At 49.2% G+C, this 250872-nt stretch overlaps 10 protein-coding genes across 19 annotated transcripts; 6 read left to right on the top strand and 4 right to left on the bottom strand.

Annotated features, from left to right (window-relative positions):
- The first annotated feature begins 7325 nt into the window (after positions 1-7325).
- Positions 7326-90624, top strand: LOC131592794 (phospholipid-transporting ATPase ID-like). Of its 2 annotated transcripts, none has more exons than XM_058864575.1 (28): positions 7326-7567; positions 26784-26862; positions 38506-38564; positions 48236-48349; positions 50463-50561; positions 51441-51502; positions 53051-53123; positions 53293-53363; positions 54484-54566; positions 58342-58500; positions 59199-59287; positions 64257-64453; positions 65546-65754; positions 67795-67838; positions 69388-69553; positions 70329-70517; positions 71313-71428; positions 72928-73092; positions 74657-74768; positions 75794-75899; positions 76759-76906; positions 79811-79994; positions 81540-81763; positions 83095-83178; positions 84202-84447; positions 85775-85913; positions 87802-87932; positions 89945-90624. In XM_058864575.1, exons 2-28 carry the CDS (start codon positions 26820-26822, stop codon positions 90164-90166), a joined length of 3534 nt encoding a protein of 1177 aa, XP_058720558.1. In that variant the 5' UTR covers positions 7326-7567; positions 26784-26819; the 3' UTR covers positions 90167-90624. The 2 variants fall into 2 exon arrangements, with proteins under 2 accessions (XP_058720558.1, XP_058720557.1); XM_058864574.1 differs by lacking the exon at positions 7326-7567 and adding an exon at positions 19038-19908.
- Positions 90625-91668: 1044 nt separating this feature from the next.
- RUSC2 (RUN and SH3 domain containing 2) lies at positions 91669-151915 on the top strand. 8 transcript variants are annotated; one of them, XM_058864567.1, is made up of 14 exons: positions 91669-93068; positions 100215-100385; positions 115574-115680; positions 134545-136617; positions 138887-139672; positions 140159-140359; positions 141592-141735; positions 142630-142706; positions 144760-144934; positions 145616-145721; positions 146776-146822; positions 148214-149201; positions 149825-149998; positions 150306-151915. In XM_058864567.1, the coding sequence occupies exons 4-14, from the start codon at positions 134652-134654 to the stop codon at positions 150484-150486; spliced, it is 4845 nt and encodes a 1614-aa protein (XP_058720550.1). In that variant the 5' UTR covers positions 91669-93068; positions 100215-100385; positions 115574-115680; positions 134545-134651; the 3' UTR covers positions 150487-151915. The 8 variants fall into 8 exon arrangements, with proteins under 8 accessions (XP_058720550.1, XP_058720551.1, XP_058720553.1 ...); XM_058864568.1 differs by lacking the exon at positions 100215-100385; XM_058864565.1 differs by lacking the exon at positions 91669-93068 and having other exon boundaries at positions 100053-100385.
- Positions 151916-156745: 4830 nt separating this feature from the next.
- On the top strand, positions 156746-182033 carry LOC131573527 (receptor-type tyrosine-protein phosphatase kappa-like). Its single transcript, XM_058827556.1, has 29 exons — positions 156746-156883; positions 164558-164755; positions 165309-165521; positions 165959-166201; positions 167032-167283; positions 167852-168142; positions 168524-168621; positions 169933-170125; positions 170262-170373; positions 170488-170722; positions 170938-170977; positions 171513-171618; positions 171781-171848; positions 172144-172286; positions 172423-172510; positions 173096-173166; positions 173561-173597; positions 174283-174380; positions 174551-174667; positions 175765-175922; positions 176001-176136; positions 177423-177572; positions 177751-177850; positions 178331-178410; positions 178827-178961; positions 179394-179519; positions 180089-180246; positions 180503-180638; positions 181146-182033. The coding sequence occupies exons 1-29, from the start codon at positions 156823-156825 to the stop codon at positions 181218-181220; spliced, it is 3918 nt and encodes a 1305-aa protein (XP_058683539.1). The 5' UTR covers positions 156746-156822; the 3' UTR covers positions 181221-182033.
- A 342-nt stretch (positions 182034-182375) lies between these two features.
- On the bottom strand, positions 182376-189595 carry LOC131572954 (uncharacterized). The gene is made up of 11 exons (XM_058826411.1): positions 189431-189595; positions 187742-187993; positions 186740-187030; positions 186261-186358; positions 184757-184949; positions 184509-184620; positions 184160-184394; positions 183905-183944; positions 183525-183624; positions 183399-183445; positions 182376-182912 (listed from the first exon to the last, which is right to left on the bottom strand). Exons 1-10 carry the CDS (start codon positions 189537-189539, stop codon positions 183403-183405), a joined length of 1473 nt encoding a protein of 490 aa, XP_058682394.1. The 5' UTR covers positions 189540-189595; the 3' UTR covers positions 182376-182912; positions 183399-183402.
- Positions 189596-192119: 2524 nt separating this feature from the next.
- LOC131572665 (uncharacterized) lies at positions 192120-201238 on the bottom strand. The gene is made up of 9 exons (XM_058825922.1): positions 201211-201238; positions 197246-197494; positions 194692-194982; positions 194344-194441; positions 193911-194103; positions 193239-193329; positions 192800-192846; positions 192315-192386; positions 192120-192196 (listed from the first exon to the last, which is right to left on the bottom strand). Exons 1-9 carry the CDS (start codon positions 201236-201238, stop codon positions 192120-192122), a joined length of 1146 nt encoding a protein of 381 aa, XP_058681905.1.
- A 12597-nt stretch (positions 201239-213835) lies between these two features.
- Positions 213836-225710, top strand: TESK1 (testis associated actin remodelling kinase 1). Its single transcript, XM_058826410.1, has 10 exons — positions 213836-214251; positions 220952-221073; positions 221212-221260; positions 221480-221626; positions 221811-221893; positions 222237-222327; positions 222556-222639; positions 223063-223152; positions 223317-223467; positions 223707-225710. Exons 1-10 carry the CDS (start codon positions 214033-214035, stop codon positions 224747-224749), a joined length of 2079 nt encoding a protein of 692 aa, XP_058682393.1. The 5' UTR covers positions 213836-214032; the 3' UTR covers positions 224750-225710.
- A 1575-nt stretch (positions 225711-227285) lies between these two features.
- LOC131572956 (B-cell differentiation antigen CD72-like) lies at positions 227286-230494 on the bottom strand. Its single transcript, XM_058826413.1, has 7 exons — positions 230416-230494; positions 230241-230330; positions 229938-230024; positions 229111-229425; positions 228758-228906; positions 228273-228424; positions 227286-227424 (listed from the first exon to the last, which is right to left on the bottom strand). Exons 1-7 carry the CDS (start codon positions 230492-230494, stop codon positions 227286-227288), a joined length of 1011 nt encoding a protein of 336 aa, XP_058682396.1.
- A 1566-nt stretch (positions 230495-232060) lies between these two features.
- Positions 232061-236297, top strand: LOC131572955 (B-cell differentiation antigen CD72-like). Of its 2 annotated transcripts, XR_009276098.1 has the most exons (7): positions 232061-232315; positions 232396-232497; positions 233258-233572; positions 233701-233849; positions 234065-234162; positions 234836-235098; positions 235251-236297. XR_009276098.1 is itself a non-coding variant. In XM_058826412.1 (6 exons), exons 1-6 carry the CDS (start codon positions 232192-232194, stop codon positions 234981-234983), a joined length of 936 nt encoding a protein of 311 aa, XP_058682395.1. In that variant the 5' UTR covers positions 232061-232191; the 3' UTR covers positions 234984-236297. The 2 variants fall into 2 exon arrangements, 1 of the variants encoding a protein (XP_058682395.1); XM_058826412.1 differs by having other exon boundaries at positions 234836-236297.
- A 3825-nt stretch (positions 236298-240122) lies between these two features.
- LOC131572957 (killer cell lectin-like receptor subfamily G member 1) lies at positions 240123-243531 on the bottom strand. The gene is made up of 6 exons (XM_058826415.1): positions 243429-243531; positions 242895-243005; positions 242321-242404; positions 241264-241412; positions 240929-241032; positions 240123-240450 (listed from the first exon to the last, which is right to left on the bottom strand). The coding sequence occupies exons 1-6, from the start codon at positions 243475-243477 to the stop codon at positions 240255-240257; spliced, it is 693 nt and encodes a 230-aa protein (XP_058682398.1). The 5' UTR covers positions 243478-243531; the 3' UTR covers positions 240123-240254.
- A 1377-nt stretch (positions 243532-244908) lies between these two features.
- On the top strand, positions 244909-248071 carry LOC131572664 (uncharacterized). The gene is made up of 8 exons (XM_058825921.1): positions 244909-245569; positions 245686-245760; positions 245876-245953; positions 246894-246947; positions 247027-247062; positions 247150-247194; positions 247364-247519; positions 247606-248071. The coding sequence occupies exons 1-8, from the start codon at positions 244909-244911 to the stop codon at positions 247941-247943; spliced, it is 1443 nt and encodes a 480-aa protein (XP_058681904.1). The 3' UTR covers positions 247944-248071.
- Positions 248072-250872: the final 2801 nt, after the last annotated feature.

The raw sequence follows: 250872 nt of genomic DNA, 5'->3' as shown, positions 1-250872 counted from the left end.
TGTGGGGGATTAAAACTGGATGCACTATGTGATTGCATATGGGGTATGTTAAATAAAAGTATTTCGTGATGTTTTAGAGTTCCCTGACCAATTCAGGGTGGATAATGCCAGACAGACATATGTCAGCCATCACTTGCAATATATTTTTAATGTTTTCATTGTAGAAGTTCATGTGTGTTAAACAATTTCAAGCTTAACATGTGTTGTGATCTTTGCTTCTTTGTCACTGTTAGGCAAATAAAGTCAAATTCTAATTTATGATCCTGTAGTAAATTCATAGTCTTGTCACATTAATGGTGTTACCTATGGACCACATTGATGATGTTAATTGTGGATCATGTTAATCACAGAAAAAAAAAAAAAAAAAAAAGATTTTTCAATCACAGAAAAACTGAGATTAACCTGAGCAGAAACCTTGCACAAGATTGACTTACCTCTAACAAAATCAGCTCTGAACAGGCTGTTGACCCCCAATCTGAGATTGAATTTCACCTTTATTGGGGCAAGATTTTATTCTGTTACTGTTCTCTAGCTGCTATTTTGTCCAGATGCCTCTCATGACTTTTAATGTTCATTTCTTGCAATGTTCTCTACATTTAACTGCTGGTCAGAGAGCCAGTTCTCTTTTCTATTTAGCCATGACTGAAAAATCTCACTTTTTCTGGAAGCCTTAGAAATTGTTGCTTTGAAGGTCATGTCACTGGTATTCTCACAAACTGCTGGGAAACTGAGACTTTTCACAGCAGCCAAAGGGAAGTAGGGACATGAATCTTCTTGAAATTCACAGGAAGGTGACAACCACACTATAGCAAAAGTTAAAATGGAAACCTTGGTCAGGAGTTCTCATGACAGCAGTGGGTTGTAGTGACTGCATGACCATGTGCTGCTTTTAGACTCAGATTGTGGCACCCGTTCTTTGCTTAACACCTCTTATTTTTTATTTTCCATCATGATGAAAGCATCAGGGAGTCTGTTTGTGCAACAAACATCCGACATGCCTTAGAACAAATCAAACTGGTACTAACAACACCAGGGAGGGCTGTCTGAATCCTAATCAGGAATAACAAACCCATTTCTACAGAGCTGTCTCTCCCTGGGGTCTTATGCTATTCCTTCATATGTTTCGGAGTGAAAGGCTGTTTATAGCCCCATTATAACATGTTTAGCATTAAATGTCAGGAAGCATCTGCTGGCATATTTCTCAGTAGGAGACTTCTAAATTCTGCAAGTGGGTTTGGGTAGCTGTCCTGAATATACATGGGAGTTCCCTCCAGAGATTTAAGTCATGTCTTTGAAGGCAAGTTAATGCTGCCTTATTGCAAATATTCTTTGTAGAATAGGGTTCTCAGTAAATGGTCAGGCTGAATATTCAGCAGCAGATATTTTGTTCTTCCCGCATTTCGGTAACATCCACTCTCTGGCCCATGTTGTAGGCACCACTGTAGGGAGATTTCTACTGCCGTTATTTCTGCTGTGTGTGAAGGCACACTCCCATGGCACACTGATTTCAGTCATACTGCTGGTTTAAGGAGTTAACCTCTGCCTAACCCAGCATCACAGTTCATCTGACGTGAATTGTGATGTTGCAAGCCTTTGTGAGACCCTGTTTAGAACTCAGTGGCTGAAAAGATGCATTAAAAAAAGAAAGAAAGAAAATTTGGAAGCCTTTGGGTCTGCTTTGTCTGGCAATCACTTCAAGCAGACATAACCAGAGCTTACCAGTTGTCACTACACTGTGCAGACATTGCTTCAATTGCCAGTGAGTCAGATCGTGAATTCATAGAATGTTTAGGGTTGAAAGAGATCTTAAAAGTCATCCTTTACCAATTCCCCTGCCATGGGCAGGAACACCTTTCACTAGACCAGGTTGCTCAGAGCCCTATCCAGCCTGGTCCTGGATACTTCCATGGACTGGCCACCCACAGCTTCTCTGGGGAACCTGTACCATGGCCTCACCACCTTCCCAGTAAAGAATTTCTTCCTAATATCTAATACAAGCTGAATATCTTTCAGCTTGAAGCCATTCCCCCTTGTCCCCCTTGTTACTATATGCCCTTGCAAAAAGTCTCCATCCTGCTGGCTCCCTTCAGATGCTGGAAGACCTCTACCAGGTCACCCTGAAGCCTCTTCTTTTCCAGGCTGAACAACACCCACTCTCTCAGCTTGTCCTCACAGCAGAGGTGCTCCATCCCTCTGATCATCTTGGTGGCCTCCCCTGTGCTGGCTCCAGCAGGTCCCTGTCCCTCCTGTGCAGGGACCCCAGCTCTGGATGCTCCAGCTGGGTCTCAGCAGAGCAGAGCAGAGGGGCAGAATCCCCTCCCTCCCCTGCTGCCCACGGGGCTCTGGATGCAGCCCAGGACACGTTTGGCTCTCTGGGCTGTGAGTGCCATGGCCGGGGCATGTCCAGCCTCTCACCCACAGCACCCCCAGGTCCTTCTGGGCAGGGCTGCTCTGGGTCTGTTCATGCCCAGCCTGTGCTGATACCGGGGGCTGCTCTCACCCAGGTACAGCACCAGCACTTGGTTTTATTAAACCTTTTGATATTCCCATGGACCCAACCCTCAAGCTTGTCCAGGTAAAGGGGGAACACAGAACATCAGGGAGGTTGCACCTTCTGGTTAACATACCCATAGAAACTCTTCCTTCTTTTCTTTGTGTGCCTTGCTATGTTCAGTTCCAGCTTTGCCTTGGCCTTTCTTACTCCATTGCTCCAAAACCGTACTTCATCTCCATACTCTTCCCAGCTCACTGCCCTTGCTTCTACTGCCTGTGCATTTGCTTTCCGTTTAGTTTGACCAGTAGTTCTTTACCTAGCCATGCTGGTTTCTTACCTTCCTTGACTGGCTTCATTTCTAGCTCTTTTGCTTTATGGGAGATGACCTTAAAACTCTGACAGCTCTGTTCCAATCCCTTGTCTGTGGCAACCCCTTGTCTCTGATGCCTGGTAGTGTCCCAGGGATCTCCATGAAAAGCTGGAACTCTGCTTTCCTAAAGTTCAGGAGCCTAAGTCTACTTCTTACCTTTAGTCCCTCAGGACTAAAACTCCACCAATGCATGGTCACTGTGACCCAGGCTTCCTCCAGTCTTGATGTCCCCAGTTATCTTTTTTTGCACTGGAGATGAACATATCCAGTACCACATCCCCTCTGGCAGGGCTGTCTAATACCTGGCTCAAGAAGTTATCCTCCACCAGCAGGACTAAAGCTAGCAAGTGTTATGCTTCCTGTAGCTGGAGCAAGAAGGCTTCAGCAACAGGCTCCCCTTGATCAGGGCCTGCAGTAAACATGAGCCAAACAAGATTCCCTTTGTTTCCTCAGTCTCTGATTCTTACCCACAGACTTTCAACTTGCTCGTGACTGCTCTTCAAAGACACATCTTCAAGTTCAATCCACCTCCTGATGCAGAGGGCAACCCCCCTGCTTCTCTTTCCTGCCCTGTCCTTTCTGAACAGCCCGTAGCCATCCATAGTTGTACTCCAGTCATGGGATTTGTCCCACCAAGTTTCAGTCATGACCACAAGGTCATAGTTTTCTAACACCACACTGGCTTCCACCTCCTCCTGTTGGTTGCCCAGGCTGTGTGCATTGGTATAAAGGCACCTCAGCTGGGCTGCCAGCCACATCACCTTCCCAGGGCAACGCCCCTTAATTCCTGTGAGATAATTTCCTGGTGTTTAAGTGCAGTACTGTAAGGGAAATAATCCAATAAAAATTAACCTTTTTTTTTTGTTTGTTTGTTTGTTTTTGTTTAATTTTTCCAAATCAGCTTCAAGTCTCTAGATGGGAGCAAACAGGAGCTTCTGGGAATGGGCTTTGTGTTGAAGTGGATGTCCCATGAAACTGGCCTGATGGTTTGTAGGAATGTCTCTTTGTTTGCAGGAAGTTCTGTGCCAAACCATTCTGAGGTTTCATGTCTATAAATCAAAGTGTCCATTTCTCCTCACACACAACCAATACATGTTGTTGAGACTCAGTTATGTACATCTGACGACCTGTATGGTCTTTGTGGCTTGCATGGCAAGACCTAGTGAAGGAAAAAGGGATAGTCCTTGCCCAAAATGTTGAATGAAATCGTGTGGTTGATGAATGCATTTGTGTTTCAGGACCCATTTTTCCATTAGATTTTATCCTTCCTTTTGGATATGCAGAAGGGCCAAACCCAACTACCTGCTAATTCATCTGTCAGTTGAAACAAAAAGTTCTAAATCTAACAGCAAAAAGCTGTTAGACAAACGTTCCTAATAACAATTTGGAGTCAAAATTTGGAACATATTGGGAATTTATTCACCATAGACATGTTCAAAGAAACAATTTTCAAACATTTATATACAGTGTAACACCCAAGATTTTTTTATAGACACTCCCAAAGTGTTTTGGAGTGTTTATAGACACTCCAAAAGTCTGCCCAATTTATTGCATCATGGTATAGGTGTTTCATTTATTTTAATTACTACCAGAATATCTCATCTATCTTTGTGTAATGAATAACCCAAGTTTTATCCAGTTAAAACAGTACTTTATTAAATTTACTGTTGTAGTTAGACCATTACTATTGATTAAATTTTCTGAGGTGTACAAGCCCATGAAGTGGGTCCCTTACTGCACCTGCAATGTATTAATCAAGTTTTCTGGGGTGTATAGACCTTTGACTCCTTAATTTTCTCTAGATATCTTTTTTGTTCTACGACATCTAATTAATCTCTAGCTACATGATAACCATTAAACAATTCTTTATTGAATTTTGTTCTTCAGCTATTGATTAAATTCTCTAAGGGCTATTGATCCATGGAGTTCCTTTCTGCAGGTGCTCTGAGGTAATTTCTCAGGGTTTTCTACTGACACTCAGCCAACACAGATTTAAATCAAAACCAGCTAAAATCACTATCAAACATCCCTTAACTAATTAAACATAGTTCACTACAAAATTTTTAAAGGGTCACAAAACTCCTGGCTAACCAAGACGTCACTTCCTGTCACAGTGTCATTCTAAACTTGCTTATCCCAGGATGTCTGGTGTGCTTATTGCTGGCAGGATGGGCGTCCACAAAAATCATGAGAGGTCTGTCCACTGCCATGCCTCTTTCCCAGCACATAACAGCTACAGGAGGAAGCCACAGCACAGCAGGATGTTTCTAAGGCAGAAACTGAGGGTGAATAAACTCCTTCATTAGCTCTGAACAAACAGACCCTGAATTCACAGAGCAGGAGAAAAAGGGGTTATTGGTGCGACACACAGACCACAAGATGGGAGAAAGTGGAAATGCTCCCAAAAACATTGTATTTTGCAAAGGGGACAACTTTTGAAAGAACTGCTCTGGAAGAAATCTTCTGGAAAACTGCTGAGGATCATTAAGGGAAGAGCAGATCATGTAAGCAGTTCTTGTAATACAGCTTTTTATCAGGCAGCAGCATGTCTTTCTTTTTCCCTTAAAAATTACATCATTCTTAACCAGTAGCTTTTTAACTCCAAACAAAGGGAGTTTTCCAGCAACAAAAACATTAATCCAGGGTTATACTCTCATCTCCAAATTTTAACCATTGTTAATTTGAAGTTATTTTTACTTTAGTGGCCAACATAGCACAGACAGGAAAGAACTGTAATTTCGTGTATCCTCCAAGTCTTATTCTGACTGCTATGGTAAAAGTTTTCCTATCAGCTCACTGACTCATAGCTGTAGTGCTTGGAGGCAAATTGCTAACAGGAGAGGTTGTCAAATTTCAACTGCACTCTGTGGCACCTTTTTCTCTTAAGAAGACCTGTTGCAATAATAGTATCATGAACCAATGCAATAACTGGAAAGTCAACAGAAAAAGAGCTTATTCATTTGTGCCCCAAAGAAATGTGATTATTTCCATTTTGGGGGAGAAAAAAGTTGTATTTCACAGGACTTTAGTACAGTCTCTGCTCTTGTTACATGAAAGAGACTTAGAAATTCTCATGTGCTGAGGCATCACTGGTGTGTCTCTAAATACCTTGTAGCTGGCAATGTCTCCTGCTTGGTCTCTTGATGAAGTGAAGAATTGTTATTCCTTTTATGAATAAGGAAATACAAGCACATCAGCATTTACTAACTTGTCCAGGATCTCTCACAGATGTGAGAGGGGATCTGAGTCTCATTTCAGTGTTGCTCAGGCTGTGATCCTTTCTTCTTTAGGTTGTGTTCACATGACCCTATTAGTCATAACCATGGTCTACTATCTACTGGGAGATCTTTAAATAAAATTGTAGTCTTTCGCTGCTATGTTTGCAATCCTATCTGCTGCTCTGAAGGCCAAAGAATAGATTTAGTTTGAAAAAGGCTGCAGGGAACAGGGGTACTGGTGATTTTCTTGTCATTAACCAAGAACAGAGAGCCCAAAAACCCCCCCAAACAGATAAAGTGGTTAAGGAGGTGTGAAGTACCTTTTAGAAAGGCTTCTGATTCAATAACTTAGCATATTGTGAAGAATGTAAAAAAAAAAAAAAAAAAAGCTTCTTTGGGAAAAAATCTTTATCTACTTAAACCTGACACTAATTTGGAATTTTTCGGGCAGAAGATACCATTTAACCTTAAAGTACGTGGTGAAAAGACCTTAAAGGAGCAAATCACAGCATGTGAATTAACACTGGAAGTTTGCATTATCAAACAGTAGAAAGTATGCCGTACTGGTGTTGCAGATAAATGTCATTACTTAGACAATTTAATTTTATTGCAAGTTTTCATATTGCATCCTATCACTGCTGTACTTGGTAGCTTTTTTAGATTAGTTCTGTCTCTTCTCTATCTCAGATTTATCTTTGTAAACATTTTATTTAGTCTGAAGAGGGCATTGAAACACAAAACCGTGTCAAAAGCTGAACCTATGTGGTTTTTTTTCTCATAACCATGGAATCCAGAAACACGAATCGAGATCCTGTACTCGTGTCTGTACTCGGATCGGCCTGCACTTGGTCCCATAAACTCCCCAAACAAGCAACTAGCCCACAGAAGTCGCATGCATTTTATAGCTCCTTATGGGAGGCAGTGAAATGTCTGACCCGTAAGAAAGACTGTATTTGTGACTGAAATTCTCCGAGTGCTGTCCAAGAAGACAAATCTGCTGACTGCCAAAAGTTGAGCTCAAGGTCTCGCTGTTGCTTTAGCTGCAGGCAGGGTGCACCACCGGGTTTTTAGGCTGCATTTCTCTGAGATGAAATCCAGAGTCCTGCCTGTGGCATAAAAACCTTTGTAATACCTGGTGTCACACCCGAGTCCAACGATCACTTGGTTTTTATTTACTCAGTGCTACACGGTGCCACGTTCCACCCCCAGCCTCGGGAACTTTGCCTTTCCCCTCGCCGTCCTTACCGAGGGCACGGAGCACACCGAGACATCCCGCAGCTCCTGGGCCGGGTTTGGATCCTGGAAAGCGTGCTGTCCCCTCGCCAGCCTCTCCTCCCAGCTGGGGAGAAGCCTCGGCGTGCTCGGCCGGGGAACCGTCCCGGGAGCTTAAAACAAGCTGCGGCTCTTTGCATGGTGCTGAAAACGATCCCTTCTGTTCGTCGTGATAAACAGCTCCAGGTTGAACACAAGACACAGAACAGCCAGGTAGGACAATTCCTTGATTTCTTCTCCTAAGAGAAAAATGTAAAAACGTGCATAGAAGCCCAGATTTCAGCTTTTTGTTTTTATTTATTTTTGTTTTGCATACTGGACTATTACTCCATCTGTGAATATTATTTTTCAATAATGAGCCTGGTGTCAAAGCCTTCTGCTTGTAGTGCCAGCCCCAGTGTGCCAGCAACACTCAAAGCTATTGCAAGCTGGGATCACAGAAGTGTGGCTCTGGTAAAACTCTCCAAAGTCGGTGGGTGGGAAAGCACACATTCATTTTACTGGCTTTGAATGCAGTCCCCTCTTCTCTCTCCGTAAATTTCTGAAGGGAGAGCTGGGCTTCTCTGTGAAAGGTGCTTTAAGTTGTCCTTATTATCATTATTGGCAACTGCATCTTAATTTCATAATAAAGACATGAAACATAGGCCTCCATCATGAAGGGGTTTGCATTGGGCCTGACTGTCTCTGGAGGAGATGTGCTCTCTCTCAAACTGGTAGATGAGACACTTAGCAAGTTGTTTTCGGGCCTGTTGTGTGCTAAGTGATAAATGGTGTCACTGCCTTTAAAACTGGAGGGTATGAGACTGGGATGAAGTATTTGCACCACTTGTTTAAGACCCTTATATAGAAATAACAGTGTTAGGTTTGTCCTGGACAGTCTTTTCTTAGCATAGTTATTTTTGTTTCATTAAGCCAGTATGTGACACACTGCAAAGTCAACTCATGGATGCCCAAAGACTTTGCAAAGTCTTTCCTAGAGGAAACACATTCTAAGTATCTTCTGTATTACTGAGAAAAATCATCCCTTCACCTCCAAGTCCTTGCTTATCTTATATACTAAGTCCTCCAATGTTTCCTAACGTCTGGCACTATTTTGACTCTCATCCCAGGAGTAAGACACTTTAGCATGTATTCAAGGAGGATTTTCACCACAAAACATTGCTCTTCTCTCTCTGCCCATGATTATTCAGGTATCCTGACACAGGCAAAAGAAGTCCCATGAAAGCCAGAAAGAAATTTAGCTAAATGAGGGGAAGGAACCTTTTTGTTTTAGCTAAAGCAAACTCGAAGTGATACTTAACTCTGCAAATACTAAATTACTTCAAAAACAGTATAGAAAGCAAAGGTTAAAGCCTTGTTACTGGTGATAAGAGGCACTATATTTCTCAGCATTAACTTGGTTGCAAAGCATCAGAGGAAGGTAACACTGCAATTCACAGTACTGAAGTAACTGTTTACTTCCTTTTCAGTGGATGGCTTATTTTTCTTAGTGACAAAAGCTCCCTGTGGATCTTTATTTAGTCAAATGTGTGACTTACTGCACTTTAGCTTTGATTCTAGGTGTTAGCTTATTCATGACCTACACACAGTTTTGCATTACTGAAAGTCACTATTGCAGGCTTAAACAAAACAAAAATCATTCCGAGGAAGGAAACAAAGATGTAGGCTAATTTGCTAGTATCACAGTAAATCATGCTATTTCATGACAGTATAGGTCTCTGCAAATCAGCCAGGAAACAACGCTGACAGTTTCACTGGGAATCGCTTATCTCTATCAGAGAAGACAGATCCCTGGGTTATGACCAGGCACTCGGCTGTCTGTGCTAGAGGGACACTCTGGACTCACCTTCTACACGGTTAGATTGGCAGTGTTTAGTCTGGGTAGCTGTCCGGCCCCTTACACTCATGGGCCCAGTCTGGGACCCATAAATGTTTGCACTGGCTGCAGGAGGAGCAGGATTTAGGTCCTTGCACACGTGTAAAGTGGTGTAGAGGTAAGGAGGAAAACCTGCCTGAGTACCTGAGACTCACGCAGCAGGAAAAGTCAGAGGTGAGTTCTGCTCTACTGTCTGTAGATCTATACTTAATCTATATGTATATTTAAATATTTAAAGGTGATTTTCACGATTTAAAGGTGGGATGTTCTGATTCTGCCAGTGCTCCCAATGCCACACTCCAAGCAGGAGCAGTGAAAGGGTTGCAGACAGGGCTGTGATCCATAGATAAACAAGAGTCCTTTTCCCTTTCCCTGACTCACTCCAGGTGCCTGTGCAGCTCCCTCCCTGCCTCCATAGGTGATTCAGTGTTACTCTTTCATACATTATTTCCTTCCTGCTCTGTTGTTTTGGTGGGTCTGAGTTTACTGGGATGTGCAGCTACTGCAGGTAGCAATTTCAGTGGGAATCTGGATTACCCACAAGTTTAACATTTAGACCTCCACTTGCTTTCCCCTGTCCTTCAGTAAGAGCTGCAATGTGCAGTTTATACTGGTGAAATGTTGCCAATGCATTCCCTACCTGCCATTTCACTTCTTGGACAAACAAGACTGTTTACTTTCCCATCTTAAATGTACAGATTTGGCTTTAAAGGAATACAAAAGATACAGGTGTGAGGGGAGTCAGAACAATGGTTTTGCTTAATTTATGCATGTTTGCAAGAGAATGATGGCTTACATTCCAATTAGGATTGCTCTCCCTTGTCTTCTAGACCCCTCCACCCTTCCAGCCATGTCCTCTGAATGGTTTTTTTTTCCCCCAAGGGCTCTGTCTTTGCACTGGTTGGGAAGGCTGTATCCTAAAGGCTGTTCCCCCACAGCAAAGCCACCCAAACCGAAGTGCATCTCTTCCTGAGCTGCTGAATTTGTAGGAACTGTTATGTGGGCATTAACTGAAACTGATGCTGATTTGTATTTATTTGTGGGACTGCAAACCATGACTTCTCCAATTAACATTCTCTCCAGCTCTACTTGCTGCAAGATCAGTTGATGCCTCTATGCCTGTGTCAGACTTCCCAGGTACCTTTCAGGAACCTCCAGGCTCCACAGGCATCTTACATTAAATTCAGTGGTTTCCAGTGTTTTTCCTTACTACTATATCCATCAAGCAATTTGGTTTGTCTTTGAATTTATTTCTAATTCTAGGGCTGTTTCTCTTCATCATGGTATGTTCCTAAAGTGAATTCTTTACTTCCCTCTGCTTCCTGGCCTTCAAAGCTCCATAAGTGCATTCATTCCTTTTTCCTCTGACTCTTCACCTTCACGTGATGTAAGAACTTCCATGGAGGCCTCTTCTTTCATTAATAAGCAAAAGACTTGAAACAAAACCCAAAACGTTAACAAAATTGTAGAACACTTGCAACATCAGCTGCAGACTGAAACAAGTTTCTAAGAAACCATTCATCCAAAAACTTTCCACTACATCAGATATTGATTAATGAAGCAATATACACTTTGGTCTATTTAAATTTCATGCCTCACTGGTGTGGTTGCCTCATGTCCCAGGCATTTTTGGGAGTCTCAAGGTATAGCTGTGTGAAGCATAACTTCACCACATGCTAGAGAGATTTCCCAGCTACAGCTGGACACCAGGCACTACTTTGGACTTTGTGTGCTTGCCAGAGCAATGATAATTCATTCTCTGGATTGCCACCAGTTTTATTTCTGATTGACCCTTGCTACAAAGTTGTTCTGGAAGTCGACTGGCCCAGGCAAATGTACTTTTCTTTGGTTTACAAACAGCATTTTTTCTCAGCATGTTTTTGCTGGACTAGAGTAAATATGCTCTTCCCAAATATGCTCTGCAAACTCACTTGGGAGACTGCCTTTGACTATCCCCTTTGTGTTTAATGCTGTTTTTTTCTCCTATAGCCAAAACAGCAATCTGATTGTAAGAAAAAATTCAAGTCCTTGCCTGGGCAGACACCACCTGTTATGCAGATGGCATCCAAAGAAACACTCAGACCTCTGTCTGACCTGTTTACATCTCTGTGCCGTGCTCATCCCCAGAGCTAATCCAGTCTTGCTTTTCTAAGAGAAATTATGACTTTCATTTACTGACACAAAGCATTTATTCTGTTCTGATTACACCATCTTTACAAAGTCTTTAGGGATTACATGTGCTTTCTAGTACTTGGCTTCACCCAGGGAACTTGGCCAGATACTAACAGTCCTTAGAATGCATTTCTGCTTAACTCAAGCCCTGTGAATCTTTGCTGTCAAGCCAGCCTAAGCAGTTACATGAACAGCTGGGCAAGGGGACACAGCTGCCCAGAGTGGAGCTGGGCCACAGGCAGAACATTGCAGAGCTCTGCTTTAGAGATGTGACACATCTGGAATGAGGAACATGTCTTTGCCAAGGTTCAAGGTTAGAATCATAGAATCACAGAAGGGTTTAGACTGGAAGGGACAGTGAAATCATATCTTTCCAGGCCCCCTACCATGGGCAGGCACACCTTCCATCAGACCAGGTTGGTCAAAGCCCCATCCAGCCTGGCTTTGAACACTTGCAGGGATGGGACATCCACAGCTTCTCTGGGCAGTCCATGCCAGTGTCTCACCACCCTCACAGTAATAATTCTTCCTAATACCTAATCTAAACCTACTCCCTTTCAATTTAAAGCCATTCCCACTTTTTCTATCACTGCATGTTTTTGTCAAAAGTACCTCTCCAGTGTTCTTGTAGGTTCTCTTTATGTGTTAAAAGGCTGCTAAGAAAGTTAAAAATGCAAATTTGGAAATAATGGAACACAGCACAAAAAGGAACCTAAAATAACAAAACACGCTCTGGAGACTTTGTCACAGTTTCTCAATTTCTGTGCTAATCCTCATGCAGTTTCCACCTCTCTTTCTATTATTTTAAGCTGGGATATCCTGTGATTATCTAAAGATTATCTATCTCCTTGTGAGGAGGAGGCACCAAAAATGGTTGAGCTTTTATGCTTCAGTGCCACACCAAGATAAAGGACCATGGGTTTTGTGGGTTTTTTTACTTCCTTATTAAAAAAACTACTTTCTTCATTTCTCCTGACTAGGCATTTGGTGCTGCACTGTATAGCTGGAACCTTACTTCATTCTCTTTAGTCCCAGAGTCTTTGATTATGGATTTTTTTTGGTGTGTATCTTTATCAGCACATTACCAGCTTGAGGCTGCATGTCATTGCCTTTTGAAGATACACCAACAAGACCTTGATCACTCTATCAGGAGCAGGAAATGCTGTCTCTTCTTATGGGGCCTACAATTTATTTAACCTATAAACAGCATATGAAAATCAGAAATGACAAATCAAAATGACAAATGGTAACACTGGGAATAGGGTGTTTAAAGACCTACCTCCCTTTTTATGTATCTCCTTGTTTTTAAAGGGATCTTCTGTGATCCTGCATCATATCCCAGCAGCAGAAATGACAGTGGTTAACCTCAAATGAGTTACACACACAGCATCTTTGTGGCTGTGTGCACTGCACATTTCTCACTAGCTTAGCTGCTGCTTTCTTCATCGGGCTCTCCTGAACTGCTGAGTGAAGAGCATGTCCTCCTTAACTCTGCCATCACATCCTGAAGGTCCCAGACACCCATCAGGTTGTTCCTCTCCTTCATAAGGCTGCAGAGATTCACATGCACAACTTCTATCCCAGTTAACAGGAATTCACTGCTTAAACACTGACTGTCTATGTGCATGGAGATGGGGATAATACATGATAATACATGCAAAGGAACATGCATTCTGTTAAATTCCTGGAGAACAGATGCAGGAACAATATAACATAAATTAAGCTTGCACTGAATAAAAGCAAAGGCTAGCAGTGCTGGGATCTGGCATGTGCTTTGGCCATGCTGGCAGAGCTGTGGATATATATGGCTTATTTACTGCCAAGGTGGTGCTGCAATTGAAGTGCAAACTGTTGATTAAAATGTCATGCAGTTTTGTTGGGGAAATATCCAGGGAAATTAATTGTTTTGCGCTTATTTATGTCATATGGTATTGGCACAGACATTTTAGATCTTTGGTTAATTACCTAAAGTTTGATGTTCCAGAGGGGACCCAAGTTCTCTCTTATCAATACGTTACGCTCCCTGGGCCTTGTTTTATATGATGGCTATTTTTTTCCCAGACCATGCTCTTTTGCCACCAGGCAGGGGCTTCCTTGTTCTTCTCAAAGTTCACAGAACTTGAGTTCTGACAGGTCAAGGAGCCAAATCAGTCCAAATCATCAACACTGCAAATTATTGTAGCACTACAGTATTATACTCCTGTGTGCTCTCATCCCATTTTGAGATCATGGCTCAATGGAATGCTGGTCCGGGTGCACATCCCTAAAGTGAACATCACTGGGTCACCCTCAAGGCCCTGTGACCTCTCTGAAGTGGGTCAGCTTATCGTGATATAGCCATCAAAAACTATAATAATATAGTAAAGACCTAAACACAGAATTATAGAATGATTTGGGTTGAAGGGACCTTAAAGATCATATTATCTCCAACCTCCTGCTGGACAGAACGCCTTCCACCAGGTTAATCTAGTCAAGCCTTGAACATGTAATTCAATAAATAATACTAATATATATATATATTAAAAAAAAAAAAAAAGGTAGATACTAGGAGTAATTTTGATACTAGTAGTCATTTTGTGGTGGGCAGCAAGTTGTCTCCATACATTTCCTGGCAGGACAGATATAATTGTAACCTGGAAAAGAAACAGTAGAGATACACATGCATACAGTATGTTCACTCTGGAATTAAGGTTAAAATGCTTATGAGCATAATGGATGCGACATGCTAATTGTGACTTCTCTCAGAACACCACTAAGTCTTTCATGGGATGGATAATTGATCTTCAGAGCAATATGTAATGAAACCATGAAGAACTTAAAGAAGTAAATACCAGATCTCTTGGCTGATGCTGTAGGGAATGCAGAAGCAATCTACTCCATGCAGATCCAGGGACTTTCCATCCTTTCCACACATACCTAGTACAGAAAAGTGTGGAAGATTGTGGAAGTCTCTGTAAAATGTGGAGGCTTGGCATGGGTTGGATTACCTCTGTGTGTTCAACCACGGGGTCCCACCGAGGGGTATTCTAGTTCATCAGCGGTTTGAGCTGGGTTTTTTGATGTGCATCTGAGGAGTGGGCAAGTGACAGCGTCTGAAGTGTCACCACACACGGCATATGTGTTTGTGGCAGCTGCTGCCTTGCCAATAGCAGCCTTGTGCAACACCCCTCTTAAAAAGGGCACTCTCGTTAGAGGTTCTAATGAGATGGGCTGCCGCTTTGCCCTCAGCTATTGATTTTTTTTCTATTCACGTTCGAGTGATTAGCTTTTAACGAGCGCTCCCAAGCATCCCCCTGGGATTCCCCTCGTTTTCACTGGTGATGATTAGGAAATATGTGTTAAACTCAGTGTGGACACCTCTGGTGTTTGCTGCAGCAGCTGATTAATCCCCACCCTTTGCCGGTGCAGCCTGGCACGTGCAGTGTCCTGGGCAAAGGCAGAGACACAGATTTTTTTTTTTCCGGGAATGTAATGCTGAGGCAAGAGTATCTCCATCAGCTCCCACCAATGTCTGTGTCCATCAAATCACTCAGTTTCTCACAGGATCACAGAGAATATTTCAGGTACACAGGAGATTTTTCTCCTTGCAACAGCATCTTCCCTACCAGAGCATTGAAACTTTTGGCCAGGAGGGAGTTTGTAAACACAAGATCCCAGATCTGGTGGGAGGTGAACTTAGAAATAATGTAGCCTTGCATCTTGTTCCCTGCAGAATTTATTGTCTTCTGCACTTTTTTCTGCTCTTCAGTGTAATCTGAGCATCTGAACCTGGGTTTTTTGACCAAAATGTCTTCATCTCTGCTTCATCTTGTAAAGACTACAAAGGCGACACCTGAGAGACATTATTTCAATTTCTATTTTAAAACATCAGATGGTATCACATTTGTGGGGTTGGTGTTAGGAAGATGAGATCAATAGTTGCCAGAGCAAATTGTTGCTTTCTCTTAAAGACAAGAGTCTGGCCCTTTTTTTGATTTCTAATGATTTTCCTTAGCAGGCCACTGTTTGTTAAGGGCTTGGCATAGTGGGCAAGGGGCATTGGTGGAGAAAAGGCATCTCTATCCACACACCCATCCTTCCCTGCTGAAGGTAAGTGGCACACCACCATATCCTGATCAGTATGACTCAGGTTATTCCACACACACTCACAAAAGCTATTTTCTGACTGTTTCCATGTGGCATGTACTGGGACAGCTCACAGCTTCTGGAGTAACTGGTGAAGTACGGGAATACTTCTGTATGAACCTGCAGTGCTAGAGCTGCACCTCAGATTATACCCAGAGAGATGGATGCATACAGGTAGGAATCCAGAGCATCCCTTCAAATTGGGCTAATTTGGAATTCTTTGGAGGAGTGGTAAAATGAGTTGAGCAGAGTAGCTCCTCCCAAAAGGCAAGGACAGCCCTAGAACAACTGACATTACCTTCCTCTCCCATTTCATTTTCCACCCACAGGCAGGTCATGATAACAGGAACATGTAGGGTTTAGTTTTCCTTTCCTCTGCAGAGCTGTGGTGTGTATTCTGCTAGTAGGACAGTTTGATCTGCCACATCCTCCACAGGGATCAAGGATACTGTCAGTGCACTTCACATGTGATACAGTGTATTTTGGGACCCTTGGTCTTTTGTTGTTCACCTTATGATTGTGCTGGTTTTTCCTGGACAACAGGAATTTACAACTTGGATGTTCTCCTTACAGCATATTTTTTTAAACAGTTCTCTCATATCCAAGGTGTGGACAATGATGTCCTGATTTGTTCCTTTCAGTCCTGTATTTCTCATGCATCCTATTCTGACTTTTGACAGAAAGAGGATGCAGAAAGTCTCTCATAGGAAAGTGGCCATCTGACCACTTGGACCCATTGCAAGTGCTCATAACAGGTGTTCCAGGTGCCCCACAGTGAAGTAGGCTACTTATCCCTCCCCTACACAAGGAGCTCCTCACTGGTCAGGACTAGTGGAGAAAGCTGGGACAAGGAAAGCATAGGCTGTGGCAGGAGATTTAGCCATCTAAAGCTAACCCTTGGGGGTTTGTGAGAAAGCCCTCCAGTGGCACATAGAAAGGCTTTTCTGGAACAGTGACTGGCATGGTTAGGAAGTGAGCAATGCACTTGTGCTGTTCTGTGAGATGGAGATGAGACTGGGTGGATGGAAATGATCCCTGGAGATTGCATTGGCTCTGGGTGTGGGGGATGAGCGCAGCGTAACTCACCAGAGAGTGGTACCATCACTCATCTGCAGCGTGGTACCAGCTGTGGCAGAGCTGGTCAAGCTTCAAACCTTGCAGTTCAGGAGTGGCAGACTGCAGTTGTAAGAGAGTAAGGGAAAGTAAAAGCCATCAGTGCACCTTTTGAAATATACTGGATCATTGGGAAAGCATCAAGATGACAGTAATTTTAAAAATTGCATATCATAAGGAGAGATTCTCTCAAGGACTGGCATTTGGTTTAAGTCTACATTGTGGATTGCTCCAGCATGTGCTTCTCTTCTGTTTCTCTCCTATCCTCTAGTTCACTCCAGATACTCAAGGGCATAATAAGACATTCAAAACATTACAAGGTCACCAGATATATTTGGCTTCTGGGTGCTCCTGAGATGTTCCTCTGCTCTGTCAGCTTTGCTGTTTGGAGGAAGACCAAATCTAATCTGGAGAGTGGGTTTCTTTAAAACAGTGAGGCTTCAGTTTTGCATCCTGATCATAGTTGAAATGCTGCAAAGGCTGAAGGACTGGAGGTGATCCAGATAAACCTTGGATAAGGTCTTACTGGTATGCACTTAAATCCATCCCACCCTAGTTAGTCCTCTATGACTAGTCGGCATTGGGAAAGTGGAGGATTAAAAGGTGAAGGAGCATGGTATGGAGGAGGCACCTGGACATGAAGACAGCTTCTTTACTGGAAAAACTACAGACTTAACTTCTTCCCACCACTGTGGATCATGGCAAGTGACTGCTGCCCTGTTGCATCTGTCCAGCTGAATCTCTGCCCAAACCATGCTGGCTTCAGGGCACACCCAGACACCCTTTATACAGGAACTGAGATTTTGACAAGTCCCACTGCAGGCAGCAGTGCTCCCTCACATGTCTGAAAATCTGCAAAGGAGGATGCAAATCGTGTGCCGATTGGGAAGATGTTATCCAGGGAACAAAGTGTAAGGCAAGAGAACTGGGAGTTGAGTTCATAACCCTGAGTCACTCCTGCCCTTCTGAGTGCTTCCCTGTGTGTTAAGCTTCCCTGCATGAGTAGGTTCACTGGAGTCCACAAGGACTCCTCATAGCTGAGGGAAAAAGTCATGGCCAATGTATGTGAGGTGTATTTCAGTGCCAAGAAAAATCATAAAACAGCCGACTAAACTCTTAGCTATTTTAAATAAGACACAAGGTACAGTGACTTTATGGTTGGTCCCACTTGTGTGTCAAAGGAAGGAGACAAACCTAACTCTAGGAAGGAAGAAATTACTGTGGCTGAAGTCAAAGTGGTAACAAACAAGTATAAAGTCAGCAGCAAAGAAAGTAGGAGTAGCGTAGAATGACTCGTAATCAATCAACATATCAAAATGTCATGAAGAAAAGCAGATGAAAGTTATAAGAAGGAGGAAAACTCTAGAATGAGGCAAAACCAAGGGGTTCTCCAAATATGTAGAAGGACCGAAATTAATCCAGATCCTTGTAGTTTTGCTTGCAGGAAAAAATGTGATACTTGGGCTGTTGCTGTTGAAATGAGGTGTAGGTGGTGAGAAAATGAAAAATGGCTAGTGCAGGGGGAATTTCTTCTCCAGTTTGATGTTGTCAAGGTCATAATCATCTGAAAATGACCTGGATCTTCAGGAGATCAGTCCTATGTGGCACCTCCTATATCGGCTGTTTGTGTTTGTATGTTACAATTAGGAAGTCAATTCAGTGAGCATTGTCTCAAATTGGTGTAGCTTGGAATATCCCTGAAGTCACAGCAAAGGGCACAGACTTTTGTTCTTCTTTCAGAAATTGCTTATGGTGCTAGTGTCCTCTTCATTGTCACTCTGTTCCTCAACCTTCATGACCAGCACTGGAGCAGTACCACTGCAGCTTCCAAAGTCCTCCATACCTTTCCTCTTGACTACAGAGGATTTCATTTTGTAGAAAATACTCTGGCAAAGCCTTGATTCTTGTGTTACTATTATTAATCAGCTGATTAATGCATTCAAGTGGGTAGGTGTGAAATTAATTTTAACAGTGTTAATGAATTTCCCTGTAGGAAAACTCAGAAGTCGAAGGAAAAAGCCAGACACAAATACAGGTTAAAGTTTCTTGTGTTGTCACAATTCATGGAGATGCTCCTGGCAGGCATTACTGTGAACACGACTATGTAAAGAATATGGTGCCTTAAAAATACTTGCAATTCACAGGTATAGGGGAGCTAGAAGTGGATTGAAGTTGTGGTTGCCTCAGTTTTGGTCTGGAGATTAGAGCAGCTGGCAGGTGAAATGACAGGGCACTGGCATACAGGAGGGCACTGTACTGTGAAGGGTCCCACAGCTTGGGAGAAAAGGGGAACGTTTGGCTTGTTGAAGGTGGGAAAATGGGGTGGGAAGGTTGGAGGGCTCAAGAGAGTGCTGGGGGGCTCTCATGAGGAGGGTCAGTGCAGTCAGGGAGGTGTCCCAGAGGGCAAGGGAAGGTCATGCTCTCGGGATGAGCAAGCAATTTGGCGCCAAAGCAATCCTCTGGGTGGCTGGAGGAAGCTCTGTGGTTGAGTTATGCAATTGTGCTCTATGAGGCTTTTCTCTGCACAGTTTTTGCTACTCACAACTTTGGAAAGTGGGTGAGGTGGAGCCTTGGGATCAGCTTGTAGGACTGTGTCTCTGTGTTTAAGGAGTCCTGACCAGCTCCAGTGTTATGCACACAGAGAGAGGGGCTGCTGCTAGGAAATGGATCCCTTCCCAAGTTCATCCTTTTTGAAAGCAATTTGATATGTTTTACTCTTTTACTCACTTGCTTTCTTTTTGAAAGCTTCCGCGTCGGCAGGAGGTAGGTAGAGCGAGCAGCTGTTGCCTCTGGAGTTAATTTGGGCTCCCCAATTCTAGGTGCTGTGCTTTTCTGCTTTACTCTTTCACAGTTTGTAGCACTGAAGAGTTTTATTTTTAAGGGAGCTACTACACTCTCCCTCTCTACAGGAAACAGAATATAAAAAAAGAAAAGGGGAGGAAAAAAAAAAAAAAAGAATTCGGCAAGGAGCCAAGCCCAGTGACTGAAGTAAGAAGTAGGCAACTTGGAGTAAGTGTAGTTGCCGGGACATTGTATGTCAGAGCGAGTCAGCGACGGATTTTAAGGGTGCCGGAGAGGACACGCGATGCCCATCTCGCAGCGCAGATAAGGTTTGCGTCCTTAGGTGAATGTCCTGGCGCTGCCACTGCGAGCGAAGCTGTCGGTCTTGGGAGGGGATAAAGCTGCGTGTAAACGAGAAGAGAGGAGTGTACTGGAGTGCTATGGAGGGCAGCAACTTTGTTGCTGTGACTTTTACAAGCCTTCGAGGGTAAGATTTAATGCTTTCCTTCCGCTCTCTTGTTTTTCCTGCCAGGTTTTTTTGGGGAAAAAGGGGCAGAAACCCGTGGGGTTTTTTTTCAGACCCGAGAGTTTTGCGAAGCTTAATCAAAGCGCTCGGGGTTGAGCTTTTCCTACGGGCGAGCTGAGAGACGTCTGGGTGGAGTGAGCTGAGCTGTGCACGATTCCAAGCAGCAGCAGCAGCAGCAGCAGCCGCCCGGGGAAGCTGCTATTGTTTGTTTCAGAGGGATCAGACTGCGTTTCTCTTTGGGAACCCGCTCCGCCACAGCTGTTGATCCGTAACTTGAGCGTCGTCGCAACTAACTTACCCAGAGGAGCTGAATGCAGTTTTTTGACTGCCATCCTGGTGTCAGTTTAAAGAGTGTTTTAATGAAGACAGATGGAGGATGTTGGATCATTACTTGAAGACGTGGCAGATAACAGACTGAGCCTGTTTCCCAGCAATTACAGCTAATTGCATTGGCACATTGGAGTGTAGGGGTGGGAACGCAGAATTTCTTGGGTTTCTGTATGTATGGATTGGAAAAGCACCAGAAAATTACTGTAGGGCTTGCTCACCTCATCCAGGATACCTCTTCAGGTATGGAAAAAGCAGGGCGGTTTCAGGGATACTTTCAAACTCTTTACACGGAGTGAGTAGGTTTAAACGGGAGGCTACATTAGTCTTGTAAACCCTCATGCCAGGAGTGACCACTTACAGTGCCTTAAACTTATTCCAGGTTTTAATTCTGCCAAATCTGATTTCAGTTCTGAAAAAGAGTAGGTTTTGGATTCAAAACACACATTCTGGTTGTCCACCGTGCAGCTCACTTTCTGTGTTTGCAAAGCAGGGAGTGGTACAACACATGCTATTCCCTGTTTTGCTCTTGAGGTATTCAAACACAAGAGGATGTAAGGAGGGGTGGGGAAATGCAAATAGTAATAGTATTTCAGTGCTGAAAGATGATTAGTACTAATTACTTCTAATGGCTGAAATTATTTAGTCTGCTTTTGGTAGGGAAAAGCAAATCCACTGTTCTCTTTGGAACCAGAATTTGACAAATTTGACTGAAACAGTACAGCTGTAGCTCAAAGGGGTCCCTTGGCAAACATGCCTTTGTGTGGCACATGGCAAGGTCAGTTTGTGCCAGGCCTTTATGCTGCTCTTACCAGAGCCTTGGCAAACACTGCACTGTGGTGTCCTTCTTTTACAACACCTGTGAGTGGAGGTGACTGTCCAGCTCCAGCATATGATATGTGGCAACAAAGGCATGGATAAAACAGGGAATTTGAGGACCTGATGTATTTTAAATCCTTAGTATTTTCTCAGATATGCCCCTAAATCCACAAGTGTAAAGTGATACATGTTCAAAATTTAGGGACTGAGATCTTGTATTTAACATCGTTACCCCACTAAAAGCAATGAGCAGTGAAAACAGGAAGTTTTCAACCTTTTTTTGTCATGATGCTCAATGCTTGGGATCTATTGTCCCTTATGTTGCTATTGGCTGGATATTTAGTACTTCAGCCTGAAAAATAATAGAATTCTAGGATCAGTGTGTATTTGTGATCGTTACATCATCTAAACACAGATTTTAAAAACCCTAAACTTTTGTGCAAAAACTGACTTGACCTGAAAAGGTGAGTGGAAGCATGATACGTTTTCTGAATTTGTACCTGCACAGGGTTGTTTAAAATTTTTTTGTGTGTATACATACCACAAGATATTCGGTGGCAAACATGACTGGAGAAATCTTGTTCCTCTGACTGATTCCCCTCATTTATTGATGCTTGCTTCTCATCCTACAGCACAATTCACTGCCCCTCAGATCTGATATGACCACTGCTTGGGCAGGAATTTCAGTCTGTACTGAACTACACCCCATGATCTGGATTAAAATAACCCTTCCAAAAATGATTGTATTTAACATGGATCATTTCACAGAGTCTGGAAATTAAATGATAGGAGCAGAGACACCAAGTATATTCTAACTCATATTTATCATTGAATCTGATGTATCATATAGCTTTGTCCAGAGGAACAGGGCCAGGAAACAAGACATGTTTTCCATCCACAGCATCTGTTCTGCATTCATCCAATTGTGCTATGCCTTTTCTCATTCTGCCACTCAAGGCTGGTGGGAAATGCTTCCCTTCTCCCCCAGTTTGCAATACAGCCCTGAATGAACCTTTGCAAAGTCCACATGCTGTATCTCATTGCAACTTACCCCTCATACAGGAGGAGCTTTGCAATTGTGCTCTCAAGCCGAATCATTGAATGGTGGAATGGTCTGGGTTGGAAGGGACCTTAAATATCATCCTGTTCCAAATCCCCTGCCATGGGCAGGAACACATTTCACTAGACTGGATTGCTCAGAGCCCCATCCAGCCTGGCCATGAGCATTTCCAGGGATGGGGCACCCACAGCTTCTCTGGGCAGCCCATGCCAGTCTCTCACCACCTTCCCAGTAAAGAATTTCTTCCTAATATCTAATATAAGCCTGCTCTCTTTCAGTTTGAAGCCGTTCACTCTTGTCCTGGTATTACATGCCTTGCCAAAAGTACCTCTCAAGCTCTCTTGTAGCCTAAGAACTGAAATTTGCTCGAAGATCTCCCCAGAGCCTTCCCTTCTTCAGGCTGAACAGCCCCCACTCTCTCAGCCTGTCCTCACAGCAGAGGTGCTCCATCCCTCTGATCATCTTGGTGGCCTCCTCTGTGCTGGCTCCAGCAGGTCCCTGTCCCTCCTGTGCAGGGACCCCAGCTCTGGATGCTCCAGCTGGGTCTCAGCAGAGCAGAGGGGCAGAATCCCCTCCCTCCCCTGCTGCCCACGGGGCTCTGGATGCAGCCCAGGACACGTTTGGCTGTCTGGACTGAGTGCCATGGCCAGCCCATCTAAAGCTTCTCATCCACCAGCTCCCTCAAGCCCTTCTCCTCTGGTCTGCTTTCAAACCATTCTCTGCCCAGCCTGTACCTGGGATTGCCTCGATCCACCTCGCTTCTGTCTGTCTTAAATAAGGCAGAATTTAGTTTGTGAGAAAACATCACTTCCCTATTCAAGACCTGTCAAAGCAGGTTTTCATTGTGGATACTGAAATACCCAGAGCTCTTGATCAAACTGTCAGTAGTCATAAAGCAGGTAGATTGTCTTTGCAGACATGTAAGCAATGGAGAGACAGTTCATAGAGCTCTGTAGGTACAAAAGTGTTCTATGGTACGAGGGGATAATTTATTTGTAGCTTATACCCCCAATTCCCTGTAAGTGAGGAACTGGGAATTTGAACTTTAAATAATTTCTGCTATAGGTCCTGAAAACATGGGGAAGCAACATATGTCCTGTTAAGCTGAGGGGCTGGACCTCCATGAGTGCTCAAATACTCTGAGCCCCAGTTGATTATTGAACAGTGCAGAGTACCTGGGGCAAAAAGAAATGAAGAATATCCAAAACTAATTAAGTGGAAAATAGAACAACAACAAAGAGTCCAGAAGGGCTGACACAGGCTGTGGAAAGCAACTAGAAGAGATTGAAGCAGCACTTCACTTTGCCTGACCATAGCTGGTGCCAGGGAAAATTAACACAAACAGGAAATTGCCTTTTTTCTAACTATAGAATGTTTTTTTGTGTGTTTATGGGGTTTTAATTAATTCAGGAAAAGGACACCATGAAATTGTCCTACCAAAATTTAAGAAGTACTTAATGCCACACAACAAATGAAATATGAGAACTTTTCTTCCCCGATATTTTTTCTTCCCTGGAAAGCATAAAGAGAAATTAAAACTGTAATTAAAAAATAGATGTGATAGAGAGTGATTGGAGGCTGCTGACCCATCATTGCAAGTTCAGAAGGGAATCTGAATCCCAGATTTAAAAAGCAGGAAAATAAAAAAACCCAAAAAAACTGAAAAGGAGCATGAATTTTGATTAAATGTGAAATCTATGTGGAGAAAAAAATACCCTGAGGGAAGTTTTGATAAATACAGGTGCAAAGATGTTGGGCCATGCAGGTAGAATTAAGAGTCTAAAATAACCCAAGAAAAAAGACCTGGGGCTGAAAGGCAGGAAGAGCCAAGGTCAGCCAAGAGAGCACATCTGTCTGCACAAGCTGTGATAAGTGAGACAAACGGGAGCAGTACCTGTTGCTCCACCAAAGGGGACAACTTCATCATTACTTGCTTGTGTTTCTTTTCACACTGGCAGCTGGTGGTCAATGAACTCTTAGACTGAAAGCAGACACCTGGAAGTGTGACAGTGTACTGTCACAGAGGGAGTGTAAGCAGTCAGCACAGAAGCTACAGCCCTCATGAGAGTGGCTTTCCTTTGTAAAGAAGTATGGGGATTAGATGTGTCAATAACAAAGCAGTAAAGGAAGATATTTGCAATATTATGAAAATAAAGGGTACACCTCAATGCAACAGGGGTGTGTCCAGCCCTTAATGCCATCATCTGTGTGCCCATTGAATACTGACACATTTTCAAATTACATTGTGGTTTGGGCAAGTCAGGAACTGAGTTTTGCCTAGAGGATCAGGTCAGCTTGGGAAGGATTCATACATAACTCCTGGAATTTAACTAAGTGAGCAGGTACGCCAAGTGTGGAGGAAATGACATACTGGAGAGCTAATTGGTACAAATGGATGTGGCAAAGTTATCTCCCACTTCTGCCCTAAAAGGCAAAGTTATGTGGGAATTGAAAGCATATAAGGGTATTTGTGCTGGCCATGATGGTAACTTAAATTTACTGCTGAGTGAAGAAGTTCAATGCATGCAATCCTGATTTAATGCATTGAGAAGCTGTGGGAACTACACGCCTTCCATATAAAAACACTGTATTGTTTGTTTCAGTCTTTTTGTCATGCTGCAGTACCACCAGAAACCAGAGTTAAAAGAATCACAGTAATTAACAAAAGCCATGTGTTGGAGCTGAAGGAAGTTTCAGGTTTTTGTTTGGAAGACGTGAAAGTCTATTGTTTGTTTCATGTTATTACTGCTGAAAGAAAGCTTTTAACCACCTTCTCTTTTCTACTCCCCAAAAATATAAACATCCTTTTTTCACCCTCTGCTGAAATTATATGCCTTGTCAATTGAGTACACAGCTGGGAGAGGTTTGGTAGCTGGGGATTGTTTTTCTAAAATGTTTGGAAAATACAGGAAGATCCAGGGTTCATATGGATCATGTAATCATCAATATTCTGATTATAACCAGTTGACCTTTTGCATCTTTGTGCTGACAGTGAACAGTGGCTTTGTTTTTCTAAAATGTTTTGCAAATACAGCAACATCCAGAGTTCATATGGATCATGTAATCATCAATATTCTGATTACAGCCAGTCAACCTTTTGCATCCTTGTGCTGCCAGGATTACCAGATCAGTGATTATCAGATCTGTGGCTCCTGATGCTTCAGGAAATCTGAGGTCTTTACCTCTATGTGTGTGGGGAGTGTGTCTCTTCCCACCATCGTATGGGGAGCTCTCTGTCCTAGTTAGTAGGGTTTTTTAGGACATTATAGTAATTCTACAACATGGAAGAAATATGTTGAAAGTGGTAGACTGAGATCAGGGATAGAAAGTAAGTTTGGTCAGCAGGGTCGAGAAAGCTTTAGGTTCCGACATTGCATATTTTAACTTTAAGTGGTTTGGCTTCATGAGCAAAGAAATTCTGGGGAGAGGTGGTACCAAAGCATTTGTCATGATGAGCAGAAACAGTGGGATGAGTGAATAAAGAAAGGACATCTTCCAAGTAGAGTGGGGCACAGAGAAGCTCCCAAACCCTTCACTGAATTCAGATGCATACAACTGCAGCTGTTAAATATAGCTTTGCTGGAGCATCTGGAACAGAAGTTTGACATATGGATGGATTGTAGAGTTTTACTTAAAGTTTACATTTATTTTCTGCAAAGACGTGAAGCTCAAGCTTGCACTGGTGGTGTTGCATCAGGCTTGTATTTGGGCAGTGCCATAGTCTATGTTCTCATATGCATGCTTCCAAAATGTGACATATTTGCTATTCCTGTCTCCTTAGGCATTCTTGCTCTGCACAGATAGCACTGTGACTCTCTCAAGTGGCTCAGCCTGCTTCACTGACCACTTAAGCAACTGGTACAATGTTCCTGTTGATTCAGCTGCTGGTCACAGAGCAGTGTCAGCTTTTCTCATGTTCACAGATCCTCTAGGTTGTCAGCACCAACATCACCTTCAAATCCTTTAAATAAACTTGTCTGATGATTGGGACAGTGAAAATTTCACTACCAGCCAGTTTTGATGTGATTATTTTTAAGTTCTCAATTCCTCTGCTTATCAGGATATATTCAGGGCCTTAAATGCTTTTCTGGTGCCTGGCCTTAGCTTCTGAGTCAGGTAGTTTGCAGCCAGTGGGGGGGAAATTTTATTCTAGTCTTCCCCAAACATGCAGGATGACCAGCAGTGGACAACAGTGTGAGCCAGCACGTGTTGAGCAGAGGCGGATTTACAGGAAACCAGTGCTTCCCGCTGCTTCCTCCTCTTGAAGGAGGCTGGTCCTGCTCTGGGTAGACACGCAGTTCCTCGACCTTAAGTACAAGCTCTGGGTCTGTATTTCTCATTTTCATATAGCACCAATATAGTGGGAATATCCTTTTTAGTCTCTCTTCCACTGGGTCCTTCTTTGTGCAATGTCAGGAGATGAATTGATCAGCATGTCCAAAGTAAGGATGATGCACTGATGCAGTGAAGCCTGAAAACCTAAGATTGTTTTCTATTTTAATTCATTCTAGATGATAAACTGGCTGTTGGCCACAGTGCTTAGGAATTTGTTTCCTCTGTTTATTTGGCATAGTATTACATGTATGTGCTGCTGTATATGTTGTGAATTGCCTTTTCTTTTCTCTTGCAGAATTTCCATGGAGTTGGACTAAAATAAAGTTTTGGGATGTCTCTATTTGGATTAAAATTTGGAAAGAAGAAATTGAAAGGTGAGTGTGGTCTGGTAATGCCATTGTCAGGGGAGAGCAAAGGAACATAAATACAGCACATGTACAAGTTCTTGAGCTCCTGTTCGGGAGCATGTCTGGCCCAGAGCTGGTGTGGGAAGATACACTTTCTTTCCTTTTCCTGCATTTCATACTGCCTTGGAGGAGTGCTGCAGACTGGGTACCAGTGAATGGGGGCACATCTGCAGCAGGACCAGCTACAGAGTTTGTACTCTGTAGTGACACATGACTGCCTTGGGGAAGTTGGGTTTTGGTGGTTTTTTTATACAGGAATCCTTTGTGGGCGTGGGTGCATGAACAAGGCACAGTGCAAAGGCCTGATGCAGTCTTTGGATGATGAAATGTACTGGTGCATCTCAAATTCTGTGTTCAGCTTTGAGCCCCTCATAAGAAAGACTTTGAGGTGCTGGAGCATGTCAGAGAAGGGAAAAGAAGATGGCAAAGTGTCTAGAGCACAAGTCTTATAAGGAGCAGCTGAGGGAGGTGGGAGGTGTTTAACTTGGAGAAAAGGAGGCTCAGGGGAGACCTATATTGTTTTCTAAAACTACCTGGAAGGAAGCTGTAGTTAGGCAGGGATCAGTCTCCTTTCCCAGGTAACAAGCAACAGGACAAGAATAAATTGCCTCGATACACCAGGGGAAGTTCAGATTGGACGTTAAGAAAAATTTCTTCACAGAAGGGGTTTTCAAGCACTGGAACAGGCTGGCCATGGCAGTGGTGGAGTTACCATCTCTGGAGGTGTTAACAGATGTGTAGATGTGGCATTTAGGGACATGGTTTAGTGATGGAGTTGGCAGTGCTGGGTAAACAGTTGGATTTGCTGATCTTGGAGGTCTTTTCCAATCGAAACAATTGTATGTTTATGTTGTATGATTATATTTTATGATGGCAATGACCCAGATATTCCCTCCAATCAGAAACAGGAAGAAGAGTAAATTAGAGATGTGCACCCTGAGAGCACACATGTGTGCACCCTGAGAGACTCAGTGTGCAGTCTCTGGTTGGGGGTCCAGGTCTGCAGACATGGTGAAGAGGGAAAGTCTCTAGCCTTTCCTTTCAGGGTGGTCCTCTCTGTATTTGATGAATGCGGAATTACTGCCCTACTTGTATTTTGACAAGAAATTATTTTCCAATCTCTCTGAGCTCAGAGGACTGAACAGCTTTTTCCCAGGGGTTTATTTTTGCAATTGTGCTGCTATTTCCCCTTCCTGGACCAGGGCAGACTGTGAGCCCTGGTGTTAAGACAGGGGCATCCGTTTGCTTCTCTGACAGTCCCAGGAGAGGAGGTTGTGACTGCTCCCAGGGAAGGATCTCTGCCAGCCTCAGATTGTTTTTACCCCAACTTAGCTTGGCAGATGAGGGAGCACAGGTTTGTCTGTGAGCCACAGTCCACTCAGGGCACCCTCACGTGTAAAGCAGTAGCTGTTCAGATTATCAAAGAGATTCTGTTGCTGTATTAGGAAAGTGTTGTGTTTTGCCTGGGTCTGGGTTTTGGCAGGGAAAGGTTTGGCCCACTGCCCCCCTGCCGTCCCTGCCCCACCCTCAACCAAGTATTTGAGCAACTCAGATCTTCCTAGATAGAAATCCTGTATTTTATTGGGAAGAATAATTTCTTTTCACCTATGATCATCAGTTCAAAACCAATGAAGGCAAACTGGAAGAAGTTCAGAGGATAAAGGAAACAGGGGTGATCATGGAATGAGTAGCTTCCATAACAGGAAGCTGAGAGTGCTTTCTCCTCCTCTTGTGTTTTTAATTATTTTGCCTTGCACCCCCAAAGCTGTGATTGCTCCTTGCAAACATTTAGCTAGGTGTAAATGCCAGTGTTGAAGTGCTATTTTAATCCAAGAGTTTATAAGTCTTTGTGTTTGTAGAAGTCCAAAGGACTGTGCTGCCTGAGAGCAAGGAACATCACTTGTGCTTACTTTGGAGGGGCAGTACTGCTTGTGGAAAGACCAAATTTCTGTTCCAAAAACAAAGCTGGATGATGTTTAACCTTGCTGAAGGGGCATGCTCATGATATGACTTTTATTGGAGGGAATGGATTACCTCAGGCATCAGTTGCTGGACCTGGGATCAAGACTGCTCCCATGAGATCCAGCATTTCTCCTCAGCAAGGCATGGTTTCCACACGAGCTGAGGTGCAGGTGAAATATGATAGGTGTAGTTTAAGAGGAGAGGTTACATGGTCTTAAGTTTCTTGGAGATAAGGGTTGGCTTTTTATAGTCTCAAGGTCTTTACGGAAGTTATCAGGAGTGTAACTAAAACGCAGCTTGTGTTGACACACAGAGATGCCTGGAGGAAACCAGTTGCTGGATAATGTTGGTGAAGCTGTTCCAGCTGTTCCAGCTGAAGCAGGGAAGAACACCTCTTAGATAAGCAGCAGAGGTGTTTCTTTGGAAAAGGTGCCTGAGATCTTTTACTGTGAGGTTTAACCTACAGTGAACATGGGTGGAACAGAGAAGAAGGGGGGCACTTCTAGTTCATTGAGTGTGTGGAAGGTTGGAGATGGCTGATAATTGTGGAATATCTCTGTTCACTGGCTTCCTCCCATGGCAGTTTAGTTCAGCATTGGAGCTTTGTAACTCAAGGACAGGGATAGGCAGGTACTGTCCATGAAAAAATGGGAATAGAAAGTAGGGAGAATTCAACTACACAGATGGAAGAGCAGTCATAGCTGCAGTTTTGTCTCCATAAGGCCAGCCTCAGGACACAGTTGGAAGAGGAAGAAGAAGGTTATACATTGAGGTAGGGCTTTTGGAAAGCTCCTCTGGGTTTTCCTTCTTGCTGCTTACCAAGGCAGCTGGGCTTGGAGCAGTCAGGCAGCTCTTGGCAGCTCCTGAAGAAGGCAGCCCATGACAGGCCCTAGAGGACATGGAGTTCAGCTGCCTTCTGGGATCCCCATTCTGATTCAGTAGGAAATGTCTCACCACAGTAGATATTGAGTATGAAAAATGTATTTATTTTTACATAATTTCCCATGAGGGAAATAACTGTGAACTGAAAAACTTCTCAAAGTTTGTTTTAGAGCTGTATTTATTTTTATGATTTTTTTGCATCACTTCCTATCACAGTGCATTGCTGTTATTAATAACATGCAATTGTGTTTAATTGTGGTATTTACCAGCATGTCGAGGAGATACTGTTTTCTAGTAAAGGAAATTATCTGTGCCAGCCAGTCACTGTCAGACTGGTTTTCAAAATAAAAACAAAAGACTATTTCAGCTGGTTTTTTTTGGCATGCTAATACTAGTCAAAATATTGTTAACTACTATCAGAAATGAAACCAGGACACAGAGTGATACAAAATTCTAAACCAGCTGGGAGGGGGAGCGGGGGAAAGGGAAAGTCAGTTTTTTAAAATGAAGAACAGAGAACTTCCACTGCTAATTTATTTGAAAAATGTATATTTCATTGAATGTGGACTGAAGTGGACTGAAACAGATACGAAAATATGTATATGCTTCTTGAGAATAAATTTGTTGCCAGGTACTTTTGAGACATGATGAGTCCCCACCCCTGCCCAGAGCCAGGGCAGGTGGCTGAGACATTGCCAGGAGTCGGAAAGGAAGAAAAACCAGAACTGGTGTTATTGCAGGAGATGGGAAAAGGAAGATGTGAGTCAGCCTATGCCCCTTCCTAAAAAAATCTAAATGGGAATATTTTCAGGTTTAAGATTATCCAACACTTCTTCCACCTGTGCCCCGAGAGTACTATTTGGCTGCAAGTCAGTGACACACTGGGCAAATCTGGGGCATCCTTTTGCAGCTGTCTTTTCTTCTTTTTTATTATGGTGATAATATAGAATGCTGCTTTTAGAAAAGGGCATGGTCTATCACTGAATTTTATGTTATTATTAAAAATTTGCTAGACCTAAGGCAGGAAATATTTCCAGTTCACCCTCAGGGTTTTTTATTTCAGACCTTTCATCTGTTGTATGAAAATGGAGGTCAGTAACTCACTAAAGTGGGCCCTCTGTTCCAGTAACAAAATAATTTGGCTTTCTGTACCAGGGATATATGGAATGTTTTACCTGTGTGAGAAATTCCACTATGGATGGTGTTTGTTTGATGCTTAGCAGGAGGCTGAGCTCAATACCAGTCACCAAAGATACAGTCCATGGCCACAAAAGTGTATTTCTTATGTTTTATTTCTTCAGGAGGAAGGAAGATTCTTGTTTTTTTGAGGCAAAAAGACATAATAAATATATTTATTTAATAATGGAGGGACAGGAAGGATGAAATAGGGCTAAACCCATTGATGATGGTGTCCCTGTAAGGTCATGATTCATGCTTTTTCTAAATTAAATGCCTCACACTGAGCACAGTCTACTCCATTTCTGAGATGAAAATGCATGTGATTGCCAGCATAAATCTTCTCCAGGCAGGGCAGCCAGAGATTCTCCACAGAAGAGGGGGCATCTGCACATTAAAAATGTGTGGGTTTGTAGCAGAGAGTCCTGGAGAGCCCCTCCTGTGAGTCAATAAAAAACCACATTTGTTTACCAGGCAGCTGAATGTGTTCCTGCTCCGAGCTGGGCTTGGCTCTGACCTCCCTCTCCCCGTTTCCACCCCACTGGTTTCTCACTGCTGCTGCTGCCCCAGCCACGCTCACTGAACCCTGCCAGGCTCTGGCTGCAGTTCAGGGCAGGGATGGGCTTTGGTTTCGTGCTGCAGAGCAGCAGGTGTGCAGCACCGGTCGGGTTACAGCACGAGGGTGACACTCAGGTAAGGAGGGTCTGACAAATGTCCATGTCCCAGACTGGCAGTGAAATATAGATATTTAACCACTATGACCCTCAGTCATACTGCTCTTTGCTTTACCCATGCATCCTCTGATCCGTATGGGATGATGAACCCTTCATGTAAAGATCCCTGGCTTTGGTTTTGGATGATTCCAATGAGGCACTGCTGTGTTATGAATGTGAAATTCTGTGGTATCAGCGCTGTAAGAAATAATCCCATTTTCCTTACCCAAGTGAAAGGGACTCTACCTAGATACACTACCTGCAAATCAAGACACTTGTTGCATGGTTCTTTCACCCCAAATGAATGCAAGAAAGGGCAATTATTGCTTTAAGGTGCAAGGAGATTTTAGCTAATAGCTTGTATAATAACCTCCTAGGAGAAAAATGTTTTGGTTGCCTAACACAGTATATGATGACTTGCCCTCTTCCCATGGAGTTGCCTTTCACTGAAGACTGTAATTCTCAGTTTTTTTGAGGGGAGGATAGAGGTAGTGACTCACCATGGCTGTTTTCAGTCTCTTGTGCATATAGAGGAGCAGTCCAGCAAAGACCAGAAAACATGTCTGGGATTTGTCTGCCTATTAGGAGATGGCTGATCTCCTGGATGCTGGCTGAGGTGGCCATAGCTGAGAGGTGATACCAAAAGCTGGGCGACACGTGGTGATGAGGAGCCCAAAAGTAGGGACAACAAAAGTTAGGAGGGAGATGGAACAAGGGAGGTACATCATGAGGTGTGTGACTAGAGGGGTCTTCTGGGACTGCTTACAGCCTGTTGCAGAAGAGACCTGAGTCACAGCCCTAGTATGGTCAGTTCCCTTGGAACCAGGACAATCTGTTACAGCTTTCGCAACTTGGTAAGGATAATAGCTTTGCTAAGAACAACTCTGTAAGGGAAGCTGGGAAGATGAGTCCAGCTCCTGGATGCCACTCTTTGTAGCTAGTCCAGGACAGAGTTTTTGTTCTTGAGGTCACTTGTTTAAAGGGTGGAGGAGAGATTATTATTTTTACAGAGTTTATGCTGTCTCTGTTCTGTTGTCAGGGTTAGTTACGCAGGCACTCCCCTAATTGGGCTGTGTTCATTTTGTGCATGAAGTATCAGTGCCTAGTTTGTATAGGACTTGGCAAAACCAGGCAGATCTTAACCTCCCATTTCTTGGAGCCACAAGACCCAAGATCCACAAAATTTTTCCAATACCCCATTGAAAGCACTTCTCTTGGCAAATGCTCCTTAGCATAAACCAGAAACAAATTTCCAGGCTGTCTGACCAGATATTGAATCTAACCTTTTGCAGGACTTTTCCATGCAGCAGTCTTAAAGTAAGAAGGCTGGTGGAATGGCCAGATACATTTATAGCTGATTTTTTGGCAGGGGTTTAATTTTATTGAATGCAGATGTTATTCTGAGGTTTAGCTTCTAAAACTGTCTGCCTGAGAAAACAGGCACTTTCCCAGTGACTTGGTCTGAGTGGTTAGACCAAGAACTGGGCACTAAGCCATATTTATGTACGCCGAGTTTCCACTGATTAATAATTTAAAATAGTTTTCAGTGGCAGTGAAATGATAACTTGGAGCACAAATACCATTCCTTCTTTCCAGTGAATGCAATTTGCAGAAGCAGAACATTTGACTTAGTTAGAGATATATTAAAAAGTTTCAAGAAATGAAAAACTTCTCATCTGATATTTGTACAGCTTCCCCCTCCCTTTTTCCTCATTGCTTTTCAGAATCAACAGGGCATGATAAGGCACGCATGCTTGGATCTACAGCCAAAAACCCCTGAGTTATGGTTTCCAGGCAAAGCTGGTGTAATGCTTGACTTTTCCTAATTTTTTGTTTATTATAATCATCCAAGAGTCTTCTTTTCTGTCCAGACTGTTCCAGAAACAAAAGAGAGCTACGTGGTTTATGATGGTGGAGAACTGCTAGATTAGGAGGCACAGCAGCAGGACCTCACAGTCCTCAGCTGGTAAAAGCCACTGAGGCAGTGTTGCCCTGTGCATGTGGTCAGAGTGGTTCTCCTTTGGTGTAGCCAGAGGACAGGAAGTTCTCCTTGATGATGTTATTAGATAGGGTCTCTGTGAAATTTATTGTGGTTTTTCTTGATTTAGCCAAACGTATTGGCTGTTGCCCAGCAGGAAAAGTTAAATTCTAGCCACTATAAATTAGCCTCATATTTTGGCCTTTAGGGACACTGCCTCTGAGAGGGATGGATGGCTATGGCAGCCAAAGGCTCCATTCAGTTTTGAACCAGGTTCACAGTTACCTGGGGCCTTAAGAAAGGGGTTATCACACAAAACCTGCCCCTGGGTGCTGTATGGGAGTGCAGTGCCTTGATTTTCATTTCTGTTCTGTTCCATGTCCTACTGCCTCATGTTTCTATGCCATCCCAGAGCTGTTTGCTGCCATTAATGTTTCTCACATAAATGCCATTTGGAGAGTACATCTCTCGGTGTTCTGAGAGGCTTCTTTCCACACTGGGGCACATACAAGTGTCAGCTTTTTTCTAACAGCATTTGAGACTTGAGTTCAAATCCGTGTGTCAAGTGGCTCATCCCTGACTGCAAATACCCTGGGGGCAACCTGAGAAAGGGGATGGCTTCTTGCTCCCCCAGTGTGCCCTGGGAAGAGCAAAGGAGCTCAGGGCATGTTCAACTGTTGCCTGCAGCACTTGGATTTCCTTTTCTGCATACAAAACAGAAAGCCGCTAAGGACTTCAGAAGCTGTCTGTGACACCGAGGCTCTCTAAAGCTTTGTCATCTGTTCCTATTTACATTAACACCATTTATCTTTTCTGTGGCATTTCTTCCAGGACCAGACTTGGAGCCCCTGAGGAGGGGATAAGGGTAGCACTTACTGTATAGCAGGAAACAGGCAAGGGTTGGGAAGTTCTGTTTTTAACAAATAACTTTATCTTTCATCAGCTTTGAGAATACTGTTGCTCTCAGGAAAATTCCTGACACAATAGTTGAAGCCCATCAAGTCTGGACCTCTTGAGCTCTGCTTCTCTTTTCCTCTGGGACACCAGATAAGTGACTGTGATCCCTTGGTACTTTGTTCTACCTATTGTGAAGATAAGAAAAAATTGTCCGAGGAAAGCCGTGAAGGATTAAGCACTTTAAAGGTATTGAATGAAGAAGCCCTGTGGCTGATCTGAATCATCCATTTGGGGCGGATGGCAGGTGATTTCAAAATGACTGATACTGTTAGATGTTCGAGAAGAAGGAGAAAAGCACATTTTTCTAACATGGATTTACATTAGTGATTAGAGGGCTTGATGGAAACAGCCAACAGAGAGAGACCAAAAAATGGCGATCTGAAAAAGGGCTTAAAAATTAGGGATGCTGTGTATTTCAGGGTCATTGAAGGAAAAGGAGAAAGGCTAGCTCATCCATGCACTGAATAGCTTAGACTCTTGCTAATGCAAGAGTGAGCAAACAGGAAGAACTAGATGTCTTAACACATCATTAATAGGTGTAACAGACACGTGCTGTGATAACTCATGAGGCTGGAATATTAATAGAAAAGAATAAAGTAACTCGGTATGGTTAACAGAAGTTTTCCTTTTATGATTGCATGGTCTGAAAAGCATCTTGAAGAAAGAGACAAGCAAATTGCAGATCTCTTTTGTAATGCTACAAGGTAATGAGCAGGCATAGCAAACCAAGAAGTCTTTTCTGGGAAAAAAAAATAAAAATACAGTTTTCTGAGAGGCAGGACATGGTGGTAAATGAAGAATTCTGTCTCTGCAGAGGCAGGGTTGGAGAGAAGTGTAGAGGAATACAACCTACTCAGCTGGCTCAGAGTTTTGGTGCAGAGGTGGGTAATTTTTTGGAGAGGAAAGGAGGTTGTTTCAGAAGTGATTCCCTCCCGAACAGAGGGAATGGGAGGAGTTGGCTGGTCCTCTGAAAGCTGTAGGGAGTGTAAACAGGAATAGTTATGAAATGATGCAATGATACTTAGGAAAAAATGACAATATCAAATTGTTTAACATTGACTTCAATAAATATGAAGAACTAATAGCTGAGACCTCGTGGGAAGGAATCCTGGGGTGGAGGCAGAATTAGAGCTGTCATTTCCTTAAATAATTGATATTAAGGGCACATATATTATTAATTTATATTAAGGGCACATATATTATTAATTGATATTAAGGGCACATGTATAAGTTATCAACTTTCAGAGAAAGGCTCAGAAGGGTAAGTGAAATGGTGAAATCAGAAGCTCCCCATTTGCTTCAGACAAAAGAAGGATGCATCTACAAGGTGGAAACCAGCTTGTTTTATCCAGCACAAACAGTGCGACAAAGACTCAAAGTGAGAAAAGGCTATCAAGGACATAAAGGGCAATAAAAGTTGTTCTGTAAGAGTTGGGTTCTCTGGGGAGGCTCAGTGTAAAAAGCCTAGCAAATAAAGGTAAGAAATCAGAGGGGTTTTGTTGTGGTGTGCCTTTTTTTTTTTTTTTTTTTACCCTCTAGACATCTAACATAATACTTGCCAAAAGCAGAGGACAAAGAGGTAGGTTTTGGGCTGGAATAGAGAGAATGGGTTGACTGGGTAAGGTAAAGCATGCCCTGGAGCAGTTCTGCCTTTGAGAGTCTGGCTCACAGGCAGGCAAAGCTCAGAAGACTGCGAAGAGAGCAAGCACAACATCCTATCTTGAAACGGGGAAAAAGAAAAGCTGAACAATTATAGATGTATTGGTTTCACTTGAGTAAAGGTTAAAACAATACAGCAAACCACTTCAAAGTAACTAGGAGTGTGTGTGTGGGGAAGAGATGATTAACAGTCAGCAGTCCCAAAAAACTGCATCAAACCAAAATTAATTCTGTTTTAGTGGTAGCTGGAGGGCTATTGAAAAAGCCTCAGATAGTTTCCATGTATCTTGGCTGTCACTTGTAGCATTTTTACAAGTAAACTGGAGATACATGCTTGATAAAATCACAAAACAGTGAGTGCCAGATTTTTCAGAAAAAAAAAGAGACATTAACAATAGATATTGACGACTGATTAGGAAACTTGAAAGATTCATCAGGGTATATCCCATCCTGAGTCTAGTATTCAATATTTACTTCTTCATCTTGGCTGACAGAATAAAGAACACAGTACATCTGTGAATAGCACCATGCTGGCGGGAGCTACAAGCACACTGAAATAGGATTAGAATTGACTAGTTGGAGAAATAGTCTGAAAGAATTTGGATGCAGTTCAGCAAGGACAAATGAAAGATTTGCATTGCCTGATGAGGCATCTGGCTCTGCCAGAAAGGATCTGCCAAAATGGATCATATTCTGTGAAGCCATCCTCTGTGTGCTGGTGGTGCATAAGGATATTACTTTAAATTACTCCTGGGTGAATTCTTGTGCACAATATGCATTATCTGCAAGGAAAGTTGCATGTCCCTCGTGCCCTGGCTAGCTTTGGTAAGGCCTCAGCTGCAACCCATGGCCCATTTTGGGCATCAATTCAGAATGGGCTGAACTAGCTGGGAAGCCCACTGGAGAGCACCAAGAGTGGTGCTTCTATGGATGGATTAATGCATAGGTGACTGAAGAAACGGGAGCTGCTCACCCTTGGGAAGGCCAGTGTACGACATAACAGCCCTCAGTATGTAGTGAACTTGGAATCACATGATCATAGAATGCTTGCACAGAACAGCTCCAAGAACCACACCTCATGCCTGAGAGCACTGTCCAAATGCTTCTCGAACTCTGTCAGGCTTGCTGCTGTGACCACTTTCTTGGAGAGCTGTTCCAGTGCCCAACCACTCTCTGGGGAAGAGCCTCTTCCTGATATCCAACCTAAACTTCCCCTGACACAACTTCAGGCCATTCCCTCTGGTCCTGTCACTGGGCACCCAGGGGGAGATCAGTGCCTGCCCCTCCTCTTCCCCTCCTGAGGAAGCTGTGGACAGTGATGGGGTCTCCCCTCAGTCTCCTCTCCAGGCTGAGCAGACCAAGTGACCACAGCTGCTCCTCATATGGCTTCCCCTCCAGTCTCTTCATCATCCAAATGACCATCCTTTGGTCTCTTTATAATAGCTTTTATACCTTTTGTATACTGTGGTGCCCAAAACGGCACACAGGACTTGAGGTGAGGCTGCATCAGTGTAGAGCAGTGGGACAATCCCCTCCCTCAACTGTCTGTACTCTGCATGCTTGGCAAGCAGCACAATGAACTTAGGGGAAGCAGAAAAACACCCTTAATCTTCCCAGGAGAAGACAAAACTTCTTGAAATTGAAGTTTTATGTTAGATAATGCAGGGAAAAACTGCCCTAGGGAAAGGAAACTTCAGTCCTGGAATAGGCAATTGAAAAATAGTCACCGCTGGAGCTTTCTATTGTCATTTTTGGGGAAGAGAGGCAAGACCCTGCCTTGAGGAAAAGGACACATTTGATGACCTTTTGATACCTTTCCAGTAATTTTGGTTTCATGGTAGCTGTGGTGATGGTGTCCTATCAGTGGGATGATGATCAGAAATGCACCTGTACTGGAAGAAGGGCACTGGCTGTAGGCTGATGGCAACAGCTCCAGAGACTTCAGGGGGAAGAGAAGGAGCAGGGCAGGAAGAGTGAGCACCACTAGTTGGGAACTCCTACCGAGAAATTGAACAACCTGACCAGGCACTGGCATTGCAGTGAGTGGTGGGTAGAGGAGACTTGTTACATGGTGTTAAGAGTGTCATGGTACCAGTCCACAATGCAGCCCCACAGGTGTCACCAGCTACCCCAGGTCATGACACAGGGCTGCTGGCCAGGGGTTCTGATTCACTATGTCACTCCCTTCTCACAGCTATGCTTGCCCTTTCTGATGCTTCATTCACATCTGTATTGACTTTGCTTATGCTCAAGCATGATTGATGTGTTTCCTTTTCTTTGCAGAGGAAGAGAGACAACTTCAAGCTAACAACCGGGATTTTAATCTGCAGTTCGAATATGCTGTAAGTAACCAGCGTGTGTTGTTTCATGCAGATGTAGTCACAGATGTAGCTGCATCTGCTTCATGTCTCAAGTGTTTCAAAGGGGTGAACAGAACTGCATGCCAGCTATGGCTCTGCAAACCAGGCAAACACAAGCCACATGAACCATCAGAGGTGGATTATTGCTGAGTCAGCCTGAAAAATGGGCAGTTGAAGGAGATCAGATTCTGGAAAAGCATGACACAGTGACTTTGCACACTTCCAGAAAATTATTCGTGAGTCAAAGTATTTGCAGGATCAGGCTCCAAGGCCTTTTAATAATGGAGTTTTCTGTGGAAATTTGTCTCCATTTAAAGTAAAACATGAAAGGAAATGTGTCAGTTCCTCAGCTTTTGCAGTGAAATCATCTCTGTCAGGAAGTTTTTGAATCTGGCCCTTGTGGCTTTCTGCCAACTTTTCTTCAGGATTCTTAACAACCTACTTAAGTTCACTTTGTGCGGTGAAATCTGTGATTCCAAAGTGTGCCTTGACACAGGCTGGCTATGTCCCAGGTTTGCCAGGCTAATTCACCTGGGAGCCCCTGGGCAACTTGATTTCCAAACCTTTTCTGATGCTGTGTGGGGAGGAGAGCTAGCTCAGCCACTAGATCCATCCTGCCTGCCTGCAGGGACATCCCCTCTGTGGGGCCTGAAGCTGCATTCTTTCAAAGTGTTTGCAGCTGCCAGTTAATACCAAAGTGAATTTTGTGAATTTTTGTCCTTTGAATATCTGAATTCCAGTGGTGAAATTAATCATTCAGTTATTCGGGAGCCTGTGTTTTGGTTTAGGAACATCACAAATATTTTCTTGGCAAGAGGTGAAAAAACTAAGCATTTTAGAACACACTAATTTCTTGTGATGGAGACAGTCTGACTTGCCACCAGGTTTGACTGATGGCAACATGGTGCTTTTCAGTGGTCACTTTTCACCCACAAACTATACAACATGGGTTAGAGAGTCCCAGGGTCCAGAGCTGCTGCATGTGTCCTGCATATGAAATGCACAGAAGTTAATATATGTGAAGTACTATGCAGAATGAATGTCTTATCAAGACTAGTGACTTGCACACAACCTGTCTGTAGCCTGCTGGGGTGGGTATTGCCACTACATCTGATTTTGTCATCTTCCACTGAATTATTACTAAGTGCAGTAGCGGGACAAGAAAGTAAGAGGGAGATGGGCAGTTACGTCAGGGTAGAGGGAACAAGCAACTCTTCTGGTTCCACACCTAATTCTTTGAAAAGCCATTCAGAAAACTGACTTTGCATGACACTGCTTCCCAGCTGACTGCCTGATTGTGCCCAAGGGTTTGCAAATAGGCATAATTAAGTAGAGACTGTAAGAACACTTCAGAATTTCCATAGGTCTGTGATTAGGTGATAAAGTGAATGCAGCCAAAAAGCCAGCTCAGTATAATATGTTAAAACTTGGCAGTGAGTTTTGGTAATCATGCCCCTCATTTTAGTCAGCTATGGCTCATGATTTCTGGAGTCCTGTGTAGACTGAGGCTTAGGAAATCCAGGAAACTGCCCAAAAAGAGCCAAGCCTCCAAGTGGTGAGTGGATGGTGAGGTACTAACAGACTTTAGGTGGTGATGCAAGAACTGCCCTAACTGTACAGGGCTGCACATCATGTTCTGGGCTGCTTATTTCCAGTAAGTCCTCAGAAAAGTTCAGTTTATTAACCCCACATTACTATGGTGTATGAAAAGAATTAACCTTGCTCATGTATTACTTCAGATCCCATGCTATAGTTTGCTGATGAATGTGGAAATGACAAAAAGGGAGATAGTCTCCTGGCATCCTCCCATAACATATCCATGATGCTCCTGAAAGTTTACTCTTCCAGGCAAGGGTTAAATTTGGGTACCTTCCTCACATTCAGATTTGCCTCATTATGGTGGGGTTGCACTGCTAAGCACCAGGATGTGGTTTAGGGGGAAGGACCACTAAAATCCGAAGGAAACCAGCCAATACAACAAAGCTTTAAAAGTATTTTAGACAGTGAAAGTTGTAGGAGTGAGATTCAGATTTTTTAGTAACTTAAGGCCGCATTAGCCATAAAACCTATAGAACTGGTTCTTGTAACAAAGCTAGGCCAGACGGCAAATGTTTCTTTAGGGCGAGGCAGTTGCTGAGAAAGGCCAATAAGGAAAAAGAAAGGGAAATGCAAACCTAGGTATTGTGTATTGACTTACTGCTGAGGCCAGGCTTTATGTCCCACCTGGTGTGGAGATTTGAGCCTTTCACTAAACGGCCAGTTTCTATTATGTAGACACAGATCAAAGGTATAGAGGTGTTTTGTCCTTCCTTATCACAGCGAGAACAGGGAAGTGGGAAAGTACAACCAGAGGTGGGTGTGTTGTCCCTGAATACCCCTATTCCTGGTGGGACATTGTCCCTTGCCCGGTGCAAAGTCTCCAGGATATCTGTGAGGGGAGAAGAGAGGAAGTGATAAAGACTTGAAAACTCTGTTGTGTGTGGAGTCTGACATCAACTCTGGCAGCTGCTGAAAGGTGGCCCTCCTGGTATGAAGCAAGACTCCGAAATGCTCAAACCAGCTTTGCAGGAACCTGGTGCTGCGCCGTGGAAAACCCATGTCTGCCAGTGCGTGCAAGGGCATGTCCAGCTCCATCACACTACATCTTGCAGGAGACTTCAGAGGGAAAACTCCCTCCCAGAGCTGTCAGAAAATACAGGAGATGCCAAACTGCAGTGTGTCCCTGCCTGCCACACTTCTCCAGCCATGAGGCCTCAGTAGCTGAGCAGAAGGGTTAGAAAAATTAAACTTTAAGACAAAGTGTTGTGCAGTTAACTGGAAGGGCTGAGTGTGAAGGTATGTACACTACCCACCAGCTCCCAAAATTAGTTAGGAATGACTCAGAAACCAAGTGTGAATGAGTGGCATGAAAAGGCACTTAGAGCAGCACAGAAAAGGGCTCAATATAGGTCAGTAAAAATGAAAAGTCAGATACTAATCCTGTGTTTATTGACAATGCAGACAGAAAACAACCTTTTCTGAATTCAGAAAGAGGTTTGTCTGTGTAAAGACTGAAATAAAGTGGAAAGCAGGATGGCAGATGTGGTATAGCAAGATTTAAGGACTTCAGTCCACTTAATTTGTCTCCATTCTCCCCAACAGAGCTACAGAGGGGACAGCCTCTGTGTGTCCACCACAATGGACTCTCCATCAACACTCTGGAGAGGAAAATCTCTTCTGAAGGCTTTTAGTGTTTGCTCTGATCCTAGTTCCTTTTTCAATTCTTTGCTTTCACACTGGAATTTTGCACAGCTGCACTGGGACGTCATGAAGGGCTGCAAAAACAACTTTGAAATTGGCTTTCAGACAATAGAAAAGGAAATGCAAGGCCTATGAGTCAATGACAAATTTCATCTTGGATCAGGACCCAGGGTCAAACCAGCATTCTTCTCTCAGGACCAGCAGCAAGGGGGCTGCTTGGACTTGGGTCACCTGATGAAGTCTCTAGTGAAATAGGAGGGATGTATATAACTTCCTATAGTCAATACACATCGCCCTGGGCTGGATCAGCATCTGGGTTCTTATCTCTCTGAAATTTAATTGGAGAGCAGGGAGCTCTGGTAGTGGCTCAGACTCTGCCCCACCTCCTCTGCTTGCATGCTTTGATCTCAGAAGGCAGCCTGGTGGGTGATCCTCCAGGACCTTATCAGCGTGGTCAGGGTTGTGGCACCAGCTGCCCACTCTTCCTATCTCAATCTGCAAATGTTTCCCAGTGTCCCTCATGCTGAAGGCTGAAGGGAGTGTGGTCTGATGAAGTGAAAAGTGGTCTCAGTTGTCCCTGGAGGAATAGCTACAGCAGCAACCTGCACTGCTCCTTCTACATTTAGTAAGGTGTTAGTTGGATTCATCCAAAGAGCATTTGAGGCACTGTTAGGGAGGAGTCAGAGCGGGGCTGTACTACAAGAGGGGGCAAGCTGGAAGTGGAGACGATCCCAGATCCAGATCTGCCAGGTCAGGCAGAGCTCTCACTGTCCAGGGTGCAGTCCTGCAGCATCTGGCTGGCAGGGACAGGGCAGGATGCTGGTGATGGCATCCATCCTGACCATTCCAGATGAGGTGAGGTGATGAACCAGGTCTAGGGCCCACTTAGGGAGCCCAGGCAGAAGTGGCAAGAGACAGGGCTGAATACAAATCAACACCAGAGGTACAAAGTCCATCAAGGAAGTAGAGCTGGAGAGATGTATCTGGGAAACTAGGACAGATGACAGTCTGGAGATGGGGACTTCTACAGAATAGTTCAGGTGAGGATAGAAGGCTCATGGCTGAACTTAAGTGAGCTCCTCAGCTCTGGACAGGGGTTGTGGATGGAGACACCAGGTGAGGTCCTAAGGCCCTCAAGAAGCACATAAGATTGAGCCGTGCCAGATGTGGTCTTCAGTGAAGTCCATAGACTCCTTTGGATCAAGTTCCCCACTCTTCATCAGATTAAGTCTTGTGGAGAGACTACTCCTACTGCACTGGTTGGGAGTCTTGTTGTGTGAGACCATAATGAAAACAAAACAGTGGTTTGGAGTTTGTCTCCTTTGCACCACTCAGCAGTGCTCTTCCCTCCCTTTCTTTCCTCCTTCCTGCCAGGCAGAAGCTTTGGGTACTGAGCCAAGCCAGAGGAGAGCACAGTGTTGTTGAAGGGGATGAGTAAGAGACAAGACCTTTAGCTGTTGTGCTTGGCTTGTCTGTGAGCAATGACATGAGGTTGTCAAGCCATGTCAGCCCTGTGTCCTCCTTTGCACCACCATGACAAGGACACTCTCCACACTGATGATTAACTGCTCAGTAATGGTCAAACACCAGACTGAAGGAACAACGCAGGAAAACACAACCAGAGATCACGCTTTCCTACGGATTTTCCTGGAATACCCAGGAATGTATGTGGTGAGATCCTGCAACTCACTTCATTAGTGCTGTCAAGGGACTGTCAAAGGGTTGCACATGTAAGGCATTCCTGTCCTTTTTCTGTTTAAAGGAAAGAAAAAAAAAAGGGGGGGGGGGTGTGAAAGACAAAAAAGAAGAAAAGAGAACTGTGCTTTTGTGCTTCGGAAATTTACATTTTTATTTCTGGTGTTTGGCCTGTCTGTTACCCCTGTGAGTTTATTTTTTTACAGGGACTTTTACAGGAACCAGATTAACACCACCACATCCATTTGGCCTTTATCAGTCTTGTGTTGAGCTGGGGTTACTGCCTGCCGTCAGGAGGAATAAGTCAGTGAACTTGGGAGTCTGAAAACTGATCTGGTCTGACTGTTCTGTATTCTCTGTGAAAACAAAGCCTTGGTGGCACCATATGCGCTGTTACATGAGTTTATTAAAATTTTTCATGAGCACATTCACAGCCCAGTGGTCACATTTCTGCTTATGGCTTCTGTGTGCTTTCCAATGGCACTGCTGCAGTTTAACAGAGTGCCATGGAGTTGCACTTCTGCCACTTCCTTGGCAAGACTTTACCTCAGAAAAACACCTGGGAAAGAGATTTTTGCTGCTCAGCTGTTCCCTTGGTCTGTGCTACACAAGTACCAGGGAAATTGCAAAGTGTTGTGACATAACACGTCCCTGTGGGGTCACCAAAGTCTTGCTGAAATTTACTTATGGCTAGGTTGTCCAGCTGCTGGAACTATTATGTCTCTGAGCCAGGGATATAAGTTCAGAGGGTCAATACCTTGCCATACCCTTTAGCCCCTGTAATCTAGCCACAAAAGCATCACTGTCTCTTATTTCCAGTGACTTTTATGGCAAGGAGATGATTTGTTTGCTCAGCGATCTAAGGTAGGAGCCATCTGCTGAGTTTTGCTTGCTGTTGGACGTCACAAGCGGGCTTCTGAAAACACCCCCAAAGTAACAGCTCATCCTCCAGATCTGGACTTGTGTAACTGTGGAGAGATGAGCACTATTCTTAGGGACAGCATTTTGGTGGAGTCACACCTCCAGGAGGTGTGAATCTAGCCCCTAAAAAGAGCAGATGAGAATAATCCCTCACCCACAGACAACATTGCTCTGGTGTCAAGTTTTGCATCTGGAGAGCTTCAGGCTATGGATAACCATGCTCAGACCTGCTCATTTAGGACATAGGTGCATGCAGTGACTGCCCTCAGACAACCAGAAGTCTAGGGCAGATCAGGGAGTAAATGTAAAGCTCCCCATCCCTATCTTTGTGCTTAGCCCATAGAACTGCTGGTCTTAGCTGTTGATTTTTATGAATCTATGGAAAAACCAGAAGTTTCAGTAAGGCTCTCAATACCTAATTGCTGTTACAAAGATTATTCCTCTCCACAACTTTTTCTCTGTGGGAGTCTCCTCCACTGAAGGCAGAGTGTGAGGACAGTGTGGCAGATGATGTGTTAGAGGCACTGCTTGTGAAATGATGGCTGCATGTGGGCTATTAAATGCACTGCAGTGGTGCAGGCTCCCATAGCACCTCTCCCATCCCAGAGTCAGATTCTGGTCCAGCTCTAAAGAGTGACAGAGTTTGAGAGTAAGATCAAGAGTAGGGGCCAATTGAGATTTCTCAGTAGCTGACCAAGAGCCTGAGATGTCAAAGCACACAGCCCTGTAGTATTGCCTGAAAACACAATCAATACCTGAGTGAATTGGGTTTGTTCAGTCTGGGGAAGAGAAGGCTTCAGGGTGACCTAACTGTGGCCCTCCAGTACCTGAAGGGAGCCCACAAGAAAGATGGAGAGGAATTTTTTTTGTAGCATGTAGTGGACAAAGGAATGGCTTTAAACTGAGGGTGGGTTTAGATTAGATACTGGGAAGAAATTCTTTACTGTGAGGGTGTTGAGGCACTGGCACAGATTGCCCAGAGAAGCTGTGGGTGTCCCATCCCTGAGAGTGATCAAAGCCAGGCTGGAGCAACCTGGTCTGGTGGAAGGTGTTCCTGCCCATGTCAGAGGAGTTGGAATGAGATGATCTTTAAGGTCCCTTCCAACCCAAACTATTCTATGTTTCTATGATTATATGATACCTTGCACAGTGTTTCAGCTGTGTCTGTGATGTGGAAATGCAGAGCTTTGATTTGGAAAGGCTGAAGTTTTCTCTGGTTTGTCGTCATAATTTGCCATTGATTTGCCTTTGGCCCCTGAGGTCCATGAATAAGTTACGTGTTGAACTAGAAAAATTTATAGTAATTACAAGTTCTTTTTTTTCCTGGTGATTAATTTTAATTACAGTTTCTAGAGTAATGAGAAGATCCATGATAATATTTTCTGTCCTTATCCTCAGGTCTAAAGTGCCCTAGTATCCCAAAAGAGAGTATGTGCCCAAGAATATCATAATTCTGAACAGCTATGGAGAAAAACAGTGGTTATCCAGATTCCTGCAGTTAAGCATTTGAAGCTGTTATGTCTGGCGTTTTTACTATGCCTAATGGCAATAGGAAATAAAATGAATGGCTGTGGTTCACTCAATGATTTTCCTGACGTAATTAATGGACAGAAATAGAAGGCAGGAATTGAAATAAACCACTCCCATTCTTTACTTATTCCCCTCTGAGATTTTTGAAGGCAAAGATCTATAAACTTCATCTGAGTGTTTACTGAGTAGTTTTTCCCATGTTATTAGTGACCCTCTGAAATCTGTTGACGCACAAAGGTCAAGTCCCCAGCATTTACTTTTTCCTGCCGCAACAGTCTTCTGTTTTTTCTTTAAGTAAGTGGTCATGATATTTTTCCTCAGAATAATGGGCAGATTTATATATTTAGATCCAGCTTTTATTAAAAAATCTGCTAGACTCTGTGCTTGATGGACACAGTCTTGTCAAGCAATTTAATTCCCAGTATGCTGGGATTGCAGAGGATGCTGTTACTCCATTGCTTCTGTTTCAGCAGTGTCCCTTGAGCCTGTCTGCAACACATACTCCACAGTTAAGGATTTTGAAATAAACCAAATTTAACAATATGTCATGGCATAGACAGAGTTAACCACTCTTGCAGGTAGCTACCTGATACCAGGAGACAGGCAATATTGTGTAAATGGTGATCTCTGATAAATGTCTTTTCTTGCTGGAATGCAGTCAACAAGAGGATTTGGATAGCTCTTCTATGAAGGCTGTTTTAATTTCTGCCCTTTTAGAGATTTACTCATTTGGCTTGTCCAAGGGATAAAACATGATTTTAATGCTGAAGAACATATGCTGTACTGTGTGCTTGAATGTAGAGAAATCCAGTAACTGCCTAAAATGGAATAGCTTCTCCCACACATACCTTTCAGTGGTAACCTGAAATAATTGGTTTAGTGCTGAAAACATGCTGATGCATGTCAGGGCAGATGTCAAGATCCTGGATTAATGCATGGATAAGAAGTGGTCTGTGATTCATACTTAGTAGCTCCTGTCCTCCCACCAGCTTAGCAATATCTAAAGGCTATTACAAATACTGCAATCACCATTTTTTCTGCTGTTGAACCATGATATTTATTATGGAATTCAGGTGTGCTTCATATCTGCCTCCCTGTGCTGTCACACCTTAGGTTCCTTGGAAGGGGGTTAATGGGCATTTTCTGGAGAGCTTCTAGGGGGAAAATTTAAGATGTTCTCACATCTTATGGGATTCATCCTTCCAGGACTAAACCTGAACCAGGGCCTGTTAAACATCACATGAAAAGATGGTCTAGCACACCTGAAAACTAAAGGGACAGCTGCAGCTAGGGGGTCAGTATGATGGGGTTCAGTATGAGCCTGTCTGGCTGGTGGCAAGTATTGGACCAGACTGCTCTGATATTTGGGGAAGAAAATACCCAGTTCTGCAATACCAAGCTTAGGTCCTTCTGTGGTTTGCAAAAGACAGACTTGGGAGCAGCCACTTCTTGTGGCTGGAGGGGTTGTCCACAGTTAGAAAAGGAAACTGGAAATAGGGAACAGAGCTGCAGCTTGCTTACTGAAATGGTGAGTTCTTGTATCAGTGACGGTTCACACAATGCCACATGCAGGTGATTTTTGTGGACTAGAAACAAGCCACCCGTTGAAACTGCTGAGCTAAAAGTTTGCTGAATGAGATGAAAATGACAGTAGTAATAATAATGATGATGATGATGATAATAATAATAATAATAGTAGTAATAATAATAGTAGTAATAATAATAGTAATAATAGTAATAGTAATAATAATAATAATAATAATGTTGTCATACTCTGCTCCTGGGAGGATGTATACCTCCCATAGGGTTGTCCAGCCAATGGGTACTTCAAAGCATCAGACCAGCTACAGATAGTTGACCTGGCATGCATTTTCCACCCCTCCTTTGTAGATGCTAACAGCAAAATTGTTGTATTCTGGTTACAGTTCTCAATTTTTTTTGTGCACTGTGAAAGTAAGAAGACTATTACTAAAGTCTTAATTATTAAGTATTAATAAAGATGTTGTGAGCAACTACATACAAGTTTATCTACCTGCAGCAACACTGGCAAAAGATGAGCATCATGTTTTCACCCATTCCAGGAGGAATTCTCTGTTTATCCAGATTTGGCATGATTGTTGGGGGGAAAAGGAAATGCTTTTTGAGCTGCTGTTGGAAACAATACTATTGCTAAATATAAGCAAGTAAGACACAGTTGAAATGTGTTGTGCTGTAGTTTTGTTTCCTGTTTAACCAATCCTACTTATTTTCTTTTTTTTTCCCTACAGAACAATTCAATTAAAACATCGAAATACAATTTCTTCACTTTCCTGCCTCTCAACCTGTTTGAACAGTTTCAGCGAATAGCAAATGCTTACTTCCTTTTCTTGCTGATTTTGCAGGTAGGAAATCACTGTCCTGTTTCCAGCAGATTGTTCTCTGTTATCAAAGCCAGTCTATGTTTGACAGGTGTAATGAAGTGCAAGCTATATTCCTGGTGTGAATTAGCATCTTAGTAAAATATTACAGAACATAGAAAGTAGGGCAGAAAAAAGCAATTTTCTCTTTTACCTTTGGATATAAGGGTTTGAACTAAATGAAGGGAAAAAACTTAATTAGTTTCCAACAAACTGTGCAACTTTTTCATGCCCTTCCCAACTATCCCTTTATGTCTGCAGGAGCACCTGAGTGCTCCTGGCTGTCCTCAGATTTGCATTACTTTTTCATCCTGTAGTATAAAGCCAAGTTGTCTCTTAGCCATGGATTTTAAGGTGAATTCCACAGGCAGTCACAAAGGAAACAGCAAGAAGGACACCACATTTGTAACCTGTGGTGCTTCCTTGGGAAGGAAGGAGTTAACATCAGGAAGGCTCAAGGCTGTGGCTAGTTTGCATAAAGCTGGGTATTGCTGCTCCCTTCTCCAGGGTGAAGAAGGTGTCCAGCATGGAGTGTGCCAGACACTGGCAGCGCTGTTGAACCCTTTGGGTTGTAATGGCATTGAGTTGCACTTTGCTCATCACTGTTGTTAACAATACCCTGAAAGCTGAACACACTGGATAAACTGATATCAGGATTTCTGCCCCTTTGCACCTTGCTGTGTACTCAGCCATTGTTGAGTCATATCAGAATACACATTACCAAAAGAAGGGTGTAATTTTTATTATGCTTCAAGCTTAATGTTTTAAAGTTGACCCTTTCACTGCACACAGATTTGCAAAATAACCTGCTTCAAGTGCCATTTTTTTTTACAATTTCCGCTCAAAAAAGCATAGTTGAAATGTAGTTAGGCCTTCAGCAAACCATGTATGATCTTTTTTGCTTATTTATAGGGAATGAATTTTTGAAATTTCAGTGCATGTATATTTTTCAAGAGAAGGTTACTTTTCCGCTAAGCTTCCTGCGTTGTTGTACTGCACTCTAGCTGTTTGTCTGTCAAATTCATAGTATTTCAAAGTATTTGCCTTAAATTATTCCACTGTGTGTTTTGCTGGGCCATCTAGGGTTGACTATATATAAAAGCACACAGCTCTTTCTTTACATCAAGGTAGCCTAAAGAGGGCAGGCATTAGTCTACCTATTCCTCTGTTAAAATATTTTTCCTCACTCCATCCCTGTGGGACTATTCCTCCATCAAGAGTGGATGTGATGGGCAGGCTGTGGGGATTCTGTCTCCCTCTCCTTTGTCACAGAGTAGTGGGATATGCATTTTCCAAGGTAGGTGAGAAGCTGCAGTTGCAGCCTGTACAGCTGAGCAGGGCTGTGGTGCCTGTAGGATCTGGGCCATGACACAGCATAAATGTCAACTTCACACAAAGTACATGGAGCTGACACTTCCCAGATTCAAACTGAGGGACACACCGATGCTGGTTTCAGGTTGCTTCCATCCCTAGTGCTGTACTGCTAGAGGAAAGGGAGAACTGTGTGAGGATGAGACATCTTCCTCTGCATGACTGATAGCATAACAGAATCACCCTCAACTCTTAGGTCCTCTCACTGTTAAACATGCAGGAAACAAAAATGGCTGCGCTGCTCTTGGGAGAGCAAGGTCAGCCCTGGCAACAGCTTGCACTGCCCATTGATGTGAAATTCAATTCAGCAAAATGTGAAAAGTTACTGAAATAAAGAACAGAAGTTTTTGACGGCTCTGCACAGCTGGTTTTGCTCAGATAGTTTTGAGTCCCTCACAGTGGGCTTGCCCATATCAGTACTTCCAAAGAAATACCCTGGGGACTTGGCTATCTTAATTCTGCCAACAACAAGAAGGAGCAATAGTAACCCACTACACTTTCTGACAGCTCCATTTTTCTAACTTAAATTATAGCTTTTTTTGTAAGCAAAACATGGGTTCCCTGGCTCTCCCACCTTTGTGGGGGTCACATATCAGGATGGAGCAACATTTCTGTCTTTATTCTGTATTCAGGTATCATAGAAAAATGTTGTCTGCAGCTTGATTAGGAAGCAGTGGTTTTCTGAACTGTCAGGAAATGTCTTAACTCAGATCTTTTCTTCTCACAGCTGATTCCTCAGATTTCCTCACTGGCCTGGTTTACAACAGTGGTGCCCCTGGTGCTGGTGCTGGCTGTATCAGGAGTCAAGGATGCCATTGATGATTTTGTAAGATCTGTATTTCTGACCTGTACTTTGGAGTTGTCCTGTCATTCTTCAGTAAATGAAATAAACTACTTAAGCAGAACTGGGGGCAGGCACTCAGGTGGGGTCTGAGATTAAGTCCCCAAAATCTGTAGTTTGTTACTGAAACAGGAGCTAAAATTTCCAAATTGCTGAGCAGCTCAGCAGCTCCATTGACTTTCTCTGACACTGCTCAGCATGTCTGAAAATGTGGTCACTCATAGATATGTCTGGATGCAGGCACAGAAATATTTTCTTAGGCTTCCACTTTGGAGAACTCATCCTCTGTCATCTAGAACAATGTAGGTGGAAAAAAAAAAAATTTGGTAGGAAGTGCTCAGCCCACCTGTGACTTTTCAGACTTGTTCAGCTTTGGCCTAAGTCTGCTGCCATCAGAGCTAATAGTCAAAAGCCAAATTGACTTCACAGAGTGAGATTAGAGCTTAGTTTAGCATCTGATTTACTCTCATCATTAAAATAATTTTGATGTTCAAAGGAGCAATACTAGGACAACAGTAGCCACGTTCCATATGAGTGCAGAGGAATGAATTTCTCTAGTGTTTATGGATTGAGGTGGGTGAGAGCAATGCCAGTGGAGTCAGGGCTGTGCTAAGTGACATGCAAGGATCTACCCTCCTTCTTCTCTCCAGGAGCAAGCCCGGTGTTGCCTGCTGCCCTTTGCAGTCTGGTTATGCTCTGTGTCACTGCTGTAAATGTGCACTGGACACTGACTCAGTTTTGACACTAATCTGCCTGACCCATTCTGCCAGCTGGGTGGAAACCTAAAATGTTAATGAACTGCCTACGGCTCCTGTGTGTTTGGTTTCCTGGAAATGCCTTTTAACCTTCTGATCTAATTTTCAGAATCGACACAAAAGTGACAAACATGTCAACAACCGCCCAGTCCAGGTCCTCATCAATGGCATGTAAGTCCTTTTTGCTGTAGCTCTCACAGGGAAAAGCATTCTATTAGTAATATTTTTGATTCTTTCTCTGTGTCTGATTTTCAAGGATCACTAAACAATTTAAAATTGAATTGTGTTTCACACCACTAGTTCATCATGGAGTTTTGGACTATGTACCTGATTAATGAACCCTAGACACAGTACCAGAATCTATGCAGACATTATGGCTGTGACCTTGTGCTGACAAAAACCTAAACTCTCTCTGTTCCTGGGTGTTTATGTTCAAGTAAGAATTTCAGAGTCTTGTATTATTTTACTCCTTAACCCAGAAGTAACAAGCAAAGTGTCCATTTATACTCTTAGGATTTATTTCTCATTAAGCAAAACTGGGCATTATCAACAAGATATTTCAAATTAAGAAGCTGGAATAGCTTCCTTATACACTTCATTATACTTAGAGTGTGTGTAGTACTTCTGGCTTAGATGTACCCAAAACATTTCAGCTGCGTGCTCTGGACATTGTACTGCTAGCAATGTTCTTTCCTGTAGAAAAAAACTGCAGAGGTTTTGGCTTTCAAGGCAGACAGATGTGCTGTTTACTTGCAGTTCCATGTAGTCTAGCTATGCATAGGACACAGCTGTAGACAGCTGTGAAGTCTTTTTGACTTCTTGTCCACGCTACAGATAGCAGTATGTTGTGTAAACTCCAATGGATGACCAAACAGTTAAAAATATAAGTGGAAACTGAAGAATAGGGACATAGTTTTTTGTGCTCTCTGCTAAGTAAACCAGTTTCTTAGTTTATTGTGTATTAGTTACTGTCTCCAGGAAACAAATTTTGGCACAGAAATTTTATAATATTTTTTGCCTTTTTCAAATCCTGGAAACCACAGATTCTGTCCAGCTCTGACCAACACTGAATAAGCAAGATTGAACTGAGTTCAAGCTTGAGCTCCCAGTCCTGTTTTGAGACTGATCTTTCTCACCTCTAGAATTTGAATATACAGCTATCTTTTGAGTGTTGGTGCTTGCAGTTTAGCTGGCTACCTGTGTGCACATCTGGCTTAGTGCTCTGAAGACCAGTGCAGACATGGTTCAGACAGGCAAGTGCACAGCCCAAGCACCTGCACTGGCCTTCCTCACAGCTGGCTACATTTGCCCTTAGTACCACTCATAAAACCTTACACAATCTGCAGTTTTCCCAGATGAAGTGTTTCACATGAAGCAGAGAGGGTTTTTTGAGGCAATGTGGCCCTTCAAGAGAAGGAAGGAAGGGGGTAGTCCATGCAGAGACAAGGACAAGGATAAGGCACATGGACTGTGATGCTGTTGTGGAGCTTGTTCTCAACCCAGCATGGGTCAGCCCTAACAGTGCTTTTATTGCTTTTTACGGCTTTTTTTGGTACTGTGGTGGTCCTCCAGCTTAGGATGGATCAGGATACATCATGGCAGGCCCTGTTCCCAGTTCCTGATGATGCCTACACTCTGGCTCCAGGAGCAGAGCTAAGTTCCCCACTTTCCCAAGTGGCATTTGCTGTATGTGCTTACTTACTAAAGGTTTCCTTGCAGGTTAAAGGAGCAAAAATGGATGAATGTCCAAGTGGGGGATATAATAAAACTAGAAAACAACAACTTTGTGACAGTGAGTACCGTTTCTCTCTATCCTGATCACAGTTAATCTCTGCCACTGTTACCACACACAAGAAAATCAGTCATAGTGATGATGTGGCAGTATCCACAAGCAGCACTGCTCTGCAGTGCCTTCTGACTGTGTGAATTCATGCCAAGTTTGTCTCTCTATCTGTGCTCAGGCTGATCTCCTGTTGCTGTCAAGCAGTGAGCCACACAGCCTGACATACATTGAGACAGCTGAGCTGGATGGGTAAGTGAGCCTGGCCCTGGCATGCAATCACTGCCATGTTCCTGGTGACCCTGGGTGCTGCAGGCTTACCTGCAATAGCTTGGGTAGCAAGAGTTTCATGAGAAGTAGAATAAACTTTGGGTAGGTATCTTGAAAATAACATCTTTTGTTGGATATTTTTGCTTCTTGAGTGCAAGTGTCATGTAAGGAGGGGACTTTGCTTTTCAATGACAGTTCTTCTGACACTGAGAGTTAGTGAGATACATGTTCCTGCACTATCCCCAGCAGAAGCTGTTTCTTTTTTTTTTTTTAGTATTTTCCTTGAGACAGATTATCTGGGTGAGATAATCATAATGAATAACGCTGGTAATCTCCTTTGGACTGCTATAGAATAATATCAAAGCAAGCACACAGCCAAGGCTTCCAAATACTGCCCATTCCAGGACACGATTGGCCACAAAACCAGAGGGCTGCAACTTGTATTAATTGGAACAAACTAGACCTGACTCATCTTTATGACCCAGTTTGCATTACCTTTTCTGCATTGCCCAGAACTAGCAACGCTCTAAAGGACTAAGCAAGACCAGAGATTTCAAGAAATTGTGTCTCTCCCAAGACCCTACATACAGCCCTCTGGACTTTCCTCATCTGATTTCTGCTGAAAATGGGTTTGTAGTTTTCATACACACAAGTGTCACTTCTAAGAGGCCCTGAACAAATGCAGTATTCTTTTGACATTGCATTTCCAACTCCCTAGCTAACTAGTCCCAGGACTGAAGTAATCTTCCAGATCAGAATACCATGAGAGAAAAGATTCAGACCTCTCATATATGCTTAGATACCTTGGGTTTAAATGTGTCATGGGTGACAGGATAGATAGTATGGTGCTCTGTGGTGAAATTAAGAAGATAGAGCCACTTTGCCTTTGGTGCCATGCTCAGAATTCCTCTGAATGCCTGTCATTGCAACTGAAAGAGACAAGCTATACACTTTGGCCAGGTGAAACAGATGTGTGGTATCACAGTTCATCAGATGTCTAAGGAAGAAGACTGTCCTCAAGAGCAGAAGTGATTTTCAAGGAGAGCTTTCAGTTCACCTATGACTTTCAGTTCATGTTTTTGTCTTATATTGTTTGTCACAGTGAAACAAACCTGAAGGTGAAGCAGGCACTGACAGTTACTGCAGAGCTTGGAGAAGATCTTCAGAAGCTGACAGAGTTCAATGGTGAGTATAAATGGAAAATTCACTTTCCAGATGATTTGTCCAAAATACAGTAAGTGGTTGGGACTCTTTCTTCCAGGCTGTTATCTGTCCCCTGCTAGGTTGTCTCTGGAAACAGTGCCAGCAAAACAGAACAGGCACTCTGCAGTCTGTACTACAGATATCAACACCACATGTAAAGGAAAAGGTCTCTCTTTGCTTGCAGGTCTTGATGCCATTCATGGCTATAACCTGACACTGCATTGGTGGCAATTCTTCTGCATGCACACTTTCCTTTTGTGTCTGTCTGCACATGTCGAGACTACCCACCTTGAAAGCCAGCACAAGAGTTCATATAACTGCACAATGTGAAGTGTTTTCTCAAAACCTTATACTTAGTTCTGGCCTCAAAATATTTTCACACCGCACTTTCACACTGATGTAGCAATGCTGATGTACTGATTGCATTTATCTTGTGACCAGTGAGACTTCCCAGACACCACACAGACCTGAGGTCTAACTGCGCACAGGACAGATGACAACTTCCCAGCCTGAAGTCTCATACTGAAACCTTTCATTTCCTTTCTCTATGCAACAATAAAGACTGAATTTTAAAATATCTAAAGGCAGGCATTATAGATGTGCTTAATAGGAAATGTGTCATTTCTCTGTGCTGTTTACTGTATCAAAGATAGGATAGGATAGGATAGGATAGGATAGGATAGGATAGGATAGGATAGGATAGGATAGGATAGGATAGGATAGGATAGGATAGGATAGGATATAGGATGTTTTAACTGGAAGGGGTCTACAATGACCATCTAGTCCAACTGCCTGGCCACTTCAGGGCTCACCAAAAATTTAAGTATGTTTTTAAGGGCATTGTGCAAATGCCTCTTAAACCTGACAGGCTGGGGTCATCAATCACCTCTCTAGGAAGCCTGTTCCAGTGAGTGGTCATCCTCTTAGAAAAGAAATTTTTCCTAAGAGGAACAGTCTGAACCTCTTCCGTTGCAACTTCAACCATTCCCATGTGTCCTGTTGCTGGATACCAGAGAATATTTAGCAGCATATACGGAGAAAGGAGCTAGACCTGTCAAAACCAGAATACTCCATGCTCACACATCATCTGTCTGTGGAAAGAAGATGAGGGAACAGACCAAGTGATGTTAGTCACGTTCTGCAGTACCCTGCTGTCTTAGATATGAGGTCAAGATTACAGGAGGAGTTACTGTGGAAAGGGGTGGAATGAGTGATGGTGTCCTTGGAGCGCTTCAAGGGATTGAAGGCTCTCAGGAAATACTTTTAGATACAGAGGGAAAATAATTTAAAAAAGAATAGTTTTTAAAATAAGTAGGTGATTCCAGGACAAGTGGTGAGGATGTGGCAAAGAGCATAGCTGAGATGGTCTCTGGTAGAGTTTCCTTTGCCTTCTTTGTTGAGGTTTTATGCAATGATGTGTGTTTTTTGCCAAGTGTCAGCTCAGTACATCAGGATCTCTTTGAAGTGATGGCTGAGGTTCTGAGTGTTTTAGGTGTTGAGAGATATGCTTTTACATGTACAGTTAAATGCTTAATGTTTATAATTGGAGTGGCATGTCTTAGTTATTATCCTGAGCAGGCCAAAGTATCTATCAGTTTGTAAGCAAAACTTTCATCTTAGATAATTTTTCAGGCATGCTTAATATGATGCTTATCTAAGGGCACTGTGTTCTTAGAAGTGCTAAATTTAAAAAAACATTTAAAAATATTTTCTGAAAATTGAGAATTTTCTTACCAGATATTTATTAGTTCTCTAAATCTCTATTTTACTTACATTGTAAATAAAAGTGGCCTCTTCACAATACTTGAAATGAATAAAATGTTTCATAGGATGATTTATATTTGACAGTGTACTGGGAAGAGTGCCTGGAATCAGACCCAGCCTTGCATTTCCCTTAGCAAACCTCTGTAGAAATATTTAAATATTTATGTAACTCTTTATCTAATTACTTTTTAAGACAGGAAGAGAGGACAGGGCTGTGTAGCTAATACAGGCACTCAGTGGAATGCTTCATGTGAGTTATGATGTTTGTTTGATCGTTCAGATAAGGAAGATGCTTGCGAAACACTGAATTTCTTTCTTTGATTTGGGGAACTGGGAGACCAGAAAGGCAACAATACTTTTCAGTTACCCTCTACTTTTCAAAACTGGCAGTATTTAACTCTTTCAGCTGAAATGTATTCCAGATAACTTATTGCTGTTAGTGGGTGAGGGGGATGGGAGGCATGGTGCCTAGTTAGGGTGCCTCCAGCTGCAGAGGTACTGGCTCAGTGCAGCTGTCCTGGGGTGATCTTTAGAGCTTCTCACTCCTTTGTGGTTAGTCTCATCTGGAAAAATCCCTTCTGATCTCAAAATCAGTATGTCAGTAGCTCAGACCCACCCACCTATGGGAAAGCAGATGTGGACACACGAGGTGCTTAGAGGAGAACTGTCCCACAGGAGACACAGTGTTCCTGGTGGGAGACCATGCCCTGGGTTTGCTTTGCCAAGGTTCCAGTGCAAAGCCTCTGTTTCCTTTGTGTTTTTCAAGGTGTTTGTGAGGGTGGCAGTGAGACCAGCCTGGTTACTAGAGACTTTCAGAAATGATGGGCCACAGGTCTGGTCCTAGTTGGACTAACCAGATGATAAAGTAGAAGAGCAACACAGTTGTTAGTATGCATTCTGAAGCCAGGTGTCACTGAATTTCCTAATTGTTCAATCTTTCATGTCTGACAGTGTGTCTGCCCTAGGTTAGAGCTGGTTTTTAGATCACTTGCATAATTTTTGATTTTAAAATGTGTGGTGGTGAAGACAATCATAACACTTTCCTCCTGGATTTCTCTGGATTTTGTTTCCAGTCTCTTGAGCCTGGTGTGTAAATCTGAAAGCTGCTAGAAGAACTATACTCTCTGCAAATGCTAGTATTTTTGTAGGTATTTACAGCCTGTGTTGAAAATAACTTTAATGTTCCTGCTAATTAAGTGAACAGACTGAACTCTTATATTGCCTCTCAGTAAGGCATATTTGTATTTTCCAGTTCTCAATACATCCACAGGGCTCCGGTTTAAATCTTTAAAGGTCAGTGCAGCACTTGATTTAAATAGTCATTTTTATACTGAGGTATCTGAACACATTTTATTACAAGAAATAAATACAAAGCGTGGAAATAGACACTCCAATCACTTACGGTGTCAGCTCAGTGGCCAAAGAAGGTAGCGGTATCTTTTTATGTGCTCCAGGGACTTGAGTTATAAAACAGATGAAATTAAAAATCAGTGAACAAAGACACCTCAGTTAATTACTCTTCTGCAGCCTTTAGGTTATGATTCTATTCACTTGGGCTCCTGCAGTTTGAGAGAAAATGAAATAGGAAAACAGGTGATGTCAGCACTTTTATCTAAAGTCATCCAGTGACAACCTACCACTATGAACTTGCTGTGAATGGCTTAAAAGTATGTCGCTGGTTCAACATTTCTTCTCACCCACGTAAAAACTGTGGAAACCTTGTTTTGTACTCTACCAATAAAACTTGCCATGTTCAAAGAATTGAATGAATCCAAATTCACTGTGGTCCCTTGAATTATGAGATGAATATGGGGAAGGAGCAACATCCCCGAACATCAGTAAATATAAGATATAGAATAGGAATGACACGGTTAGGAATCTACTATAACTAGAGTGTGAAATATTGTCTCTCTGAGGAGCAGCTGAGAATTCAGTATTAATAACACCTTTCTGGACCAAGATTTCCATTTTTGCTTTTTCCTTCTTTTTACAGGAGAAATCAGATGTGAGGCACCAAATAACAAACTGGATAAATTCACAGGAACTCTTACTCTTCGAGGAGAGAAATATGCCCTGGACAATGAGAAGATGTTGCTGAGGGGCTGTACTATCAGGAACACAGACTGGTGCTTTGGACTCGTTATTTATGCTGGTAGGTAAAAAGACTGACATGTCGATTACAGAACCCCAGTGTGGGGATATATCACACCCAGCATGCACAAAGGAATCAAGTATTTATGTTTCTACCAGGCACAAGAAGAAAAAAGTTTTCTCTTTCAGAAATCCACAAAGTAAAATACAAAAGGGGAGTTTTGATCAATGACTAAGAAAGAATGTAACAATTAAATTTGGTTAAGAATTTTCTCAAGTGTATTGAAAGAAACACTCTGTATAATTTCTATTTTGGATTTTAATCCACATTGGAATATCAGGGTCATCAATAATATTATTGATTAGATCTATGCTTTTCATGAGCATAGTCCTTCTACTGTTTCTGTACTCCCCTAGATATGTGAGACAATACATAATATGTCACCAATAACATAGCAATATCAGATATGCTGTGAAAAGTGATTGAACCTGAAAGGAAAGGTTAAATATCGAAAGAAAAGAATTGACTCAAACCTCCAGATTTAATGGTTTTATGTGCCTCTCTCCATATAATCTCAGACAAATGACTTAACCTGTTTCTGCCCAGATTTCCCACCAGCACTCCAATCTGTGCATAGCTGACTTCATGAGAGCTATGATGATTATTTATCCTGAAAAGCACAGTGGGGCCTCAGAGAGAATCAGGTTTAGAACAGCTAAGGTTTATTACCAAAATTAACAAGTGTGCTTCATCTTCAGGGCCAGACACGAAACTCATGCAGAACAGCGGAAAAACAACTTTTAAGCGAACAAGCATTGATCGGCTCATGAATGTCCTTGTGTTGGTGGTAAGTCTGATTAATGTGTCTTCCTTTCTTCAGATGTTTTCATCATTTCCAGATGCTCCACCTCTCTGTCCACACAAATGGGGGAATATCAGAAGTGACTAATGATAAAAGGAAAAAGTACATCATAATTTATTAGCAGTCTGAGCTCTGCAGCGCCTCTGCCAGCCCATCTTACAAAGCAAGGCCATTACATTGACAGAATTAAGGACTTTCCTTCTGAGTTTGTCATTTATTCTGCTCTCCCTTGCTCTGCATTTTTGTGTGAGAAATACTTTAAAGCCTGCAAAGCCCTTTTTTCTTCTAGTAATTTTGTCATTTTCTATTTAAATAAACATTAGCAGTTCTCTCTCTTCCTTCCCAATTTCTTGGCGTCTCTGGTGATATCCGCATAGGACTTGGTAATTGGGTTTGCTAATTTACATGATGCCAGCTCCTGACTTAACATGTTAGGGTAAATTATTAGACATGGTCTCATTAATGCTCAAAAACTGGTGTTTTTAGCAGCTGGGAAATTTGAGAACACTAATCTTACATAGCAGGCACTCTTCTCCGATTGAAAAACAGATCTAATTTGAGGGTTAAGCCCATCAGTGGTTTTAACAAATGGCAAATACTTCCAGGCAGAAATACTGATTCTTTCACAGGCTCTCTCAAGATTTTACTGCTTGAGTTCAAAGCCACTCAGGGAAGGAGAAGATACACTCTGACACTACTTTAATCAATGTTGCTTGAAGGAAAGGTCTTTAGTTCCAGATTTGATTTCCCTTTGAGTGCAAATGTGCTTTCCCGTGCATGCTGCACCACCTTTGGTTTATGACACTGGGAAGGTCTGGTGGTCAGTGGTCACTGCTTCTTCCCTACTACTCTTGCTCTCAGATCACCCTAGCAGCCAGCTGGGGACAGGATCCATTCCCAGGAACTGGAACAAGCCCTGGAAGAGGCATCCAACAGCAGCCTGTGCGTTACAGCAAGGCTGTCCTGAGCTCTCCCTGCCCTCTCTGACTGCATGCCTCCTCAGCACTGGGGCTTGGAGCACAAACATCTCCAGGGTGGCACCACCCTCTGGCCTCCACATTTCACCTCAGCCTCTGTATTCCTGATTTTTTTCTTGGGATCCCAGAAGTCCTTTAGGTGAGCCTGGGGATGTCCAGCAATGCTGCAGCACAGAGAGCCGCTCCAGGTTAACTTCAATCCCTCTTGAGGCCTTGCTCTATGTACAGTAAGGACATGCCCTTAATTTTAATAACCTTGCACCGATCTCTTCCAAGGGAAAATCTTGGTTTATGAATCTTGGTTATCATCAGCTTGTTTCCCTCAGTGTTTTCTTCTCTTTCTCCCCTTAAGTGGATAGCAGAACTGAACAAGGTTTGGGCCTCTTACATTCAAAATTTTGCAAGCATTTGAAGAATTTCACATTTTCGTAAGTGTTCTGCTATGTTCTGACTAGAGAGGGGAATGGGCTGTGGGGGGATCCATAGGGCACAGAAACAGAGCAGAGGAAAACTGAACTGGGAATCTCAAATTTCATGTTCAGTTAAGATTTGCTAAATCTCCTTTTGCAAGCCAAGGGTCCCACCCAGAACTTTCAGTCTGTTTGGCCTCACTTTATAAAATCAAATGAGATGAATTTACCTTCTGGCTCTGTTTTAAAACACTGAGCAAGTTGCAGCCGATTGCATCAGCCTCTGCCTGGGTTCTTGGGCACTGGAGGAGCCAAGGGTGTGTTTGTCTCCTTTACACATTTTTAAGGAACCTAAAATTTTGATGTCTAAGTAAAGCTCTGTCACACGTTAAATACCGGATTCTTTGCACACCTAAGGAGACATGGCTTTGGGTTTTTCCAGCTCACTGGGTGGTCAAAGGTTACAGAGTGTGGTCATAAAAACAGGCAGTATATTGTGCTCTTGAGTTGGAGAATACAAACCAGCCAAGATTTACTATAAATAGGTAATTTAAATGTAGTGAAACTTACTCCACATTAACAGTGGCAAAGTTATTTTGTGTTTGTTTGTCCATAAAACTTCCAGGCGAAGCAGTGTTTCGGCAGGTTAATGAAGGGAGTGCTTGCTAAATGTTGCCCTGCTCTGCCCCAACAAGGGTTAATCAGAAGTGAGCCTTCCCAGATGGCAGTCATAGCTGTTTTGTCACATCTGGAGGTGCTTCTCATCTATCTGAGAGAGAAGTTAATGTTCCTTCACTGGGATGCACTTGCCAGCTCCAGAAATGCTTTTTTCTCCAAAAGCTGCTTTGTAGCAGGAGGAACAAATTTACAGAGAAAGAGAGCTCTCACATTCATCTCTTACACAACTGACTGCTTCAAGTCCCAGAGCAGAGCTCAAAGCACCAGTCAAGAAACCAAGACTGTTTTACTGTTTTAATTCACAGTCCAACAGCCAATGTTTGTCTTGAAGTCAAAAGTCACTTCCTCGTTACAAAACTCCTACCAAGAGGATCTTTAGCAGTCAATACATGGGCAGGACATGGGGAGGGAGGATGTTCATGCTGGGAAGCTCTGTGAGCATGCACAAGCAATGATTTTTCATGTCGTTCTCTTCAGGGCTGTGGTTACAATTGTAAGACCCTGCACACCGTTGTTTCTGTGCACAGAAATTAATCTCCAGGGCTGCTTTTAGTGGCTTGGTCCTTTCAATTTGTTTCAGATCAAACAGCCTGTTAGTGAGCTTTGTGCAAGAACGAGTGTTGTACATCAGTGGGGTTGTGAGAGCATTGACATGCCCAGTGCACAGAAAACAAAATGTAAATAAATCAAGTACAGCTGTAGGCAAGAGCTGCTGTGGTATAGAATCAGAGTGGTTTGAGTTGGAAGGGACCTTAAAGATCACCTTGTTCCAACACCCAAGCAATGGGCAGGGACACCTTGGGAAAGTTCAGCTCTTGTCTTGCCCATTTATATTTCTGTTGCTGAATCACACATTGAAATTCCTACATGGATTGCAATATTCTGCAAATGGATAATTTTTAACCTCTGGGACAGTGAGGTGGGTCATGCCTCTCAAATACTCTTAAGTCCTTATAATTACAATAGCGCAGATTGAAATATGTTTTAATTACTGGTTCACAGAGGTTTAAAAACACTGCACCACATTCCTTACCAGCAAGCAATATTGTCTCAATTTCACAAGCTGAGCAATTTATCTGGCTTTGCACAATTAAATAGAAAAGCTATTACTCATGTGTGAAATAAATGTGTCCCCTGAAACTCAGTCTGCCACCTTTTCTTACTGCAGTTCCCTTTTGTGGCTGTTTGATATTAAAACTTGAGTTGATCAGGCATGAACTTTTCACCAAGTGATTCATATTTCTCCATAGAAGTATCTTTCTTCCTCCCATAGATTGACTCAGCAGTACAAATATTAGCTTTACCACCAACATTTCTATGTTTGTCCCTCAATTGCTGTTTTTTAAAAAGGTTGATTACTGTTTTAATGTGATTGTTGCTGTGTGGCCTTTACATAATGGTCCAACTTACTGATATTTCTTCCCGAATGATTATCCTTGCTAAAGATTATTTTTAATTGCTCTTTTGTGCAGCCTGTTGACTCCATATCTTCACTTTTTTATTACTATATTGGTTGTTTTATGTCATATGTTTGGAAAAGACTATGCCAAAAGAATTATTTTCTTGTCATTTGTCCAGGAAGGATGACAAGTTAATTGCAATTTATCTCCCCTACCATCACCACTTCTACATTACAAATATTGTAATAATATTAGCAGGATTCCAAGATGGTGGGTCTTCCCAGTTTTTAAAGCATTGTTAAATAATAACTTTATTAAAGGTTAAAAACTAACCTCTAAGCTTCCATCTTAGAATTAGATGGACCTGCTGCATTGAAAATGCTTATTAGCAGATAGAGCCACACAGTGCTCTGTGTCAGAGAACATAATCTACCTTTTTCATCTACTATAGGGCAGATAAATCCTTCTTCCTTTCTCCTTCCTCTTGGAACACATTTGCTTTTCACACACCTGTTTGACTTTTTTTTTTTCCTTGATACTTCATTACTGTTGGATATTCACAGTTCTGAAATTCCTTGCAGTTTGTATTAATTTCTGTAAATGTCTTTCTTTCTTTTCTTTCTGTTCTTTTCCAAACAAATGTATTGCTACAGTCTTGTCTTTTTTTTAATCAAAAAAATGCTTTATCATCTATGTAATGTTTTTGTGTCTGTTAAATAGTGTTCCCAAGCAAGTCCCAGTTTTCAGTAAGGTTTCCCAATTTGAAATTCACTTCCCAGTTGCAGTTGCCCTGGTTGCTTTAGGTTTCCGGATGCAGGCTTCTCTAAAGCCAAAGGATATGCATCACTGGTTGGTGCTGCTTTTTGTTTGCTCAAAGGAAATGTAATCAAATTGTGAGGGCAGATACCAAGGCAACCATTAGCTTTGAGAAAGAAATTAACTCTCCTCTAACCATCAGAATAATATTCAGTGCTAAATTCCAGACTCTACACTGCTAGATTATCCTTAGTAGTCTTTCAGAAATTGTGAGGAAGATGGTGATGCATTTGGCAAACAGCCAAGTAAAGTTCTCTAGGCAGTTTCCCAAGTGTGCAGCCAGATGTTTGAGGATCTGCAGCTCAGCTCTTCTCTAATGAGATTTGGTGTTCTGCAGCAGACTTCTATAACTAGCCTCGCTGAGATGTCTGCTTGGGATTTAAATCCCCAGCTGTTTGAGGACTTTTAATTCCAAGTTGCCAGACTCTGCACTGTGTAGTTTTGTCCCTGAGGTACAAGTATGATAATTGTGCTGGTTTTGCCTTTTCATCCCTAGGCACATTTTCCTATGATTCAGGCTATCCAACCCTATACAATTAGGGTCTTCTGATTAACCTGTGCATAATAAATTCCTTGTTTCTAAAATGCAATACATTTTGTTTGGGTTTGATTTGTTTGGTTTGGTTTTCGTTGTTGGTTTTTTTTTGTTGTTTTTTTTTCTTTTTTTTTCCAGATTTTTGCATTTTTAGCACTGATGTGTCTCATCCTAGCCATTGGCAATGGTATCTGGGAGCATGATAAGGGCTACTACTTCCAGGTCTATCTGCCCTGGGCAGAGGGTGTCAACTCTGCCTCCTACTCTGGCTTCCTCATGTTCTGGTCATACGTGATCATTCTAAACACAGTGGTACCCATTTCACTCTACGTCAGGTACGTGCCAGAAGCTCCTTTCACTTTTGATCTTAAGAGAGGTTTAGCTTTTGCCTTAACTGGGAGCAGTGTATTCCTTAAAACCTCACACAGCCCCATCATGGGTGCTCCTACACAAACACAGTGATGCTTTTCTTGTTTCTGCTGCCTTCAAAAGGCTTTATCAGGGTTGGGGTGGGGACAGAAGTGAGCCCTGGAAGAGGAGAGGATGATTTTACAGTTAGAGGGGAGGTGTAGGTGTGCAGGATGCTATAGGAGCAGGGCTGGAAGCCTGCCACCATTAGCATCTTGCTAACAGTGAATGAATGGCCTGTTCTTCGAGGTGGCTTCAGGACTGTGTGAGGATTGCCAGGTAAGTAGGTGCAATCAGGCTGAGGTACTTGGTACTATATGAGCAGTTCAGACTGTTACCTCTTCCCAGACAATGCAGAGCTGTGCTGGTTGTGGGTGATAGACAAATAGGAGTGACAGGTAGGCAGTGTGTCACAAACCTTGAGGCTGGGGTAGAGACTGCATAGCCCTGTTCAATTTATCATTGTACCTACCTTGAATCAGCTTTTCTACAGAGTCTCTTTTGTGTTGGTAAACATTAGGAATGAATTCCATTCCTGTCCAGTGTGCCACCCAGCAAGGTGGAAATTCATGTCATCTGCAAGCTGATGCCACTCTTTTGGTTGTACTGGGTGACACAGTGGCTCTCTTGTTGTGGAGTTCTCAGTTCTTTGAGACATGGCTGTGCTTGTTCCCTGGCACTGGGCTCAGCCCAGCCACAGCTCTGCTGGAAGCCCTCTCCTGAAACCCACTGCTCCTGCCTCACCTCTCAGGCCAAACGCTTCTGAATCTTTCCAAGTACCTTTATAAAGTACTGCTTTATAAGTGAAGGAAATGAGTTTGCTGTAAACTTAGCAGATCATTTCAGTGGGACTTGCTTCAGCATCCCTTACCACAGGCCACCTATGGACAGATGAGTTCAACTTGTCATTACCTTCAAAGTTGTCTCCTAATTGCAATTGATAATGGTGGTATTGAAGATAAAGAGCCTGACCCTTAAGCTAATGAATATTCCATCAACTTCTCTTTCTGTTTCATCAGTGTGGAGATTATACGCTTGGGTAACAGTTTCTACATTGACTGGGACCGTAAAATGTATTACCCACTGAATGACACGCCAGCTCAGGCTCGAACCACTACACTAAACGAGGAGCTGGGGCAGATCAAGTACATCTTCTCAGACAAAACAGGAACTCTCACCCAGAACATCATGTGTTTCAACAAGTGCTCCATCAATGGCAAATCCTATGGTATGTTTGCATTGCTCTCTGGGTGGTTCCCTTCACTGTGTGCTTCTTCGTCCACAGAGACTAAATCAGATGTCCAGAAGAGAGTGTCATGTAAGGAGCTGCAGTGATCAAGTGTAAGGATGCCCATCAGGGATTTCTGGACATCCTGATTGCATCACTTGCCATGTATTAATTGTTTCCCCTTTTTTCCCCACTTTTTTATCTCCCTTTTTCGGCCCCACTATTATCCCAGCTAAAGAACCAACACTATTAGTTTCTCCTCATTTGTCCCAGATTTACAGCATCTGTACTCAAATTTGGGTTTTTTTTTCTGATATCACTAGTTAGGTAATCATGGATTTTTATGGTGTTATTGATGTGGTTAGCCAGGTAAAAACACAGCATGTAACTCAGGTAACTTAGTCCCTCCTAATCACTTTTGAAATCAGTCATCCCTCATGGGGGTCATCCGCAGATTTTGTCCACTTCTCACACTGTTGTCTCTCACCAATTTCTCATATCATGAGCAGTGATTTTCCACATCCTTTTCAGGTAGTTGGACTTGTCAATGACCTGGTCTTTGTCTTTACACCTGATATTCTGCGCCTAGCAGAAGAGAGAAAAATTTGTAGGGAGTTGGAAAAAATGGGAAACATGAGTTGTTAGCTCTGTTAGATCCTAGAAGTCATTGATTTAAAAGGCTTTTTCATGCTATGGCCACAGGCAGTTTTCTTCATACTGCTCAAGAGGTGCTAGCACTTTGCAAGCTGTCTAATTGATTAACATCATTAGATGCCCCAGAGAAATTAGTCACTGCTTATTTGTATATGGATGCCTGCTTTGCCTGTGTCAGACCTGCTGATGTACTAATGTGCCAGAGAGTTTGCATATTTTCTCAGTGCTTTCAGCTGACCTAATAAACGAAGATATTTCTTCCTGTGAATCTGTGCATATTTGGAGACTACCTTATCTCAAACAGTGTTAATATGATAGCTAACATTAGTACTTCTAAACAGTTTGAAATCTCTCCTATCAAGTGTCCCTAATTGACTTTTCTGAAGTGTATGTCACCACCAACATAGATACAGGGTAAGGGTTCAAGAAATGAATGGAAAATATATGCAAAGAAGGCAAACAATCTGTTGCCTGTAGTTTTCTAAATGTTTCACTTCTTCCTAGCACAGTACTTCTCTGCTGCTCAGGGGCACTCAGGAAAGCAATGCCAGAAGAGATGATTTAGTTCTGCTCTCCTCTGGAGGCCTAAGGGAAGGAGATAGACAAAAGCCTCTTGGCTGTGGTTCCCAGGGAATGAGCTGATGCATAGGTTCTCAGGAGAGGTGTTTACTATGTTTCTTTTCCACTCCTAGGGCCTGAAGGCACATCAGCACTAAGATTTTGATCACAGTCGAGGTTGCTGGTGCAAACACAAGTCAATCATTCTTGTAATTCATTGCATTTCAATCTTACTTCAATGAAGTGTTGGGACTGGCTGGCTGTGGCACAGTCCAGACCTTCCTAGTGAAACTCTTCTCCAGGCAGAAGTTCTAATAATGTTTCTTAGAGATGACATGTCTTCAATTGCTATGACCAGATCATCCATTCAGAGAGAATCAATACAGCAGCCTTGCTACCTAGATGTGGGGGAAAAGGGCTTTGAAAACTCCTTTTCTGTGGGTGCCTATGGCCTCATGCAAATAGTAAGATCCAGGAGCTGGATTTTGAAAGAGGAGGCACAAGAGAAGTCATCACTTGGAAGCGCTTTCATTTCCTACCTAGCACTAGAAATCCTATCCTCTCTGTGGTCAGCTCAAGGCAAGTCTTCTTTACTCAAAAGACAGTCACTTTTGTGCTTTGTGTTTCAAGCATCAGTCCAGTCTCTGGATTTTGTCATGCACCAACATAGAAACTGATTGTTACGTATCATCAGTCATCAGTGCCCATGTCAATGTACTGAAACTTTTAAAATAGATTCTAGCTTAGAAACATTTTACCCAATTTTGTGGCTCAGACACTGCACTTACCCGCAGCTTGTGGCTATAATTTCCTCTTTCTTGCTTGCAGGTGATGTGTATGATATGTCTGGGCAAAGGATAGAAATAAATGAGGTAAGTGCTCAAGTACTATCAGGATCTGTGCTTTCAGTGGACCTGGATAAATTCCAGTGGGCACAACCCTGCATAGCTTATGTTTTTGACCATGCAAGAGCATGCTTTTGACGCTCACAGCAGAAATGTGTGTTCCTCTGGGTGTCAAAGAATTCCCAGAGTTAAGTTCCTTTCCAGTAAGCCTGGGTTAAACCTGCAGGATGAGAACAGTCCTCTCCGCTTCACCTGACGTCCTGGTGTATACACTTGTATACACCACTTCTCTTAAACACTTGACCAGTGGTGTTTGTTGCAGACTTGGACATTGGTGAATTTTATTAACCTTAGCAGTTAATTAAAGCTTTAGTGAGGAATAAGTGAGTGCAGTTCATACCAACAACAAGGTCACTGTCAAATTTCTCTAATGTCTGGAGTTCAGGAAGTGTGAAAATGTGTAATTTCTAAATTTTTCTTTAGCCTCTGCTTGCTGGCACAAACAAACATGTCTTCATCTCTAAAATGTCTGAAAGCTGCATGCAGTAATCCAAATAACAAACACCAAGATGATGATCAAAATCCCACTCTTCATTCCAGTGATTAATTTCCAGTCCGTTTAGAACTTAAATTGCCCACTGAAGCAGGCTGTTTGTGCTGAGTACTGTGCCTCCAGCCTGCCCTCTCTCTGTCAGCCTTGCTTGGTGACACACACTGGACTCCTGCCAGCTGCCCACCCCACCCTGCTGCTCGTGACACTCTCTGGAGCAGAGTCCTGCTGCCCACACATCCATGATGTTGCTGTGCCTGGACCTTGCTGCACAGACATGTGTGGGAGGGGTTGGTCTGTGCTCTTGGACTGAGTGCTAAATGTCAGTGTGCAGAGGTCAAAAGGATGATTCCCATCCTGGAAACTCTGAGCTCATCAGGGACGGGGTGGGAGTCAAAATTGTCCAAGGCAAGCTTGGCAGTCCATTACTCCATGACACATCATGTGGTGAGCTTCTGGACATTTCTCCAGTGTGTTCCACTCTGCCTGGGGCTCCTTGTTTTTTAACAAAATGGGCAGTGCCTGTGGAGTTTAACCTTTATGTCACCTGTCTGTCCTATTTATTCCGTATCAGGATTTGGGAAAACATGGTGGACAAGACAAACTTTTGAGTTGTTTTAAACTGGGTTCCTGCATTCCACTATTACAGGCAGCCTTTGACATCATGAGCATGAGCAAAAAAAAGCAGGCATTTTTTTGAAGGCTGGCACTTCTTTGCTGTAGGCATCCATTGGCAGGGATCCTGCTGGAGCATTAACTGCAGCTCAGAGAGGCAGTTTAGCTAATTGGTTCTTAGCCTGAGTGCTGCTCTGAAAGGTACATCTATTGCTGCCCTGTCCTACGATTAAGTACCTTTCATGACCTCCCACTTCCTTAAATCCACCAATCTCTGTCACAAGCAGCCAGCCCTGCAGGATAGGGTCCTTTGCAAATGTGAGGAGGAGAGCGGGGCTGTGTTGGATGGGCATTGGTGTACAGCTATGTTCTGAAAGCTCAACAAGTAATACCAAACCGTGTTTTTTCCAGAACACAGAGAAGGTTGATTTCTCATACAACCCATTAGCCGACCCAAAGTTTGCCTTCTATGACCACAGCCTGGTTGAAGCTGTGAAGCTGAATGATGTCCCGACACACAGGTTCTTCCGGCTGCTCTCACTTTGCCACACGGTGATGCCTGAGGAGAAGAAGGAAGGTGAGGACTGTTGAAGGCACTGGAATGAGTGCTTATGTTCACTTGCACCACAACATGTCTTCTCTCCACAGAAGCTGTTATTGGTCCTTTTGGCTCCCTGGTGATTTTCTGTAGTGCATGATTACATATAAATCACTGTCTTTGGAGATGCCATAAGGGAAGAGAAGGGACCAGGCCCTCTACTTCCTGTGTGTTCTTGTGGTGGAGCTGACACTACTGCAACCACCACACCTCTGGAGGGCAGAAATTGCAGGTGCCACAGCTTCCCTGAGGTGGCAGAGGCTTGCCTAGCTCTCTCTCTTCTCTTCTCCTAGTCCCAAAAAGCAAAGAACAAAGAGCATCAATCTACTGGAGACTCATTACCTCCTCTCACCCAATGTTCCCACAGCTGCTAGGTCAGCCTCCTCAAATCCCAGACAGAAAGTCATGCTTTAGAGGCTGGAATTAATTGGCAGGTATAAAGTGAAAATATTGATCAGAAAAAAAAGATCTAACCAGCAGGGGCTAAACCCAAGGAACTTGTCCTCTCAAGTGAGATGTTAGACTCCAAAGAGAGAGATTAAAATCCCCAAAAGAGTCCAGGGGGCCTCTGGCACTGTCCTGGGTTGGTGGGATTGATGGAGATGTGTGGATATAAAGTGTTTTTTAGTGCTGCACCTCTGTGGATAGACAGAAAAACAAAGGGATAACTGCTATGTTTTGTCCTATATTTTGTATTTTTTTGCTCAAAAATTAAGTCAGAAGCCACATTACGTTTTTTTTTCTTGCATGTCAGGTAACTTGGTGTATCAAGCACAATCTCCTGATGAGGGAGCCCTAGTCACTGCTGCCAGAAACTTTGGATTTGTGTTCAGGGCTCGCACACCAGAGACCATCACTGTCGTGGAAATGGGAGAAACAAAAATCTACAAACTTCTGGCTATTCTTGATTTTAACAATGTTCGCAAGCGAATGTCTGTGATTGGTATGTTCCCTTTGCTGCTTTCTTTCCTCCCTGACTTCTTAGGTTCTGGAGCTGGCCCTCATTCAGCTGTGATGCATTTTTCTATGAGACCTCCTTTGCAGTGTGCTCTGAATAATATTTATTTCTGAGGACTTGAGATTTGCTGCCTTGATTTTATAATTACACAGCTACAGTGCCAGAAAAATACTTAAAGGAAGCAGGTGGGAGAAATCTCAACATCTGGACCACAGTGATGCAAGCTAGTCTCCTAAAGATAAAGCTTTCTATATATCTTGCTCCCCTCCTTACAATGCAGGAAAGGCCCTTCTTCTAATCAGCTTTTAAATTTGAGTGAAATTTGAGGAAGTAGGAAAGGAGAAACCAAGAATGAACTAAGAAACCCACTTTCCTAAACAGAAAATGGAGAAATTATTAAAGAAACTTTTTGCAGCCTTTATTAACACTCCAGCATATTGGACTGATAATATTTCAGGAATATTGTAATTGTAGTTACAATTACAATTCAGTTCCTACAGTTTACTGGTAGGAAAATAGGGGAAGTAGGACCAGTTCTCTAAAAACAAGTTGTTCTTAACTTTTGAGTGAAGTTCTGCCTGTAGGGACAGTGTAGTGTCTGCTCAGACCAATGCACTCTCTTCTTTTCTAAGCAGAGCTTGTCTTGATTCCTGGGAGCTTGCCAAAACCTGGGAAAATTCAGACACCTGTGGAAACTGTTCTTGGTTTTTGATGGAAGGGCTTTATACTCCAAAAGACTCAGTCTGGGATTTGTAGCATTTCTTTTTCTCTTCCTCACAGTGCGGAGTCCAGAAGGTGACTTGACTTTGTACTGCAAGGGGGCTGACACCATTCTTTATGAACTGCTTCATCCATCCTGCAACTTTCTCAAAGGGGAGACCACAGAACATCTGAATGTAAGAGCTTCCTTCTCAACAACATCTCTGCGTTTGATGTTTTGCTTTTCTCCAGCATAACCTGTTTTTTGAAAAAAAAAAATCCCCAGATTTTAGAAACAGCACTTAAGCACAAGTTTTAAGTTAGGAGTAGGGAAACAAATTAATTTTTATGGTCTTAGATCTCAAATGAGTTGCCTGAGTATGAGCACCAGGTGCCATTTGAACTGCTCCAGGACAGTCAAGGGAGGTGATTTGTCCTGCTCTGCTCTTGTGAGACCTCACCAGGAGCACTGTCCAGCTCCGGGATCCTCAACATAAGAAGGACATGGACCTGTTGGAGTGAGCCTATGGCTATGAAGATGATCAGAGGGCTGGAGCACCTCTCCTGTAGCTGGGGAATTGGGGTTTATTCAGCCTGGAGAAGGTCTAGCAAGACCTTATAACACCTTCCAATACCTGAAGGGGCTACAAGACTGCTGGAGAGGGACTTTTTACAAGGGCATGTAGTGATAAAACAAGGGTTAATGGCTTTAAACTGAAAAATGGTAGATTTAGATTAAATATTAGGAAGAATTTCTTTACTGTGAGGGTGATGAAACACTGGAATAGGTTGTCCAGAGAAGATGCAGATGCCCCATCCCTGGAAGTGTTCAAGGCTGAGTTGGATGGGACTCTGAGCAACCTGGTCTAGTTGAAAATGTCCCTGCCCATGGCAGGAGGTTGGAATGAGATGATCTTTAAGGTCCCTGCCAACCCATGACATTCTGTCATTCTATGATTCTGTAATATGGGAAAAGATGGCAAATCCAAATCAGGACATTTAAAAGACCTGTGACCTGTTTCTGATGCAGCTTTACTTCAAGCCTGGGGAACATCTCCCAGAGGTGCATTTCACAAATGTGTCTTTGCTGTTCCACCAAACACTGAGCTCCATATTGTCCATCAGAAAACACAGTAATAAGGACTTTCTGAGGTGCCATGACTAGCTGTGCTCATGCTGCGTATTTCAGCCAGAATTCATACCCTAAAAATGTTGAACTCACGTCCAAAAACAGGCTGTGTTCAGTGTGTATTTAGATCTCACTGTTCTGGACCTCTTGTTGAGAAATGCAAGCCTGGGAAACAAATGCCTGGTTAGTGTAAAGCTTTAGAGCCAGAAAGTAGAAAACCCCTTTTGAGTTGTTTTGGTGGGTCTTGGAGGTTTTTTTTGTTTGTTTTTTGTTATTTTTTTTTTTCTTTTCTCCCTTGTTTTTTTGTTGTTTTGTTTTGTTTTTTGTTGTTGTTGTTTTCATGAGGACCACAGATGGCAATGATAAAGTGGTCTGGAATTGCTATTTTAAAATACCCCAACGTTTGTGGCCTAAGGTGTTTTTTCATCTTTCCTCCATAAACTTTACCAAGACACTTTTACTCAGTTTACAAGACACTTTTACTCAGAAAGTCTGCTTTCTGAGGGTCCTTCGTAAGCCTGGGTGACCAGACTGTTCTTCTTGGGCCTTTCTGCCGCTGACTTGCAGGAGTTTGCTGGAGAAGGCCTAAGGACGCTCGTGGTGGCCTACAAAAGCTTGGAGGAAGACTACTTTCAGGATTGGATCAGGCGTCACCATGAAGCCAGCACTGCCTTGGAGGGACGGGAAGACAAACTGTCGGAATTGTATGAAGAGATCGAAAAAGACCTAATGGTTGGTAATTCAGGGAATTTGGGCCAAGCTCTGGGGGAGGAAGTGAGGGCGGTGGTTTGTCAATAAACAGCTCAGTGTGACTTTGGTAAACACTGCTCTGCAAACAGTTCAGCGGGCTGTGTGACAGGAGCAGGTCGGAACATGGCAGCCCTGGGTGTTCACTGGCACCTCCACCAGGAGACTGTAACTGGGGTGTCAGCCACCAGTTCAGGGGAATGGTTTTATTTTAACTCACATGGGTGTCAAGAGTAGCTTTCTCGTGATGAAGTGACATACCAGAGCTGGCAGGAGATGACGTGGACACAAATATTTCATAGCTATCCTTTGTACGTGCAAATGGCTGATCTGTTTATTTTCCAGCCTTTGAAATGGCAGGCAATGAATAATTCCCAGTGCCCCTGAGAGTGTCTCCTTTGTTCTTCCTGCCCTGGGCAGGATGGGTAGATGATATCCATGAAACATGTTTCTGTCAATTTGAAATAGAGTTAAACTGTGATCTTTGAGTCATTCTTCTCTCCCTCAGTGTTGTTACAGTTTTTTAATGCCCTGGAGGATTTGCCTGTGTTTTAGAGCCATGAATAATGAATGAAAAGCATGTGTGTGATCTGAGGAGAAGCAATCCAGCTTTTGCACTCGTGGCAGTGCTTCCTTGAAACCCTGGAAATCCTGGCAGACACCTTTGCTCCTTCCATTAGCTGTATGCTCCGAATGCCAGTAGCCCTCAGGGAAAAAGCAAGTGTGAGCTGGGGAAGTGCTGGCCTTTGGAAGTTGAGTAGTCTCTCTAGCTGGATCAGGGACTACTGTAAAACAGGGATTGTACAGTTCTAAGGATCCTGTAGAGAGGTTCTGTCAGAGCTGTTACCTACATTGCTAACGCTCCTAGCTGATATATGATGGACATCCCAGGATTCCAAAAAGTATAGCAGGCTTAAAGTCAACCTCTGAATTTAGTCTCCAAGCAGCAGGAGGTAGGTGGTAGCAGTGAAACCTGAGGTAGCAATGAAGCTTCCATGTCCCTTTGACAACAGGTTAAAGCCACCAACTATCTCCAGATAGCAGAAAAAGCAGTAACTTTAAAAAAATGAAGGTTTGTGTCCTGAGCAGTCTGTGGTGTAGCTGTGTGACAGTGTGGACCAGGTGCAGGGACAGGTCTGTTAAAGGCTGGAGAAGATGTTTAGCAGCCATGTGACATCTGCAGTACAGCTGGAGTCATCTTCCACCCCAGAGGAGGTCTGGGGACATGTGTCTTTGTCCCTCTAATAAAGCTCTGTCTGCTGTGAAGGGAACACATGGGACAACACGGACGACCTGTAGCTCTGCAAACATTCTTGCAAATAATTTCATGCATAGTCATAATCCATCAAAGCATGGGGGAATTAGAGCCTAGAACATCTGCAGGATCAGGGCTGTACTCTATACAGTAAATTTGCTGAGGAAGAATGACAATGAGTTCAACCTTATTCCTGGGGATTTAGTTTGTGTTTGCTTGAATTTTTAGATTTAATGCTTTCTCCTTTGGTAGCAGTGGCAGGGCTTTAACCAGCTCCCTGACATTTCTGTTAAGCTGCTAGGTGCCACAGCCATAGAGGACAAGCTACAAGATGGGGTCCCACAGACAATTGAGACTCTTGCCAAAGCCAACATCAAGATATGGGTTCTCACTGGAGATAAGCAAGGTAAAGGCATTACATCTTTGGATGCTTCTCTTCTCCTCCACTGGTGGGGTGGTTCAGCTAAGGACCTGTGTTCTCATTCTTTGAAAACTGCACAGAAGACAAACAGGGCTTTGCTTCATTGCCAGCTATGCAAAATTTCAGGTAACTGGAATTAGACCAGATGACTGTAGCTTGTGCCTGAACTTAATTTCTGTCATGAGAGTGGAAGCAGGGTGAAGGCAGTGCCCTTTGCCTTTGGAGAGGTGACAGTAAGCATCCCACAGTCCCTGACATAAACTGTGAAAAGGTGTCACCTTCATCCAGTTATTCAGCTGAAGAAGGTGGAAAAAAATCTTGTCCTGCTTTCCAGAAACTTTAATGTGTTGGGTGCCTTTCCATTTGTTTCTGGCTGTCATCATCCCAAATAGAAATGAAGGAAACATAGGCTTTTGGAGGTGGAAAGAACAGCAGAGAGACTCCAGTGAATTCTTTTGGAGACAAAGTATTTTCACTGAAACAATGGTGATTCAGGGAGGTCAAAAGTGTTTGCAAATAATATCATCCAAGACATGAGCAGAAAATTTTTGAGAAAAATGAAACATTTAATTTTGTCATGTTTCAAATGCAATAGTTTTTCTATAAAATACCAAAATATCTTTTTTGGAATTTTATGGACAAAAGGTTATTTTATTTTTCAGAGTTGTGGTTTGGGGATTTCCTGGAAGTAAGGGAGAGGGAAAGTTAAAAATACTGAAAAAGCATTTTGAATCAACATGAAATGTTTTTTGTTGCTCCAAGTATGTTGGTCAAAGGATGTTTCAAGCTTTTTCATTTTGGTAGAGTTATTTTTTTTCTGTGGTCTTGTGAAGTCAAATATGGTGCTACATCCATCAAAGTGACTCTCCTGGCTCTCTTATTGTTGACTCTGAAAGGCTCCAAACTCTTCAGAGTCAGAAGGAGACCTTTTGTCCTGTGAACAAAAAGGCCACAGAAGTGGGTAATTTGGGCTGCTGAGATGGATTATCTTCCTGGTTTATCTTTTCCAGAGACAGCAATGAATATTGGTTACTCCTGCAACTTGCTGAATGATGACATGGAAGATGTTTTCATTATTGAAGGCAGCACATCTGATGACGTATTGAATGAGCTGAGGTAAAAGGCTAAAAACCTGTTTTGGTGCTGTGCACTAGCACTGTCTGTGTTTTGTATCATTCCACCTTCTTTTTCTGTGTCAGCTTTCCTTGTTGCAGTTCATCCAGGGACCTTAGATAAGGGACAGCTGTCTTCCTGGGAGATCCAGAGGCTAAACACAATGTAGAAATCTCCTTTGAGAGTAAATGTTGAAGCTTCTTGATCCAAGATCTCAAATTAAATAAAGGTATAAGAAAGCAGAGTTAGATAGGAAATATCAGCTGAAATTGACCAATAAGTGATCCTGAGCCACAAAGGCTTTGTCTCCAGGTTTGAGCTGTGCCACTGCTGTACTCCTGTTGCTATTTATTCACATTGCTGTATTTTTACTGGATATGTCCTTTGTCTGGATACTTTTTTGGCAGTATCTGAAAACTTACCTTCCTTCCTCACCTCCTCTGTAGATACAGGTTCTCAGGTAAAGGTGGAAAATGGGAAAGGTTTACAGTCCTTTTTTCTTGGAGTAGATGGCTGCCAGAGAATATGCACAGAAAATTGTGTGTCCCTTGGGATGCCATCCTTCATGACACTCAGATGGTTTGTTTGACTTAAAATCAGCAGAAGTTTAGCAACACTTGTTGGAGTTTCAGAAATGTAGATGATCTGTGCAGACAGCAGCAGCTAAACAATGCATATTGTTGTAGGAATACAGTAAAAATTGGACTGAAGTATCAAAGGGAAGCATTGATTTTTTGTTTTCATAAAGTTGCTTTTACAAAACATATATATATTTGCAAGACTTTTGGATTTCCATTATTATCCTGTGTTGTTTTGTTTTGTTTAGTTTTGGGGTTTTGTTTTGTTTGTTTTTTTTTTTTAGGAATGCAAGAAAAAAGATGAAGCCAGACTCCTTTCTGGACAGTGATGAAATCAACATTCAGTTTGAAAAATCTTCAAAAAAACAAATAATTATACCTGATGAGCAAGCAAATGGGGTGTATGGTCTGGTTATCACTGGCCACAGCCTGGTAAGGAAGGTTCAGAGCTTTGCTAGGGACGAGTTCCCTCAAGAACTTACTGCAAGACATACTGGAAGTCTGAAAAATGATTAAAAATTCAGCTCTAGAGGACAAGGGGTTTATTCCCCTGCTTGAAGATTAGGTTCAGTGGTTAACTGAGACATCAAAGGTGACAGACAATGTTTCAGAAGATGTTTCAGGAACAGAAAACAGTTGATCTTTGATCTTTGGTGAACAAGAGGGATAGAGTAGCTGGGTCATATTTAATTTCTGGAAACATACTAGAAAAAAATAACCAGGTTTGTGTTTGCAGCAAGAAGATAACATGAGACATGGGTTTCAATGCCAAGGACATATTCTACTAAATATAGCTGAAAATAGATATGCTTAATTTATAGGATATAGATCTTATGACTTAACTAATATATTGATACTCTCCCCCAAAATGTTCTTCCAAGCAAACTGAAGCAATACACTCTAGATGAAATTTCTAAGTGACAGATGAAAGACTGCTTGGTAAGCATGGCTCTGAAGGGCTCACTGTTGATCTTAAACAACAGTTAGCTGTCATCTGCAGAGAGGTATCCCCCATCTATTTGATGCTCAGTGTTTGCATTAACTGCTTAGAAAGAGAGCAGGTAACAACAAGATGGGAGAGAGTACAAAGAAACCTGAGTAAGGCATGATCTGGAAAGCACAGGGGGAAACTGAGCCAGTTTGGATTTGTGAGCCTGGAGAATATTGATCAGTTTTGGTAATACTCTTCAAATTATAACAGGTGAACAAAGTAGTGGAATTAAACTGAGATAAGAGAGTTCTGGATGAAATGTCTTCTTGGTAAGAGCAGTGAAACTCTGCAATAAATTACCTATATTAGGAAATTTCTTAGAACCAGTTAGAGGAAGGAGAAAACAATTGAGATCAATTCAAACCTGTCTGCAGGGAAGGTTTAATTTATGTCAGGTTTATTTATCTGTTATATTTTACTTTCCCAGATCTCAGTGAAAGCAAACAGACATATTTAGAAAGTTCCAGGAGGTGCTGCCTCTGAGAAACAAGGTGCTTCTGTTCCCTGTGGTTGCTACCTTTCTTAATGACAGCCCAGAAATTTTCACTCCCAGCTCTACGCCAGCCCAGAAAGTTACTATTAAGAAAATTTCATCTTTCTCTACTTTTGGCTCATGTGCTGAGTATACAGACCCCAAAAACTGTCAGTCAGTTAGGTTGTTAAATAGCCTTTCTCAATCTTTTACAGTCACTTCCTCTTGAACTCCAGGGCCATAATCCTCTTTAGATTCCCACTGCAAAGCAGACAAGAGGTCTTTCAGGCTTGGTCCATATGCATTGCATAGACATCAGCTGGAGGCCCCTTGCCTGTTCCTATTCCATCCCTTCAGCCTGCAGCACAGACCCTGAGTGCTGTGCTACCAGAACACCACTGGCAGTGATGGCAAAGCTTGCTTTATAGTCCTGGAAAAGCACACACTCACCCACACCCTGACAAGGGGATATGTCCCAAAACTCACATCTGGGCTGTGTGGGAGCAGCCAGTCCACACAGAGTAGTCACAATGAATTTCACAAGATTATGGCTTTCTCCTTGGTGGGGACCACAAGAGAGTGCAGACAAATCTAGATGTCATTTACTTATTTCTATGAGCTTGAGCAATGGTAGCAGTGCTGATACTGTCCCACACGCAGCTCCTGCTCAGTGCTCTATCCCTGCAGAGGGGTGGGAGGGCACTACTGGGCTGTGCACACATCTGATGTTGCCTGAACAAAGCACAGAACAGAAACTTGTCAGCATCCTCATTGGCATCATCATGCCAGTTGATTTGTATGATGTTGCACCGTCAATATACAAAGTGATAACATTTTGCTGGTGCTGTGCAGCGAGGATGTTGAGGTAAAAGCCATCTCTGACTGCACTGACCAGCACTACTCAGGCTGAACCACTAAAAGGTCTCTTGTTGAGCAAGCCTCATGCAAGCCTCAGCAAGCTGCCATGACAGAGGAAAAATGGGACATTGGTGACTCACAGCTCTCTGTTTCAAAATGAAAGAGTTTGTGGCCTAAGGACGGTCTGCCTTACACAGACAGGGAAATGGGCCTGCTCTAATGGATCTGAGCGGGAGTGAGCCTTGTAGATTCCTTCAGTACATGTCTGCTAAAAAGAGACAACAAAGAACAGACCCAAAAAGCATGATCTGAAAGAAATATGAAAGGCTCACACTGCTCCCTCCTCCTCATGCAGAGCTGGAGGGGTGACTAGACATCCAATTATCTCAGTGCTTCTCAAATAGAAATAACACAGCTGACTGATTTAAAAGGTCGGCACTCAGACTAAAGCAGCCTTCTTCCTGGTTTTGTGTTTTGCTTTGTCATGCCCACCTGAGCTTGACTTCTTACATGTTTTTTTTTAATTAAGCACTTTACAGATTGAAATCTTTCCTATTTATCTCCCAGAGCTTAAATAGTAATCCAAGAGGCATGAGCAGAAACTCTCTCACATGGAGATACACAAGGTTGTCTCAGGCCTTGCAGCAGTTTTGTGCTCTTGATGTTTGACACTTCTGCCCTCTGTCAGGTTACATCAGTCAGGGCAGCTAGTGTGCATGCCCAGCTGTTGTTCATACCCAGCTGTTGTTCATACCCAGCTGTGGTGCATATCCAGCTGTGGTGCATACCCAGCTGTGGTGCAGATCCAGATGTGGTGCACCCAAAGTGCAAGCTCGTAGGTGTAGGATGTATGGCATGATGTGCAATGTGGATGCTCTCTGCGTCTGGGTGGATGGATTCACCCACACGAGTGTAAGAGCCTGTCTCAGCTGTCATGGCCACCTCATTGCATCCTCTTTGTCAGGCCAGGAGCTGCTGCAGGCCTGCCCTGAACGCTCCCTTTCCTCCTTTCCAGGCTTATGCACTGGAAGGGAACCTGGAGCTGGAGCTGGTGAGAACTGCCTGCATGTGCAAAGTGGTGATCTGCTGCCGGGTAACTCCCCTGCAGAAGGCCCAGGTGGTGGAGCTGGTGAAGAAGTACAAGAAGGCTGTGACCCTGGCGATCGGAGATGGTGCCAATGATGTCAGCATGATCAAAAGTGAGTGATGGCTGACAGCCAGCATGATGTAGCAGACTGACTCAAAGAGGTATTTGCTCTCTGAGGTGGGCTAGCAGCAGGAACAGGTATTTGAGTTCCTCCTGTACCAGCCTCTTTGTAGAAATGAGTGTCTGTGTCCCAGATTTTGACAGATCTCTACAGAGCACTCTCACTACAGGTTAGTTGTGTCTCCTGCCTTCTGTGTCACACTGGGCTCCTTCAGGAGCTAAGGTTGCACTAAGTGCCTATTTTTTTGTTCCTACCTTAGAAAGGACAAAATGGTTGATTTCAATGGTCTTAAAGGCCTTTTCCTACCTAAATGACTCTGTGATTCTATGAAAAGCCCACAAGAATTGTGATGTGTCAATCAGTGTGTCTGCATGGCCACCATCACAAGGGCAATGTATATATCAAACAGTTTATGTCATAGAGTGCCTGACTGAAAGCAAAAATAAAATCTTTGTGCCTGTAACTGTTCTCTATAGTATTATGTGGGGTGGTTTTTCCAGCATTTCTTTGTGTCAGGGCTGTGTTTGTTAATTATCTCCCTTGAGTTACAGATGATGGGCTTCCAGACCTCTCCATCCTTGAGCATCATTTGATGCTGCATTACCTCAGTGAATTTATGAAAATAAGTCCTAACTAGGTATAATTAAATTAAGATTATTCAGAAAGACCTACTGCTAATCTTCCTCGTGTTAATTTGCAAGAATTGATTAACTGGAGCCTTTTAATTAAGAAATAAAAGGCTAAGTAGAGAGCTTCAAGGGAGATAAGTCAGGCAGTCAGCAAAGAAAGAAGAAAGTTAAAGTGTACATAATAATTAGGAACTAACCTACTTCACCCACAAGAGGATTGAGACTTTGGGATTTTATCAGTTCAGTTCAGTGGAAACCTCTGAATCTAACCAACCTTCAGCCATTAAGATTGTATTCATTAGTTAAAGCTGTATAATTAGCTGTCACATTAAACTTATGTCCATGTTTAATAAACGCAAGTTGCTATTAAAAAGAATATGTGACTCTTCTATCTAATTATTTGATTGAACTAATAAAGCCCAGGAAATGTAAAAAGGCTACAGTCTGCCTTTTAGCACAGTGTCTGAGAAATTTTAAAATGGTTTGAAGATTTTGGGATGATGTTTTAAGGCAGCTGGAAGGACATGCATGAATGTAAATAGAAGTCACATGTCAATATAAATTAAAGTTATTGTTTCATAACAGCAGCTGTTACGAACAACAGTATTTGTGGTGTTGGAAAGCGTTCAGAAAAAACCCCATGAACTGTCACTGAACCTATAATTTCATTCAAATAATGAAAGCCCACTTATGGAAAACATATCAGAGAGCCAAATTCATAGTGCTGTTGAAAGAATTAGTGCACCAAAATTCTTTTGTTTCTTTTGTTTTTTAGTAACTTTTCATTCTGACTTTTTATGAAGGCTATGAGGGAATTAACACTGCTCAGTGCAGGGTAACTGATTTTTAAAATGGGGCAGTGAAAACTCTCGGTGTAATGACGTGATCAATGACATTCTTGTTGCAGCTGCCCACATCGGGGTTGGCATCAGCGGCCAGGAGGGGATGCAGGCGGTCCTGTCCAGTGACTTCTCCTTTGCACAGTTCCGCTACCTGCAGCGCCTGCTCCTGGTCCATGGACGGTGGTCCTACATCCGCATGTGCAAGTTCCTCAAGTACTTCTTCTACAAGAATTTTGCCTTCACCCTGGTGCATTTCTGGTATGGCTTCTTCTCTGGCTTCTCAGCACAGGTAGGTTTGGCTTTGGTTTTGTCGAGGTCATGGAGATGGTCAGAGGGCAACACCTCTCCTGTGAAGACAGGCTGAGGGAGGGAGGGCTGGTTCAGCGGCCAGATGAGAAAGCTTCAGGGAGATCTTGGAGCACCTTTTAGTACCTAAAAGTGCTACAAGAGAGCTGTAGGGAACTTCTTAGCAGGGCCTGTTGCAATACGACAAAGGGTAATGATTTTAAAGTAAGCTTAGATTGATACAACAAAGAAATTTTTTGCCAATGAAATTCATAAATCATTGACAGAAGTTGCCCAGAGAGGTGGTTGATGCCCCCTTCCTGGAAACATTCCAGGTCAGGTTGGATGGGGCTCTGAGCAACCTGACCTAGTTGAGGATGTCTGTGCTGATTGCAGAGAGGCTGGTTTAGATGAATTTTAAAGCACTCCTCCGACCAAAACCATTCTATAAATCTATTTCTAGCATTTTCAAGCAAAGTATATGGAAACATTTTACAAGGAAATAAACTAAGCCGTTCCTCCCACCTCTCTGAACAAACTCAGGTCTGTCTTCTTCAGCCACAAAAAGCAGATATTGCTGCTTCCATAGTACTGCTGCTGGAGGATGGATGCCTGGAGATGGAATACATATATTATAGAATCATATAATCATTAAGGCTGGACAAGACCTCCAAGATCGAGTCCAGCTGTGAACCCAACACTGCAAAATTCACCACTAAACCATGTCCCCCAGTGCTACATCCACATGTTTTTTAAATACTGACCACCCTTTCAGTGAAGAATTTTTTCCTAATATCCAATCTAAGCGTTCTCTGCATTTTAGGTGCATTATGAGGCACATATGTCACTTGCAGGAATTTCAAAAGTATTCAAAGTGATTACAAACATCAGCTGATGACACAGATTAGAGTTTGGTGCAGATCCTGTAAGATCTATGCTTGTGCTGTTAGCATAGTTGGAGCAAGCAGTTTAACCCTGAGATGCCTGTGGGCATCAAGAGCTTGCAAGATGAGCACATCAAGAGTGAAAATACTGGTGTTGGCACACAGCAGACCAGCCTCCACCTAAACACAGATGTGGGAGTACAGATATCCAGGGGTTGGGAGTGCAGAGGCATCCTGCTCTGGCTACAGCCAGCAATGGGTGCTGAGCAAAATGGGCTGGCAAAATGTGAACCTTGCCCTGTTTAGGGATACTGAGCTTGAGTCAGCTCATCCCTTTTGTCTCAGTAACATCTCTAGCCAAGGTGTTGCAGCACGTAATTGCATTTACTTTCAAAGAAATGGAAAATGCAGCTTTTTGCTAACTTCACATTGTTTTTGTTTTTTTCCCCAGACTGTCTATGATGAGTGGTTCATTACACTTTACAATTTGGTATACACCTCTCTCCCAGTGCTAGGAATGAGTCTCTTTGATCAGGTACTGTTTCTGTCATCACTTTGGGGATTTTATTCATAGGGGTTTTGCCTCAGATGCTTTGAGCTGGTTCCATGAAGCAAAAGCAGCTGACCTTTTAGCTACATACTGTGGTAGCCCCTGAAATAATATCCTGATAATGAGAACTTAGACCACAAAAAAATGATGCACCAGAGAGAAGGTATATTCCCTCCTAGTCATATGTTTTGGCTTTAGATCGTCCTGTGAGGAACAGGGAATTGAAATAAATATGATTACCCTGATTTGGCTTGTAGGTTTCAGTGTATGATGAGATTTTTGGGTTAGGCTGATTTGGCCTGTAGGTTTCAGTATGTAATGAGATTTTTGGGTTAGACTGCTGCCTACAGCACCAGCTGCCATTGCAACCCTCCCCTAGAGCAGTCATACCCTACTACCTGTGTTCCTGAAGCCTGGCAAGTGACTTACTAATGACAGACAAAATTATTAATTTACTTGATCTTTGAAACCAGATTTTGCAAGTTCAGCCTTTCTAGTGAGTTCTGTCTGCAATAATTTCACAAAAATTTCAACCTCACTGTTACTGTTGGACAAGACAAAGGAGTAGTAAAGCCGTTCCTATACACAATTTACAAGTTAAATTAATAGGAATTGGCTACTTTCCAATGGTTCAGCGCTCCTCTCTGCACACTAAGGGATCCAAGTCAGACAGCCTTGCCTGTGTGGGGAGGTCTTTTCTAACCCTTACGTTCCAGTCAGTTCTCTGGAGAACAGACGGTGCAGTCTGCTTTAGATGAAGTGTATATTCTTTCTTTTTTTATAAGCTGTCAATTTTTTTTTTTTAGCACAAGAAAGGTAAAATACATTATGGAAAATATGCCCAGGTGACCTTGGGATGTGCCATGCCAGTAAGCACAACTGAGTGAATTGTGTGCTGTGCCTTTCCTCATGGAAATGCATGTCACAGGGACATGGCAGCCCTGACTGGGTCTGTGTGTTTGGTTGGGTAGCTGCCAGTAAATCTGACTGTCTCCTCTCTGCTTTCAGGACGTGGATGATCGCTGGAGCATGCTGTTCCCTCAGCTCTATGTGCCTGGCCAGCAGAACCTCTACTTTAACAAAGTGGTGTTTGTCAAGTGCATGTTGCAAGGGATCTACAGTTCCCTCATCCTCTTCTTCATCCCCTATGGGGCCATGTACAATACAATGAGGAGTGATGGGAAGGCCATTGCTGACTACCAGTCCTTTGCTCTGATGGCCCAGACCTGCTTACTGATCGTGGTGTCTGTACAGGTAAGGCATCTCCCAGGTAAAATTTTTAGGAATGAGTTGTTGTTTCATGATGGCAGCATCTGGAGGGCCAGCTGGGGCCTTGACAGCATTATATTTCCTACTGCACTGTGCATTTTTGCAAAAATAAGTCTCTTGACATCAGATTAGTCTCCTCAGTTCAACAGAATGGGAGATTTGTATGTTATAAAAGATCAGGGTGACAGAATATAAGAGTCTTTGCCTTGGGAAGATTGCAGTCATAAGAGACAAATCAGTTAAGACAGGGAATAGAGAAGGACATGTTCCAGTTTTGTGGGAAGGGTTTGGAGCACAGGACTGTCTGTCTGCCATCAAAAAGTTATTTATAGGTTCTCCATTATGGAGATGTCTCTGCAGCCTGGCCCAGTGCATGATGTATGTGTGACGCAGCCTGAACTTCCTGGAAGAAATAGCTATGGCTTGGTGGTAGAAAATTCAGATGGTACTGTCAGGATGAGAGAGATTTCTTGAAAGAAAACCAATCAATCACACTTCCCTGGATAACAGTTTCTGCTGTCTCAAGTCTTTGCAGGCTTGTTCTCCTAACTTTCAAGGCTACATCACAGCTTAGGAGCGGGGAAATAAAGCCTGACTCATTTGAACTTACTGTGTTCAGCTCTGGGGCCCTCAGCATAAGAAGCATGAGGGCCCATTGGAGCAAGTCCAGAGAAGGGCCATGAAGTTGATGAGAGGGCTGGAGCATCTCTGCTAAGGAGGCTGAGAGCATTGGGGTTGTTCAGCCTGGAGAAGAGGAGGCTTCAGGGAAACCTCACTGCAGCTTTACAGCATTTACCAGGGACCACAGGAAAGCTGGGAAGAGACTTCTGTCAGGGCATGTAATAATAGAAGAAGAGTTACTGGCTTTGAAATGAGAGTGGGTTTAGATTAGATAATAGGAGCAAATTCTTCCCTGTGAAGGTGTTGAGGTATAGTCACAAGGTGTGCTGAGAAACTGTGGATGCCCCATCCCTGGAAGTGTTCAATGTCAGGATGGATGGGGCTCTGAGCAACCTGGTCTGGTGGAAGGTGTCTCTGCCCGTGGCAGCAGGGCTGGAACAGGATTATCTTAATTGAGTCCCTTAATATTCTGTCACCAGGACTGGCCACCAATGAATGCTTGAGAAGAAGGCAGCAACACGATAAATGTAGTAATCTTGCCTTGAATGGTTTCTCAGAATCTTATTATTTGTGACTTGTTATTTCTTAAGACTTGAATGAAAAGCATTCTCAGGGGGAGATGTACAAAGCAGAGGAAAATCTGCTATTTAAGGAAGGCACTGACAATAGCTGCACTGTTCTGTTCTTTCAGATTGGCTTGGACACCTCTTACTGGACAGTTGTGAACCAGTTCTTCATCTGGGGCAGCCTTTCTGTTTATTTTGCTATCACCTTCACCATGTACAGTGATGGCATGTACCTGATCTTCACAGCCTCCTTCCCCTTCATTGGTAAGCCTTGGGATAAATCTGGATTGTGCTCGGAACAGACATACTGCAGGGCTTAAAGTTTCCAAATATTTCTATGTATATTTCAGACTATATTGATTTCATTTGCTGCAAAAAATGCCAGGATATTTCTGAGGGTTGCTGGGATTTATTTTGAATTCCATCCATCCAGGTGAATGTGTGCCATGTTTCCTACCTTGTGTAAGAGTGGACATTCTCATGCAGTCATGGGAATGGTCCTTTAAATAAACTTAATGAGCTGGATGGGATACTCTTCTATATTTGGGTTCCAGGTAGAAAATTTTTACAGCTATCTAGGGGTATCTTATTTGTAGATGTGGGAACTTTAAAAATAAATAAGCATTTTGGCCTAGGAAGGCACAGAAGCACAACATCCAGTCAGGCATGAGAAAAATGCCATGTGATTATGGTGAGCCTTCTGCCAGGTTAAATGGCAAATTCCCCCAACATCAAAACATATCAGTGGTGACCAGGTCTTTGTAGTTATTTTACATAATGGATTTCTGAACACATGCAAAAAATGAAGGTTAAAAAAATGAGTCCATCTCCAGAGACTTTGACCAGGAAGAACATGTAAGTAAGCGAAGTAATTCAGATGTTTTTAATTGCACTGTGCATCCATACCCAATATAGATACAGTATTGTAATGAGTCTCTACTTCTGAAATCCCAGAATTTTATGTCGTCTCAGATTTTTGTATTAATCTATGCCTTCATTTTTTACTGACTTTTTCAGAAAAATTTTGTTTTGTCTATCTTGACTCCAGCAGCAAGGGGCTTAGCCAAATTAGAAATACCTGAGATGCAGGTCAGCTGTTGCAACATACTTTTTCAAGCAGATGATCACATCCACTTTGAGATAGCTTTTAGAATCAAAAATGCTGAATGAGAGAAGACATATGAATGTCTGTTCAGTTTCCCAAAGCAGGTGGACAGTTGGTCTGGATGATCTTGACGGTCTCTTCCCACCTTAAGGATTCTATGATGATTCTAACTCACTTGCTAGGGGTATCTCATCTGCTGCTCTGTTATTACTACATTGGCCAAAGAAGCCATAATGCTGAAGGCTACTTAATAAAGTCTCAATCTTCATTTTTAAGGAAAGTGTTTCTAGTCTGGACTGAGACAACTTGTTTACTTAAATTTCAGTGAAGTTGTATTACAGCAGAATTTGGCCAACTGGAAAGAAAACATTCAGCAAATATACTGCCAACACCAGCATCATTAAGCCCTGTAAATGAGGGTTTTGCAGACTGTTTGTTCTATCTTACATCCCTCAGTTTTGTAAAAGCTAGAAGTGAGCACTTTGGTTTCAAAGGAGGTGTCACTGACATGTCCACTACATGGCAGTGGTGCTGCCAATATCCCCATTAGGCTACACTGTGTGTGCAGGACCTCAGAGCCACACATGCTCCTCTCATAAAGGGCTGTGATTCCCATCACCTGCTGGGCAAAGCCAGTACTCGGTATCGTTTAGGAAATTGTGCTGGGAGGCAGGAAAGGAGTATTCCTCCCTTTGCACTAGAGTCCTGGCAAAAGCAGGGAGTCCTGGTCTGCTGCTTAAGGTCTCCTGAATGTTTATATCAATCCTTTGCTGTGATTTGACTCTTCACAGAGAGAAAAGATTCCCTCTGACATCCTTGTCCACTTGGGTTGTTGCTGCAATCATGTCTGGACATTGCATTTTCCTTTGCTCATCTCAGTGACACTGGCTTTACAGCTCTCTCTACTGCCAGTTGGCTTCTCTGTTGGAGATGATGCTGCCTTGTATTTTGGTCTGTTTGTCAGGTGATCTGAAGTTCCAGAGAGCAACAGGGAAAAATGGTGGGAGGTGCTGCTTTTACTGTTTTAATCACGTGTTTGTTTTCCAGGTACGGCTCGGAACACCCTCAGCCAACCAAACGTGTGGCTGGCCATCTTCCTCAGCATCATCCTCTGCGTGCTGCCCGTGGTTGGCTTTCGATTCCTGAAGGCTCAGTTAAAGCCAACTCCCAGTGACAAAGTAAGGAAATTCCTTACTAAACCAAAAATCCTGCTTACCATGGCCTTAGCTGTCCGTGGAGCCACATTGCATGGGCTTGGCGTCACCTGGAGTGTGTGTCTGTGTGGGTGCAAGTGCTGCCATCCATCTGTCCCTTACTCCCCAGAGAAGGAGGATTGAATTCAGGGTTTGGCACGATTCAAACCATCTGCAGCTGGGACCAAGGCTGAGATTATTTAGATGTGGATTAGACTGCTCTGAGGCAGGAAAGCTGTGCTATTTTTAGGTGCAGGGTTTAAGTGCTGTGGCTCAGTGGCAGAGGAGAGGCTGTTCCTCCTGCCCTGAGACTGTGGAATTTTCAGCCTGGCAGACCTCAGGCTTTCATCCTCCACCAAGGAATATGTTTCCTGGGGACTTTTTAAATGTATTTCAGAATTTTTGTAGACAATCTCAATATGCCTCCTCTGGAACCAGCTTCCCTCCCAGTCCCGGGAAGATGAAGTTGCGGGCAGTAGGGCAGTGATGAAGTGGGCAGGGAGTGCACTGCTCACTGCAGCCAAGGGAGCCCTCAAGATCATCAGCACACACAGAGCTCCCCGAGCTCGCGTCCAAGCAGGAGCATTTGCTGAATGCTACTGCCACCTCGTGCTTCCTTCCTCTCCCTGCTCCCAGCTGAAGCCAATCGGTGTCACAGCACAGCTCCCGGGCAAAGCGCCGCAGACGCCCTCCCTGCTCATCCTTGGGATGTCTGTGGGGCTCCACAGGTTCTGTGTGACTGTTGGAGAACATGCTAGGGGAATTCTCAGCCCTTGCAGAGAGGATAGGTGGGTGCTAGAGAAGACTGCTGGGTAGGGAGGTCCTTGCAACACAGTTCAAGGCAGTTCAGGGGTGTAAAAATGGGCTGAGTTTGTCCCAGCTGAGCTGAAGTCCAACACAGCTGCCACCCAGAATGTCAGCCTCACTGCTGAGGTTGAGTGTCCCTATCTCTCTAGCACAAAATTACTTCTCTGCCTCTTCTTGGAAGTGAATGGTCACAGGAGAGGAGTGGGTTTCCAACTCTGTGGAGTACCCCAGCTGGCAGTAAACAAGCTTGATGTTTAGAGATGCCAAGCACCTGCCAGTGTCATTGCAATAAGCACAGGAGTCTGGCAGCTGGGCATTCTGTTGAGCCACAGGCTCTCAAGAGCAGCCTCCTAAATTAGACAGCCCCATTCTGAAAAGGCTCTTGACAGCTGATTAACTCAGTGGCCACCTGGGAACAGAAAGCCTATACCTGCAAATAAAGTGCAATATTTATTTCCCATTGCCAAGGAATACAGGAATCTCTCTATTATCCCTGTGAGTGTTCAAGGCCAGGTTGCATGGGGTGTTGATCTACCTGATCTAGTGACAGCAGGGTTGAGATCATCCTCAAGGTCCCTTCCAACCCAAGGCACTCTACCTAGAATCTACAATTCTATAACAATCATCATTATAATCATAAAAAGCTTTTAGGTATCAGAAACTCTCTATAGTAGTCTGTTTTCTGTATTAAATATGCCAATTCATTAAAGTTTATTTATTTTCTGGAATTTTTACTTGTTGAGATGACTTTCACATTTTGGATGATTTGATTGAAAGTGCTACAGACATACACCAGCCATGGCATTGCAGAGCTGCTGGGAATACATAGAAGTCATTCCCTCCCATGACTTACAGATGATGCTCCCATTAACACAGAATAGAATAGAATAGAATAGAATAGAATAGAATAGAATAGAATAGAATAGAATAGAATAGAATAGAATAGAATAGAATAGAATAGAATAGAATAGAATAGAATAGAATACAATACAATAGAATACAATAGAATACAATAGAATAGAATAGAATAGAATAGAATAGAATAGAATAGAATAGAATAGAATAGAATATGCCCTCTCATTTTTGTCTTTGGATCCCTGCTTTTGTTTCCCTTTCTCTGCTCCTGTTCCACTCTGCTTGTGAATACTGATGCACTTTCCACCTTTTCTGCCTTATTTTCTGATTTTCAGGTCCTGATGAAGATCAAAGAAGCCAAAAAGCGGCCCCCTCCACCCTCACCCAAGCGACGCCTGCGCCGGACCAGCACCCGCCGCTCTGGCTACGCCTTCTCTCACCAGCACGGCTTCGGAGCACTCATCATGTCTGGGAGAAACATGAGGCCAAAATCACCTTTTGCCACAACAGGAACATTTTCACCAAATAGTGACAAATATAAACACAAAGGACTGTAACAAAAAACAGAAAAACAAAAGAAAAAAAAAAAAAAGAAGGAGAGAAGAAAAAAGAAGAAGACACCCCCTCCCTCCCCCTTAAAAATTAGCAAAGCAAACCAAAGTAAAGGGCTGTCAGGAGAGGAGGCTATGATGCCTGCAAGGCACAGCCAGTGGCTGCTCAGACCTCTGCCCTCTGGGCTGCCAAATCAAGGACTTGGGGCTTTCCTTTTACCCACGTGCACTCTCTGATTCCAGTTTCTTTTCCAAAGATGTGTGCCGCTGCTGGGGAAGGTGGGCAGGGTGAGTTGGAGCGTGGATTTGTGTGGTGTCCCAGAGGGCCTCCCTGGCACAAGAGAGAATGTGCTGTGGGAGGCATCTCTGCTCCCTGAGATTGTTCATAATGCTATTTTTTTTTCTCCTTCTAACTATATACCTCAGAGTGAAGAGAATTCCAGTCTGAGGAAAAGGCTGAATTGTCAATGTCTTTCTCAGTCATGTGCCTTCATTTTTCTTCATGAATACACTCTGGGCTGTGTTACTGGGGTGACAGTACTGGTTCCAGGTGTGCCTTAGGTCCAGCCACGCAACCCACAAATCCACAGTCTATGTAATGTGTAATTTTGTAGCCTTTTGACTGTAATCCACTTTCTCAAGAGATGGCCAGTACCCAAACACCACCCTCTTCCCACATCTGCCATCAGGAAGTGCTGCAAGCTTGGAGAAACATTTAGTTGGTCAAAGGACCAGGAGCTGACACTCATCAGCCTTCCCTGATTTATCAGGGTTTCAAATCTGCTCTTATAAAGGATTATTGTCCTCAGAACCCTCTCAAGTTTTGTAACTGGGCACTAGACATCATATTTAGACATAAAATAAAAGAGCAGAAGGCGCTCAGGCTTTCTTATGGATCAAACCATGAAATCTGGCCCCTGAGAAGCCTGTGCCAGGGTTAGGGCTCACCTGAGCTGCCAGCACGAGGCATCTGCTCTCCCTTAACAGAATGAGGTGTGTGCACATCTGGTTTGATGGTGATCACACCAGAATTATTGAAGCCAGAAAAGCTATTTCATGGCCAGCAGTTGAAATAGCCTTTACTCAGTGGTGCTGGGGCTCAGTGTAAGGGATGAAGCATGACCTCGTGGCTCCCTCACCCTCCCCAATGAGCAGAGTGGTCACAACTCAGAGGAACTAAATGAGGCCTCAGGAGTCTCTGCAGTGTTTCATTGCTGCAGTGTTTCTCTGTGCTGGCTTAAATTTTACTTGGGAATAGGTTATCTGTCAAACAGGGGTGGTAGAGAGCCGAAAATCCTACAGTCTGACTGCCAGCAGAGGGACCTAAAATGCACAGACGCAGCTAAATACATGGTGATTTTGAGGGACTGGGATTTGCTCACTATTTTGTTACACCAACTCCATAATCAGCAGGGTTACTGGGTGGAAGGCCAGCGTGGCAGCATGAGAGTTTGTTCTGCCAGGACTGCTGAGCTGTCAAAATGCAGCTTTACTTTTTTTTTTTTTTTTTTTTTTTTTTTTTTTTTTTTTTTGTGCGGAGGACGAAGCCCTGGCTGTTGTTAGGTTTGGGGTTTTTTCATTTGTTTCTGTTTTTTATTGAGGCTGGGTTTTTTTTTCAGCTCCTTTACACAAATTTAGACTCCTTCCTTCATTTGAATTGGATTTTTTTGTGCAGTAACCAGTTGATATTTATGAGACTTTGCTGTGAGTCTCTGAGCTGTCAGTGGAGGCAGTGTATGATGGCAAGAGGCCAGCCATGTCCCCATTTCATGGAACACCCTGCTGCCTGTGGTCCCAGTTTCAGCAATAACTGCATGAGATTAAGCTCTAATAGAAGGTTTCATCTCCTTGTGTTTAACTTGGTGCAGGAGAGGAAAAAAAGACCCCAAACTAGTTTGTTGCACCTGCTGCTTGGGGAGGCTTGTCGCTAACTGTGGTATTAAATTTCAGCATGGATAGTACAAAACCATAGCTGGGACTGGATCCAGACTTCAGTGTCTGGGACCTGCTTGCTAGGGAAGGAGTAAATTATCTGCTGATCTCCCCTGCAAGGAGACACCTAAGTCAGAGCCTGCACTCTGGCTGAGGAAACCGCTGTGATAGTTAGTGCTTGTCACCTCCCCCTGATTTACCATTCACTCTGCAGAGACAATCATGGCTTTCTGATCAGGATTATGTTTTTCACAGTCAGCCTCCCTGGGGTTAGAGGAAAAAGGAGAATTTGTGCAGATAAGCAGACATCCCCATGCTACCCAGGCTGGTCTATGGACTGAAAGTCCAATCAAAGCTGTTCCTGGCATCTGATGCAGCAGAATATATTGCAGAGCAGCAGAGGTGCTGACAGAGCAAGGAAAATCTGATGCTGTCCCTCTTCTCAAATGGTTTACGTGTAAAGTACTCACCTTCTGGCTAAAAGGGGATTTGAAAATGTTGGCTACAACATGTAGGGGATAATAAAGCTGTTGGTGAGCTTGCACCAGATACAATTCTTTCAGTGGTTTGACACAGCATTTGAAACACATCAGCTGGCAGTGATGTCTGTCCTACATCACTCCTGATTTTGTAAAAATAATTGTTTTGTTTTTGTTTTTGTTTTTCAAATAAAAAGAGAATATCGGGATGATAGATTCCTTGGCACTCTGTTAATTGCTGTAACAAGTTCATAACCAGAAGTGCACGGGGAGATGGTCTGTGGGACAACAGATCTTAGATGGCAACACTTTTCATCCGGTATCCTGACGCGGGAAGCACACAAATTCCCAAAATTTTCCATCCTGGCTAGGATGTTTTAAGAGGAAACTTAGAGGAAACGTCAGACATCCTTAGGCGGAGGACCCGGTGGGGGCGGGCAGCGTCGAGAGCCCGCCCCGTGGAGCGGCTGTAAACAGCGGAGCGATGCGGGCGATCGGTAAGGGACGGTGGCAGGGCGGGCGGGAGAGTGCGGGGATTGTGAGGGGAATGTGAGGGGATTGTGCGGGAATGGTGCGGCAATGGTGCGGGGAGGAGCAGGGAGGAGCGGGGTCGCTGCGTGCGCGGTGCTCTGCTTGGGGGAGGTCAAACCGTGTGTCATCGTCTGTGCGGTGTCTGAAAATTATAATTTAGTCTTTTATGAAGCTCTCGTGTTTCATGGAGATGTCAAAAATTAATCCCTGAAATGGATCTTGGATTTTGTTTTAACCCCCTCCCTTTTTTTCCGCCTCATTGTTCCATAATATAAATATTCCCAGTTTCAACATTGTTTTGCTGTTGTGCCTATCTATACTTGCTGCAGTTTGGGGGCCAAGAATGATAATGCTATGTGATGAGACACTGGAACAGGAGGCCCAGCTGTGGATACCCCATCCCTGGGAGCGCTCGAGGCCAGGTTGGATGGGGCTTGGAGCAGCCTGGTCTGGTGCAGGGGTTCCATGGCAGAGGCAGGGAACAAGGTGGTCCAACTCAAGATCCCTTAGAACACAACCCATTTTGTGATTCTTTGATAACCAGTGATGACATGTTTCCTTGTCTTACACTGCAGCAGGGGAAAGCTTAGATCATCTTCTCTCTCCCCTGAATCTGCAGGGTGACAGTGAGCAATCTCTGTCCCTAATACCATGGCACAGCAGGTGTGTTTGGGCAGAGGCACCTCAAGGGTGTTTTCCATTGCTAACTGCAACACCTGCATTCCTTCCAGGCTGCCTGGTAGCTCTCACTCTGCCCAAGTGCATCCACACAACTCTCTGCCACTGACCTGTAGGCTGGAAGTCCTTACTCATGGGCATCTCTTAGGGAGTGGGAGGGCAGAGGAGCACTACATGCTTGCCCTGTGCTCTCCAGTTGGATACTCAGCCAAGTCTGCTGTATGAATGGATACATCTCAGTAATCACCCATGCTAATTATCAGCTGGAACAAAACCAGCAGCATAAAGGCCCTCTTGGGTATCCATGGGCACAAGCACTGTATCCTCTAACCCCATAAGACCTCTGATAAAATTAATCCTAAACCCAGGTATTCCAGTTGGAAAGCTTCCTGTCCTAAGGGCTGATTTTTCTCACTCTCTCATTTTCAACCTGAATGTGTTCTCTGCATTTATTCTCTTGTCATATCAGCTTTGTACTTTTGCTTCAGCAGTTTTGTTTGTCTCCTGTGATATATTTAGACAGAAATCCTATCCGCTCTCTGCCTACATTTGGCTAGGCTAAACAAGCCAGGCTCTTAAGTTTCTTCTTGTTTGATAGGTTTTCTGTTTCCCTCAGGCCCTTTCTGCACCTGTTCATTTGAGTTTATAATTTTTAAATGTGGGTGACCAGAATTTTTTTTGCATGATGCTTCTTTTATAAGTGCCTGTACAATAGCTTTGGTATTTCACTGCCTCGCCTAGACTGTGTTTGCTTTTCTTACAGTCTCATCATCTCTGTGTTCTTTAACACAGTTTTAGTGGTTATTTTTCCTAATTTTATTATGAGTATGCACAATTATTAGCTAAATTGGGTTAGCTACATAAATACCTCTCCTCTCATGCTTGACAACATGGGGAGGAGCTGAAGTCATCACAGAATAAGTCTGTGCACACTGAGATGCTTTAAACTGGTGCTTTGTCCTCAGGGCCAAGCTTTTTCCATGAGGGCTGGCAAGGACATTTTGCTACATCTGCTGATGTGTTGGCTGATGTAAATATGCTGGAGTGAGGGAGCTGACATTTCTCCCAGCATTAAGCATGGGGCTGAGTTCCCAGCCACAGCTCCCAGCCAGCCAGCCCTGTCCCTGTCCCTGTCACTGTCCCTGTCCCTGTGTTGCTGTGTTGCTGCAGGGCTGGATGGGATGAAGGGCTCAGAAGAAGGGTGCAGAGCCCTGCAGCCTGGGCTTGACCTCTGAGTGCTTTTGGCCATATCTGCAGCACAGCTACTCTTCAGTTTTTCCAAAGCTAATCTTCTCCTGCCCTGCTTCTTATTTAGAAGAGTGGTTTTTTTTTCTCTTCCTGGCACTGTAGGGAAGCCACCTCTCTCCCATCACTCCCAGCTTGAAGGGAAGAGGTTTCCATACCCCTGTCTCTTCCCCCACCCTGCCTCTCCAGCTGGGTGGAGCTGACTGTACTGAGCTGTCAGCTCCTGCTTTTCCACACAACAAGAGCTGAGCCCTCTGCCAGACTTTTCAGCTATAAATGGATCTTGACTTTTCCAACCCCCACTCTCATCACCAAGAGATGTTGTGGGATATCGGAGCTAGGCCAGGCTTCCTCTGAATTAGGAAAACATATGACCCAACCGCTCACTTTTCGTAGGTTCTCTGTGAGCATCATGCCTGGCGTTGGGGGAGCTGTGTGCCCTGGTGAGGGTTGTGCTGCTGAATTCCTTGTGTGCCCAGCAAGAGCCACTGTTCTCAAACCTGAGTGTGAGACTGGGCCAGGCCTGCAGGTGCCATCACCAGCCCTACATGTCACCCCACAAACACAGCACCAGCTGGTCTGAGCAGTGTGTCTCCAGGGAAGGACAATGTTTTTGTTACTGTCTGCATCCTGCCTCCACATCCAAATCAGGCACTTCATAAAAGAATCCTGGCTTTTGTACATAATGAGAAATCCTGTTTACCTCCCTTAACTTTGGGATTTATGGCAGGGATCCTGAGATTTTTTTAAGTTTTATTGCATTTTGGCTTCTCTGAGGGTCAGGGAACATCAATATCTCCTTGCTCACCAGGGCCTGAAGAATGAACACCAAGGTGACTCAGGAAGTCAGTAGCTGCCCTGGATTTTAAACTGAAGGCTTTTGTGTCATCAAGTGCTAACCTCCATCAGCCCTGTGGGCATCCAGGCCATTCATTCCATGTAGAGTACAGGTCTGTATTTAGAAAACTAATTTGTACTCTCATGTTGAAAAATTGCAGTCTGAAAGTCTCCTAGTTAGTGTGCTTTGTAGAAGCTGCTGGGCAAGGTTCCAGTCTGGTGACCTTTTGCTGGCAGCAGTGGGTTTGCATCCTTTGGTCTTAGACAGCAGCACCTAGAGCAGCTGCTTCAGAGGCTTCCTTACCTCCTGGCAGTCGTCCCTCAGAAACCTTCAGGCTGTGGATAAGGGTTCATAGAATTTTCAGAAGGTGCAAGCCTGGTTTATGGCTGTGCAGTAGTCTCTCTGCAGTTCTGCTTCTGGTTCAGTTTTTGCTGTGGCAGCAGATGCTGTCTGACACATTTTCCTGCACAGGATGCCTGGTATTCTGCATTTTCTTTTCCTCAGTGGCTTGGTTGTGTTGCCTTCTGGATGGATCAATGCATCTGTTGACAGGGAAATGTTTGATGGACATTGTGCAGGAATAATCAGTTTTTCTTTTTTTAATGTGAGCTGAAGAATGTAATGTCCCAAACCATGATATTGCATAAGGCTTATGGTTTATTAAAACCTCATTTCTGTCTCCCTTCTGGGATTGTGAGCAGTATTTTGTACAAAACAGATGAGGGATAGATGAAGTTCTCCTTCACCCTTTTCTACTCCATCCCTGGGCTTTGAGCTCTGGGAATATATGAAATGAAGATACGGTATGTAGTTGTAGCTGCCTGATGCTCCTTCCTGTGGTAACCTCTGCTGCAGCTCAGCCAGGCATCAGAGTCTGCTGGTTTGCCAGCCCAGCTTGGAGTGCTTCAGGTTAAACTTGGTTGTGAGGAGTTTTTCTGCTTGGAGTGTCCCTCCCAGATGTAAAGGGAGGCTGGCTACCCCCAGTTATTTTTTGCCTTATGTAATCTGCCTTCCACTGAATACTTAATTCCCAGTTCTTCACCAAAGGCCTGGACTCATAGTAGGGTATTTTCTGAGGTTTGCTGGCTCTAGGTCTCTGTTCTTCTGCTTCTGGAACATGAAGCTTGATTGAGGTTTTGCTACTGATACCTGCTGCTCACCTGAAGCCCACAGTTTCTCCACCTCCTTGTTCCTGTGTGTGTTTGCCTGGAATGGAAATTATGGTTTCCACAATTCAAATCTCTTGTGCCTGGGGTGAGTGTTTGGTAGCATATGTTTAGTCCTTAAGCATTGGTGTGGACTCTGCACTTCCACCTGAGTCCTCAGTGAAGCCAACCAGTGGAGTGATGTCTGAGCCACCCAGCACTGCAGGCTCTTTCAGGGATCCTTGGCAGAATGATGATGGCACTGAATCATATTTTCAATTAAAGCTTTATTTTCTTAACAGGTTCCTGGTGGCCAGGAAACGTAGAATGGTTTGGGTAGGAAGGGACCTAAAAATTATGTAGCATTCCTGGTCACTGTGCTTGGAGCACTCTTTGTCAAATGCTGTGCAGAGCATCAAAGCTCTGGTACCTGCAGTGCCTGGTCCTGCAGGGGTCCCTGCAGCACACCTAGCTATGGTTTGGAACACATAAAGAAGACTATAATTTTCTAGTGATTCTAAGTTTTAGTCAGGGTGGTTGGTTTGAAAACTTCTTGAGGAATTACAGGAGCATCTTGCGGAACAATTGTCATGACAAAACAGCAAATGGGAGATCATGCTGATAAATGCCACATGTAATGGTGATCTGTAGACAGTTTCTCACTGCCCACAAAGCTGTTTGGGGTCACTGAGGATTGTTATCTGAGCACATTAGCTAAATGTTCAGCTGTAGCCAAAAACCATTGGAAACAAAATTTGCTGGTATATATTCTTGAATACTAGATATACAAGCTGTGCCTGCATCTTGCATATCACATATCAGCTGGTCACCCTCTCTCAGAAAGAGTAACATAGACCTGGAAATTATATAGAAAAGTGGAATTGGGATGATTAAGGGACTGGGATAGCTTCTGTAAGGAAGAGAGATTAAAGAAGCAAAAGTAGATGATACTGGGAAAGAGCAAACATCTGTAATACAGTGTTCAGCAGGGAGAAGTTGAGTAAAGACTGACCTTAATAAACTTTGCTATTTCTCACAGTGCAGAGGAAGCACATCCAGTAAAATAATTTATTAGACAGGAGGCCGAGGAAGTGCTTTTTCAACACAGTTGATTTGTAGAACATGTAGAACATGTTGCTACGAGATGGCATGAGGACTGAAAATACACACAGATTCCAAAAGGAACCAGACACCTAAATGGCAGAGATATGTCTGTGAAACGTGATGGTCAGTGTGTGACCTCCAGCTCTAGGAGTTCCTGATTGTTGCAGGCTGGAAGAATGTGTCCTTAGGGGAGATCACTCTGATTGCACTCAGTGAAATCACTCTGTAATTTTTATGTGCCAGTGCCACGTTACCAGAGATAGGGCACTAAACCAGAAGAATTCATGGTGAACCCACTGAGGTGATTCTGGTTACCAGAGTGTGTTGGAACAGTGGGGTAAAAATGAACCTATTTGGTTTTGAGCACTTCTGCTCTCACAACTCTCCTGCAGGAGTCATGCACAACTCACCACAGATTTTCTTACTGCTTTTATTGGCAAATCCGGACGGACTTTTGTCACGCTGTATTAGGAACGGCAAAGTGACAACACAGACTCTCTAGCCTTAGTTGCAAAAGAGAGCAAGTTTTATTCTTTCAGATCTTCTTTTATAGACAATTCTGAGCAGGTCCAAAAAGGTAAAACTCTCATTTGCCATCAAACCAACACATCACCATCATTAGACAGTTAGGAACGATACCCCTTGACTGTTTCTTGCAAGAAAACAACAAGGAGACAAGCAACACCTGCAAAGGTTGATTTCCTTCTCTAAGGGCTGTTTGGATTCCTCCTTATGATCTCTCAGGCCATACTTAGACTTTCAGGAGGAGGGGACTGATGCAGGCATGGCCCATCGGCTGGCTCAGTGTACCAGGCACTGCTGTGGTTGTTGCAAGGGTGTGCCAGCCCACAGTGAGCACTGCCCTGCCAGGCAGGTGACATGCTTGGCATTAGCTGTCCAGTCTTCTTTTCTCCCTCTTGGCTTATGATTAAGATGGAACAAAGTCTGGATCCTTAGAGCCTCTTATTCATGTAGCTGTGGGTGGTGTTGTTATCCATCCAAATGTCTTGTCCTACGGAAAGGGGAAAGAACATGCTATTGCAAATTCTATTGTGAATTCCTTTATCCTTTCCAAGTCTGTGTCGCAATTTCCTTCACAGTCTAAATAGCAAAATGCCTCCAGTCTCCCTCCATAGAGAACTGTGAAAGTTTGGAACTACAAAGTCTTGAAAAGTCTATTTGCTGATAATGAAGTACTCATTTTAGAAGCATTAACAGAAGCCACAGTTTCTTGCTGCTTATCCTATTGAAAATTTTCCAAATCAATGGTTCTGGCATTTTGGTTTGTTGTGATTTTCTGTTCATTTGTTTTTGGTTTTGTGTTTTGTTTTGTGGTTTTGGTTTTTTGGGGGTTTTTGCAGGTTTTTTAAAATTTCTTTTTATTTGTTTTTGGGGGGGGGTTTGAGTATTTTTTGTGGAAGCTGGCTGAGGCTGTAGCAAAAAAAAAAAAAGAGCAGTAAATGGGCGTATTATTTTTTGTCTGCCATTCAGTTTGCTGCAAGGGGATTCTTCACTGGTTAAGCCTGATCATCATATCACAGTGAGATTTTGGGAACGCTGGACTCAGAATCCAGTCATAATTTTACTTTTGCCTTCTTCCTTGAACTCATAAACATTAGAATGCTTGTGCCTCGTTCAGTGGGATGGATAAAGTGTTTTAAAGCCAATTCTCTGCTCCCTACAGAGAAGAAAAAAGTTTCCTGGCAGCCTCAAGCTGTTTTTAAACGAGACAAATGCCCATGGTGCCTGTCTGCCAGAGCCCCCAGCCCCTACACTGAGTCCCTTTTTAGCACACTTCTCCATGCAGCTATATCTGGCTCCAGTTCTTTGCTCGGGGAACGTGACCTCATCGTTGTTTTGGTATTTCCAGTGATTCAGCCTGGTCCCGGGCAGGGAGGAGTCATTCCTGGTGCAGGCTGACAGGGTGTTTGTGCGTTTCTGGAATTCCAGAGCAGCACAGCCTCAGCCCTTCCGCTGCTTTGACAGTTCGGCTGAGGCTGGGCTGGTGCACAGCATTCCTGCCTGGCAAATGGCCTGGGCACAGCTGGTAGAGGGATTGATGCTCCTGCTTTTGGGGGTAATGGGGATCCCTGTCTTTGCAGGGTACCTGCTGTGGTGAGGGTGAAGGAAGCTGCAAGCTGTAGCTTGTTTGTCGAGGGAAGCCACAAGGGATCTCCGCTGTATGGGTGGGAAGAGAGTCCCACAGAATGCCCATTCCCGTTTACAGGCTGCCAGCATTCCATGACAAAGTTTTCGACATCCACAGCAGCTTGGTAAGTGTTACCATCCTTGTTTTCCAGGGGGGGAAACTGAGGCACCGAGCAGGGAAGTGGTCTTCTTGAGGTTTTACCCTGCTGAGCTGGAGGTCCCCCACGTCCTTACAGACCATGGTTTCTTGAGAGCTACAGGAACTCCTTGTACTTCACTGCCAGTTTCATGTAGAGGTCACTGGTATGAGCTGTATGCCTGCCTGCCTGCTGTGCAATGAAATGTCCTGAAACAGCTCCTTTCCAGCCTCTCCCTGAGATCTCCCAAGGCTTGTTTAATGGGCAGTGGTTGAAACCTGCAAACCTCTCTTCTGCTGTTGCTTCTAGTTGAATCCAGTGGAGGAAAAGACCCTAAACCCTTTGATGCCTTGCTTCTTAACCATGAGATGAGTTCAGTTGGTTAGAGCATGATACTAATAATACCAAGGTTGTGGATTTGATCCCTGAATGGGACATTCACTTAAGGGTTGGACTTGATGGTCCTGGTGTGTCCCTTCCAATTCAGAATAGTCTGTGATGCCAATCTAGTCACTATCCCCCATGTTCCATATTTGCTGTAAATCCAGCTGCAGTACAGCTTGTAAATTACCCTGAGATGGCAGAGAAAGAAAAAACTCCTGGCAGGAGATACCAAAGGCACTGAACTGGGAAGAGGGGGAAAGTCTAAAATCTGTGGAGACCTGGAGCCTGGGGAGAGGGCCAGGACAGTAGGAGTGGGTCTGAGCAGGTGAATGCTCCCCTTTCTCCCTGGCGTGGTGGGCTGCTGTGGCACTCTGCACTAGAGAAAGTGTGGGGCTGGGGATGTCCCAGCTGGGCTGCAGGATGGGAAGTTGGATCGGTTTGCATTACTGCTAGCACGTACTGCATGTGGAGCTGAGGATCTGATGGAGAATGTGGAATTGGCGGGGTCTCCCCTCGCTAGTGGTCACTTCACCCCATGGCTTCCCCTGGCAGGCAGCCGCCCTCCCGGCCTCTATCCGAGCCGGCAGGCAGCGGTGCCATCCCGCACAGCCCTGCCACGCTGTCCCCGCTTTCTGCGCCTGCTGTAAATGGCTCTCTGTAACTCGAGCTGCATTTCTGCCATAGCCCTCTCCTGTGCGCATCTGTATTTACACTGGGGCTTTCATTAGCAATCTGGCCCTCGCTCCTCTCTCCTGCCCACACGCTCCCCGAGTGAGACCCTGGCACCGCTGTGCCTGACGGGGGGCAGGTGGCTGGCAGCAGCAGGAATTCCTCAGCCAGCTCCGGTCTGGAAGAAGTGCCTTGTCATCTTGCCTGTTGCCCGCCATCCTGTATCAACAGGGGAGCAGCCGGCGGAGACTCCCCGCATCCCGGCTCGCTGATCCCTGAGCCGGCACGGGGACAAGCTGGTTTTGCTTTGGATTATCGCCGGCTCTGCATGCTGTGTTCGTCCTGTGGCTCTCATTCCAGTGCTGCTGCACTCGGCTTCCAGCTGCGGTGAGCTGAGCCCACGTCCTGGGGCGGTTGTATCTGGCAAGGTAGGAGCTGATCCCTCCTGTTCGTTCTGCTAAAAGTAATGTGACCAGTCCTGCCCCTGCCTTTACAGCATGTGTCAATTAGTGGGTTTATTTTGCATTGTTCTGTAGCTCTGACAGGCAGCCAGTATGCTGCTCAGCCTGTAGCCTCTCTTGCGGGGAAAGAAGATGTGTGTATGCATTTTAGTTTTACATACATACTGGAAAAATCAAACTTTGTGTCCTTTTCTGCTTCAAGACGGAGTCTTCTCTTCTCTGTCTTGTCTGTTCTCATGCAGCATCCTGTGCATGTTCTTCAGGTCATGTCACCTGCATCTCCAGGAGATGTGAGAGTCGAGAGCAGCGTGATGTGTCTTGGGAGAAAGGGGGTGGGAGGTGAAACTCACTGAAGGCAAAAATCAAGGAAGTTCAATAGGCTTGGGAATGGTTTTAAGGAAGTTATTTTTAACCCAGCAAATCAGACAAGGAGAAAGCCTCTTTTCCTTGGATAGTCTCAAAAGGGTGGTTTGCTTTTGATTTTCTTTTTTTTTTCCTTTAGTGCTTTAGAGCACACTGTTTTGGTATGGAAAGGCCTGAGGCTGCTGCTGTCCCTAGGGATAAAGGACAGTCAGTCTTGTTAGTCTGGTGCCTCCTTTCCAGTGAACCTTGCTGACATTAGTGCTTCACCTGCCCCCACCACTGCACACCTTTGCTGCTGCCACATCGGGAAAATAGGTGATGACCAAGAAACCCAATCCCTGCTGGATTTCCCTGCAGCAGCCAAGGAGAGATAAAATAGGAAGGCATCAGCATTTTCTGTGTTTAGGCACGACTGTTCCCTTTTTAGTCCACAGCAGCTGGGATGTGCGCTCAGCCATCCATCTTCCCTGAGCCTAATGTACCTGGGTTTCCCTCCCATATGGATCAGAGTCTGTCTCCTCAGCAGGACAGACAGGGATACCAGGCCTCCTGCAGGTGATGGCTCACTTCTGAGGCCTACCCCAAAGAGCAAACCACATTCTAGGGCCCTGCTATATCCCTGTGAAGAGGATAAAGGGGTGCTCAAGCTTTCCTCAGCATATCCTGCTGTGCTGCCAGTGGGTGTATAAATAGTGCCCACAGTGTACTATTTTGGTGACAAGCTCTTCCCAGGATTCATCCAAAGAGTTATGTGAGCAAGTGTTAAAAATAACACCAAGCCCTGCCCAAGGGCTGGCGTCATTTCAGCCAAAGTATTGGGAATCTTCCATAGAGAGCAGTGTTGGACCCTTGGTGGGGGGCAGCAGGAGGGAGTCCAGAACAGCTTTCCATATTTTCCTCCTCTTGCTGTCCTGCTGACTACAGAGGACTGTGACCCTCAGCTTCAGCAGATGTGCTAGTCACCAAGAAGGTGTGAGACTTTCACTTCTAATTAAGTTATTTGCCACTGGGCTTTCCCTGTGCATTTTGAGTATTATTGCTGGGTCTAATGAAAGGTACAGGAAATTTGATCTAGCTTTAATCTAGCCTGCTCTCAGGTCCCCGCTGGTGGCCAGAGTTTACTGCCTCATTAGAAAGTCTAGGGCTGTAGAATGGGATATGGAGGCATTCTGGTACCGAGTTAGGTTTATCCTGAAGACTGGTAGCTGGAGATTAGTTTAACTCTGGAAAGGATATTAAATCTGTGTTGAATTATGGCTGTAGCTCTGGACATTCTTGGCATCCATATAAACACAAATGTTATCCCAAAATTCTGCCCTTTTTGTGGTGTAGTTGGTGTGTGTAACTCAGAGCTGGACCACACAGCAGAGATATCTGGGGAGCCACACTCCTTGAGCTGTGCAGCCAGTGCAGGATGCAGCATCCCACTGTGAAGCTATGGAGCTATGGTTCGCTCCCCTCAGGCTGGGTTTTGCTTGTTGTTGGTCAGGTTCTATGCTGGTTATGCAATTCAGCTACTGTCACGCTGCAGCAGCATCATGCTGTGTGCTGGAAAGCAGGAGACCTCACTGGATGACAGCAAACCTCACTTAGGCCTTGTGCTCGGTGTGTGAAGCCCAGAGCTCACAAAAAGGCTTTTTGAGGGGTTCATGCTCAAGGAAGCCCTGTCTGAAGAAAGAGCTAATGAATCTTGCAGGTGGATGATGTGGCTCCACTCTGGCCTGGTTTCATATGAGATGCAGAAGCCCCTGTGGGAGTAGAGCACCCATTGCTTAATTACACAGCTTAATATGCAAATCCTCAAACACAGGAGAGGAGAAAGAGGTGAGATGTCCTCTGGATGCAAACACAGGAGCAAAAGTCAGGCTCGCCTGTTTGCTGTGAGTTGACAGCAGTGGTATCACGGACAGAGATGCATCTCTTTCAGATGCTGGAATTCAGGATGACAGCACTAATCCCCCTTTATAGGTCCTTGCCCCCCCATGTTTGCATCCCCAGATACATCAGTTCCAGTTTATGGCTTTGTAGAGAAAGGGCTGGACAGTTACAGCTGGCCTTGATGATCTCAGAGATCTTTTCCAGCCTGAATCATTCTGTGGTTCTGTAGTCTTTCAGCAATTTCAGAAGGCTGCATTTTTTTTAAGCTGAAAGAGAAGGTTGCTGTGAAAGCAGCAAGCATGCGAAAATTGCTGAAGAGGTTACAAGTGCTTTTGGACACTCTATTCTTCACCTTCTCTGATATGGGATTACTAATTCTGGCAGATGTTCCCAGGGATGGGGAGCAGGTCCTGTTAGAACATCATGACCAAGCATTTTCCCTGTCTGTTGCATTGAGAGCAAATGAGAGCAGAGCAGATGCCTGGCTTCTGGCTTGGACTATTGTATCTCCAGTGCTCCACCGTTCTTGCCCTCTTGCCTTTTGGCTGGTCTTCTTTTTTCTAGGCTGTGTGTCGAGAGCCACAGGCTGGGTGTGTGCACAGGATGGAGTGCTTTCTAAAGCGTGCATTGAAAGCACAGACTTCAGAATTGTCCGGACATGGAAGTACGTCACGGGGATGAAAAGCATGTTTCTGTTGTGCTCTGGGCAATCAGTCCTTCATCAGGGGCTTCCTGCTCCTCAGTTATTCTGTTCCTTCCTGCTGCTCTCTCATGTCCAGCCACCAAAGAGCTCTCTGAGTCACCACGGTGGCTGCTTGTTATTAGGCCTCAGCCAAGGCTCGGTGTATCATCATACATTACAGAGCTCCTGAGGGCTCTTTTAGGGCTTTTTCCACCCTGGCATGCTCTTGTTCCTCTGAATGGAATGTGTCTGGAGTGTGTAGGGACATCTTGTTTGTTGTCTTCAAGCACCTCTTTGCTGGATGTTTCTTGATATTTTTCTAATAGTTCTTCTATCTAGAATAGCCTTCTAGACTATTCTCTGGTAGTCTCTGTGGTGCCAGAGCCACACACCAGGGATTCCAGGAATTCCTGAAGTGCCAAAATGTCTCCATGGGGATTGTGTAGAGAGGTCTGCCCCAGCTCTTTCCTCTGCCTCACAGGAGGCTGAGCCCTATTTCAGTCTGCCCAGCACAATCCAAGCTTGGCACATTTGTCAGCCATCTCCTGTGACCTGCTTTGCCTTTGTGGCCTGCCTCACCACTGCTGCCTGGGCTTTGCCTCTGCCAGCTTTTATTTTCTATTCTAAAGAACAGGACAGGATTTCCTCCCACACACAGATCCCCTTTATCCCTATAGCATCTCCTTCACTGGGGTGTCTTTTCTCCAATCTGAGCAAAATTGTTGCCCGCAGCCAGCAAATTTCCCATTTCTGGCTCTGTGTGCCTGTGCACATGGGATATGCATGCCATGCATATGGGATGGCTGCCTGTTGTTTGAACATGACTTTTGGAGGAGGCAGACCTTGCACAACTTGCACAGCAGCTGGGAGCTGCGAGTTAAGACTCTTTGTGTTAATTAAATGTACACCGATAAGCACATACAGCCGCAAGGTTGCTTAATCATGGGCTGACCTGACATGGAGACCTTGAATACAGCTGACTGATGATCCATGACAGCTTGCCCTGGTATATGGAAAGATGTTAATAATAACCAGAGAGAAATTTAGAAGGGTTCTCAGCTTTGACCAAGGATTGTCTCCAGCAAGACTGAATTCTTGAGGAAAAGGTCTTTTCACTGTGGTAGATGAAAGGGGATTAATTCACTGGCTGAAAGCTCACAGAAAGCATATTCTGCTTAGGGAAAAGATACATCTGGAGTATGTTTTTAACAGCCAGGTGGATTAGCAGCCAGATCAGCTGGCACAGGATGCTTTTCTACTCTCAGCTGTACCTGTGCATTTGCTGTGTCTTTCCAGGAGAGTGTTTGTGTTTCTCCAAGTATTCTTCCTCACAGAATAAATTGCTCTCAGCTTTTAATCCTGCATTAGAGGCTTCCTGTTTCTCTGAGTCAAACAGAAGTCACACAACAATAAGACCTCCAAAAGCCATGTAATGATCATGTCTCCCTGAGCAGGCACAGTGGACTTGGGCTATGCCATTCTGTGAGTTTCTTCATTTAATCTCTGGAAGCTCCCACTGATCATGACATTACCTGCTGCATCTTTCATTTTAGCAGTCCGATCCCTTCCTTCTTTTGACATTTCCTGATGTCGTGAGTTGACCAAGATTGTAACATGGGCATTTGTTTTGCGGTAAAGTTGGAAAAATATATTGTTTCCAATTTTTAACTGTAAGGGCCTGTGAAGAATAACAGGGGTGCATGCTTCTAAATAGGTAAAGCAAAGAGCTTCTGAGATATACAAGACCATGGAAAATTTTAAGAAAACAGGTTTACGTCCTGACTGCTCTGCTTTTTTTGTGGAATAGTGAATGGTTAGTTTTATCTGTTACACCTGATGTCTAAACTCAACTCTCCTGTGTGCCCCTCAGGGATTCTCTTGTTGAGGATGTAAAGAGCAGCTTGTCCACTTGCTCTTGGCAGCAGCCTTTTATATATTTTGAAACTGCTTTAATGTACCCCCTGGTTTTCCCCTGAGTACTAACCCACTTGCTTTGCAGTTTACTCCTTTCTGTCCTTTTTTCCGTGTTGTCTTCAAGCTCTCAGCATTTTGTCCATTTAGGATATGTCCATGTGCCAGTGTGGGAAGGATGACTCCAAGTCTTGCACATGCAAGACATGCCTATTCATAGCCCTACATATTGTTTTCCTGCTTCAAAGCAAAGTGCCACTATTGCTCAAGCTTTGCCTGTGATCTGCAGTTACCACAGATCCCTTCTGAATGAGCAGGTCATGCACAGTGATTAAGGGTGGGGATGTGCAGTTCGTGCTGTGTGGGGTGTTATGGTAATGGCTATAATTTATGTCAATTTTATGTTCATGTGTAGGCCTTATCCCTTCACCTAACAGTACTGTAGACAGCACAGGTGAAGAGTAAGAGACAACTGCTCTGTCTGAGAGCCAGCAGGGTAATGCACAAGTGGTGGACAGGTTCTTGAGAAGTTTCCAGTGGTCCTGTTCCCTCTCCCCTCTACAGCTTTTCTGCTGGGATGTGGGTGCTCAGGAACCCAGGAAGTCTCTTGTGTAGCTCTGGAGCCCTGTGCCTGCCAATATTGTGCTGTTCTGTTGCTGCTGATAGGTGGGGATGGAGTGAATCTTCAAGTGTCTTTTAATCACAGAGTGCTTTGCCAAGATACTGCTCTATTTGCCACTAAAACATAGCCAGCTGGAGCAGGTAAGAGTGCAGAGCAGCACTCTGTGTCCAGTTTGGGTGGTGACTGGAGAAACTTAGAGGGAAAATCAGCATAAACAGCCATAACTGATACCACGTGTCTCTAATAAATCAGCCAGTGGTTATGTACTGCCTGCACTTCGTTGCAAAGTGGAGTGGGAATGTTTGAGAGCTGGCAGGTCGGTTGGGAACTTTCTGTTCTTTGTGGCAAGTTCACAGATATCTCTGTTTGACTTTTGCTGTTGCTCAGAACAGGGATGGCAGGGAAGGACTTTGGCACATGCAGAGTGATGTTAATGCGGGTTTTCTGTGTGAATCATGGGATTGTAGAATGGTTTGGGTTGGAAGGGGCCTTACAAAGATCATTTAGTTCCAACCTCCTTGCCCTGGGCAGGGAAATCCAGAACAGTTTTCATACTTACAGTTGCCTTGGAAAACTGAAATGTTTATGACTCAGTCTTTGAGCAAGAGGGCAGGAGGATTTTTTTCCATTCTTGGTTGTGGCCTCTTGTGCTTCCAACAGCGATGTTTTTCTTCTCCTCTGCTTGCCCTTTCCCTGCTTCATCCCTTCCATTGCAGTTCCTGTGAGCTGAGCTTCATGTGCAGTGCAGTCATCCTCACTTTGAGTCAACCCAGCCATGCCCCTGGAGTGGGAAGAGAATGTCACTTTGCTGCACATCATGGGAACCATGAGCAGTCACCGTCCTCGAGCAGTGCGTGCTGTGTACCCAGTGAACCATTATTTCAGGGCTGCAGATTCAGCTCAGCCCTGCAGCTTTTCATCTGCTTAGTTGGGAGTACATAATTTTTATTTGAGGTCAGAATACAGCAGTGCTGTGGGTGCCAAGTTCACCATCCCCAGTGTATTATGTTATGTGTCAACTTAAGGCTTTCTTCATGGCAGCAGGGAACTATTAAGTTATTGTGAAACTAGTTATTTAGGTAAATGGTGCTTTAGGGGCAGCATTGATCCTGTTTTGAAAACTAATTTTAATAGGAGTGAAGCTAGTAACACCTAAATATCCACTTTACCATGGCTACTAGTGCTTGTTTGCCAGATTAAAAGGCTTTTCTTTCTTTTTCTTTTTTTTTTTTTTTCTTTTTTTTTAATACCCTTTTGGCTTCTTTTGCCAAGTCTTTGACTGGTGAGAGTTTATATTCCCAGTCAGTGTAGCATCAATACTTGAGTGAGTACTTGAAGAAACAACTTTGCTCTTAGAGCTGAGCTCCTACTTACTTAAAATACCCTGAAACCTCAGTATAGATCAGTTATGTCCAGGCTTTGCTTTAATTCAAGATTTTCTGTGCAGCTTTATGACCCTGCAGATGTGATGATCAAAGCTGAGCCTTCAGACATGAGTCAGGAGCTGCTCTGCTGTTTGTGTTCTGATTTCTCTCTGCCTAGAAACATTCAGCTATTTTTTTTTTTTTGTGCTCTTTCTTGGGCAGTACTAAGTATTAGAAGATGGGCACTAAGAGTTGGGTTGTAGGGTCATTTCTTCCTTTCACATATAATTCCAAGTGATTCATATGGATTTTAACTATGAGCAAAAGCAGGGAGCACAGTGCCTGTGGAAAAGCAGGCTGCATAACTTTCTCAGTCTCGCCTGAGAAAGTGGCCTGGGAAATCATGAGGAGGAATTAAAACAATCCTCAGAGACAGAAGACAGCCTTGCAGGTGCTGTTTGTCAGTTTCTTGTTTTCGTGCAAGAGAAGGTCGAGGGGTGGTGTACCCCACTGACCAATGATGGTGATGGGTTATTTCACTGACCAATAAGAGTTTTTCTTTCCTCTACTTTCACGTATCAGTCTGTAAAAGAATATCTGAGGTAATAAACCTTGGAGGAACTCTCCTGTTCAACTCACAAGAGAGTCTGTGTAATTCTTCTTGCCATTCCCAATAGAGCAACAGATTCACATCTCCCTGTTACCCCAGCCTCCTTTGGGGTACAAATATCCTGGAATCCTGGGCTGGAAGGGACTGGAGACAGACAGCTGGTTGAGGGCAGGGTTTGGTTTTCCCACAGATGCCTCAGTAGTGTGGAGGTATGTGGAACTGAGCCCAGCCCTGTGCGGAGCTGTGCCAGCACTAGCCCTATCTGGGAGTTGTGACTTTTTATGGATGTTGTGAGGGCCTCTGTTCCTGGGCAGTGAAGCATCAGTTGCCAGCACTAGGAAGGATTTGATCTCAGTACTGGAAGTTTGGAATTCAGATGGTGATTGGGGTGGAGGAATCACCTTGCACAGTATGTTTTTTTCTAGAAGTGGTTGCAGATGGTTAGCAAAGAGGGGGAGCAGGACACACAAGTATCCTATCCAGTCTGTTTCTCCCAGGACATTTGCTTGTATTTTTCTTTTTGTTAATAACCTGAAATGAGTCTCTCAAATGCTCGTCCTGTCTCCCATTAATCCATGTGTAATTCTTCCATTCATAGTACCCTTTGAGAACTAAGAGGCGGCAAGCAGACTAGGGGAAGATAACAGGATTGCTGAAAGAGGAACTGCTGCTCTGAAGGGAAATTGTTAGTGGAGATCAGCCTCAAAATGGAAGCTGTTCAATACACGAAATAATGCTCTGTGCACCAGAAAGTAAGACTTCAATAGTGATATTTCCTAAAGACACAAAGCTAAGGAAGCATCACCAGAGGCTGTTCAGTGTTATTCAGTAGGAAGAGCTGGGATTATTCCTTAAGGAACATTACAAATGGGAACTGGATAGTTCAAAATTGCATGGCTGTGTGCCTAAAAGAATGAGCAAAAAATTCAGCTCTGTCTGGAAGCTCACTGGGGGAGACCGATAGAGGGGGGAAAACTCAGGGGCTCAGAGTGGTGTACAGGATAACTGTGAGCATCTAAGTATGGCTATCATGTGCTAACATGACCCAGTGTCATCCAATGTGACACACTGGACAAAGCATCTCTAGCAGAGATGGGGAAATCTTAGCATATTAAGGTATGGGAGACCTTGCTTGGAAGACTGTGAGCATTTCCTGTCACTCTCTGAAGACTCTGTGCAAACTGGGTCAGGTCCAGAGAAGGAATATGGGTATGATCAAAGAAATGAAAAGCCTACCTAATGTGAAGTGATTAGAGAACTCAAATGGTATAACTTTAAACACAGGCTGGATAAATGCTGACGTTAAAGCTCATTTTTGGAACATGAGTGAATAGGGGTGAGCTATGCATGGATAAAGATAAGCTGGAAATTCAAAGAATGTTCTTAAACATCAGAGGACTGAACTTGGGGAATTAATTCTGTTAGAAGACAGTTAGTAAGCAAAAAGAAATGTCCAAGTTTTTTTAAAAAAACAGCAATAACATTCTCCTTTGAAGCCATTTCCTCATTTGGAGGTGTGGCGCCTGCCTTGGATTGCCAGCCCTGAAGAAATCAGTACTGCTGCTGTGGGCAGTGGGCAGGGCTCACTGGGACACAGGGTCATCATGGTGGGCTGGTGAACTTGGATGTAGAAAATGTGTCTTTGATGGCAAAACCTCACAGACTCCCGTGCCTCTGTCCTCAGTTCCCCTTGGAAAGCAGGCTCAGTGTGGATTGGTTAGGGATCCCCCCGGGAAATGTGTGAGCTAGGGGCAGGCATTTCCACTGTGCTAACATATGTTTTTATCAGTCTGCTTGGATTTTTGACCCCTCGTTCAAAAGCTCCTGTATCTGTTACCACAGAGCAGAAAAGATGTCGAGCACGTGTCGGTAATGATCAGCCTGTATTGATCTCTGTGTGTCAGAGAGATGTTGTTTGACCTTGAAGCACAGGACTTGAAGGAATGGGGAATTATTTTAGTTTTCCTTTATGATAATTTTTATGAAGTTTTATCGTCTGCTTTCCTGTTGGCTCCTGTTTTCCAATTCCCCCTTGCTCTAGTTGAGCAGACCAATGCTCTGAGTTCAACTCTGACCAACATCTCTGGCATTTCCCAAACAGCCTGGATGGTGTTGGTGCTGGGTGGGGTTGCTGTGGGATTTAGATTTCTGCCACAAACAATGGGTAGGCAGGGTAAGAAGAAACCGAGCTGCTTTCACCTTGCTCCTAAGTGGTCCAGCACATGGGAAAGAGTGAAGATGTCCCTGTGGCCATGCTACAAATGTGGCCAGAATGTGTATCCTAGGCATGTTCCTGCTGTTGCACTTGGAGATAGCCAGACATAGATTTTCTGCTGTGATGGAGAGCTTGCTGTTGCTTGTACCACCTTCTGTTTGCTTGAGAGGCATGGGCACACTGAAGGTAATGAGGGATTGGTCAAAATGCCCACCCTTTAGGAGGAGGGCTCCTAAAGCAGACAGCTCCCTTTGCTGGGGTACAGCTGTGAGCTGGAGGAGGCAGCTGGGGCTGCCTGGCAGTTTTGAGGGTGGTCAGGTCGTGCTGCACACCTGATGGTGAGGGAATGATTAAAGACCTGTTCTAGCTTAGTGCTTGATGTGGGAGCTACAGCCCAGACAGCTGACTGGAATCTGGGGCTGAGCTGTTTCCAGTTCATGCATCACTGGAGCAGCTTTGCAGCAAATAGGTGGGAGGCTGGGTCAGCTGGTGGGTGATTTTACTGCACAATTGCGGCAAAAGTGGAATGGGTTCTTCTTGTACGTGGGTGTGTGCTGACCTTAACAGCCAATTCCTGCATGGTATATGAAGAAGCCCAAGACCAAAATGTGTTGGGCTTTCTAACACCCAGTTGATCTATTTGTGACCTAGCTGTTGTGAGCAAGAACTCCAGGTACATGTACAGCTCATGTCCAGTGTGAGTGCAACACCTGTGGCTCTCCCAAAGTGCTAAGCTTTGCTGCAGCCCAGGACTGGGAGGAGGAGGTAACTCCTTACTGGAATTCACAAGTGGGAGATTGTGTTGTGCATTTGTTTCTGACAGCCCTGGCACAAGGGATAAGGAGGTGAGATGGCAAAAATCCTCCCCAACACCTGGGATGCTTGTGAATAGTGAGACTGACATAGCTTAATAAGGAAATTTCTCCTGCTGAGCTACCTACACTGCAGAGTGCTGGAGTCTCTGGGAAGCACCTATCCCTACCTGCCCAGGTGAACCAAGATGGGAACCCTTCTTACTGTAGGGGCAGGCATGTCTTGACACCTCCAGCTCTCTCACCTTCCTTCACCAAGGAATACAGTCACCAGCCTGCAGAATCCCTGCTCCCTTCTTGCATCAGACTGTGGAGACAGACATGCTCCCTTTCTTGCACTGACTCATCCCAGTGATCAAATAGAAGTCATCTCCTAGAAGACAGTCTGCAAGAAAGAGCTTTGTTCTTCCTTATTAGCGCCTGAGATCTCCTGCTGCCTGCAAAGCTTTGGGACAGGCCATCAGTTCCTAGTGCTGTTGCTGAGGGAGGCAGATTGGGGAGGGAGATGCGGCAAAGGGGTGTGTGCTGCAGAGGGTCGAGGCCATGTGAGTTTGAGATCTGGGGAACATGCAGAATGTATTTTTGGGAGGAGGGTACAGACATTTATGTTAGGAACAGACGTGTAAATAGGCGTGTTTTTTCGGGAACCCCTTGTCTGCTTCATTGCTCTGTCTGATTTTAAAGAAAATAGCCCCCTGAAGCCATCTGCTCTGGTGTGTGTGTCTGCTGCACCAGACAGGCACTGCTGTCAGTGAATTGGTTAATGCCAGTGTCCTGTGGCAGGGGCAGGGATGAAGGCAAGCACTCAGCCTGCCAGCATTTATACCTCCTGGCGTCAGCATTGGCAATGCTTGTGGAGGACTGGGGAGGGCACTGAAATAGTTTCCATTCTCCTCTCTGCTGTGGGAACGAGTCTCCTGGGTAACAAATGCTCCTTGTTCTGCACAGAGCTCCACAGCTGAAACTCTCTGTCTCTTTCCTCGCTGTTGCTCCCTGACTGTCCCAGCTGAAGGGGCCGGAGATGTCTGCTTGAGCCTGCCTTAATTAACACTGACAGCACAATGGGACTGGCCATACGGGGGTCCTGGGGCTGCACATTAATGGGAGCACAGTAAATAGTCTCATTTACAGCAGCTTGGTTGGAGCAGAGCCTGCCAGGCCTGGCTTTCTGCTTGCTGTAATGGCCAGGCATGGAGGTAGGTCCCTCACTCCTGCATCCTCCTGGGGGATTGTCCCTGCCTCTTGAAGAGGACCAGCTGGTGGAGTGGGTCCTGAGCATCCCAGGAAAGGCAGGCAGTGCACTGGGGAGCATAAAGTGCTGCTGACAGGACTGATACTCAATGTATCCTTCTTGGGAAGGACCTGACCTGTGGGGCGTGACTGCTGGGACTGGTGGAGGGATCACTCACTGTGGTTTAGAGGTGAGTAGCAGAGCTGCATCTGTGATGCTGTCTCCAGTGCATTGAAAACAGTCAGCACAGCCTACAGCCCAAGGCCCTTTCTCTTTTCCCAGTAGAACGGTCTCTTTGCACTGGAGGGAGTCCTGGACTCCTGCCTCTGAAGCCCTTGGTAGGAACCACCCCCTGCCCCATATTTTTTTGTCAGAAATCTGATTTCAATGTTGCTTGAAGAGATACTTTAAAAATTTGTAGTGTTTTTGAATCTGAGATAATTGGAAGCTACTTCCGCTAGTAAGTCTAATATTTTTCTGTCACAGGTTTTTATGTTGACCTCTCCAGAGGCAGAAACTTCTGTAAAGTGTTACATTGTCTGGATTGTTGCTGTGTTACTTGTTTGCTGCTTTGCCTAAATCAGGGGATAAAGTAAAAAGTACTCAGCCATGTGGCAGTTCCTAATTTCTTAAAATTTTGTGTCCGTGTGACAATTTTACTCCTTCTTTCCTTTGCTCTGATCTGCTCGCTTCCCGCAGAGCCTCAGTTTAGGAGGCTGGGACTCACAGGTTTTGCATTTTCCGGTGTGGATGCTCCAATTTCTGAGCTGTGCTTGGCTTCACACAGGGCTGTAGGGACAGGGCTGGATGAGAAAGGGCAGTAATGTGAGCAATCCCTCCAGGATGGAAGCTGTTCCAGTGCTAGGAACATCAGTCCTGGCACAGCACAGGCCAGAGCACAGCTGAGTTTCTAGAGTGTGTGGTTACGTCCCAGTGGGTAGAAAAGCAAAAGTAGCCACATTTGTCCCTACTGTGCCCTGCACTACTCTGCCTGTGGAGCAAGTTCCATCAGCCCTTCTTACCAGCTGCTTCTGGTGAAAAGAGATATAAAAAAATCCTTCCAGATACCAAGAGAGCCTGAGCTTTGCAGGTGGTGACCACCTGTTTCAGGTAGATCTGCTGATCTGCTGTGGGTTGCTTTGTTGAGATGCTGGGATCTAGCCCAGGTCATGGGCAGCACTTTAGTCACAAACTGCAACTAAGAGGTGGTGGGGTCTTGATTTGAGGTCCCCTGTGAGGGCAGGGACTGCAGACATCCTGCCCCTGCCAGGTGAGTCCAGCACTGTGGGATGTGGTGGTGCTTGCATCTTGCTCTGGAGGTGGCTGCATTTCAGGAATGCTGTATAGACATTGTTGATGAAGCTGACCAGGGCAAGGCACTACAGAAATTTAAAGAAGCTTCAGGAAGCTTCTTGCAGTGTTCCCATCCTCCTCCTCCTCCTCCTCTGCATTGCTTTGCAGACTGCCATTTTATCTCCAAGGCTTCTATCTGCCATTATCAAGAGTAGGAGCACTCCAGTCCCTTTTGCTTTCTTTTGCAAAGATGGGCTGAAGAGATCAGGCAGCCTGCAAACACAACAGCCGAAATCCAGTCTCATCACAGAATAGGATGCTGCAGCAATATTTTATAGCACAGGCTTCGATCTTTTTATTTCTCCTTATGCTGCCTTCCCAATTTCCCAGTTCCTGTAAGAATCAGTCCTCCATCATCCCCTCCTTTTCTTCTCCCTCCCATCCCCTGCCTGGTCTGAGGTTCCAGAGGGACTGACTGCGAGCTGAAGCGGCGGTGCTGTGGGCATGCTTGTTCCTTCACACGCAGCAACGTCACAGCAGCAGCAGCAGCAGCAGCAGCAGGAGCATCGGAGATGTGATTGCGCAGACCCTCTGCATTGCCAGGGATGCAGCTGTGAAGGGGAGAAAAAAAAGAAAAAACAACCCAGAAAAAAAAAAAAATTGACTCTGTGTTTCCCACAGCATCCTGTGGGAGAGAGCACGGAGCCTTCTGGAATCTGAGCACTCAGGAGTGCCGGAGCAGAGTGTGTTCACTGACAGGAGACGGGGAGCCAAGGATCCGTAGAAAGGTGAGATGGACAAATTATCGGAGTGGGTGTCACTTGTGCTGTTGGTTTTCAGGCCGCTCAGTGGCCGGTTGGTTTTTGTGGAGGATGCCAGCTAGGCGGTGAAGCTTAAGGATTTTAGGGTTGCTTTGTCTCTTCCGAGGCTGCACTGCTTTGGAGCTGGCTGTGACTGTCATGGGTGTGAGCGAGCGAGGAGGCTGTGGCTGCTGCGCGCTGTTTGCCCATTGTAGCTGTGAAATAGCAGTTGTCATGTCCGGAGCTGGCTGTGCAGAGGCGAGTCGTGCTTCGCCCTGGCAGTGCCTCCGCACAGCTCTCCATTGTGCCTGCCATGACAGCCCAGCCCGCAGGGATTGTTGTGGTCCCGCCAGAGACCATGCTCTCCGTGCATCCCTGGCGGTGATGCTGCTGTGCAGCTCAAAAGCTGTTTTGACAGACAGCGCTTCCATGAAAAGCCAGAGACAAAGGGTTCAGACAGAGGAAAGGTTGCTGTTTGCTGTCACTGTGGCTTTTGCTTTCTTTTTTTGGCTTTTTTTTTTTTCCCCCGTCCTTCCCACCCCTCCCACCCCCCCCCCCCCCCCACCAAATACTGGTAAATAATTTGTTCAAAAGGCATTAGGACAAATATCGTAGGATGTAAAACCCTGTCTTTCTGCTAAGCAATACACGGGTTCTGTGCAGGCTGGAGTCCTTTGTGTTGCCAGGGTGTGTCTGTGCTGGTTGTGTAAATGGATGCTCTCTCCGTGCCTCTTTTCAGATCAGATGAAAAAGGTTATCTAGGAATGGAGGAATTACTGCTTTTAATTACTGAAATAAGGGGTCCAGGCTGGGTACCAGTTACTGAAGCTTAATTACATCGTCTTGTTCTAGCCAAATCCCTCTTTCCCCTCCCCGCCTTCCTTCTTCTTCCTCCCTCCCCCATCCTCTGCACAAATCCTTCCATTAAATTGCCTCTGCAAATAGGAGAAGGGCATGAACAAAGAGAAGGATGTATGTGGGGTAGGGATATAGATGCTGGAGGGGCGATGTTCTTCATGAGAGTGAGAACAATAAAGCAAAAGTATAAAATAGGTTTCGGTATATGTGTTAAAGTGACGTGGCTGTAGGGGAATGTGCAAATGGGAATGTCATAACAAAAGGAGATAATCAAATAGCAGATTCAGTCTTTTGGAGTTATGGAAAATGCTGAGCATGTAGGGTTGGAATTGCAGGATTTTGGGCGGATGTGAAGTAAATGGAAGTCACAGAGTAATGTATACAATGTATGGATTGATGGGTGTCACAAAGGTATACTAGGGTACAAGGGAAGTAGAGATCTGCATTTTTATCTCCACATACCTGCAGCCTTTTATGCCAGTATTGCTAAAGAGTGAGCTTGGCAGGTCTTACCTTTTCACAGAAATTTTTTCCCATTTGCCAGTGACCCAAGAATAATTCAGACAAAGACTTTTAGGCCTATAAAGAGCAACAGGATGACAGGAAAAATGTAGAAAAAATGGCAGATGTTTAGCAGAGCTGCAGAGGAACCGTGAAAAGAAGAGGCAGGTGAGAGGCATTGCAGAGCTGGGGGAGCAGGAGTTTTGGGTCAGAGACCAGTGGGAGAGCACACAGAGGGTAAATTCAGGGTTGTCATTGTCAAGGAATGCAAATGTGTTGTTTCTGTTGTCATTCTCCAGCCTCTCACTGTGCTCCCCGAGACGCTCAGTGCTGTGTGCAGCCCTGCGGGGTTTGTGGGGGTGGGGGTGATCCTCAGCACAGCCTTTTCTGCAGTAGTTCTCCGGAGGAACCATTTTGCTGCTGCAGGTTCTCATTTGGTTGCTCCCTCTCCACCCCTATGGAGTGACAAGGCTCCACAGCCTTTACACCTGGCGATGAAGGCAAACACAGGGTTTCAGTGCACCGTGCCAGGTAAGAAAGCGAGGGCTTCCAGCAAAATCTCAAAGTGGCATGTCGCCTTCTTGCATGTCGATGACAATGCCCTGGAAGCACCATAAGGCTTCCTGAACTGCAGCTCCTTCTTACCCCCGTCTTGCTCTTGGACCTGGAGAAGCCTCTCTGTGTCTATGGATCTATGCCTTTCAGGATGATGGGAGCAGGGAGCGGGGTGTCTCCTGCAGGTGTGCACCAGGCTGGGTTTGTGGTGCTCCTGCAGGGCAGGTTCCTGTGGGAGGTTGGTGATGGGTAACAACAGCACAACTGTGTGCAGCACATCATGGGCTGGAGGGCAGGATGTGCAACAGAATGTACAGGACACACGCACCTGTATCAGCACGTGGAAGAAAATTCATGTATATATGGTCTGTGTGTACGATGCTTGCCTAAAGGAATAAAAAGAAGGTGATGCAGCCTTCTTCTCTGTGTGGGGTGGGAATGTCCCCAGGGCATACAGGCTGTGCCTGGCTAGTAGGTGCCACTCTTACAAGAACATCTGTTAAGCAGTGAGAGTGCACAGATAATCTCTGCCTAGAGATGCTTGAAAGATGGGCAAGAGGTTCTGGTGCCTGGAGCTGACTGAAATCATCCACAGGAGTGTGCCTTCCTCACTGCATCGATGCAGATGATGGAGATAAAGTGCAGCTGGATCTCTACATACAAGGGACCTGGACCTGCAATGCAGAAAGTGCAGGTGGCCCAGGAGAATATGCTGTGAACTCAGGAATGGCCTGCCCACAGCTCCATTATTGCCTGTCAGGTGTATGAGGCTGTGAGAGCAAACAAATTACAAATTTTTAGTCCCAGACATCTTTATTTTGTTCCAGTCTGATGTTTCTGGTGAGTCAAGATCTCAATCTGGTGTGGTTCCTGATACCCAGACAACACTCTGACTTTTGCAACCCCTTTTTGTGCTTTGCCCTGTTTTTAATTTATTTCCTTCTCTTATTTTTCTTTTCTAGTGTTTTCTGAAAGACTTATGTAATAGTAAGGGCAGGTTGATAAATCTAACATGGGTCACTTTCTCTGCCCTTGCAGAACAGCTGCAGACTTTTACCTTTAATATTTGTCAGCCACATGGTTTCATCTTCTTCCTCTCTTTTCTAATGGGTATTTTTATCAATAGTGCAGTTGCCAGCTGTGATCAACCAGCTATTCTTTCATTGTTCTGGGATCAAGAATATCTTGTCCTTCTGACTTAAGTGCTTTCATCTTCTTGAATTTGTTTCCACTCAAAAGCTCATTTCCTTTTCTGCACCTTCTTCCCCCTGTATTATCTAACCTGTCATTGCTGCAGCTTCAATATTCGTTTTGCCAAAACAGCACTGAAGGTGCTGTTTTTCTTACCACTAATATCCTTCTTGGTGTGGTTGCTCATTCAGGTTGATCAGAAGCCTTTCTCTTCTAATCTCCTCATCTTTTAGGGTGAGTCCAGATTTTTTTTTTTTCCTTAAATTCAAAGTATTTTCTGCTGTACTTCTGCAAGCTGTTTGTTCTTTTTGGCATTATAACTGTTTACCCTGACGTGCCAGAGATCTGCTCTTTAAAAATTAAAAAGGCTTCATTACAGCTCTGTTTGCTTTTTACCATTCTGTTTAATATAAACTGGGTCAGCTTGAGACGTTCAATCCAAATACTTCTGTATCATGTGTGCTGAGTGAAAACTCATCTCATAGTTGAACCCCAAAAAATTAAATGCAGGGTAAGAGATGTGGAGATCTCTGCAGGTGGTTGAGAGGTGGAGGATTGGAGGTGGAGTTATCTTCCTGTCAGCTGTGGAATCAAGTCCCATACTGGACAAGATTTTGTCTCATGCTTGTGGAAACCATAGAAATCTGACTGGTAGTGGAAAACCTTACTTATCTCCTAAGTCTGCTGCTTCGTGGGCAGTGTTCTAACACAGATAAAGTGCTTCTGGCTGTCCAGTCCACAAGCCCAAAAGAGCCAGAAGCCTACCAACACATTCCAGCTGTGCGAGAGGCTGCGGGATAAGGCTTGAAGAAGCTGAGAGGGCTTGGCTGGTAGGGGGTGAAATCCATAGCAATGATCATGACAGCTGTATTGATAACCAGCCTTAGCAGGGATTTGCCATTACTGTTGTCGGCCAAGCAGGTTCCCTGCATGCCCTCAAAGTTGGTTACTCTCCAGTAAGAAAGGGCTGTCAAAATGCCTCTAGTCTCTGATTCTGCTCCAGTTTTCTCTCTTGATGAAAATGATTTTAATATTCATTTTCTGACAAAAGTGGGTCAAAGCCAGGACATACCTGTTAAGATGAGCACAAAAGCAGGCTGGTCCACAAGCTCTTTCTTTCCTCACCACAGATATGTCGCAGCCTCAGGATCATGTAGACAATAGTTTTTTCTACCTCTCAGACACATGCAAGTACTTCTTACTGGGCAAGGCTGACGGTTGCTAAATTTACAGAAAGCAGGATAAAAAACCCAAAAAACCCTGCTTTGTTTGTTAACTACTGCAAATGGGAGAGAGGGGGAAGGCAGAGCTGTAATGTAGGTGAGTGGCCGTAATGTGGCTGATGGCAACTTTTCTCTCAGGCTCAGATTCTGAGTTTAGACTCTTGGAAGAAAGATCATGTGTTGGTCTTTGGGCAGTGCTGGGGCTGTGAGGCTGGCAGTACATCTGAGTGATAAACAGTCAATATTTGAGTGATGTTAGCAATGTTTTGTACTGATCCTTGGCACGTGATAGGAAACTAGCCTTGCCACCAAACTGCCACTCTCTGGTCTCACACAAAAAGCTCTCTGGAGGCAGAGAACGAGTGTCACTGCCCTGTTATGCTTTTGGGGACAGTGTCAGAGATATCTCAGAGTGTATGAATGCTAGCAGTTCCTTTTGGGAAAAGGGGAGTTTCTGCTCTGGGAGTTATAGGGAAAAAATATTAAATTGGAGCCTGTATGGAAAACCCTGGCAAATAGACAGCAGGTTTTCACCTGATACTTGCCTCAGACCTGCTGTTACCTCCAGCTAGAGTCCTTGCTCCCTACTCAATTATAATCTCATCAGTTTGACTCCAGAACTGCACCTTATTCTTTATAAGCTCGCAGTAGCTGCCATTGCTTCTGGAAGAACATGCCCTAAATGCTTTCACTGGGCTTGTTCTTCTCTGTTATGGTCTGCCTGCACTGGTGCAGGACTAGCCACATGGCTACTTGGCCTACTTTTGCCTATAGGCCCAATTCATCCGGGTTGGTCAGCAAGATAATTTCTTTTGGTCCCTCTCTGGGGTTCCCATGGCAAAGAGCAGGGATGTGTGCCTCAGGCTTCACTGTCATGTGTAAGCTCAGACAGCATGGCTGTACTCCCAGATGCCCTCCTTAGCAGGGAGAACGATCTGTCTTGATTACTGTGCTAGTGCAATTTTCTGCTCTTAGCAGGCAGGTTCATGACAGTGTTTGCTTACATGGTGTTTTTCCCTGTAGTCCCACCCTCAAACCTTTTCCAGTAACTCAGGGGGAAAAAAGATAAGCCCACACAAGGAGAAGATCCAGTGGAAAAAGTAAATATTCCATGTCTCTGGTCCCAAGATGGTGTTGGCCCACGCAGTGTATCTTCCCTGGCTTTGCCTAATTAATTCTGATGATTGTCACCTGGAATGACAGGTCTGCCTGAGGTTAGGCTTACTCTGGTCAACCTCTCCTTCACCACTTGCTCTCATGTGAGTTGCTATAGTGGCTTCAAAGGGTTCTTTTGCCCGTGTGTGTCTTACCTTAAGCAGTGATTGTAGCTCCCTTTGGAAAACCAGCAAGAGGATTTCAGCATGCATCTGCACTTAGCCATCTCCTACTGGCAGCAAGCTGTTCTCACTTGTCCACAGTCAGTGCCATCTAACTTACCCTAGTGCTGAGATTTGTCCTCCAACTGCAGGTTGTAGTGCTTGGAATGGTGTTGAGGAGAGCTTTGTCCTTACCCAGATGTCTCCTCCTGCCTTCAGCTCCTTGTCATATGCCTCATTTTCATTTCCATAGGCACTTGCTATTTATAATTATTGCCTCTATAAAGCACTCTGAAGGTGGTGACTGCTTATTACAGCAAGCCTGACAGTGTGTTTGTTCCAGTGTGCTCCTCAGAGTGGCTGGTTTTGGTGGAGCACTGGGTCAGAGGAGGGAGGAGGCGGCGTGGAGCACAGGGTGACCTCAGGGATCCCTGACCCTGGTCAGGAGGGCTAGCCACTTCCTAGCATGACAGGAGAGGAGGAGGGAGGAAGCTGCAAGAAAATGGGTGTGTCCTGACACTGAGAGGCAATGGCATGGGGGTGCTTAATTAACAAAGGTGACAATGCTCCAGCCACAGCCATTCAATTTATGCTTGGCCATATCTGGCTGAGACACCGGGACTCACCGGATTTTCGATCTACTGGAGTTTCGGTAATCTCTGGTTTTCTTGATGACTTTGCAAAAATTTCAGATGGAGTATTTCCATCTCCATAACCCTGAACTCTCCCAGGCTTTGTGCTGGCAACATCATTTGGTACCCTAAGGTAGAAAAACACCCCAAACTGAAATGATGCATTTGTAATTGTCTCAGAGGCACTGAGGAGTGATTCTGCTCTTGTACCACAGCACGTTTAACAGCCAGGATTTTGGTCCAGTGCCTTGTTTCTGCTTTCCCCTTGGCATAGCTGAGGTTGAAAAGAAAAACCACAACAACCTCTTGGCCTGCCCATCAAAATGAAAGGGGAATCTTCTTTCAAGGGTGCAGGCCACTAGACCTCACTGCTTTAGTGAGGCAAATTCACTATGAAGAAACATCCCCCAACCCAGACCCTAGTAAGGCTTCAAGGACCCTTTTATCTCTCGAAGAACCTCAAAGAGAAATTGCATGTTGACATGCTGATAATTCATACAGCCTGTGAGAGCAAGCACCAAAACCCACACTCCAGAGATGACGGTGAAGAAACTCCTTTCCTCAGAAAACAGATATGTTAAAAAAACTCCCCTGATTTCTCCTGGGCTAGTCCTGTAAATATTGAAATTTTTTAGCTTGATGCGAAGTTATGTAAGAGAAGATAGTCACAAAAGTACACTTCGTTGGATTCCAAATTATTAAACTGATTAAATGCATTCCAACTCATTAAACTGATGTCATTAAACTACAAAAAGTAACTGATTGTCACCCTGGTCATGAGGGACATTACCTGGTAGGCATGTACATATGGATGTTAGGTACATAAGAAATGGAATGGAAAATTATTTGACAGCTTCTAATCCCTCTGCCAATTGGAAAACTGTGAAATTAGTCACCCCAGCTCAGAAGCATGAACACAGCTGGAAGGAATTGAAAAACTGTCTAGAAAACTGATCAAGTCCCTGTAAAACTTTCCTAAGAGGAGAGGTTGAAAAAACAGAAGTTACTTGTGGTAAATGGGAAACTGTAGGGTTTGTGATATGAAATAATGAACAATCTAGAGAAAGAAAATAATGATTTATGAGGTGCCCTGATAGTTAACTTGAAAGCACTCCAGGAAATTAAGGAGGATTATTTGAAACTGATAATATGAATACTTTTCACATACTGTGATTAATTAGTCCGTGGATCTTGCTTTCAAACTTCAAAGCCCAGCAGTATTCCCAAATGGCTTGGCATTCTTGTGAATAAGACTACCCAGTGTATTTATAGTACATGTTCAGAAGTTGCAGAGTTTTCAAACCTTTTGGTTTTGTTAAGGCCCATCTCAGTGCAAGGGCTTAACACAGGCAAACGTTTGTCTCAGCTACTTGCCTTCTCTGAGACTAATGGTGCAGAAAGGATGCAACAGCTTCAAGAAAGAAGATGCTCAAATGTGAACGTGTCCTATCTGCGAAGATCTGTGAGCCTGCAGTCTTAAGGTGTCTCCTCAGTTCTCTCAAACACCCTTGAAGTGATTAAAAGCAGACTGCTCATGGAATCATAGGAGAGTTTGGGTTGGAAAGGACCCTGAAGTTCCCATCTCATTCCGCGTCCCTGCATGGACAGGGACACTTTCCACTAGACCAGGTTCCTCAAAGCTCTGTCCAACCTGGCCATCCTTTCAGCAGACTTGGTGGGTCTCCTGGAACTCTGACTGCTCTCCCTGTACAGAGTCAAGGATCATCCCTGTTTGCTCTCTTTTTTTTTTTCCCTTGTCAATAGGTCTGTGTGGCCCAACATCATCAGCAGAAGACCTTGGTTAATCCAGGGTTATCAGATTTAGTTTACCCTTAATGCTCTGTTGAGCCCAGTCATTCCAAGCCTAATTAGCACATGAGCTGTCTTGTGGAGTGATATCCTAAAATAAACTGTCCTGAATAGAGCTTTACAAACTGAGCTTGGTTTGGGTTGCCAGCCTTTGCAAGGGATATGTTTCCCTCCCAAAAGGAAAGTATGTGTAATCATTAGGAGTGCCTGGTCTGCTTCATAAGTATTTTATTAAGATTCTGGGTTGCCTTTTGTTAGTTTTGCTGAATGGAAAATATTCTGTTATATAAACTGATGCTGTGGTTTCATCCAGATCCTCTTGGGTTCTGCCTTGCTGCCAGCCATGTAAACACACAAACACACCCACACATCAGGAGGACACTTGGAGAGAGGTTGGTAATCGGACCAAGGATCTGGGAATACTCTTGTACTTGAGCACAATGAAAATCTTGGCACTGAAGGTTGGCAAATGGAGTAGAAAATATGATCCTCTCCCTGCCCTAGCCCAAGGACAAGTAATGAAGTTAAATATCCCTATGTTCAAAAGCACTGACAGATAACTACTAGTGTGGCATGTAATTTTGTGTGGAAGGCACTGGTTCAGGAAGTTACAAGCTCCAAGAATTTGCAAGAATTCCAAAAAAACAAAAGGGACACTGAGGGATGATTGTATAGTCTCCTAAATTTCTATGGGCAGGTTATGAAACCTGCTCTGGAATGTAAACTACTCCCAGATGAAGGAGGCTGCTTGTGACTGGGTAGTCTCACGATGGCCCAAGGACTTGTTCCCACAACAGACACTTCTTGTCTCATCATCCCAGGAATCATTCTGCCTTTTTTTATTTTTACCCACACTGAACACTGCTGAAATGAGATTCAGACATGATTGCAGAGGGCCTGTTTTTCAGGTACCTGGCCAAAAAAAGGGTCAAGAGATGTACGATCTTAACAGTAATCAGGCAATTTCAATTTTCAAATATCAGTGCTAAATGATCTCTTCCTCCAATTGCCTTCAAGGGTTTGTAAAATCTAGTCTGTTGTCTAAAAGCATTTGGGTATCAGTGTTATTATCATATATATATAATCTATATAATGCATTTCTATGTATTATTAGATATATCCATTATAATATAATATAATATAATATAATATAATATAATATAATATAATATAATATAATATAATATAATATAATATAATATAATATAATATAATATAATATAATATAATATAATATAATATAATATAATATAATATAATGTCATAATCATATACATATACCTATATATTATATGTGTTGGGCAGGATAAATTTAGTGTACTAACTCCTCAGATGCTGCTTTTATTGGGCTACTCAGCTTTTTTGCTTTGTACAATGCTGTCATCCCCAAATCAGGGAGTTGCCAGCCTCCAGACCATTGTGTTTGCCTGCTTTGGAGATACAGAAAATGTCTTCCTGTGTATCCAGGCATTTCTTCTGGTCTTGGTAGAACAGCCTAGAGCGAGGAAGGGTTAAAGTTTCCTGCAGCCTTAGCAGGAGTCAGCTGTTATTCACAGCTGCTGATTGAAAAACCATTTAGATGTGCACTGTGGAAGAGGAACATCGAGTAAAAGCAGACTGCTGCTGGGATGTGTTCTGTTTGTGCCTGATTTTGGCACTCCTGATTTGTGTGCACACAGTGTGCATTAAATTCTGTGTAGGATTGCATCATTTAATACAGTTTTTCAGATGCAGGCTACCTGGCAGATCCAAAGTCCATCACTCCTAGGTAATTCCACACCTGCACTGTTTCTCCTGCTCACTGGGATGTGGCAGCAAACCAATGCAGCACTGCTGTGTTCCAGTCTGAAAATAATCCTGCTGGCGCTTTTTGACATCGCTAGCTGCTTTATTTACAGTGGCTTGTAGGGTGGTATTTTGTTACTTCAAGAGCTTGGCCTGGCTGTGGTTTTACTTGACTCCCCTGTAGCCACTTTGGCTGTTCTGTTTCTGCTGTTGTGCTGCATGAGGTTGTACATCTGCAATCCACCATCTCAGAAATGTTTGTTTTTCACTTGATAGTGAGTGACTCCTACATATGTGGCACTCTGGGCTGAAGAGACAGTACACATCATTTTACAGCCTCTTTTTACTGAGTTATCTTAAGTCTGAGTTCATCATTCGTAAGGTGTTTCCAAGTGGTCACTAATGCTTTGTCTTGCAGGGAGAGTTTTTGTTCTCACAGGGATTGTTTTGGAGCTGTGATTCCTACAGTGCATAGTCTGGACAGAAGTGTATTGCTGGTTTTAATCTGCACAGAAAGGAAGCAATAGGGAAAATATGCAGCCACAGACTGGCTGGAGTCTATGGGTGTGCTGAGCTGTACTGCAGCAAGATCTTGTTCACAGTGAAGACAGACTTTCTTTCCCATTTTCGGACTTAGCTCATCTTTTTCCCCAAGTCATGATGGTGGTAGAGAATATAAGACTATTTGAGGTAGAGCTAGTCTTGTGTGCTTTCTTCTGTACAGATGAAGATTGCTCCTGAAATTGTCCTCCCCATAAGCTTTGGATAAGTAGGTCATCTGCTTTGGCATGGTCTGGCCTATGTTGCCTGAAGCCAGATTCCAGTAAGGGTTAGGGAAGAAAATCCAATGCAAGTGACTCGTCACTTCTCTTTGAGAGTCTTTCCAAAGGGTGGTGCAAGGTTGTGTGAACTGATAGATGCAAGTAACCAAGGTGACCACAATCCACACTGAAGTGCAAAGAGTAGATTAATCCCATCACCTCACTGGCTGGAAGGTTTCAAAACCAGATGGGGACACACATACCTTGCTCAGCTTATTCCATCTTAGCAAGGACCAAAAGCACGTGGGCCCATTCCCTGGCCTCCACATCTCAAAGGACCATGTGCAGTCCTTCACAATTCTGTGCTTTCTATAACCTCCAAGCTTCTTACGTCTTTTTTTTCCAGCAGGGAGGCCCAAGCCTGTGAAGAACGAGGTTTAAGTAATTCACAGCATTCTGTTGTCTTCTACAGAAATTCTGAAGACAGAAAATAACACAAAGCAAACACAACACATTAAATTTCCCACACTGAATATTCTTAGCATCCCCCAGCTGCCAGGTCATCTTGAGTGAAAACAACTCTGTTTTTCCTCCTCACTAAATTTCTACTTTCAAGCCTTTTCTCCCTGCAGTGATGTGATTCTTGGGATGCTCTGTGCAAGGCCAGGAGTTGGATTTAATAATCCTGATGGGTTCCTTCCAACTCAGCATATTCTATGATTCTGTGATTCTAATTACAGGGATGCTACAGATCCCCAGCAAGCCCAGAAATCCCCAGTGCTGTTGAGAATATCATGTCCTCTCCAATTCTTGATGTCATCTCGGGAGGCTTCACCCCTGCAGTGAGAGCAGAATAAGAACAGTTGCCCATTCACCTTTGCACTATGACAGACTTGGGGAACAGTTTTGCCACCCTGTGCAAGCACAGGTCAGAGACTTGACCTTGATTCCTGAAACTGAGCTGAGTTTGATGCCTGATTCCCTCAGCCAAACACTCCATTCCCTGCCTCCTGTGCCTGTTGTGGTGGAGAGTTTTGAGCTCACAGCTCCCAGGCGTAGAAGGTGGTGGGAAAACCTTCCGTCCAGATTTCTGCTGGCTTTGACTCAGGTTCACCCACAGCTGATGGCTGTGGTTTTGTCACCACTCAGCTGCAGCTGCTGGTTCGTGGTCCTCAGCTGGGAAGGTCAGTAGAAGGAGCACGGTGATGGGGCAGCCAGCTGACAGCCCAGCTTTGCACAAATCATAAAAGCATACAATGCCTTGGGTTGGGGGGGACCTTAAAGGTCATCTGGTTACAACCCCCTTGACATGGACAGGGAAGCCACCCATTAGGTCAGGATCACTAAGCCCTGACCAAAGCTGTACAGTTAGGGAGGGGTAGTCCTGTTATCTTTGAATACTGGGTGTGCCCAGAAATTTAATATGCTTATAGGATTTGCTTTCTTTCTGTGTGGGTTCTTGAGTGCTCTAGTGACCCTGCAAAACCCAGGCTCCAGCACCCAGGAAGATCAGCACTTTGAAATGGAATTGTGTGATTTCTGCTGTTGTAAGATCTTCAGGAAGCTTTCAGAGTGCTCAGGAAAAATATGCTATACAAGCATAGTCCCTCCTGCTGCTACTGCTGCTGCTACTAATGTCTGTGATAAGAAAGGATTTACTGTGTCTGCAGTTTAATTCAGCAGCAATTTCTGTGTGATATGAACAGCTAGAAATATCAGTATTTTTCTTCTCTGTGGATTTGCATAAAGTAATTAGAGCATATGTGCTGGGGGCTGGGGCAGGAGGAGGAGGAGGAGCAGGTTTCATCCCAGAGCACCTCAGTGGATGCTCTGAGTCATGGCCTGTAAATGGCTCTTGCCGAGTGCCACATGCCAGATGATGAGTCACAGAGCAAGGGAGCACAGAAATGGGAGAAACTGGTTCGGTCACTGTCCTGGCTCCTGTGTTAGCTGGTATAGGTCTGCTGCTTGAGCTATTTCTGATGTCTTGTGTAACTCTTAAGTGCATAAAGCAGCTGGGGCTTCTTGTCCTCTGGCTGGGAGGCAGTACCTGCCTCTTGCTGCTTATGTCATCATCAGGAATACACACACTGCACCCATTGCTTAGTTCTGTGTGTGCTGGTAACCCCTGGCCCATGCAGCTCCTTTCTGCCAGCAGCACAAAGGCTGTGACTGACTGTCACGTGCTGTGGTTTCCATTTAGAGCACATCATAATCCTATATAGTTCTGGGATGTAATGATACATTAATCATGGGCTTAGTCAGGCTGTCCTGGAAACCACTGGAAAAAGCCCTGGCCAAGGCAGGGCTTTGTGGAAGGAAAAGGGAAGTGGTCTTTTCAGGAATCACTGCGCAGCATTACAAGAGGAATCAGCCTGAGCAGAGGCAGAAGTTTAAGAAGTATTTAGCTTTTATATTTTTCTGCAGCTCCCTTTAAACATAAAGTGTGGAATATTCACTCTGGGAGCATGCAGACCACCCTGACTATGCTCCCTGTCCCCTGAGGCAGGGTAAGAGCTGGAGGTTTAGGATGAGTCAAACAATTAGCATTTCCTTTTATACATTTTTTTTTCCCATTAAACACACTGGATGATTTAATAAAGCATTTAATGAAGGTGTGAATTTGAAGAGCTCTATTAGCTGGCAAGAGAGAAACAGGTGTCCAAACAAATACCACTAACTAGACTCATCCTGCAACAACTTACAGGCTTCCTCACCTCCACCCTCTGCTTACATAGTCCTATGGTTCAGACCCATCCCCAGGCCGCTCACCCTGAACCACTCATCCTCTTTTCTGATGCTGCTCCCTGAATGCCCTCCAGTTTTCTGGATCTTTTCTGAATAAATTTTTGTTTAAAACAATCCAGAGCTTTCTGGCAGCTTTTGGAGTGGCCTAGCTGGGGCAGTGATGAACTGTGGTGTTGGTGCTGGATACAGTGAGCCCTGAAGTCCCCCACACTGCCTGAAGGGTGGCTTTCAGTTTGGATTAATATCCCAGCCCTTTGACCTGGAGGTACACGTACAGGGAGAAAACTGAAAATATCTCTCCCAGTGGAGAAAAAAGGAGATGTCTGTATTGTGCCTTTATCTGCAAGATAAACACAAACCATTGCTTTTTGCAGCACTTCTGCTTGTTTTGTAGGGCTGTGTGGTTCCTTCAGGCATGTTAGTGCAAATGCACTGTAGGAGTCAGGGGTTCACATGGAACAGCACTCAAAGAACAAGCATCTTGAATACAAAAGGTTTTTTTCTGCTTCTTCCATGAAACTAGTGTTTAATTTTTACATATTTCACCCTGGAACGACATGATGAATTTTGGACTCTCTGAAGAAGGTGATGATAGCAGTGAAACCACAGCTGTACAGAAGGAGTCAGCAATAACCCTCACAGTTAAAGGTTTCCTTTGGACACTCAGTTTCATGGATGAAGTGACTGAGGTTTGTAGAAACAGTAATCTGTTCTGAAAAGCCATCCTCCAAAAAAGCCAGCATTGCCTCCAGCTGACAGTTCGGATGATATTGCACCTACTTGCTCATCCTCTGTGCTCTATGTGCAGTCTTTTTACATTAAAATCACATTTGTCTCTCTTATCTTTGCGTGCCTTCTCCAGTGCATTACATTTTATGAGGAAGCCTGTGTTACTGTGAGCTGAATGCTGTCACCCCATGTGTGTGCACGGGACAGCGCTGAGCAGAGCAGGCTATCAAGTGTTCAGCTCTAGAACTCCAAAATCCTGGTTGGAGCCATAACAAATATTAGAGTATGCCTGGACTTGTGCAGCCACCACACATCAGCCCTTGGAGGCAATTGCAGTAAGGTCTGGTTGCTGCTGCATCTTCTCAGCAGTGCTGCAGAGGCAGGAGTTGGTACCCAAGGCCGAGGAGCCCTGAAACTGCACTGACCACCTTTGAATTAGCACAGTGTCCTCAGTCTTAGGGGTATGACAGGAGAGGGATTTGAGGGCCTCAGTGTAGTGGTCAGCAAGGACTTAAGAGGCATGGAGTGCAGAGCCCAAAGGATTCTGCATGCTCCTGTTACTTGCAGCATGCTGCCTCCTCTCTAAAGCTCAGACATAACCTGATAGGCAGCTCTCAGATCGGTGCTGAAGCATCCTTTCTTGCTGAGCACCCACCTAGAGCTGAGCATCTATCAGCTTTTTACCTAGGGCTTTGCTGCAGCTAATGAGTTTTGTTGTGTTGTTTATTTCCGGGGGTACAATCATTCATGAGCAATTCCATACCAAATGCAGGTGTCTCACAAAAAGCCGTTCTTCCTGCTGTGTATTATCCTGTTTGGAATGAAGCATCCACAGTGTGGTCCCCACCTTCTCTGGGTAACCCTTGGCACCTCAAGGAAGAGCTCCCTGAATAAACAACCCATATCTGCCATGTTGCAGCAGATGGTGTCAGTATGGAGAAGGCAAGAATTCTGACATTTGAAAATAAGATGGCTGATGTGCAGACATGTCTGGAGTGGTCATGTCTCCCTGCCTTGCACTGCCATTACGCACCATTCTAGGCAGGACTCAGTCCTGGATGCTGTGTTTGCTCTTGAGTGTGTAGCACTGAGCAGGATTCAGCACAACGGTAAGAATAAACTGATTTGGCAAAAAATGTTCATGTATGAACTGCCTATCCACATTTGAAAATTTCCTGTTACAAAAGGGGAGTGAGGGCTTTGCAGAGAGCTCACTAAAACCAGCACAATCTGAAACTGGTCTGCTTGCTGCATTTTATTGCCCAGTGTCAGACCCAGTGTAGTAGACCCCAAGTAGGAAGAGGAAGGATACTTCTACAGTCTTCCAGAATAGGGAAGGGTCAGCTAATGCTGAGGCCAGGGAGGATACTCTGGTGTCGGGAACTGAATAATCCTTGTGCTGGCAGTGCCATTGCCAGCCTCCCTGCACCCCTAAGTCCAGAGGAAGTCAGGAGAGGTTGCAAGGGAGAGAAAAGGAGTAGCTATGGCACAAAATGTCACGCCTATCCCCAGAGAAGCCATCAGAATGTCTCCTGGCAGGAGCTGTCTGCATGTCACCCGTGATCCTGCACCTCAGAGCCTGGCACTGGGAGCAGGTCGTGGGTGCAGGCAGGATGGGCATCCGTCTGCTGCAGCATCTCTGGTGGCCAGTGAATCACAGCCCGCCTGGGGAGGCTGTGCTGCTGCTGGAGCCAGAGAGCTGGGCAGAGCTCTGTGTTGCGGCCAGAGCACCGGAGAGACAGATGGGAAATGGCTGCGTGTCAGCTCTGACATTTTGCTGTCAAATGTCAAAGTGTGTCTGTGTGAGCCTCGTCCTCCCACAGCAGCTTCTGTGCTGACGTGAATTGTGTGCTGCTCAGCGGGGCTTGTCAGCAGATGGGTGCTGGTGCTGGGAGCCTGCCCCAAGCAGCCATTTCCCAGAGGCAGCAGAGCCTGGTGCTTCAGCAGTGAAGTGTGCTGCCATCATTGTCTGTATCCTCAAAATTATGCTTCTCAGGTAGTTGCATTGTTGCAGCACTTGAAATACAGCAAAGCCTGGTGGAGAGATGTGATCTGGGCGTTCCAGTCAGATACAAGAGCAGTAACAATGGTGGGGTGGGCTACATGACTAGATAGGCACTGGGGGACCAGCTTTTTACCCAAAATGCTTGTGAGTTGGGGGCAGGAAGACAGGATAAGCTTCTGCTCAGTTCAATAGAAATAAACGCAGATAATCTCACAGCTCCTGCTGTGCCATCAGTGGTGCACAAAGCCCAAATTTGGGCCACTCCAGTGAGTGTGTGTGTGTGTGTGTGTGTGAATGTGTGTGTGCTGTTGGCTCAGGGTCAGGAGCTGCTGTTATCCACTGTGGCTCTTGAGCAATGGGATCTTAGGAATCCTTGATGAAGAAAATCTTCCCCCCCAGGATTTCAGCTGAGTAGAGATGAGCCTCTGTGGCAGCAGCTGTGGAAAAGTAGCCAAAGGCTTGTACAACAGAGAAGTCACTGAAAGGGGTATAAACACTGATGGAGGTTTTAAGGAGACTACAGGTGAGGGAGAGTTTAGGGTTGCACCATTAGTAGTCCAGTTATATGTCCACCGCCTGGTTCAAGTGGTCCATGACATGTAGGTGAGTGTCCTGGCCTTGTAAGTCTCTGGTAGCATCTACCAGAAGGCCTGTCTGTTCTCTGACACTGGTGATAGCATTAACTTTTGTATTATTGTGTGTTTGCTGCAAACATTATCTCTGTTTCCATCTTTGTATTTTTATTTCCTGTCAGCATCATCCTGTGTCTGTGAGAAGCATTACTGTGCGTGGGAGGAAAGTACTTCTTTTGATCATTTTTATTATCTTCTAATTGCTATTCTTACACCTTGAGACTGAAAGAAGTGAAGTTGCTGATGTTTCTGTGTAGATGTCTTATTGCTCACGCTCTTGTTATATCTTCCTTTAACCCACATTTCTCACTTTCCCTCCTGTGCTCCCACGTGCCTTTGCAGGTCTGCTTCAAATCCATTATCACCCCACAGTCACAAATGCTGGGGTAAGGTAGAAAAAAGCCACTGTGAATACCACTTTTTGGGGTCTGAAAGTCAGTGGTGGGGGCCCTGGAGTCCAGAGAGGGATCCCAGGATGCAATTTTCAGGGTGCAGTGATCGCTGAGAATGCCTGAATGAGTTATGGAATGTGAGTGCTGATCAAGGGTGCTTGGGCCAAGGTTTTCAGAACAAGTGGTAGATCTGTGAGAGCATTAGGTAATTTTTAAATCTCTCAGACTCATCCTGGATCAGTCTTTTGTGGTTTCTCCCTCTCCTTGCTGCCTTAGCTGCCTGCCCTTGCACTTGCCTGTGTTGGATTATTTGATCTGTAGAAAGAAAGGCAAGAGGAAAACACCCTCCAGACTTGTGCTGGAGGTGCTTGTAGGCTTGACCTCTGGGTTAGGTGAGGAGGAAGAAATGGGTTTGTCCTTTGCTCTTGTATATCAAACACTGGTGAACATCTACAAGAAAGATGAAGAGAGGCTTTTGACACAAGCAGAGAGTGACAGGACAGGGAGGAAAAGCTTTAAACTGAAAGATGGCATGTTTAGATTAGATTAGATGTGAGGGTGGAGTGGCACTGGAATGGATTACTCAGAGAAATTGTTGCTGCCCCATCCCTGGGAGTGCTCAAGGGCAGATTGGATGGGGCTTTGAGCAGCCTGGTCCTAGGGAAGATGTCCCTGCCCGTGGCAGGAAGTTGGAACAAGATGTTCTTTAAGGTTCCTTCAGCCCCAAACCATTTTGTTATTCCTCTGGCTCCATAAGAACCTGCTATTTACTGAACACAGGGAGAGTGGGGTTTTTGGTGCCCTTCCTGTGCAGTGCCCTGCCTGTATGGCTCCTGGGGCTGTGGCAGTCACCCTGTTGTGAAGTGCAGCAGGTAAATGCCACGGATAATGTGGCAGAGAGATATGATCCCCTCCCAGACTACAGTGAGGACCAGTCTGAGCTGAGGTTTCACCATCAGCAAAAGGTCAGCAAAAGCCAGTGTGCTGTATGTTACCTATTTGACCTATGGCCCTGTGGCCCCACTGAAGTCATCCCCTCCTCTTCACTGGAGAGACCCTTGTGTACCTAAGTAGTTGCATACTTTGGCATGTTCCCCTGGCACCATTAAAAGGGCTCAGGACCTTGTGGGATCTCCTGGATTTTGGAGAGGAATTACTGTTGCTGTTTTTCTGTTCCAGTCTGCTCCTGCTTCCCAGTCTCTTCCTGGACGTGTGTGTATGTCTGTTGCAAGACCTTGCCATGGTTGGTTCTTAAAGGAAAGTTTAATGTATCGAAAAGGAAGCAAAGGTGTTCAATCCATTGTGAGAAGATAGACTGCTCTCACCAGGGTGCAGTGCTTCACTTCAGACCCTATGCTGTTTTCCTGTGAGCACACAGTGCCATCTGCAGTGAGGTCTTTGTTTGGCCCAAATCCTGTACAGCCCTTTGGCCACTTGACTGAAATCAGTTACTCTCTTCAGATAACTTTGAGAGGGGTCAGGTGGAATCACAAGTGTTGTCCCAGGAGCCTGCATGGAGGGTGACGTGTTTGTTTTACATTGTGGTTGGTTGTTTCCCAGAAGAAGGACCTCGTGCTCAGGTACTTGTGCTGACAAAGAACCAGTCCATTTGATCCTTGTCAGCATATAAAATCTTCAGTCAAACCAAGGATTGTTTTAAATAGTCACTGCCTTTCCCGAGAGGTGACTTCCTTTGTGATTTTGTCTCTCTGTAGGTATCTGAATTCCCTCATGAGAAGTGTCTTCCCTGCCTCTCATGTGCAGCCCTACCTGTTCATGGGTGGTACCAGCTCCACTGATGCCCTGAAGAGTCTTCCTCACCATGGATAGTCCACCCAAACTGACTGGTGAGACGCTGATTGTCCATCACATTCCCCTGGTGCATTGCCAGGTCCCCGACAGACAGTGCTGCTCCGTGAGCAAAAGGACCAACCCCTTCTGCCAGCCAGAGCTCAGCACTACACGGACCTCTGCCCTTCCAGACAGAGACCTCTCACAGACTGACTCCTTGGTGTACAGCAGCTTTCTCCAGACCTCTGAAGCCTCAGCAGAGGCCTCAGACAACAAAGAAAGAAAAGCAAGGGATCTGATTGTCCCTAGTGTCAGTAAGCGACACAACCCTTTCCTGCTGAGTGAGGGTGATGACCTCAGTATTTTTGGGGATGACTTGGGTCAGAAATCTTTCCACCTTCACAACTCGCTTGTCGATGGCAAACCGCCCTTCAACCTGCAGGATCTGGCCTTGCCCCCTTTCCACCTCCACGACTCCAACCACATTGTGAAATCCTGGAACATGGCCAGCCGGTCTGGTGTGGTGGACGGGCAAGAGGACAAACTCAGCAGTAATGACATCCAGAAGAGGAACAATGCAAACAGGTGCCATCAGGCCTCGGAACGCATGGAGCTGGATGAATGCAGCTGCCATCGTGGCAGCTCTTCCAACTTCTCCTTCGACAGTGGTGACCAGGAGTGGAACCAGAACACGGGTGAACCGCTGAGGAATCAGGATGCCCTGCACAGGACATGCAGTTGTTCCAGCTCAGAGATCCAGCACTGTCGCTGCTACAGTTCATCAAGTCAGTCTGAAGTGATTGACCAACAGATGGGCTACATCAGTGACTCTTCTTGCAACAGTTCTGATGGGGTCCTGGTGAACTTCAGTGCTCTCTACAACAAAATGAACGGTCAGTCTCAATCCAACCTGAATTCAGCTAACCTGTCCTGTGACTCTTCCTTCTGCAGCCACTCAGACACAGGAGCTTTTTACCTGGATTTACATTCATCACCCACTGAATCCAAGATGTCTTGTGAGTCGCATAACCCAGAAAGTTCGGGGAAGGTGTGTGGGTGTCAACACTCCTCCTCACCTGTCCTTGATGCTAACTGCAACTCCTACCACCTCCACTGTGAGCCTTGCACATCAGAGAGCTCAGACCTCACTGCCTGCTTCCAGAGCCAAGCACGGCTTGTTGTGGCTACTCAGAATTACTATAAGTTAGTCACGTGTGATTTGTCTTCCCAGTCATCCCCCAGCCCTGCAGGATCTTCCATAACTAGCTGCTCAGAAGACCAGACCAAGGGTAGCCCAGCCCAGCCCACAGAATACTATCTGTTCAGAAGGCCTGACCTGAGACAAGAAGGCAATGTAGAGTGCAGTGAAGAGGAGCCAAAGGGAGAATCCAGCCAGAACATGATTGAGGGTCAGGTCTATGTCAATGTGTCACCACCGAACCTCAACACAAGCCGGCAGCGCTCCAGGAGCTATGATCAGAACTTGGACAGGAGTCCTGGCAGCAGGCTGGGCTCCTTGGAGCGCATGGTGAGCTGTCCAGTCAAGCTGAGTGAAAGTCCAGCAATACCCATTCAGAGCTCTCCCCCCAAGAGGGTGACATCGTTCGCTGAACTGGCTAAAGGACGGAAAAAGAACGGCACCTCCCCACCGCTCCGCTCTAGTGGTGATTCTTCCCTGGAGTTCTCTCCTATCCCTGAGACTCAGCGGGATTGCCCAACCTTCCTTGAAGAAAGAGCTCGGCGCAGCCAGAGTCTTCCACCCATGCCCTTCATCCATGGGCTGAACCGGAGCTGCGAGGGCTTCTGTATGAATCATGCTTTTGGGGACAGCCAGGCTTTGTGTTCCACCAAAGACTCGGTGTCCAGTGAGAAGGTCCCCAGTGGGCATGGGGCAGGTGAGCAAGCCTCTCTCTCCCTGCTGATGGAGGCAGATGCCAGCTTCTCGGGTGGCTCTGCCAGTGGCCACGGACAAAAAGATGTTAGAGCCCGAGCAGACGGTAAGGAGCCAAACTAGGGAGAAGGGAGAAGTAAAAAGGAAGGCAGCTCATTGGGATATGAGGGGAGCAGCAGGGAAACCTGCATGGTGATAAAAGACCAGTGCCAGGGCAGTTTGGTTTCTGGTCTGCCAGTCCCTGGGACAGAGCCTTGCTGTGCTTTGTCACAGAAGCCATCAGTCTCGTATCAGTTCAAATGTCTTGTCCTTGTGTTTCTAAAGCCTCCCAAGGTTTTGGTGAAACTTATGTCATGTTAGCAAGGACATAGCATTGATACTGAGAGAGTCCGTGCAGCTTGAAGGGTTCTATCCCTTCCAGGGTATATACTGTGCTTTTCCATGAGAAACACCTGCCCTTACCTAAGACAGAGATGTGAAGATGCTCAGCAGGGTCATAGTCACAGCCTTTCTTTTTTGGAGTTAGGTGGGGCAGGTGTGGAAAGGGAAGAGGCATAGCCAGCAGTCTCCTTTCCATGCAGGCCCAAGAAGCTCACACAGTTTCTGCTAGTGTGAGTCCTAACTATGTGAGTCCTGCAGAGTCTAATCTGTATGTCTCTGCTGGAATATCCTGTTCACATCCTCCACAGTGCTGTGGATTGCAGCAAAGGTTCCCAGGGAGAGCCACTGTCACGGTTAACTCTGTAGGGAAGCCTGTAATATGTGAGTTGTTTTCCACCTTGATGTTGCTGTCACTTGTGCTTGTGAGGAGGCTGTCTGACACTCCCTTTGGAAGTATGGCCATTTCTCCAGCATTGTGGGAGACCTCTGTCTCTGCCTTAGGCAGGTATTATACCTGTTTCACAGATAAAAGCCCTTCTAAAATGCCTCTAACCAGACCACTGCAGTAAATAGCCCCTACTATGTTAAGAAATTGTGATGCCTTAACAGACTGTCTCCACTTAATGTTCTGAAAATTTCTGGCAGGAGGTAAGAACGTGTAGTTTACTGCCATGGCAGAGGTGGGAGAGATTTTGGCCTGTGGGGCAAAAGTTTTCTAGTTATTGTCCTGTTTATTGTTTTTTGAGCCTTGAATGTTTGCTTGGTGTGGGATGGCAGTGGAGGCAGGTCTCTGCTGGGAGAGGGCAGCATGGCAGCAGCCCTATTAGCTTCAGAGGGAGGGTTTGGGAGGAGCAGGCTCTCCTCAGGGAAAAGGGGGCAGGCAGGAGCTTTCAGGTTAACATATCCCAGCAGCTGCTGCCCAGCACCCTGATGGAGTCCTTCCTTCTGCACTGTGACAGCAAGACAGTCATCAGGGCTGTGCAGGAGGCTTCTGCCTGCAGCTGGAGATGGAGGCATGTCTGCCTTGCTCCAGACCAGAGCAGCATGCAAGCCTAGAGGCTCTATGAGGGGCTAGAGGGAAATCAAGCCCTGCTAAAAGCTGGCTACAGGGAGAAAGGTCTGGAACACCCCACAGGCAGCAGATAAACACCAGGAATCTCAGTCAGCCCCACATATACACCCAGTGCTGTCTGTGTTTTGCACTGAACACACAGTGTGTCACACTTCAGATGTGTCCCTCAGGATATCTGTGGCTCCGTCAGGAGCGGGAGGCACATACACGTGTGGATCAGCCCACCACACTCCCTCAGCACATCCTAGTACATCATTTGCTGGAGCAGACTGGCACCTTCTAGGGTTGGAGGCGGGATGTTGGGAATGTCCTGTTTAGGTCTGGTAGAGGCAGGGGAATGAAGGAAGCTCTGTGTTCCGAAGTGGGGACAGTCACAAGGAAGAGGAGAGGGAGGGAGAAAGGGAGGAAAGAGCACCAATATGTTGTGATGTGGGATGCAGAGCTGCAGTGCTGTTGCATGTAATGCTTGTGCTGGGCTGTGCGAGTCCACAGTGCATGTGGGAGGGGACAGCCTTTGGGATGAGAAATCTGTATCACAAAGTATTGTGCCTTGACTTTGCGATATTGCTTGGGCAGAGGCAGCTCGAGAGCAGGCACCTGACCCCGTGGCTTTGTGCTGTGCAGGGGGAAAGAGGTTGGGAAAGGATGTGAAGCTGATGAGCCAAGACAAACAAGATACTGGTGCAGTGCTCTGGTCTTCCAGACAGCTGGAAACTCTGCACTTGGGGCCACATATCTTTTATCTTGACAGCTCTTGATATGTGTAACCAGTTCAGACTTGAACCACTCTGTAACTGGTCTCTAGCTCATCCTCTTCCTCCTGCAACAGAGGACACTTTCCCTTTTGCCTGTATTCTGCTTGGTTGAGGATAATTTTTGCTCTGCCCATCCTCACACTTTCTTCCCCTTTCTCTCCCTGAAGGTGGTGGCACAGACAGCAAGCCTGTGGTACGCTACAGCAAGGACCAGCGTCCCACGACTCTGCCCATCCAGCCCTTTGTTTTTCAGCACCATTTCAGCAAGCCACCCAAGGCACGTGCCCTGCACAGCCATTTTGCCTCCAGCCTTTCCCAGCTCTACAGCTTGTCCAGCAGCCGGCCTGCCAGCCAGCAGATCTCCAGTTCCCAGTCCTCAGCCTTGGCCACCTCGGCAGAGCAGGCGGCGGTGGCGGGGAGCCAGGCCCATGGCACGCTCGTGACCCAGCGCTCAGCAGACGGAGCTGCCTCGCGCGGTGATGGGGGCATCAAGAAGCCTGGCCCCGAAACAACGCGTCCATCCCCGCTGGGCAGTTACTCCCCTGTGCGATGCAACGTGCCTTTCTTCCAAAGCGTGGACTCCTCTTCCTCGCCCACCACAGAGAGAGCTGAAGACAGCCAGCCCCCCAGAAGCAGGTCCTGCCCCATCTCTGCTAACCTGCTTCCCACGAGGTCGTCCCCTGCTGTCAGTGCCATGCAGCCCTCCAAAGCCACCAAAGCTGACACCCTGAGGCAAAAGGAGAACCCCAAACTGATTCCCAAGAAGGAGGTCCCGCTGGAGCCAAGCCCACCACTCTCTGAATACCGACTCCACAGTGCTTCCCTGCCGCCCCTCTCAGTGGGTGGCATGTCCATGAGCAGAGTACGAGGCCATGCAGATTCACACTGGAGAAGTGGCAGTGAGACCAGCAGCTCTGGTCCCCTGAGCAGCATGGGCATACGGCCTGTCAATGGTAGGTACCCATCCTCCAGGACCTGCTAGTCTGGAGCATCTACAGTTCCCTGTAGCTGTGGCTGCTCCTTGTAGTACCACCATTTCCTACAGCCACAGACCAGGATAAAATTGTATCTGGATGCTGCAGGAAGACCTAAGAGCATGTCCCTCCAGTCCCAAATCTACACTGTGTCTCCAGAGAGGGCAGTGTGGGCTGCTGATCTTACAGCACCCCATGCCAGGTGCTTGCACCCCAGACCTGCTGCCTCTGTGCCTGCAGCCACAAGGGCACCCAAGCTCATGCCCTGTTTTGCCAGGCAGTGGTCTCCACCTGTCTCCATGTGCATGTGCTAATGTCCTGAATTGCTGCTGGACCTCTGAGTAATGTGCTGTCTCTCTTTCTCTGTCCTCCATCTTTCTCTTCCTCTCCCTTCCCGTTTTCATTCCGCATCCTCCTGTGTGCTCTGGTCATCCTGTCTGGTGCTCACTGCCCGTGGCATCCCAGCGAACCACCTCTCCCCCCAAGCGCTGAAGTGGCGGGAGTACAGGCGGAGGAACCCCCTGGGTCTGGACCGTGTTTCAGGGCTGCCCAGCTTAGCAGGCAGCCTGGACAGGAGGCAGCAAGAGCCTCGACTGAACCGGGGCAACCCCATCTTTGAGCTCCCTGGCGCTCTCAGCACCAGCCATTTCCACTGCAAGCTGAACGGTGCGCACCACCTCTCTGCTGGGGGGTCTTGGGAGGTGACCTTGGGACTCAGGCTCGGTTTCCTTGAGCTCAGGTTGACTTTTCTTAACTTGGGTTAAGCCTGGATTCATCACTGTTCTGCCTGCTCAGAGCAGGAGGGATGATACGTCTGTTCACAGTGGAGCTGGGGGGTTCAAGAGGAAGGTGAAAATTGCTTCACTGGCTCCAGTCTTTGTGGAACCTTCCTTCTCCATGGGGTGAGAGCTATCAGGTCCAGCTCTGAGCTGGGTTGAAGGGCAAAGTGAATGGCCCAAGAGCCCGTTTACACCTCAGTAGGTGCTCCTGGTCTGTGGTTAGCTTGTAGTTTGTCTGACACAGGAGCTGGGGCCCTTGGGGAGCTCAGGTCTGTGCCCTATGGTGCGTGACCATCTGCACAGACCTGTGCTGGCTGCTGAGCTGTAGATTTCATGAGGCAGCTGACAACACTAAAGACCTTCACAGGACTCTGTCTTCTGTAGGCTTTGCCCTTAAGGTCTTCCCCATCCCCCAAAACATGTGCAGGAAGGGCTGACAGGCAGGCTGCTTTTGACAGAACCTCTGAGACTCCAGTGGGGAGAGCAGTGTGATATGTCTGTGGGAGGACAAGCATTCTACAGGCTAACCTCAAGCCATGGAGGGAATTCCTCAAAGCCTTATACTTCACTCTGCCAACCCAGACAGTTTCTCCATCTTTCTTCAAGGGAAAATGCATAGCACAAAGTCAAACAGGTGGAAGTCAAGCACATGGGAGAGCTCCTATGGATGTCACCCCTTGGAAACAGAGGCCATCCCAGAGAACAGGCAGCAAACATGCAGTCTGTTGTCTGTGGACACCTGTGCGTGACAAGTAATGATTTTCTCTGTGCTGACTCTGACTCTGCTTGCAGCAGCATGGGGAGTCTGGTGCAGCAAGGTTTTTCCTCAGCCCCAGCCCATGAGAGTGAACATCCCACAGCATCTTCCAGAGCCTGTGGGCCCCCAGTCAAGCTGGAGGTGGATATTGGGTAGGCCGTGGGGATCAACTGTGCAGGCACACGTTGGAAACCACTGCTGGGGTAGCAACAAGCCTGTAGCCTTGCTGTCCCATCAGAGGACAGGCTGGCATGAGGACTGCTGCTGGTGCAGCTTGCTTCTGGGAAAAGCAGACAACATGGAAGAGGCTTTGGTGTGCAGAACTGGGGCTGATCCTTGTCCCCTCTGTCTTGTCCCTGCAGGACAGTCTATGAGGCAACTCCAGCTCACCTACAATGACTTCTTCCCTGACTACTTCTCCCTAGCGGAGAAACCCCCTGCTGAGTTCTGCCTCTCCCCAGATGGCAACACGGAGTCCATCTCCATCGACTTGCTGCAGAAGAAGGGTGAGTCCATGTACCTCTTGTGGACCATGCAATGTGCCACGGAGGAAATATGATTAGAAAGGCTCTTAGGTGCACAAGAATGGGGAGAGAGAGCAGACATGCGTAGGAGTGTGACCCTAAGGCAGGGCATGCTGCCACCCCAGACTCTATTTACAAAGGTAGACCTGTGTGTATCTGTGTGATGTTGCAGATGTGCTGACCTGAGATTTTGTAATTTAGGTAAAAAGTCCATTCAGTCCTACATAAGTAATTCAAGATTGTATCAATCATATAAAAAGCAGGGAGAAAGTACCTGAGAGCAGGACAAGATACAGCTGTGGTGGGATACATGCTAGAGGCAGGATTGGCAGGATTTGACAGCTGATTTGTTATCATTTCAGAGGCAATGAATGTGCAGAAAGGTTCCCACACCTTTTCCAGCTCTGGGCTCATCATTACCAGGTGGCAGCTTTCCCTTCTGTTTCGGTTCTGTTCTCACAGTATCCTGGTGCAGATGACAGATTACACACCACTGGCTTGTTACTGAAAGCCATGACAGAACCTGCCAAGTGCAAGGCTTCTGCCCTTGCCACCCTGTGGCATCAAGGCAGCAAAAGACACATTGCCTCAGATCCCATCTCTGCTGCCTCAGGGCATGGGATGTGGAGGTGATGGTCCCTGTCCCTTGGGAGCATTGAGAGGTTGTCCTACTGGCAGGCTGACAGGTGAGTGCTGGAACAACAGGGAGAGTTTTGGTGAGGATTTAGGAGAGTCTCTGCATGTTTTTTGGCAGAGAGGGCTTGTGTGTAGACATGGGCTTGCAGTGCGCCTGGCTGATTACTTCAAGGAGTGTTTTGTCAAGGGTCTGTCCCAGCAGCCCCTCAGGCAGCTCTTTGACCTGTTGTTTTCCTCTAGCTCTGGTGAAGGCTATCAACACTGCTGTTGACCTGATTGTGGCTCACTTTGGAACCAGCAGAGATCCGGGGGTGAAGGTATGTCTTGCATCCAACTCCATTCTGAGTGGTACAGAGAGTACAGAGCAAGATTGCCTCTCCATCTCCCTCTCTAGTCAAAAACTGCAGGTTCTCTAACAAAGGGAGGAGTACCAAGAACAAATCAAACAAAGGTGATGGCACACTGTGCGGCAGATAGTAAATCTGTGACAATTCCTGCTGCATGATGCAGTAAGTACATGTATTTAAAGGAAGATCAGAAAAACACAAGGAAAATTCACTGATGTTTACTAAACTTATAAGAATAATGTCCAGCTTCCAACTCGGAGTTGGAAGTGGCAGTAGGCTGTGAAAGTATAAAAGGCAAGTATTATGTATGTTTGTTCTGGCTTAACTCTTTTTTATATATTAACTGTGGCTATTTATAAGAAAAAACACCAGACCAGATGCCCTTCTGTTGGATGCAGCACACCAGCTCATTTTTTCTCCACAGCTCTCCACAGAGTGGAGAGATGTGTCTCCATCCTCCACATGTCCCTCATGACTCTGTCCTGGCACTGGTGCCAGGGCACAGTGCAGTGTTCCCCATCCCTCAGCATCTCACAGGGCTCTGTAATGATAAAAAAGTGCATCAGACTTTGCCCATCTGGGGCAGTTGGTGGCCCCCATGAAGGGTTACCGGTTGGTAACCCTTACCATGAATACTTTAGAGCACTCAGAGTACATCTAAGGGGCTGGCTGTGTTAGGCCTGTGTTCCCCTCATTTCCTATTTCTGGAATAACACAGAAGTGCATCTCAGTTGCCCTGGGGCTGGCTGTCTTTGGCCTGTGCTCTCTCATCCCCCATTTCTGGAATAACACAGAAGCAGAGCAATTTTGCTGCTGTTTGTACCAGGCATTGTTTGCAGTCCTGTGACACCCAGCATGTTTGTGGTGCCTCCTCTCAATGCTGAATGCTTGGCTTCTGTCAGGCGACTCTGGGCAGCAATGTGACACTATTTGGACATGACAACTCCCCTGGCATGCTGTCCCCAAGGAGAAACCTGACTGGGACAGATTCCAAAACCATTCAGTCTTATCTCAGAGCCCAGTGTAATTTTCCCCTAATTAGGGCTGTTTCTGATGTAGAGATTGCTGTGCAACGTAACTGGAGCTGTTGAGATTCCCGTGGCTTTTTAGGGCTTCACTGTGAATTTCCAGTTCTTGCAGTGTACTTGGGAAATAATTGCAACATTCCCCCATACTTTGCTTATCAGACTGTGTTTGATTGATGCTGTGGTTTTAACCTCAGGTTTCTTTATGCATCAGTGTGCCAGGGGCTGAGCATTCACCTGTCAAAAGGCAGCATCCATCTCTGCTGCTGCTGTGATCAGTGGATCTGACAGGATTATTCCTGAGCCAAGTTCAGTTTCAGTTGAGGGCTTTTGTGAACCTGTGCCAACTGGTCAGTATAATTCCAGCTCAGCTGGTAAAATCTGTGCCCTGAGCACCATTGCCTGACCCATTTGGATAGACCCCTTGACAGATCAAAGACTGTAAGCAGTGGAATGTGTGCCTGCTCTTGCTGGTGCTTCCTCTTCACCTCAGTCTGATCTCTGGCCATCCATTTTGTCCTCATCTGTTTATTTATAGTAATCCCTAGGAGCTTGAGCTTGACATGTCACTGAGTTAAGTGTTCCTTAACCCCTCAGTGCTGGTAGTTCTATGTGGCTTGGTGCTTCCTGCTCCAAAATTAGCTACAAGAAAATCTAAAGCAGTAGAATATCCCCAGCTCTTTTCTTCCTCCAGCAGGAGAGCCTTGTTATCCCTTTTGGGAGAATTAGGCATCCTTTCTAATTGGGATGTCCTCTTCACAAGCTGGGATATTCTTTTTTCCTCTTCCCAGCCTGGGGAAGAGCTTGCACAGAGCAGTCCAGAACTGGTGTCTGAAGCATCAGGAGTGAAAGCAAAGACCCTGCATGTTCAAAGAGCTGCTGAGCCTGGATGTTGCTTGCTGAGTGTCTGTAGTAGGCAAGTGGGGCTGAGCATTTTCCATGCATCTGTACCTTGAAAACAGTTACCAACACTCTCCTTGTTGCCTCTCGCTCATTAGGCCAAGCTTGGGAACAGCTCTGTGAGCCCCAATGTGGGGCATCTCATCCTGAAATACCTGTGCCCAGCTGTCCGGGACATTCTGAGTGATGGGCTCAAGGCTTATGTCCTGGACATGATCATCGGCCAGAGGAGGAACATCCCCTGGAGCGTGGTGGAGGCGTCCACCCAGCTAGGTATGGGTGTTGTGCAGCAGTGCCTGTGGTAGTTGTGGCTGGGAGGTGCTGGGGAAGGTTGGCTCTAAGGATGGGAGTGCAAAACACCCATTTTCCTATATGAAACAGGGTGCACATTGACCTTGTCTTGCAAGAAGGGAGAGACACTGCACTACTCTGCCCAAGTATTTCTTGTCATTTCCCCTGAAATTTGCAAATTCTCCTATAACAGGCCAAACCAATTAAAAAAGGGATAAACAAACCCCAGAAAATCAATTCCACATTGGTTTCTGTATTATACTGGGGAGAATCATAGCCTGATTATGGCAAATCTGCAGCTCTGCAGTTATCTCTATGGTTGCAGACACCCCAAATTATAAGCACAGACCACAATATTCTCTTTACATGCTGATTTTGAGCCAATGGCTGTGATTGTCACTGAAGTGTGGGAGGCAGATCCCTGTGGTAATGGAACTCTCCCAGAGTTTTGGAGTGGTGGTCTGCCATGGATCACAGCCCATCATCTCCCATGTGTAGTCTAAGTGTTGGTATGGAGCAAGCTCACGTTGCATGGTGGAGGGGCAGTGCACACGCAGACATGGACACCCAGACAATGTCTGATTTGCCTTGATGCTCCATCCTCTGCTGCAGTTTTGGCTTTGCATACCACAACTAACCTCAACAATTTGCTTCTCACCACAGGCCCCTCTACAAAGTTGCTGCACAGTCTCTACAGCAAGATCAGCCAGTACACAGAGCTCACCAACCACACCATGAGGTTCAACGCATTCATCTTCGGCCTCCTCAAGTGAGCAGAACCCCTGGGGTGGCTGCATGTCCTTGTCCAGGGCTGGCAACAGCTGTTGATCCTTGACCACAGGCAGGCACCGTTGACCATGAAAAAAACTTCTAAGAATTTGGGAAGCTGCTTCCCAGAAGTAGGCAAGGGAGAGAAGAAGCTGTAAGCCTCAGGGAACTCCTTCCAAGTCAGGGCTTAGAATGAGTGACTGTAGCCACCTGAAGAACAGGGACAGTCTGTTTTAGCCCCAAAACATTAGGTGAGAAAACTCTGTCTGTACAGCTTCATATGAGGTTAGACATAATATAATATATCACTCTTGGAAATTCATCTTTAAACCACTGTTTCCTGGAGCTGCAGTGGATCCCAAGGGATGAGACTGTGAAGGAGAAATTGCCCTGGTCCAGGACTCCAGACTGGCCCTTCTGGTTTGGACAAGGAGTGTGCACACTCTGCTGTGTTTGACAGAGGAAGGCAGCAATATGTTTTTGTGGGTGAAGGTATAAGCACTGCTAGGATTGTGTTTCCCTGCTCCTCTCTGGTGGTCAGCAGGAGCTCTGGCAGTGGCAACAGAGTTCCCAAGATCTTCAAATGTTGCAGAACTCCAATCAGGAACAACCTCTGCCCTAATCTTTCTACACAGGGTGATCCTATCCCTATCCTGGGTCACTGGCACAGGATTCTGGCATTACTCAGGCTGAGCCACCAGCACTCATCTTAGTTTTGTAGATCATTTGCCTCTTCCACAGCAGCCTCTTCTCAGCAAAACAAAGCTCTGTCAAGGATATAGGAGCACAGCAGTGAGGAATCCTGCTGGTAACATGGTTGTTTGGGGTTACAGTCACACAGGTAAAGCCACGTAGATGTTCAGTGGCAGGCTGAGTGTCTGTGATCAGAGCATGCTGATGGGATCCAGCCACTGCCCTTTCCCAGAGGTTCACAAGCTCATGCTCTGTAAATGCCCTTTTCCAGACACATTTCTTGTGGCAGAACAGTGAGGATGAATGGGGTGAATAGATTTTCACTGTTTCTTTCTTACCCTGCTAATTTTCCATTCCTGCAGTATCCGGTCCTTGGAGTTTTGGTTCAACCACCTTTACAACCATGAAGGTAAGAGCCTGAAGGCTGTGGGCTGCAGTGGGAGCCAAACTCTGCACACAAATAGAGCATGGGATGGAAATGTGTTTTTCTTTTTGCTTTCTCAGCTTGGGCTGCTCTTCTCTGCCCTGAGCTGAAGGACTAAGCTATATGCAGTCTTAATAGACTAATTCCTTAGCAGGGAAATCCCAGCTGGAAGTCCAAGCACCATGCAGCTCCTTCCACCTGAACCTGGACTTCCATTCTCCTTCCCACCTGCAGCTAGTACCCAAGGCTATCAGTGCTGATCCCTCAGTCTACCTGCAGGAGATCAGATCTAAGCCTCCCCCACAATTTCTGTACACCCTGCACAGTGCCTGACTGTTTTGTATGCCTGGAGATGTGCACATTTACCTGAAACTTTTCAGGCACAGAAAATAGGAAGAAATGGAAAGGAAAACTTGACATACAAAAAGCGTATTTTACTGGATGTATCTGTTTTATAGCAGAATAGAATAGAATAGAATAGAATAGAATAGAATAGAATAGAATAGAATAGAATAGAATAGAATAGAATAGAATAGAATAGAATAGAATAGAATAGAATAGAATAGAATAGAATAGAATAGAATAGAATAGAATAGAATAGAATAGAATAGAATAGAATAGAATAGAATAGAATAGAATAGAATAGGGTTTGTGCTTATTCTGGCTTTCTGAAGCAGAAGACAACTACCTATTTCAAGCCATCATGAAGAGCTGGAAGTGTGAGCGAAAGCTGAGGTTGTCAGGGTGATGAGAGCTAAGTGGAGGGGTTGGAGGTAAGAAAGTCCTGACTGTGGTGTAGATTTGTTACCTTGCTGGGCTTGGGCCACAAATCCCTTTCCCAGCTCTCTCCCTGGTAATGAGACCTGACAATAAAGCAGGACAGAGGAGTAGTGCAGATGTGGTCAAATCAAGTGAACAGTTAGTGCTACAGATAGAAATGCTAATTCATTCTCTGCTAAGACCCACAGTTCATCCCTGACAGGTCCCTGGAAAGACCATCCCTGACACCTCTATCCGTACAGGCCATATCTGCAGCTCCTTGTGCATCTCCAGAAGTTGAAGAATAGGATTTTCACATGTGCCAACCCTTTGGTGCTCTTTATTCCCATCCTGCTTCCATGGCATTTGGTGGCAGAGGTCATCTGGGTTGATAGTCTGCCAGGCAAGTCCTGGCTGCAGGTACAACTGGAAATCTCTCTCTGGGGTAGTTTGCTGAGTGGTCACAGAGCATCTGCTGCTTCCTGACCCAGGCCTGAGCCTCACACTGTGACCAAAATCCAGTGTTCATCTCCTTTCCTCATAGCTTCAGCAGCTTCATGATGGCTTGGCAATGGTGGCAAGAGCATCTCCTCTAATTAATGTCTGTTTTCCTACAGACATCATCCTGGCACACTACCAGCCAGTGGGCTTCTTGTGCTTGTCTCACAGTGTGTGCCAGCCTCTTTTTGAGGAGCTCCTGCTCCTGCTCCAGCCTCTCTCCCTGCTGCCCTTCAATCTAGACCTCCTCTTCGAGCACCACCTGATGCAGATGGGCAAAGAGCAGCAGCAGCAAAAGGAGCTGCTGCGTGTGAAACAGGACCTGCTGCTCTCTGTGCACTCCACCCTGCAGCTGATGCGGACCCGGGGCAGCAGTGAGGATCCCGATGGCTGCAGCACCGCCCCTGAAACATGCCAAGGGGGTGCCAGAGATGGTGACATCTCACCAGGGCACAGCCCACAGCAAGCTGTGAGTGAGAAGAGGGTCAAGGGAGTGGGGGCCTCCTGTGGAGAAGGTGACAGGGAGGAAGAGCAGAGCAAACTGAGAGAGAGCACATGGGAGGGGAAGAAGGACAAGCAGGCAGGCTGGTGGTACCAGCTCATGCAGACCTCTCAGATTTACATTGAGAGCTCAGCCGAAGGCTCAAAGTTCATCCGCTCTGAGAAGAAGAAGGCAGCTTTGAATCCTGCACCCCGGTCAGTGGAGACCCACAAGGCACCACCTCCCCGAGAAGGGGTGGTGGAGGGTGCAGAGGCTTGTCCCATTGCTGAGGGCACCTTGGAGGAGAGGCCCAAGGCAGCCAGCAAGCCAAGTCCTGAAGCTTTGGAAGAGCCCTTGGAAAAGCCCCAGCAGGTAGTGGTCGGCGAAGAGGTGAAGGAACGGAGCTGGCCCTTCTGGATGGGCAGCCCCCCAGACTCTGTGCTTACAGAGCTAAAGCGCAGCAAGGAGAAGGAGGCTCAGCAAAGAGCAGCAGCAGCAGCAGCAGCAGCAGCAGCAGCCCCCCAAGAGGACAGCAGCACCAGTGCATCAGAGAGCAGCCAACCCATCAAGTGGGGACACTTGTTTGGGTCCAGGAAGGTACAGAAAGAGCCCAGGCAACCAAACAGGTAAGGGCAGGAGTGGTTTGGGGCTGAGAAGGGCTGGTTAACCTGGAGTACAGGTGGAAGTCAGGCCAAGAATTCACTGCTGGGCTACACTGTGGTGGTACATCAAGGGTCTGTAACCCTGCTCAGTCTTCCCAGCCTGCTATAATTCCTCCCGTACCCTTGCTCAGTCCATCTCATAGGCTTTCCTCTTCTGCCTGAGCTCTATCACTGCCTTGGCATCTAAACCCTGCTACATGGCCTCATCATCATCTCATCCCTCCCAGAACCACATGCTGAGAACAGAACAAGGAGCCATTACCCTGTTGCTTACAACAGGTGAGGGGAAGGCATGAAGTTGCTCCCAGTAGCTGAGATCTCTCTGCACTGCCTCTCCCTCTGTATGCCCTTACTGCTCCTGAAAATGACCACTGGAAACGTCCTTCCCACTCCAGGCTGTGGTGTTACACCTGAGCCCTCCGCACCTGGAGACCTGGGGCACTGCCTAGCAGTGCACTTTGTGCATGAAGCCAAACCTCTAGCCAAACCTAAGGCGTGTCCTTGCCACGAGAGCAGCTGCTCTGTTTCCTCTGTTCTTCTGTGGGTGTGCTTTCCTGCCACTGACTGCTCCCCTCTCCTCCTTCCAGGTTGCCCTCCGGCTGGCTGAGCTTGGACAAGTCTGTGTTCCAGCTGGTGGCCCAGACAGTTGGGGCTAGCATGTGGCGTGAGGCAGCCCCGGAGCCAGACCCTCCCCATCCAGAACCACCTGAGGCACCGGCTCTGGCACGATCAGCCCAGGGGATGTCTCCTCACCCTACCTAGTGAGTGACACCAAGGGGACAATCCTGCAGGTGCTGGAATGTGGTAGGTTGAGGGTGGCACTGTTGCAGTTTGCCTGGCCTTCTTCATAGACATGGACCAGAGAATGATCTGGGGTAGTGATGCAGCTTCTGCATCCTTCCACCACAACTCCACAGTCTGCAGGTGATGGGGAGTTGGGGGAGCAGCTGGGAGCCTGGCTGGGGAGGGAAGCAGGGAGTGTTCTCCTCTCTCCTCTGGGCCTGTGGTGGTCTCTGGGTGGGGTGAGTGTCCTGAGGTGAGCTAACCCTACTTTCCTTCTGCCTGCAGTGAGGTGAAAGCTCTCTGCCATCACATTGCCACTGAGGCAGGACAACTGAGCTTCAACAAAGGGGATATTCTGCAGGTCATCTCCAAGGTGGATGGTGACTGGCTGCAGTGCAGCCTCGGCTCTGAGAAGGGACTGGTGCCCATCATGTACGTCACCCACCCCGAGGACGAGGACTATTGACATGTTTAGGAGGCCAAGCACAGTTCCCTGGGCTGCTGAGGATCCTCTGGGGTAGCCTACCTTGCCAGAGGAACAAACACAGCTTCTTGCTAGTTTCTTACCTTTCCTGCCATTACAGAATACAGTAACCGTAGGTGGTTCCTTCTTGCTCCTCCTTGTGCAGCTGCCAAAGGCCAACTTACCCCCCGGGGTCTTCTGCGAGCTGCACCTCGTATTGCCAGGCATCGCCATGCATGCAGCCACACCAGGGACCGCCTGACCCCCCCCTCCGCCCCACACTGTCTCCAGCACCCACAGGCCATGGACTTGTACATTACAGGAACCCCAGCAGTCCCTGCCGGGGCAGCGTTGTCCTGCTGCCCAGCTGTTGGATGCTGGAGGGTGCAGGATGCTGGCCGTCCCCTCCCTGGGGGTGGCAGTGTAGTCTGCGACCTCCAGCATCCCTGGCATCCTCAGCCACAGGGGTGGGAGCACTCTGTGTTGGCAGGGTCCCTGCGAGGCTGGGCTGATGGGTTGTGTTTATTGGGGCACTGCAAGGTGGGCTCCCCCACACTGGAGCATCCCTGTCCTAGGGTGCTGTTCCCGGTGGGTTGTCCTGGGACAAGTGGCCTGGCAGTGTCACACTGCAGGGCTGGGTTTGTGCGTGGCCACAGCCAGGGGAGGGGGACAGGGCATGTGTGAGTGTGGAGCAAAGGGGTGTAGGGGGTTGTGAGGAAGGTTGTTCAGTGTTACGTAGGTCCAGGATGGGTAGTGCCACCCTGTGCAGAGATGGGTGCTTTGGGGGGAGGCCCTGTGCCCTCCACACTGAGCAGGGAGCCAGTGCCTGGGAAGCCCTGGGATGCTCAGTGGAGAGGCACTGGAGGGGAGGGAATGAGGGCAGGGTCCCTAACTGGGCTAGGGATTTGGGGGCAGTGCTCCCAGCAAGTAGATTGGGGGTGCTCCTAGAGGGAGCTGGGGAGCCTGGGGAGGGAGGGGTGGTGCTCCCTTTGGCACAGGGTTTCTGGTCTTGCTGAGCAGTGCCGTGGGGTGGGGGGGATAAGTGTTGTGCACAAACACAAGGGGATACTGGAGGTCCTGGGGTCCTTGGTAGAGGCAATGCCAGTCAACCCCTTCCTTGCCATGTTCATGCCGCCTGCTGTAGTGGGGATCTTCACCTGCCTGTCAGGTGGGGAACAGTGTTAATGAAAGGCCATGCCAGTATTTGGTGCCATGGCCGGCTTGACGCTGTTCACAGCATCGTGCCTGGGCTGGCTTCACCATGGCAAGGGGCTCTGGTCTTGCTAGGTTACCTCCTGCTTGTACATCGCTTAGCGGATGTTGCACCATATTTAATTTGTATTTCCCCGTTAGAATGAGGTGTCTCGCCTTTATTTATTTCTTTATTTATGATGCATATTAATAAAAAAGGTGCTGATTGAGCCCCCTGCTACCCAGACTTCTCATTTCAGCGCATCCCTGTGGAGGGTCTGTGGGTTACCTGTGCTGTGCTTCCTCCTGCGCTCACCACAGCCTACACCAGACCTGCAAGAGGACATACCTGTCAGTTCAGGCCTGAGGGGTGGGGGGAGTGGGCACTACAGATGATGATATGCCTTGTGCATTGCTTGCAGGGACCCAAGCAGGTTTCAGACAGGAGATCACACCATCTCAGTCTGGAATCTGCTTCTCCTGGATCATGGGAAGGTGAAGGAGGGGTTGTGGGCTGGAGCCCATAGCCTGGGACAACCTGGCCATGAATTTCAGTGGCTGTGGGTCACTCACAAGGAAGGACTCCAGGGATTCTAAACTTAGACTCAAACGTTGGGTCTCCAAGTCCACCATGAACCCCAAGAGCCGCCTCTTTACCTCTCAGCAGCTTAAAAGGAGAAGGGGAAGAACTCTGCTTGTGACTCCAGCCTTCGCTGCAAGAGCACCACTTCGGAGTTTGCTGCATCCATGTGGACAAATGATCTGCACACATACAGGGCATCAAAACTGCGGAAAGAAATCCACAACATAAACCCCTGTTCTGGCTGGGAGCAGCACAGAGCTGCCAGGGCCTGTACATGAGATGCTTTGATTTAAGCTCTCAGAGGGGCAATGGTCAGGGCTGTTCACAGGTTCCATGGAGCCAGGCTGCTCTCCCTGCATGCGCTGGCTGGCCCAATGAGGAAGGGGACCATGTGCCCAGTCAGCCCTGGGGCAGGAAAGGGGATTTCCAGCTGCCTGCATTGTGGGCTCTGACACTGAGCTGCTCACTACTGTGGCAGGAATACCACAAGTTACTCGAAGGCCCATCCAGTCCTGCCCCATCCCTGAACATTTGAAATGCCACAAGTTTCCATTCAGCAGCAGTGCCATGATGGGCAGGGGCTGCCAGGCTGGGGATGGGCATGCAGGTGACTCTGCCATATCTGTGGCCGCTAGTTTGGGATCATAAAACGAAGCTCAAGCTCATATTAACCCCTGGGAGCTGTGTGTGAGCTCAAAACAGCTGAACATCCAGCTTTTGGGCCAGCCTAGCTGCAGCCAAGCCTGGGGACAGGACATCTCCCTGAACTGCCCCTGTCCCAGCCTGGAGCCACAGGAGCCACTTCCCAGGTCCCTGGTCAGTGAGATCCTGCTTGTGGCAGCAGGCCAGGAGGGCTGAGGCTGGGCTGGCACTGGGGCACAGCCTGGTTCCCCTCCATCTGGAGGAAGGACAGTGCTGCTCTTGCTGGCCCCTGCTGTACTGACTTCCTCCCCTGGGCCCTTCACTGACTCCCTCTCTGCCTCAGTGCCTCCAGCTGTACACTGAAACCCACAAGGCCTCCTCTGAGTGAACTTCAGTGGCAGCATTGCCCATGAACAGCTTTCACAGCCCAGAGCCCTTTTCCCCTGGCTGGGATGCTCCTGGGGCAAGGGCCGGTCTGGCACCAGCAGCTGCAGGTGTTCCAGAGGGGAGGGCAGGATGCCACTCCTGGGGAGCGTCAGAGAGGGGAGGAGCACCTGTGGGTGTGAGCACTGACTTCCAGCTGCAGGCAGAAGTCATTTCAGACACTGATTTCTTCTCTGTAGTGCCCAGTGACAGGACCTGAGGGAACGGCCTGAAGTGTCAGGGGAGGTTTAGGTTGGATATTAGGAAAAGGTTCTCACCCAGGGGGTGCTGGGTACTGCAACAGGCTCCCCAGAGAAGTGTACACACCACCAAGCCTGATAGAGCTCATGAAGTTTGGACAGTGCTCTTAGGCACATGGTGTGACTCCTGGGGAAGTCCTGTGCATGGCAAAGATTTGGACTTGATAATCCATGTGGGTCCTTTCCAACTCAGCTCACTGTGTGATCCTGTGATTCTGTGAGTCTGTGATTCTGTGATTCTCCAAGGTATGGCCCCAGTGATGGGGCCCCTGCTTCAGAGGAGGGATGCAGACCTCGTTGCACCATGGATACACCTTTGGGAACAGAAATTCCGAATGAAAGAAAGGGGCAGGGAATAGAGCTACTGCTGTTGGTCTTCAAGAACACTTATGACTGCTTTCCAGCACCAAGCAAGGTGTCAGTGTGTGTGGCTTTCCACATGCACCACGAGACTGGGAGGAAGATGGGGAACTGAGCTCTGTGCAGGAAATATGGCCCAAGCATGTTCCCAGGAAAGGGCTGCCTGCTGGTGACAGCCAAAACATGCTTTATTTCCATAACATTGCATAAGTACCAAAGACTGAAAAGTCCAGGGATATCTTAATCAGCATCAAAAAGGGGAAATAATGTGGAAATGAGGAAACAGATAAAGCAACATGGTCACAGTGTCCAGCAATCCTGCAAAGAGCTAAAGTAGCCCTTCAGAGCTCCTGTTATCAAAAGGCAGAGGCAAAGCAGCAGGAATAACCACCGGGGCCAGAGGTTATTCAAAACAGAGAGGCTCCTTCAAAGAGAAGAAGTCATGTCTAGAGGGCAAAAATAGTATCAGACAGGTAAGACGTAAATTCTTGACAAGGCAAACAAAAAAGTGAGCAAAGAATAGCCTGTAGAAGCAGTCAGCAGCCCTTTTTGCAAACACTTCAAGAACTCCAGACCTGCCACATCTGTAGGGTTGACAGGAGAGTGTGTCCCAGCAGCAGAGGGACATCCCTGGGGTGACATGATTGCTGCAAAATGTGGGTCCAGTGCCAGAGTCCTGCAAGGTTTGTGGTGAAACAGGACACACTCCTGGCAGCATGCCTGGACCCTGGCACTGCAGAAGGACACAGCTCCTTGCCTGCACCTGCTGAGATCCAGCCTGCCCATCCTCCCAGCTGAGCCAGACCTGCTGGCTGCAACTGCCTGTGTGGCTTTTGGTTTGCCTGGTGTGACCAGAAGAAGTTGGACCCTCTAGAGAAAGCAGAACTGTCTTCTAACACCCCTCCATCCTCCCTGACAGAGCCCAGGTTACACTCAAGGCTGAATTTTTGTGACGTGGGGCAAGGGGAAGTGTGAAGAATTAGAGAGCCTCCTGACAACTGCTTGGGCTACACTTTGTCCATGGCTTTTGAGGTTTCATGTGGGGCCATGAAGGATTTTCAGAAGTGCCAGATACTGGTAACATAGGAGCTGAGAGCCATTGTTCTGCTGGGAATGGTGCAGAGTGGGACCATGGATGTGATGTTTTAGACTTTTTTAATTTAGGTAATTCTCCTACTCCTTTTGCAAAGATCCGCCAAACTGAAAAACCTATTCCTACTGACACCATTTGATTTATAGGTCTTAATTTCTTTTTCTTGAAAGGCCCAGATGCACAAAGGGGCAGGGAGAGGTGACCTCTGAATTGCTGCAGTTGCTGGAGGCAGAGCAGCACTTGCTTCCCTCCACTCCCCAAACCTCCCAGATACCTGAGACGGGGCACACCTATCTCCCAAGCACCTCCCTGCTGCCATGCCAGTCTGTCACTTGCAGCCTGGGCACAGGGACCTGTCTGTGCCCTTGCAGCCCCAAGACACCTTTTCCAGGGCAAATACATTTGAGTACAGTGAACTCTCTGTGGGTGAGCTTCATATGTGAGCAAAGGAAATAAAAAAGCAGGTTCACAGAGGTGGGGACTCCTGGCCCTGCAAGCTCTGTTGCAGGAAGAGGTGAAACTCAGACAAGGGAGACTGATTTTCTGAGCTTAGGAGGGAATGTGGCTGGGCAGTCTCCTGCTCTGTCCCAGAGAGGTAAAAGACTGCAGGGGTGCCTGCCCTCAGGCAGCCCCTATGTTGGCAGAAAAAGAAGAAAACAAGAATTCTACCATGATTTGCTCAGGGTTAGTTTTTGGGGGTGGGTAGGGCGAATATATTTGGAGAGGACCACCCTGCGCTGGCCTGCTTAATGCTGCAGAATAAAGGTGTTGCAAGGCGTGGAAATCAGCAGAAAGCAGAGCCTGACCCCAGGTGTGCAAGCACCTGTCCTTGCTGAGGAGCACAACAGAGGGGAGTCATCACAGGGGACTTCAGCCTGGCTGTGAAGCCTCAGAGAAAACTTGGGGGCTTGTTTTTCTCCTAGGTGTGTGCTTCAGTTGGGATGCAGGCCAGGCACATTCAGCAAGCTGTCTGGGGAAACACAAATTCATCAGCTCCTGTGCTGGACCTCCTCTGACGGTTGGGTCTGCTGCTGTGGCCAGTGCCATCAGCCTTCAGCTGCACAGACAGCCTCACCAGCAGTCCCTTTTATCCCCACTGCCTGTGCTGGCCTCCCACCCCTTCATGGTCATTCATAGTCCCGTCATAGTCAAGTTTTGACAAAACCATGTGCCACAGCAGATGAGCTCGAGGCCTCCAGGGCTCTCACCCCCTTCTGCTCAAGCATCTGTTCTCAGCCCAGCCCTGAGCACCCAACCATTCCTGCCAAAATTTTGGCTTTCCCATCCATGGCACACATTGCCAGGTAATTAAGATCACCTGTGTCCTTCAGAAGTCTGTTTTATCACAGTCCTTATCAAGGCAGTAACAAGGTGAGGACTGTCCTGATGTGGTCACTGCTTGACTTTCTGTGTGAGCATGGATGCCACATCTTCCTGCTAAAGCCCAGCCATGAACCAGAACACCTCACGAGTCCTTCTGAAATCTGTGCTGGGAGAAGAGGTAACCCAGCTGGGTTAATACCTGGTCCTGACAGAAGACCTAAAATCTGGCGTTTTAGACAAGAAATTAGAGACAGCAAGATTGCAAAAGGGTCATGGAGCGGAAAGAGAAAGAAGGCAGCACTGGCGGAGTTTCCCTCTCCAATGAGGAAGCTTCTTGCACCATATGTGATTTCTCTGCGTGCCTGTTTCCTTTCCATGCTTGCACCACTCACAATCAGGCGGGTGTGCAGTGAGGCAGCTGGTGTAGCTGAGACCTCAAACCTGCGCTGGGAGCATAGGCAAACATGGCCCTGCAATGGATGTTTCTCCTGCTCCTCACACCTCTGCTGGCAGCACTAAATCATGGTAAGTCCTATCCCAACAATTATGGAAAACCCCAGGAAAGAGGTAAGCAGTGCTCCCTCCTCTGCCCCCAAGAGCAGGTTTTACTGTTCTCCTTTTGCAGAGCTGCTGTGCAACTTTATGGCATGCAGGATACAGCATTTGCATCAGAGAGGTCTTTCATCCACACTGGAGCCCGAGTCCACCAGCTGGGTTGTGGTTAAGCAGAGTTCTGTTTGGGGTTGGAGAGCAGCAAAGCTTGGGGTGCTGAGGAAACCTCTGCAGAGTCTGGAGTGTTCCTCCATGGAGCTGGAAATACAAGGTGTCCATCTGTCCTTGTACAGTGTCAGGGTGCCATGTCCTCACCACAGAGACGATGAGTACCCAGAAAAGACCTGGGGAGACATGAGCTGAGCCCCTGCGTGTCCAGGAGAGCCTGGGGCAGGAGTTATAATATTCTGGGATTGCTCTTTAATGGACTTCCTTGGTGCTGGAAGGAGGAGGGCACCCCCAGGGTTCTGATGGGCTCTTCCTACACTGGCTGCACACTTTGATGCCAGCAGAGTCAGTGGGAATTTGCAGGCTCACATGTTATCTGTCCTCACAGGAGGCTGCACTGACTGGCAATTGCGCTGTAGGTCCAGGAGCTGTGACCTTGCATTGTTCTGGATCTGTCTGAATTGGAGTATTTCTCTAAACTAATGTTTTTGGAGCTAGGTGATAAAAATAATTAAACTAACATCTAATCATGTCATCCCAGTCCACTGTGGTGTTGTATCTGGGTGGACGCAGGCTAGAGAAAACAGCTGATCTAGTGGTTGTGACAGAGTACAGGGAATGGGATCAGAAACTTTAATTGCTGATATGAAGTGACATCAGGGTCTGTGCTATGTGAGAGGTGTCACGGGAGCCTGTTTCCAGGGAAAATCTGTTTGTGTGGTTGCAGGGAGTGTAAGCACACTGCCACACAAAAAACAAGGGCTACTCTCTAACAGAGTATAGTCTCCTGCCCAGAGTGTCTTTTCATTGCCCAGATCCCTGCTGAAGCTGCTCTCCTAGGCCAACATATGCAATGTCCAAGCATTGTGTAGCTTTCCTGTTAGAAAAGGTTTCCTGTTAGGAAAGGTTTCCAGGTTTCCAGGTACACACTAAGATCAGGATCTGTCTGTGTTATGTACAGTGGGATACAACAGGGACCTGTAGGCCTGCAGACTCTTGTCACACTCGGCAGATCTCAGTCACCCAGCCATCCCCAGAGGAGTCTGGGGCTGCCTGTGACAGAGATGATATTGCTGAGTTTGCACCTTGGTGCCTGTGAAAAGAGGAACCAAGACAAAAACATGTGGTGGCCGCACCCAGCATTGTGAGCAGCCCTGCCTGCATCCTCAGCATGTGGGCTCATCCCATCCTGGCACCTCTGCTGAGGTCCAACCTGATGGGTCAGGGTCCTTCTCTTGCAGAGGGACAGGGCAAGGAAGATGGCCCGAGTGAGGCAGGAGGATCTCTCGCATCCCTGCTAGGGTGGAGGGGGCTGACAGTGGCAGTGGGACAGTGGGACAGGGTAAAGCTGTTGGACAGAGAGAGGGAACAATAGGGTGGGATCCATGAGCATATCCCACGCCCCTGGTGTGCACAGTGCCACAGAGAGCAGTGCAGGGAACAGCAGTGCAGCCACAGGCACAGGATGTGGTTGGCCCTGCTGCTCTGCTCTCCCCATCAAGGGAACGCCGTGCACCAAGCAGGGTGTGTTGTGTCATTGTCCTGCCGTGCTGCTCTCACAGGGCGTTTTTCCTCCCTGAAATGCCGTACTTGTACAAAACACTCCACACCTTACAGTCCCAGTGCACCTGGAAGGCAGGTGGAGAAGCTTCTAGGGCATGTTTTCTATGCAAAGGAAGGGTCTGGGATCCAAGCTGGCCCTGACCCCATTTTCATCAGCCTTGCTTGACACTGTGTAGTGTCACTAGTGATCTAGTGGCAGCTGACAAGAAGTTCTAACAAGGAGCACAGCTGCAATGACCAGGGGGTGGGAGGGTGGTAGCTAAAACTAAGCCACAACCAATCTGAAAGGTTTTGTCTCAGCTGAATTCCAAACAGTGCCTAGAAGAGAGCCTATGGGGAACATGAGTGCTAAGAGATACTGCAAAGGAGTGCCTGGGGCTTGACACCCTAGGGGTGGTGAACTGTGTGCTCCACCATGCTTCCACTTCCCATCACCAGAGCGCAGATTCAGGAAACACGAATTTTGCCTCCTGCTCTTAGACAGGTGTCAGATGTCCTTTTGCACCTGGTGGACCACTACAGATTAAAGTGCCACCACATCCCAGCTCTTCTCACAATGCCTTGTTCAGTGACTTGTTTTGCCACCCCCTTTCCCTGCCATGACTCCCAAGCAGAGCTTCACCAAGGTCTCTGTGCTCCATCACTCTTAAAGACCCACTCAGCAGCTTTGGTTGCTAGTGAGGAGTACAGAAATACTCTAAGGCCCATGTTTGTGTTCCCAGTGCCTTGCAGTACAACTCTCCACTGGTGGAAGGAGTGATTGCTTTTCTTAGCTCCTCTCAGCAAGCACATGGCATCAAACACAGCAAGACTGCAGTGCACTTTGCTGTCACCTCTCTCAGCTGCTGAGCTGCCCTGCCAAAAGGGTTGAACTTCGCCTACTGCTTCTTAGATTTCACCTTGTCCTTTATTCTTTGTGTGTGAGATAATATAGTGTAAGAAAGGACACCTTTTGCTGTTAAGCAAAGGGCTGAACCCAGGAGTCTGACCTGAATTACCAGCATAGCTGTTTCTCCTTTCTCCTGACCCTCCCCTTCTGGCCCATACTGGGGCTTTGTTTAGCCTGCCAGGCTCACAACTCCTTGCAGCAGGAACAGGCAATCCAGACATTTCTGAAAAAGACTTTCTATATTCATGGGCAATAACAATATCAGCAAGGAGGGTATTAATTTAATTGCATCAACTAGGAAAAAAACGAAAACAGTAAATATCTGTCTTTAGAAGGCAAAAAAAAAACAAAAACCTTTTGTTACCACTCCTGTTTTAGGCATTCAGTATTTTCCATTTCACAGTGAGCACACACTGCATGCTACAAAAGGTGCCTATTTGGTCATATCTACACTATATTTTCCTTGCTGAAATTTCGCTTGACTCAGCCTCCTTCCTCAAGCTGGGGCTGCGAGCCTGTGGGCGGCTCTCTGCATACCACTGTTCAGGGTAAAAAGAGTGTCTGAGAACTGTTCCATTACTCTCCCACCTGCTGTTAATCCCAACAAGGTTGGAAGCTGAGTGTTTCTTCCCCCTTTCTGTCTGAGCACTCTTTTTTCTCCATCAGGGTGCAAGCCCCATAATACATCCAACTGCTTTGCAACAAGTGGGGTGTTCCATTTCTCCAGTGGAGGTCCCATGAACACCTCCAAAGCACACAAAAAGCCACCCTGGGTGAGAGCACGAGCTCTTTTGCTCCAAGGTGCCCTTTTCCGCTGGAAATTTTTATGGAATGGATTTGGAAAGGCGTATAAGGAGGGTGAGGACAGTGGTGTCCCTCCCAGCCTGTGCATCTTGACTGCACCCAGCAGCCATGGATTGATTTCTCCCAACAAGCCTCAAGTGCTAATTGCATGCCTGACAGGCTTGGACTTACTGCAGATGTGAGGCTGAGTTGGATTGTAATCAGCAGTGTTCTTGAGACAAAAAACAGGCATGGACTGAAAGTGTCTTCTCTTCCCCATTCTGCAGAGAAGCAGAGCTTTCTAGGCTTTACTGTCAAACAATCATCAGAAATGCCACCAGGAGGGACTCTGAGCAGCTGCAGATGCCTGGATGCAGATGGTGTCAGTGCTGTGACAGGGAGTTCAGCTCCTCTGCAGCCTCAGGAACGTGGGCAGGAGGCAAGCCCTGAAGGGGCTGTGATATTTAGGCACTGCTGGCAGGGTGCTCTGTGTGCAGGTGTTAAATAGGCGTTGGCAGTCCCCCAGGCTGCCCTGCTGGTGTACACTATCCCTCTGCAAGGCAAGCAAGCTTTTTTTGCCATACCCATCCCTCTGACAGGCACTCTTAACTGCCAGGATAACAGGATAACTCCCAGGATTCTGATGCTGGTGCACTCCCCTGTAGTGGTACTCCAGTCACTGGAGTCTTTGAGTATGGGAATGAGCTGTGGGCTCTGCCTGCCTTTTCTGATCTCTCCCACCCAGCCCCTGGGCTCTGCTCAGCATGGTCCATGCCCAGCTTGGATCTGGGTGCTGAATCTGCCTCTGTCTGCCCCTGAGCACAACAGGGGCACATTTGGTGGGTCAAAGGGCGCAGGAGAGCCTGTGAGGAATTAAAAAACTGGGGGCAAATTATCACCTCCATTCCCAAATTCAGAGAGATGCTGTTTGTGTTCTCAATAGCTTGCAATGCAACTCTCCAGTGCAACTGGAAAAACAGTGGTAAACAGTGCCTGCTCTTCTTAGCTCCTCTCAGGAAACACATGGCATCAGACAGCTCAGACAGCTTGGGAAGGAAAGGATGAGTCGCAGAGGACAGAAATCCCCCTGCTGCTTGCAGGGAGCCCTGCAGGTAGAGGAGAAGAAAGGAGGGAGCAAGAGGGTTTGCCTGAAGGACTGCTCTCCTGTGTAGTCTTTGTGTCCAAAGGACAGATGTGGCCACTGACACACTTCTGGCACACGTGTGGTCTTTGCAGAAGCATGTTTCATGTGCCCACCCTTGCCTGAGGCTGCTCTGGAATCTGTGCTTCATCCCAGCAGCATTCCACCATTCCAGCTCAGCAGACACTGACAGGAACACTGAGGAGACCCTGGATCAAGTCTGCACATTTGTGGAGGCCTTTTCACCTGAAAAAAAGATAACAGAGAAGAGGCTGATGTTACTGGCAAAGGATTAAATCTGATAAATGCCCAGGTCTAAGAGAAATGATTCGCTGGAGTCCTGGTGAAGGTGGACAGCCTAGTCAGAAATATGTGACTGTTATGCCAGATGATCTCATTCAATCCCTTCACAGAGATTCCAGCCCGGGAATCTTACACAGCACCTATTTTCTTGTGCCCATAACCAAGGAAAAGTAACCTGAGTTACAGGGGGCAAAGGCAGGGATGGGCAGAATGAAGACCATCCTGCTGTAGGAAAAGACCAGATTTGAGACCATTTGAGGTACCTGAAGGTGCACTAATCCATGGGACCTGATGAGATGCATGTGTGGGTCCTGAGGGTGGAGGAAGAGGCAAAGACATTACCCATCATAGCTGAGAAGCTGTAGCAGGCAACTTCCAGTAAAGCTCCCACTGACGGTAAAAGGGGAAGCACAACCCCCTTTTTAAAAAGGGGAAATGAGGGAGACCCAGGGAACTACAGGCCAGTCAGTCTCCCTTTGGTGAGGGACAAGATCATGGAGCAGTTCCTGCTGGAAACTATTCTAAGGTACATGGAAATTATTTGTGATGGCTTCACAAAGAGAAAATAATATCTGAGTAATTTGTTTGCCTTCCATGGTGGAGTGACAGTGTTTGTGGATAAGGGAGGAGCGACAGACATCATCCACCTGGACTTGTGCAAGGCATTTGACACCGTCTTGTATGACATCCTCGTCTCAAAACTATGAAGGTGTGGATTTGATGGATGGACCACTCGGTGGGGGAGGAGTTAGCTGGATGGTCACACTCACAGTATTTTGATGTTCACTGGCGCAGGATGCCCAGAGAAGCTGTGGATGCCACATCCCTGAAAGTATTCAAAAAGGTGTTCAGACTGTGGATGGCTTTGGGCAACCTGATGTAGTGGAAGGTGTCCCTGTGCATGACAGGAGGCTGGAACTAAGGGATCTTCCTTCCAGCCCAAGCCATTCTATGCTTTTATGAAAGACTGAATGAATCTTAAGTGCCTTTAAACAATAATTAGCATAATTCTAAATATTCCTAGTTTCATTTCTGCAGAAGTAGCACCTTTTAGTACAAGGAAGAATTACAAACTTTAAACAAAGAGGCCCCCATTTGTGCTACAGTGAGTCTGCACTGTACTGCACCTCTAAATAAGCAACCATGAGATGTGGCTTTTTCAAACACAGAGTTACCCTTGGCCTCTGCAAGGAAGCCTGGTAAGTCTAGAAAGGTTCATTCACAGTTGTTTCAGCGGTAAGAGCTTTGCCCTATGAAAAGACTCAGGGAGAGCTGGAAGCAAGGCAGAGCTCTGCCACCTTGCCAGCAGAATATCCATGTTTGTGGAAAGATGCTGTCCCAGATACCTCTTGAAGTCTGCACCTGCATCAGCAGTGTCTGCAAAGGAGAATTTCCCTTTTCCTCCTGGTTTCCTGCCCAGCAGGTTGCCATGTGTGGCGCTGCCAGTGGGTTTTGCGTGCTGTGGGACCTCTCACAGCTACCGGGGAGTGTGGAAAAGGAAAACTGGTGAGACCCCCTTGCACTGAAGTCAAGAGTGGGGCAATGTGGGAGAGGCCAGCCACGCTCATGAGCACTCACAGCCCCCTCAGCTCCTAAGGCTACCTCCACTGAAGAATTTCCATCCCCTCAAACTGCTTCTTGCTTCCAGGCCCCACATGTCTCTTTTCAAGCAACTATTGTTCACTTTCTGTGGTGATTCTAGGGTCAAAGAAATACCTATCAGTGAATAATCTTCATACAGACATAATTCAGGGCCCTGAAATGCAAATTAAAACATGAGAAATTATTTCATGAGTAGCTCTCACCTGATTGAAGTGCTTGGTACTCAATTTGCCAGTCTGGGAGTATTTTTTTTCCCACTTATTTGTCAGGGGCTTCATTCTGTCTGGGGTGGTGCAGGTGCTGTGGTCCACTATTGCATGAGGTATGCAGAGCACTCCTGGTTTCCTGGGGAGTCCTGATGCCACTCAGGTGTTGTAGGAATTGGTGCAAACTCTCTGTGCCTGCCTGACTGCACCCTGGTAACTCTGGACAAAGTTTGGGTGGCTACAGATAAATTTTCGTGGTAGAGGAACACTCAGAGAGTTACAATTCCTATGTGGATTCTGATCAGAGGGTAAAGACCCAAATTAGGGCCATGAAGACAGTCAGCAGCACTCCTGTCTAGAATTTAGTGAAAACGAATTTGGAGATTTACTTCAATCAATTCCTCAGCCTACATGTTGCAAAACACAACCAAAGGTGCAGCCCCTCCTGCCAGCTCAGATGAGGGGGTGTAACTCATCTTGGGTGAGGGTGGGAGGTGTATGGGATGGGAGGCTGCTCCTAGGAGCCAGCAGACATTTTGTGAGAGGGGTGGAGAAGAGGAAATAACAAGTGTAACATCCAGACCAAAAGCAAAGTGGCAACTTGAGTGGGATTTTGCCACAAACAAGTGTCTGTGTGGGTGTGAGCAGATCGTGTCCAGCAGAATGACAGGAATGCTGACGAGTGGTGCCAGCAGACACTCTGGTGCACTTCCACAGCCCCTGTATTTGTGGGAGAGAGCAGCATCTCCCAGGCTGCTGGATCCCTCAGGCTGGGGTGCCTCCACAGCAGTGGGTGGGCTGCACTGCCCCTGAGGCTGTGAGGAGGGATAAAGCATCTGGGGGATGGGGCCCATCCTGGGAGGTGCCATCTCTGCCACCCCCCTCTGAAGAGAGGGGCACTGGCACCCCTCTGCATGGAACACCCTCATCCTCAAGGATGCTGCTGGAGCCCAGTAGACCCTCAGGCTCTACCTCCTGGTCTTTGCACACAGGAAAATGTAAATTTCCCTCTCACTGGGACCGCAAGCTGAGGTTTAGCCCAAAAAAGGACGATGGCTATGCCTTGAATGAAGTGGTGCAGCTCAGCTGTGCTGGGAAGCTTCTTGGGAAGTTTGCGCCATCCGTCCCACAGATCCAATGCATTTCCAGAGGGGCCGAGATCCTGTGGAATGAGACTGCCACCTGCAAAGGTAAGCACAGCCCTGCACCACCCTGACCCAGGGTCCTGAGCTGGTGACAGACCCTCTGTGACCTGGTCATGCACATGACAGTGCAGGCATGGGAGACCTGGATGCCTTGGCTTTCCCCCATGTCCTGGCAGTGACAATGCTCTTTTTGTCTCAGCACCTTGCTGTAGGCACCTGCTGGGCTCTGTGCTCCTGGGAGGGGTTCAAAGGCAGGAACAAGGGTCCCTGCACTGGGGGGATACTGTAAGCCCTGTGCCTTCAAACAATGATGGGGTGTATGGCCAAGGTGGTGGGAGGGGATGGAACTCTGTGTGAAGACTGGGGAGGAATTCAGTCCCTGCCCAGCCTTGTCCAAATGGAGCCTGAGTTGGGAAGCCTGCAAGAGTGTAGTAGGCATGGATGGGACTGCTCTTGGGTGGTCTGCTGCCACCAATAACTCAGGAGTTGCATGTAGTAACCAAAGGAGATGGGCCCTGTCAAAATCAGAGCAAAAGATATCCCAGGAGATCTCTTCCCATCCTGCTTACATGTGCTCCTTCTCCTCTCCTCTGTGCAGAGAGATGCCAGCGGCCTCAGTGGGACTCACAGCTCCAGTTTAGCCCAAACCAGAGATTTTACTGGGTCAAGGAAGAGGTGACACTGAGCTGCTTTATGAATGACACTTCTCCCCTTGCTGTGATCAGATGTGCAAACTGGAAGGATGCTTGGGATGTGCTGGACATTGGGGGAACATGGCTTAGGTTGGCAGAGAACCTGACCTGCGCAATGGGTAAGCTGGGAACCAGTAGGTCTCCCCTGCAATATGCACTTCCCGCTGTGGAGGGGACCTGGGCATCCTGCCAAACCTGATACTCCTCGGGCACAGCTCAGTCAGGTCCCAGTTGCAAACAGTCTCCAAGAAGGAGAGGGTTAGAAGCCTTCAGTGTGGGACAGGTTTTCTCTGTCCCTGCATCTCTTCCCTATCTATTTCTGAGTTGTATGTCATGGGGAAGTTGGAGGGGGACAGGTCCTGTGCCTCAGCTTTCACCTCTCTCCCAGTGTCCTGTATCACCTCCTTGCCCAGGCACATGCACTTTTTCTGCTCTTGGGTTTCCTCATGGTGTAGAACGCTGACATGTACCACAGTTCATCATGGAAAAGCCTTGGTCCCTCTCCTGCCTGAGCATTCCCTCACTGAAAAGGACTCTCACACTTTCTCCCTGACAGCAAAATGCCCAAAACCTCAGTGGGATTCAAGACTTCAGTTTTCAGAGAACGAAACTGAATACCTACAGAATGAAGAACTGACACTGACCTGCCCCAAAGATCTTGAGCCCTCCTTCCCTAAGGTCAAATGTACAAAGGAATTCCAGGGAATGAACTCTGGAAAACCAGTCTATGTGGGTGCCTGGTGGGGCAGGAACAGCACAGGTGCCTGGACACTCATTGAGAGGGATGTCCTGTGTGTGGGTAAGTGAGGCTGCAGCAGCTCTCCCATGTCTCCCCGCTACCTTCACCCTCCTTAGGGCAGTGCTACCTGTGCAAACTGCTGAAGAGGAAAACCCAGGCAGGAGACAACAGACCAGGTAGAACCAGATGGCCAAGCTGAAATCTCCTGCAGTGGTTCCTGAGCAGGCCAAGTCTGGGGCTCCCAGGCCAGGGGCAGGATCTGAGGCTGCCACCCAGCTGCCCGTGGAAGTTCCATTATCTTTGCTGTGCCTCCCAGTGCCACCCTGGAATGCACAGGTCTGCTTGTTCCCCTGCTGGCCTCTGGATAAGGGACCTGGGGACACCTCATGCACCTGCAGGAGCTGGAGCAGAGGGGAATGAAGGGGGCTTCATAGTGCACAGCTGGTTCAGGCCTTGGCACTGGGACAGGAGGCTGCACAGGAAGGACCTGGGGGAGGAGCAATGCCATTCATCAGGGGACGGGGATGCAGAGCTGTCCCAGGCAGAGACAGAGCTGTGCTCAGTGGGGGCATGGCAACACATGGCAGTGTGCTCAGGAGAGATGGGCAGGGAGAGATGAGATGGGAACATCGCTGCTTTGGGCTGTGGGAGGTGGATGGGTGTCCACAGACAGAAGTGGATAAGGGCAGGTTCATGGATGAGTGATCCTTCACACTCTCAAGCACAAGGAATGCCCCTTCCAACAAGGTTTGCCCTCAGGTCACATCCCAGCAGATGGATGTGTCACCCTCACTCCCTTCAGAGGCTGGAGGTGTTGCTGGGTGTTGGTCTCCCACCACTCTCTCATATCTCATCTCCTCACCTCCAGCCCAAATAACACCCTCTTTCAGCTCTCCCAAGAAGGTGCCAAAGGCCCCCACAGGACTCCATACTCCAACTGGCACCAGACCAGGTGAATTATGAAGTGGATGATGAAGTGACACTGAACTGCCCTGAAGGTTTCCAGCCATCCTTCACTGAAATCAAATGTCAGAGTGAATTCCAGTACTATGATCATGTGACACCTGTGTACAAAAGATTTTGGCATGGAAGAGACTCCAGAGGTGCCTGGGTCCCCATTCAGTCCAATCTGAAATGCATCAGTTAGTAAGGGATCAGGAGAAGGAGAATCCTTTTCAGAGGGAGATCCTGAGAACATCTCTGAGGGGGGACAGCATGGGGAGGTCAGTGTTCTTCCTTGGGCCCACCACTGAAAAGATGGTGCCTGTGGAAGCAACTCCTGCTTCCAGGCCAGGATGAAATGTCTCCTGTTGCACTCTCCTATGGCACCAAAGGATGTCTGCAGCCACATAGCTCAAAGGGTTTGAGGGAGGCTGGGTCCCTTTACTGCTGCCTGTGAGCTCTGATGGCCCAGCTGGCGACACACTCTCCAGGCTCCCCTATGTTCCTCCCAGAATATCCTGAAGTTTGGCTGAACAGGTATGGTTGTGTCACTGGAGACATTCACCCAGGGGTTCACATTCAGTTTCCTAGTGCATCATAATCCCAAACTCCTCCTGCTCCCCTTTGGGAGAGCTGCAGTGACCACCTTCAGTCTCACTTTCCCTCCCACTGGGCTGGGTGATGAGCAAGGTCATTTGACTGCACCATCCTTCCATGTCTGGGCAGGGAAGGGAATAACATGACCTTCTGTTAATTTTTCCTTCACAGAAGTCCTCCAGGTTGACCCTGAGACCTTTGAGATTTCCAGCACCAGCATCAAACTGAGCTGGACCTGCAGGTTCCCTGATGCCTGCCAGGGCATGAGGGCCATGTGCCGGCTGGCAGCGCCTTCCTCCCCTCCCTGTGAGGCTGAGGAGGTGAAGGGAGAGCAGATGTTACATGGCCAGGAGGGAACATTCACCTGCTCCCCTTTGCAGCCCTTCACTGAGTACAGTGTCACCATCGACTTGCCCCCCAACACAACCCTTTTCTCATGGTTGTTCACGACAGAGGAAACAGGTATGTGCACAGAAATACCGGAGATGAGGAACAGTCCAGAGCTGTGTCACAGGTGGATCAATGTGCTCACCACCTGCCAGCTCAGCCTGATCATTTGCTCCCTGCAGGGATGTGCCTGGGATCGGGGCTGTTTGGCTCCTGTGGAGCTCTGGGGAAGGGGCTGGGAGAGCCCTGGGCAGGGCACATCCCATCCTCATTCTCCCACTCCCCACCACACTGTTGTGCTTCCCAGTGCTGCAGCACATGAGGCCTTTGCAGGGGACAAGGCCTTTGCAGGGAGTCCCTTTTGCAGCCTGTCCCACGGCCAGGAGCTGCCTGCACCCATCCTCCTCCTCAGCCCCTGCTCATGGCCCCGTGTGTGACCCCACTGTGTGCTTCCAGTGCCGGACAAACCGCAGCAGCTGTGGCTGGATCCCGACAGGGGCTCTCTCCGCTGGAACTCGCTGCCCTCCTGCAACGGGGAGATCATCGGATACCAGGTACCGAGGGACCAGGGCAGAGCCTCGCCTCCCGGCCTGGAGCTCTGTGCAGGCAGACTGGGAAGTGTGAGCAAGGGACAGCTGGCATGAGCCACAGCTCCCAGCCAGTAAATCTCTGGCCTTGATGAGCACCAGCGTTTTCTGTTTCATTCTCAGCATTCCTCATGCTCTGGAGATGCCCAGAGAGCTGTGAGAGCTCCATGTTCTTGGGGCTTCCTTCCTGGCTCTGCTCTGCTTTGGCTTTGGCAGGCTTTTGGAGGCTGGTGTGCAACACATGGTGACGTGTCTTCCGGCGTGGCATCCCAGGGTTTCCTGCACCTCTTGCGTACTCGTTTCTGGTTCTTGCCACAGAAAAACTTGTGGTTTGACTAATCCTCTGAAAGTCCCTCCTGAAAGCCCCTCCTGAAAGCCCCTTCTCCAGAGAGCTGCACCATTCTGTTGAGTTTTCCTCAATGCATGGCTACAAGCATCTCCTCTGTCTCTGGGTTTGGGACACGTTCCACAGCAAAACCCTGCTCTCTGGCAGTGGGAGGGGCTGTGTGTGCTGCTGACATTGTTCTCAGAATGCTCTAGGTCCTCTCTGAGGACAGAAGTCCCCATGCTGTGACAGGGACCTTGCAAGCTGTTCCTTTGCCCTTTCCTGGAGAAGCTGTCAGACAAGCTCTTGACAATGCTGGGAGCCTGTTCATCTGGCTACCTGCTCCCAGACTCCCATGTGTATGAAAAGAATCCTTTTTTTCCACTTCCAGTTGTCTTCACTTGTGCATAAGCCCAGCATCTGTTTCCGTCAGCAAGGGAGAATGGCCGTGGATCTCCTGACAAATTCAGATGATGCATGGGCAAATGGGGACCCTCCATCTGTGTTACTTATGGAACCTTTAGTCGTTGTCCTTTTCTCTTAGAGAAAGCCTTCAGAGCCCAACATTACACAGAGAAAAGAGAAGCTTAGATTCCTCGGGCGGAGGATGTCACCGCGGTGCCTCGGTGTTGCAATACACCTGGGGTGACCTGTCCTCAGGCTCAGTACATGAATCTACAGCCCTGCAAACCAACAGCCTCCCTCTTCCCTTCCCAGAGCCTCGGCCCTTTGCTCACAGAGGCTGCTGCTCACACGTCCCGAGCTCTGGCTCCCAATTCCTCCTCTCCTCTCCTCCGCTCTGAGGAGCCCGCATGGGGCTGAGGCTCCTGCCCGCTCCTCTGCGGAGCCTTCCCGAGCCGGGGCAGGCCCAGGGAAGGGAAGGGAAGGCTGGCAGGACGTTGCCAGCTGCGGGCACGGTCCCCGCGGGTTGCAGCTGTGTCTCCTGTCCGCAGCTGAGCATCACAGCCAGGAGGGCAGGGGACAGCAGCGTGCTGGAGACGGAGCGGCTGCGCCTCAATGGCTCCGTCACCGAGCACCGGCTGCCGGAGCACAGCCCTGGCAGCAGCTACACCGTGACGATCCAGGGGCTGACGGCTGCTGGAGCCGGGCCCGCGTTGATGAGGGACTTTGACAGCGACAGCTCCGGTAAGCCGCGCTGCGTGGCCGTCGCGGGAGCCCGGGCACGGACGAGCCGGGCTCGCCTGCAGCGCCGCCCGAGGCTGCCCCCGCTCCTGGCACAGCCGTGCCGATGCTCATTCATTCCCCGGCTGTTCCCCCGCAGACGCCCCGCACCGCCGGGGCAGCGGCTGCCGCAGCGTGCGCGACATCGCCCCGTCCCAAGGCACGGCCGTGCTTCCCCTGCGCCCCCTCGCCCGGGCCCCCGGGGCAGCCAGGTGAGCGCAGCCCCCGCAGCTCGGCAGCCCCGGCACGGCTCTCGCCAGCCCAGCGCCGGCTGCAGACGCCTCCCTTCCGCCGTGCCCCGCCGCCACCGGCTCTCGGCCCCGCAGGGAGCACCAGCTCATCGTGGCCGCCACGCACAACGCCTCGCTCATCGAGGCCATCTGCTCGGGCCGGCCGCAGCTCTCCAACGCCAGCGTCTACGTGGCCGCTCTTCTCAACCTCACCGCCCCCACCGACTTCGTGCTGGGCGACGGCAGCCGCGGGCAGGGCCAGCACAACGCTGCCCTCCGCCCGGGCCGGGACTACACGGCCCTGCTGCGCCTCAGCCGCCTCTGGCCGCAGGTACCGTGCCGGGGCTCCTGCTGCCTGCGGCTCGGCCCCTCGCTGCGGCTGCGCTGCCTGTGACAGCACAATCCTCTCCCTCCCGTGCCTTGCCGCCACCGTGGCCCTGGGGGCATCGGCCGGGTCACTCGCGGGCCCGGGCGGGGAGCCTTTGCCCCCAGGCAGGGCAGTGCTGCAGCAGTGGCCTCAGCTCTCCCTCCTGTCTCCTCCAACAGGCGGAGAAGTTCACCTGTGTCTGCTACAGCTTCTCTGTCGGTAAGCGTCTCCTCGCTTGTGCTGCCCAAGCCTCTCTCCAGCATCTTCCCTTTTGCCAGCCTGGCAGCTTCCCTGGAAATGAGCTGGCCTTGGACTGATGCAGTGGGATACTGCCGTACTTTGGTCTTCACAAAAATTCTCCAGATCTTGAGGCTGTGTGTGGTAGATGGGCTCTGGGCATGTCCTCAGGACACTTTTGTATGTGTGGGCCCAGTGGTCACTGGACATCGCACATCATCCCTGCCATCACCACATATTTAGTCCTAGCCTCAGCAGTCCCCTGGTGCATGTGCCACCTAAATGCAAATACCTCACCAGGCTCTGGCACTGCCTGGGGCCTTCAGGGACACAGGGTCCACAACAGAGGGTATCACACCAAGCAAGCACCTTCTTCTGCCCCAGCTCAGCTTTTCTCTAATGCAAAACTCAGGTTGACAGACAAGGGAAGTTGCTTTTCTCTCCATGTCCGAGTGGGATGTCTTAATGCTTGGTTCAGGCTGTGCAGGAACCTAAGCCTGGGCTGTGCTGCTTGCAGGTCAGGAGCCATCATCTCTGCTGGACAGGAAACTGGTGGTTTTGGCAGTAGCACCGACTCTTGCATTCCTGGCACTGGGGATTTTGCTGCTGTTTGTGGTCTTCAGGTCAGTATGTGCCTCACCTGTCCTGCCCTCTGTGAGGCATTCAGCAGCTTGCAGGGAGTGTCCAAGGGGAGGCAGAGATGAGGCAGGGTGGTTAGATAGTCAACAGCTTCTCCTCTGTCTCTCTGCTCTGCTGGTCTGTGCACATGACTTGCTGTTTTGCAGGCTAAAGCACAACAGTTCAAAAGCCTCGGAGAACAACAGCACTATACCCCTGAGAGGATGTCAAAAAGGTAAAGTATGAGCAAGGGCCCTGTGTTCCTTGTCTGGACAGACTGTCTGTAAAAAGCACAGGCAGGATGATTGCAGGTTCCACAAGTTCCTTGCAGGAACCCGAGGTGATCAGAGCTGGCTGGCACAGGGAAAGGGACCACTCCAAGGAGAAGGGACCTCTCTAGGGAGGGACAGTCTAAGGTTTGGAGAAGCCCTGGCTGCTGTTACGCCATCTCAGTCCAAGCTGCAGAGTTCCAGGGCTGGCCAGGTTAGCACCAGCTGGATGATGAAATCCTGTCCTTGTGGTCTCTGCAGATGTATGCAAGCCAAACACACAGATACCGGTTGAGGAACTGTTGGAGGCTCTGAAGATGTTTAAGAGGGAAGAAATAGAGGCAGAGCAGACAGATGATGAATCAGTCGACAGGCATGGTGCTGGGCTTCTTAGAGAGTATCAGGTCTGGTTTAGCTTTGCTTTCCCACCTGGCTGCACTGCCAACTCCTCAGCCCTTCCCTGGGTGTGTGATGCAGTTGGCCTTGGCCAGCCCCACAATACATCCCAGTGCTGAGTGGGCTTGTTTTCTTCCTCTGCAGCAATTGTCCTCCACTTTGTTACACCCCTGCAATGCTGGGAAGGAGCTATGCAATCAAAACAAGAACCGCTATAAGAGCATCATCCCATGTAAGCAGAGCTCTCCAGGGATTGGCTCAGGCTCTTGGAGCTGGCTGGGGTAGCACCGGATGCTGGGCTGGTGTAGGTGCCCCTCCAGCACTTCAGAAACACTGAGCTACTCATCTCATCCTCCATGGCCACTGAAACTTAGCGGGATTTCTGGCCCCACTCTTTTATACCCTGTTAGAGCATCCTTGTTCTGCTCTTCAAATCCTCCTACAAACTTAGTCAAACATCATATACCTGTTCCTGATGCTAGTCATTGCTGAACACTGCCATGTCCCTTCCAGAGGCAAGTATTTGTGGGAAAGTGGAAGTGACCCAATTTCTTATAAACTACAAAGCGCCTCTGGGCCCACATGGTGTGTACATTTGGCAATTTCATAATCTTCCCTAAAATTCCATTGCATTTCCTGCTGTGCCATGTCACCCTTTGTCTCATCAGCTGTTCTTTAACCCTGAACATGTCCTGAGGCCTGGGGTGCTGCTGAGGAGACAACAGACAACCACAGACTTTAATAAATTACACCTTCCCCCTTAATCAGTCTCCTTGTCGCTGCCCTAAAGCATCAGTCCACTTTCCTTCTCTTTCAGATGATCACTGCCGTGTGGTGCTGCAGCCCTCTGACACCGGGAATGGCTACATCAATGCCAGCTATGTGGATGTAGGTAGTGAGGAATTGTTATCCTGGGAAGGGTAGGAAAGCTGCCTGGCTGTGCTGGGTGAGGACAGTCCTGCTCACACTGGGGACCCTGAGGTCTGGCACTTTTTGCCCTTTAGATGGCATTTGGGATTTCACTGAGACCTCTTTGAGCTGCCTGGAGTACTCTGGGTCTGTGTGCAGTTCTCATCTCTAACAAAAAGGGACCTATGTGAGGGGACAGGAACTGAGATGCAGCCCCTGGGCACCCACTGTCTGTGCTGGCCAGGAGAGATGCTGTGGGACCCACTGTGCTGAGAGTTCTGGGCTTCAGTGCCTGGGGGATGGATGCTTTATTTCATTCCCTGTTAAACATTTGACTCACGTGATCAGAGCTGTTTGAATCTCTCCCCTGCAGACCTACCGAAGTCCACGCTTCTTCATTGCAGCTCAAGGTAGGTGTTCCCAAACTTCATCTTGAGGAGATGCCATTCACTGCCCTGAGCAATCTGGGAAATGAGGAACTGGGGTAGCAGCCAGGGAGCTGTGAATGTCTCACTGCATGTCCCTGTATCTCCAGGGTCTCTGTCCTGAGCTGCTGCAGGGCATGGAAGGTCTCAGTGGTAGCTTGGCAGCAGCTGGAGCTGCACTGCCCGGTATGAGGACATGGTCCTTCCACTCACAAGCCTAGTTTGTTCCCTTTGGCAGCTGGTATGACAGGGAGAATCCTGCAAATGCCTGGGATGTCTGCACCCACTGCACTCAGATACAGTTTGTCTGCTCTGTGCAGCATGCAATGAGGAGGTCTTGGCTCCCTGCAGAGCTGCAGAAATGCTCTTTGGAAAATAGGGCCCCAAATGTGGGAGCAGCTCTCAGTCATTTCAAGGGCCAGCATGCAGGAGCCCCTAAAGCAGCAGTGAATCCCTGACATGTCCTGGGCTCATCTTCTCTCCCTTCTCCATGTCCTAATTCTGACCTGGTGATGAAGCTGCTGTGGCCAGCACCCCTGACAGGTGCTGATGTCCCCTGGCTGCGCCTCTGTGTCTGGGCAGAGGAAAACCTGGGAATGTTCAAATTGTGCCTGGGAACACACCCTCATGGCTTGGACACTGGCACAGGGCTCTCCTCTTCCTTCCCAAGGCCCCTTGTCTGGAACAGTGGTGGATTTCTGGCACATGGTCTGGCAGGAGAAGACCTCAGTCATTGTGATGCTGACGGGCTTAGTGGAGCAGAACAAGGTAGAGAAAACCTCTCAGCCCATGCTCAGCTTGGGCATCACCAGAGCCAGGCTTCCACACCTGCTGTGCTCCCAGTGCAGCTGTCAGTGCAGGCAGGCAGCAGCTCTGCACCCCTGCAATACTCTCCTTGTAAGTTTGCCTGTACCCAGAGGTCTCACTGCTGTTGACAGATCAAGTGTGAGCAGTATTGGCCAGAGCAGGAGCAGGTCTACGGTGACTTCACCGTGACACTCAACAACACCTGGACCACCACAGGCCTTGTCAAACGCATCTTCTGCCTGCAGAAGGTAAGCCTGGCATGGAATTGAGGTGGGAATGCAGGATGTGTTTGGGTTCCAGCAGCTGGTGGGAGCTGTCAGACATAGACCCTGTGGAGAGCCCTGCCTGGTCTCCAGCATAAGAAGGTCTGGTGGTAGCACATTGCTGTAAATGGAATCCATGCCAGGGCATCAGTCCCAGGTTTCTGTGCCAGGCAAAGACAGGCAGTCAGCTCCAGTGGTCACCCCAGGTGAGTCTGGACTCACGTTGCACATGGGAATATTGTAGATTCCTGAGTGGTTGGGTGAGGTGATTACAAATGGTATAAAAGCAGATAAAGGGTATAAAATGGAATCTCAGCACATCAAGGATGATGGGACAGGTGCCTGTCACTTGAATCAATCTGCAGAAGGTCCACACTAAAGGTCCTTGGTCACTTGTAGTCCTAAATCTGGACAGGTAGTTTATAGTTTAAGATAACCTACATAAGGTCATTTCCCAAGATATGTGTTCCTGCTGAAGTTACAGCTCAGATAAAGGGCAGAAACTGAAGGAGCTGCAGGGAGGGAAAACAGGTACAATATAAAGAAATTGCAGTTATGCATATTCCTGTCCTTTCTTGTTTTGCCCAGAGCAATATGTAGCTGAAACATAAAGCTCCAAGAGCACCTGATGGTAAGACGTAGCATTAGTTCATGCCAAGTAAATGTGATGTTTAGGGAAAATCACAATGGGCTGGTAACAAGTGACTACATTCACATTAGTGTAGTAACAGCTTTAGGGTATATCTATTCTGGGCAAGGGCTTTTTGATGACTCTGGAAATACCCTGAGCCGTGGTTTTTATCATTTTCCCCTGGGGCACAAGCTGCTTTTCCTGCTTTGCATTCACAGCACAGTGAAGCAGAGAACAAAATGAATTGTGTGGCTGTGTGGTGAATGAATCTGCCCTTCACTGTCTGAGGGGCTATAGTGGAGCAGTCCTTATGGTGTGGGTGCTGCAGGGAGCACTCTGTGCTGCTGCCCCTCTGAAGTGATTTTCTCCACTGCTCCCTCCTTGCTGGCATGCAGTCACTTCACAAAAGTTTCCAGCTCCCTGTTGCCGGCCTTGTCTCCCTTTTTTGCAGGCAGGCTGTGCTCTCCCAAGAGCAGTGGAGCAGTTTCACTACCTGCTGTGGCCGGACCATGGGGTGCCCAGAAACCCATCCCAGCTCCTGTGCTTGGTGGAGGTGGTGAACAAGAGGGTGTTGGAAGCGCCTGCTGGCCCCGTGTTGGTGCACTGCAGGTACGGGGCTGGGGGAGTTTGGGTGCTGGGGCATAGCCAGCAGGGGCAGCACTGACCCACAGTTTTCTGTGTCCTCAGCGCAGGGATCGGGCGCACAGGTACCTTCATCGCCCTGGACTTCCTCTTGAAGATGGGGAAGGCTGAGGGGAAGGTGGATGTGTTTCACTGTGTGCAGCAGCTGCGGGAGCAGCGGGTCAGCATGGTGCAGACCAAGGTGAGGAGAGGTATTTGTTCCCTCCACGTCTCGGGCTGCAGATCCAATTCCCACCTGTGGGAGTCGACACAGGCAGGTGGCCAGAACAACCACTAAACCATGGCTGAAATGCCAAGAGTACATTTATTTCAGTACCTCGCTAGTTGGAGGATCCCAAAGCTAGCTGGAGGATCCTAGGAGGTAACACATAAGTGGGAACACCACCACCATCAGGTTCAGTCCATCCTGGGTGACAGTGGGGCTGCTCTTCTCATCCATTTAACAAAGGCCTGTGCATGTATAGTTTACCAGCTGGGCTGTGATCTCATTTGTGTTTTTATGACCTCTGGCCTTTATCTCTTCCAAAACAGGGAGCTCAACCATGTCCATGACAATGGCCTCCAGGTCTCTGAAAACACCTACATTCTTTCCTCACAGATTCTACTCCCCAAAGCAGACAGGATAAACAGCAGTACGCTGTTTATAACATTGGATAGGATTTCTCACACTGCCATTTTCCACACCTTGGTATTCCCAGCTGTAAATTCAATTGAGAGAATCCACCATGCACCTCCTGAATGAAAAGCCATTCTTCTGCTTTTAACCCTTTGCTGTCAACGTCACCCTTCCCAGGAATGGCATGCAAAGCCTTACTTGCCATGATTGTTCATGATCTAGTCACAGGGACTAGGGCTATCAGGTGATGGAGACTGAAGGATCTTTCTTCAATACTGTGTTAAAACCTAGTTAGAATCTGTGTTTCCCTGAGCCTCTCTGAGGTATCAGCAGCATTTGTGTGCATTGGTCACCATGGTACAGAAGGGCTGTCTTGTAGGTGAGGATAATGAATGAGGGTCCACCTGTCCCTCAGGCTTTCTGGATGTCTGCCCTCCTGGTATCTCCTGGGCAGCAGTGTCCTGGTCGAGGGTCTCTGTCCCTAGGTGATGTGCTTACTGCTGGGTCCCTTGGGAGAAAACTAGGTTGGGCTGGACCAACCAGCTGCTTGTACGAGGTCTAATTAGTCCACAGGTTTTCCAGGCTGCATTCCCCAGAGCAGGGGTCTGGTCTGAGAGGGAGCATTAAACCTCAGGAAGATGATCTTGTCTGGGTTGCTGAAGTTGCTGGCTGTGTCCCAGAGCAGGGCTGCCTGCAATGAGAAGTGTCTGGCCTCAGGGATCCGCAGCAGGAAGGTGAAGGATGAACCTGGCTCACTTCTGGCACAGTTTGATGACAGCTGGTGATCTGGAGCTCCAGGGTTCCTCCTGGACTGGCTCCAGACCATGCAGCTGACCCACATCCTCACACAGGAGCAGTACAGCTTCCTGTACGAGGCGCTTCTCGAAGGCTTGCTCTGCGGCAACACCGGGGTCCCAGTGGAGAGCATCGCCACCCTCGTCCACTCCCTTCGAGAAGTTGAGACCTCAGGCCACAACAGTGTCCTAGAGAAGGAGTTCAAGGTACCACCAGGAGATGGTGCACTCTGGGCTTTGTGCTGTGAGGGCTCATCTGTGATGCCAACCCACTCCCTGCTCCCCTCCCCAGCAGTGGGATGGAGATGGGGATCATTTCTCTGGAGTGGTTCAAGAAGGTGAGGTGCTGACAGGCAGGACTGACTTGGGTGAATCATCTCTACAGGCCCTGCAGAGATTTTCTGAGTTGTTCCAGCTCCTGCCATGCAGAGAAGCAGAGAAACCCAGAAACCAACCTAAGAACCGCAAGCCAGGGATCCTGCCAGGTAACACTGGCAGAGCTGGGCAGCCTCTTGCTCTAAAACCCAGTGCCTGATAGCAGCATGCAGGGGAGCAATGCTCTCCTGCTGCTTCCCTCCCAGCACATGACATTGGCAGGTTCTGCCCAAGGTCCAGCCATTCTGGTTAGTAGATAATAAGTACCTATTAGGCTGATTCCTACTGAGCCTGGGATAAATACGCCCCTGGTCTAAACTTTCACAGTGGAGACCCTCAGATGAGGCACATCAGGGAGCGATTAGGAGTGTGGATCTGCCGTGCTCCCAGCCACGGGATTTTGGACATCCCACATCAGGGTGCCCTGAGCTGCCACAGCCATGGGTGTGGTGGTGCCTGTCCATTCAGTCCTCTCCAGCCCATGCTGCAGGGAGCTATGATGACTGTGTCTGTTGCAGGGAAAGTCCCCTGCTTCTCTATAGGGAGAGAATGACCCATCATTTCCCTCCCTCTGCTCCTTGCCTCTGCAGCCGATTCCTGTCGGCCCATCCTGATGTCCTCGGTGAACGCAGACGGCTCTCCAGCTTACATCAACGCCGTGTTTGCCAGCGTAAGGCTCCGGCGGCCGCCAGAGCGGGAGATGCTCGGGGCGGCAGGGACCCGCCTGCGCTCCCCTGCCCAAGGCCAGGCTGGAGCATCCCGCGCAGGGATGAGGTGTCCCAGCCCTCGGGCTCCTGCACAGCGGCTGCTGGCCCTGCCGCCAGGAGATGGCCCCCGCGATCGCAATCGGCAGAGCCCTGCCTGTGCGGGCAGCGCAGCAGCATTGTGCTGCCACATCTTGCTGGGAGCTGAGCCCGGGTGTGATGAGCTGAGAGGGCAGCGGGGCGCTAACCTGAGCTGCTCTGAGCAGGGCTGGGGTGGCCTGTGTCGTCTCCATCTCAGCGGGGCGGTAGGGAGCCGTGCCTGCTCTAGGAAGGTCTCTCGGGGGTTGTGGGATTCTCCCCCCACATGCACCGTCTTTTGCAGACGTACACCGAGGAGGAGAGAATCATCATCACCCAGCTGCCTTTCCCCACCACGCTGGTGGATTTCTGGGCTCTGGTCTGGGATTACACCTGCACATCAGTGGTTGTGCTGAATCAACTCCAAGAGCTGGACAAGGTCAGCAGCCCAAGCACAGCTCTCCCCTCTCCTGGTTCCCCGTGGGGCCGAGCAGTGTGATTTCTGCCTTTGTCCCTGTATGGATCCTGTCATGAGAGCCCTGCTTGCACCACTACCCACGGCAAGCCTGTGGAGCTCCCTCTGGGATAGCCCTGAGGACAGTCCCAGCACTGCAGCACCACAGCAGTGGGCTGGCCTCGGTCTCACTGGAAGTGAGCATCCCTCAGCTTTTGTCTACCCCTACCCAGGTGTCCCCTCTGATGGAGTGTTATTTTCTGGCTGCAGCTCTGGGTTGGTGCCCAGCAAATGTCTGGCAGAGCCATGTGTACGTGGCTTATGGGCGAGGGGCTGGTGTGAGCCCACCCACGTGAGGTGCTGAGCTCTGTCCTGTGTGCAGGTGGGGCCATGTGTGATTGTGCACCTCTCCCCCAGACATATGTGCAGTTCTGGCCCACCCAGGGCGAGGATGACTATGGCAGATTCCATATCCAGCTGATCGCAGAGGAGCCTGGGGCTGGCTTCACGACTTGGACACTTGTGCTCAGCAACAGGCAGCAGGTGGGCCCTTTGCTCAGAGATGTCAAACTCCTTTGAGAAGACCTTTTGCAAGAGGTGGGAGGACCAGCTGTCAACAGGCTTTAATTTGGGGTTAAATTAAACACAGCTAGAGATGGGAGAGGGGTCTGGTGGGGTCCTGGCAAGGCACTGTCCAGAGCAGAGTATTTTGCCGTGGAAGAGAGGCTAATCCCAAGACAGCGAGGCTGCAGGCAGAGGTACAACTCAAAGGTGTTTTTTTGTGCCTCTCCAACTGGAGGACAGTAGCTGTGGATGGAGTTTGTGCATCTTGGTGGTACGTGGAAGGGGATTTATTGCAGGCAGCTGGACACGGGACTGGTGTCAGTCTGAGCAGTACCTGGTGCTCAGCTCCTGTCCTGTGTCCATCTGCCAGTCTCAGAGCACTTGGTGGAGAAGAGCAAAGTCTGGAGTGGCATGTCCCACTCTGGAGCTGCTTCCTTGAGCCAGTGTGCATGGCTGAGCCAGGACTGGCATGCACTGTCCCTCCCCTTCTCTCCATGAAGCCAATAGGTCGCTGCTCTGCCCAGCCCTCTGTCTTTCTCCCCCACTAGCCCAAGAAATCTGCAGTGGAAATCCAGTTACATCAACTGACAGACTGGCCCATGCAGCAACATCTGCCCCCACACCCTGACACCATCATCAGCTTGCTAGGGAAGGTGGAGACACACCATCGGCAGAACCAAGATGGACATATCCTTGTCACCTGCTGGTGAGTGATGTGTCCTGGAGGAGCAGCCATGGCAAAGAGCTGCACACAGCTCAGGCTGTGTCACTGAAATTGGTCACAGCTGCATCTCGGGTGGATGTATGGATATGAATTCAGCTATGTTAAGGGAGGAAGGCTTCCCTGTGGAGGAAGGTTGGGTTGCGGGATCTGTGGCCAAGATCATGTTGAGAGTGTGGGGGTAGGGCAGCCTGCCACCTGATCCCAGAGCAAATGAAGCTCCCCTTGCCCTCCTCCACAGGGATGGAGCCAGCCGGAGTGGGATCTTCTGTGCTGCTGGTTTCCTGTGTGAGCAGATCCAAAGTGAGGGGATGGTGGACGTATCCCAGGCTGTGAGGATGCTGAAGAGGCGGCGGAGACAGTTCATTAAAAATGTGGTAGGTGCTGACTTCAAACCCTGCTGAGATGGCAACAACAAAACAAGAGCCATATCTTGGATTGTCCCTGTAGCTGCCCTAGCCCCTCTGTGCTCAGGTCATCCTGAGGCCAGGTGCAGATGAGATCTTTGAGAACCGCATTTTCTGCTGCTGGGACATGCCCACTCCCTCAGTGGCAGGTTCTGCAGAACTGAACAGGTGCCAAAGCATCCTGCATGATGAGTGACCCCTTTCTGCTCCACCTGTCTGCTCAAAGTTTTGTGCTGTGGAGACTGGCTCTCCTGCCAAAACCAGCTGTCTCCACTTCTGCTGTAGTCCAGCCCCCCAGCTCCTGGAGCACTTGCCTGGGTTCCTCAGCAGGGAAAGGTGGACTCCAGCTGGGAGGAGGAGGGTGGACTATACCTGTGTCTGGCATGCTCTGCATCAGGAAGCTGTTGGAGACCAATGCTGACATGCCATTGCAGGTGTTGGTCCACCAGAGTCTCATGTGCATCCTTTTATCCACAGGAACAGTATGGGCTCTGCTATGAACTAGCCCTCAGTTACTTGAATTCATTTGAAACCTATGGGAATTTCAAGTAGGGGCACGACCACAGCCTGTCTCTGGATGGGACTTCAATGCCCTGGACAGCCCTTCATCAGTAACAGTGGAAGCAAGAGGAAACAAAAGGGTTTTGGCATGACCCCAAGATGCTTCACCCCCCTGAAAAACCACCCCAAGGGTCTTCTGTGGCTGGAGAACACAGGCTGGACTGTCTCCAAATTTTGGCCAGGCACTGAAATGGGAACCTGACTCTCTGCCCAACATTTGTGCAGGAACTTATCTGGAATCACAGCCTGAGTATGCAGACCAGAGCAGAGGCACCAGGACTTCACCCATCCATTCTTGCCAAGGATGAAGAGAATAGCTGTCCTATCCAGGTTCCCTTGTCCCCATAGGTAGCCCTAAGGAAAGTGGGGTAGCACCAACACCCACATTGTTTGATCAGGGAAGTCTCAAACTGCTCTAAAATCCAGTATTCTCAGGAGCACAGGTTATCTGTCCTACTTTGGGAGAAGTGTGAAGCCCAAAGCCAACAAGAGCCAAGAGTGGGACAACCCTTGGTCCTGTGGGGCTAAACTGGTCCTTCAAACCCCACACAATCTCTTCCTGGGGCTACATCTTCCTGGTGCTGCTCCAAATGCCACGGCCTACCAGCTCCATAGAGGTTCTCTCACCAGCCTGTCTGGCTGCTCCATGGCAATCCCGGGTTTTAGGGGTTCAACGTGAATATCCTGGATGTGGTTCAAGCAGCACCAGGGAGACAGGTTCTGCCTTTGCAGAAGACTTCAAAACCAGTAGTGACCCCATGGCTCTCTGTCCTGTGTCTCACCAATAAAGGCCATGGTGGTGGTGACCCCTGATCTTGGCTTTTCTTCCAGGTTTGACCTGGCACAGTGCCACAAGGGAGCTGAAAGCACAGGTATACCACAGCATGAGCACAGAATACACTCTTGGCCAAAATGTGTGCTGAGGGCCATCACCTTTGATGGATTCCCACTACACATCTCCTCCAAACTCACATTAGTGCTGTCCAGCTCAGCTCAGGAGGTCAGAAAAGCTGTCAGGCACCACTAGGGGAATACTGGGTCACAGCAGCCCTGCTCGTGGCTCCCCTCCACAAGGCACAGTCAGCTCCTTGCAGGGGAATATGACCCCACAGGGGCAATAATGGGACCAGGCGGGAGCTGTGTGGAGCAGGCAGCCCCTCCAAACCATAAGCCTTTATTTGTTGTCCAGACAGAATAGGCAGAGCCACAAAGCATTCAGCCAGGCTTAGCAAAACCCTTGGCTTTGCTGGCTGAATATCAACAGAAAGGGCAGAAGGGTTGGGAACCCAGAGGACAGCAAATGCCATCAGCCTGAGCCTGTGTGAGTCTGGGACTGGGAAATCTGGCGTACAAGTTATGCTTCTAGGAAAGCAAAAATGAAAGCAAAGCCTGGAAAAAAGGATTTAAGAAAGCCAGTTTCAAAGGCCTTACAAAGCAGTAAGCAAAACCTAGGAGGTGAGGAATGAAAAAGCTCAACCCTGCTTGGCCTTCTGTTTTCCTCTTGCCCTGCTGAATTGGATGAATTGCATGGGACCTCTATGCTGGTCAGTCATAGGAGAGCCAGGGGACATAGCAGTCATCAGCACTGGGGTGGGGTCATCCTTCCCATTTTCTCCACATCCTCAGTGCTCTGGATGTCTCCATGGTCCTGGATAGACTGATCTCCAGCCTAGCCACCTTTACCTGTGGAGAAAAAGGGCACCTAGTGTCAGAGACAGGCTGGAGCACACAGAATGCCTGCCACAGTCCAACACTTTCATCCCAGCTGTGCCGACAGGGCTCCAGAGATGCCTGTCAGTTCTGAGGTGAGAGCAGCACCCCCTCAGCCTGATCTTCCTGAGATCCCTCCCTGCAGATCCCTGGGAGGGATGGCACAGACATTGGTCCCTCAAAAACCTGAGCTTTTGTGATGCCCATCTTTGCTCACCCCTGTCCCTCCTCCAGGCAGCAAGCACTGCCTGGAACCAGACTCTGCTGCCATGTGGGGTTCAGTGGGCAGAGCCATCCTGACCATCCCCAGCTAAGGCAAATCAGCAGATGTGTCAGTGCAGTGTACAAACTGCTGCTTCTCCTGAAACTCACATTCTCCTGGGAAATTGCTGCTCTCATCCCACCTGCTCCACAGACTTACAGTCTTTGATGGTTGTCTGCAGAACTGCATTTTCCTACCTTTTTAATTATCCTCCTTAGTTTTGTTGGGCAAATACTTCTTTTTCCTGGAAAGGCAAAGGGGAGTTCTGGATTAGACGCTGGCATTGTGTATGTACCTGCTGAACCTGTCCCCTTCCTACTCACTTGGAGAGCACAAACCACAGGATGACTGCAGCCACAAGGAGGACTGCCAACAGCACAACCAGTCCAATCACAATCCCATGCCACTGGACCGCAGTCTGCCCTGCAACCAACACAGAGCCAGGGGTGAGTGCCGCAGCCTGGCCTCCTGCTGGCAAAGGACCCAAGAATGGCAAAGGCTATGTGCAAGTGTGTAGGCCTGTGTTCTGGCTGAGGTTTCTTCTGGGAAGAAGGGTCACCCCACATATGGGAATCTTGCTCTGTTCCACGTGAGACCCTAAAGCTGTTGCACTGAGCCAGCTCATTTCCAGGGAAGCTGCCAGGCTGGCAAAAGGGAAGATGCTGGAGAGAGGCTTGGGCAGCACAAGCGAGGAGACGCTTACCGACAGAGAAGCTGTAGCAGACACAGGTGAACTTCTCCGCCTGTTGGAGGAGACAGGAGGGAGAGCTGAGGCCACTGCTGCAGCACTGCCCTGCCTGGGGGCAAAGGCTCCCCGCCCGGGCCCGCGAGTGACCCGGCCGATGCCCCCAGGGCCACGGTGGCGGCAAGGCACGGGAGGGAGAGGATTGTGCTGTCACAGGCAGCGCAGCCGCAGCGAGGGGCCGAGCCGCAGGCAGCAGGAGCCCCGGCACGGTACCTGCGGCCAGAGGCGGCTGAGGCGCAGCAGGGCCGTGTAGTCCCGGCCCGGGCGGAGGGCAGCGTTGTGCTGGCCCTGCCCGCGGCTGCCGTCGCCCAGCACGAAGTCGGTGGGGGCGGTGAGGTTGAGAAGAGCGGCCACGTAGACGCTGGCGTTGGAGAGCTGCGGCCGGCCCGAGCAGATGGCCTCGATGAGCGAGGCGTTGTGCGTGGCGGCCACGATGAGCTGGTGCTCCCTGCGGGGCCGAGAGCCGGTGGCGGCGGGGCACGGCGGAAGGGAGGCGTCTGCAGCCGGCGCTGGGCTGGCGAGAGCCGTGCCGGGGCTGCCGAGCTGCGGGGGCTGCGCTCACCTGGCTGCCCCGGGGGCCCGGGCGAGGGGGCGCAGGGGAAGCACGGCCGTGCCTTGGGACGGGGCGATGTCGCGCACGCTGCGGCAGCCGCTGCCCCGGCGGTGCGGGGCGTCTGCGGGGGAACAGCCGGGGAATGAATGAGCATCGGCACGGCTGTGCCAGGAGCGGGGGCAGCCTCGGGCGGCGCTGCAGGCGAGCCCGGCTCGTCCGTGCCCGGGCTCCCGCGACGGCCACGCAGCGCGGCTTACCGGAGCTGTCGCTGTCAAAGTCCCTCATCAACGCGGGCCCGGCTCCAGCAGCCGTCAGCCCCTGGATCGTCACGGTGTAGCTGCTGCCAGGGCTGTGCTCCGGCAGCCGGTGCTCGGTGACGGAGCCATTGAGGCGCAGCCGCTCCGTCTCCAGCACGCTGCTGTCCCCTGCCCTCCTGGCTGTGATGCTCAGCTGCGGACAGGAGACACAGCTGCAACCCGCGGGGACCGTGCCCGCAGCTGGCAACGTCCTGCCAGCCTTCCCTTCCCTTCCCTGGGCCTGCCCCGGCTCGGGAAGGCTCCGCAGAGGAGCGGGCAGGAGCCTCAGCCCCATGCGGGCTCCTCAGAGCGGAGGAGAGGAGAGGAGGAATTGGGAGCCAGAGCTCGGGACGTGTGAGCAGCAGCCTCTGTGAGCAAAGGGCCGAGGCTCTGGGAAGGGAAGAGGGAGGCTGTTGGTTTGCAGGGCTGTAGATTCATGTACTGAGCCTGAGGACAGGTCACCCCAGGTGTATTGCAACACCGAGGCACCGCGGTGACATCCTCCGCCCGAGGAATCTAAGCTTCTCTTTTCTCTGTGTAATGTTGGGCTCTGAAGGCTTTCTCTAAGAGAAAAGGACAACGACTAAAGGTTCCATAAGTAACACAGATGGAGGGTCCCCATTTGCCCATGCATCATCTGAATTTGTCAGGAGATCCACGGCCATTCTCCCTTGCTGACGGAAACAGATGCTGGGCTTATGCACAAGTGAAGACAACTGGAAGTGGAAAAAAAGGATTCTTTTCATACACATGGGAGTCTGGGAGCAGGTAGCCAGATGAACAGGCTCCCAGCATTGTCAAGAGCTTGTCTGACAGCTTCTCCAGGAAAGGGCAAAGGAACAGCTTGCAAGGTCCCTGTCACAGCATGGGGACTTCTGTCCTCAGAGAGGACCTAGAGCATTCTGAGAACAATGTCAGCAGCACACACAGCCCCTCCCACTGCCAGAGAGCAGGGTTTTGCTGTGGAACGTGTCCCAAACCCAGAGACAGAGGAGATGCTTGTAGCCATGCATTGAGGAAAACTCAACAGAATGGTGCAGCTCTCTGGAGAAGGGGCTTTCAGGAGGGGCTTTCAGGAGGGACTTTCAGAGGATTAGTCAAACCACAAGTTTTTCTGTGGCAAGAACCAGAAACGAGTACGCAAGAGGTGCAGGAAACCCTGGGATGCCACGCCGGAAGACACGTCACCATGTGTTGCACACCAGCCTCCAAAAGCCTGCCAAAGCCAAAGCAGAGCAGAGCCAGGAAGGAAGCCCCAAGAACATGGAGCTCTCACAGCTCTCTGGGCATCTCCAGAGCATGAGGAATGCTGAGAATGAAACAGAAAACGCTGGTGCTCATCAAGGCCAGAGATTTACTGGCTGGGAGCTGTGGCTCATGCCAGCTGTCCCTTGCTCACACTTCCCAGTCTGCCTGCACAGAGCTCCAGGCCGGGAGGCGAGGCTCTGCCCTGGTCCCTCGGTACCTGGTATCCGATGATCTCCCCGTTGCAGGAGGGCAGCGAGTTCCAGCGGAGAGAGCCCCTGTCGGGATCCAGCCACAGCTGCTGCGGTTTGTCCGGCACTGGAAGCACACAGTGGGGTCACACACTGGGCCATGAGCAGGGGCTGAGGAGGAGGATGGGTGCAGGCAGCTCCTGGCCGTGGGACAGGCTGCAAAAGGGACTCCCTGCAAAGGCCTTGTCCCCTGCAAAGGCCTCATGTGCTGCAGCACTGGGAAGCACAACAGTGTGGTGGGGAGTGGGAGAATGAGGATGGGATGTGCCCTGCCCAGGGCTCTCCCAGCCCCTTCCCCAGAGCTCCACAGGAGCCAAACAGCCCCGATCCCAGGCACATCCCTGCAGGGAGCAAATGATCAGGCTGAGCTGGCAGGTGGTGAGCACATTGATCCACCTGTGACACAGCTCTGGACTGTTCCTCATCTCCGGTATTTCTGTGCACATACCTGTTTCCTCTGTCGTGAACAACCATGAGAAAAGGGTTGTGTTGGGGGGCAAGTCGATGGTGACACTGTACTCAGTGAAGGGCTGCAAAGGGGAGCAGGTGAATGTTCCCTCCTGGCCATGTAACATCTGCTCTCCCTTCACCTCCTCAGCCTCACAGGGAGGAGAGGAAGGCGCTGCCAGCCGGCACATGGCCCTCATGCCCTGGCAGGCATCAGGGAACCTGCAGGTCCAGCTCAGTTTGATGCTGGTGCTGGAAATCTCAAAGGTCTCAGGGTCAACCTGGAGGACTTCTGTGAAGGAAAAATTAACAGAAGGTCATGTTATTCCCTTCCCTGCCCAGACATGGAAGGATGGTGCAGTCAAATGACCTTGCTCATCACCCAGTCCAGTGGGAGGGAAAGTGAGACTGAAGGTGGTCACTGCAGCTCTCCCAAAGGGGAGCAGGAGGAGTTAGACAGGAATGAATGTGGGCAAATGAGTGGACTACTGCTGCTCTAGCAGTTTTCCCCATTTATTCAAAACTGAGGTGTCTGTGTGTCCCAGAATCTCTACAGCCCATCAGGTACAGCACTGTTCTCCCTTGGAGGGAACATGAATGCCCTAAGCTGTGAGAAGACGGTGCTAAGCCTACACCCACCATTTCCCAGAACCTGGAGGGGCCCAGCCCACATGGAGTAAGCTGTCTTACTCACAGCCACACCATCTGAGGGGACACAGGCAGCAAAGCCCTGTGATCCTGCTTGAACAGTGACACCATGTACTGGCCACAAACTCCACCACAGATCCCTCTCCCATGCTTTTCTCCTTTGTGCACATGCTCTTGGCAGAAACCCTCAGGGAGACCCTTATCACCCAGACCCCCAGGGGTGACCTGCAGGCTGCAGTTGACACCTGCCACTTCCCTGGGCAGCACAGAGCCCAAAACCTCCCGTGCACCGCACCCTCCTTTCCCTGCTCAGGAAGGGCAGAGCAAGGCAGCCAAGAGGGCTCCTGATCCTTACCACTGCACTCCACACTGGACCGAATGCGGACCCAGACACCTCTGGAGTTTCTTCCAGTCCACACTTCTCTGTATACGGGTTTCCCACGAGTGAAGGACTGGACTTCACTAGAACATTTGATATGGCTGAAGGATGGCTGGAAACCTTCAGGGCAGCTCAGCATCACTTCATCATTCTTCTTATAATTCTGCTGGTCTGGCACCAGCTGGAGTGTGGAGTCCCACAGGGGCCTTCGGCACATTTCTGGCATAGCTGAAAGAGGGTGGTATTTGGGCCGGAGGTGAGGAGATGAGATACGGATGAGATGTGGGAGACAAATCCCCAGCAACCCCTCCAGCCTCTGAAGGAAGAGTGAAGGTGACACATCCATCTGCCGGGATGTGACCTTGTTGGGAAGGGGCTTTCCTTATGCATGGAAATTTTGAAGGATCACTCATCTATGAACCTGCCCCATTCACACCTGTGTCCGTGGGCACCGTATTCCTTTCTCCATAGCCCACAGCAAGGAGATTCCCAGAACAATCATCCCTGCCCTGGGAAACTCCCTCCAACCTCTCATTCAGGCCTGTCCCCCAGCCCAGCTCAGGTGGCACTTACTGGGCCATGGCACCGCCACTCTTGCTGGCATGCATATATGTCCCTTCAGCCAAGGCTCATCCCTGCCACAGGGATCATCCATGCCCCTGTTACACTTCTGGGCTCCCTGTTCTCACTCACTCAGTGCCTTGGCTGCTCTGCTCCTGCCCCACACTGCTGGGCAGCAGGAGAGGGGGTGAGCAGTGCCTTCTCCATTCACATCTCCTGCTTTACCAACACCCCTGCCCCTTTCTCCTGACACAACCCTTCCTTCTTCTCGTCACCTCCTCACCAAATTCACCATCCTCCAGGCTCAGTAGCCAGAAGCTGAGTAGCTGGTCTCAGCAGTTTGTCCAGTGCTGCCGGGGGAGGCTTTGTGGCAGTGATTCCTACAGGGAAGGATACTGGCTTCTGGAAGAAGTCCTTGCCTGTTCAAGCCTCTGCAAGGAGCTTTGCAAGGCCTGAAGGGCTTAAAATACAATCTCTCTTCTCTTAAAGGGGCACACAAAGGATCTCACAACTTTACCACAAAGGGAAATGGTGACAAACCACTTGTGCTCAGGCTTTGCTGTCAAACAACCCTGATGGCAGAAGACCAGATTTGCCCAGCTGAGCACCACAACCAGCAGCTTTGACCCCTGGCACACAGCCATGACCAATGCTCAGCCACTGATCTTGCCCCAGTCCATCTGTCTGGCAAAGCAGCAGCAAGCTCCCTCTTGCACTGCTCCCAGCAGGCACAGTGTCCCTCAGCCACACCTGGGAACAGGATACGTACAGAAAGTAACACCTCCTTGAAGACCCTTCCCTGATTCACAGTGTGTGAACTGATGCCCAGATCATGCCCACTGTCTCCAGAGAATGACTGGCAAACTGGTTTTATGGAGGGCATGACCCATCTCCACACATCCAGGCCATTCCTGTCTCTCCCACAGAACCCCAGTGTACACAGCATTGTAGCTCCTGTCCCTGGAGCAGACAGAGGCTTCCCCAGCTGACACAGCCCTCAGGAGCCTGTCTGGGCTCTAGCCCAGGGCTGCAGGCTGGAGATGAGTATCCAGTGTACAGGAGGAAAGGCAGCAGAAGCTTCCAAGAGGAAGAACCGCTTCTTACCTGTTCCCTGGGGCACTATTTGGATGTTGAAAAAATCTTCCTGGCCATGTGCTGACAGTAGAGATGCAAAGGCCAGGAGAAACCTCAGAGCCAGTGACTGCAGGGCCATCCTAGTGTGAAGTCGCCGGACAGGACTGAAATCTTAGCCCCACTTGCTGCCTCTGAGCCCAGGCATCTGTATCTGACTATAAGGCTTGTAACAGGAAGGAAACAGACACATCTCCTCGTGAGATGCAGGAAGCTTCCTCTTTGGGCAGGGAACCTCCCATCATCCCACTGTCAGTACTTCTGCCTTTTGATATCTTTTTGCCCCAGAAGCATCCAGGCTCTGGGACTCAATAGAAAGAACCTTGTTACCAAGATCCCAGAGTTTCTTCCCAAAACCCTCCTAGTTACCAGGGCATTCAATAAGTGTTACTCCTGTTTCTGAGGTAATATCCAAGTGCTTCCTGACACTGCGTGGGTTTTAGAGTGCTGATGAGTCACTTCCCCTCAATGATCACAGGAGACGGAGGACCTTTGAGAAACCACATAAAGACCTGGTCAGAAGCACGGATAGGAGTGGCGCATGAACTGCAAGGAGTACTTCAATGCCTGAAACAGTCCATGGCTCTTCTGAAAGAAACACTCCACCCACACCCACTCTCATCCTTCCCCGCTTCTCTATCCTCAGCTGCCTCCTCCTCCTGCTCCCTCTCAGCCTGGAAGCGCTCTCCTCTGTCCCCAAGTGTGCAGACCACGCTGCCCTGCACTGCCAGCTGTGTGCTTGAGAAAACACTCACAGTACTTAACCATGCTCCTTTGCTCATCAGCAGCCACAGCTTTTCTCTTCCTCCAGAACCTCCCATCTACTTGGGATGTCTCAGATTCCAGAAGGCTGGGTGATCAGATATGGGGGGCTGCAGAGCACAGAGACCATGTCCCTAAGCTTTGCCTGTGGCACATGCACAGGACACACTCCTGCCCAGGGTGAAGGGTGCCCTGCTCATGGCTCCCCTCAACAAGGTGCAGTTAGCTCAGCACCCACAGAGAACAGCACCTCACAAGGGCAATGAGGGGACTAGGCAGGAACTGGTAGCCCTGTCCAAACCACAAGCCTTTACTGACTGCCTGCACAGAGCAGGTGGAGTCATGAGGCTGGCAGCCCTGGGTATCACTGGGTGTGGGGGGATGGAGTGGGAAGCAAGGTAGCCAGGGAGGTGGCAGCTGTTCTCCCCTATCCCAAGCCTGCTCATTCCCTTTTCTCAACCAGCAGCAGCCACACAGCTTTGAGTTGCTCTTCTCCTCTCTGCCTAGTACCCCCAAGGGCTGCTCCATCAGGCACACACATTTCACTAGCAGCACTTCACAGGAAGGAGATATTTTGGTCCCAGAGACCGGTTGCAGGTACTGAGCTGTCGGACAGACAGCTCATATGAACTGTCAAAACATGTCTTTACCAGCACATGCAAATCACACCAGGCTGAAAAAAAAAAGCTGGAGAAAAGAAGGGTCAATTGCTCTATGTTCTTTCAGTGTACTCCTCTACAAGGAGAGCCTTCAGGCTGCCCCTCAGCCTCCAGGCTGCACTGGGTACTGGCAGGTTTGACAGGGGAGAGAGATAACACTGAAGCAAAAATCCATGACAGCTCTGTGTTCAAGGCTGTAAAAAGCACAATCAGAGCCAGCTTGTCACACCCGAGTCCAGGGAACTCAGGGTGTGTGCCCAAGGGCAGGAGAAGGAGATGGAAATGTCACAGGCAACACACAGAACTGGAGAAAAGCGAGGTTGATCCCCCATTTGCCATCTCCTCACCAAGGAGAGCCTTTGGACTCTGCCTCAGCATCCAGGCTGCACTGGGCACTGGTGTCCCACAGGGTGGGAGAGAGTGGCTGCTGGAGGTGATGGGACAGCAGCAGCTGAGAGCCAGCAGATCCCAAAGGCTGCAGGACACCATGTCCCAAGAGGGTCAGTGCCAACTGCACCTCACAAAATGGGAGATGGCCAGCAGCACCCACAGAGGAGGACACAGACCAACACAGAGGTCCAGCTGTGGATAGTGGAGATGGTGTTAGCTATAGGATGGGGAGGAGGGAAAGCAGCCACCCAAAACATTGCACTGGCAGCATGTAGCACCTCTGGTGTGCTTCCTTGGAGCTGCCAGGGGTTGGAAAAGCCTACTCCAAATTCCTCCATGAAGATTCAAGGAGTCAAGGCTTTCACACACAAAACAAAGAGGACCCATGACAAAGTGTGAGATTTTGTGGGCCAGGCAGCCCCTGCAAACCAGAACAATTTATTGGTTGTTTCAGACACAGGAGCACAGTGGCCAGGGCAGCACAGCTAGGCTAAGCTCAAGCAGAGGACAGGGTCTAGATGGATACAAGAACACAGGGTGGAAAGAGGAGTTGTGAGCTCCTCCATTCTCAAAGGACATTTGCAGGCACCAAGATGCTGGTGAGGTGGATATGCCAGAACACTGGAGAACTACTGGGACATATCCTTGCAGGCACAAGCAGGTCATCCCATGCCTTGAGCTGCTCCTGTGCTGTGACAGAGGATTCTGGAGCTTGATGAAGATAATTGGGGGGAAGCAATAATCCATGAGATGATTCACTGTCCTGCTTACAGTGGTGGAGGACCAAGCCTCAAGAAGGCAAGTGCCATCACCATTGAGCCTCAGATATTTACTCCAGCTGCTCTTCTTCCTCACTGCTCTGACTCTCCTGAGGATTCCAGAACAGGCAAGGGCTTGGGAGATGGCTCTCCAGCCTGGCCACATTTACCTGAGGAGAGCAAGAGAACCAAGGGCAGAGGCTGCTGCATGCCCTTGGCATCACCATCTGGCAGTCCTCACTCTCTCTGTGCCATGTGGGGTCACAGGCAGGACAACCCATTTCCTACCTGCATCTTTCTCAAGGAAAGTCTCCATCACACAGTAATTACCCTCATGTACATTCTCATAGGGCTGGAGCTCTGTGGGGGACAAGAGAGCAGAAACAGCCTCAGGGACCCCGAGAGGGCTGTGGGAGAAGGAGCAGGGCAGCCTCGGGCAGGCAGCATCACCAGGGGCTGGATGGGATCCAGGGCATCCTGGGATGCACACTAGGACAGCAGGGCTGGGAAGAGCTGCTGCCTGCCCCAGAGAGAGTGAGAAGGAGGAGCAGTTCCCAACCCTCATTGGCATGGCAGTGAGGCAAGAGCTGCTGCAAGAGGCTACAGAGCAGGGTCTCAGCTGGGAATAGATGTGGGACACATTGGCCTGACAGGTCAGCCAAAGCCAGCTGGGCTGCCTGGAGCTACCTCAGAATGCCTCCAGGCCCTCCTGAAATACATCTGCTCCCCTCCCAGCTCCAGCCCTACAGTCCCCTCTGTGCTGGAGATCCTACCTGTGTAGTGATCCTCCTCGGCTTTGCTGGGCAAGGTCTTCTTTCTTCTGGGAAGGCAAAGGGCAGTCCTGAGTCAGGGAGAGGCTGACCTGGGCCAGCCTCTGCTGAACCCAGGAGTAGTGGTACGAAGGGTTCTGCACACCCTCCCTCTGCCCTGGCAGGCATTGCCCACCTACAACCCAGGGGACAGCAGTGGTGGCTGCAACAGCAACAACGGGAGAGGGTCTCTTAGCACACATGGCCCCTGTCACAGCCCTCCCGAAGTCACTTAGAGCCCCAGCCAGGAGCCCTAGAGCCACTTTGGACCAAGGACCAGCCAGCTGCATCCTCTGCACCCAGAGAAGGGTGGGAGCAGCTGGGGAACCCCCTCTCCCCCCACCCCAAAAACAGCACAACATGGCCTGAGACAGAGTTGAGACTCCAAATCTCCTGCACTCACCTGGACAGCACGAACCAGAGGATCCCGGCAGACAAGGGGATCAACAGCACCACCACCACCACTACAATGACTGCTGACACAGGCCAAGGGCCTTCAAATAACACACAGAGAGGAGTGGGTGTCACAGGCTGGGCCGTGCACCAGCAGTGGTCCCAGCCTTGCTGCTGGGTGTCTGCACCTGTGTGGAAATGTGTGGGCAGACCCTGGTGCCCTGGCTGCTGCAGAGACAGGCAGCAAGACAGTGTTCCCCTGCCTGCACATCTGCTGGGGCAGGGCAGAGGGAGGCTCTGGGGCACAGAGCCCTGTGCCATGGCCCCAGCTGGAGGGTCTGGCAGCCTGCCCAGCTATCCTGCACACAGCAGGAGGACACAGCCCTAGTGCTCTCTGACCTTGAGCCACCTGTGCACCCAAGTGCAGGGATGGGTGTCACCTTCTTCAGGGGCCAGGTCTGATATCAAAGACACAAGCAGCTCCTCTGTGGTCTTGCCAATGAAAGCTCTCCAGGAAAGACTCAGCCAGCTTCATGCCCACTGCTGAGCCAGGTGCCCACATTCCCTGCCACTGTCTGAGCTAAGACAGGGCGTTTGCACACACACGTCTGGAAGCTGTTCCAGACTCAGTACTCACCCCGAGAGGCCACCCCAACCAGGCACAGGGCAGAACAACCATTACCCTGGATGTAGGTTTTGAATTCCAGCTCTGCTGCAGCCCCAGCCCCAGCTGCCGTCAGGCCCTGCACTGTCGCCAGGTATTTCCTGCCAGCTCTCTGATTAGGTGGCACATACTCAGAGACAGACTGGTTCACCAACACCTGACTGAATCCGAGGAAGCTGCCGTCCTCTGCTCTCATGGTGGTGATGTTCAGCTGGAGGAAGGACAGGGAGCTGCTAGACAGTAGCACCAACATCCTGCTTCTGCACTGGGCAGCTCTGCAGAGAGAGGCTGCTACTGCTGGCTGGGCACAAGAAGGGGACCTGGCCCCACCAGGAACACCAGCAGTGTACAGCCTGTGGGCCCTGGCCAAGGAGGGCTCACATCTCTCCTCAGGCTGCCTGCACAGAGCTCCAGGCAAGGACCATGGGCATCCCACATGGACTCCTGGTACCTGGTATCCAATAATCTCCCCTTTGCAGGAGGGCAGCGCCTTCCACCTGAGGGACCCTGTGCTGACATCCATCAACAGGTTTTCTGGTTTGTCTGGCACTGCAAGCACAGGAGAACAGGATCATGCATGGAAAGCAATTATTTGTCCCCCACAAAAGCTGCTTGTGCCTCTGTGGCAGCAATGGTGTGGTGAGGATGGGGAATGTCCTGCTGTAGGGCCCTGCACAGCCCCTTCCCCAGATCCCTACAGACAGCAAGCTGCTCTGATCCCAGGAACATCACAGCAGGGAGCAGATGCCCTGGCTGAGCTTCAGGGTGAAGGGCATCCTCACATTTCATATAAACATACCCGTTTCCTTTGTCGTGAGGAACCGTGTGTACAGGATTGTTCTAGGCAGCAGGGAGATGGTGACACTGTAGACAGTGTAGGGCTGCAAAGGGGAGCAGGTGAATGTTCCCTCCTGGCCTTGTAGTATCTCTTCTCCTTTCACCTCCTTAGCCTCACAGTTTGAGGAGGAATGATGCTCCAGCCGGCACCTGGCCCGAATATGCTGGCACGTGTCAGGGAGCATGCAGGTCCAGTTCAGTTTGATGCTGGTGCTGGAAATCTTCAGACTCTCAGGGACAACCTGGAGGACTTCTGTGAAGGGAAAGTTCTGAGAGGATCACTCCTTCCTTCCCCTCCAAGCCTTGACATTAAACTCCATCAACCCCATCAATCCCTCATTTGCCTGTTCCCAGCACAGAGGGGACAAGGACATTCTGCCTTCTCCCAGACTACACATGCCAGAGTTGCCAACAGCACAGACATAAACCTGGGATGTATCCAGAATTTTCTCTGGATTTCTCTGCCATGCCCCGACCACCCAGAGCACAGGACACTGACACTGTGCCACACATGCAGAATTGCTCTCCATGCCTGGGGAGGACAGACCCAGAGCACCGGGAGAGTGTCTGGCTTGCTCACTTACCAACACAGGTCAAATTCTCCTCCATATGGTGCCAGGTGTCTGTGCCATTCCTCACTATCCAGCCACTACGAGGAACCACGGAACCTTCCCTTGGCTTCAATATCACACATTTAAGCTCCATGGGTGGAGGCCAGTACCCCTCAGGGCACTTCACCTTCACCAGTTCATTTGGGTTGAAGGTCCCCTGTTCTTGGTCAAAGATAAACCTGGGGTCCCACTGGGGCTTCTGGCATTTCTCTGCACCAACAAGATGGGAAAGTGTTAGCTGGGCAGTGTGGCTCTGCAGGGCATGCCAGGGGATGGAGCAGGGCATCCCCTTCCCTGGCCCACCAGGACACTGCACAGAGCTGCCCTTCCACATCAATTATTTGGCAAGAGGATGAGGACAAAAAGGACTACAAACTTCTTTGCCCAGGTCTCCTTGGAAGGGCCAGGAGGAGCTGGAGTCAGGGACTGAGAGCAACCCATGAGGGGTTTGTACTGTGCACAAAGCCTGCCCAGAGACTCTGATGGCCTGTTTGTCCCTCAGGCAGGATGAAAACACCCTGATTCCTCCTGAGAAGGCATAAAGTCTGAGCCCCAAAGCTGGGTCTGCATGTAGCAGGGACAGGGAGGGGTGACCAGCACAGGAGGAGGAGGCCATGCCTTTACCCTTGTCACCTGTGCCACAAACACCTGTCAGACCTACAACACCTCCTGTTGGAGTCTGAGACACAGAGTGTGTACCCTTGTTTCTGATACCTAACTCTAAGATCCAGAAAAACACTGAATTTCATATAACATGAAATTCATGAGCATGTTTTCATGGTGATACATGAGAACAACTGTTAAAGTTAGACAGAAAAAGCTGAAAGTGTAAGTGTGTAGATTAGAGAGTTTTCTTAAGTCACTGGGTGAAAAAGTTAAAGTTTAGAGTTTAAGTTAGTTTAGAAAGCAGAAGGCAAGATGGAGGATTTAGAATGTTGTTTCTTTTCCTTCTTTCTTCTTCATGTTCTTCTTCTAGAGGTTTTTGGGTAGTAGTAGTAGGTGATTGGTTAGAAAATGCCACAGTGCAGCACACAGGTGAGGGGTCATTGGGTCATTAAGAAAAATAATACATGTGTCTATTGTTAATTGGGTAAGAATAAGTATAAAGATAAAAGAACTGTATAGTTCAGGGCCATTTTGTGCTTTCAAGGCCACAGTGAGCCACAAGGCCATTCTGTACCATCAGAAGAAAATGAGCCAGATTGAAGTAAACTTGTGCAGATAGTCTGGAGAGACCTGACAAGTTTGGTTATAACATCCTAATAAACACGAGAAACAAGATCCTAACAGGCTTTGGAGTTTTTGTCCTGACCAGGAGGACTGTGATAAATGGATTCTCCATGAGGGAATATCCCCAAGGAGCTCAGCTCAGAGGAGACTGAGAAATCCAGGAGAGGAAAGAAAAGTACAGAAAAAGTACAGCAGAAAGAGAAAAAAGAAATGAAAAAGAATTTTTTAGAAAAAGTTACACTGTAGCCCTGACTTTTTGGCACATGCTCTTGCCAGAAGCCCTTAGGGAGACCCGTGTGTCCCACACACCACCCAGCCCTTGTGAACACAGCCAGAAGCCCTGCATGGTCCCTGCCCTCCTGCGCCAGGGGCAGTGCTAGTTACTGCCAAAATAGCTACTTTGGTATCCACGTAGGGACCTTTGCACCAAACCTCCCCCTGCCAGGACTCCCAGGGATTAAAGCTGGCATCAGCCATCTCCGCACCGGGGGGCACCCCAGAACCCCAGGGCAGGCACAAGGCAGACTCAGGAGCTGTCTCCACACTGCCTTCAGCAGCACCTGCCATTTCCCCAGGCAGCACAGAGCCAGAAGCTTCCTGTGCCCCCACAGGATGCCTTCCCTGCTCAGGAAGGGCAGAGCAAGGCAGTCAGGAATGCTCCTGATGCCTCCTTACCAAGGCACTGTACCCTGGACTTGGACTGAATGTTGATCCAATTGCCTCTTGTGTCTCTTCCACTCCAAGCCTCTCTGTATACAGGTTTTCCATTGATAACAGACAGAACTTTTCCTGTACATTTGACATGAGTGAAGGTTGGCTGGAAACCCTTGTGACAGCTCAGCATCACTTCTTCATTCTTCTTGTAACTCTCTTGGTCTGGTGCCAGCTGGAGTCCAAAGTCCCAGAGGGGTTTTTGGCATGTTTCTGGCAGAGGTGAAAGTGGGTGTAAGTTGGGCTGGGAGGTTTCAAAGAGGAGCAGGGTATGTGGTGGTGCCTCAGCAATCCCCAGCAGTCCCCTCTAGCCCCTGAAATCTGCTACAATAGGACACCTTGGCAAGGCTGGTTGGGATGGGGCTTTCCTTGTGGGTAGGTGTCAGCTGGGGCTGGGGCCTGTCTGGGCAAGTGGTGGGCAAGGATGTGCCAGAATTCCTTAGGGGAATGGTCTCAGGTATCAAATGCCTAAGATCCAAGCGGCCCCAACATGGCATCAGAATTGCATCCCTGGCCACAGTGATAATGGAAGCTCAGAGATGGATGAGCGGGACAGAAATGGACCACAGAGCTCGGCAGGAAGCACTTCCTGACACCATGCTTACCAATGCACACTACGTTCCCCTGGATTTGAATCCACACACCGCCGCTCTTTCTCCCCAGCCACACTTCTCCCTTTAGAGGTGCAGAAGAATTCAACTCCTGAACCCTGTTTGCACATTTGACATGGGTGAAGGATGGCTGGAAACCATTGCTGCAGCTGAGAGTCACTTCTTCATTCTCTGTGTAACTGTCACGGGCTGGTGCCAGCTGGATTCTGGGGTCCCACCAAGCAGGCCTTTGGCATGTTTCTGTTAGAGGTAAAACTGGGTGAGGGGAACTCTTGGGATGTTATGAGAGGAGTCTTGGGACAGTCTGACTATTCACCCCAACACATATAAGTGTCACCCCACTTCCAGGACTCACAAGCCTACTTTGGATTCCATCCCCTCCATGGGGTGTTTGAGTCTCCATTTTCTTGTCTCCCTTATGTGCAGGTGAGCCATGCTGCAGTAACAGCCTCCCACACCAGAGACAACCCAAATCCTAGAGAAGCTTTCCAGGAAAACAAGCAGAACCCCTGTAGCTATTCCTACTCCATGCTGAGGCAGGAAATGCTGGCTGGGAAGGATTCCTCTCCCCAGGAGCACAGAGCCCAGCAGGTGCCTACAGCAAGGTGCTGAGACAAAAAGAGCATTGTTACTGCCAGGACATGGGGGAAAGCCAAGGCATCCAGGTCTCCCATGCCTGCACTGTCATGTGCATGACCAGGTCACGGAGGGTCTGTCACCAGCTCAGGACCCTGGGTCAGGGTGGTGCAGGGCTGTGCTTACCTTTGCAGGTGGCAGTCTCATTCCACAGGATCTTGGCCCCTCTGGAAATGCATTGGATCTGTGGGACGGATGGCGCAAACTCCCCAGCACAGCTGAGCTGCACCACTTCATTCAAGACATAGCCATCGTCCTTTCTTGGGTTAAACTGCAGCTTGTGGTCCCAGTGAGAGGGAAATTTACATTTTCCTGTGTGCAAAGACCAGGAGGCAGAGCCTGAGGGTCTACTGGGCTCCAGCAGCATCCTTGAGGATGAGGGTGTTCCATGCAGAGGGGTGCCAGTGCCCCTCTCTTCAGAGGGGGGTGGCAGAGATGGCACCTCCCAGGATGGGCCCCATCCCCCAGATGCTTTATCCCTCCTCACAGCCTCAGGGGCAGTGCAGCCCACCCACTGCTGTGGAGGCACCCCAGCCAGAGGGATCCAGCAGCCTGGGGGATGCTGCTCTCTCCCACAAATACAGGGGCTGTGGGAGTGCACCAGACCCTGGGAGTCACTGCTGCTATTCCAGACTCCACAGCTCAGTCCCATGAAGTGACTGCCAGCAGCAATTATGAATAACAGGAGTAAAGTTGCAGATAATGAGAGAAAGAACAAAGCAATTCTGTGGAAGCAATAACTACAGGAATGAGGCAGACAGAAGGTGAACAGTCTAAGTTCTTGAAAGGAGAAAAACAAAAGAATAGCACCCTTCTCATCCAGGATGTTTACCTCTGAGCTGGAAAACACACATTTCTGACGAGTTTCCTTACGTTATTCATCACCCTAGTGATGAATCCTTGCTCTTAATTGAAGTAAAAAACCCACGTTCTCAGTTTATTTGCCTCCTTCTCTCAAAAAGACCACCGCTCTCCTAGCATGTACCATGATTTCTTGGAACACTGTGCTTTTACGGTGAAGAAGGGAAAGGATGAGTCATAGTAACGCAGGCAAGCAGTGACTTCAGTAAGGTATACTAATAGCCAAAGATTGTGTCTGTGTCAGTATACCTGCTTTTGTCTGCTTCGGTGTGCTGGCTGCGTGGATTTGCCACCTAGCACACCTTTCCGTGCAGAACTGTAAATACATTAAAGACCTCGACTCTGTGTGTTAATCAGCTTTTTCTGCTCTGGGTGAAAGAAGCTTCCAACCAGAGTCTGCCCCTCAACCCACCTAGGTTCACACCAGTGGCCACAAAGCTCACACCCTGCTCAATGTGCTCAGCCTAGCCTCTGCACTTCACCCAAAGTGCATCTGCCTTGTCCTGCCCTGGTGGATATGTCACCTAGACTTGCTCACTCAGTGCAAAACAAGTCCATGAGGAGGCAGTGGGCACGGAGGTGGCCTTCCGTGAATGAGGATGCAACACCTTTCTTCAGCCACAACTGCCCACTTCCTGCCAGCCAGCACTCACCACTTCCCTTTTCTGACAGCGGGTTTCCGTGCCACCATCACAACTCTCTTCCCAGCTCTCCACCCCAAAGGACAGTGGTCACCATTCTTTTAGACCATGTGGTGCAGACATGAAACTTCTTCCCCCACAACGGTGTCTCTCCTGGTGCCCTCAGAGCACAAACTGCACTGACAGAAAACGACCTGACAGACATTAAACCCTTGACTTGGTCCCAGTCTCATCAGGCATCCCCCACACACACTTTCCCCCCCCCGCCATTAAACACCCTGAAGTAACACACACCCTGCCCAAGGGTGACATCCAGGATCCTTTTGGGTCAGTCCCAGGCATGAGTACAGAGTAGGAGAGGAGAAGAGGCTCCATGCTGCCCTGGATAGCTGAGAGCTGCCCACTGCTGGAAGGGCAGCATCCCTTGAGCCACCAGTGATGGGCAGCATGGCTCATGACCCATCTGATGATTTGGTTAGCCTCTTCTGCTCCCATTTCCCTGCAGAGAGAATATTCACAGCTCAGGTCCCCTAGCTGTGCTGTGCCCCATGGGGACCTCAACAGCAAGCCAAGTGGTTATGGCACATAACCACCACAGGAAAGCACACATTTTTTGTAGGAAGAGCCTAGCAGAGCCCCTGGAGCTCCTCCTGCCATGGAGAAAGAACAGAAGAAGCCTCTTGATGTGAACAATCCCACCAAACTACAGTTCCCTCAACCCCAGGGACTATGGGAGAGAGCAGGCATCCCAGCTAACAGAGCTCACAGCTCCCCACGTCTTTGATGAACACCCTCATCACCTGTGATGATGTTTGGTGCAGCTTGAACTGCCCAGAAAGCCGTCACTGCTCTGATTGCTCTGGATTCATCTGTCTGCTGCATAACAAGACCCAGCCACCTCCTTCTCCCAGCTGCACTGCCCACTTCCTAGAGGGACACTGTAAGTCCCACACTCATGGAAATTGCCCAGCACACCTAGGCTTGCTGCCCTCCATCCCAAATAGAGCTTTGTCCATACAACCTGAAGGATGCCTGAATGTCTCAGGCACATGCAGATACCAGTTTCAGCCTTCCCATAGCCTCAGCTGTGGGCTGAGCAGGGTAAGGCCATGTAGCAAACAGGCAGGTAGATGAGCAGCAAAGCCATTTTTTGTAAGAGAGAGGCACAATCCACTCTTACCCTCTTCCTTCTGTATCCTCGGAGTCATAGGCCTGTGGTGCACCTGTCCCCGTGCAAGCAGCAGAGGAGCAAGGGCTAGGAAGAATGTCAGAGACAGCGCTGGCAGGGCCATGATGGCATGAAGTGCCCGGGCAGGACTCAGTGTGAGCCGCTCAGGAAAGGTGTCTGTGCAGCCCTGCACAGAAATGAGACAGTGCCACAGGGGAATCACATGTGGTGCAAGAAGCTTCCTCTTTGGAAAAAGAGTGTCCCACCAGCCTCAGTGTTGATTCTCACACATCTTCCCACAGATAGTGGGTACGGGCTCCATGCAGTCTCCCAGGTGTTTTAGTCCAGCCTTTTCCTTGCTACCTCAGGGTCCCATAGCTCCTACATAGCACCTCCAAAACCTCATGTCTGTCTCTTTCCTTCCAAATCCAGTGGACGATGTTGAGGAACACACCCCTAATTAAAGTGCCCAAGGCTACCCTAGGCTGCTCTCATCATGCATCAATGCATCAATTTCTCTTTCAAATCATGTAATCATTTATGCTGGAAAATACTTCTGTGATCATCAAGCCTAACCACTAAGCCCACTACTACTAAAACACATGCCTAAGTGCCACACCTACATATCTTTTTAAATACTCCCAGAAATCTCTTAAATTACCTTGAAATGATCCAGTTGCAACATTCTTGTTGTTGAATCCCAGCAGCAGAGTTTTCAGATCAGACAAGCTCCGGGAAATGTTCTCTTTTTCTTTCCTCTCTGGACCTTTCCTGCTCTGAGCTGCTCTTTGTCAGTGCCTTTTAGGATGGGAAGCACTCGGCAAGGACAGTGTGGACAGTATGGGGATAAAAGGGTCTTCCTGGAGATGGATGGAGGTGTCTTGTTCCTGTTGAGCTCAGGTAGGGTCTTTGGGTGTGGGACAGTGCTCCTAAGTGCTCTCCATTTAGGGCATGCTTACGCTCCCCTGGTCTCCTGTCCCTGCAGATGTTGCCACCAAGCTCTTCTCTGAGCCCTTTTTCAGCTCACCAAGCCTTGCACAGCTTCAAGCTTCCATGAGTCCTGACTCCCTGTGCTGTTGCAGCTTTCCTGGGCTGCTCCTCTTTCATCTCTCTGCTTTACAGAGTCTCTCTGTGTTTTCCTGGATAGACATGCACAACTCCCTTATGTAGCAAAACTACCCATGTTCTGGGAATAGGTGCTGTCACCCAAGGTGTTTTTCACCACTCAGCTGGAACTCCTTGGTCCAGAGTTCCCTGGCAGATCCTTTCCCAGGAATCACCATCCTCAGGAGAGTGCTTGGTGTATCTCTCTGTATTACCCCAGTAAACCAGCAGCACTGAGGGCTTTCTGTAAACTACGTCTCCTAAGGTCCATTTGGGAACATGATTACGTCAAGCCCAGCTGTGCCACATGCAGCTGTTGTAAGGTTAATGGGTGAAGTGTTCTAGAAAGCTTTCAGCAAGAGAACAGCAGCACTAAGTCATGTCCTTCTTGTTTCCTTGGTGGATCCCTGTCCTTTGGGAACCAGGTTTTTCTTGTTCCTGTGCAGTCAACAAAGGAACAAGCGCCCAGGAGAATGGCCACAGCCACCACTCACTGGGTCACGTCCTGATAAAATCCCAGAGTTAGACACAGACACTCTCACTGACTTTCTTTGATATGTGAAAGAAGCAAAACAAATGGAATTAAACAGCCAAGATTCAAAAATTCATGTGGCACAACAGGCTTCCTATTGCCCCTGATGAGACCATTTCTTTTCCCCTGTCTTGAGGCCTGGAAATCTGTGTCTGGCCTCTCCCTCCTTAAAAATTTATCATTGTTTTGAGATTTGTTGTTTTCTTGGTGTACAGCATCCACTGGAAAAACACTGAAGAAATACTGAAAGCCAGCACAGTCAGTCATATGCATTGATTTCAATATCATTGGCAATGCGATTGATGGGCTGTTTCCTCAAGGTCCATTCTGTCATCAAAGAACTACCAGAACTCAGACTTTCATACTGAAGAGAGAAAAACCCAAATCACCTGAAATTTACGATCAGATTTACTTCTGATAGAGAAGAACACTGAGGGCTCAAAGCCATCCACAAAACCACAAGGAAAAAGAGAAGTAGCTGTGGCTTTTGAGAGTGAGGCTTCGTGGAAAGCACTAACACAGCCAACATGTTCCCCTATAGTAAAGCCTATTACTGTGTCAGAACTCACAAACAACAGGAGTATATTAGGCTCTTATCCTCCTCCCTACCTCACACCTGTCCCAAGGGAGCCCAGTGTGGGTTGTACCTATAGATTGTGGTGTCAGATGATGGTCAGGTGATGGGGTGGGCTACAGCCAGGCTGGGATGTAAACCCAAAGCTGCTGGGTCAGGCTGAGGTCTGAGGAGAGTAGCCTAGTCAGATCTATCCCTGGGAAAGCCAGGAAGGGGTCTGTTCCCTGCACAGCACAAGCACATGACTCTGTGTGATCTGGGGGTCTGGGTCCCCACATGGTGCTGGTCCCTCTCCAGGATACAGAACCTACCTCAGTCAGGGCTGCAGCCTGGCAGAATTTTGGCAGGGAGAACTGGAAATGCCTACAGGATCCAGCCAGAAACCACTCTTGAACCCTGCTGTGGACTCTTACTCACCCCTCCAGCAACTTTCCCAACCCCACCAGGCTCAAACCTCTTTCCACACAGGGATTTTGCAGTGCCATCAACGAAACAATGGCCCATGCTCCATGCCACACTGAAATTAGGAACCCTCCAGCCCCTTTCCCAAAATGAGGATAGAACACAGACATCTTAAACCCCGAGAGCTCATCTAGAGCTCTGGGTAGAACCCCAGACCTATGGGCAGAAGGAGGGTAAGCGGAGCCCCAGTAGTGCTGGGGTTCAGAGGGATCAGCCTTGGTCGTGGCAGGTGATAGCCTGGTCATGATCAGTTATCACCGTCTGACCCAGAAAAATATCTGGGAGGTCTGCAGGGAGCTTTGCTGGCCTGAGAGAGGGGTGGCACTGGGCCACCTTTGCTGTCACTCAGTTGGTGACAGTGGCAGAGGCAGGGCCTCTTGTACTCCTGTGCAACTGGTCACCCGAGGGTACAAAGGCTAGCACAAGGCTACCATCACTGCTCCTGTGGTGGCTTGAGGAGCTGCCAGGGCTGATCCAAGATAGGTGTGCTGAAAGCAGATCTGTGACAGGGGACAGCCCAGCATGTTGCAGGGTTCCCAGGAGGGCATGCCTGGGTGCTTGGCAGAGCAGGGACAGGCCCTGAGGGCTGGATAATCCCTTTGCTATGACTGCTACATTCCCAGAGTAGGGAGCAGGACCTACTGACTACTCTCCACAGGGAGCATCTCCCCACCTTTCTGAGTCCACTTGCATGTGCCTTCTCCCCAGAAACACACACCCAAGCTAGGCAAGACTCTGCCCTGGCACAGCCACTGTGACAAAGGTCCTTTTGGAAATCTGCCAGTCCACTGTCCCCTGCCCCGGCCATCCAGGCCCTCCTGGCCTGGTGCTGCAGCCCACACCAAGCCCAAATACACCCCAAATCCCCTTCATGCTCAGACTGCCAACGTCTCCTGTTTGGCTGCACATTTGCTGACTGCCCAGAAAGGTATTTTTAGCACATAAAATTGGATATAAGCAGTTCACAGCTGGGAGGAGGGTGGAGTAAGGCTTGGCAGGGGGAGGAATGGCAGTGGGGTGGTATGCTGCATTTTGTTTTGAGGAAGATGTGCTCAGAAATGGGGTTTCCAGCTCTGGCATCTGTTGCTGTTGGACACGAAATGAGTCACACAGACGCACTTCGAGGTGTGGTGAAGGAAAAGCTAATGCTTTATTTTTTCTCTCAGTATTTATAAGTTTCTGACCATGGCCAGAAAGAATGTATACATATCTATGTTTACAGTCACTGTCTTAAGAAAGTTTTTAGAAACTATGTCAACAAGATCAAAAACCTAAGTTTTCAGAACAACAGGCATCCAAGCAGTTCCACAACCAGCCCAGCCTGTTTCCATCCCCAGAAACCATCTTCAGCTCATCCCACCCATCTTGGACAGGAACATTGACCATGAGTTGGGAATTTTAAGATTTGGGGCAGTGTCTCAGGTCAGACTAGCTTCTCCCCGAATCCTGCTGCCTAATGACTCTCTGCACCAAGATCAGAGCTCCTGATCTTCTTTTTCTGCCCTCATGCCTTATTACCCTCTTCCCATCGTCTGCCTTCCATCACAGGTGGCATATTGTGCCAGTGCTCTCTCCAGCTGCCCGAGCAGCTCCCTATCTCCTTGACAAACCTTTTACCCTGCACCACTTTCACTGCTTAAGCCTCTCTTCATTGCTCCCATTCAAATGTTACACTCCATCCCATGTGCTGACCCCAGCCATCACAGTTCTCTTTCAGAGAGAACTGATGGAGTGTTTGGTGGAGCCTGGACTCTCTCCTTCTACCCCATTAAACAAAGGGCTTGGACTTCCCCTTTACAGTTCTCAGCCTGTAGAGCTTCCAAAGAAAAGCAAATCTGACAAACCACATCTGCCAAGCAGGTATCTGGGAAGAGAGAAGTGCTCAAAATATACTGATCTCAAAAGGAACCATATGAAACAGGAAGAAAAAGTCAAACAGTGGTTTCTCCAGTGAAATGAAGCCACTGGCCTGGTGGAGAGGATAAGGTGGCCCAGCTGGTGGTGCTGTCTGGTATTGTGTGGTTTTCACAGCCCCATCATCCTGCCTGGTGCTGCACCAGTGGTGCATTGGAAGGGGCAGCAGTGCTGCCAATGGGACCCCGAGCTGGCACAGCTGCTACCTGAGCTATCCCGGGACGCAGTCCATGTCTTGGCTTTGCAGGGGCCATCGATAGAATGCTATGCCTCCCCAAAGCAGCTTCCTTCACACATGGGATACTGGAAAGCCGAGGTCTTGGCTGGGCCCCTGCTCACCCCTTTCCTTAGTGTGGGGCCCTGCAGAAGCCCCGGGAGCCTGCTATCTTCCCCAGCACGCAGCTCCTGACCAAAGCTTGTTGTGGAATGATCCTCCACAGACACTGGGCAGATGGGGACAAGAGGAGGGAAGATGGCACAGTCCTGGTAAGTCAGTGTGAGTGGTGTGGATGGCACAGTGCCCAGAGCTTAGACAGCAGCTGCCCTTTGTTGTATAAATACATGCACAAAGTCACATGTGTTCCAGCCCAAGATCAGTGCAAGGTCAAGATATTGAGCAGATCTACAGCAGCATCACAGCAGACCTGGGGGAAAACGGAAGGTCCTGTCTCACGCCAAACCTCCTGTAGGGAGCCCTGTGCCCCTTCAGCCAGCAGAAACATTCATAATGCCTTTTAGGATCCCTTTCTGTGAGAGTCCAGGCCACAGGGCATCCACAGAGATGCTCCTGAATGACCATAAGGAAGGGCCTGCCATATATCATGGTGAGATTTACATCTCAGGCGCTGGGCTCGTGTGACACACTCGGCTCACCCACAGCCTGCAGCACTGGGTGTCTCTTATAATTACCCCCAGAGACCAGTCAGTCCAGGGCTGGTGCAATCAGCCACTGCAGAACAAGGGCTCCACAGGGTGGGGTGGCCAGCCACCCATGACACAAGTGGACAGAAATGAGGTCACAGTAATCAAAGGTATTAATGGAACCAGGCTCCAGCAGGCAGGACACAGCAGGATCAAAGCCCTGCACCCTTTGTCTCAGCTCTACCTTTTGCTGGAGCCAGCACATACCCCACTTGCTGCCATTTATCCTGGCTCAAGTATCCTCTGCTCGTTGGGCTGCTGACCTGGGACCATCAGGCTCACATTGGACACTAAGAGAGCCAAACAGGACCCATCCTCTTTCCCCATTTTTTACCCACTGTGGAGTACAAGGCTACTGTCTGTGGATAGCCCTGTGCTCTTGCTGTCATGCTGTTGAGATGTCTCCACTTGGGACAACACACACCTCCTTCCCTTGCCTTTGTCTTCATGGAAAATTCTGGTACACCTTGTCCATGCCAGATCCATCCATGTAGGCTGGGATGCAAGTTTTTCTTCCCAGGCCCCGTGGAGCATGCTGATGGACTTTCTCAGCAGCCAGGGTGCCTGGACTCATGGAAGAAGGTAGGACACAAGGAAGGTTGGCAGGGCTGCTCACGGAGCTCACTAAACATAATGAGATTTTCAACAGCTGGGGGAAGCAATAAGGAGCTGTGATTGAATTGGCTGCAAGTGGCAGCTTCCACGATAAACACAGCACAGCTGCCTTCCCTCTTCACACTGGGAGACCTGTGCTGCCTCAGCCTGCCCTGCCTGGAAAGGGCACAAGGACATGGGGAAGGGCTAGGAAGTGCCTGCAGTCACAGGAATATCCCAGTTTTCTAGTGCACAGGAAACTGATCCTTCGCTTTCCAGCTCCTCTGACACTTGGACACTGCATCATTGCCCACACGTGGCTGTGGCAATGGTGACCTCCAGCTGAAGGGCTCCTAGGGGCATCCTGAGTACAGCACAGTCACACTGCTTCCCTGTGCCCTGGCACAGAGAGGGGAAGCCAAATGAGAAGGTAACAGACACAAGAGGACAAGCACAGAGATAAATACTCTACCTGGAGGTGGCTGTGTCCATGTTTTCTCTTGTGAATAAACTGAGCAATGACCTCCCTTTAACCTGCCCTATTTAGCCAAAGCTGTGTCAGGAAACTAAACTGCATGATGTGGATGATTACAGGACCATGGGCAGGCTAAGTTACTCAGAGAGGTGCAGCCTGAGTGACCATTGGCTCAAGAATGGGAAGCTCCTTGCAGCACCCACCTCTTGCTCAGGCATCTGGGAGAATAAAAAGGGCTCCACCATCTCTACCTGGGGTCAGGAGAGCAGAAGGGGCTGGGAGCATCTCTCTTCCCCATGCTGATGGGGTTGGGGTGAGATGTGTCCTTCCCAAACAGAAGCTCAGTGCTCAAAGGGAAATGGTTCTCCAGCATTGCTTGCCTGCAGAAGGTTTTATTTTTGTCAGTTCTGAGATGGGTGAGGAAGAAGGAGGATGCTGGTTTGTCAGTGTCAGGATCTCTGAGGTGAATTGTGTGTTTGGTATGTTCTGCAGGGTCTCTGTGCTGAGCTATGAATGCCCCCACCAGACTTCCCCTACACATTGCTGTGCTGCTTCTGAGTTCCTCCCTGCAGCAACATCAAGCCATACAAATCAAAGGGCAGTGCTGAACCACGGGTGAAGGCTGCCCTGATGTCACAGTTCAACCACAGCTGGCAACTCAATACCGCACAGATGCTCACTCATTCTCCCTCTGCCACAGTGGGGAGGATATTCTGGGGGGAAAAAATAAAAATTGTGGGCAGAGATAAGAGCAGTTTAATAATTAAAATATTTTTGTTGTTATCAATAATAATAAGAAATAAAAATTGTAATTAAAAGAAGGATGAAACCAGACTGAATTAAATGAGGCACAACACACTTGCTTACCACCCAGCAGTTATTGGTACCCAGCAGCTATCAGCAACTCCTGGGCATGGTGTTCTATGTCATGGAATATCCCTTTGGGCACTTTGGGTCAGCTCTCCAGGCCATGCTCCCTCCTGGTGTCTTGTGCTCCTGCTCAGTGGCAGAGCAGTGCTTGGGGGAGGTAAGCACTGCTGAGCAACAGCTGAGACAGCAGTGTGTTACCAACACTGTTCTCATACTGAATCCAAATAACAGCACTGAAACAGCTACTAGGGAGAAAATGAGCTCTGTCCCAGATGAAACCAGGACACTCACTCTCCTGCAACTGGAGCTGTGGGTCATAGCACTTAGTCTGAAGCCAGTCCACTCTAGTATGGCCCCACTTATCTCAGCGCTTCAGCCAGACCAGGTTCTTGGCATCTGTGCTTCTGGCTCACATCTGGCAGAACCACAGCCCTTCAGGTGAGCTGCAAAGTCCCTGGGGAGTGTTACTAATTGCTTGGCAAGATGCAGGAGATGGAGAAAGGCTGACACAGCCTCTTGGGATGAGCGTGGAGCTGCTGAGAGACACATTTCCCAGGTCCAGGTCAAGAGGACAAGGAAAAGCCCTGTCATCTGCTGGTGTCAGTGTTGAAGGATGGGAGCATGGCCAGGCCCTGTGAGATACAGCGTTCAGGCTGGTTCAGAAGCAGGGTAGGCACTATTGGAGATGGTAACATTGTCCCTGCCTGGCATGAAGTGACCAGCTCCAAGTGATCCATGAAGGTTCCTGTAATGCTTACTCACTGCAAGAATGTGGACTTGGAAGTGTTGGAGCAAGTCAAGAAAAGGGCTTTGGAAATGATAAGGGGACTAGAGCATCTCCCCTATGGAGACAGGCTGAGAAAGCAGGGGATGTTAAACGTTCAAGAGAAGGTTGTGTGGACACTTCAAAGCAACCTTCCAGTATCTTAAAGGGGGCCTACAGGGAAACTAGAGAGGGACTTCATCAGGAACTGTGAAGTGATAGGACAAGGAGGAGCGGCTTCAAACTCAAAAACACTAAGTTTAGATTAGACATTAGGAATTTTTTTTTCCCTGTGAGGCACTGGAACAGGTTGCCCAGAGTTGTGGATGTTCCAACCCTGATAGTGCTGAAAGCCAGGTTGGATGGGGCTTTGAGTAATCTGGTTTAGTGCAAGGTGTTCCTGTCCATGGCAGAGGGATTGGAACAAGATGATCTTTAAGGTCTTTTCCAACACAAACCATTGTATGATTCTGTGGAGTTGTGCTCACATGGCCGCATGTAATATCACCCCAGGTTACACGTGGTGCAGGCACAGCCAGAGCTGCCTGTCCCTCCTTTTCAGTGGTGATGGCTGGCTTTCTTTTATCAGTGTTCTCAATGTTTTCAATTTCACTGCCCACATGGGTCTTCCAGCAGGCATGCACTCAGCTGGGTTCAGGCATGAGTGCACCCCAGGCACAGACACTGGTGTTTGCTTGAGGAGAAGCAGAGCAGGGAGCTGAAATCACTGTCCAGCACTAAGAGACAGGGATGGATGTGGATTCTGTCTCCATGGATGTCACAGCACTGGCAGAGGCATGAGAAGCATCGACAAGAGATAAGAGGAGGCAGTGAGCAAATGCTGCCAGGTGCTGTGCTGACTATGCGGGAAGAATATTAATGACATGACAAATATTTGCAGCCCTCATGCTGCACACAACCCCTCAATGGCTTTGCAGCTGGAGTGACAGGGAGGCAACGGGGGCACAGCAATGTGCCTGCACAGCAGGGATCTTGCCAGTCCCTGCTGGCAGCTGGATGATGGCTGCTGCAGCCTGCAGCCAGGGTGCTGGGTGTGGAACATGCCTGGCCCTGCCAGGCTCAGCAGCACTCAGTGCACTGGGAAATGTAGTCCAGCTGCATCACCTGGACTGGGTGCTGCTTAACATCACCAGGCTGGGGCTGAGCCCTTCTCCCATGTACCCTGGGCTCCTCCAACTGAACAGGCTTCCTATCACCATGTAATGGTGGGTCCTCATCTCTTAGTTCCTACAGGGCAGAAACATGAGATGTTTTTCAGGGAACAGTCGTCTCATACACAGGGAGCTGGGGAACATACAGGATGTGGGGGTGAGGCATGGAGATCTGCAGGGTGATGTGTGGTAGTGCAGGGAAAGAGCAGAGATCTTCTGGCACAGAAGGAAAGAGGATACTTGGGACCAAGAGGCTGCACCCACATTCTGGAGACAAGAACCAAAGGGAGTAATTTGAGTCAGCCAGTGCTCTTTGTCCTGCTCACCCCTGTGTCTGCACAGCTCCTCCAGGCTGGAAAACTGTTGTGCACTTTAGCCTTGTTCCTGCTCTGGCAGCACACCCCTGGCTGCGGGAGCCATTGATTTTCTAGAGCATTTTCAGATGGATGTCTCAGGAGCTGCTGAGCTCCTGAGTCTCAGGTATGGATGGGCTCTTGCAAATGGGTGCAGAGGAGGGGACTGCTCAAGTTCTGGCTCTGGGGGTCTGAGTACGGCAAGGCTTTGGTCAGAGTGGATTACTGTTGGCTCATCCCAATCAGAGCTGTCCTGCAAGGACCCCAGTATCATAGGTGCTGCTGTGGAATAGAGGTGGGACTGCAGGAAGGGACAGGTTTTCTGTTTGGAGAGCCTCTGTGTCCCTCACTGCCCTGCAGACGGCCTGGCTACCCCACACCTGTAGTGTGCCTGGATCCTCACAGGAAAACCCTGCACTTCTATGATTCCAGCCTCCCCAGGCTGTTTGAAAGCTCCCACCCCTGCTCTGCCAGGGTGATGCACCATTCTCAGCAGGCAGGGTTTACTAATGTTTAATGTTTACTAATCCCTGAGCCTTTTCCCAGTGGGAGAGGAAGGGTGTGGAGCCCAGAAGGGGAAGGGCAAAGAGGAGAAAGCCCCCCTCCCCTTTCCCCTGCAGATCCACGTGAGCAGAGTACAGCCAGGGAGACCTCCTTCCTGCTTTTCCTCACTAGGGATTGAGGAGCTTAATTCAGGGTTTGCTGCAAGCTCAGCCCAGCCTGACTTTGCACCCAGCTGCTCAGTGTACTTGCCTGCACCATGGGAGGGATTTGGGGCACTGGAGACTTTTAGCCATGTCTCAGTTCAGCCCTGCTGTGCCAGGCAGGAGCAGAGTGTGATAGAAATAGCACAGTAGAGTTACCAGTGCTGATGAGAGAAGGGACTGAAAATCCTGCAGCAGCAATTTCCACAGTCAGAGCCATCTCTAGGGCTTTAATTTATCCATTACAACTTAATTGGATGTAAACCCAGTCACTTGTGAGCAGCAGGAGCTCTGATCAGGCAGTGGTCCTCAGTTTCTGTCTTCAAGGTGCCTCACCAGGCCTCCCCATCTCTCTTGGGGTCCCTTTTCCATCAGAAATCTTCTGCACACAGGTGTAAGGGAGAGGCTCTCCTCATTGCCCCAGCTGAGCTGGCTGTGCTCCTCTGAGCAGTGTCCCACACCGCTGAGGAGCTGGTCATCAGGCTGTGGGAGCATCAGCATGCTCACGTTTCAGGCTGAGCCCAAGTGGGCACCCACTGCCACCCGTCTGAGCAGCTGCAGCTGGACACCAGGGTGGGAGGGCACAGACCGCAGCCTCCTGTCCCCACAGGCAGATGCTGTTCTCTCCTCTCGTCCATGGAGCTGCTCCTGTCATTTTGTCAGGCTGTTGTCAGCAGGACAGACATGTGAGGCTGAGGAAACCTAAGAATGTGGCCTATTGCACAGCACTCTACCTCATGGCTGCAAAACTCTCCTTGCCACATGCTATCCAGCACTCTGGCAGGCTGGAGAGATACTGGTGAGGAAAAGGATGGCTCAGACCCCGTAAGACAGTGACTGCAGAGCCCTGTCCCCAGGCTCTGCCTCCCCATATGTAGGAAACTTGCCCTGCACAAACCCACTCCCTCTGCAGGCCTGGAAGAGCAGGAATACCATGAATTCCTCGGGGGAGAGCAGGGCACTGATCCCATTATAGCTAAGTTGGAGGCTCAATTCTCTGCTCTAGCCCATGGGGTTATTCTCCCTCCTGAGACAAAGAGGAAAACCCAGCTCATGGTCCAAGGTGTTTATGATGTGTTTGGTGGCACCTGGAGATGATCACTGGCCAAAAAATGCCACACCAGGAGATACTCTACGTGGCTGCTTTCCCCAGCAGGAAAAGCAAGCTAGAGTGGTGCAGGGCATGTGCAGCCAGTCCTACCACACAGGGAAACAGCTGGAGCAAAGCTGTTTGAGGGGAGCTGCAGAGTCAGGGCTGTGCCCTGAGGTGGCTGGGGCAGGGCTGGGCCAGCACAGGCAGGTGGATGCCAAGGAGAGCGTCAGCAAAATGTGTGGGACTGAGCGAGGGCAGATCCTGCTGCAGAAAGTCCCTGGGCAGGCAGGGCAGGACAGATCAGCCTCAGAGCAGGCAAAAGGCCTGAGGTAGGGGAGCAGGAAGAAGGAGCTAGGGAGAAGTGGAAGAGCTCAGAAAAACAAGGAAGGCAAAAGGGTGCAACAGACACCGGGCATGCTGTCACTGAGAGGCTGCAATTCCCTGCTCCTCCGGAGTACAGATCCCACTGCCCCTGGGACACAATCCAGGCTGGGTGCACGGGGAGAAGTCAGAGCCCCTGTGCAGAGATCCAAGCCTGTAACAATCGGGCTCAAACTGCCAACAAGAAGCTACTTGTATGGGGTACCTGGTCCCACGGCACTGTATAGGGAGGAGCTGGAGATATGGGGAGATCAGATCAGATCTCCACGCCTTTGTCCATCCATCAGGGAGTGGGTACTACGAAGACAAAGAGAGTCCCGTAGCTAAATGGGGAATCCCGGCAGGCCCCAGGAAAGAAAGGAAATCCCGCACCTACAGTGTGCATCCAGGTGGGAGCCAAGGGAGGAAGACACCCACGCCCGCCAGGGCGCATCCATGGGTTGCGGACAGTCAAAGCCCTGTGTCCATGGGGTGTGCCCAAGCTGTGCCCCGGGATCTCCGGCCCTCACAGCACACCCTGGCACGTAGGAAGACGCCCTCTCGGCACCCAGCGGCGGCCGGTGCCGGTGGATGCGGACATCGGGGCGTGCGGGACGCCGTGCTGCCCGCCGGGGCGGGGCGGGGCAGGGCGGTGGGGGGCTCTCCTGCTGGGCTCGGCGGCGACGGCGGCGGGTCCCAAGGAGTTAAGGGCTGTCCCCGCCCCGGCTCCGCCCCACCGGTGCCAGCGCTCGGGGCGGCGGAGGCGCAGCGCCGGGCCGCGGCAGGGGTCGGGGGGGCGCCGGCGCCGGGCCATGAGCGCGGAGCGCCCCGGAGCGCCGCCCGCCCCGCGCCGCCGCCGCCGCCGCCGCCGCCGCTAGCATCGCCCCGGGGGCCGGGAGAGCGGCGGCGCCCCGGCCGCGCGGCTGCCCCGGCGGGGATGTGAATGGCGCTGGGGGTGCTCGGCGGGACCGACATGGAGTGGGAGAAGCTGCCGCGGCGGCCCGGGGAGGGCGACGGGGAGGCGGCGGGGCCGTGGCCGGGCTGCGGGCGGCTGCGGCCCTCCTCGTACTGGGCGCTGCGCAGCGCCGTCTCCACCCTGGCGCGCATCGACGACTTCTACTGCGAGAAGATCGGGGCCGGCTTCTTCTCCGAGGTCTTCAAGGTGTGCGGGGCGGGAGCGGGGATGGCGGTCCGTGGGGCATCCCGCCGGGATCGGGCGTCCCCCGGGACCGCGGCAACAACGCAGCCCCGGCCGCGCCCTCGGCTGGGGACTGTGATTCCCCCCTCCAGCTCCGACAGCCGGGCGAGGCTGGGGGTGTTGGAAGCGGTGGCGGGCGGAGGGGACGTGGGGACGGCGCCGCTCGCCCCGTCCCGGCCGGGGCGTTGTGCCTCCATCCCCCCGGGCAGGGGGAGGGGAGCGCCGGCTCTGTTTACAGCCGGGGAGGCTGAGCGCTCTGAGCGCTGCGCCGTGGGGTGCGCGGGGTTCGGATGGGGGGCAGCCGAGCCCCGGGGACTCCTGTCAAAAGGCTGGACAGCCGAGCCCACCCAGGGTGTGCCTGTGGCAGGGAATCCAGGTAGCGTTCTTAGCCACTCCAAGGTGATGTCCGGCGTTGCCGGGCCTGCTGGGCAGGTGATGTGCCGGATTCCCCAAGGGAGCCTCACGAAGGTGTTTGGCTGTGGGGCAGGGGTGTGATGCCATAGAACAGCGTGGAGCTGGCTCCTCGCTGAGTCCTCAGATCTGCCTTTGTCCTCCATCCCCTCTGGGACTGTCAGGGTGGGGATGCCTGTGGTGGCCCGTGCCCAGGATAGGGGGGTGTGAGTGCTGGTGAGGAGCTGAGGGTCTCCAGCAGAGAGGCAGAAGTGCATGGTGGCAATATCCTGACAGCCCAGTGCACTGCTGCTGGGAATGAAGGGCTGTGCCTCGATGTCACCACCACCTCTCCCGGCAGAGGGGAGGTGTGTGCATGTGTTGTTTTGAGCCTCGGCATCACTTAAAGTGCCATAAGCCACTGGGCTAGGACTGCCCTTAAGTAGTGATCTAGTGGCTTCATATCCCTCAAAGGGCAACTTAGGGCTGGGCACCATCCCCACTCCCTGTCACTGGGGTCACAGGCAGCACAACTGAGCATTCACATCCTGGCAATAGCCTGGGGTCCCTCTCCAGCTCTGAGACCATTCCCCCCACTCAGCAGGGAGACCACAAGACCTGTCTCCTCTACAGCCACAAAAGAGGGGTCCTGTGAGGGGCCACAGAGAGTGTGCAGAGGTCCCTCTCCTCCATTCTCCCTCCTGGAGCTCCCAGTGGAGCCATGACCTCCCTGCTGGCTGTGTTCCTGCTATTGATCTCTGGCTTGGAGTGCACAGCAGCACCTTGGTTCAGAGGGAGGCATTTAATAATGTCAGGCGTGGATATAGTTCTTTAATAATGGATGCTCCTGTGTCTCAGCGAGGCCACGATCTCTTCTTGCCTCACTGTTTGTTTTCCCAGTCTGTGCAGGAGCCGCAAAATGCTCCTTTTCCCATACATTGTTTAGGTACTTGTGGGGCCACTGGCATGTAGGATTTGGGGGATTGGCAAAGGCTGAGGGGTGGGAAGGGGATCAGGATCGGTAGTCGACATGTGTGCATGGTGGCAAGGAAGCAGGGATGGGAGGAGGCCAGATGGGGCTTTGTGCTCGTGCGGTGGGTTGAGTCCAAGAGCTCAGCAGGATGGTGGGGTAAGCCTGGGATCTGAGTTGGGGCTTGGCCGCCAGAGCTTGTGAGGAGGACAGAGCTTGGCAGGGCAGCCCAGGACCCATTTTCCTCCCACCTCCCTTGTTTCTTCTGTAGCTCTCCAAGGCTGTGGGCACTTGAATCTGCCTCCTCTGTGTGGCTGCTGATTCCTACAGCATTCCAGCCTTGGTGGGTGAGTGGGTCAGGGAAGGGACCTGGACAACTGTGCCCCTGCACAGGTAGCTCAATCCGGGTGTGCAGTTGAGCCAGGGCCAGGCAGCGTGCTGACAAGCATCTGACTGTCTTCTCAGCACTATAGCCAAAGGGCTCAGTGTGTCCAAGCCCTGGTGTCCCAAGCTAGCCCCTCCAGTCAAGCACCTCTCTCAGAAAGGCTGTACAGAGCAAACAGGAGACACCAGTGACAAGAAGCTGCTCTTTTTCATGGCGCTTGTTCATAGCTGATCCCCCACTGTGCTGCAGAGCAGGGCTGTTTTCCCTCTGGAGCAGCTGGTTCTCATTGCCTTTCCCTGTGCAATTTCAGAGGCACTAGCCCCCCCATTTTCTCAGATACACAGACATTGCAGGAAGCCACCTCTCTATTTCCAATTGACTGAGCAGATTGAGCCATGCCTGTTTGTGCCAGGCATTTTCTCCAGCCCTTAAGCCACTGTTGCATCTCTTCCCCAAATCCCTCACTTACTTTCCCATGTGCTGTCTACAGCAGACACGGGGGCTGTGGGCAGCATCCTTGGGGATGTATCCAGAGGCCTTCCTTCATTCATATGAATCTGAGCCTCATGCCCTGATGCTGCACATCGTCTTGGAAATGCCATTTCCCAGGGTGCAACTCTATGATGCTCTGCTCAACGCCCCATTTCCGTGGCCTTTTGTGTGTGTGTCTTCGTGTGGATTAGCAGCTCCCAGCATGGGAAGAGCTCAGGAGAGGGTTTTGGCATAACTGCCACTTGCCCATCTCTGCTCACTTCCCCACCAACCTTTGGGATTTTCTGTTTACTCCCAATTTTTCCGGTGCAGCTGATGGAGCAAGTACCTCCCTCTTATCTGCTGCTCTTCATCAGGGACCTTGCCTTGTTTTACAGAGCAGAATGAGGCAGCATGGCACTGATGGGGAAACTAAGGCAAGCAGGGAGGAAGCAAATTAGCCAAGGTCAGCCAGCCATGGCAAGGCTGGGAGCAGTGCTGGCCCCGCAATTGGCCTCTTGGGAGTCCTGGGCACAGGAAGCGTGGACCAGCTGGAGACCTGCCAGCCCCTCTCCTGCTCTATCACAGGGCATGCTCCAGGCTTGCCAGTCGGGCAGGCAGTGATCTGCCACCACGGTGCAACACTGGCACTGCCCCGGCTCCTGGTGTGCCCACAGTGCCGCTCCTGGGAAAGCAGGAGGTGTGGGTTGCCGATGCTCAAACACTCTCCAGGAGCAGGTGCTTTGTCTCCTCCTCAGAGAAAGTCTGTCTTGACTGATTCTGCCTTTTCCGTTTGATGAGCACATTTTCCAGTCCCACCCAGTTGTGTTATTGGGATTTCTGTGAGCTCAGATGCAGCTGTTGTGGATGGCTGTGGGGTTGCCAGTGGCATTGCTAGCTCCCTTGCCCCCCTCCTGTCTTCCCACAGGGGTGACGGGTGCAGGACGGTGTCCCACTGTGACTGTGCCTTGCCTGGCCTTGCCTGTGTGGGGCAGGGGGCAAGGGAACATGTGGAGAGTGGGGCTATGTGGCAGGCTGTCCCCTGTGCAGGGGGGGTGGCTGCTGAGACCCCCGGCTGGGGAGATGTCAGGAAGCTTTGCCCCATGGCTAGACGGGAGTGCGGCTGTGGGGAGGGAGCCGGCCGTCTGCTTGCTCTGATTAGCATGCTCTTTAAATAAGACTCTAATTTCCGCTGTTAAAAGAGCTCAGATCCCTTGTGCCCAGGCTCGGGCTGCCGCCAGCCCGTCCCATCCCCCAGCCCTGTGTGCTGGCGGCAGATGGGATGGGGACCAACATGCCACGGCCCCCTGGCTCAGCCACGGTACCCCCATGAAGTGCCCAATGGACCAGCCATGTGGGATGCCAGGGAGCATCGGTGAGGGGCAAGGGCTTGCCTGTCTCCTGGATGGGGGACAAGTGGCTTGCCCTCCCCCTGCAGCCCCACACGGCTGCCCAGCTGAGCTCAGCTCCAGGGAATGCGCTGGGATTCCTGGGCACCATGCCAGAGTGCATGAGAGAGTCGAGAGGGGACACCTTCCTGCCCGAGGAGGTTGTGCTGCCTTCTGCCTTCCCTGGATGTCAGTGAAGGAGGAAACCCCTTAGTGGGGGGCTTCAGTCCCCCCACAGTTATGGCTGGGGCCCTTTGCCCTGTGTGTGCGTCAGAGGGTGGCCGGGGCGCTGGGCTGGTGCTGGGGTCAGAGTGGCTATACTGGCCAGTGCCTGTGGGAGCCATGGAAAGGGAGCATAATTCCTTCCCTGCTGTCCCAGGTATGGGCTGGCCTTGAGCCAGAGAACTTGCAGGAGAGATAGCAGAACAGGGCCTTGCAAGTGAGCTCAGGACATTGGGCAGCCGACAGCCTGAAGGACATCATGCCTCATGGGAATGGAGTCACTGAAAAAGATATCAGGGCAGGGCTGTACTGGCCAGGAGCTGGGATAATTCCTGGAGAAGCAGCTTTCACCAGACCTTCCCTCCCCCAGGCTGCCTCTCCTCCAATCTTAAGGTGTCCAACATCATGTGACTGCGCTCAGACCTCAGTCAGCCTATTCCAGTGGCAGGTGGCTTTTTAATGAGGAATTAAGCTACGGGCACCTCCCACCCATGTGGGGCTGAGCTGGTGCCCACCAGATGCTGCTCCCTGATGCACGGCCACTGCTGCTGGCAGGGAGCTGGCCAGCCCTACGGCACATGGCCACGAGTGCCAGCATTGTGCGTGCCTCACAGCATTCCTGGCGTGGGCGCGTGGCGCCGGAGCCTTGCCGCCTCCAGCCATCCCAGCGGGATGAGCCTGCCTGCACCACTGAGCCGGGTCCTGCCGTCTGGCAGCTGCTGGTGCCAGCCAAACTGACCGAGCCAGTCCTGCCAGCCCCACATGGCGTGGGAAGGGAAAGAAGCCCTGCCACCAGGAGAGCTGGGTCAGGAGTGATGGGTTTTGCTGGGCAGCACACAGTGCCAGAGGCTTGGCAACGCTGTGGATCCTGCTGGCCTTGCCCAGGCTCTGCGTTCCTTAACCCCTAGCTCTGTGGGGAGCTGGAGGGACCAAGGGAGACTATGCCCACCCTGCTTCAATCACTTTTAAGCCCCCTTCTTAAAGCCTGCACTGAAGCCTGGATAAAAGCCCCGTTTCTGTTTCTGGTGCTGGCGTCAGCTGCCCCACCGACAGGGATGGGGTGGAGGGACAACAGCAGTGGTTGAGGTGGGGTAGGGTTGCCCCTTGGTCCAGGTGTGACCAAGGAGTCCTAGGGCATCAGGATGGCAGCAGTTCCAGGTGCTGCTGGGCAGTGGTGTGGTGAGCAGGGTAGTGAGCACGGGGAGGACTTGGAGCACCATTAGATGGAGCATTCTGGGTGCTCCGCACAGCAGACACTGCAGTGTCACCCTGGGACCGGCTCTCCCTGAGCCCAGGAGCTCAGTATGTCCAGTGGTCAGCAAGGAGGAGGCATGGGGAAATCCACCCTCACTTCTGCCTGCAGCATGGTGGGGTGCCAGGATAGGGGCCTTTGGTGGCAGGTGTTTGGGGTATCCCCTTTCCACTTGTCCAGGGTCCATTCTGAGCTCTGCTGTCACGTGGGCCCTATCGGTGGGTCAGGAGTGCCAGCTGGCTGTCTGGGGCTGGCTGGAGGTGACACAGGTGTAACTGGAGCAGGGTACCCACAGGCAGGTGTCTGCTGAATTATTCAAAGCCTCTCCATGAGCTCAGTGAGCTGGTGGTGGCACAGCACAGTTATCCCCTCTCATTTCCACTCTGACTGGGACTGGTTTGGCATCAGTGCACATAGACATGTAGAAGGATCTTCACAGAGCACTTATTTTCCGCAGGCCATTTTGAAGGGATGTGCTGCTGCCCCATGCCCAGGGTATTTTCTGCTGGATAGATCCCCATCATGGCATGCACCCCAGGAGCAGTGCCAGCCATGGGGTGAGAGGAGAACCCTGGAGGGCTCAGCATGCCAGCCTCCCTCTGTTGTGGGGACAAGGGCCAAGCTGTGAGTGGGATGGGTGTGCTGGGGATCCTGCCTCCAGCCAACACCCTGTGTTTTGCCTGGGAAGGCAATCCCTGAGGTGAGGGGTGTTGTAGGGGTGTTGTGGGGCTGGCCAGGGGCTGGCACTGGCTCAGCAGCCTCAACCAGCATCGACTAAAAAGGAGAAGAGCAGGGAGCTGACGGCAGCGCTGAGGAATGCCTGCGCCTCCGTGCGCAGCTCTGTGTGTGCTGGGGGGCAGCTGGGATCCACTGGGTTGTCCCCCCAGGCAGCTGCTGCTCTGAGGTGTGGGTGGCACCCCACCCCCACCACCTGCTCAGGAAGGGACCCTCAGCACTGGTTTGGGCCCCCCCATAACAGTGCTAGGTCAGGGCATCCCGTGCTCTTCCCTTGCCCTGCACATGCCAGGGAGCTGCGGATGGATGGGGTGTCCGTGCTTGGCCATGCTCCAGCTGCTGTTCTTGGCAGGGGACCAGGCCCCCAGATCGCATGACAGTGTCGGGCTGGGGCTGGCTAAATATACAGCTCACCCAGGCTCCATGCCCTGCCAGACTAGGGTCAAGCACTACAGCAGTTGGCCACACCTAGAGCTGGTTCTGAGGGGCAGTGTTCCCCCTCTTTTCTCCACCCCATGCTGGTAGGGTCTGGCTGGGCGGTGCTGACCCAAAAAAGAGCTGGGCTCAGAGCTTATGGGAGCTGTTGATACCTCTCAGGAGTTCAGGGCAGTGTAGCGTGGTGGAGAGAGCATAACAAGCAAGGTGCCCCAGGAAGGATGGGGCTGTGTGTCATCGGTACTGGAAGTGCTTGGAGATGTGGGGAAGGTGCCCCCCTAGCCCTAGTTTTCCCTGGGGTGCCATGAGATGCTTAGCTCCCCTCTCTGGAGCTGGGGTGGGAGCTGGGTGAAGCCTGGTGTCCATGGGGGCTGCAGAGGTACGTGGGGCTCAGCTTTCCCTGCATCCCCCTCCAGGTGCGGCACCGCCAGTCGGGGCAGATCATGGTGCTGAAGATGAACAAGCTGACCAGCAACCGGGGCAACATGCTACGGGAGGTGCAGCTGATGAACCGCCTCTCACACCCCAACATCCTCAGGTAGGACCTGCTTCCCCACTGCCAGCCCCATTGCCCCCCTTTTCCCTAGACTGGGGGTTTGGAGCTACTGCTGATGCTGGATAAGCTCTTGGGGCTGGTCTCTGCCCCAGCCACCCTCAGGTTCCCTCTATCTCACAGGTTCATGGGTGTGTGTGTGCACCAGGGACAGCTGCATGCACTGACAGAGGTAAGAGTGTGGCAACAGCTGTGAGTCTCAGGGCTCCTGCAAGCCTGGGGAAGGGACAGTGAAACCTATGGGGACACGTTCTTGGCTTGTGACACGTGCAGGCAAAAGCCTTCTGGGAGGCTGTGGCGTGGTTGGAATATGCATTAGGATGAGAGATGGGCATCCAGTGTTATGTGGGGGAGGGATGCTGTGATGCGATGGTCTGGCTCTTCCCATCAGTACATCAATGGTGGGAACCTGGAGCAGCTGCTGGACAGCCCTGTGCCCCTCTCCTGGTCCATGCGTGTCAAGCTGGCCCTCGACATCGCCCGTGGCCTACACTACCTGCACTCCAAGGGCATTTTCCACCGCGACCTCACCTCCAAGGTATGGGATGTTCCAGGGCACCGCACTGCCCTCGCTGTCCCGTACCCGTGTTGCTGCCTTGCTGCCCCAGGCGTGGCAGGCTGGGGAGCAGGAGGCTGTGCTGTGCTGGGGCATCCTGAAGCTGGGAGTGGCCAGGGAGGCAGGGCTGGTGCAGATGGTGTGACAGGACCTCCTGTGCCCACAGAACTGCCTGGTACGCTGCGAAGCCAGTGGCTACACTGCTGTAGTGGGCGACTTCGGCTTGGCAGAAAAGATCCCCACCTACAGGTACGTGGGTGGCATCCACCTGTCCACCCCATCCCTGGAGCCTACTCAGACCAGAAGCTGGAGAGGGATGGGCGTTGGGGATGCAGCTAAAAGGGTGGGAATGGGGGTGGTGAGGTAGTCTCTGGCAGGGTGGACTCCAGGAGCAGTTTGGGAATGGCTAGGAGGGGATGAAGAATGGAGTGGTGTGACTGGGGAGAGATGAGTTTGTAGGGTGCATGGAGGAGGGTTAGCCCAGGAAGGGAGATGGAGCTGGTGATCTGGGCTGCCACAGCAGGAGGATGGGAGGTTGGACATTTGGGGGACTGGGCAGCCTCTGATATTCCACCATGTCTCCTCATGCCAGTGAGGGCAGCGAGAAGGAGCCACTGGCCGTGGTAGGCTCCCCGTACTGGATGGCACCCGAAGTGCTGCGTGGGGAGATCTACAATGAGAAGGTGAGGCTGCCCTGTGTGGGACTTTACTCAGGCTTGTGCTGCCAGTGGTTTGCAGAGTTTGCAATCCTGGAGTGCACCTTGAGGGAAGGCATCGGTCATCACACTGGTGATGAGGCACCAGAGCCCCAGTGTGGCTCTGCAGGGAGGAGAAGGGCTGTAGCCTTGCAGAATGGTGGGCACATCACCTCAGGGCTGCAGGGCATTCCCCTGACTCCCCACTCTCTGCAGGCCGATGTGTTTGCATATGGCATCATCCTGTGCGAGACCATCGCTCGTGTCCCAGCTGACCCCGACTACCTGCCCCGCACTGAGGTGACTCTCTGGGATGGGAATAGGGGGAGTTCTGGGTAGCAGCACTGGGGCTGGGACCACTTCATCAAACAAGGGGGGCCATTCTGTGTTAGGCAGAGACCCATGTGCAGGATTGGTCCCACATCTCAGGACTAGGGTGCTGAGTCCAGCTTGCTGCCCAGGGAGGGATAGTCTGCTGGTAACCTCAGAACCCATAGTGAGCCTGAAAAAGAGATCAGGGTGGTTGGGTTCAGGCAGAGAGCAGAAGCAATACCTGTGTCCTAGCATCCCCCAACCTTAGCCCAATTTGGGGTGACATCCCATGCTGTGTCCCAGCTGGGGTGTGACAGCACAGTGGGGAGAGGGCCAGGCTGTGTTGGGTCCCCTGGACCTTGTGGTGCCCCACGAGACCCAACCTTACTCTTCTTCCTTTCCCTGGTGCAGGATTTTGGTCTGGACATCACCACTTTCCGCACCATGGTGGGAATTGACTGCCCAGCGGCCTTCCTCCAGCTGGCTTTTCACTGCTGCAGTGTGAGACCCCCACCTCCGCTGGCTGCCCTTCCTGGCAGGACAGGCGGGCAGGACAGGCTGCCTTGCCTGCTCACAGGGAGAGCAGGCAGCTGCCTTTGCTCTGCAGGGCTCCCTGGGGTGTTTGAGGAGGCACAGACCTGATGGGGAATCCCTCCTGCCCACAGATGGAGCCCACCTCCCGCCCCTCATTCCTGGAAATCACGCAGTGCCTGGAGAGCATCCTGCAGCACCAGCTGGGCACCGAGGGTGCCAGGGCCACGCTGTTCGGCATTGGGGAGAGCCTGCCTGCATCTGGAACCGCAGCCACACTCACTGGTATGTGGGCACCTTGGGGACAGGCCCTAGCGGGGTGTAAAGGTGGGGGAGTGTGGGGTTTCCCATCCTACCTCATCAGCTGTAGGGGAAGGAGACGGGTGTGTGAGGTCTGCAGGGTAGAGCTGGTCCCTGTTCCTCCCTTGGGGTGTGCCCCTAAGTTGTTGGGTGCCCCACACCCGGTAGCACCCCACATGGGCAGCTGCTGGCTGCTGGTGACACTCCCCTGTGCCCATGCCCAGGAGTGGCCAGGAGGTCAGCCAGCCACACCGAGCAGTCGCCCCTACGTGAGCTGGGGACACAGCACCTGCAGCCGGACCAGCGCCTGTCCCGCAGCCAGTCTGACATGTTCCCTCCCAAGTCACCTGCCTTGCTGTGGCCGCTGGAGCCTTACAGCGGGGCCAGGTCCAAGGAGACATCCCCTCGTGTCAACCCCTTCTCCCAGCGTGAGGACCTGAAGGGGGGGAAGATAAAGCTCTTTGATACACCGAGCAAGTCGGTCATCTCGCTCACCTTCGACCTGCCGCCCCCTGCCCCGCTGGAGCTCGGCAACCCTGTGACGCCTGAGCCTGCCGTGGAGGTGCAGTGTGACTTCTCAGCACCCACCACCAGCCCCCGCAAGTGCCACTCTCTGCCCTCCTCTCCTGAGCTGCCCCACCGGGGGGGCCTGGAGCTGGGCGTGGGGTCCTCTCAGCCCCCTGAAGACCCCCAGCCCCCCACCCTCCTTCCTCCCCCAGCGTGGGGAGGACCCTCCACCCCCAGCTCCAGGGCAGAGGAGCAGATGGACTGTGGCCCAGACAGCTCTGAGCCACCGCAGCCCACCTCGCTCCCCCTCAACAGCAACTTCATCCGCACTGCATCCTCGGGCACGCGGCCCTGGCAGCCGGACGTGCGAGCCCCCAACAGGCTCCTCATCAACAACAACCACGTGATGGTCAGCAAACCTCTGGCCTGGGGCAGTGGGCTGGAGCACGGCTTCTCTGAGCTCAGCATCTCCTGTGCAGCAGCGCTGGAGCGGACGGAACGCTCGGCCATGCTGCCCGGGCACAGCTCTGGGGCCATGCTGGAGCAGGACGAAGTGCTGCCCTGTCCTGGCTGCTGCCTGAGTCCCTTCAGCTTCAGCTTTGCCTCCATCTGCCACCGGCCAGCGCCCAGCCCGCCCCGCTACCAGAACCTCAACTGCGAGGCCAAAAGCCTCATCTGCCATGATCGGGGCCAACACCAGAAGGCTCCGGGGCCAGTGCTGGCTGAGCCCAGCCTGAAGCTGCCGGAGGCACAGTCCTAGTGATGGGGACCCTGGGGAGTGGGGCTGAATCCAGCTGCCCCTTGCACCCCTCTGCAGCCACAGCACTGGGCAGTGCAGGAGCCTGGCATATCCCCATGGTCTCATCACTCGGCACATGGTAGCCACCAGTGGCCATGGTGCCAAGTGCTGTGGCTGCTGCGGCGCTGCCCAGGCACTCGGGCACCCGCCCCACCAGGATCAGCCTTGGGGATCTGCAGGGAACCCTGGAGGTGGGCTGGGTCTCTGCTGGGGACCAAAGTGCAATAACACCGCTGCCCTGAGCACTGCCCCAAGCGGCAGGGCTGGTCCCCCGCAGGGGCCACGGGGCTCAAGCCCTGGATCCAGGACTCCCTTTCCCCAGGGGCTTACCCCTTTGCAGGCTCTCACAGAGGGGCATACCATAAGCCTGCTACCTTGGGAGAACTGGGAATTCCCTGCACCCAGGTGGGTGAGAGGGACTGGGCTGGGGTAGAGAGGTCAGCGTGTGTATGTGTATTTCTGGGGATCCTGGGGGGCTGGTGGGTGAACCCATGTGTGTCCACAAGCGTGGGGAGCACAGCCAGTCCCTGATATGGGGAGAAGAGGGCAGGGGACCTTAGAGGGGCAATGCCCATGGGCAGTGCACGGGGAGGATTGCCAGCACTGGGGTTGTCCCTGCCTGACCAATGCTGAGGGTTGGGTGCTGAGACGGCACAGCGCCTCTTACGCCTCTGGCACACAGGTTTGGGAGCAGGATGCTGGCAGAGGGGCCAGGATGCCATCCTGGCATCATGGGGATGGGGCCAATGGGCAGCACAGCTAGGCTGCCTGGCCCCCGGCAAGGGTGGGAGCCGGCTTTCCTCCCTCCTGCACAATGCACTGGTGAATGCAGAACTCTGTGTTTTTTATTATTAATAATAATTGCTAGTAATATATACCCAGCTTATTTAAAGTGTTCATTAAAAACTGAATGTCCCACCAACTCAGACTGCTGGTTCTGTCTCTTGGATGCACACCAGATGGGGGCCCAGAGGGTTGCATGGTCCTGCCTGGGCATTCTGGGGATCTCCTCCAGAGGCAAACCAGCCTGGCTCAGCCCAAGATCTCAACTCCCCTAAAGTGCTCATCTTGATGGAGATGGCTTTAGACAAATTCCCTTTCGTTATTTAGGTTCTTTGGGTTCATGCCCTTGAGTGGGTGTTTGCTGTGGTATACAGGAAAACAAAGAGCAAATTAACTAGATCGCTTTATTGCTGTAAAGTGGGTTTAGCCAGCAGACAAGACAGGCAAGTGAAACATGCCCACTCCAAAAAAACTGCCTTTAACACCCTTTTGCTCTTCATGCAAGCTCACTCACAATAGCAGTTCGTCAACTATATATGGCACACACAACTTCATCATAAACCGAGAGCATTTTCGCCTGGTTGAACATGACTTCCTCTGCTCTCACCTGGCCGCAGTGTTACATCAGGGCTACTTTGCTTAATCTTCACATGTGCACGTGTGTAGCAGCTATTTAAAGCCTTGATGAGTTGTCTCGCAAAGCATCAGCCTGCTACAAGTGCCTGAGTTAGCTTTTGCTTTTGAAAGGCACAATCACACCATGGGACCCTAAAGGTCATTGCTCTACTTTCTAATTAGCGCCAAAAAAAAATCCCCAAACGTCAGCACAGGCGCCGGCCACTTCAAGCTCAGCTTCCCTCCTTAGGTGCTGAGGCTTTGCTGCGGCCATTGAGTGCTGGGTTGTCTGAAAGCCATAGCCAAGCTGCTCCTGCGATGGGGTCAGGCAGAAAATTCCTGCTGTGGGGAGGGGGGGGCTGTGCTGTGCCCAGCTCCCAGTCCTGGCATGCCAGCACCGTAGCTCTCTCCATGCTGGGAACATGGCCTGGCTCCACTGAGTATCAGTGCTTGATCCATTCTGCAGCCGGTTCTGAGCTCCCCATTACCCACCCACCGTTGTGCTCAGGAAAACCCAAAGTGTCCCATGCAGGAACACGTCGGCTGTGGAGCCTCTACCACTTGGACAGAACACATCAGCTGGAGGCAGAGGGCCACTGGGCATTGGTGGGAAGGAGCTGGGTGGCCCAGGGGCAGCAGGCTGTGAGAGGGAAGTTGGCTGGAATGGATGGGACATCCTGGGCAGGGACACAGTCAGGCTGGAGCAGAGGCGGTGCAGGGTGCAGGTACTGCAAGGAAAAGCAGAGGAGGGTGGGGGAGAAGGTGAAGGTGAGGGTGAGATTCTGCCCAGGCTCCACCACATACAACAGGGCTGGGAAAGCACCTCGCCAAGGGTTTTCCCCCATCTTGCTGCTCTGCTGAGCCACAGCTTCAGCTCTTGAGCTGCCCCAGGCCCAGAACACCCACAGCAGCAAATGGATGGAGGCAGGCTCCATCCAGCACAGGGAGGTGACTGCATGCCTCTCTGTTTCGAAGGGAGGGGGTCAACATGCCCCAGGCACAGCTGCAAGCTCCCTGCTTTCCTCCAGGCACACCCTACAGGGCCTGTGTGTCCCTGGCTCTGCAGGACTCACCACAGCAGTGCTGGGGCCAGCAGCCATCATATGAAAGGGAGGCTTGGCCCTGCTGCCTTCTCACAGATCCAGAGGTGCAGGTCACCGGGACCAGTGCACTGGGCGGGTTTGATGCTCCCATGGCTTATTATGGCACAGGTTCCATTCGATTTTGAGTGCCACGGCCTGAATGGGGAAACAACACATCAGGCACTGACACTTTCTTTCTACAAACCTTGCTGAGGCAGCTGAGGCCTTTTGTACACTGGCAGAGGAGGGGTTGGATGCTGCTGTCAAAGGGGGATCCCCCAGTCCTCTCCTACATATTTGACAGGCTGAAGGCTCAGCTGATGCATCCCTGCATTCCCCCGGGCAGGCTGAGGAACAGTAAAAGGTGTGCAGTGCTTGTGACACCCCTTTAGCTTCTCCCCTCTCAGCCTCGCTGCTGGGGGTAGTTCCATGCCTACAGTGGGGAGAGCCAGGTGCCCCCTGAAAGCACATGGATAAGCAGAGGAGCTGTCCTGAGCCCTGGGTCTGCTTTGGGTGCAGGGCTGAGGATGGAGTGCCAAGTACCCAGAACCTGGCCAGACAGGTTTGTTTCTCCCCAGTGCTCTCAGACACTGCAAGAGGAAGAGGCAGTGAGCTGAGGAGGTGGTGCACATGGCAGGGAGGAGCCCAGAGTCTCCTTGATCTCCCCTTGGAGAAGAATCAAGAAGGCATGTGGGGAATAGAGGTGGTGCTCAAACACCTTGCCTAGGCCCCAAATAAAATTTGGGGTTTCTTCTGTCTACTCTTGCTGCCTTCTGTTTCACATGCCCTGCATTCTACCCACCCCCCCCTTGAGTCTTGGCTTTCCATGAGAGGTGTGTCCTCTCATCACACCACTGCGCCCACCTTCCCTCAGTCCCTGCTGCTCTGTTGCTCCTTGTTTCCCAGGCCCTGTGCCTGGAACTGGGTATAAATGGGATTTAAAATGCTTCCTACAGCCATGCCAGAGGAAGGGAGTTTTGGCAAGAGGCTGTGCTGCCACGTACCTTTCGTAAAGGGAGCCATCCACCCAGAACCAGGCCTCTGAGGCCCCCTCAGTCTCTGGGTCCTCTTCCTCCAGCCAGCCATAGTCGTACCAGGGAAAACTGCCCTTCTGCAATCCAATCCAGTATGGGACATCTGCATTCTTCAGGAAGGTCTGGAGAAGAGAAAAAAGTGCTTTTCCATGTTTTATTCCATGGCACTATGTACTGCAGTACTATGTACTTCACAGCAGGGTGATCATCTCCCCAAGGAGCCCTGGGGGATGCAAGGACAGCTGAGCAGCCCTGGCGCCCTGCTCCAGCTTGGGAAACATCCAGGGGTGCCAGAGCCTTTCTATCCCATGTCAACCACCAGCCATGTGCTCCAGCACAGCCTTGCACCCTCCAATGTTTTGGGAGGACAGGGGTCCCCAGAACTCTGCTAGCCCATCTGGGGACCCCAGGGCTGGACACACCATCTCCTGCCCTCTGCTCCCCCAGCACCCTACCGGCACAGTCCAACGACTCCAGGATTTCGTGACCAGGAGCTGAGAATATGTCTTCTCACACTCATCTCTGCTGTCTTCCCATGTCTTCTTCTCCGAGGAGATGAAGAGGCACTTGCCCCTGTAGAGCAGCCAGCCTGAAGGGCAGCAATCTGTGGGCAGAGGCACAGCTCAGGGGCTTGCTCAACCACAGATGCCCTGGGGGGTGACAAGGAGCACCCCCACACCTTTCCAAAAGACATCACAGGCTCAGCATCTGCTTCAGGCATAGCTTCAGCCCTTGGATCACCCTTTTTCACCTGCTGAGGGGTGCCAGTCACCTGGAGCAGCCCCTCCCTGCCCCATCATCACCGTACCTATGGCTTTGCAGGAGCGCAGGAGGGCCACGGTGTTCTCGCTGCTGTTGAGCCTCCCCTGCACCTCCTGCACCTCCCTCTCTGTCTTTCCCAGGACCCCCGTGACACGACGCAGTTCCATGTTCAGTCTGTCCAGCTCCAGCTGGCTGATGTTGCCCTCGCGCCACGCTCGCTGCAGCTCCGCTCTGGCCCATGCCAGTTCCACTTGTGTCTGCTCCAGGCTCTGCTCCCGTGCCCTCAGCTCCTGCGACAGGCGGCCCTGCTCGGACGCGTGCTCGCGGGAGGTGTCCCGGAGGCTGCGGGTGACCTGCCAGTCTGGGGACAGAGTGGGTGAGCTGGACACAGGAATGGGATGGCTCAGATGTGGCACTGACCCTGCTTAAGGCAGGTGGGATGGGCAGGGCAAGGCAGGGAATTATCCATGATGAATGGGAAAGGATGGGAGGGAAGGACACAGCTGGGAAATGTATGGTTTAGGGTTGGGCAGGATCTGGCAGGGGAGAGCAGGGCAAGGCAGGATGGGGTGTAGGAGCAGACACAGCAGGGTAAGGGCAGGGAGGGTGCAGCAATATGAAGCGGGGCAATGCCAAGATGGGAAAGAAAAGGAGCAGAAATGGAGAGTAAGGTGAGGAAGATGGATGATGGGAGGCAAAGGAGGTGTGAGGGATGTGCGAGGGATACATGCTAGCTTGTGGCAGACCGGGCAGAGGGACTCAGCAGTGAGTGTGCATGAGCATGCCTCTATTCACCCACAGCACCCACCCCAGCCAGATGCCTCCCTGACCCAACCACTCCTTGCCCCAGACGTTCACAGTCCCCCAACTCACAGCAAACCCCCAGGGCCACAGTGGCCACTAGCAGCAGGCAAGTTGCCAGCAGACCCACAGGGATGCACCACCAACGGGACCAGCGCCCTGCATGATACAACAGACAACAGACATCACCTGAAGAGCTGGAAAACCCCTGAAAGCCCTCACCACAGACCTCCTTCCTGGGTATAGGCAGGAGAATGGTGGCATGACAGCACAGGTGGCATGGTCTGGGTGATGGGAATGGGAGGATCCCAAAACACCACCCACAACCAACACCACAACCATCCTGGGTCCGCTGGAATCCAGCTGGATACTCACCTGGGCTGGGCTCTGCTCCATCCCCATCCTGCCCTGCCAGTGCTGGCTGAGTGTTCTCATAGGGGCTCTCTGCCTCGTTCATGCCGAAGGCTGTTGGAGGAAGGCAGGGGAGAGCAGCTGAGGCCATGGGGCTGGGTACAGCAGGAACAGCGTGAGGGGGCCAGTGGGCTCTCACCTGCCTCCAGCGCCTGGCTGGCCATGCTCCGGCCCCCCATCACTTTGGCAAACCTCAGGTCAGCATAAAGCTGTGCCATGTGGGCGAACGCTGGGCAAGCCCTGAGCCTTGCTGGCTCCCACTCCGCCCTTGGGATGCCTTTCTGAGATGTCCCTGTTCCCGGTGATTGCACCCTCTCTCGGAGGTGCAAAGGAGAAGTGCAGCCAGCATCTGCAGAAGCAGAATTTTGCTCTGCACTGTAGCAGATGGGACTAGTGAGGCATAGCTGTGGGGACCAGCACCCTTTCATTGGTCACAGAAACACCGGCCCGTCCCCTCCCACGCCCTAAAAGTGCTCATGGTCCCCCTAGGCACCGGGCACGATGAGGGCAGCACAGCCAGATGTCACAGCAGTGGCAGAGCAAAGGATAGACACAAATTTGTGGGCTACAGGACAGCTGGTACAGAGCAGGGCAATCCTACATACAGGAGCAAACTGCTGTGTGGACAAGGCAGAGATGGAGGGCTGGAGGTCTTCACAGATAGAGATTTCCCCTCCCAGCCTCTGAGAATGGGATTTTCCCCATGATGTATTTGGTTCCACTACTTCTCATGCCCTCCCTGGTCCCCTCCAAAGAGGACCCCAGCTTTGGCATTGCTCCAAAACAGCCACAGGGGGCTACAAAAATCAGTGATATCCTCTTTGCCTTCCCAAGACCATAATCCCAGTATTCACAACACCTTCTTCTTGGTCCCTCCAGGCTCCCAGCATCTCAGAGGTCTCTACTGAACTGCATGCAGAGAAAGCCAGGTTTCAGAAGGGATGCTCCCAAACCCTCCCACTATTTCCCATTGCCTGTAACTGCCTCCCACTCCATTCCACTGCCTTGCTACTGCCTCCCACTGTCTTCCAGATGGCCAGATGGGCACATCTGAACACAGCCAGTCCCTGGGAGTCCCTGTGGAGGTGCACAGAGGTGCACAGTAGAGCATAGTGTTACAAAGCCACTATCCATCAGCTCTGCAAGAGCAAGGGAAGCTCTTCATCAGTGGAGAAAGACAAAAATTAAAGCCAGCTTCAAAGGGGACAGGAAGTTAGAAAGCTAAAGGTTGGGCAGCCTCTACTCAACCTCCTGGTAAAAAATGGAGCATGTTCATCTGGGCATGCAGGGGCCCAGAACCAGGGAAGACATGCAGGGGAAAAGCTAATGGGATTTATTGGGTGACTGCCCAATGTACCGCCTACTGCTTGGAAGCACTAGCCTGGGGGCAAGGGGAGAGCAATGGGGCCAATTGTTACAACCCTTCTGTGTCTGGGATGTGGTTTTCCATAGTGTACTTGCAGGCAGAATGGAGAGATGTGGCCATGATGAGAGAAGTGAAAGCTCATGCTGCAGTGTGGCCCTTCTAGGCATTAGGGCAGCGATGCTCACTCAGATCCTGGAGTACCAAGAAGAGGAAACCCTCCATCCTGGATGGAGTCAACAGCAGAGCTACCTGCTCCCAGCTGGAAGCCAGACCTGCTCTCCCCTGCCCTAGGGAATTTGATGAAAGCTGAGCCCTACAGCTCTCCAGCCCCGAGCTGCACCGCCCCAATGCCATCCCAGGGGACACTGAGCAGTTTCGGGGTGTGGAGGGGAGCTAGATGGTGGTGCCCGGCCAATGACAGGGCGCCGGTGCCGTGGCCGTACTTCCCCCTCCGCTGCACCTCAGCACACTTCTGCTTCTGCAGAAACCAGCTGCATTTTCCCTCTGAAGCGGAGCAGCGCCCGCCGGGCCATCGGGGCCGCCCGGGGCATGGCCCAGAGTGTGGTCTATGCCGACCTCAAGTTTGCCGCGGGCCCATCCACCGTCCCCGATGAGGATGACAGTCCCTACGAGAACGTGCCGCTGGGGCCGCTGGCAGCAGAGCCCAGCCCAGGTGGGAGCCCGGCGGCAGTCCCGGGCAGGGCGGGGGCAGGGGACCACGGGCTGATGCCTGCGGGCGCTCCTCTCTTGCAGGGCGCTGGATCCGGCCCTGGCGCGTCCCCGCAGCGTTGCTGGCAGCCAGCCTGCTCCTCCTGCTGCTGCTGCTGGTGGCCGTCGTGGCCCTGGGGGCTAGCTGTGAGTCGGTGACCGCCGCGGGGTGGGGGCATCGGGAGCGGGCGTCGGGCTGGGCGAGGGACAGGCTGCGGGGGCTGTCAGGGAGGAGGGGTGCCTGGGGCTGGGGTCCGGGGTTCTTGCATGGCCACCACGAGCTGCCTCCCACTGCCTTTCCCACTGCCTTTCCCACTGCCTTTCCCATTGCCTACCACTTGTTTTTTCCCTTGCCTTTTCCACCACCTTCCACTGCCTTCCATTGCCTTCCCACCGCCTCCCACCCCCTGTCACTGCCTCACATTTCCTCCCACTGTCGTCCCACTGCCTCCCATGGCCAAACATTGCCTCCCATTTTCTCCTGCTGCCTTCTACTCTCTCCCATTGCCTCCTAATCCCTCTGACTGCCTCCCTTTCCCTGCCACTGACTTCCCACTGTCCTTCCACTTCATCTCACTGCCTTGCATTGCCTCCCCATTTTATTCCCACTGCATCCCATTTCCTTCCCATTGCTTCCCAATGCCTCCCATTTTCTTCCCATTTTCTTCCCACTGTCTCCCATTGGCTCCCACTGTCTCCCACAGCCTTCACCTTGTCTTCCCACTGTCTCCCACTGCCTTCCAATGTCTACCCTCCATTTGCCACCATCGGGGCTTCCATTCCCTTCCCACTTGAACCTCCAGGACAATCTCCACCCGCAGCCTACTCTTATCCTACCCTCCCTTGCAAGAGCCATGCCCCAGGCAGGGCCCCATTCCCGTGTCCAGCTCTCCTGCCCTGTCCCCAGACTGGCAGGTTTCCCGCAGCCTGCAGGACACCTCGCGTGAGCACATGGCCGAGCAGGGCCGCCTGTCACAGGAGTTGAGGGCACGGGAGCAGAGCCTGGAGCAGACACAAGTGGAGCTAGCATGGGCTAGAGAAGAGCTGCAGCGAGCGTGGCATGAGTACAACATCACCGAGATGGAGCTGGAAAGCAGGAATGTTGAGCTGGGGCATACCCAGCAGAAGCTGGTTGTGTTGCAGAAGGAGATGCAGGAGGTGCAGGGGAAGCTCAACATCAGCGAGAGCACTGTGAGCAGCCTGCGCTCCTGCGTGAACACAGGTAGAACCTGAGAGGGTTGGGGCACAGGTGATGTTGCTGCTGCAAGGTGCGGGGGCTGAACTCAGCCAGGCTGAGCTCCCCAAGCATCCATAGAAGGATGAGTGCCTGAGATGTGTCCCTGCCCTCAGATTGCTGTCCCAGGGGCTGGGTACTCTACAGGAGCAAGTGTCTCTACATCTCAGTGACAAACAAGACCTGGGAGGACAGCCAGCAAGACTGCGCAATGAGATCTGCTCAACTGCTGGTCCAGGACGACTGGCCACCATTGATAGTGCCGGTACAGAGCAGGGGGGCTGTGGTACCCCAGGAGGCTGGCAGAGCCCTGCGGGGCCAGCTCAAGCAGATATCTGTGGAGGTGCCAGGGCGGCACCATGAGCCCTGGGTTCCCAACTGGCAGTGTGAGGGGACAAGCACAGCCAGGCCTGGGGCTCCTGGGCAGCTGGCAAGTGCAGGTCATGAGGAGGGTGTTTGACAGATTCTCTTCTCCCCTAGCAATTTGTGCATGAGTCTAACGCAAACTACTGGATTGGAACAAGAATTGTTTATGAGACAAGGAGATCTTCTGTGGGGGCAGACAGCAAATATCCCTTGTAAGTGCAAAAGTCCTTGGCATAAGCACCTGCCCTTTTGCCATACTAGAAAGGTGCTGTTTTGCCCCTGTGACACCCCTCAATAAAAGAGTTGATGGTTGTCGCTCTAGATTAGGAACGGCTAAGAAGAATGACACAGACTCTCTTGTGAGTTGAACAGGAGAGCAAAGTTTATTATTCTTGATCTTTTTTTATAGACTTCTTTGAGAAAGTCTGAGAGGTAAAACTCATGTTGGCTATTAAAGCAACACATGCACCATCATTGGTTATAACCTCACCCCATGACTGTTTCCTAAACACCACCTGCAAAGATTGTTGTCCTTTACCAAGGACTGTTTGGATTCTTTCTCATGCTTTCTCAGGCCAGAATGAGAAGCCTGTGTGACTTAGTTTCACACAGGCTCTGTTCCTTGCTTTTTGCATTTAGCAAAAGACAGATGGTCCCATGAGCAGTGCCCCAAGGGAGGAGGGTGAGGGTAGAGCCAAACTGTGGGGTGCAGTGCTGAATATCCAAGTGGCAGAGAATAAGAGCAGGAGGAGGAATGTGACATTTCCTCAGGCTGATCTCTGTGCCAGGTGCCTTGCCTGCCCCAGCAGCACTGGCATCTATGGGAAGTGGTGCCCATGGTGAGGAGGTTGTCACTGCTGCCCTGAGATGTGCCCTCTTTCCTAGGAGACGCCGTAATTCAGACTGCTGGTCAGTAGTTAACAAAGAAATGTGGAGTTGCTCATGTGCGCGTCGATTCCCGTGGATATGCGAGAAATCCCCAAAGCTGACCAGTGCATCTGAGACCCGACCTCTTTTTCTGGCCAAGGACTGACTTCTGCCACCCCCCTCCATCATTGGACTCAGGAACAGGACCTGGGGGTGCACCCTGAGATCCTGTCCCCTGTGCACACTTCGCCTCAATTGCATTGCAAAACTGCTGGGAAAAGGTGTGTCTATTTGAAAGTAAGGATTATGGAAAACAGACCTTATTCCCCTCTCCCGTACTCATGCATACACACAGTATACTACTTTGTACTGTGCCACTGCATGTCCCTGTGTGCCCTGGCCAGTGCAGCTCTGACCCTGGTCTCCATTGCAGAACCCAGCTTCCTCCTTCTTTGTTACCCCAAGGCTGCCAGGGGTGCAGGATCTGCCATTTGCATCTTTTTGGAGCTGGGGGATGACACACTGATGTCGTCAACCTGTCCATTCTGGGGAAACCTGTGGATTAACAGCCTGTCCCTTCTCTCAGCATTGACAGCTCTCATCCTGCCCTTTCTTCTATCTTCATCACCTGCCCAGGGCTTTGGGCTGAGTCCTGCCTGGGAAGGGTGCTGACAGTGGTGCCTTCAGCATGAGAAAATGCTGGGAAGCCCTGAGATGATATAGGAAATGGGATAGTGCTGGGGAGCTTTGAGAGCAGAGTAGATGAATGAGGAAACTCTGAAACCATGGGAGGAAAATGAGGGTAATGAAGAGCCCTAAGACAATGGGAGGTGAATGTGGGAATCCCGAGACCATGGAAAAAGAAAGGGGGTGCAGTGGAACTGCAAATGAAGGTGGTCATGAAAAAAAGGAGATGCATTGATAAGACAGTGGGAGAGAGGAAGGAGCACTGGGGAGACTTGGGAATGTGGGGAAAAGGGAAGATTTCTTCCACCCAGGGGGAAAGATTCCTAAAAATGTGGTGGGACCTTATCTGCCAAAGGAGGGTGATGAGAGATCCCTGCCCAGGACCCAGTTGGGTGTGGGGGTGAGCCCAGAAGCAGCGCTGACCCTCCCTGTCTCAGTGTTTCTGCAGAGAGGGGAATGTGTTGGCAACCATTTTGCTAAGGTGGACTTGAGACAGCCTGTTGCATCCCAGGAGTTAGTGGGGGATGCCATGAGTGGAATATCCTGGGATGAGACCCCGGTTTAGGAACATTCTCACGCAGTCGCTTGTTGTCTTATGTACCCCAGTTTCCAAGTGACATCACCCCAGTTACATCATCCAAGTTATATCACTCCTTGTCCGTACCCCAAAAGTTATGTCATCCCTGTTCTCCTTCCCAGTTCCAAAATGTTCTCTGTTCCTGTCTTCCCCATGGGTCCCTGTTCCCTGTCTCTCCACCCCTGGACCCTGATTGGTTGTTACCCTTTGACCGTGCCTTTGCACCGCCCCATGCCCTCAACCCATTGGCCCTCGGTCCTGAGGCTCCGCCCTTTCCTGGTTGTATAAAGCCCTGGACCCCTCCTTGTTCTTTGTCCCTGGTTCCCTTCAGTGTGAGGTTAATGAATTCCACTGGAATACCACACAAAGAGCCCCTCTCGTGTCATTCATCAACCATCAGATACCAACAGGGTGTGTGAGTGTCTGGTGCGCTGAGCTGTCCCCTTTCCATGGAGACAAAGCTCTTGGGAAGGCGGTGGTTTCGGCAGCTCCTGCTCTGCCATTGGAACAGCCAGCATGGCTTCACCACAAGTCCTGCCCAAACAACCCAGTAGCCTAAAACGGAGTGATTGCATCAGTGAACAGGGGAAGGGCTACACCTTTTCTCTCTGGACTTCTGTAAAGGCCTTCAACTCAACTCCCCTCTAAACTTGAGAGAAATGGATTCAGAGGATGAACTGTTCAGTGGGTAAGGTTGGAGAGCTGCATCCAGAAGATAATGGTCAGTGGCTCAGTGTCCTGATGTGGACACTAGTGATAATGTAGTGAAAATGGCCCTCAGGGATCCACCTTGGGGCCAATGTTATTTAGTACTTTTGTCAACAACGTGAACTATGGGATCATATGCACCCTTGCCAAGTTTGCAGATGACACCAAGCTGAAGGACAGGAAGTCATCCAGAGGGACCTGCACAAGCTTGAGGAGCAGCCCATGGGAACATCATGAGGTTTAACAAGGCCAAGTGCAGGTGCTGCACCTGGGTGAGAGCAGCCCCCGGTATCAACACAGGCTGGGCATGAACAGACCCAGAGCAGCCCTGCCCAGAAGGACCTGGGGATGCTGTGGGTGAGAGGCTGGACATGCCCTGGCCATGGCACTCACAGCCCAGAGAGCCAAACGTGTCCTGGGCTGCATCCAGAGCCCCGTGGGCAGCAGGGGAGGGAGGGGATTCTGCCCCTCTGCTCTGCTCTGCTGAGACCCAGCTGGAGCATCCAGAGCTGAGGTCCCAGCACAGGAGGGACAGGGACCTGCTGGAGCCAGCACAGAGGAGGCCACCAAGATGATCAGAGGGATGGAGCACCTCTGCTGTGAGGTGAACTGGGATTGTTCAGCCTGGAGGGAAAAGGCTTCAGGGAAAACTTACTGTGGTTTCAGACTGAGAGGGCAGTTCCTAGTAGAGCTTCCATAGAAGGAGGCTGGTGGAGCCAACCACATGGCATGGCAAGGCTGGGACAGGATTGCAGATCCCCTACAGTCTCAGCTATCACACAAAACAAGGACTTGCTGTGTCTGGCTTGTCCTGGAGAGTCCACAGCTCCTCCCTGCTCCTAAAGCCGAGCTCCAGCCTGCACTGCCCATGGTGTCGTAGTTTCCACTACAAGGACACTGCAGACCCCATCCAGCCTCTGGTTCATGGTTTCCCCAGGCTGGTTCAGCATGGCTGCTCACTTGCCCATCTTGATGTGTGGCTTCTCCTTTCTTCCTAGCTGCAGGATTTGCAGTTTTACCCACTCCAGTACCAGCAGACTGCCATCAAACCATTTCTCCAGGCCTCTCTGTACCCTAGTCGTGCCCTCCAGTATACACACTACTGGTTTGGTATTGCTCCCCAGCCGGCTGAGGCCACCCCCTACCATCCAGTGCACTGATGAAAGCTCCAAGGAGCAGAAACCCCAAGATCACCCCTTCAGCAATTGCCAGGGGAACAAGGGTGTTACTGACACCCACTGCACCCCTCACACCATCCAGGTTTTCCACCCACCCTCTTCTCTTCTCCTGACCTCATATATCCCCACTTTGCAAGTGAAGAGACCATGAAAAGCCATGTGCCAGACCTCAAAGGTTGATAAATGTCCCCCATTGCTCTCCCCTTATCCACAACCCATTGTTCTCACAGCAGCAGGCAGGTCAGACAGGCATCACCTGCCCTTGGTAAATCCACCTCTGTACTGGATGGTTGCATGCTCAGGAGGTGTGCTACATCTTCTTCCTGGTATTGAGGCGGGAGAACAAAGCTCAGCTCCGGACAGGTGATGTAGGGATAGGAAAGGGCAAGACATGAGCCAGCAGCAAATAGTGGCAGAGGCAAGGGGCAGCCAGGAAATCTAACAGAGTCCTCAAAGGGACACCAATGACACCATCTTACCTACCTTCACCAAACCACCCTGAGTGGAAGGCAGCAGAGGTGAGCTGGAAGGCTGGTACAGATGTCCCCTTGTTGAGGAGTACCTCTGCTCCAGGTAGCTGGGCTTGCAAGGTGCAGTTAGAGATGCAGATGGAAGTGCAGACTGAGCCCTGGGTGGGAGCCTGAGGCAAGAGGCTGTGAATTGCCAACATCTGGGACAGCAAAGGGCAGGAAGATGAGTGGTGCCAGACAGGTACATGGACACTGAGAGAGACAGCAGGAGCTAAGAATTGCTGACCTTTTGGATAACCAAGGAGAGGGGTGACAAAAACAAGGTGGATGGACTCAGAGAGGGGGCAGGAGAAGAGAACTGAGGAGGAGGACCAAGGTCTCAGTACAAGCAGACATTGAGAGGATAAAAGCCCAGGGGTTCCTTTGCTGGGCATCCCTCCTCAGAGGAACCACTTTGAGCTGTTTCTGTGTTACTGTGCTGTGAATAAATAAATGGCTTTGTGGAACAAGACATCTGTCCATGGGAAATGTGCGACAAGATAAATGCCCATGGGCATCACCCCACGGTCCCATCACCCAGTGCTCACCCTGTGCTGGGCTATGCCTGTGGCAGTGAACGCAGCTAAGTTCTCACCAAGGCTGGCCACTGTCAGCACTAGCCCCAGCAGCAGGTTCTTGTAGTGAATGTCATCCTCACTGGGGTCTGCAAGGCACATGGGGGCAGTGAGCAGGGGCCTCAGCAAACTGCAGGTCAGTGTAGGACACACTCTGGGCCATGCAGGTGGCTGGGCAGCAGTAGTCCAGGAACTCAGTCCCGTCCTTCTCCATTCTGGTCAGGTGGCAGAGTGTGGCAAAGACCATGCTGCATGGAGACACATCTTCATAGGCAGAAAAGCAGAAGTAGCTGCTTTATTTGCAAAAAGTGGGTTTTCTTCTTGTGTATGCTCTCAGTTTAGGGGGCGGGGGGTGAATGAGCTCCCTACTGCTCAGCATACTCTGCGTTCAGGTCCCCAGGCTGTGATGAGCCCAAGCCCATGGGTACAGGCCACAGCAGGGCTACACTTCCCCATCTAACACCTTCCACCTCGAGTGCTGCTCAGGCTGACAGGGTGCAGTGGCTGTGGGGGCTTGGTCTTTTGCATGTGCTGGGAGGGAGTCCCAGCAAGGTCTGTGCCTGAGCTGCAGGCTGCTGGAACAACCCTGGTTTATACCGAAACCAGAACTGCCTCTGGACCAAACAACTCCAACCCAAGCCCTAGCAGGCCTTTTAGGTTCTCACACATTACCCAACCTCAAAACAAAGTGAGGGTGTTTGCTGGAATCTCCTCAGACTGGGCAGGCACCAGCAAACAAGCTGCTGCCCAGCCCAAGTCCATGGGCCTGCAGAGGCGAAGGGTCACCTCTCAGCAGCATGCCCCAAGTGGCAAAAGCCCCAGGCAACCACCACGACCAGAAAGCCCAGAGTTTTCAAGGGACTGTGCCAGCCTGCACAGGAGCTGCTTCACACTGCTGTTGGGCCATGGTGATACTTGGATTGCTGCTGGCTCAATGCTGGCTCCTGGCCACAGAGCAGCAGATGCAATTTCCCACTTGTCAGTGATGCAACCGAGCCTGAGAGCTGGAGGATGCACCTCTATCCTACCCCCACCATACCTCAAAGCCAGCTGCAATTGTTGGGAGAATTTATTGGCAAAGTACAGAGTTTTGGAGAGTAAAGAGGTCTGGGCCAGGAGGCAGAAGAGCCTGAGAATGCCGATGGACTGGGGTCAGGCAGGGAACAAGGGTGGTGGCACACACACTGGGGGTCACCACAGCCATCAGGGCCTCACACAGCTGTAGGTGGTGTTCCCCCAGAGGAAGGCAGGAGGTGAGGACTGGAGCCACTGCAGAGAGGCTGCACTCTGCTTGCAGATCCATCTGAGGGCTTCTGTGCAGGCACCACCTAAAAGTCCCAAGCCTGACACCCTGCCACAGGCCTGGAAAGACCTGGTGTAGCGCTGGGTTGGGAACATCCTGCAAGGGAGAGAGTGGGTTGAGATGGGATGGGAAGGAAGAACTTAGGCTGTCCCATCAGCAACTGCTGCAGCCAGGGACCAGACACTGCACAGGGATGCTGTGGAGGCAAAGTTCACCCTCCCCATGGAGCACTGTCTCCCGTCAGCCTCCTCCCAATTAGGCACATGCCCTGATGCCCCCAGCCCCATCACTCACAAAGTACCCCCAGGTCAATCCTAGCAGGGCTCAGCACCAATCAAACTGGGACCCTGCGTTTGTGGGATTCCCTGCAGCCCCTCACCCAGGCAGAGTGTGGACACCAGGGTTAGGCCCCTGATAAAAATACCCCTTCCCTAAAATGCCCCAGTGAAATCCTGGGAAGAAAAGAGGTGGCTAAAATATTGATCACATCCCTGCATGCCTGTCCCTGTCATCATCCCGAGCCCTGATGCTGGACCCTCAGCACACCTAGCTGGGAACAAGCTGATAGCCTCACCCATCTGGTGTGGTGCCATCTAGCCACTTCCAGTCAGACCTGAAGCCATCCTTCTTCAGCCCCACATGAAAGGCATCCGTGTTAGCTGCGCGCACCAGGAAAGCCTAGCACAGGAGAGGACCCACATGAGCCCGTGGGGGGACGTCCCATGGGGGCTGGGCTGTATGGGCACAGCATTGCCAGCTCCCTGCCAGGAGGCTTTGCTAGGCTTTGCGCACATGGGCCAGGAAGCTGAGACAATGCTCTGCGTGGGTGACTGCTGAGGGACAGTGAGGTGGTCACCAGGACAGCCCAGTGCTTGCAGGGAGTTGTCAGGCCAGGCTGGGTGCACTTACCAGGGTGGTGTTGGCTTGGATGGTGACCAGCTGTGCCCCTCTGGAGAAGCAATCCTCTCTGCTCTGCTCCCAGCTCTTTTTGGCAGAGGAGAAGTAGTAGCACTGCCCTGCATCCCAGAGCCAGCCAAGTGGGCAAAACTGGCAGTGCCCTGCACACCAGAAACACCGCAGGTGGGATGGGGCAGCGGGCAGGGGCTGCCACCAGCCTCCAGCCCAAGGGACCAGGAGAGTGACAGTGGACAGTAAGGGCACTGTTGCCCTGAGAATAAGGCCCTTGATATTGTTTTTCTATAAGTTTTAGCCACTTTCCCAGGAAAGTAACTATAAACATAGGTGTTTATATATTCCATAAAGATATGCGTTTTGATGGACATCTCTCACGGCCAGTGCGGTTGGGAAGGTGTTAACCTGACTATCCAATCCCTGGTCGTGGTCAGAAACCTATAAATACTGAGAGAAAAAATAAAGTTCTCTCTTTCCTTCACCACACCTCGAACTGTGTCTGTGTAACTCATTTCATGTCCAACAGTGACAAGGGCACCAGCCAACCCACCGTGTACGTCTGCTCCACAGAGACCACTCTGCACTTGCCCTCACTTGGAAGCCCAGCTTCCGATCCCAGAGCCCTGGGAACAGGGGCTTGTTACAGGAACATGCTGGCATTGAGCAGAACAGGGAGCTGCAGGTTTGGGGAGGTGATACAAACACAGTTTCCAAAGCGCTGGGAACTCAGTTAAGGTTTCAGCTGCACCAGAAGCTGATGCCACCTGACACAGGGATGCTGGTGGCATCCATGAGCCTGGTGATGGTGGCATGCCCAGGTAACTCTGAGCTCTCTGGGGTCACCTCTTCTAAAGCGGTCCCAGCAGTTCAGCCTGTTCAGCAGTGCTGGGGCAGCTATCCATGCCATAAGCCAGGAGGACAGGCAGTAAAGGTGAAGGAATATGTAGGGATAGAGCTCAGGGAATCATCCTTGAGTACGGATAGATCCTGCTGCTTGAAAGAAGCAGTAAGGCCCTCTCCAAGCCTTATCCAGGAGCCATCCAAGATCTCTTACCTTCCAGTGTCTGTTTCCCATAGCTGGGGCTTTCCTCTGTACTCCAGAGACCGTGTGCACTGCTTGTCTGTTGTTGCACTAAATCTACAGCAGAAGAGCACAGGTGTGTCCCAGCACCTCTGGGCCCCAGCAGCACCCAGTGTCCTCTCCCACAGGACAGCCCCACGGCTGTGGGTGTGGTGTGCCCTGCTTTAGGTACAACAAGCCTGCAAGGCCCTTGCAGATTTTGCTGTGTTTGGGAGCCCTCCACCTAACAGCTTTCAGGGAAAGTGCTTCTGTCTTTCAGTTTCAGTATCAGCGCTCTCCCTCCCGCCTTTCTTTCACTGCTAGGTGATACAGTGGCTTTCCCCAAGCCCACGCTGTCGCCCCAGCTTCCTTTACAAGCTATGTAGGTGGTGTCTTGCCTCACCAATTTTCCTGCTTGCCCCAGAACCCTCAATGCCCTCAGCCCCACGCAGAAGGGCCCATCTCCAGGAAGCTGCAGCTCACTCTGTCAGTACACAAGTGCGATGGTACCAGCCGTGACCCCAGGACCCCCTCTGCAGAGATCTGGGCACTGGATGACTGTACTTACAGTGGAAACTCAGGCTGACCAGGATGATTTGTGCCAGCAGGAGCATCAGAGAGAGGAGACCCAGACTGAGGGCTGCCCAGCACCAGGGCAGGTGCACTCGCTGCTGAGGAGCTGAGAAAAGGAGTTAACATTGGGAGGGGAGGCAGGGGTTGGGAGGAGCAGTGGGGAACCTTGAGCCAGGAAATATCTGTGAATCCCAGGTGGGATGTCAGGGAAAACTGGGGGAGAGCCCTTTTGCAGCAGCTTGATTGTCCCAGAAATTATCTCTCTGCACACACTGTTTGGTGGGGAGAGCAGAGAGGGGAAATATCTGTGCTGTGGCATGGGGGTGCAGTGGGCATTCCCTGCCCTTGAGCCCCTCCTGCCCCCTACCCCGAGAGCAGGCAGTCTGCAAGAGGGCTGGAGAGGAGCTGTTTGAGAGAGGACACCCAAAAAGAGGGAGTGGGGGGGAGCAAGTCTGGGAGGACATTTCTGGGGAAGGCAAGGGGCTGCAGGAGGGCAGAGAACCCCCTGAGAGAGTTGGGGGGACATTACCTGGTGTGGCAGGAAAGCGCAGGTCAGCATACATGACACCCTCTTCCATCCCTTCCTTGGTCTCCTGCTCTGCAGCCCACAGGGGCAGCGGCAACCCCTTCCCAGCCCAACTTCTCAGACGGGCGTCATGCAAAATGGAAAGTGTCACTTCCTGGTGGGGTCCCCAGAGGCACCACCTGGGACAAAAGCCCAGGCGGGGGTTGTGGGACTGCCAGACACTTTGGGCAAGGGACAGCCCTTGAGGCCAGCATCCTGGCACCCCAGCAGGAGGGAATCACACACTCCAGGCTTTGGGGCAGCAAGCAGTGGGAATGGCTCAAACATGCAGCCAGGGCTGGGCTGGGCAGCCATGTCATGGAGTTGTAAAGGACCTTAAAGGTCATCTCATTCCAAGCCCCCTGCCAAGGACAGGGACACCTTCCACTAGACCAAGTTGTTCAGAGCCCAATCCAACCTAGCTATGAGCACTTCCAGGGACAGGGCATCAACAGCCTCCCTGGGCAAACTGTGCCAGTGTCTCACCACCCTCACAATAATTTCTTCCTAAAAACAGAAAAGCCATATGGGAAGCAGCTGAGGTCACTTTGTTTGTTCAAGCCTGGGGAAGGGGAGACTGAGGGGAGACCTCATCACAGTCTACAAGAGGAAGCAGAGGGGCAGACAATGATCTCTTCCCTCCGGTGACCGGTGACAGGACCTGAGGGAACGGTATCAGGGAAGGTTTAGGTTGAATATTAGGGAAAGGTTTTTCATCCAGAGGGTGTTTGTGTACTGGAACAGGCTCCCCAGGGAAGTGATCAGAGCACCAAGACTGACAGAGTTTGGGATGTATTTGGACAATGTTCTCAGGCACATGGGCTGATTGTTTGGGGTGTGTTGGACTTTAATGTTCCCAGTGGGTCCCTTCCAACTCAAGATATGGTGTAATTCTGTGATGAATATCTAGCCTAAACCTGCCCTCTGGCAGTCTGAAGCCGTTCCTCCTCCTCCTATCACTGCACATCGTTGTAAAAAGTCCCTCTCCAGCTCTCCTGTAGTCCTTCTGGAAGTGGAAAGCTGCTTAAGGTCTCCCCAGAACCTTCTCCAGTTTGAACAAGTGTGGCTCTCTCGGTCAGATCTGCCCTGGGGACTGCAAGGGAAGACTGGTATTCTTGGGGCACAGACCACATCCCCACGCCCCTCTCTCCATGGAGCAGGGCCATGGGCTGTTTGCTTACAAGCCCTTTTTTTTACATAGGGTTGCAGCTGCATCTCAGCCCTGGAAGACGGTGGGGGCTGTGTGCTCGTCCCCCTGCCCCAGCCTCCAGGGCTGCCGTGATGGCCATCCCTGCCGTGAGGAGGAGCGGCAGAGATCCCCCGCACCCCCGGGAGCCAGCGGGCAGACACCGACCCTGCTCCGGGCCGGCGGCTATCGCTGGGGGAGGCTATCTGGTCCAGGACTACGTTTCCCAGCGGCTCCTCCCGGGGCTGCACATGCTCGATGCGGCTCCCGGCGCCTCCCGGCAGCTCCCGGCGCGGCGCCCGGTGCGGCGCACGGGCGGTCGGTGCGGTTCCCGGTTCCCGGTGCTGTTCCCGGTTCCCGGTGCGGCTCCTGGCGCGGCTCCCGGTGCCATCGGCGGCGCGGCGCTGCCCGGGGCGGCTCCCGGGGCGGTTCCCGGTTCCCGGGGCGGTTCCCGGTGCAGCTCCCGGCGGTTCCCGGTGCCACCCCCGGCGGGGCATCCTCCCGGTGCGCCCTCGGGAGAGCACGGCCGAGACCCGCCGCCGGCCCGGGCCCGAGCGGCCCCGGGCCCCGCGGGCCGGCAGCATGCCCCGCGGGCGAGCCTGGACGCAGGCGGAGGTCAGCAGCCTCCTGTCGCTGGTGGGGGGCTCGGGGGAGGCCGCGCTGCTCATGGCCTCCACGTCGCGACCCAACGAGGCGCTCTGGCGGGAGATCTCCCGGGGTCTGGCGGCGGCCGGCTACGGGCGCAGCGTGGCCCAGTGCCGCTCCAAGTGGAAGGCGCTCAAGCAGGCTTTCCACTCGGAGCGGGAGACGCGCCGGAGGGCAGGACACCACTCGCCCCGGCTGCCGCCGCATTATCGAGCCATGAAGAGCATCTGGAAGGCGGCCGGGCGGCCCGTCTTCGGCGAACGGAGGATGCCAGGTGCGTGCCGAGGACGGGCGTGTGGGCTTAGCAGGGTGGCTGGACTTGAGGTGCTGGTGGAGGACTGGTCCTGCGTGGACATCCAGGGTCTGTTGATGGTCTTTCTCTTCCCCTAGACGTGGTGAAGCTGCCCTCCAGAAAGCGCAGGTCAACCCTTGCCACACGCTCTCCATCCTCATCAGAGGCACCAGGTATCCGTGGGCTCGGGCAGCCAGAGTGGGGCTTGTCCTGACTGCGAGGTGGCAGACACCACTCTTCCCCCAGTTACTGAAGTTCTTTTCTGCACCCCTTCATCTCCTCGTGCAGAGCAGGACGTTGGTGGGGACACCCCCAGCACACTGCTGTCTCCGATGCTGCAGCGTGCGAAGGACGAGCCAGACACTCGTAAGTACTGAGCTGCCCTGCTGCACTGAGCTGCATGGCCACGGCTCCAGCCCCAGCCCATGCCACCATCATGGCAGTGGGAGGCTTTGAGGATCAGGGGATCTATCGCATGTCCCTCAGCAGGGTTGGTCGATGATGAATGTGTTTGGTCTTCTGTCTCTGCAGGCTTTGGCTCCAAACCAGCCCCAGAGCATGTGGGGATGGGGATGGCTGGGCTAGGGCAGGAGGGAGTCCCAGCCTGAGGGCATGGCAAGGCTGCTGGCTGCCCTATAGCAGATCATGAGGCAAGAGGTCTGGAAGGGGCAGTGGCCCTGATATAGCGCAGGAATCTCGTGGCTGGTGGCATTACAGGGCATGTGACTCCCTTTCCTTCATCAGTTCCCGGCTCCTCCCTTGCCCAGTTACACTGTAAAGCTTCAGATGAGTTTGGGCTGTGTGTGAGGGCTGGAGCTGCTTGCAGCTCCCCTGCCCTTCAGCCCACCCACTGTATCCTGCACACCCCTTGCTGTTCACACTCCTGGGGATTTGGCACTATGGTGATGCAGGGTACATCCCTGAGCCTGGTTTGCGTGGGCACCCCGGCCATCTTCCCACACTGGGTAACTACCTTCTGTCTCCCCAAATTCCCCCTGCAGTTTCAAGTGGATGTGGGAGTCTCCTTCTCTTCCAGTCCTAGTGTGTTGTGTAGCGTTGCTGCGCGCTGCTCCGCCGCTGCTGCCTTCCAGCCCAGAGGTGGCTGCATTGCAGTGGTGGGTGAGTGACTCCTGCTTTTGTACCTCGCTCTGAAATGCTTTGGGGCCCTGCAGGGTACTCTGGAGCTGTGGCTAGGGCATGTCAGGCTGAGGGGCTGGCCGGGGCAAGCCGGGCAGACCCCAGGCTGGTGGTGACCCACCAGCAGGTCCCTTCAGAAGGCGTGTCTCTCCTCTCTGCTTTCTCCCAGCAGCTGGTGGGGACCACATTACAGGAGTGCAACCCACACCCCCTGCCATGCCACGTAAGGCTTTTCTTGCCCTGCTCAGCCCAGTAAACTCCCTCAGCCCCACAGGCAGGGTCTGATATGGTTCTCATTGCAGACGCCGGTTGCTGCTTCCCTCCCCTCTCCCTCCTGGGTGAGTACCATGCCCTAGCTACCATGCATGTGTGCCCTGGGGCAAGAGGTAGCTGCAGCTCACAGGCTGTGTCTACTCTTCTTCCAGGCTGTCACACTGACCCGAAGCAGGAAGGATTTGAGGGGAAGGCCGGTAAGTATCTGCAGCTCTGAGCAAGTCCTTGTGCTCCGGGGCACAGCTCTTGCCAGTGAGAGGGGCTTGGGCTCCCAGAGGCAGTCCCCTCCCAGGACTCTGTGTCGTAGTCAAACTAAATTTGGGGCTTGGGTGTCTCCATCAATCTTGTTGTTTCCTCCATGCCAAGGTTCCATGACAGGTTTTCCTGGTGAGACGTCCCTGGGGATGGGAAGAGGAAACCGAATGCTGCCCCTGGCTGTTGCAGCCACAGGCTCCCATGGGACAGCAGCCACGAGTGAGCAGCCAGCAACAGTTGAAGATGCATCAGACACAAGCCTGCATGGTGGGTGCTCCCTGCAGCTTCCCAACACCCTCACAGGGAGCTCTCAGAGCCATGGTGAGGTGCCATTGACCCCTTTCTCACTTCAGGGTCTGGCGTGGCAGGCTTGCTCCAGAACGTCCAGCAACTGCTGGTGCAGATCCTGCAGACATCACGGCGGCAGCAGGCACTACTGGAGAGCCTGGCCAGCGATACAGTCTCCCACCTCCACCTCCTTTCCCACAGCCTCGTGCAGGTGGGCGAGACCCTGCACCAACTCCTGCTCCGGCCACAGACCCATCCTGGCCCCATTGGCCACTACATCCCCCATATGCCCCTTTTTGAGGGTGGCTCCGGAGTGCCCTGCTCCCCTGGTGCTCCCCACACTTCCCTGGATCACAAAGAGGAGCCTCAGCTGTCCCCCGATGCCAGGTGCATCACCCCATGAGTGCCACCGTCACTGGCTACAGGAGCAACAGCTTTGCTACACAGCCACAGCACAGATCTTTATATCAGAGGTTCCAGATATTTTCAAAGTTTATACTAGAGAGACATTTTAATAAAATTAAAAATAGCTTTTCTACCAGTGATGGCAGCTGACCAATTCTTTCCCCCTCTCTGGGGAATGTTCCCCTTCTCAGTTTCGAGATGAACATGAGGGGAACTCAGCTATTTACAGACTCCAAGAAACTCTCAACCCACACAGTATGGGGCAGATGTACTTTTTCTACCCTTTACAGCAGCACCTGGGGTGGGCATCATGCCTTTTTTTGGGATGTGCTGCTGGGCTTTGGAGCAGAGCAGGGCTGCTGCCAGGAGTGGAGGCCAGGAAGCCCAGGGTGCATCCTTCTCCAAGGGAAGAGGCTGGGGTGGATGATGCTGTTCTGAGAAAGCAGCATGTGCAGCAGCCATTGTCCCTTAGTGTCCAGGTCCTTGGCAGGTTTCTTCCAGGGGACAATCTGGGGCTTTCAGAGCAAGTGCTGTGGGCTTGCCACACTCTCTGGTGAGGCACTCCTGCTCCAGGAGGGATCCTTCTGCTTCAGTACATGGATCATTATCAGGTAACAGGAGCTGCAGACGTGGTATGGCATGTTGTGCCTAGAAAAGGAGCCTCTGACTCTTGCCTGGACCCCACCACCTTCACCAGTTTGTGCACAACCTCCATGGGGATGGGGCAGTGTGCTGTCTGCCTCCAGAATCTCCTTGCCACATCCAAGAAGAGGAAGTGTACGTTGTGTAGACATCATGAAAACGGTCCTGCCATGCCAGATGCCACTTGCTGGAGGGCTGGCAGGTGGCCGGCCACTTCTCTCAGAAGAGGAGGGAGACCATATAGAGGCCAGGCAAGCCCAGCCAGGAAGGTAGGCAAGCAGTCCATGTTGACGCAGTTGTCCATCCCATCTTGAGGATGTCTGGGTGATGGATCCACTGCCTGGATGCCGTGCATGACCGCCAGGGTGAGGTTGCAATCCATGTCCCTGTAGCTCCCCAGCTAGATGTCCTAGAACTCCTGCCCTCCCCACTGCACACCCTGGCCCATTGCCTGGCCTAACATCTTCCGAGAGCTTGCCGGGGCACCCCACATCTTCCAGGCGCACACACCAGCTGGCTGGAGCACCCCACATGTGGCCATGGAGGCACAGTCACAGGGCCCAACAGTGTGGGGGGACAGCAGGTGTCACAGCAGCAGTGAGCAACAACATCACAGCCCAGGCATCATCTGGCAGGGGAGAAACATGGGTGGGTAGTGCTGGGAAAGCCTGTGACCCCCCCCCGGCACTGTCCCTCACCCTATACCAGCTGTACACCCTGGCTTGGAGAGAAAGGCATGCCACAGAGACACGCTGGCCTCGTGATGCAGTGGGCAGGGAGCTGGGGTCTATGGGGGCTGCTGGGAGCAGGGCCAGCCCTGGTGCGCAAGATACTCCCACCAGTGCATACAAAATATCCTCTGTGCTCCCAAGCAAGAGCAGAAACCGCCTGGCTGCTGGCCAGCAGCTCTGGCCCCAAGTGATGGGGTCACTTGATTGCCTGCAAACATCTCTGCCCTGAATTTCTCTTCCTGGGACTTATCAGGGTGGACAAAGAGAAGAGGAAGGTGTGATCTCCCTTCCTGAGCCCTGCTGCTTGCACTGGTGAAGTTGCAATAGTTGGGCTGTGGTTGCCCATGCTCCACACTTACCTTGCTGTGCTCCCCATCATCCCACTGATTGCCCTGTAGTGCTCCCAGCCAGCCTGCTGTGATCCCCGCCACACCACCACACTTCCCAACGCCTCGGGTTGCTCCCTGCCGTTCTGCCGTGCTCCTGACTTGAGCCTGCACCTACTCCTCCCAGCCCCGGGACACCACAGCACCATTCCTTGAGCTCTGGGCTGCTGGGGCAGTGGGACAGGCAGTCTCCTCTCCATGCAGGTCCCTGGCAGTGAAAGGAGCTCTGACATGGGAGGGGGCTGGCTGCTGAGGATGGGGATGGGGGAGGATGTCCTGGGGGCTGCAGGTCAGGGGTGCATGGGATAGCACCGGGGGTACAAGTGGGACATAGCGGTGTGATGGGAACCGGGGGTTTGAACGGAGCGTGCAGCGGGGTGCAGTGAGAGGTGCAGGGCGTCACAACGAGGGGTGCAGCGAGGTTGCAATGAGCGGGGCATTGAAGGGGGCAGTGGGGGGCACAGTGGGGTGCAGGGGCTGCAGTGAAGTGCGGTGAGTGGCACTGAGGAGTGCAGGGGTGCACTGAGGGGTGCCGGGGCTGCAGCAGGGTGGCGGTGGGGCTGCGCGGGGCTGCAAAGGGGACGCACGATGCGAGCACAGGGACCGCGGGCCTCAGGACGCCGCTCCCGGCCCGTCCGTGACTGACAGCCCAGCGACCAATAGGAACTCAGAAAGGAGAGGGTGGGCGGGTCTGCCCGGGCACGTCAACCAATCGCAGGGGCCGTGGGGGAGCGGTGGGGGGTGTGGGCGTGGCTCCCGTGACGTCATGGGCGGGGCATCCCCGGTCGGGGCTGCCCCGGGGCCCCTGCGGGCGGATCCGGAGCCCAGCCCGGCCCAGCCCAGCCCGGCCCGGCCCGGCCCGGCCCTGCCCGGTCCGGCCCGCAGAGGGTGGGGTGTCCTGCGAACGCCAGGCCGTGGCATTTGCGCGGCGCCGTGTGCTCCAGCCCGTGCCCGCAAAGCAGCCCATGTCCCAGGCTTCCCGTGCCCCTGCTCCCCTCCAACTTGGGCTCAGGGCGGTGCCAGAGGGGCGGTGGGGCAGGACAGGACCCCCAGCCTCTCCCCAGCGAGCCCCGAGTCCTGGGATGCAGTGCAGGTGGCGGTTCCGGCAAGGATAACAGGCTGGCACATGGGAATGAGGATGTGGAAGGGTCCGAGCCGTCGCCTTTCC

This window comes from Poecile atricapillus, chromosome Z (assembly GCF_030490865.1).
Source record: "Poecile atricapillus isolate bPoeAtr1 chromosome Z, bPoeAtr1.hap1, whole genome shotgun sequence".
NCBI classification, from domain to species: domain Eukaryota; kingdom Metazoa; phylum Chordata; class Aves; order Passeriformes; family Paridae; genus Poecile; species Poecile atricapillus.
Note: the sequence above shows the minus strand (reverse complement) of the source record. Positions and strands in the feature narration are given on the sequence as shown.

Excerpts from the sequence above, each read along its gene's own strand:
- LOC131572957 (XM_058826415.1), bottom strand. The coding sequence starts at position 243,477 with ATGGAAGAGGGTGTCATGTATGCTGACCTGCGCTTTCCTGCCACACCA. Across the intron at positions 241,413-242,320 it reads TGGGAAACAGACACTGGAAG|GGCACTGCCAGTTTTGCCCA; the intron begins GTAAGAGATCTT and ends TCTGGTGTGCAG. Across the intron at positions 240,451-240,928 it reads GATGGCACCACACCAGATGG|GATGTTCCCAACCCAGCGCT; the intron begins GTGAGGCTATCA and ends TCTCCCTTGCAG.
- LOC131572955 (XM_058826412.1), top strand. The coding sequence starts at position 232,192 with ATGGCCCAGAGTGTGGTCTATGCCGACCTCAAGTTTGCCGCGGGCCCA. Across the intron at positions 232,316-232,395 it reads GGCAGCAGAGCCCAGCCCAG|GGCGCTGGATCCGGCCCTGG; the intron begins GTGGGAGCCCGG and ends CCTCTCTTGCAG. Across the intron at positions 233,573-233,700 it reads GCGCTCCTGCGTGAACACAG|ATTGCTGTCCCAGGGGCTGG; the intron begins GTAGAACCTGAG and ends CCCTGCCCTCAG.
- LOC131572954 (XM_058826411.1), bottom strand. The coding sequence starts at position 189,539 with ATGGCCCTGCAGTCACTGGCTCTGAGGTTTCTCCTGGCCTTTGCATCT. Across the intron at positions 184,950-186,260 it reads GGGAGATCATCGGATACCAG|CTGAGCATCACAGCCAGGAG; the intron begins GTACCGAGGGAC and ends TCCTGTCCGCAG. Across the intron at positions 184,621-184,756 it reads CTTTGACAGCGACAGCTCCG|ACGCCCCGCACCGCCGGGGC; the intron begins GTAAGCCGCGCT and ends GTTCCCCCGCAG.
- LOC131572664 (XM_058825921.1), top strand. The coding sequence starts at position 244,909 with ATGCGGCTCCCGGCGCCTCCCGGCAGCTCCCGGCGCGGCGCCCGGTGC. Across the intron at positions 245,761-245,875 it reads ATCCTCATCAGAGGCACCAG|AGCAGGACGTTGGTGGGGAC; the intron begins GTATCCGTGGGC and ends CTCCTCGTGCAG. Across the intron at positions 245,954-246,893 it reads GAAGGACGAGCCAGACACTC|CAGCTGGTGGGGACCACATT; the intron begins GTAAGTACTGAG and ends GCTTTCTCCCAG.
- TESK1 (XM_058826410.1), top strand. The coding sequence starts at position 214,033 with ATGGCGCTGGGGGTGCTCGGCGGGACCGACATGGAGTGGGAGAAGCTG. Across the intron at positions 221,074-221,211 it reads TCACACCCCAACATCCTCAG|GTTCATGGGTGTGTGTGTGC; the intron begins GTAGGACCTGCT and ends TCTATCTCACAG. Across the intron at positions 223,153-223,316 it reads TGGCTTTTCACTGCTGCAGT|ATGGAGCCCACCTCCCGCCC; the intron begins GTGAGACCCCCA and ends TCCTGCCCACAG.
- LOC131592794 (XM_058864575.1), top strand. The coding sequence starts at position 26,820 with ATGTCTCTATTTGGATTAAAATTTGGAAAGAAGAAATTGAAAG. Across the intron at positions 79,995-81,539 it reads TGATGTCAGCATGATCAAAA|CTGCCCACATCGGGGTTGGC; the intron begins GTGAGTGATGGC and ends TTCTTGTTGCAG. Across the intron at positions 84,448-85,774 it reads TGATCGTGGTGTCTGTACAG|ATTGGCTTGGACACCTCTTA; the intron begins GTAAGGCATCTC and ends CTGTTCTTTCAG.
- RUSC2 (XM_058864570.1), top strand. The coding sequence starts at position 134,652 with ATGGATAGTCCACCCAAACTGACTGGTGAGACGCTGATTGTCCATCAC. Across the intron at positions 136,618-138,886 it reads TGTTAGAGCCCGAGCAGACG|GTGGTGGCACAGACAGCAAG; the intron begins GTAAGGAGCCAA and ends CTCTCCCTGAAG. Across the intron at positions 145,722-146,775 it reads TTCATCTTCGGCCTCCTCAA|TATCCGGTCCTTGGAGTTTT; the intron begins GTGAGCAGAACC and ends CCATTCCTGCAG.
- LOC131572665 (XM_058825922.1), bottom strand. The coding sequence starts at position 201,238 with ATGACTCCGAGGATACAGAAGGAAGAGG. Across the intron at positions 194,442-194,691 it reads CCTCACGACAAAGGAAACGG|TGCCAGACAAACCAGAAAAC; the intron begins GTATGTTTATAT and ends CTGTGCTTGCAG. Across the intron at positions 192,387-192,799 it reads CGAGGAGGATCACTACACAG|AGCTCCAGCCCTATGAGAAT; the intron begins GTAGGATCTCCA and ends TGTCCCCCACAG.
- LOC131572956 (XM_058826413.1), bottom strand. The coding sequence starts at position 230,494 with ATGGCACAGCTTTATGCTGACCTGAGGTTTGCCAAAGTGATGGGGGGC. Across the intron at positions 228,907-229,110 it reads GCGCTCCTGCAAAGCCATAG|ATTGCTGCCCTTCAGGCTGG; the intron begins GTACGGTGATGA and ends CTCTGCCCACAG. Across the intron at positions 228,425-228,757 it reads GGAGTCGTTGGACTGTGCCG|ACCTTCCTGAAGAATGCAGA; the intron begins GTAGGGTGCTGG and ends TCTCTTCTCCAG.
- LOC131573527 (XM_058827556.1), top strand. The coding sequence starts at position 156,823 with ATGGCCCTGCAATGGATGTTTCTCCTGCTCCTCACACCTCTGCTGGCA. Across the intron at positions 156,884-164,557 it reads GCTGGCAGCACTAAATCATG|GAAAATGTAAATTTCCCTCT; the intron begins GTAAGTCCTATC and ends CTTTGCACACAG. Across the intron at positions 176,137-177,422 it reads TCAGCATGGTGCAGACCAAG|GAGCAGTACAGCTTCCTGTA; the intron begins GTGAGGAGAGGT and ends ATCCTCACACAG.